Genomic DNA, 288,358 nt, shown 5'->3' with positions numbered 1-288,358 from the left:
TTCACTACCCCAGGCAAAATTATGCGCATTAAAATCTCCTAACACTGACTAAACTGACGTGGTGGCTAGAGCATTTTGCTTCATGAATAATAGCCAAATATTTGAATGAAAATACGTTGGAACACTAACTCCACCTGGTGGTTTTTGTAAAGAAACACTTTGACGGACAAATCTTTAGCACTCCGAGGAAAAACTACACATGTTCGGGTAAAAATACGAGGAATATATTTAATCAAATATAGGAAATAGAGAATACAAAAATCTAAGCTTTCCTTTACGAAATAAAATTTTCTTGACTCAAATATATTGATTTAGAATCAGACTCACATGATTGTCGATAGTTTTGACAAAACTAAAATGCATCATACGAAATTGATTTAGTTTATTTTAGATTTAGTATTTTACTCATACCTCACTAGTTGGAAACCAGTGTGTATTGTTTGGTTTGACTGATGAAGATGCTCGTTGTATAAATGTCACCTTCGTACTATTGACGTTGCATCAGTTTGACATTTGCGACCACTCATCATTTGAATTGACCGTTGCATATTTTCGGTTACCGTCTGCAATCGAGAGTCACGTCAGTTTAGTCAGTGCTCCTAATATATAAAATGGAGGTGGAATTTCATTCAAGATACTTTTAATTTCTGACAAACTAAAACTTGCATTTGGAGGGATATAAAAACATATAATGCAAAAATCATGTTTTTCCTTTCTAATAGTAACAGCAACATATTCTATTTGCGTTTGAAAGGATACATTTAAACATTTAAATTGAATATTGTCGCGAACTCCAATTAAAACTCCGCCAAATGATGTATCTCTATCTTTTCGAATAATATTATAATTTGGGATACGAAAAAATCTAGCTGAACTTAGCCACGTTTCATTTAAACAAACACATCTACATCGAAATTAGTCAATAAAACTTTTAATCTATCAATTTTAGGAACAACACTTCGACAATTCCATTGTAAAATATGCAATTTCTTGAAATTGTTTGAAGCCATTAAGATGTGAATAGAGAGGAAAAGAGGGGTACAAACGAATTTAATTTATCTAAAAGTGTAGCCAAAAATGGTAAAACAAATTGAATATTTTTTTTCCAAAAATCACTTAATCCCAAAAAATCCACAATTTCTTCCAAAATTTTCAAAATAGAATTATGAGAGCTTTCAGGTTTTTTCTCACTAGAAAAATTGTTCGATTTTTGATCATTTCTGTTGAATGTTTGAGTCAATTCTTTGAAAGCCGGGAATATTATTAGAAGGAACTGATGCACAGAGCGGAGGGAAATTCGTATTATAAGATGTTGATGGTTGAGGTTCAGATAAATTATTATGGGCATTGAAAGATTTATTTGAAATTCGTTTTCTTTTGTTAGGAGGTTTATAAGCATAATTATTCAAGTTTTCTGATGATTCAATATCATCAACATTTGGTAAAATCTCAAATGTATTGGAAGTCGAAAAATTATCAGAGGTTTTCATTATTTCAGCATAGGATAAAAGATTTTTATGTTTAATTTTTTGATTGAATTTTGATTGGTGATCAATATAAACAGCACATTCTTTCAATGAATTGTGCTTTTTTACAATAAACACACAAATCTGATGTTTTGTTGCAATCAGAAGATAAATGAGCTTCCCCACATTTTGAACACTTCTGTTTGTTCGAGCAAAAACTAGAAGTGTGTCCAAAAAGAAGACATTTGTCACAATGCATGAGCTTTGGATAATAAAGTCTCACGCGAAATTTTACATTATCAACCATTACGTACCTAATCTGGAAGCACGGAACCAGAGAACGTAATTTTGATACAGTTTGAATGAACATATTTTGAGTCATTCCCAACAAATAATAATTTTGATAAGCGAACACAATCCAAAACCTTAACAGGGGAAATGGACTTGTTCTTAAAAAATCCTGAACCATGCGTTCTGATATCTTCGCAGTCTAAAGATTCGTCGTAAATGATTCCATTGATTTTTTTTTTTTTCTAATCGTTTATTTGGAAGGCTCAATTGTTTTTTAAAAACTCTACGGAGCCGATTGTCTTGTCGAACAATTCATTATTCTAAAAAAAAATCATACAAATTTATCAATAACGGGTCTTGCGAGCAACCTTTGTTTTTGGCCCGGCACCTGTACTGGAACCTGTCCCAGAACGTGAAGCCGCAAACTCGGCCCGCCGTTGGGCTGCTTTTGAGTTCAACATCGCCTCGTGGATTGCTTTGGCCACCTCTCCCAATTTTTCCATGCTTTCTTTCCGCCGTCGCTCCTTTTCCGAATCAGCTTCTGTGTCACATGCGGATTGCGCAACCGATTCCTCCTCTAATGCTTCCGTGGGCTGGTCGATGTACTCTTCTTCTTCATCCTCTTCTTCAAGTACTTCGATTATGTCCTCCTCCAATGCTTCCGAGATTTCTAACGTTTCTGATGTTCTTGCTTCCCCAGACACGACGTCAGCATATGAACAGGATCCAGAGTTTCCAAGTTTCTTTTTATCCTTTTTGTTTCGATTTTGCCGCTGTGGGCAAGAGTCCTTGCGGTGTCCCAATCCTCGACATAGAAAGCAAGTGTCCTTCAGACCATCGTAGAAAATCCTCCCTTTCCTATTACCAACAACAATTGATGGTGGGATATTCGTTTTCACGTCCATGTACACTCCACGCACTCCTGTGTACATGTGATCGAGGCCCAGGTTCGGCGGAAACTTTTCTCGTACCACATGCTCAATCGTACCAAACTGTCCGAGCACCAGCGACAAATTATCGTCCGGCAGTTCAGGTGGCAGATCGAACACACGGACGTATTGCATATTTGCACCCGCGGTCGACATCCTCACTGCTACTGATTTTCCGTTCGCATAAACGAATTGCCGTGGATTCACATTTTTGCGCTGTGATTCCGTCATAGCCTCTTTGGACGTAAATTTGATGAACAGCGAACGGTCTTGTGCTGTTTTATACGTGGTTTCCATCGACATCAAGTCCGTGTCCAACTGCTTTAGGAAGGTTGCCACTTCCACCCATGATGGTTGTGGACTACCCGCCGGAAAGCGAAACTGTACGGTATTGATTACTGTTTCAGTCATGCTGTTTCTGCAGCACAAAAATCAACCACGAGAGATGTAGCAACAGTTAACGACCGTGAAACAAAGCGCGCTTAGAAACTCTTCTGACAATAACGAGAAACCGATCAAGGGGGAACACAATTACTTGCGTCCGTTCTCGACGACGGCAACGATTGAACTGATTCCATTGATTTCGCATGCATCATAAGGAGCATAAACGCGATAGGAATTGAAAAACAATTTGGATTCCAGAAGAGCGTTTGCCTCTTCTCTTGATCCGAAAATGATTCTTAACTTATCTAGTGAAATTTTTTTGAGATTCGTCGTAAATGATTCCATTGATTTCGCATGCATCATAAGGAGCATAAACGCGATAGGAATTGAAAAACAATTTGGATTCCAGAAGAGCGTTTGCCTCTTCTCTTGATCCGAAAATGATTCTTAACTTATCTAGTGAAATTTTTTTGATTTCTTTCACTGATTTGTATAATTTATAAATCTCAGATGAGATCAAAAGAACATTTATGGGTTTTTCTTTTTTACGGAAAAATACCACAAATGGTCCAGGAAAACTTGACGGGTAAACCTTTACTCGAAAAGGTTTGGTCAATGAAGAGGATTCATGATTCTGAACATTTTCTTTGGATCCCCCCTCTCCCTCATCAGTTTCCATAATGGAAACTCAAAAATGGAAGAAGGTCAATACTATTCTTTGTAACAAGATTGAGAGAAAAAGAAATAAATAAAAATGATACTTAACAACCTTCAAATAAACGGAACCGCAACGCAAATAACAGCGAACTTGAATGAACGATGAAACTCTATGGAATATTGAACAAACCACAATTCTTGAATGAAACAATCTTAGTGAACAGCAACTCTTAAAACAAGCAATCCAAGTAAACAGCAACTCTTGAATCGAATCTCCAACGAAAATCCAACAATCAAAGCCTCGGTTGTAATTAGAATCTGAAAAAGACGAAAAAAAATGACAAGCGAAGAAAAAACCGTTTCACCTGGTCAAGGCCTACTTACCGAGTATGCAGGCTTTATCCCAGTGAGGACGTTAATGCCAGGCAGAAGAAGATGGGATTTTTTTTTCTCGACCGAATTGTCTAAAACTATGCAATAAGAAGCATATTCAAGCAAAATATGAGCTCAGTAGATTTCGAAAGAGTATTTCATTTCTAAACTTTCCAGTTCAGTGAATATAATAAATCAATTGTTAGATTCTATGAGATAATTTTCACAACATAAAATAGGGTGCTCAAATTACCCCATCGACAAAAAAATCGACGAAAAATTCATTCGTGATTTTTTTAAGACAACGGAAATCGTGCGTATCTAGTGTATTGATCTAAAAGTTGCAATTCCAACGACTTTTCTTAAGATGGCCAAATTATCCCACTTTCCTCTAAATTCACACGTACCAGTGTCACAGTATTGGTTATCCTTATTTCATATGATAGACAATAAGTTAATAAAAAAAAACTGAACGTAGACTAAAAGTTACGGTTCATACAAAAATCTACGTTTTCTCATACAAAAAGTGTTACGGAAGGAGAGGGGGTTGAACATTTTCAATTTGAAGTATTACGTAACGAATGGATGCAGCCTCTTATCAAAATCAATGCTAATTTGATTGTTTCATGAGTGCGCGGAATATGGAAAAGCGTTTAAAAAATGCGCGGAACTAGGCAATTTCAACGAGTGGACTATTTAAAAAAAATCACAATTGTAAATTATAAATACAGTCTAGTTTATATTTTTCCCATAATTTTGAATAGATTTGCTAGCGATCCACCCATAAAGCTTTTTTGATGTTGCAATACTAATTTTTGCTTAACAATTTGAATCGTTTTAATCCTTAACTGCGCTGAATTACGGCACTTTACGGTAAGACATTTCTTAATTTAACAATCGGACAAAACACACAAAAAGCGACCACTTCACTCACACTTACGACTGCTAATCCCTTCATCCCAACAAACAACACATGTCACAAGCCACCCTTATTTCTAGGCTTTTTTTTAATGGTAACATGTATTTTACCGTACCCAAATCTCAATTCAATTCGTTTTTTCAAGAACAACTTCTTCCTCTAGAATTATTTATGATCGTTTTGTTCTAAAACATCCGGCACATGGCGTAATCAAACAGTTGCATTTCAAAGTTTTCAGGACACTTACCTTGGTTTACAGCATTTTAATATCCAACATTCAACATCCAAAACCAAATGCATTTCATAATCGATCATACCTCTTTCTTTCTTTTGTGGCACATCGGTGCGCTTGGTCTTTCACACCGAAACTCAAACGCAACCTTGAACGCTGTGACCTTGAGCACTTGCAACAATAGCGGAATGAAAAAAAAAAACTGCTCACCACAACCGCTTTGTTCTTCTGCGGATTATGGCATCTATGCTTTTTCAAACCTCGTTTGTTTCACTTAGTTTGAACTTATAAAATAATATATTTTTTTACGTCAATTAAACACTCGAAACAGGGCAAACAATAAACCACAGACAAACAGACATAACACTTAGAATAAACTGCGATCAAAAACATAGTCGCGAGAACATATACGCCCAATGCTAAAATCACTGTGTTTGGCCGATGGGCCAACAGGTGGCGGTAATGTGCAAACGTCAAACACGAACAAAAACGATGCGAGCACTGCGGGTGGTGGATTGGTTACCTAGCATATATTTGAATCGGCCGTTAAAAAGGTGGTCGATGGACATCGATGAGAGTGTGACGTCTGTTTGTCTGTGAATAAACTTTCACTACCGAGAGAAAACCACTGCATCAAAATAAGTATCTGATCGGCATCATTTGAACACATTTTCTTTTTTCGAAATGTTTCTACTATTTGCTAATATTAATAATGAAGTTTGTCACTTTATATTGAATTAGCTCAATTTATCGATAAGGATTCTACATCCTCGTCGCCATTATGTGGTAACGACTTGAAGGTTCGGTCTATGATCGATAACACGCACGCGGTGGTAACCAAACAACCATGCTTGTGCAAGGTGGAAGTGAGACTGCCCGAGTGATGTACAACGCATTCCGAACGATATCAGTCGGATAGGCACGAAGCGGTGTAGTCGGTACTGATATTGATATCGGCTCTACCTCACAAATGTTTACTTTAGAGAACGTGTGTTCAGAATGAATTAGGCGTTATAAAATAAAACATGAAATTTGAATGTCCATAAAATCGAGGTAAATTGACCATACAATCGAGGTATACCGGTATACGGACGATTTTCTTCATACTAACCTTTAACGTTCAAGGATCTGTCATTGCAGTGGCGCAACCAAGGGGGGGTTTTGGGGGTCAAAACCCCCCCCAGAGCCGAAAAAATAATCTTGTATATTTCTGTAGCTCATTAACATTCTACAATTATGGATCAGTAATTTAGGCTCGTATTAACACTCTGAGTTTCAGTGGTTTTAACAGTAACATTCTTATTCTATGATTTCTTTAAATTCTTAGGGGTCTAATAGAATAGAATAGAAAATAGAATAGAAGAGGTTAATAGAACAATAACATTTGCAAACTTGTAGGGTAAGTGTTCCCTTAGTTGTGGGTGTTAATATAGTTGCGGTAGTGCCGTTTTCACTGATTTTATTGCATTAGCCACAGAACCGACATTACCAATCGAAGTATTGGCTTGTTGATACACGGACTAGTTAAAAAGACGTTCAAATTGCTTTAAAACTGATGAAATATCACTAAATTTGCTAAAACTGTTCTTGCTTGTACCAATAGTTGCGGTAAAGTGTTCCTATAGTGGAGGATCCCATAAGAAAACAACGGATACCGCAACTATAGGAACACAAATTAAAAATATACCGCAACTAAAGGAACCGCGTACCAATAGTGGAGGTATTATTTTTCACTGGCATGCCGCGGATTACTACGATGAAATCATTTTTTTCAATGGTCGTTACTTCCCGTTACAATATTAACATGTACATTAATTGCGCTTCTTGAATTTAGGCGGTTAAATGAAGTTCAATCGTGCTTAGTACCACCACTATTGGTACATCTACCCTACTATAATATAGTACTGAACAAAATATAGTACAAGTTGGTCGTTTTATCAAAACAAAATGGTCGAGTTTGGAGGATTGGATCTCGGCTTCTAGTACTTGGATTGACTTAAAATTAACATCCTAACTTGGAAATACATAGGTTAGCCGGAAATTCGCAACTTTAAAAAATCAATCTTTTGAGTAATAATAAATCTTCAAATTTAACAAAAACACAAAAATAAAACTGATCATTCCACTATTTTGCGAAATTTATCAATAATTCAAACTTGCTTTAGAATTATATTATTTAGTAAAAATTTTGAATTCAAATAAAATCAAAGTGAATGTTAAGACATTTTTCACAAGATAAGAAACATACGATGACAAAGAAGTTTGTGTTTGAAATATCATGAATTTTCTGCTGAGTGAAATTATGTGAAGTGAGTGAAAGCTTATTTATGAATTTCAGTGCAAATTACAAAAAGCCCACTAGAAGCCAAGACCCAGGTCTCCAAGGTTGATCTTTTAATATGAAAAGCGACCTGTGGGCAATTTATTCTGTTCAGTGCTGTAAGGCTATAATATTGTTTTGCCTTTTCTGAAAACTTAACTGAAGCATTTGTGTCAGAAGTTGGTCATCCATTTAAATATATAGGGAAAAAGGTCCCATCCGCAGCATAAATAATCTTTCAATTTGCTCATTACATTGCAAACTTTCCCGACCTTCAGAGCATGTAAATTTCCGGAGAATCGTTTTTCCAGTTTTGAAAAATTGTAATTGTAATTGTAATTGCTCAATCCACACCCTGGCAGACAATTATCCGCCCATCTAGACACGGGCTGGGTGAGGACCTACCAAGCCTCCCCCGTTAACATGTCCTATACCGTTTAGCACACCGGGATCTTCCACAAGCAGGCGCCGGAATTAAAGCGGTCCCACAAGCTTCAGATACATTAAATAGATATAGTCCTTCTGGCACTAAACCGAATGGCGCCCTCCGCTTCACCACTAGTACTGCTTCCCCACACGCCAAGCACAATATCGAAAGTAGCGCGTTGTATAGCAAATACAGTACACCACCTCCGACACTATGCCAAATGTACAGGAAAAACAGCACCAGTAAGAAAGCGGAAGGCGCACCACTCGGTTCAGTGCCAGAAGGACTATAAGTATAACGAAGAAGAAATGAAAAGATAGTAGAGTTGGTTCGGTTATTTGATTGCTGAAACGAAAAAAACAGAAAAAACAGAAACAAAGTGTTAACATTAAAACGGGGTTTTATAATTGATAAATGTATCGATAGTTTCTCATCTGTTACGTTTCCTTATCGTAGCGCTGTCGATTTTTTCCATCTCCAGGGTGTTCGTCTCCGCTCGAGCAATGAGGACCATGATGAAATGAGAATATAAAAAATGTGAGCATTAGTGTTGATCTAGTAATAGATTAATTTAAACTGTTTTTCATGTGCTAAGTAACTTGTAAACTCCTACTCAATTATGTTTTGTTGGCCTACACGTTTTATTTAGACACAATTTTTATTTAGAAAACTATTTGGATCCGAGATTTTAGGTGCAGATTGAGCATGTTTGATAAAACAAGCATCCTGTTTTCAGTTAAAGAATGTTCAAGAAGTTGATGATTCTGTTATTTATACTGGCTACATACAAGAATTCACTATTGATGTAATATATGGATATTGAAAGTTCCAACGCGCGATTATAATACTTCAGTTTTCGTGCTGTTGTATTGGTGTAAGTAGTGGGAAACCAATCAGTTTGGTGATTCTAACGGTAACAAATAGCAAGACGAAAGGAAAGTTGATAATCTATCATCATTATGATTTCATTATGATTTCAATCCTAATTTAATAAATTCCGCGTATGATTCGGCAATTTTAACAATTTATTCATGTGTATTCCAAGAAAACAGACTACGAGCATTTATTACCTGTTGCAAGGTTCCTAAGTGATCAGATATTTATCATTTTCTACAGCCTAATTTAATAATACCTACATTGGGTTGTAACAAAAATTTGATCTTGGGATGTTGATTTGCCTCCTAATCATAGTTTCGACAATAGTCACATGCTTACTATCCCTTATGGCAGTGTTGTTGATTCTATTGTCTATCGCTCATCAGTTTCGCGCCACCCGGCAGGGACTTGGTCCTATGTACCCAATACTCTGCTGTGTCTTAACTTCACGCAATACATTCTGTAGATGTGTGATACAGTTTGCGGAATATTATGATTTATCACTTCGTTCAGATGGAAAATTCTGTTATGATACCATATTCACATATCAGATAACTCCCACCTGGAACGATGTAATACATCGGAGACATGTAGATTCAGATGTATGTATACGATCTATGCCTAGTTCGGCTCTGATCGACAGGCAATCAGTGTATTCAGTTTTTCAACTAGCTTGAAGCGATGAACGTTTCAAGACAAGCTCTCCACTATATCTGCTAGCAATCACCGGTCGTCGATAGACATTTCGGTTCTTTTCTGCTAAAGATAGATCCGATTATATGCCAAAGACTATGGCTCATGCTTTTCAATACAGCTGGAAAAACAAGAACTACACCCAGCACCAAATAGTACGTAACTATGAGGCGGACCGGAAGGTTTGATGAGCAATCCCCACCGTTTTTCCAGTTTTGAAAAATTGTAATTGTAATTGTAATTGTAATTGCTCAATCCACACCCTGGCAGACAATTATCCGCCCATCTAGACACGGGCTGGGTGAGGACCTACCAAGCCTCCCCCGTTAACATGTCCTATACCGTTTAGCACACCGGGATCTTCCACAAGCAGGCGCCGGAATTAAAGCGGTCCCACAAGCTTCAGATACATTAAATAGATATAGTCCCTCTGGCACTAAACCGAATAGCGGCCTTCATATCATCACTAGCACTGCCTATCCCGCACGCCAAACAAAATGCCGGAAGTAGCGTGCCGTGTAGAACATCCGATGTTCTACACAGCACATCACCTCCGACACCATGCTCAACGTACAGCAAAGACATCGCTAATAAAAAGCGGAATGCGTCATTCGATTCAGTGCCAGAGGGACTATAAATGTAACGAAGAGGAAATGAAAAGATAGTAGAGATGGTTTGGTTGTTGGATTGCTGAAACGAGAAGAAATAAAGTCATTACGTTAAAACGTGGTTTTTATAGTTGAATAAATGTATCGATAGTTTCTCATCTGTTTCTTTTCCGTGTCGTAGTTGCGTCGATTCTATCCACCTCGAGTTTTGTCGTCTCCGCTCGAGCAATGAGGACCGCGATGAAATGAAAATATAAAAATATGACCATTAGTGTTTATCTATTATTTAATGTGGTTCTCATTTGCTTTTAAATACCTAAGTAACATGTGAACTCTGCCTCTATCAGAAAATTCTAATGAATTATATTTTATTCTCCTGCACTTTCCCTAACACAAAGTATTCCTATTTAGTAAGACATTTACAAGTGCAAAAGCGCAAATAAAAGTGTGGGACCTCATCGAATCATGTTGATGCCCTCAGAGCACTCATTCTTCGATTTGCGAAAAATGAGTCCGCTGAAAACACCGACCTGACTCGACGCAATCGCGCACCTCTACCAACGCCTCCGCACATGTAAAAACTTCTGCGATAAACCTGTGGTGTGAAAGAAATGCGCAATATTATTTTAATTTCAATCCTAACTGCATGACCCGTAGGCTCTATGCGTATGATTGTTCATTATTTTAGCTAAATATACCAGTTATTCCTGTACATCAGAAGAAAAGAAAAATGATTAAGAATATCTTGCAGCGTAAAGTTTAAGTGATCAAATATTAATCCTTTCTTCGAACCTAATTTCATTATACATTGGGTTATGCTATGCTTCGCGTGTGATACGAACAATTAGATTTATCAATATAATGCATTAGCATCCAAACAAATACCCTAGAAAATTTTCTTATTGTCCGACAAACATTTCAAAACAATTACGAACTGCAAAAATTCAACGGTAACTTTACTCAACAAAGCTTTCATTCGATCACCCTTAAAATACACAGTCATCAGTAGACCATGCACTATAATATCCTCCTAATATAACGCAGAGCTAAAAATCCTCTCTTGCGTTACCCAATCTGAACAAGAAAACATTTTCAAATACTTCCCATAATTTGTGCACGGCAAAACAGATTCCACTTTCTACGTAATGTAACCTAGTATGAACAGCTGCCCAACTCTCCAGACCTGCGCCCTCCAAGATCCAAGGTGCTGCTGCCTTACGTTCAAAACTTCTTTCCTCAAAGTCTGTCTATCAATTCCGAACTCTATTGCATACTACAATACCAATCAGACCCTATTCCTGACAAGACACAGAGTCACAACCCCAATGTGATGGATTTACCCACAACCTTGTCATAACCCCTCTTACGTTTCGCTATCCTCGGAAGTCACCCATATTGATGCTTGGCAAAAAATATCAGTATTCAATCCACAAATCCCAGATTACACCACATTACGTTGGTCCGTTTGGCGTCGCCGGTGGATACCTGTTCTGACATTCTTTTCTTTCAAACCCCATTTCAAGCCTGTCCCCCCACTTTATCAATAAGAATGTTGACGAATCACGATAATCTGAAGATCGTGACCAGAACGGAGGTAGGATTTATCACTAGGGACCAACCACCACCATTTTTCCAGTTTTGAAAAATTACGCCGATAATGTTTTCTCCTTCTGCATATCGAATACTGTAACATGGGACGACAACGAATGCTATGGTAAATATTCAACGAACACAGATAAGTAAATGCTGATTGAGCATTATCACGCGTTATGTATTTTGATCTTGTTTAATGAGTTTAACCAAGTATGCACATTCAAAACAAAATATACTTAAACTCTTCAACCCATTTTTATGTTAAAACATGGGATGCAGAACCATTTGGGCACTTCCCTGATTCACTTTGGCATGGGGAGTTTTTCTCGGTAGAATTGTCTGAAACTTTGGTGTAAGAAGCGCATCAGTACGATGCATATTGTGGCCAAATATGAGCGCTCTAGCTTTTAAAAAACCCCAAGTCTAACTTCCTACTTTCCCAAAAATTATTACCTTCAAAATATCAAACCCCCCCCCAGAACCAAATCCTGGTTGCGCTACTGTGTCATTGTAATCATCGAAACTTCAACAGCAGTTTTCCCTGTTCAAAATTGAAATTTATCCGACGAAAATGTGTTCACTGTGTTTCGGTTGGAGAATAGAATAGAGTGAACACACATTCATGATTTTAAACGAAAAAACTACTTTGTATAATTCTCAAATTGACGGATCCTGCCTTCATTAAGCTCTTTGAGACTCGACACATTCCGCTGACATCTTTACAGTAGTTTCTGGGTTCCAAAGGTACAAATTTGTGGGGTGTAACTTAAACAAATGAATCACCCTAGCGATAGATATGCCGAAGAAAAGCCAGGGTCAGGGAGTTGGATAATATAGTAGAAAGCAAATACAATAGTTACGAAAGTGAAGTTTATTGAATTTTGCCAAACGTAAAACTGAAAATTAAGAATGCTTGTATTATAATTTATACTATTTATACGCATATGCTACAATATTTTCTTCCAATATTATATGTAGATATTCTTCAACGTGTCAAATAGCGCAAAACTATCAAGATGGGAATCAAAGATGTTATATAGGATTCTGCACCGCATTAATCGATAGTTAATTGTATGCCTTGTGTTTTGTTTCCATTTCCATGTCAGTGTTTTGAAACTTTTATTCAACGTGTTGCTCAAACAGGCATTGTCATAAGAAAGAACGGTTTTAATTGTATACTAAGTAGACATAACTATTCAACGTTGACATGCACACAATTTTCAAAGAGAGGGAAAAAATAAACGACTGTCTGATTAGGTGCGGCATTCAGTTTTTGATAGTGTTGTTTTGTGGTGCATAGTCAAATGACCAACAATAAAAAAAATATTAAACTGCATATTACTTTCAAACCATTGAGCTAAGTTTAAATATTTAGATGATGACTTGTCGCTTTAGCCAAATGTTCCCGATTGTAATCCACGTTTTAAATGTAAATAATTTTACATTACACATATAGCGAAGACAGATGTTGAGTTACATGCCATATATTGTGTTTCATTCGCTATTTATGTATCTATTCAGAATCTTAGTGAAAACAAAGATACGTCGTGATCGAAAGATATTGACTCACACGGCATTACATGAAATATGTTAGTATTTAATCATCCATGTTTGATTAGGCTAGCTGAACAGCCATCTGAAAGAAAAAAATTAACGTATTCACCGCATTTTTTAAGATCGTGATTAGCACATTAACGAAATGCGTATTGAATTATGACAGTATCTAATTGTTTTTAACTCCGATCTAAGTTTATTTATTGATCGTACATTTTTCATTTTTTTCTTTTGTATTTTTGCAGTTTTTTTGTGATTTTCAGATGTTTTTTTTTCTTGTTCACTGTTATTTTTTCTGAAGACTGTCGCATCTGTTGTGATCATAAAATGTGTGTCGTATGTTTCTTTTTTGTTTGTGTCTGCAGCCCTCTCTATTGATTTTTTTTTTTCATTTTTTATATTCAAACATAATTGTATTTCTAATTTTTTGTTTCATGTAAGTATTGCTTCAGTAGTACGAATGCACATCTATTTATCGCAAGAAGTACACGCGAAAACATATGCATCGCAATGTACTACCAAAAGCTAACAAAAATTTTACTGTTTTTTTGTATATTTTCTGCATACATGTATTTTTATAATTATGTTTCTTTTTATTATTTTATGAATATTTTCTATTTTTTTGTTTTTTTTTAATTATTATTTTTATTATATAGTTCACTTGATTATTTTGTTACCAAAACCGAAAAAAATATGATTCAGAAGACATTATAACTAAGCTGGAAAGCTCAATTAGTATGCTTAAGCATACAAGCTACTGTTGTTAATTGAAGGCAAAATTGTTCTCAGTGCGAAAAAAACGAATGTTTATTTTATTATCCATTGAAATGATTCAATTACGGTTCAGGCAGATGGCCAACTGTAGGAACGCAGATACAAAATTGGCTCAAAAGGCGAAATTTAATATATTGAATTGAATAGGAAGTATCATTTCACCGAAATACATTTTCAATGTCAATCTGTTTGTAAACAATTAACAGGCCATCGCCTCTATTTCAAGTTGACCATTTTTCATTTTCTAAGTTTCATTGTCGAAGAGTAAAATTGATTTTTTCCGGAAAGTTCTATACGAGAGAATATTCAAAGTAATATTTGACGTGCTTGCTCTTATTAGGTTCAGTAATTGTGCACCTAGCAGGATCTAATGCACTTACTGCTGTTGAGTTTTCTGCTGATGAGCGTGCAGTACGGCAACGGCTTCATCGACCTTAGCCTTCAGCGATTCGCTATGCTCCAACATATGGACCAACTCCGAGTTGTCGATCTCCAACAACATGCCGGTAATTTTACCAGCAATCGTTGGATACAATGGCTCGATTAACGGGAACAGACGTTCTCCCAACATCTGCTTTTGTTCAGCGGGTTGTGCAGCTGCCAGCATAGAGGCCGTGAGTGGTTCTTGTCCTAAGAAAAAAAAATATATTATAAATTTTCCCCAACAAAACTAACATTCATTTTACCTTTTACGTGGACAGCTTGTTGGGCAACAGGTTGAGCTGCCATAGGAACAGCTTGGGCAGGCGGATTGCGCATGTTCTGTGTGTACTTGTAGTTTGCAGCTCGAGCTTGATTTGCAGCCATCTGAGGAGCAACAGGACGCGCTTGCATATTGCCGCCAGCCTGCTGACCAGTGATTGGACGAGCAGAGTTACGCATAGCTGCAGCATTAGCAGCTTGAGCTGCTTGAGCATTCGGAGCTGGTTGATTTGCACGGACGTTTGCTGCTTGGCGGTATTGATTACCAGCAGTGGCAGCAGCCATAGCTGGATAAGCACCTCCCGCTGCATTTGCTGCAACTGCATTTTGATTCGTATTGGCGCGGAACCATCCTGGAGTAGTACGGATTTGGCTGACCTGCTTCGAAAAGAATCTTTGTGGCTGTGGAAGTGTTGGTACATAATATCCACCATTACCACCCGGTTGGAAGATTTGTCCCATATGTTGCATACGCATATTGGCCATACGTTGCATGTACTGCGAAGCTAAATGTGCTTTGCGATCTTCCTTGCGCTGTGCAAGGGCAACATATAGCGGTTTGCTTCCAACGATTCGTCCATTCATCTCAGTAACAGCTTTTGTAGCTTCCTCTGCTGCTGAGAAACAAACGAAACCGAAGCCCTTTGAACGCCCTTCTTCTAACATCACTTTGGCAGATGTTATAGTACCGAAAGGAGAGAACTCCTTACGTAGACGCTCATCGTCAATAGAATCATCCAAGTTTTTGACATACAGATTGACTCCTTGGTAACGAGTTAGACGTTCCATCTTCAGTTGTTCAAAACGACGCTTCAGTTCCATTTGACGTTCATTCTTCTTCTGAGCGCGTCCAACATACAAAATTTTACCCTCTCCGAGTTCCTTTCCGTTCAATTCTTGGACAGCATGTTCTGCCGATTCAGGATTTTCGAAAGCGACGAAACCGAAACCACGACTCTTACCATCCTTAATCATAACCCGATGGCTGGTGATCGTTCCGTATTTTTCAAACATCTCTTTCAGGGTTTCATCATTCAACTCATCCCCAAAGTTCTTGACATACACGTTAGTGAAAAGCTTAGCCTTCTCTCCCAACTCCTTCTCACGCTCCTTGCGTGGGATGAAGCGGCCAACGTAAACCTTTTTGCCGTTGAGCAACATACCGTTGACTTTTTCGATCGAAGTGTTAGCTGATTCTTCGGTTTCAAAATGAACAAATCCGTATCCCTTTGAATTACCTTTCTCGTCCTGAGCGACCTTACAGCTGAGAATGTTGCCAAACGCGGAGAACGTGTCGTACATTGCCTTGTTATCGATGTTCTTATCCAGGTTTTTGATGAACACGTTGCCAACACCGGATTTACGAAGGGAAGGATCACGCTGCGACCACATGATGCGAATTGGGCGTCCTTTGATCAAATCGAAATTCATGGTATCCAACGCACGCTCAGCTGAAATAGAAAAAAAAAGAAAATTCAATGCAAATTTCAATCTGAGAACCTTTTAGAAATCAATTAGTTTTTATTCGAAAACTAGTGATTCTGGAAAACTTCGTCTTGCCATCAAGTAGGCTGTTGAAAAACGCAACAGATCGTCCCATACAAAATGACAGTTCCGTTCACACTCGGTTTTCCGACTTTCCCGGTGAATATTCTGGGATTTTTATTCACACAAATACTTCGGAACCCTTGACGAACAAAGCGGAGAAAGAATCATTCAAATCTATTGAGCCATTTCGTGACATACAAACTCCATTCCATTTTTATTTATATAGATAGATAGAGAGATAGATATATAAATAAAATATAATTAGATAAGATTAATGAATTTTAAATAAATTAAAAATCGAATTAAGTACCTACTGTATCATTTAATTCCACTAGAGTTCTTTAACCTTTCTTAGTCCCTAACAAAAAGTTACAAATTGTGACAATCATTCAACTCATGAATTATTCCCATAAAATTTATAAATTAGTTTTAGACCAACCATTTGTACTGACACATAAATCAAATATAAATGAAATGAACCTTAATTATGTATCTGACACATAATTACCGTACACCCCCGTTAATGCAAACCATCGGGGTTCATTTTTAATTTGAACATCTAGTCACCCTAGAAACGTGTTTCTGGTAACCTCTTCCACTGTTTTGTTTTGATTCTGCGTCCCGTTCCACAGCATTCTATTCCACTTTACAACGTTCCATGAGCTAACTGACGTTCGAACCATTTTTAATCTGAACGATGTGTAAATTAGCGGGATACAAATTAAAAAGTGTTCAGATTAAATGTGGTGATCAACGGAGGTATCCGGTACCATGTACACCCGATTCTGTTTTTGCACGGGGGTGCGTCGTACCGCGCAAAAAAAGTTTTCAGTTCAAAATTTCAAAAACCGTGCAAAAAAGTAACACCATTTCTCGACGTTTCATGCAAAACTAAGGTTTTGGCGGAAAAAAATGTATGGAAACTTGTTTTTGCACGGCCGTGTAAAAAAAATCCGTGCAAAAACAGAATCGGGTGTATGATACAAATAGCAAATATCTATGTGTGACACAAATATCTACGATATGAGGATTTATTTCAGTGTACTTGAATCGATTTTACACTGGTACAAAACGTTGCAAGTAACTGAATTCAGTTTCACTTTCAAACGGCTTACCATTTTGTCATATTTTTTGTGGGAAATAAGAGAAACTACTAAGTTTTTGAACACGAGCTAATTGTATGCAAAATTTAAGCGATATACACGCCAAAAATGGTAAAAAGGCGATTCATTTTAAAACAGTTTTAGACGACAGGTTGTGGTTCGCCCTAATTGATTTTCTCAAAACCTTTTGAAAGTTACTTACGTCGATTTGAAAAAGTAATCGAGAATTCTCGATTACTTTTTCAAATCGACGTAAGTAACTAACATACGGTTTTGAGAAAGTTAATTAAGAAGTATCACAACCTTTCTTCTAAAACTGTTTTAAAATGAATCCCCGTTTTTAACTTTTTTTTTACCGTGTACATCGCTTAAATTTTGCATGCAATCAGCTCGCGTTAAAACACTAGATAGTTCCAATCATTTTCCACAAAAATTGTATGATAAAATGATAAGCCGTTTCAATCAGTTACTTACGACGTTTTTGTACCAGTGTAAAATCGACTCAAGTAGTGTTTTGTTTTGATTCGTGGTTAAGACACTTTGTCTCCCACACAACGGAGCGACGAAAGTAGTGGTTAGGTTGCGAAAGTGAAGAATCTTACTTTCGTCGTTTTGTAAATCCGGAAAAAACGTTCTAAAGGTGAAAAATCGAGTTGGTTTAGAGCGAAACGTGTAGAATTTCGTCTGCGAAACACGTAGGATTGATAAAGTAAGTTTATTAACTTTTCTGACTTGAGTCTGTTTGAATAAGTCTTCGAGAATTGTGGACAAAAACCCAAAATTTCTTCCTTAGGGAGTCCAAAATACGACCGTTACCCTACCGGGTACCCCCGTTGGTTTGACCGCTTTTAATCTGACTCCAGCTAATTTACACATCGTTCAAATTAAAAATTGTTCAAACGTCATTGGGCACATGCAAGGGTTTATTCGCAAATTTCATAACGCCAAAAATAACCAATTTTGACACCCACCCACCCCCTTTTAACGCAATTTGTATGAATATTTTTCAGGTTTTGTATGAGCTGTAACATCTTAAGGACACTTACCAGGAGGTGCTCAGCGTTATGAAATTTGTGAATGAGCCCCAATGCAATAGTTCATTTCACGGTGAAAATTTCTCTTTCGCTGTTTAACAAAATTTTAAAACAACGGTGCCAGTACCTGTCAAAGTTGACAGGTACAGGCACCGTATTTTCCAGGCTATGGACATGCCCTAAATTAACTGCAGCGATTCGCAGTAAGCAGGATGTCCCGGGCCCGATTCATCTGACAAGCCAATCGAGCCTGGTATTTTCATATATATCAAGTGAGAGAGAGAAATTTTACGATGACGTCACTGTGCAATGGACAATGGGCCTTTTCATGTGACAGATCTGTCTCAAGCATTTCTGGACAAACATTTGAAAAGGTTCCAAGAGATCTTGAATCTTTTTTTCAGAAACGTTGCCTTTGAGCCCTTTATAGCACGCCCACGCAAACTAACACCACTATCAGAAAGATTGGTGATAGCTCTTCCTGATAGTGGCATTGGTGAGCGTTATCGAGTTGAATTGGGCTCAACAGCATCTTACAAAGCCAAAGATTACCAATATCGATGTGCCCTTTTGAAATGTTTGTCCAGATTTGTTTACATCATTGGAGGGCCGGTGCAAACACGGGACTGTCATCTCCATAGAAGAACAGTTCTTCTGATTTGAAACACACGCTTGAACTGGCCGATTTGAAATATCTCTTGAAGAGGTCTATGAAGGTACACGGTAAAGCTACAGTCAGTGATGAGAAAAGTACTGGAGCAAACATTTACCGCCTCTACATTTACATCTTTCTACACGACCATCAAAATCCAAAGCAAACCATGACCGTTCAAAACCAAAAAATGTCACGACTCTTCAAAACTGTAATCTTCTTCTTCCTAACGTTTTTCAACCCCGAATGCGAAATGACTCGAGCACAGTGGTGACACGATTTTTGCGGTTTACGGGGTTTTGCATTTTTGCTCGATAAAGGTAGCATGAAATTGAACTTGTTTATATGTATCGCAACGGAATGATTGTGCTCTTTCTGTTAGAGCTAATAGATTTCAATTAGTTGAAAACACTAGCGAAATGTTAGCGATTGAATGATTTAACACTTTTTTCAATCATTCACCTTGGAATGGCTGCCCGAAAACGGTCATAGTGGAGAGAAAAACAGTCAAGCAGTGTGTGAACCGTTGGCAGCGCAACGCCTGATGGTATTGATGCTGCTGCTGCTTTGTGTTTTGGTTGAATGGCAGAATCGATGAACTGTGGTGAATTGTGGTCACAGTTCCCAAGACTGGCTACAGTGACTCAAACTCATTTTCGTACGACGCACTATTCTCATATCAAGATGGTATAAAACTATTAAATGGTCTATGGACTTCGATATATTTTATCAATGACGGAGGCCATAGGTGTCATCTATTTTTAGGTAATCATAAATTGCATTCATTTGCTTAAATCTTAGGAATAATGGGAAAGTATTCAGTTTGTGTCTATAATTGACCAAATTCCATATTCGTACACCTAACAAAAATCAAACATACAACATTCAATACTAATTTTCAATTGGCTAGATGATTGCTCAAGTTCTGCATTGCGTTGTTCATTTGCAGTAGAGTACAATTTTACAATTTATAAACGGACATATTTTAAACTTAAGTAAATTTAAGGAAAATTCTTCTTTTTCAATGTTGGTTTGCTAAACAAAACCAGTAAGTCGAACAAAAATGTACATTTTTTCAAGAAACTTTCTTAAGAACTGTTTCTGCAGATACTGAAGAAGTGTGGGGGCGGACCTGGTGTAGTGGTTAGAACACACGCCTCTCAGGCCGAGGACCTGGGATCGAATCCCATCCCCGAGATAGTGACGATAGTGAATTTCAGTGACGACTTCCTTCGGAAGGGAAGTAAAGCCGTTGGTCCCGAGATGAACTAGCTCAGGGCTAAAAATCTCGTTAATAAAGATAGAAAAAAAATACTGAAGAAGTGTCAACACCCTATAATCAGTTTTAGAGTAGTTACAAGTGAATATCGGCATCGTATACTTGAAAAACCTTGGTTAATATTACATTTGTAACAAAATTTTAGTGTATTTCTCTCAGTACGGCTCTTAAATGGATACACATAATCCATAGTGTTGATGTTTCTATCCAAACATTGCCTAGTTGTTAATTTTATTTTACATTTTTCTACCAAACATTATCACAGAGATTGATAGAATAAATATTATTGCCGTGATCGCAACACATACGTTATTTGAAATGATGAAACCAACAGGATATACTCTAGAAAAAAAGTATGTGAATGCTCTCTGCTCATTCAAGTCTTTTGTATTTTTATTACAAAATCAATAAACTGCAAAATAGTTTCCTATTTTGAGTATAATTTGAATATGAATTCAATAGAGATAACGTCAATTATATCGAGGTATGTTCAGCGTAGTGTAGGGTAGATTATTGTAAAACAAAGTTCGTTGTTCAATTTTGTTTAAGTATAGAAAAGCTCAAAATTTACCTTTACCTGTTGTTTAGAACGAAAATTTGGTTTACATTGAATAAACATATTTTAGAAGTGTTTTGAAATAATGACATATCAATTTTCTAAATTAAAAAGAAATAAAAATAGCTTATGATTCCTGTAAATTGAATACATTTCAACCAAAACGTTTTTAGTGCCCACGAATATAATTCATAGAATGGATCCAACAACAAAAATGAACGTTACGTTATTGTTCTAATTATTGGACTTTGTAGCAAAAATAATTGAAAACCAGGTATTTCTCATAATTTTACGTAAGTTTCATATATGTCCGCTTATAAATTGTACAAATGTACTTTACTACATCTGAACAACCTAATTAAGGACTCGAGTAATCAAATAGAGCATTCAAATTAAATTTCGAATGTTGTATGTTTGAATTTTAATAGGTGTACGAATATGGAATTGGGTGTATTTTAGACACAAATTCAATACTTTTCCATCAATCAAATGATTAATGTAAATGAAAACATTTTATAATTGGCAATTAAGGGGGTAGGATCTATCATTCATTTCAGAATTTTCAGAAGCAGTTTTTTTCGTTCAAAATTAAGAAAATTTACAGGAAAATGTGTTCACTGTAGTTTATTCTACAACCGAAACACAGTGAACACATTTTCATCGAAAAATTTTTAGTTTTGAACAGAAAAACTGCTTTCGCAGATTCGATGATTACGATGAGTGAGCGTTGAACGTTAATAGATGATACCTATGTCCTTCAAAACGGATAAAGTATTTTTAACTCAATACATCATTCAATAGTTCAATAGTCAACTTGATGTAAAAACAGTGTCCCGTAAGAATATGTAATTGGGCCACTGTAGGTATGCTGTTCAGCGTAAGAAAAATAAAAATTTCTGCGGAAAGTAGTCAACAAATTTTCTACAGTGAGCCCCATTTTAATAGGCCTATTACAAGACGTTCCAAATCAGCTGATCGGGAAGCTCTTTGACAGTTCTTCTATGGAAATGACAGCCTCGTGTTTGCACTGGTCCTTCACCGATGTAAACAAATGCATAGACGGACCTGTCACATGAAAAGACCTATTGACATTAAGGGCCAATTTCTTCAACTTCGCTTAAGCCGTAAACCACGTTTACCCATACGATTAAACCAGGTTTAAGGCCTAAGCGGTGGTGAAGAAACCGCTTATCAATGAAATTTTCTTTTCAACTGCGTACTGCAAGAAATTTCCCACGCATCGAGATGTGAATACTTCCCATAAAGGGAAAATGTAAAAACATCATAAGGTATAGACTTTCATTGCAAAATTTTAAATCTCCTTAGGCAGCGTCCATTTATTACGTAACGCTAAAATTGGAAATTTTTGACCCCCTCCCCCCATCCGTAACGCTTTTTGTCTAAAAATTTTAAACTTCTTGTATGAACCATAACACTTGAACGGGGAGTAGAGAGAGAGCATTACGTAATTTATGGATGCCGCCTCATCCTCAATAAATAACTATTACCTACGTACTAAAAATCTGAAATATTGTCTGTTTTATTTTGCTTGAAATGGTTTAAGTTATGAGGTACTTAGCATTTTTGCTAATGGGTAGTAATGTTCGACGTTTTTCAATATTTTCAAAACGATTATAAACGTAAATTTGTTAAGAAAATTCGTGTCGCTGATCTCAAAGAGTCAACTTTAGCCCATTACCCTAAATAGAAATAATCGAAACAGGTGTGACCTGAGAATCACAAAACTTATAATTCACACCACCTTAGGCGAAGAATATTAAAAAATGTTCAACCTAAAAACAAAATTTCATTTGAAAAAAAAAATCCCTTTTGAAGATAAGCTCTTCTCAAATGTTACGCTTGAATTTTACTCATTTATCAATGATTTGAAATAATCGTGTGACAATCTTAGGTTGTCATTTTTGCCTCAACCGTATTTTACGTGCAGCTCCAAGATGAAAAGAGCTAGAATTACAATATGGCGGACTGATTTTTTCTATCCCTTGTTGATACACTATCGAAATGTAAAATAACACGTGTAACGAAAATGACTTACCGTCCGCTGGCTGCTGGAAGTTAACGTACGCATATCCGAGGGAACGACGAGTGACCACGTCACGACAGACACGGATGGAAAGAACCGGGCCAGCCGATGAGAATTTCTCGAACAGAATTGCCTCTGTGATGTCTGCGTGGAGATCACCTACATATAATGACGCCATTTGATAGTTGGGACCACCTGGGTTTATACGCTTTTGATCCAACACACTTTCACTTCTCGCCTTGCCACTTCACCGATTGAAAATTAAAATATTTCCAGTCCTTCGCACACGTAGCTAGTTTTTCCTGTCGATGAAAGTTTATTTTATTCCAGTAAACGAACAAAATTTAATGATGATTACACACTTGCAATTTGCTTAGCTTTTTCACTTTTTTCGATTTTTTTGGGGTTTTCTTGTTTTTTAATTTTTTTTTGTGATTTTTCTAATTATTTTTTTTGCACAAAAATGTGAATGGTTGTGCGATCTTCTAAAGAGAAGCACAACCTCACAACGTCAGCGACAACTCTCTTCTGATGACTGGACTGAGCAGTAGCAAACTGCCAGCCAACTTGCAAAGGTTTCTATCAGTGTTGCCAAGCGGGGCTCTTTTTAAAAATTCTGCATAAGGTGGCATTTCGGAAATTTCATTTTCATAATATACGAATAAGCGGTATATATCAAATGTATTGAGCCAACTATCAGAGCGATCTAAAATAGTAGAAGCATTAACCTAAGAATGCTAATGTCGCTACTGTTCGTGTTACCAACATCTAGTTTGCCACGCGCTGACAGCTTGAGTACCGGTCTTCAAAGTGTCAAATAAATCGAACAAACAATGAAAAGATACAGTTAAAGGTGGTAATGAAGTAATTCAGTTTTGTAAGAACAGCGCCATTAGCGTTCTACCACTAATATTTATATTTCTAAAACATGATGAAATAAAACGGAAAGAAGCAACTAATGACGGATAAAAACAACTAATTACAAGATTGACTCGTAACTTAGGGCTCATGCACAAATTTCATAAAGCTGAAGATGACCTTTTTCGACACCTACCTACTCCTTCATAACGCTTTTTGTATGAACATTCTACATTTTTTATGACCTGTAACATCTCAAGGACACCCACCCACTCCCTTCAGCGTTATGAAATTTGTGAATGGGCCCTTAGCCGTCTGACAGAGACATCTTCTTGAGAATAGCACACGATATATCACGTCAAATGTAGTCATTTTCGAGTTTCTCCTATGTGTATTTCTTTCACTGCTGGACTGCGAAGTGCGACTTTGTAAGTGCGAAAATGCGAATTAAATTGCGGGTTTGCATCACATCATCGACGTATGATCTCCGAAGTGATTTCGTCAAGCTGATTAGTCGAAGTATTTTTTATTTAAACAATAATCCAACGAAAATAATATTTATTTGTAATGGCAACTCTGTAATCTAACAGCATGCATGAAAGAGAGCGCACATTATGACAGCTGCCAACGGAAGTACGGAATTTTGGATTACGGTTGGCAACAGTGATTTGGCACTCTAGAAAAATCCTACTCAGAACTACCTACACGGAGAAATATTGGTTTAAAAATCCAAACAAAAACAGACGTATTAACAACAAGAACAAATCTCGCATAACCTGTGATCGCGATCTAAAATCCATTGGAAACCAACGGGGAATTTGTTTATAGAGCTTAGTGACATTTGAACGCCTGAAGACCAGCATACGCTCGTCATACACAATTTGTTTTTGTTTTCCTCAAAGAAAGTTGCACACGCTTTCCAGTTTCATCAAAACGCATACAGAAATATCACCCAATTGGGTCCTAAAATGTTTAATGAATTCTTGTTTTTATTTAATAATACGAAAGAGCATGTTATTGCAACTACTTTAGCAAGTTTTCCAGCTCAAATAACGGCTATAACATTTTTAAACTTCAATTTTAAAAATGGTTTCGAATATGAACCTTGACACTTGTGATCTTGTTTGACATTCACTTTTTCGACAAAAATGCAACAGGGCATATAGTTTGAACACTGGGGTTGTTCCTATAAGCCATTTTATGAGACGTTACAAATCATATGTTTTTTGTTTGTTTACCAGCTTTGAAACTTGCTGGCGGGCCCATTTATTTACGTTTCTTCTAGCGCTTCTAGCTATTTAGTTTTCCAGCTCAAATAACGGCTATAACATTTTTAAACTTCAATTTTAAAAATGGTTTCGAATATGAACCTTGACACTTGTGATCTTGTTTGACATTCACTTTTTCGACAAAAATGCAACAGGGCATATAGTTTGAACACTGGGGTTGTTCCTATAAGCCATTTTATGAGACGTTACAAATCATATGTTTTTTGTTTGTTTACCAGCTTTGAAACTTGCTGGCGGGCCCATTTATTTACGTTTCTTCTAGCGCCACATTTGGGAGGAGCTCATTCATTAATGGCGTGCAACGAGCGTTTCAATCTTCCCCAGTAAAATTAAAATCAGCAGGCAGGGAAGAATTTATTTTATTTACTGGTAACATCAGACATGTAACCGCGTAAAAAAATAGCCAGAAAGATGCAAAAATGTCATCATCAACAAAAACGTTGCCAGCGCCATTCACATATCATGCTAGTTTTTAAAACAATAACAATGAGCGGCCCGCCAGAAAACGTCAACCGACTGTCTCGTAAAATGGCTTATCTGACATTTCGGAAGGGACACGGAAAACAAAATATACCCAACATTTGAGTTTAAACCAAAAGGTGTGACAAAATCATAAAAAAAGTTTTTTGTACTTAAACCAATGAAAATCAATTAAAAATTGAGTAAACATGTGTTTCTGCCCTAAACTTAAGCGTTTGGTACTAAAATTGAGACAGGGCTTTAGGACCCTATTTGAAAAAAATACTACCGGATTCTGTGTGTTTTTGAGATAGAGTGCATATTTTTTTCCCTCTAATACAATCCCGGTCAACCAGTCAGTAGCTGTGATGTTAAAGTCACCAAAATAGCTTTGGTGAGCGAATTTGACGGATAGCGCCGACAATTTTTGTCGCATAGGATTCATCGAATGTAGCGCGGTTGTTGCACCATGGCCAGATTCATTTCCCGAACGCGTGCACGGAAAGAAATAACAATTGTGATTTAAAAAAATCAGTAGCGGAAAATCAACTGATGATCATTGTCGTTCTACTATTATCAAACATTTTAATAAAAATAAAATGCTTTTAGAAGTGCGCAGCAATGCTAAATCGGTCTGATGTATTCTGCGTAGTTCATATGTATTTTCCACACGTTCTCCTATAATTGTTTTTAATCCACTTCGATACCGTCAATCCGCCCCCAAACTGGATGGCGTACACTCAGCTTAAGGTGATTATAAAACGAAGCCAAACAAGGGCACAACACTGGAGAATCTGACAACAGTTTGCGTTGAAAACCAATCAATCTGCTTGCTTGCTGGTGGTGACTAATGGGATAAATTTTCAACGGTGAGAGCTGTTTGGTTCTCAAGTCTTGTGCTTTTGAAAATTTGAGGTGTGGCTTTGTTCTATAATCACCTTAACGCAATTTATAATTAAGTATTGAGTTGTAAATATTAGTATATATTAGTTGTGTTGCTAGAGGACATCTTGAAAATTCAATGAGATTCTTTCAGAAACCCTTCTGAAATTATTATATGTAGTTTTTTCTTTGATCGCTCTGATTTTTCCAATAACCTCCTTGGGACTTCCTATTGGACTATCCCAGAAACCCATCTTGGGTTATTATGGAAATCCTTTCAGGATTCTGCTGTAAAATTCTGGAATTCTGCGGTAAAATTCTGGAATTCTGCCGAAAATGATTTAATGATTGCTTTACAGTGTAATGGAATCTATTTTAAAAATCTGGGTTCGGGGATTCTCACAAAATTTCTCGGGATTTCTTCTGGAAATCCAATCGAAATTAATATATAAATTCTGATATTTTCCTCGTAATTCTTCAGTATTTCTTCCGTGAAACTCTTTGAAAGTTCTTCAAAATCCCTTTGAGATTCTTTCCGAAAAATGTCTTAGATTATACCTATTATTCTAGAATACTCTCGGAAAGACGCCTGAGACTATAATCAAAAAAATCTATTATTTCACTCCACTTTCTTCCGTGCAAATTCTTGGGATTCTTTCGGAAATTCCTCTGGAATTCTTTTGTAAATCCCAATGGAATTCTCCCAGAAATCCCTGTGGAATACTTCCGAAAATCCTGCTAAGAATCTTCCAGATGACGGGGATTTTTTTAAATCTTTATTTATGGAAATCATCCGAAAATTCCTCTGTAATTGTTTGTAAATCCTCCTTATATTCTTACAGAAATCCTTCCTATATTCTTACAGATTTATTGCTATTGATTTTATTGTTTCTGCCTAAGATAATTTTGTATATCCAGAATTATTCCGAAAATTCCTTCGTGGTTCTTTAGAATTTTTTTCTAAGAATTTTTGAGAAAAAAAACTCTGTGATTCTTCTGGAAATTCATAAGGAAGTGTTTTTGATTTTTTTTTCGTGATTTATCATTGATTTTCCTTGAAAATTTTATTAAATCCTTGGCAGAATTTTCTGAAAATCCCTCTTGACTTCAAATGGAAATCCTCCAAGAAAACTACCGGACAGTCACTGGGACTTTAAAAAAATACCTATGAGATTCTTTGATTACTGATTTCTTTTTCTGAGCATCTTTTGAAAGTGACTTTTAAATGGTTCTGGAAATTGCATTTGAAATTATTCCGTAAATATTTCTGGAGCTCTTCTGGACATCGTAATTATTCTGGAAAATATTCATGAAATCGTCTGGATGTCTGTGACTTTTCATTGAATCTTCAGGGGTTCTTGCGAAATAACTTCTGGGATTCTTTTGGATATCACTGTAAAAAAACATTCAAAATCCATTCGAAATTCTCCTGAGATTGTTTCAGGAATTTACGAGAATCCTTAAAATAATTCCTTTAGAAATCTCCCTGATAATATTTTAGTGATTTCTCTGTGGTTCTTCTGTAAATCGACCTGGGATTCTTCCGGAAATCCTCCTTTAATTCCAAAGCAATTTCCAGAAGAATTTTCAGAAGGATATTTTTAAGAATCCTGTATATTTTTCCCTAAGAATCTCAATGTATTTAAACAAAATACCAGGACAATTTACGGTTGAATCCCACAAAAACTTCCGGTGGAATTCTTGAATGCTTATCATTCAAGCAGAATTCCAGTCGTATTTCCGGATGAATTTCGGCAGGTTTTACGGAAGAATCCCAGCAGAATTTCTTGAAAAATTCCAGCAAAATTTCTGGAAGAATCTTTGAAAGATGTTTTGAAGTCCTCCAGCAGGATAACAGAAAGAAATCTGGGGGTATTGTAGAAGAATTTCCGAAAGAATCCTAGAGAGATAGTCGAAATAATAACAGTTTTCTTGAAAAATTCAGGAAACTCCCAGAGTCTAGAGGTAATTCGGGAAGAATTTCTGCAAGAATCCTTAACAGAAGGATTTGAAGGATCCTCAGAAAGATTTTCGAAAGTATCCCAGAAGGCTTCCCGAAAGAATGCTAGAAAGATATCTGGAAGATTTCCTACAGGATTTTTGGAAGAGTCCCAGACAAATTTCAAGAATATGGACGTTAAAATCTCAGTGGCATTTCTAGAATAATTTCAGAAAGATTTTCGGAAGCATCCGAGAAAGTATTCTAAAGGGATTCCGAAAGCATCTCAGGTGATTTCCGGAAGAATACCAGAGGTATTCTCATAATAATCCCAGAAGTATTTCCGGAAAAAGGCCAGAGTTATTTTCGGAGGAATTCTCGACGAATTTGTAGTATACGACTCTACTACATTTTTTGGCAAAATCCTCTAAAAATATCCAGAAGAATTGCATCAGGATTTTTGTTAGAATCTTCCATTGAATTTCCGAAAGAATCTTCGAGAATTTCGATTCGAATTTCATTTCCAGGATTTCAAAAGTAATCCTTAAGGAGATAAACGCAAACTCACATACAGATTTATGCAAATATTCCAATAAGATGTCCAGAAGAATCACAAAGGATATCCGAAAGAATCTCAGATATAGTACCGGAATGCTAACGATGTTTTTTAGATGAGTTCAAAAGGGATATCTGTAAGTATTCTGAAGAACTGAGTATTCTGAAAGAACTTAGAGAAAAATCAGAAATAATCTTTAGATTTCCAGAACAATCCTAGAGAGGTTTTGAAGGATTCATAAGTGATTTAAGGAAGAATCCCAGGAGGGAAATTCCATAGAATTCTGGAGTAATTTCTGGACCAATGTCTTTTTATATGCTGTATCAATATTTACAAGTAATTATAATAAACAAGTATTTATGGAACAATAACAATTTTAATTTATCGCCATAATTGAACGACAATTTTAATTAGAATGTGCATCCACCACATCATCCCTCTCAGAAGGATTATGATTCTAAATATTTTTTTGCGGTGATTCAGAATTGTAATCACATACTAGTTTAATTGTATGTGGTGTCATTCAATATTTAAAATAAGATTCGTTAAGCCGAACATGTTGATCCTTCGACATGAACCAACGAACATTGCTTGAAATAATGAGATTTTTTCGATTACTTTGATTACTGATTTCTTTTTCTGAGGATCTTCTAAAAGTTACTTTCAAATGATTCCGAAAATCCCGTTTGAAATTATTCCATGAATCTTTCTGCAGTTCATCTGGACATCGGAATTATTCTGGAAAATATTCATGAAATCTTCTGGATGTCTGAGAATATCCTTTAAATCTTTCAGGGGTTCTTGCGAAATAACTTCTGGGATTCTTTTGAATATCACTGTAATTTGGATTTAGAATTCTCATGGGATTATTTCAGATATTAACGATAATCCTTCATACAGAAGTGATGTTTCTGTGAATCGCCTTGGAATTCTTCTGGAAAACCTTCTATAATCCCAAAACAATTCTCAGAAAATTTTTCAGAAGGATATTTTTAAGAATCTCAATGGAATTTCTGAAAAATACCAGAACGATTTACGGTTGAATCTCACGAAAACTTCCGGTGGAATTCTTGAATGATATCCGGAAGAATGACAGTCATATTTTTGGATTACAGCACAATCCCGGCAAAATTTATTGAAAAATTTAGAATAGAAAGATATCCGAAAAAAAAACTCCAACAGGATTTTTGTAAGAGTCCCAGGAGTATTTCAAAGATATTGGCGTAAAAATCTCAGTGGAATTTCTTGAAGATTTCCGAAAGCATCTCAAGTCATTTTTGGAAGAATACCAGAGGCATTCTCATAAGAATACCAGAAGTATTTCCGGATAAAAATCTAGAGTTATTTTCGGAGGAATTCTCGAAGAATTTCTAGTAGAGTCGTACATTTTTTGATAAAATCCTCTTTAAATATCCAAATGGATTGCATCAGGATTTATGGTAAAATCTTCCATAGTATTTCGAAAACAATTTTCAAGAATTTCAAAGAATTTAATTTCCTGGATTTCAAAAGTAATCCTTAAGGAGATACACGCAAAATCACATACAGAGTTCTGCAAAAAAAAAAAAACCAAAAAGATGTCCAGAATAATCGCAATGGGATATCCGAAAGAATCTCAGAAGTAATACCGGAATGGTAACGTTTTTTTTTTTGGATGAATCCCAAAGCGATATCTGGAAGAAAATTCAGAAATAATCTCAAGATTTTCAGCAGAACAATCCCAGAGAGGATTTGAAGGATTCATGAATGATTTAAGGAAGAATCCCGGGAGACGCTCCCAAAGAATTCTAGAGTACTTTCTGGAACATTTTTTTTTTTCATATGATTTATATATAAAAATACTTTGATTCAAATATATTTCTTGTGTAGCATTAAGTTTAACTACAGACATAGCTCGTAACATCAATAATAAATTAAATTTATAAATCTTTTAAACACATCCAAATTAAATAACAGTTCAAAGAGTAAAATACCATTCTCATGAGTTTTTGAGAATCATATGGCCGGTGTTTAGACAGACCAGACTAGATGAATTTTGGAGCTCTAAGGATACGTAAAGAACTCCATCAATTTTAAATCTTCCATGTTATTTTGATACAAATGTATCATCAAATAGATAAGTTCCATTATTACAGTAAATATCTATAATATTGTGATGTTTCACATGTTTGGGGCACATTTTTCTTACTCGATTGAAAAAAACACTTGGATCAGTCTGTCTGAACACCGACCATATCTATGTTTGCTATTTGATATTTAAATACTTGAATTGTGCTGTATGAATATTTACAGGTAATTATAATAAATAAGTATGTATAGACCAATAACAATTTTAATTTATCCCCATAGCCTCCCCCACATCATCCCTCTCAGGAGAATTTTGATTCCTAATATTTTTTTTTGCGGTGGTTCAGAATTGAAAATATCAAAAGTCTATTGTAATCACATCCTTTTTGTTCAATTGCATGTGGTGTTATTCGATATTTAAAATAAGATTCGTTAAGCCGAACATGTTGATCCTTCCACAAGAACCAACAACAAGCATTGCTTATGTTAAGAGATTTTATCGTAATGCACAACCAGCCTAAACGTTCTTCCCCTTTTGTATATGTACTAATTATAATTTCAAATTATTTTAATTAAATTAGTTGTGTTGTCTACTATTGTACACGGCAATATGTTTCAAAATAAGTGGAGCTGCTTTTAAAACAAACTTTAACATCGATCAACCAAACCATAGAATATCCAATAGCGAAAAAATAATAATAATAACCGATCATTGCAAATCGAGCCGAACTGGCGCTCTTTCCGTGCACACGCGCTCTGTCCGTGCGCACGCGCTTTCTGCAGAGCTGTCAAACAGACTTTTGTGCCTTCCTTCTTTCGCTCTCCTTCAACTCAACAACTCAGCACGATCCACCTCGCGGTGGATTGGTGAGCTGTCTGGTTGTTGCAGATGAACACTTATCGTGTAGCGTGACATCATCATTGACAGTAAGCGTGCAACTCACCAGACAAACGATAGGTGTAATTTGTTGGGCAGAGGTGGACAAACCACAACGCAGAACAGGGTCACCGAAGCGGAACGTGGAACCAGGATTTCGGTAGGAAAGAAACAACTACAACTTGACTACTGTACGCAACGAGAAAGCTTTAATAAACACGTCTGAACGGATCGAACATCACATTACGGATGAATGGTAAAACTTTCCATTCTCCCTTTCTTCGCTCACATTTGGCGCGCTCGCCGCCTGCCCTACTGGCGCATGCGTTGCAGCTTCAATCTCCAAATTCTACACATTCAGTGTTGCCGCTTTGCATACGAGGCACAATCATTGCATACTCCAACACTCCTCCTCAATGTTGTCCTCGTACTCGTCCGCATCCTGTCTGCCTTCCTTGCCGGGTTGATCTCCTCCTGCTTCAAACAACGTAATCAACCAACCGGTTGGATCGTACTCCACGATTACTCCTCCTGGATCGCCGAACTTCCCTCCAGTTATCAGCATCCGAATCTGGGCCTCCACTTTGGGACTCCGCAACTTGCAACGGCTCCACTTCCTCGCTTGAAGTGTCCGCATCGAAGTATTCTTCTTCTTCACGTTCTTCGGCTCTATTCGGCTTCTTCTCCGAATACCAGCTCACCACACTGACTGGTGAACTTCTTCCGTTCGTCGTTTTCTTCTCGCCGATTATCGGCCGCTGGCCCTCCACTTTCTTCTTTACTATCGCCAACTTCAGCCGATACAACGAACCCGACTTTTCTCCTATAACAACTTTCTTACCGGATGCGTCACAAATATCGCAACCATCCTTCTTGAATTTCACCGAAAACTCTTTCGCCGTCAATCTGTCCACTGACACGAGTCCACTCGCCAACGACGGAACGTACAACACGTCGGTTAGTTTCACTTCAACTTTACTTCCGTTTCCGTCCACACCGTACACAACACCTTCGCCACAACCAGCGGCGGTAACCACTTTTCCGTTCGCTAACACTACACTCGGGCCATTCTCTTCTTTCAGCGATTTGAAAAAGCTTCTATCGCTCGTCATGTGCCGACTTGCTCCACTGTCAATGTACCAGCACTTTCGCTGATCCATTGCAGCCATAAAACACACACTTCTGGCACCACAATTTTCGTCCTTCGCTTGTCTCGCGTTTTGCCTCACACGCACTCTGTCGTCCGGTTTCTTCTTCTCTTCGCTTTCTCTTTCTAGCTCCTGCTTCGCTAGCATAAACGAACGACAGTTGCGACGCAAATGACCGGGCTTGTCGCAAAAGAAGCATCTTCTCACCGGTGCTCTATTGCCGAGTCCACCCACGCTTTGCACTACCGCACTTTTCAACGCTTTCGTTTCACATTGCATTTCACTTATTTCGCCGGATCGCTCTCTCCGACGCTCGAACTCATCGATCAGCTTCGATTTCACAAGCTGCATCGTGATGTCGGCATCGGCACGACTCTCTAGGGCCGTCACCAATGTTCCATATGAGTCGGGCAAGCTGCGCAGGATCATCGCAATCCGCAGCGACTCTTCCAGCGGTTGCCCCGCATTCGACAAACGATCGAATAAATCCTCAAGCAAAACCAGATGATTCTCAAGGTCACCTCCCTCCGCGAGATTCAACGAGCACAGTTTCTTTAACAAAGACACACGCGACGTGACCGTGTTTTTCTCGTGATAAGCTTTCAATCCATCCCAGAAAGCTTTCGCACTGTTCGCATTTTTCACCAAACCGAACTGATTGTCTTCGATACACAATCCGATAGTGGCACGAGCTTTCCGATCGTCCTTCGTCCACTTATCGGTCACCACAGCCGGCTTCGCATCACCGACCACATACCATAGCTCCTCCCTGGTCAGGAGCATCTCCATCCGGAACTTCCATATTTGCCAGTTCTGATTGTTCAGTCTAGCAAACGCAAACTTGTTCACATCCGCCATTTTGTCCACGCAAAATCACCACCGCGGAGAAACAACGCACACACACTCACACACGGCGTGATCACTTTCGCTCTCTCGGAACCTTTTTCCTATGCAATCCGGAACCTTCCCTTCGGCACTACTGGGCCTATAACCTGTTGGGCAGAGGTGGACAAACCACAACGCAGAACAGGGTCACCGAAGCGGAACGTGGAACCAGGATTTCGGTAGGAAAGAAACAACTACAACTTGACTACTGTACGCAACGAGAAAGCTTTAATAAACACGTCTGAACGGATCGAACATCACATTACGGATGAATGGTAAAACTTTCCATTCTCCCTTTCTTCGCTCACATTTGGCGCGCTCGCCGCCTGCCCTACTGGCGCATGCGTTGCAGCTTCAATCTCCAAATTCTACACATTCAGTGTTGCCGCTTTGCATACGAGGCACAATCATTGCATACTCCAACATAATTAACAACTGGACTAGTGATTTTCGATAGCGATCCCACATACGTCACACTGTTGCGCTACGCTACGTGTGTTGGATGGAAAAGAATGCAGTTTAGGAAGGGACAAGCAGTTGAAAACGACATACGACTGGAAGATATGCACTCAGGCAAAAATACTATGAATATTCATTATTTTCCCTTATGTTTATTTGCCACAAGAAATCGGTAAGCATTTCATTGATTCACCTTATGAATTAATCTCAATCATGTCAATGCTGTGTTCTGCTAATTTCATAAAACAGCATTATGAACATTGATACAAAAATTTAAGAATTCCTTCTATCAACAGTATAATCTACATTACTTTTAATGAAACAAATCATTATCTCACCAGTCATTTTTTACAATTAGTTGACTATTGTATACAAACGACAAAGAATGGAAATCTGATTTTTACACGTTGGTTCAGCCATTTTCTAACACAAATCAGATATTGAACCAATATGCAATTGGTTTATTCGGATTTTTAGACAAACTGCAATATAGTTGACGTAAAATCGACCATTACTCTACGTTTATTATAATCTACATTTTTTTTATCTCAACAATCGTTCATTTTCGCAGTTTCTTCCCATGACTGGGCTTCTTGGTTGACCAGTATGCTGGGTGTCAACGATAGGGAGCTGCTTTCCGGTCGAATGACTGCTCCTTAGCTTTCTCTGGTTCCGTTCATGTTCCGCTGTAACCATCTCCAAACTATCGACAGACTCTATTTCGAGGAAGCTCGTTCTCGAATCGCCGTCTCTGTGATAGAACTGGCTGTTAACCTTCGTTGGCTATTCAGACTGAAAGTTTGGTAAAAGTAAAGATTTACGTATTAAAGTTCACGTGCATTACGGCACACTTTTTCGAAATAAAAATCTAAAATCGATTTCTCATAGCCGTCCATGTGAATGGCGATTTTTTTAAAGGCTTATATTCAAACTTACCTCTCAATCGTCAGCTGGAGTACACCAATTTCGAGTCTGAAGTCACAATTAACTTATCTAAAATATTATTGAATATAGGCCGGCACTAAGATCTCGATTTCATTAAGTTCGAGCGAGGATTCCGGCAGCGTAATTGCAAATTTTCATAATAACAACCTTATGAGTTTTTCACACTAGTGATAGCTATGTGAATCGTAAGGTAGCTTAATGAAATTGATTACTTAAGTTAAGTATAACATGCTTCGCAATTATGGGTTTCATTGAACTAATATGAAATCCATAGTAGCCTTATGAAATTTGGTATCGTTAAGGAAATGACTAATGACGGCAATGAAAATCATAAGGTGCGCAATGAAATGTGTGAATCTTCATTATGTTCAACTATTTTCTCAATTATGAGTATCATTTCAATGGTATGGAATCCATATTAGCCTTATGAAAGCAATTTTTATAGATTTTTCAATGCTTCATAAGGGAAGATTAATGAAATTCGATAATTAATTTGCCTGAGTGTGAGGGCCGTTGTTAATTGTACCACGATTTTCTGGTGAGTTGCAAGCTTGGTGGCAATGATGATGTCGCGCTACACAATGATTGTTCATCTGCAACAACCAGACAGCTCACCAATGGACTTATCCAGCGGTGTACTAAATTCACTCGGTTCAAGAAATTTGACACTAGAGCGGGTCCAGATCACGTGGTGATCATACGGGAGCGTGCCCCGCTCAAGTGTCACAATTCTCAGACGGAGTTAATTTAGTACACCGGTGGATTAGACCATCCACCCCGAGGTGGATCGTGCTGAGTTGTTGAGTTGAAGGAGAGTAAAAGAAAAGGCACAAAAGTCTGTTTTTACAGCTTTGCAGAAAGCGCGCGCGCACGGAAAGAGCGGCAGTCGGCACGATTTGAAATGATCGGTTATTATTTTTCCGCTGTTGGATGTTGGATCCACCCCGAGGTGGATCGTGCTGAGTTGTTGAGTTGAAGGAGAGTAAAAGAAAAGGCACAAAAGTCTGTTTTGACAGCTTTGCAGAAAGCGCGCGCGCACGGAAAGAGCGGCAGTCGGCACGATTTGAAATGATCGGTTATTATTTTTCCGCTGTTGGATGTTCTATGGTTTGGTTGATCGATGTAAAAGTTTGTTTTTAAAGCAGCATGTCGCCGTGTAAAATAGTAGACAACATATCGAACTTAATTAACATGATTTTAAGTTATGATTAGTGCACAGGGGGAGAACGTTTATGCTGGTTATTCATTACGAAAAAATCTCATAACTTAGAGCAATGCTCGTTGTTGGTACTTGTCGAAGGAGCAACATGTTCGGTTTGACTAATCTTATTATAAATATCGAATAACAACACATGTTACTAAACAAGTATGTGATTACAATAGTCATTTGATAAATATTTTCAATTCTGAATCACTGCAAAAAAATATTTTTTTGCAGGGAATCAAAATCCTCCTGAGAGGGATGATGTGGTGAAGGCTCATTCTGATTAAAATTTTCGTTCAATTTTGGGGATAAATTAAAATTGTTATTGTTCCATACATACTTATTTCTTATAATTACTTGTCAATATTGATACAGCATAATTCAAATATTTAAACATCAAATAACAAACATATCCTCGAAAACTCATGAGAATGGTATTTTACTATTTGAACTGTTATTTTACTTGTATGTGCTTAAATTCACCTGGATAAAAATTTATAAATCAAATTTATTATTGATGTTACGAGCTGTGTCTACAATGAAACTTAATGCTACACAAGAAATAAATTTGAATCAAAGTATTTTTATGCATATATAATATGAAACAAAAATTAATTATTGTTCCAGAAATTACTCTAGAATTCTTTGGGTTGCTCCCGGGATCCTTTCTTAGATTACTCATGAGTTCCTCAAATCCTCTCTGGGATTGTTCTGGATATCTTGAGATTATTTCTGATTTTTCTTCCAGATATCGCTTAGGAACTCATCCAAAAAAAAATCGTTACCATTCCGGTATTATTTCTGAGATTCTTTCGGATATCTCTTTGTGATTCTTCTGGATATCCTTTTGGATTTTTTTTTTTGCAGGAATCTGTAGGTGAATTAGCGTGTATCTCCTTAAGGATTACTTTTGAAATCCTGGAAATCAAATTCTTCGAAATTCACGTGGTGATCATACGGGAGCGTGCCCCGCTCAAGTGTCACAATTCTCAGACGGAGTTAATTTAGTACACCGGTGGATTAGACCATCCACCCCGAGGTGGATCGTGCTGAGTTGTTGAGTTGAAGGAGAGTAAAAGAAAAGGCACAAAAGTCTGTTTTTACAGCTTTGCAGAAAGCGCGCGCGCACGGAAAGAGCGGCAGTCGGCACGATTTGAAATGATCGGTTATTATTTTTCCGCTGTTGGATGTTGGATCCACCCCGAGGTGGATCGTGCTGAGTTGTTGAGTTGAAGGAGAGTAAAAGAAAAGGCACAAAAGTCTGTTTTGACAGCTTTGCAGAAAGCGCGCGCGCACGGAAAGAGCGGCAGTCGGCACGATTTGAAATGATCGGTTATTATTTTTCCGCTGTTGGATGTTCTATGGTTTGGTTGATCGATGTAAAAGTTTGTTTTTAAAGCAGCATGTCGCCGTGTAAAATAGTAGACAACATATCGAACTTAATTAACATGATTTTAAGTTATGATTAGTGCACAGGGGGAGAACGTTTATGCTGGTTATTCATTACGAAAAAATCTCATAACTTAGAGCAATGCTCGTTGTTGGTACTTGTCGAAGGAGCAACATGTTCGGTTTGACTAATCTTATTATAAATATCGAATAACAACACATGTTACTAAACAAGTATGTGATTACAATAGTCATTTGATAAATATTTTCAATTCTGAATCACTGCAAAAAAATATTTTTTTGCAGGGAATCAAAATCCTCCTGAGAGGGATGATGTGGTGAAGGCTCATTCTGATTAAAATTTTCGTTCAATTTTGGGGATAAATTAAAATTGTTATTGTTCCATACATACTTATTTCTTATAATTACTTGTCAATATTGATACAGCATAATTCAAATATTTAAACATCAAATAACAAACATATCCTCGAAAACTCATGAGAATGGTATTTTACTATTTGAACTGTTATTTTACTTGTATGTGCTTAAATTCACCTGGATAAAAATTTATAAATCAAATTTATTATTGATGTTACGAGCTGTGTCTACAATGAAACTTAATGCTACACAAGAAATAAATTTGAATCAAAGTATTTTTATGCATATATAATATGAAACAAAAATTAATTATTGTTCCAGAAATTACTCTAGAATTCTTTGGGTTGCTCCCGGGATCCTTTCTTAGATTACTCATGAGTTCCTCAAATCCTCTCTGGGATTGTTCTGGATATCTTGAGATTATTTCTGATTTTTCTTCCAGATATCGCTTAGGAACTCATCCAAAAAAAAATCGTTACCATTCCGGTATTATTTCTGAGATTCTTTCGGATATCTCTTTGTGATTCTTCTGGATATCCTTTTGGATTTTTTTTTTTGCAGGAATCTGTAGGTGAATTAGCGTGTATCTCCTTAAGGATTACTTTTGAAATCCTGGAAATCAAATTCTTCGAAATTCTTGAAAATTGTTTTGGAAATACTATGGAAGATTTTACCAAAATCCTGATGCAATCCTTTTGGATGTTTTTAGTGGATTTTGCCAAAAAATGTACAACTCTACTAGAAATTCTTTGGGAATTCCTCCGAAAATAACTATTTTTTTTCCGGAAATATTTCTGGTATTCTTATCCTGATCTTATCCTTATCTGAAATCCTTTCAGAATGCTTTCGATGATGCTTCCGAAAATCTTTCTGAAATTCTTCTAGCAATGCCACTTCGATGATGCTTTCGAAAATCTTTCTGAAATTCTTCTAGCAATGCCACTGAGATTTTTATTGGGGATGAACCTGCCTACGGTAGAAAATCCCTCAATAAAAAAAGGAAAAAAAAAAGATTTTTACGTCAATATCCTTGAAATTTTTCTGGCACTCTTCCAAAAATCCTGTATACGACTGTTTATTTCGTTCTTAAACGCTAACAGTTGGCGCCAGCAGCAAAAAGTACAGGCAACACCTTCCGAACATTGTTTCTTTCACTGGCCGCCGAGCGACGACGCTGTTGTTTGTATTCCACCCACTGATCGCGCTACGCTGGATTCTCAAATTTCTCAAACTTTCAACACAAGAGCATGGAAGAATAGTAGTCGGAGAACTATTAAAACGTATGGAAAATAATGAAAAACGTAAATTACTTGCAATTAGGAAACTGGATCAAAAAAGTAGTGATTAGAAATCAAGTGCAAAGTGAATACATAACTTTTTGTGTTTAGTTCATCGTGGTGCTTTCTTTGCTTCAGGATCTCGTTTTTACTACCACTGAAAAAGAGCCATTTATTGCCATTTCAGTTTTGAATATCGCCCTTTTCTTCCGGATATCTTTCTAGCATTCTTTCGGGAATCCTTCTGGGACTCTTTCGGAAATCTTTCTGAGGATCCTTCAAATCCATTCAACTAGATTTTGTTGAGGATTCCTGCAGAATTTTTTTCCGAATTACCTCTAGAATTTAGGAGCATCCTGCATTTTTCAAGAAAACTCTGTTATTCTTTCGAGTATCTCTCAGATTTCTTCTTGGATTTCTTTCTGTTATCCTGCTGGAGGGCTTCAAAAAATCTTTCGAAGATTCTTCCAGAAGTTTTGCTGGAATTTTTAAAGAAATTCTGCTGGGATTCTTCCGTATTTTCGTAAGATTCAACCGTTCTGGTATTTTTCCAGAAATTGCATTGAGATTTATCGGGAAAACTATCCTTCTGAAAGGTATTATGGAAATTGCTTTGAAGTTAAAGAAGGATTTTCGGAAGAAACCTAGGTCGATTTACAGAAGAACCACAGAGAAATCACTAAAATATTATCAGGGAGGAACTATTTAGGTACTTTTGCAAATATCTGAAAAAATCTCAGGAGAATCCCAAATGGATTTTGAATGCTTTTTACAGTGATATCCAAAAGAATCCTAGAAGTTATTTCGCAAGAATCCCTGAAAGATTCAAAGAAAATTCACAGATAATTCCGATGTCCAGAAGAACTCCAAAAAGATTTACGGAATAATTTCAAATGGAATTTTCGGAACCATTTAAAAGTAACTTTCAGAAGATGCTCAGAAAAAGAATTCAGTAATCAAAGAATCTCAAAGCTATTTTTTTTAAGTCCCAGGGGCTGTCAGGTAGTTTTCTTGAAGGATTTCCATTTGAACTCTAGAGGGATTTTCAGAAGATTTTAGAAAATTTCCAATGAAATCACCTAAAAATCACGAACAAAATCAAGAACACTTCGTTATGAATTTCCAGAAGAATCACTGTTTTTTTTCTCAAAGTTCTCAAAGAATCTTAGAAAAAAAATTCTAAAGAATCACGAATTTCCAGAAAAAATTATCTCAGGCAGAAACAATAAATCAATAAAAACAATAACAATACATCTGTAGGAATATAAGAAGGATTTCTTGAAGAGTGCTAGGAGGATTTCAAAACAATTTCAGAGGAAATTTCGGATGAATTTCAGAGAAATTTGCTTAAGATTTTCGGCAAGATTTCCATAAAAAAAAGATTTTCAAAAAAATCCCCGAGAGACATCTCGATGTTTCTTAACAGGATTTTCGGAAGTATTCCACAGAGATTTCTGGAAGATTTTCATTGGAATTTACAAAAGAATCGCAAAGGAATTTCCAAAAGAATCCTAAGAATTTGCACGGGAGAAAGTGAAGTGAAATAATAGATTTTTTTATTATAGTCTCGTCTTTCCGAGAGTATTCCAGAATAATAGGTATAATCTAAGACATTTTTCTGAAAGAATCTCAGAGGAATTTTCGAAGAACTTTCAATAAGTTACACGGAAGAAATACTGAAGGATTGCGAGGAAAATATCAGAATTTAAATAATAATTTCGGTTGGATTTCCAGAAGAAATCCCGAGAAATTTTGTGAGAATCCCCGAACCCAGATGAAACCCAGATTTTTGAAGTAGATTCCATTCCACTGGAAAGCAAGCATTAAATCATTTTCGGCAGAATTCCAGAATTTTACAGAAGAATCCTGAAAGGATTTCCATAATAACCCAAGATGGGTTTCCGGGATAATCCAATAGGAAGTCCCAAGGAGGTTAATTGGAAGAATCAGAGAGATCAAAGTAATAACTACATATAATAATTTCAGAAAAGTTTCTTAAAGAATCTCAGTGGATTTTCAAGAAGTCCTTTAGCACCACAACTAATATATACTACCGTGAGGGCCCCTAACTCTGCGCAGCTCCTAACTCTGCGCACTTTTACCAAAATCCACCAAAATCTGGTAAAATACTTAAATTTTTGTTTACAATTTTTTTTCATATATTGCTACAATAGTAATAAAAAAGTACGCGAAGAACTTTCATGACAAATTTACGTTTATTATTTTAATAAAAAATAAAATAGCTTAAAAATATTGAAAAACGTCCAAATTGACTGCCCGTTAGCAAAAATGCTAAGGGAGTACCTCATCACTTAAGTCATTTGAAGCAAATTAAAGATAATATATTTCAGATTTTTAGTACGTAGGCACTAGTTTATTTATCGAGCAATCAACACTGGTAAAGTGCAACTTTTTTTTATTCCTTTTCTTGTTCTTCTTAAGTGCGCATAGTAAGGAACCATTTTTCAACTATGTTCCTTACTATGCGCAGCAATTATAAAACGTTATTTTCAACAAACAATCAACCCTCCAGAGGTCGATATTGAAGGGAACCATCGACTTGTCGACACCATCGTGATATGGAATAGAAATGCTTTGGAAAAGGGTTTGAGGGGACCATCATAGTAAGGGAAGATTAAATTTTACAGTACCTAATGCATGCATTGTCACATTTTCATAGACTCTTCCTCCCCTCAATGATGGACGTAATTTTTGAATGCTCCCTAACCATGCAATAAAAAATTTAATTATTTAATAATTTAGATTTTTTGTATAGTTCCATGAGTCAATATCGAGTAATGGAACATCGAGGTTTAATCGTATTTGCTATATAGAAACGCCCATAAAGTACTGTTATTGATCTGCAATAGGAGTCGTTCATTAATTTGACCCGAACCGAACCAAAGAAAATTTGGTTTTTATATTTTCTAGTGAGAATACATAAACAGTCCAAGCTAATTTTCCTTCACACGCCTAGGGTGAACGAAAAAAAGACGTAGTTTGTACCCTTTTTGTATGTCGGTTTAGATTTTAGAAAACTAAGTTAATTGCATGTTTTGGAAATCATCTTCTTCTTCTTGGCATTAACGTCCTCACTGGGACAGAGCCTGCTTCTCAGCGTAGTGTTCTTATGAGCACTTCCACAGTTATTAACTGAGAGCTTTCATTGCCAAAATTGCCATTTTCGCATTCGTATATCGTGTGGCAGGTACGATGATATTCTATGCCCAGGGAAGTCAAGGAAATTTCCATTACGAAAAGATCCTGGACCGACCGGGATTCGAACCCAGACACCTTCAGCATGGCTTTGCTTTGTAGCCGCGGACTCTAACCACTCGGCTAAGGAAGGCCCCAATCATATACACCCCCATTCTTGTTTACGTTCGAATGCGCTTTTGATCGAAAATTTCGCATTCTCGTTTACGTTAGCAAAATCAAATGGGCCATGGATTCGATCGAAAGTTGGATCCACGGTAAACAAGAATAAGGGTGATAATGATTTCGATTATTTTGAGAGTTGCACTTAATGGCATTCATTAACAGTAATTATCATGGATTGACTTATAGATAAAATTCACTTAATGTTAGAAACATTCCACGCTCCACTAGGGACGTAATGCCGGATAAAGTAAGAAAATGAAGATTAATTCAGAGTTCAACTGCTAGTAATGCTTTTAGTAAAATACTTTAACTGTTATAAAGAATTTATCGAGTGCGCAGAGTTAGGAACCTAAATGCGCAGAATAAGGAGCATTGCAAAAATGAGTGCGCAGAGTTAGGAACACGGACACCCTTAAGAAAAAATAAAAAATTGCAATAAAAATCATTACTTAGTGAAGCTTTTATATGTTTTCCTTATGCATAAGATCAATAAAGATTTGCTCCCAAAATTTCAGACTATTGTGTTTAGTTTTCAATTAATTACAGCTGTTTGAAATTTGAAAAGCCTTAACTGCGCAGAGTATGGGGCCTTCACGGTAATATATACAACTCAATACATAATTATAAATTGCGTTGAGCTGAGTGAATACATCAGACTGATTTACCATTGTTGCGCATTTTATTTTTATTAAAAATATTGTTTGCAATATTTTTTCACGCAACGTTCGATAATAGTAGAACGACAATTATCATCAGTTGATTTTCCCCAACAGATTTGTTTTCAATCACAATTGTTATTTCTTTCCGTGCACGCGCTCGGGAAATGAATCTGGCCATACTCCACTGCACTGTGACGTCACGCATCAATTTTGACAGGTACTGGTCCTGTTGTTTACAGTTTGGACTTAGTACTTTTTTCGAATCATTCTTAATTTCGTGAAAGTTTGCTGCGAGGAGAGGTCAAATCCACTGCAGATACCCATGGATCGTATTATTCTATCTTCCTACCGTGGAAAATCGTCATTATCAGCATGCTGGTGATAGAAATGCGAAGATGAAAAAATGATGGAAAAAACGACTAAGTCCGAAACGTAAACAACAGGACCAGTAGCTGTCAAATAAGTGAGGTTAGGCTCGTCATATGCAGCGCTCTATGGTGCAACAACCGCGCTACATTCGATGAATCCTATGCGACAAAAATTGTCGGCGTTATCCGTCAAAATCACTCACCAAAGCCATTTTGGTGGATTTGCCATCACAGCTATGGATCAGATTGACGGAGATGATGATGACGACGATGACGACGAGAACAATAACGACACCCGAGACGGATGTCGGTCAGGGTGGCCGAATGTTGGGTTTTAAATTTAAGTTACAAAAATTGTTGGAAACCTCTATTAAAATGAATTGTATCAAACAAAGCAATAGAATAAAGGGGTTTACGTTGGGCATTGCGGCAGATAACAAGTGAATTCTGCCCCGCATAACTGAAGTAGAGATGTGTTTTCGCGTGTTGTAATCCGAAAAGATGCTTGACTGGTGCAATTTAAATGGGATCCCAACATACATGCTTTTCTCTCTGTCGTCAAACGGCGAGAGAATGACAGAGATGTTTTTCAAATTCTTTTTCATTTTTCCGTCGATACAGCTTTGTGACGGAGTCGTAAACTTGATATTTTTTAGTTCATTATCTGGAATGATTGAAATTTATATCGCTTGAATCATGGATTAACTTATCAAACACATTTACTTCCCGAAATTCTCCAAAATAAGATAGAAATTTTAAAAGCAAAACAACATTGTAATTGCTCTCGTAAGAGCTCCGTCATTCGCAGTCCGTTCATTCGCATATTTCATAACGCTGAAAATGGCCATTTTTGGCACCCACACACCCTCTCGTAATGCTTTTTGTATGGAAAGTCTTCAAATTTTGTATGAGCCGTAACATCATGAGAACACCCACCCACCCCCTATGAGCATTATGAAATTTGTGAATAAGTCCTTAGTCAGTGGCGCAAGTCAGCCATGATACTTAACAGCCCTAATTAAGATACACAAAACATATAACACAGGATAATCGAAACACATACAACCGCATGTTAATTGAGTTTTGTTTATTTATTTCATAGTAATATAGCGATTATCTAGCGATAGAAAGTTAAGGTGGAAGCATTAAACTAGAATAAAATAACAACTATTTTTAATATTTTTGTAACCTCTTCTCAACATATGCTATAATGTTACATATTTAATAATGTATCTAATTATATCTGTTCCGGTGAGAGGCAAATGACCGCTTAAGTGGTTAAAGTCACTTAAAACTAAACAACGAACGAATGTTTGTTCAGGTGAGACCGTTTTCTACTAAAAATAATTCTAATATTATGTGTGAAATTCTAAGAAAAAGCATTTAAGTGATTTAAAAAAATATCAACTAACAATAAGTATGAGATCAGCAATCAGTCAACATTCGTTTACTGCGATTTCGTTTATTACCACATGTTTAAACTGCAAATTTGCTGATTGCAACATGTTGTAGCTAAATACAATTAACTCTTCATTTTCTTTAAAATGCACGTTAGTGTCAGTTTGACGTTGCATACTGTCGTGAATCGCAAGTCAATCCCATCTGTAAAAAGTAGACATTAAGAAAATGGGCTGTGAAGTTTCTAAACCCGTTTTCCATACAAATAATCAAAAAATTCCAGAGGATTGGAACACGTTCCAATCTCAATGAAACTTTCAGAAGTTGCTTCTCACGCTGATATCTTTCAATGAAAAATATAAAGATGATCAAATCATGGTTTATTTTTCTGTTACACGGTGCGAAAATCTGTAGTGGGACTGATATGCGGTTTCTTTTGATTATGTGACAATTTGACTTGATGTTGTTTTATATTTTTACTGAACGAATTATGTTGTCTAATTAGTGCAGCAGAAAGAGCGTTGAAAGATATGTTGAAAACTGAACTCAACTGAATTTCGACAAAAAATGCAGATGGGACTGACTTGCGACTCACGGCAGCATATGCGTTACAACTAGGGATTCTTTGTATGAGAAATTTGCGAATATTTCTCGAAAACTTATTCAATAAACCTTAAGTCAGAAAAGTAAATAACCTTAGTTTAACGATCCTACGTGTTTCGCAGATGAAATTCTATATGGTACACTCTGGGTCAACTCGATTTTTCACTTTATAACGTTTAATATGGTACACTCTGAGTCAACTCGATTTTTCACTTTATAACGTTTAATTTTTGGAATTACAAAACGACGTAAGTAAAGTTTTCAACTTTCGCCACTTAACCACTGCTTTCACCGCTCTGCTATATGGAGAGACAAAAGACTTGACCACGATTCAAAACAAAACACTATAGGTACTTGAATCAATCTAACAATGGTTAAAAATGTCGTGAGTAAATGAACTAAATGGTGAATCATTTTGTCATTAAGTTTTAGAGGGAAAAGTGATTGAAAATCAGAATGGGACGCATGCTGTCTGTGAAGCTTTGCGGATACACGTCAAGGAAAACCAAATATAGACTTAGAAGTAAGGTTTTGATTCTTCTCAATTATTTTTCTCCAAACCGTGTGAAAAAGCAATCGAAATTTATCAACTTTCGAAAAAAATGCTTAGCGCTTCAGATCAATTGTTTGCATTACAAACAAAATAATCTATGTCGCAAAAGCGCATCAAGGTTCATTCACTGACGAAATTTGATTTGAATCACTATTGCATAAATGTTTGAGAGAGGGTACATTATTTACAATTTCGGAAATGGCACTATTGAAACTGAGTATAATTTCTTTACACTTTGGCTTTTGTGATTTTTGTTTTTTCATAGATGTTTCCATAACGTCTATATAAGAAAACGTTTTTGATTGACTATTTTGTGTTATGCTGAGTGCTGATACATTTTCTTTTGTTACACTAGTTCCTTGACTTGCTAACATCAGAATAAGATTATTTTCAAGTGATTTAATTGGAGTATTGCTACTACATGATATCATACTTCTTTGAACAGGTTTGTTCGATACACATTGTATTGATTTTTTATGATTTATCCTCCGAGAATACATTTCGTTCACAGTAACCGTTGATGTTATATAGTTGTCTTGTTCAAGGTTCTCCTTATTTTTACTTGGGCCAGCATTCGTATGTCCAGTTTTTGACCTTTTACTCCGCTTTTCTGATTGTTGTTGACTCGATGAAGATGGTATAGGTTTGTAGTTTTGTGATTCTGAGAGATATTGCAACGTGTACCAGTTAATAAGCCAATTGTTACAACTGTAACATATATATTTATCCTCGTTGTCGTTGCGCTCTGCCTGTGAATTATCAAAAGTTTGATTTGTTTTAGTATGGTTTCATTCACAAATTACATAACGCCAAAAATGGACATATTTGACATCCACCCACACCCTCACAACGCATTTGGTAAGAATACTTTTCGACTTTTTTATGAGCTGTAACAATTTGAGGACACCTATCCAGCCCCTTCAGCGTTCAATGGGCTCTATCTTAACCCTCTCTTTCTCATGGTAGCACAGGTGATCCACCGATTTTCAACGAACGCGGGCTAAACCGAATAAGCCATTTTATGAGACGTTTCGAATCATATGTTTTCCGTTTGTTTACAAGCTTTGAAACTTGCTGGCGGGCCCATTTATTTACGTTTCTTCTAGCGTTACATTTGGAAGGTGCTCATTCAACAATGGCGCTTTAATAAACTTTTCAATCTTTCCATGTTAAATCAAATCAGCAGGAAGGGAGCAATTTATTTCATTTACTGGTAACACAAAGCATGGAAACTAGGTAGAATAATGCTTCAAAAGAGACGGGAATGCCATAACCAACAAAAATGTTACCAGCGGCATTCACATGTCATGCTAGTTTTTTGAACAATAACAATTAGCGGCCCACCGGAAAACGTCATTCGAACGTCTCGTAAAATGGCTTATTGGTACGAGTAGCTCAATAATAATTAGAACAAATTTATACGCTCATTTGTCTTATCAAACATCGAAATAAGTGACCTAAGGGTCAAACTATTGATAAACAATCAACTAACTATTGAAAAACAATCAAATTTTTTTATTGTGGTTTTGAATAATATAGCTTGTTTGGAACAACTTTTGTTCAAGCACTTTTTTTTAGAAACGCCACTTTGATAGTTAAATTGTCGAACAAAGCTGTGGGAATGAAAGGGTTAACCTTCGGGCTGTCGCGCTGTTGTACTTTGTACAATAGTTGTGATGTATATGCTATCATTTTGCAACAAAGATATCTATCGACACCAAACCAAAATGTATTCCTCAAGAATCTTCTTAAGAATAATACTCGACAGTTTTTATTTACAGTGTTGGGACATCAATCTAGACGCGCAAGTTGGCTTAGGTACTTCGTTTATTTCTTTCTCTCATTACAGTGTTGCCAATAATAGATGTTAATCACAACATATCTCATTTGTTTTATCAAAAGATAAATAGTTACTCAAATTCGTAGCTTACAACAAATAATCCTCGAAACGCTTAAAACGTCGCTTTTCACGTGATGGTCGTTCCTCATCCTTCGCTTCGTGTGCTGTGCTGTTCGATTCTGTTATGTTAGCTGGTACCTCGGTCATGGTCTCGACGTTAGGACTTGCAACAAACGGCCTAATATGGGACGTATTACGTTTGTATAGCTGGCCCTCAGATGTCATGAGCGTGACGCTGTTCCCGACTCTATCGACTACTGTAGCTGGCGTTGTCAGGAATTTCGTAGACAGTTTGTTCTGTGGCAGAAGGTTCTTCATTAGAACCTGATCCCCGACGTCAACCAAAGACTCCTTTGCTCCCACTTTTTTATCTGTTTTCTTCGGCCTGGTACTTGACAGTCCAGTCCTTATCCCGCAGTTCTCCATCGTCCAATGTAACTTCTTGCAGATGAGGTATCAGGTCTCGAAAACGCCTACCAAACATCAACTCAGCCGGAGCAACGCCGGTCGTCGAATACGGAGTGATCGAGTACATGTAGACATACTCTTGTAAGCCGTCTTTCCAGTCTGTTCCGTTATTCTTGCTAATCCGTAAAACCTTTAGGAGCGATTGGTTTTGTCGTTCAGCTTCACCGTTCGCACTTGGCCAGTAGGGAGTGGTATGCGTCAGCTTAATGCCACGATCAACGCAAAAATCTTTCAAAAGTTGGCTCGAAAAGTTCATGGCGTTGTCTAATGTTATCACCTGGGGTAGTCCCATCTTGGTGAATATTTCCTTCAGGGTACGGATCACATCGCTCGATGAAGTTTGCTTCATAGGTTCCACAATCATATACCTGCTGTACAAATCGATCAGTACAAACAAGTAGAAACCGTTAGGGAGTGGCCCTAGAAAATCTCCGGCTAAGTGAACCCATGGAGCACATGACAATTCCCTGATTCGTAGCGGTTCTGGTTTTTCAAATGGCGCAACCACTTGACAGTCGAAACATTCCTTACACGATTTCTTCACATCGCCATCTATTCCCGGCCACCATACAGCTGCTCGTAGCCTTCTTTTCATCTACTCTTGTCCTGGATGTCCAGTGTGTGCTAATGCCAGCACCGTACTTCGTAGTTGTTTTGGAATCACGATTTTGTTCTTCCTCAGTAGTACTTCGGTTGCAAAGCACAACTCCGACTTGAACGGTACGTACTTTTGGAGTGTCTCATCCCAGTTGTCGCTATGCAATGCTTTCCTCACCTGTTGTGTTTCACCGTCGTCTTGAGAGCACTGTACGATCTCGTCGAAAGTCACCGCTGAGGGTCTGTTAACTTCTACGATCGAGCAAAGGACTTTCTCAGACTCCTTGTCGAACGTTTTTGCGTTCAGCACCTTACATAGTCTGGACAAAGGATCAGCAATGTTCAGTTCTCCTGGAACGTGTCGTATTGAAAACCGGTATGATTGCATACGCAGTACCCATCGCTCTTGACGCTGGTTTGGAATCGATGTCTCGCAGAAGATATTAACCAGCGGTTTATGGTCCGTTAAGATCGTAAAATGCAGTCCTCGTAGATACATTTGGAAACGCTCCGTGGCCCAAACGATCCCGAGTGCTTCCTTGTCCAAAGTAGGGTACTTTTTCTCCGTTGGCGAGAGAGTCTTGTTTGCAAAAGTGATCACTCGCGGCTGACCATTCACTGTCTGCAGTAGTACTGCACCAAGGCCGCAATCGCTTGCGTCCGTGACCAGAGTTGTTGGGTTGTTAGGACTGTAGTAGCCTAGGTATTTTGGATTCGAAAGGGCTGTTTTCACTTGCTGAAATGCTTCCTTGCGCTGCGCGTTCCAATAAAACTTGGACCCTTTTTGGCTCATTTCACGAAGCGGTGCCGAAATCGTGGATAGATTAGGTACGAACTTACCCAGGTAATTTACTAAGCCTAAAAAGCTTCGCATCTCTTTGGCATCTTGTGGTCGTCGAAAAGCCTGAACTGCCGCTACTTTGTCGTTGGTTGGCAATATTCCTTCCGGTGACAGCGTGTGCCCCATGAAGTCGACGGAAGCCTTACCCAGCTCGCATTTTTCTTCGTTTACTGTTAATCCATTCTGTGATAGCCGGTCCAAAACTGCTGCCACTCGCTTATCGTGTTCTTCCTTCGTAGCGGCGTATACCAGGACGTCGTCAATGAACACTTTCGTTCCAGGTAGACCTTGTAGAACTCGCTCTATTTCGCGCTGAAATATTTCGGCAGCACAGTTCATGCCGAACATCAATCTTTTATAGCGGTAGTAGGCATTCGGTGTAACGAAGGTGGTGATTTCTCTGGATGCGGGTGATAGTTCCAGCTGATGAAACTCTTGAATCAAGTCTATCTTACTGAAGAATTTGCAACCGTCTAGATGTGGCATGATTTCCTCGAACGTCGGTAATGGATGTCGATCTGGAATGATGGCTTTATTCGCTTGTCGCATATCGACGCACAGGCGAACACTTTTTCCTCCGTTCTTTGGCGTCACAACCAGTGGTGAAGCCCAGGTGATTCTCAACGGGGCTGGTTCGATAATATCCTGCTGCAACAGTTCCTCCAGCTTGTCCTCGACCAATGAGCTACAGTACAAGGTGAAGAAGACCATGATTTGCATATGTATTGGTAACCAAAAAAGTAGTGACGTCACTATTTGATTGCAAGCACGAGTAGATATGGGATATTTGAAACAAATTGAATGTAACGTATAAAATTGTGGTGCATACCATGAAATTTAATTCGAACTAGATGATTTTTGATTATTGTATTTATCGTTGGACTATTTCAACACAATAGACATAAAAATATTCAAAACAATCATTTATTTAATTGAGGTTTGCCTAGCACGAAATAGGGTATTCCATCTGTATAAATAACTAATGTATACTTTTTGATGACGCCGTAAAAACTATTAGTAACCAAGTGTGTAGCTTGTTGTTTCTGAGCAGATGAATAGATTAACACGTTATTAAACAACACTGTGGTGCTCAGAAACAATAAGGTACATACTTGGTTGTCATTGGCTGGATTATATATCTTGCTTGCGTTTGATCAGCGTTCGTAGTGTGTTCAGCATTACCAATCTTACCGCTTCCTCTAACATGACATGAGTAAAATTGAGCCCATCATGACTGACGAACTCTGACCAACCGGAATCGTTCAGGCTATCAACATCTGAACTTCGTAGCGGTAAAGAGATTGGCTAGCTCAATCGCCTCTAACAAAACATCCATGTTTGAGTCGGAATCACGTATGTTCTGTTCCTTTTGGAACGGTGAAACATCGCAAGATCCATTTTCAATATTAACGTTTTTCGATTTCTCCGCCTCCAGTGAACAGTGATTTTGCAAAAGGTTAGCCACAAGTTCCTTCCGCTCGTTTCGTTGATAACGTTGGGAACGACCTCTACTCTCAACGCATGACGATTTCAGAGTACGAATGGTGGACAAAGAAATCTTACCGCCTCGGACCAGACTATTTCGATCTGCACCTGTCAACGATTTTCGGATCGAAGCATTGAACACAAAATCGTCAGATGTGAAATGCTGGGAGCATACATAAAGCGATGTACCCGGATCTTTGATGAGCCCACAAAATTTCACCCATTTCCATCGCTTGCTAGGTTCTTTGGGGAAAGTGTGAAAACTTATGCAAATATCACTGGGTGATATGAATAAAAAACTTTGAACTTTACTACATGTAGCATCTACTCAAAAACAAAATCCACAAAGTTTACTACACTTTTGGTATGAATAAAAAACTTTTCGAACATGTAGTACTTACTACTTTCGAACATGAGCAGTGACTGAAGATGCACGTTAAGAAATTTCCATTCAGAGTGCAGAGTGATTCTGCACGTAAAGAACAATCTATTCAGAGTGACGCCTAAAATTAATACAATCATGCATATGAAGAAAATGCATGGAATCTAATCGATTACGCGACAATTTGCACAAATCATGAAGGTGCTGTTATTTGACAAAATTTGTAGTGTAATTTTGCGATTAGTCTGGTATTCTCTTTATGTCTATGATTTTATGATGATGGTACATCAAAGAATTTTCTGGGTGGTTTTCGGCCTTCGCCAACGCCAGTGATTGATGATTTTTTAAATACTAGCTCAACATCTATGAAGAGATCTTGAGATTACAGCTATCAAATTTGGAACCACATATTTTCTAGCACCAGTACTGAGATTCTGGTGAAATTGCGGTAGAATTTTTATGCTCCCCGTGTGTTTTCTTAACAGCATGTTGAATTCCGGAAGTTCTAAGTGTTTCTGCGATATTCTCGTTATTTTGGTGGGGTTTCTGATAGTATCCTTGTAATGTCTAGAACTTAGAATGTCGAGATTTTTATGGGAATTGTAGTGATTCCATTGGTAGTCGTTAGAATTCAATGAGGATCTCCCCTGAAACACCAGGGTTCCCTTTGAAATTATCAAAATTCTTGTCGATTTCACAAAAAATTCCATTGAAATCTATAAAATATTTACCGACATTCAAATCGTTTATATTAAAGCTTTGCTTTGAAATTCCAACGGAACTGGAGATCACCGGAATCTTAAAGGTTTTTACAATAATTACGATTGATTTTCAGAAGTACAAATATTCACACAATAATTCGCAGGAATCCCACCGCAATCTCATAGATTCTTACAGAAATACCGTCTCAAAGATACCCACAGAATTCCAAGAGATTAATATTCGGAATCCCATTTCCACCATTCTAGAGTTTTTACCAGATTCCTAATATTTCCGCAATATTCCTAGACTGGTATTTAAACTTCCAGAATTATCATAAAAAATCCGACATCCCTATCGGAATTCCAAAGTTCCTACAGGAATTCCGGAATTCAAAAGGAAATCTTAGATGTCAGAGTTTACAAGTAAAATTCCAAATTACATTATAAATATCTCAATTCCTACCGACATCCTAAAATTCCTAGAAAATAACATAATTATCGTAATGCCAGAATTCACACGGATATTACAAATTGCTACTGCCGGTAATCTTACCGGAATCTCAGCATTGGCGGGGCGAATGTTTTCGTAACCTCAGAATTCCTAAGCAAAACTCAAAATACCTTCCGAAATATCAAAACTCATCGTTTTCCCATGATTTTTACTCAAAAGTAAATTATTCCATTCAATTCCGCAATCTCAAAGCATGTGTAGCAATCTCTGAAGCTAACTACCAGTAGCTTTGTAGTAAATGCTACCTTTATTCATAGCAATGCGTAGTTTGTAGTATGTTCGAAAGGTGTAGAAAGGAAAATGACACAAACATGTTCCACTCGTGTTCCACATTTAGCGTTTACTACCGAGAATGTAGTAAACTCAACTTTACTACATTTTATTCATACGGCTCACTGTTCTTCGCTTCCTGTGTCGTTATCTTGCACACATTGACTGCACACTGCGGCATTCTATCAAAATTTACCAGAAATTGTTAAAACTGTACGAAATAAAGTGGAAAAACTTCTGAACTCGCGCACTTTTTGCTTTCGCGTCAAGGGATTTTAAATTGTAAACACAAATAGTGACGTAGGCAAGATCAGCGATGTATTGGTGTTAGGTGTCATTTTCAACTTTATACAGTTGTCACACACACTATTATACGGAACTGCGCCACCTGTTCTGTAACTCATTGGTCCTCGACGGGTTTTTGCAGTGGAATAGGCAATCGCCGGCACGGTTGTTGCACGGGTATAATGGTCTTATCGATCTTCACGTCGATCTGCACCCCTTTCAGTTTTCCCACCATCATCTTTCCACGCCGCGAAACGTTGAAAACCTCTCCTCGGATCTCCAAAACTCCCAAGTCGATCGATGTTTGCTTACTGAGCAAGTTGACACCTTTCTGCTGGTCCACGACATATATCTGATGGTTGACTTTCTTGGACTGCGTTGCAATGTCAGTCTGAATAACTTTGTAGATTCTCAGCTCGCCGTCACCGTATACGCGAAGCGCATTCTGAGGTTTCTTCGCAGAAGTGTAATGGCATCCCTTCTCCTTCAGCTCCTTCCATGTTGCCCTGCTGATCACATTGACATGAGCTCCGGAGTCGATCACCCAGTCCAATTTAACGCCACCCGTGTACCATGTAACGTACACGGAGAAAACGGAAAACCCATATTTGAGTATTTTTTAACTCACTTTTGAGTTATTTTTCTCTCCCCATTTCATTCGCTCCTTCTATTGTTGTCAGAGAGCGAAGAGCAAAACAACCCAAAAACCGAACCTTAGTGCGTTACCTCAAATTTGAGTAAGTGGCACAGTACTGGAAGTTGAGTAGTTTGATCTGCCGATTGAGTGAAAACAACTTAGCCAGTAAGTATTTTTTCGCATGGCTGTAAATGAAAACAACTTATACCCCATCAACTCAAAATTAGGTTAACGCACGAACCCCCGGAATTGAGTGGAATGAACTCACTTTTGAGTACTTCATTTTCTCCGTGTATGCTTGTTTGCCATTTGTAGCGTAAATATGACACACATCGCTGTCAGTGTCACTGGCGCTTACGCTGTTAGCTCCGGAATCAGCTACCATCAGTACTTTGCCGCGCTTCTTATCTTTCGATGAGTCGGATTTTGTCTTGCACATTTTCTTAAAATGACCAACAATCTTGCAACGGTCGCAGATCTTATTCCTCGCAGGGCAAGCCTTGTCGTTTGCGAAATGCCCAGTCAGTCCACATCGGAAGCAAACCGCCTTCTTCTTAGTCTTGATCCGGTTGATGCTGGATTCTCCGGCTTCAGTTTTCATCGCAGCTTCCTTTCCTTCGTCCTTTTCCCTCACTGAAATGAATTTTATTGTAGAAACTACTGAATCCATGGTAAAATTAAGAACTGCACCAACGATTTTCAACCGACTACATTAATCTGTTAACTCTACCAAAACATAGTCAACATCACTACACAAGAAAATTTCTTCTGTTGATTTAACCAGAGTTGTAGTATTTTTGACTAGAAACATTCTTGATTTCAGAACTTTAGCATCATACTTTCGACCACACTGTGTTGTACGGTGGGTGTCACGGATTGAAATACAATGCTTTGTAGTGGAATCTACTATGGACATAGTCAAATTTACTGCACTGATCAGTGATTTTCACCAGATTATAGTAAACTTAACAGATTTTTGTAGTCGGTTGAAAATCGTTGGTGCAGTCCTTAATTATACCATGGATTTGGTAGATTATACAACAAAATTTGTTTGCGTGCTTGCCATCAGTTCCTTATTTCGATGAACGGTTTCAATCATTCGCGCCTCCTCGACGATTTCGTTCACTGTCATCAGCTTTTTCTTCAAAATGACCTCGCACAGCTCCTCCGAAACGCAGTGGTCGAAAATTTGTTCGGTAATCCGCATGTCGAGGGCGCCACCATAATTACACAGTCTTCCTTGTTCTCGTAAACGGCTGAGGAATTGGTCCACCATTTCCTCCTCCTTTTGTCTAATACTACGGAACTCACTTTTGAGTACTTCATTTTCTCCGTGTATGCTTGTTTGCCATTTGTAGCGTAAATATGACACACATCGCTGTCAGTGTCACTGGCGCTTACGCTGTTAGCTCCGGAATCAGCTACCATCAGTACTTTGCCGCGCTTCTTATCTTTCGATGAGTCGGATTTTGTCTTGCACATTTTCTTAAAATGACCAACAATCTTGCAACGGTCGCAGATCTTATTCCTCGCAGGGCAAGCCTTGTCGTTTGCGAAATGCCCAGTCAGTCCACATCGGAAGCAAACCGCCTTCTTCTTAGTCTTGATCCGGTTGATGCTGGATTCTCCGGCTTCAGTTTTCATCGCAGCTTCCTTTCCTTCGTCCTTTTCCCTCACTGAAATGAATTTTATTGTAGAAACTACTGAATCCATGGTAAAATTAAGAACTGCACCAACGATTTTCAACCGACTACATTAATCTGTTAACTCTACCAAAACATAGTCAACATCACTACACAAGAAAATTTCTTCTGTTGATTTAACCAGAGTTGTAGTATTTTTGACTAGAAACATTCTTGATTTCAGAACTTTAGCATCATACTTTCGACCACACTGTGTTGTACGGTGGGTGTCACGGATTGAAATACAATGCTTTGTAGTGGAATCTACTATGGACATAGTCAAATTTACTGCACTGATCAGTGATTTTCACCAGATTATAGTAAACTTAACAGATTTTTGTAGTCGGTTGAAAATCGTTGGTGCAGTCCTTAATTATACCATGGATTTGGTAGATTATACAACAAAATTTGTTTGCGTGCTTGCCATCAGTTCCTTATTTCGATGAACGGTTTCAATCATTCGCGCCTCCTCGACGATTTCGTTCACTGTCATCAGCTTTTTCTTCAAAATGACCTCGCACAGCTCCTCCGAAACGCAGTGGTCGAAAATTTGTTCGGTAATCCGCATGTCGAGGGCGCCACCATAATTACACAGTCTTCCTTGTTCTCGTAAACGGCTGAGGAATTGGTCCACCATTTCCTCCTCCTTTTGTCTAATACTACGGAACACAAATCGGTCGTAAGGAACACTGGCCATTGGCGCAAAATAGTCATCCAGTAATCAAACCGCCTCTCGATAAACATCTGATCCCATCGAGGGGGCTGCATCGTGTCCTGCATGTTCGTAGAAGATGTCCTGCACCGCTGGTCCAGCATAGTGCAGTAAATACGACTTTTTACGGGACGCCAGTGCCACCGAGTTTACCTCCAGGAACAATTCCAACGACCGTTTCCATTTCCTCCATCTCGTGGCAATGGACGAAGTGTCTTTCGTGTCGAAAATCGGCAAGGACGTTCTGTTTGAATCCATCCTCACTTGGCTTTACGCAACTCAGGCGAAATCACTTTTCTGGATATTTTTCTTCGGGTCGTCACCCATCCGATAGTAGTTCACTCACCGACGCGTCGCGACGCTCCTCTCGCACAGCGATGTCAATAACAACTTGTAGCCGACAATTTTCCGGAAAAATATGGACTTTTCCCGGCTTTCCAACGAACAACTTCACGTTATGCCACCGCCAAATTGTTCAAATTAACTGCAGCCGACCGAATTTAAACCGATAAACTCGAATTTAATCAAAAAAATCCCAAAATTCGTCGCCAAATGTTGGGACATCAATCTAGACGCGCAAGTTGTCTTAGGTACTTCGTTTATTTCTTTCTCTCATTACAGTGTTGCCAATAATAGATGTTAATCACAACATACAGTATGACCCTTTATAATACGGTAAAATCAACAAATGTACATGGAAGTCGCATAATAATGAACGCACTATGTATGGTTCGAGGAAACCACAGTTTGAAATCGTCATACCTCAAAATGCAGATAATATAGAAACTTGGGATCTTTAATTAAGTTGTCTGGAGGTGAAGCGCTATCTGATGATACCTCATTGATTTCGGAATTTGACCGGCACTAGTGGGCATGGAAGTTTTACTTTTGTTTTGCAGATATTTCAGGATCCTGACCATTTAGAAGGATGCCACCTTTGGCAAAGTTGTTTAGTAAGTTAAGGACTATCAACTTTCGAGCTAGTTGATACAAAGTTTTGCCACTAGATGGCGCTAGGTAGCATGAAACTTTTGTTTGCAGATATCTCAGGAGCCTGACCACTTAGAAAGATAGTGTCTTGGGCAAAGTAGTTCAGTAGCTCAAGGACTATCATTATTCGAGCCAAGAAATAGAATATTTTGCCACCAGGCGGAGCTAGTGAGCATGATTTTTTTGTTTTGTGGATACTGCAGGATCTTGATTTTTTTAACAGGCACATTCGGCAAAGTTGTTCAGAAGCTCAGGGACTATCATCATAACAAAATCTCGAACTTTAAGGATTATAAAAAGAAAGAATTTGAGCTACTGAACAACTCTACCGAATACGCCATCTTTCTAAGTGATCAGGCTCCTGAGATATTTGCGAAACAAATGTTTTATGCTCACTAGCGCCGCCTAGTGGCAAAATGTTGCATCAACTAGCTCAAACAATGAAAGTCCTTGAGTTACCGAACAACTTTGCCGAAGACGCCATCTTTCTAAGTGGTCAGGATCCTGAGATCTGAGAAACAAAAGTTTCATGGTCACTAGCGCGGCAAAATCCCGAATTTCTTGGCTATGATAATTATAGCCTTTAAGCTCGGGGTCTTCCTTAGCCGAGTGGTTAGAGTCCGGCGCTACAAAGCAAAGCCATGCTGAAGGTGTCTGGGTTCGAATCCCGGTCGGTCCAGGATCTTTTCGTAAAGGAAATTTCCTTGACTTCCCAGGGCATAGAGTATCATCATACCTGCCACACGATATACAAATGCAAAAATGGCAACTTTGGCAAAGAAAGCTCTTAGTTAAAAACTGTGGAAGTGCTCATAAGAACACTACGCTGAGAAGCAGGCTCTGTCCCAGTGAGGACGTAAATGCCAAGAAGAAGAAGAAGAAGCCTTTAAGCTACTGAACAATTTTGCCGAAGACGTCATGTTTCTAAGTGGTCAGACTCAAATTCGCGCGACGACCGAAAGGTTAATAGTGGCACCTTAAGTCAAAATCTGTACAAAGTATCATTTTTTTTATCCTTCTTCGTCATTGCGTTATTCCCGCTTTGCTAATAGTATTAATTGTGATTTCAATAATTTAAATCCCACAAAAAACAGATACTATAGGTTCTAACTGCCAACATTTGGTGGCGCTGTAAAATGGAAATGATATTACAGACACTTCAGAATTCGAAGTGACGAACTCGCCGGTGGCGAAAAGCCACTTTTTTGAGGAAGAGCAGAAATGACCGTACAATTTGTATTTGCTACTCCGTGATGGTAAGAATAATCGAAAATGCACAAGGCATCAATAATCGGAGCTTGGGAGTAGCTTACCATTCTCAGGGTACAAGATCAAGAATTCGAGAGGGATTCGCGATTAGGGCCTATCTGACAAATCAATAACAATGAGAAAATAACCAATAAAATTTTCATGTACAATTTTTAATCCCAATTGGAGAAAATATACTAAAACTTTAACCTTTTCACTTTAATACACATTTCATAAACCTAGTTTCAAAATCCTCATCAATACCACACACATCTCCTACAATTTCCCTAGCTATTTCGCGATAAAAAAAATATTATAAGGTTTCGCCTTAAACGCACTCAAGAATTCCAGTATCGCCCAATGTTATGAGCCTGTAATCGATATTATTTTCAGTGTCGCCTATTACTTTTGCGCCGTGTTTACATTCTGGTTTCAATTAAGCCCGCCATGTACGCCTTGTTTATTTTTTGTTTGCAGTGTCGCCGTTTACTCTCGCCGTGTTTTGATTTCGATTTCAGATGCGCCCATCACTTTGATAAACAAAAACACAGGCGTAATCAATAAAGTGTGTGGTTTGGCACGAAGTGAAGTTTCGTCTTCTACAAATGTGCGTTTTTTGAACAGTTAAATTATCGATAGGGGAAAAGTTCAAGTGCAGTGAATAGACAATCGAGCTACAATTTCAACGCTATATTTTCTTAAATTGTGTACGTTTTGTCAGTTTCGCCTGATTCGCGAATCTTTCTAGAATTCCAAACATAACGTATATCTCAGCGCCGGCCACGTCCTTAAGGTCATCGGGGCAGGGAAGAAATATTAGTGTGACAACCATTGTTACTAAAGATCAAGTATATCTCTGCATCTTCATTGTTGTCGCGGGAAGGAGTTTTTGTTAGTGTCAAAGATACACAATCTGGATTCACCTTGACATGTGATGCGATACTTGTCGCCTCAATGAAAAAGTTGTATATTTACATAGATGAAGATCGATTGTGACGAACAATACTAAGATTTTGTAAATTTGTTAGTGGGATATCTTTAGAGACTGATTATACCTCTGCATCTCCATGATTATCACAGGAAAACGCTGCTATTAAGGGAGGATTCAAGGAATACATAATCTTCAGTCTGGTAAAAGAATTGATTCATGGAACATTAATCAAAATGTTCCTCTACTAGTCTTTGAAGAAAACGTCACGTCATCACGTCTAGTGTGTAATCATTTGATTGTTTTTTGTAATTACAGAACCAAAAATTGGTATGTGTCTTTCAATATTAATTCTGCAAAATATGAATAACAGTATGCTTGCTTAAAAACAGATTTTGACCCCGATTACTTTAGGACCTTATAAAGGTTGCTTCAACTAGCCACCGCCGTGAAGGTGGTTAGTTGAAGCAACCTTTAGAAGGCTCTAAATTAATCGAAGCGAAAATCGGTTTTTAAGCTCAAGCTTCTACAAGCTGCTCTGGCACGTCAGGAGTTTGGCCCCAAGCACAATGTGAACGGCAACGTGGTACAACATCAAAACGGCATGCCCATCTTGATCTATACTTTACTTATCAATCCCATGTTGACTAAATCCTATTCAACATTGACTTGACAAGTAGAGTGTAGCTCAAGATGGGCTTGCCGTTTTGCCGTTGTACCGCGCTGCCGCTCACATTGTGCTTGGGGCTTTAATCATCACTATTAACTTCCTTTTCCCGAGCAGCCTAGCCGCGTAGTTCCGGTAGCGATTGTTTCATTAGGCTAAGAATTAACACTACGGACTGCCTGTTCAGGTGGTAAAAATTAACCTCACCAGGTTACCCTTCCGGTGCTACCCGAGGCAATGGTGCAAGTGAATTTGTGTTTCTCCGAAGTAATCGGTTGCGCTTCTTCAGTTTCTAGCCTAAGGCTCAATAAGAGTTGGATTATAAAAATGTTGTAATTTAGTTTAAATAAATTTTCACATTAACTTTCGCATTATGCGTTTTACACATTGTAAGCTGTGCTTTTCGTCTCTCGCGACTTCTAATATTTTTCCTAGTGAAATTGCAGAAAGCTTAACTCTCCCTTTTTCGGATAGTGGCTATGGTTAGAATCTGAGACGAGACTCGCGAAGACGGTCTTCTTTTTCTGTGATTGCTGAGTTTTTTTTCTTATTCCACTTTGTGTTTATACTAATTATGCGCATGCTGTTCAAAACCTCACATGAACCTCTCAGCAAAAAAAGATTGAGTTTGCATCACATCGAATCATAAATAGCCGTTTGAGTGAAATTTCGCACCAGCAAACGTAGCAGACATTAGAAATAATTAATCTTCTGCTTAGATTTATCTGCAATTTTGGAAAAAAAAAACTGCTCCGCCGACTGAGGTTTTTAATAACAGTTTACTTTGAACACAATACTTTTCACTTGTTCAGCCCTAAAAACGGTGGGCTGCATTTGACGTTTCGTGAGAGGGGAATCTGGGCTGCATATGACGTTGATATTTTTCCTCTTCGCGAGTCTCTCTCAGGTTAGAATAGCTTATTCTTCAGCATGAAAGAAAAGCAACTTAAATTTAGCACTCATGTAAAATTCTACAGCCCTAGTGGCGTTAGTTCGAAGGAATACTCCCGTGTGTTTGCAAAAATGTTGCTATCACACCCATATACAAATCGGATAATATGAACAACTCATCCACGATTCCCTCTACCCTCACGTGAAACACAGGCAAAACATTATTTCTGATTTTCAACATGGGTTGGGGGAAAAAAAGGTCAATAACTTCAAACTTAACCGTACTCACTGTCGGTGAAGAAAATAGATAGCTGCAACAACTGCCAAGGCATATGCGGTACTCGGATTTATCAAACGCAACACTCGGGACGGGAGTTTGAAAATGTCTTCTGTCTGAGGTCACTCCACTGCGCATTAGGGATGGTACACAAATTATGTCACGCTGAATTTCAACTTTTTCGACCCCCCCCCTTGTTACACTTTTTGTATGAGTCTTCCGAAAATGTTGTAAGACTTGTCACGCTTGGCTCGACCCCCTCCCCCCCCTTGGAGCGTGACGTAATTTGTGCATGACCCCTTAGTACAAAGTATTTTGGAACGTACGCACAGTGATTTTTTTGTCGATTTTGAATCGAAATAGAATAGCGGCTAAACCGTTGGTTTTAGTGAAAAAGATTGTTCAGAGAAGTTTCTTGATTTGTAAAAGCGCTTCTTTAAATCACCTAAAAGTTAGATAAAAAAAATATGTTTTTACCTGTTTGAGATAGACGGTCAGTGTCTTCAGCAAAGTTGTAGCTCATGTTAATTCAAGACACGTTGTCGAAGACACCAAATTTCTAGCTCTTATACATTAAAAGGTATGTAATTTTATCTTAAAATGACACTTAAAAATAGTAAAATATTTATTTTCAAATAACCGATTTTTATGGGGCTTTTTTGAATTAATAGCATTAGTTTGGACGCAGATTGACGCACTTAGCGATTTGTGATTCTGAAAGGATTATATTTTCACTTTCAAATGACACTAAGAACTTTTGGACAGAAGCGGTCTATAAATTATCATGTTTAAACTAGTTAAACCATTATAATGAATTTTATTGCGGTTTTACGACTTTTCTCTCGTTTTCATTACGTTACTTCATATAAAACATGTTGCATTTGATACGTTATGCCCATTTTTTTTTTGTCGGTAGCGATAGGGGTAGTACTGGCACTCTTAATCTGCCCTAAGCTCCTTCCCAGCATTTGCTTTTATAAGCCTCTATTGCGTTCATCACACAGACGTTCCTAAGCAATGTTGCTCAAATGGTCACTGTGTATCCTAGCAGCAATCAGCCCTTACCGTAGTTTTGCAGTCTAGTACTTTAGACTACTATCAAACTATGATAAGGCCTGAAATGCTACTAGAGTGGTTAAAGTGAAGAACGAAATAGTTTTATTAAAAGGTCCTCATTCCCCATTTCATTTCATCACTCACTATCGTCACTTTTATTTTCGACACTATCACGTATTTCACCGATTATCACTCATAAACTTTCGTAATACACTTCAGATATACTTTCCTGAGACGAGACTCGCGAAGACGGTCTTCTTTTTCTGTGATTGCTGAGTTTTTTTCTTATTTCACTTTGTGTTTATACTAATTATGCGCATGCTGTTCAAAACCTCACATGAACCTCTCAGCAAAAAAAGATTGAGTTTGCATCACATCGAATCATAAATAGCCGTTTGAGTGAAATTTCGCACCAGCAAACGTAGCAGACATTAGAAATAATTAATCTTCTGCTTAGATTTATCTGCAATTTTGGAAAAAAAACTGCTCCGCCGACTGAGGTTTTTAATAACAGTTTACTTTGAACACAATACTTTTCACTTGTTCAGCCCTAAAAACGGTGGGCTGCATTTGACGTTTCGTGAGAGGGGAATCTGGGCTGCATATGACGTTGATATTTTTCCTCTTCGCGAGTCTCTCTCAGGTTAGAATAGCTTATTCTTCAGCATAAAAGAAAAGCAACTTAAATTTAGCACTCATGTAAAATTCTACAGCCCTAGTGGCGTTAGTTCGAAGGAATACTCCCGTGTGTTTGCAAAAATGCTGCTATCACACCCATGGGGATTTTTTTTTATTACCGTACGGGTTTGGGCCGAAGGGTCTCAGATTTTCATGAAACTTTTTTCACAGGCAGGGCTCATGGATATATGAATAAAAAAAAATTGAGAAAAATTCAGGGTCGCCTATTTTTCCGGAATACTTAGGTGGAAATTTTTTGTTTTTCCTTGACACTACTTACTTTGAAAAATCATAACTCAGGAACGAAGCATCGTAGAAACAAAGTTTTTATATGAAAATTTAAGCAAATTTTCTCAAAAATCCACAAAAAATATTAACTGGAAAAAGTTTTCCACAAAATTTTCCACCGTTGGGAAAATTCGTAAAGAAAAGCCGGAAAAACTATGCCCGAACTCGTGGAAAATTTTCAAAAAAATATTTTCGAGAAGGTAATTTTATAAGCTTTAATCACTGAAATTTTTGGAATGCACTTTTTTTTCGTTTTTGAGTTATGGTCAATTTTGTGAAAAATGTCCAGATGTGCCATATAAGACTAAGATTGTAGAAACAAAGTTTTTATATAAAAATTTAAGCAAATTTTCTCAGAAATCCAAAAAAATATGAACTGGAAAAAGTTTTCCACAAAATTTTCCACCGTTGGGGAAATTCATAAAGAAAAGCTGGAAAATCTATGCCCGAACTCGCGGAAATTTTTTAATAAAATATTTTTAAGAAAGAAACTTCATAAACTTCAATCCTGGTAACTTTTAGGATGTACTTTTCTTATGTTCCTGATCTATGGTCAATTTTGTGAAAAATGCAAAGATTTGCCATACATGCCTTTTCGTTTAAAAATCATGACTCATCATGACTTGTCGAACCGGATTCAAATTATCTCAAAAATATTAAATTTTTGAAATGGAACCAGTTTCCCAGGACATTTTTCACTGTTTATGAAAACAAATAATGAAAACCCGATTAGCTATTTCAGCTTTCAAACAAAGTATATTTGAAAAGAGCGATCAATAAAATCCAATCCTACAATATTTTTCAATACGCTCATTTTTCGTTCCTAAAACATGATCAAATATTGCTAGGATATATATTTACAAATTTATAAGTTCATAAACAAAATTTCTTAAGAACGAAACTGCATAGAAACAAAGTTTTCTTCAATCAGAATGTAGGCAATTTTTTCCTGTTAGGTAACTACAGAAGATTAGTACAAAAATAAATCAAATTTGAAAAATGTATGCAACCATGAAAATGATTTTAAAATTAGAGCAGAATGGCACTTTTTCCCAACCTCTCATGGAAAAGGTCCATGTGATGGTATCGGTGGCAATATTAAGCGAATAGCTAGAGATGCTAGTATTAGAAAGTCAGCGGAAATTAATAACGCCAAACAATTTTTTGACTGGGCTGTGTCGCAAAAGGTGAAAGACCAATTTAAAAAAAGATTGGGAATTCATCTATGCAACTGAAAATGACTATTCAGAGGCTGAAAAATTACTTCAGGAGAGATTTTCTAACCTTGTTCCAATTCCTGGAACCAAAAAATATCATTCGTTTATTCCAAAAGACGAACGAAGCATTTTTGCGAGTGAATTCTCAGATGCACATGAAAACCAAGAAAATACAGCATGCTTTGTTCTTAATACTACAAAGAAACGAAAATCTTCTGGTGGTAGCAACCAAAGGCAATCTTCCCGTTTGAAAAAATAGATAGTTTTAAGATAAAATGTAAGTTATGTACTGAATAATTAAATAAATAAAATTAAAGAAAAATATAAAAAGAATCTTATTTGTTCCATAGAAAAGAAAGAATCCCTTGGAATGGAAAAGAAACAGTTTTTTCAGCTTTGCTTAACGATGTAATGTTTCATGAAAAATATAATCCAATCTGACTTATACTTCATTAAAATCAATCCCATATCATTTCTTTCAGATCTTTTAGAAAATTTGCAATTGCTTTGATAAAAAAACCTTGTTTTTCTGATGCTTCGATTGAAATATGGGTTTTCAAAGAAAAGGCTAATATGGTCATTAGCCAAAAAAAAATGTACATCCTAAAAGTTACTAGAATTGAAGTTTATAAAGTTTCCTTCTCAAAAATATTTTAATAAAAATTTTCCCCGAGTTCGGGCATAGATTTTCCAGCTTTTCTTTATGAATTTCCCTAACGGTGGAAAATTTTGTAGAAAACTTTTTCCAGTTCATATTTTTTTGGATTTCTGAGAAAATTTGCTTAAATTTTCATATAAAAACTTTGTTTCTACAATGTTTCGTTCATGAGTTATGATTTTTCAAAGAAAAGTCTTATATGGCACATCTGGACATTTTTCACAAAACTGGCCATAACTCAAAAACGAAAAATAAGTGCATTCCAAACATTTCAGTGATTAAAGCTTATAAAATTACCTTCTCGAAAATATTTTTTTGAAAATTTTCCACGAGTTCGGGCATAGTTTTTCCGGCTTTTCTTTACGAATTTTCCCAACGGTCGAAAATTTTGTGGAAAACTTTTTCCAGTTCATATTTTTTTTTTTTGACTTTTGAGAAAATTTGCTTAAATTTTCATATAAAAACTTTGTTTCTACGATGCTTCGTTTTTGAGTTATGATTTTTCAAAGTAAGTAGTGTCAAGGGAAAACAAAAAATTTCCACCTGAGTTTTCCGGAAAAATAGGCGACCCTGAATTTTTCTCAATTTTTTTTTATTCATATATCCATGAGCCCTGCCTGTGGAAAAAGTTTCATGAAAATCTGAGACCCTTCGGCCCAATTTGTACGATTATTAAAAAAAATTCCCCCATATACAAATCGGATAATATGAACAACTCATCCACGATTCCCTCTACCCTCACGTGAAACACAGGCAAAACATCATTTCTGATTTTCAACATGGGTTGGGGGAAAAAAGGTCAATAACTTCAAACTTAACCGTACTCACTGTCGGTGAAGAAAATAGATAGCTGCAACAACTGCCAAGGCATAAGCGGTACTCGGATTTATCAAACGCAACACTCGGGACGGGAGTTTGAAAATGTCTTCTGTCTGAGGTCTCTCCACTGCGCATTAGGGATGGTACACAAATTATGTCACGCTAAATTTCAACTTTTTCGACCCCCCCCCTTTGTTACACTTTTTGTATGAGTCTTCCGAAAATTTTGTAAGACTTGTCACGCTTGGCTCGACCCCCTCTCCCACCCTTGGAGCGTGACGTAATTTGTGCATGACCCCTTAGTACGAAGTATTTTGGAACGTACGCACAATGATTTTTTTTGTCGATTTTGAATCGAAATAGAATAGCGTCTAAACCGTTGGTTTTAGTGAAAAAGATTGTTCAGAGAAGTTTCTTGATTTGTAAAAGCGCTTCTTTAAATCACCTAAAAGTTAGATAAAAAAATATGTTTTTACCTGTTTGAGATAGACGGTCAGTGTCTTCAGCAAAGTTGTAGCTCATGTTAATTCAAGACACGTTGTCGAAGACACCAAATTTCTATCTCTTATACATTAAAAGGTATGTAATTTTATCTTAAAATGACACTTAAAAATAGTAAAATATTTATTTTCAAATAACCGATTTTTATGGGGCTTTTTTGAATTAAAAGCATTAGTTTGGACGCAGATTGACGCACTTAGCGATTTGTGATTCTGAAAGGATTATTTTTTCACTTTCAAATGACACTAAGAACTTTTGGCCAGAAGCGGTCTATAAATTGTTATGTTTAAACTAGTTAAACCATTATAATGAATTTTATTGCGGTTTTACGACTTTTCTCTCGTTTTCATTACGTTACTTCATATAAAACATGTTGCATTTGATACGTTATGACCATTTTTATAATTTTTGGTGAACTCCCTCACCCACAAACTTCATTTATCATAGAAATGTTTTTCTTTTTATATTCTTGTTTAAGTCATAACGTTTGACCCAACTTTTGACTCCCTGGCCACGATCACAGGGTTTGACGGTGCCAAAGTAGAAGGTGCACCATAATAATATTCGTCTGTGAAACATATCACCTTCCCAATACTTTGGCACACCTCTAACGGTTCATGATTTTCATGAAACGGCTGCATTCAGACGGAGGATCTGTTAATATGTTCGGCATATTATCAGGTCCTCTTCGAACGGAGGGACCGCCAGTGCTCAGTTAGGGTTCATTCAAATATTACGTAACGCAAAATTTGTCAATTTCAGACCCCCTCCCTCCCCCACGTAACAGCTTTTGTAGGGAAAATTTTAAATTTTTGTATGGATCGTAACACAATGTAAGACCCCCCCTCCCCCTGTTGCGTTACGTAATATTTGAACCATCCCTTACTTATAAACCAGTGCTGATTGTTGATGGTTCAGTTCGTTTACAGAAATACGATGGTATTTCGTTTACTGTAGCATCCTTTGTACTAATCAATGTTGTGAAAAACTCAATTTCTCATAACTCACGCTTGAGATTTTTCATGCGTGAGTTGTCAATCACGCAACTCAGCAGTCAAAAAATCATGGATGAGTTGGCTCACCTTTTTGATTCATTAACTCGTATTTCCACAATTTACTCACATACGGCAACAATTTCTTGTTAGTCTGGTAAAATTATAGTAATCCTTTCTAACGTAAACAACAACATACGGGTTTCTCGAGTTTTAGACGGGTACTAATCAGTAATGGTGGTTAAGTTTCAAAGCTAACGTATGATCAATCGTTTTATAATGCAACATAAGAATAGGCGTCTGGTAGAATTGTGCGTTTCATTCGTCGTTTTAAAGTTAGTGATGGTGAGGGTGCTAATAATGATATTGGAAGAAATGTGTGATGAAAATATTTGAAAATTGCATTGAAAATGATTATGATAGTTTTGTTAAAAAAAACATTCATAATAATACTAACATGAACCCTCAGTGGTACGTCTGTTTGTCTATTCTACTAGATTATTGATGGTTATAGTACATTCTGCAATCATTTCTCTGAATATAAAAAACTATTGCCTAGTTCTTAGCACATTCATGATAAGAGTGTTCATAGTGACAGTGAGTGCAGTTAAATTTATCAAAGTGAATTTAATTTTCCACTGTCATTTTATTGATCGTAGTGCTAAATCGTAGTTTGATTATTTTTATTTATTTAATTATGGTGGTTAGATGGTAAATGGTAACAAAAATTAAGTATTATGAAAGTAGTGTGATGTAATTTTGATAATTGTAGCTGTGAAATTGAAGTGATATAATGGAAAGTAAACATATATGATGTGTATTACGAAAGGTAATGAGTGATAATCGGTGATATTAGTGATAGTGTTAAAAACAAAAGTGACGACAGCAAAGGTGTGGTAATTATGTGACAGTGACTGATGAAATGAAATGGGAATGAGGATCTTTCAATAAAACTATTTCGTTCTTCACTTCAACCACTTTAGTAGCATTTCAAGTCTAATCATAGTTTTATACTAGTCTGGAATACTAGACTGCAAAACTACGGCACGGGTTGATTGCTGCTAGGGTTCACAGTGACCATTTGAGCAACATTGCTTAGGAACGTCTGTGTGATGAATGTAATGGAGGCTTATAAAAGCATTATGTTGGGCAGGAGCTTAGGGCAGATTAAAAGTCCCAGTACTACCCCTATCGCTACTGACAAAAAAAAAAAAAAAAAAACAAAATACAACTACCGAAAAGCTAAACATTACATATAATTTGCAATTGGATTAGATGGATAAATTGATGTGAAGATTTGCGAAAAAGTTACACGTCTTCTCAGTGAGAATCGAACTCACGACTCCCTGATCTATAGTTAGGGCGCGTTACCCCTACGCCATGAGAGGACTCATGAACGCAGAAGTTAACCTGAATTAGATTCAGCTCAATAATCACGTGGTGCTTTTTCGCAAGCATTAGATGCCCATCCAAACACAACGCTTTCTATATATATCCAATGCCTAGCCCGAGAGCGCATTGTTTTTTAGGTATAGGAATAGCACACTACACTAGCCAGCAACTGCGCTGGCTGAGGTTTCTATTGTGTGGGCTTCCAATGGGTCGCGGCGTTCTCAAACGACCGGTTACGGAACATGAGTCCGTTGCTCGATAAATACTTGTTTTTAATTATGAATCGTGGTTTACGGCCAACCAACCGAGTGGAAGTTTAAGCCCCGCCCACCCTTACTGCTTACTTCACTGAAAGAAATCCACACGTCACGTTTGATCCGTGAGTTCAAAATTATGGATCGATTCATGAACTTCTATATCAGGGTGTCTACTCGTTCACCTAAATGAAATTCCCTGATATTTCCAGGTTTTTCCAGGTTTCACAAAATGATTCCAGGTTCAAGAAATACCTAATTGTATATGGCTTAAACAAAATAATTACAAATTTAAAAGTGTTTTTGATTTAATAGTAATTTATACACTTCTAGACATTTTTAAACGCATGCTGAAGCTATTCCAATATGAAGGTGCTAACATTACCAAAGATTATGTTTTAATGTAATGAATTTTATTTGCCAATGATGGCGTCTTTGATTTCGTTTGTAAGCTCTTTTCATCATCATAAACTTAACGGAACTTTCAAGTGTATCAGTATGCTTGTTACGTTTCATTCGAAAATGTTCAAGAGTTCTAAATTAACCTTCCCTTTCCTATGCTGGCTCAAGGGCTCCATCGATTGAGCATGAGCATGATTGACCACCCGCAGAATGCTACTCCGTTATTGCAAGAACAGCTGTACTTACACAAGCAACCAACAGACGCTACTCAAGATCAGTAAGCATCCTCAATGTGTAAGTGCTGGTGCTCATTATTATAACAAACAATACCGGCGCCGGCTGCGTCCGAACGCAGGTCATTTTTGGGATGGGAGGGAAATGTTGAAGAGTTACTTGCTTTATGGAAGCCAAGGAGTCCTCTGCACTTCCACAAGAAAACACAGGGAGTTTGTATATGGGAAAGGATTCGTTTTGCTAAACGATAAAGATATAATTTGAAATTAATATCTGAGCGTATACAGAAATGACCGATACCGATAGTGAGGTTACTACGCGAACACAAAATTAAAAATGGTGCATGAAGCAGTTCTGGTAACGGCTGGGTGTGTTGAAAATAAGAAGAAAAAACGAACTAACCAGGAACCAGAAAGAGACCGAAAAGAGCAAACGGTAATCAAAAAACAAAATGAATCCGTACAGTAACCAGGAGAAAATAGTTTGATACGCCCAGAGAATCAGAGAATATTTCTAAAACTTGTTCTGGAAATTTCTTGTGACATTACGACAAATAATGTATTCAGGTTAGATGAATGGATAAATAACTTTATTTGAGAGATTTTCTCTTTTCTTTAGAACTTCGTTTTGTAATTATTTCCCATAAAATCTCTCCAAGAATTTTCCCACGAATTTCTAAGAAAATAAATGTTTTGGAAAATAAAATATGGATTTAAAAAAATAACCACTAACAATACCTAAGGGATTTCAACAGAAATTCTATCATATGTTATTTCTGATATTTTTCAAGGAAACCCTTAGTCCTCCAGGATTTTAACCGGCGATTCCTTCATCGGTTTTTCTAGAACATTCTCCAAGACTCTCATTTGTACCATGTTGGAATACTCCAGATGACTCCAAGAATTTCACAGGATTTTCTACAAAATTATCCTTCTGAAATTCTTTAAGATTTTAATTAGAAATTTCTCTAAGGATACCTTCAGGAATTACTCCAGAGATTAGGGATAGTACACAAATTATGTCACGCTAAATTTCAACTGTTTTTATACCCAACCTTTGTGGCTTTTTTTGTATGAGTGATCCGAATTTTATGTAAGGCTTGTCACGCTTGGCTTGACCCCCTCCACCCCTCTGAGCGTGACGTAATTTGTGCATGATCCCTTATTCCTAAGATTATTGTGTGAAATCATCCAATTATTCTAAGAGATTTCCCAAGAAAGTTTAAAAAAATGCTAGCATTCATCCAGGAGTATTTCTCCAAGGAAATGTGAATGAAATTTTCCAGGAAACTGAGAATATGTTGAAAAAAATTCGTGGCATTTTCCTAAAGCAAATCTTAGGGTAAAACTTGAGTATGTTCTTAAGTCACCCTTGATGAATAAAGATTTCTAAAAATAAACTCGTTCTTGAGGAAATTTTACAAGATTTTCTAGATTATTCCTAAGTTAATAGTAAAAAAGATAAAAATATCCATTGAATCTCTGAATAACATCCCGCAGCATTTTGTGAAGGAACTGGAAAAACATAGGACGAAATCCGTAAAAAAATGTGTAGGAATGATCGAAGGATTTCTTGAAAAAAAAAAAAAAAAAAAATACTGGTGTGGAACCTTAAATGAATATTGAATATTCCGTGGGTATTTTTATGAGTAATTCATTGAAAAATGTTTTGAAAAAACTCCAGTCATCCTAAGGTACACACAGGTAAAATTCAAGGAATTATTAGAAATGTTCCTAATAGATTCACTCGAATAACCCCTTAATGAATTTTCGTAGCAATTCATTGGAAAACGGTAGATGAACTTGTCAGGTTTCGTAAAAAAAATCTTGTACTAATTTTACCAGAAACTCAAGATTGAACTTTTACGGGTTTTCTTGGAAAACAAAATCTGTGGAAATCATTGGAAGAGTATCGACTGAAGGAGTACTGAAGAATTCGGTTGAAAAGTCAGTGAAAATGCCTGGAGGAAATCTTAAGATAGTATTTGGAAAATTGTTCAAGGTAATCCCTGAGAAAATTACTGGAGGTAGTAACATTGAAGTGCTCGAGGATCTCCTAAATCAAATTCTGGAGAATTTCTTTTAAGCATCATTTGAAAAAAATATTGAAAGAATTGGTATAGGGATTTCTTGAAGAATTTATGGAGAGAACCCTGTATTAGTTCTTGGCAGTATTTTAAATGAAATCCCCGGAGAAACCACTAGGATGATGCCTGTGGTGAAGAAGGGAAGAAATATGAAAATAAATTAAACATCATAATTATCTGCAAGCAAGATAAAGAAAAAAAGACTTCAGAGACCATTTTGGTTAAAATAGAGACTTCAGAGACCTTTCATCAAAAACAGATACTTTTTAGAGACTTGCATAAAAATAAAGACCAATTCTCAAACCTGTTACCGGTCCTATGTAAATCTCTTACTGATTAAATATAGAGATATTAAAACGTCAATCATGTTTTGGTAAGGCGATAAAATTTCATATTCGAAAGGAGTCTCACTGAACAGCTCAAACAATGTTTTGATAGCGGCGCAGCCGAATTTTTTTTCGATTGAAGAGAATTTTCTTGCAAATAATGGTTGCTCTGGATTTGACGCAAAAATCGTTGTCGTGAACATATGTATTTCATGATAGAATTACTGCCTCAAAATAATTTCCCTGATTGTGATCGAAATTCCCTGAGAATTCCAGGTTTTTTCCAGGTTGAATTAATTTCCCTGAGAATTCCAGGTTTTCCAGGTTTTTTCAGGTAGTAGACACCCTGTATATAGATTTGTTGTGATTTTCTTACAAACTTCGTGTGCGTTACACATTCAATTCTTTAGTTTTGCTGCATGGACTGATTCATCTACCGACAACATGAATTCCATAGTTTTCCACATCAGTTCCTGAAGCTTTCCATTTCAAATTCATATGCGTTAACCTATGGGTGCATAGATCATCACCCAACACGGATTCAGTGGTTTAACTTATGATTATCTTGTGTCATGATCATCATGTTCAAGTTGGTCGATTTGAAATCGATTAGCTTGCTGTCGATTTCCGTGTTCAAAATTTCTAAATTGTCTGTGATCAAACCATAGCGAACCAAATTGCGGTCGGACCTCGTGCCGAACGACAGTCATCAGTCGAAAGAAAAGAAGCAAATTCGGAAGCTGAAAGTGTTAGAGGAAAATTTGCGGATTCGTTTTTCTCTCTATTATTGAAGATGTCCGAGTGAAGATGAGGAGTTCATTCTAATTTTCTATAAATAACATGCATTACTTCCAGCATTGGATATAACGTATGGTGTTAAAAAATATCGGATTCCTCTAACAGATTTTTCTAGCTTTCAGCTTCAAATGAAATGAAATATGCTAATCCCGGGCTTCCCAAATTATGGATTTGCGGCGCCCCGCTGGTTGCTGACTCACTTGTTTGGAAAAAAGAACACTCAAGTGAGCTTGCGACGAGCAGAGGAGCCTTGAACCTATATTTTGGGGAGCAAGAGTTCTCTATCAAATTTCTTCTTTCAGTCTCATGATATTCATGTTTTATCACACATGACTATCTAAAGCTACTACATTTCGAATTTAATAAGCTAATCAGTTGGTTTGCATGATTTAATATTTGGAAATTCATGTTTGTTTCACATGACAACCTGATGTTGATACACATGTTATTATACCGTTAAGTCAATGACGAAATCCATATGGCTACCACACTCAAATCATGTGGTTTTCCTCACTGCGCAAATCTATAAGTAAAACACACGAACTTGACGTGTAGATTTTTCTCAGTGTAAAACACACGAACTTGACGTGTAGATTTTTCTCAGTGATAACTGCAATTTGGGACCAATTACTCAATAATGCTCTACTGCTCAATATGCTGCTTGTAATAAAATTGCCGCGTAAAAACTAAACCCTGACTGCAAATATGTCATTAGGTGTGAAACTTACCTTAAAGTTGTATTTCTGGTAAATTACTTCACGTATGTCAGGACCACTCCGGGGCTCAAAAATATTCAATGAAAGGTTTGTATATATGCCACAAATTAGGCAAACGTTTGTTTTAATTGATTTCTGTTGTCCTCCTGGAGATACATTTTCTCCTCCACCGGCAGCTGCAGCATTATTGGATGAAGTATTCATAGTTCGTGCCTAAAAATTGATTAGTTTTATCGATTATATCTTGTAATACCTAATTGTAATCATAAATCATATCTTGTGAAAATCCATCACAAAAACGTCACTGCGACGTAGAATTTGCGTTGAATAGAAAATAAATTACCTGCAGTAATGAATTATTGGATAACGAACACTACCATTCAATACATAATTTTCATCAATTTCAAAGTGCTGTGAAGGGAATACGCATTCTTTTTTATTAGATTTAATTATCGGAGCCTAGCTTTAACTACGAAAAAAGTAAAGACGACTCGCGAGCAGATGTTTTCACTCTGCTGCAGCACTGTCTGACACCTTGCACTGGATGACACGTTGATAAGTTACTAATTAGAGTAGTACATGGAAGATTATCTTTCGACAACGAGACAAGCATTTATTTTGTTCGTTTTGCGTTTTTGTCTTTAAATGCATTATTAATTTGAATTTTAAAATAATTTAAATACATTATTTATTATGTCCTCCACAAAACTAACAAGCAAAATTCGATGCGCCCTTTCGATATTTGGTGAAGACAGTTTTTGTTTGGCTCGGATAAACCTGTATGAATGGCACCACTGCTCATCATCATTCGCCAGAGGAGAGTGCATTGCATCGTATCTGGATTTTCACTGCTTTTGTCATCATTCAGTTTCTGGCTTTCGTTTTGTGCTGACGGTGCAACGTGTGTAATTTTCTGGTGAAAAGTATTTAGGTTGATCGAGGATTCTTATTTTCGGACGTGTTAAATTCTAGCAGTATAACGTAGTGGCGAGCGTTCCCGTGATAAATTGACGACATGTAAGTACTGGATAGTTGTTTTGAAAAGTAGGGGTTTGCCAAAATGGCAAGGTCAAATAAAGTTTTCACTTGCGCAAGAAGAAGATCAAAAAGTGAGCGTGAAAGTGTTGGAAGAGAGGTTGGATGTAAGCCTCCACGATAATGGCTACTCTCACCAAACCGATGCGTGAACGGGACGAGAAGTCGAGCGGATCCCGTTCGGTGTTTTATTTTTCTTTTGTTTAGTTCTAAATCAGTGGTGCTCAAACTGGAGTTTTTGTGAGCTAAATTAAGATTTTTAATACAGTGGTGTTTCGATTTAACCACGCCAAAAAATGCAATGAGGGGAAAGTTTATGAAAGAACAGAAAATATTATGGAACCTTCGAATTTTCCTTGACATGAAATATAGTAGGGGAAAAGCACCAATTTTCGACCCATCCATACGATTTTGGCCTACATTGTATGGAAATCCGAAAATTGGCACAAAATTCTTACAGGTCGAAAATTAGTGCTTTTCCCCTAGTACTAGCAGGTTTACGTGAAAAAAAAAACAAATACAAAGATACAAAAAAGTATCGACATATCGTATGGTAAAAAAAGGAAAAACAAAATAAGCATTGAATGTTGCGAGTACCGTTTTGACTCATATTCCGAACACTTGAGGCCAACAGTGACTTTAAGTGCATCTCACAGGCATACCGTTTTGTCTCAAATTCCGAACAGACTCATATTCCGAATACTCGGTTTTTGTATGACAATTTGGTTGAAATGTTTCGCCTGAAATATGTCATCAAACTGACATAAAATGGCGGTCAATTGTAATACAATTTATACAAACTCCAATCTATTTTAGACTTCGGGAGTCATCATGACTCCCTAGTTTGAGGTCCGTAAAACTAGCTCAGAGAAATTTATTTGCGAAATTATTCTTTTGAATATGTTTTATTCGTGCTGTTCGGAATTTGAATCAAGATGTTCGGAATTTGAGACAGAATGAACGGCATTTGAATCAAAATGTTGTTCCACACTTTTACATAAAAACAATACTAAACAAGTTAAAATAAACATTTTTATCGACACACCCAACAGTTGACAGTCTTACTTTGCGAATAAATTGAAATTTTCACAAATTCGCCGTTTATTTGAGGCTCAATTGCGTTTTACGCTTTACGGAGCCTTAATAAATTTTCGTATTGTTAACAAATAAATGGATTTTTTCAGTACCAAAATTAGTACGGGATGGAACCAGGTCAGGGAACTTGTTACAACTCGAAATTAGAGGTCACAATTTTCAAAGCAAGAGTGGTACACTCAAAATAATCCAAACGTCATTGTTACGTGAAAACACACGTGATTTTTTTCCATCGCACTTTTCACGTAGCTCTTACCAGGGTGGCCACCGAACCGGGAAAGACGGGAAAAGCGCACTGAGGTAAAAAAACTTAATAATTTCTTAAGGAATAATTATGATTTGGCGCCACAACGATTATTGTTGAAAGTTTTAAGTTTTACTTATGATTTTAGTGAAGAATTACAATAATAAATTTCATAAGTCAATCAATGAAATTCGGTAATAAACGCAATGATAATATGAATGATCTAATTCGAATTATCAATCAGTAATATTGTACGCCTTTTATTCCAGGCGTGTTCAAAAATTGACATGTTTTGATGACATGTGATCTACTTACGATTAACTTTTAGTCAACATCGAAAGCGGAGCAGTTCTTCTAGCGATTGCTATGATAATTATTTGAAGTAATTGTTGTTAAAGAACTCAAAGCTCTCACTTATGAAACTTATGATCCCATTTTCGAAATGTTTAAGCGTGCAATGAAACCATAATTTGGTTGCTTCATAAGTCTTGATTTATGGAAAACCTCAGTATTTTTGCCTCAGTGCGGGAAAAAGACGGGAATTTGAATCAACCGGGAAAAAGACGGGAAAAACCGGGGATTTGAGAAGATCACCGGGAAAATCGTTTTGAACGAACATCTTCAAGTTGTGATATACAAACAAACCTCCAAAATAAGTTATAGAAAGTGTTATGTTTGATGATATTGCAATGAGGCATCCGCAATTTTGAACAAATATCTTTCAAACAGTAATGATATAATTTCTTCTATGCTACACCATATTTCTTAAAAATGTTTCACTCTTTTCAATACAGAATAATCTTGAGAACAAGTCTTTATTTATAAAAGCTTTTAATATGTCACTAGTTATCTAATCGATAAAATTTTGAATAAAGGCTCATTTTCGATTTTAATAACGATCAAGCTGTTATAGCTCATATAAAATGTGTGGAATATCCATACAAAAAGCATTAAGAGAGGATGGGTGGATGTTGAAAATGATGTTTTTTGTGTTATTAAAATTGTGTGTGAGCCCTAAGTAAGTGCTTCTACATGTGTGGCCTTGTTTTATCCATACCTTAAGCCTATTTGCTTTAGAGAACTCTTTATTTTTATGAAGAAAAATCAAAGGATTAGGAATTGAAATAATTCAAATTACGGTAATGAACTACTTGGGCATCTTGATGATTTTCGTAGGCACGTGGGGCTTTTGTCGGCATTAAGATGCACTTAAGATGATTATAAACCAAAGCCGACCTTCAAAATTTCAAGAGTCTAGAGAACCAAACAGAGCTCTGAGCTGAAATTTTGATCGTTTTATCATTACCAGAATGCAACCAATCCATCAAATTTTCGACGCAAAGGGTTGTCATGTTCTCTAGATCTTATACTTGAACTTGAAAATTTGAAGTTTGGCTTGAAGGGCATATTGTTGGTAAATATGGTTCAAATAGCATTCAAATTAAACTACTGTCGTGTCAAGAGGAGGATCTGTTTTATTGGCACAATCTCTTTTCCATGATAGATAGACAAATCGATTCAGATGAATATTATACTATGTCATAGTTTACAGAATACTGAATACTGAAACTATCGATGAACAATCAAATGCTATGAAAAAACAACTAAAACAGTTTAAATTGGTTTAAAAAAAATGTTGCAGTGATTTTCATAGAAACGATTTTTGATATAAATAGAAAAAGCCAATTAAAATCGTAGAAAACAATGGATCAAAAACCGGGAAAATTATGTAAAATATATCGGGAAAACCGGGAAAAAAGCGGGAATTTCAAAATCGAAATTTGGTGGCCACCCTGCTCTTACGTAAATCATAGGTAGCCCAGAATGAACGCATGAACTTTGGAATTCGTCCATTCCACCGTCGCTAAACGTAAGAGCTACGTGGATTTTCCGGTAGCCTTTACGAAGCGTTTCAATAGGACCTAGATGGTTTGCATTAAATTTAAGGGGGCAGGATCCGTCATTGATTTCGGAATTTTCAAAAGCAGTTTTTTCGTCCAGAACCATGTAAATGTACAGGAAAATGTGTTCACTGTTATCAGTTCTCCAACCGAAACACAGTGAACACATTTTCATCGAATAATTTTTAGTTTTGAACAGAAAAACTGCTTTTGAAGTTACGATGATGACGATGATTACGATGACGGAGCGTTGATCGTTAACTGCAATGAAGACCAACCTTATTTCTAATAGGCTTTGGAAGAAAACTAATTCCCAATTGGAAAATGTAAACAAACTTAAAGATTGTGATATTTTTATTGTCATTCTGAGTCATTTCAAGCAGGATTCAATGCTTCCCAATTTTGTGAGTTTGGTCTGTCTTGTTGTAGCCTTCGCGTGCTATAATTGATAGAGATTATAAATCAGGTATAAAATATGAAGTAATGCAGGGATTTTTCGGTATTCAAAGCATATTTACCTTGAAATCAATCTTACACAGTGTTAAAAGCAGCAGCAGCTTCTGAAGTTCTTCAAAAATCAAGCGGACGCCATCTTAGGATTTGAGCTCAACACCGAATGTACGTACACTATGAAGATGTCAAAATGAACTTAGGCACCTACGTGAATTCCACGTATGTGCAATAGGTAACCTCAGTAAACATTACCGAGTCACTATTTGGTGGTTATGAATGGTTTAGTGATCATTATCTTAGTCAGGTGAAGTGGAGGTAAAATGAATTTGGAATGATCTACGTGATTTTTCACGTAGCAATGACGTTTGGATTTTTTTGAGTGTAGCACGCAAAGGCTACAACAAGACAGACCAAACTTACAAAATAGGGGAAAAAGGATTCAAAATGCTCAGATTGACAATAAAAATATCACAATCTTTTAATTTTGTTTACATTTTCCAATTGAGATTTAGTTTTCTTGCAAAGCCTATTAGAAATAAGATTGGTCTTTATTACAGCTAAATTTAATACAAAATCATCTAGGTCCTATTGAAACGCTTTGTAAAGGCTACCGGAAAATCCACGTAGCTCTTACGTTTAACGACGGTGGAATGAACGAACTTCCAAAGTTCATGCGTTCATTTTGGGCTACCTATGATTTACGTAAGAGCTACGTGAAAAGTGCGATGGAAAAAAATCACGTTTGTTTTTACGTAACAATGACGTTTGGATTATTCTGAGTGTAAGTACCAAGAACAGAAACCTTACTATTGGCACAATTACCCGTAACGCGGGTAGATCACCTTTTCGAGGTGCGTTACGAGGTAAGATGTAAGATCTACCATATTGTGCTCTTGTTCTGTTCTTGTTTATACTTATAAGTTACGGTCGGAAGGAACTGAGGCTGGGTTTAATTCATCAAATCAAAGATAAAATCTTTCCGAATTCAAGCGCTTATATTTCGATATATAGGAGGTAAACGATTCCGAATCAGTGGGGTAGCAGATCTCCTACCTTCAAAAATAAGCTTCTTGTTACAAGGAATCTAAATGTCTAATGCGATGAAACCTGTTCACAGTTACAAAAAACGATTTTGAAACTCATAGGTAGAAGTAATAATTTGAAACGCTAGAGTACCGATGCATGGTCAAAATCAGTATCATTCAACCAGCTTAGTGGTCGAACCTGGTTAAGGGGCGCGCTTTTGAGAGTTTAATGGTGACAAACTGTTTTCTCCAAAAGGTATAAATGGCGGTATCTATTTCTAAAGAGGCTCTATGCAAAATGGTAAAGAATGATAATTGTATTAAAAACGACTACTTCATTATTTCTCAATAGTAATTACATAGATGCCTAGTACTGGAGCTGCAACAACTGTTGAAAACATTCGTACGATTTCATTCTGGCTTCTTGTATCTGCTGGAACTGCTGAGGTACTGTTCTCGATCGAGAGGAAACTGGGCTGTTGACGATTGACCCGGTGATGTTTGTATCACGAGCTGCGGACATGATGACGGATTGATGAATTTCCCCGTTGAATCCTAAAGTGATCACTGCTGGAGGTGGATGCGAGTGATCTTGTAATTGTTCCATCACCATTATGTTGGTTTGGTGTTGATGAAAACTTTGGTGCGGCTGAGGATGACTTCCTTCGCGCTGGTGCGTTGAAAATGGAAATGATAATGGAGTGTACTGGTTCTGGTGCGTTGATCCCAGAATCAACGAGTGTAGTCACTGATCCGCGTGATGCTGATGCAGACCATAGTAGTTGATGCTCTATGCAGGCGATAGGCTTGATCACTCGGCGCGAAATCCATTGCGTCGTCCATCTTTGTGCATCTATCGAAAGCAGATACAACTGCTATCGATGAGCGAGCAGAGTGGAGAGAGAGAATGGGAGGATGTCCAGTGATTCTCAACACTAAAACACCCAATGACATTATTTTTTTCAGGCCCTAGTCAGCGGGAATCAAACATAATACATTTCTCGCATAACCTGTGATCTCGCCCTAAAAGCCATTGGTAATCGAGTGTGTAGCTACTTGCTTTTAAGCAAATGAATGGCCCAGAATGAAAACTATCACCAATGGAAGATAGAGGAGAATCTTCTTTTCATCGTGGCATTGTTGAATAACGTGTAAATTCAATCGTTTTCTCGGTAACAACAAGCTACACACTCGGTAACCAATGGCTTTCAGGGCGAGATCACACATTATGCGAGATTTATGAATCATTGACCATCAGCAGCTTACATGTTGCTTAAGGCAATAAATTACAATAAATGCCCAAAGATCAAACACCTCACCCCAACCTGATGATAGTTAAATCATCCATGACACATGTACCGAAAACAAATGAATTCAAGCATAATTCTTCAATCCGACGTATCTGCAAAAATAAACAAACCAAGATTTGCTTTGCATGGGCTTGACAAACGCATAATCTACATATTGAGCCTACAAAAGTATTCTTAAAACCATTTTTCGATTTTTTGAAATAAATTTCAATTCTGCCCTATGTGCAGTTTACTCAGTGTTTTTAATTTGGCTACATACAACACCCTACGTTTGTAAAGCGACTCTAACTGTCAACATCTTTCATGCTAGTACATACGCCGTACATATGCTCATAGTAAAGCGACCTATATGCAGAATCAAAACATAAAATTTGAATCAGCAGATACGTCTTACCATTTCCGAATCACTAAAAAACATGTTGGAAATCGAGAAATTCGGATTTCTACAGCTGCAGCTAGCTGACGCGTCGGCAAACTGATGTGGAACTTCATCAGTATTCGGTTCTAGACAATATTTCTTACCGAATTTCTCACAAGAACTGTTCTCCATCTACTTTTGTTACTCACGGCTCCGTCCTGTATTCCTGTTGGTCTAGTTGAAATTGGAAACATTCGGAAACCAATATTCGTTGTAGTTGAACGTAGAAACTGCCAAATTTACTAACTTTATTAGGTTTTATCAGAATTTGCAAACCGGTGTATGTACAGCTTCTGTCAAACCGACGCATTAAGCAAGGTGTATGTATCAATCAAGGTATTGAGCTCTCGCCGAGCGGTGTCACGAACACGTGCGCAAATTTGCTGGTTGAAAATACTGCCGTTTGATTTTGCTGGGAACAGCTGATCTTTGGTTATATTTTCAACCAGCAATCTTTAAGTAGTGTTGGTGACATGTAACGTGTATGTACACGAACGCAGAAACCACTATGGTATCGACGAATCATCATGGTGTATGTGAGCAGCACAAAGCAAAAGGGTTTATTCGATATTTTCACCAGTTTTTCAATCTAATTGAAAACTAACCGGAATTTAATAGTGGTTAGAAACAGTGTTCATTTTTTTCAACTTGTAGAAGACACAGCAATAGAAAAAATGCAAAACATTTTAAATAGGATTTAAAATGCTTTACAATATATTGCATCGTATTTTTCTCGAATTCATCCAAATGTTAGATACGCCGATTTGAAAAATTATGCTTGAATTGAACAAGTTAGCACCGAGTGATGATTGTTTTGATCGCATTTCACTGATAATTTAGAACGATTTGAAAACAATCATCATCATCGCCTGTGAAAAGGCGGTGCTAACGTGTTCATTTTTTGTATTCTTTGAAGCTCACGGTGGTGCTCTTGGCTCACCCACAGTGGATTTACAAATGCGCTTCATAATTATCTATTTTTACAATTTATTTTTGTAAGATAAATGGTAACTTTGAACGGGATTGACTGTAAGATATACACCCGATTCTGTTTTTGCACGGATTTTTTTTACACGGCCGTGCAAAAAAAGTTTCCATACATTTTTTTCCACCAAAACCTTATTTTTGCATGAAACGTCGAGAAATCGTGTTACTTTTTTTGCACGGTTTTTGAAATTTTGAACTGAAAACTTTTTTTGCACGGTACGCATCCCCCGTGCAAAAACAGAATCGGGTGTACATAGTCATCATGTCTGGAAATTAAAATTCCTAAATTTTCATGCGGGCATGCTTTTCAGTCAAAACACTTCCCGAAAAAAGAGATTTTCAAGAACCTCGAGATACAAACCTCAACTAAACTATGTTAAAACTTACTCCAATCTTAAAATCTTGTTTGGCAAAAGTTCGTAGAATTGGATAAACTACTATATAGAGGTATTTCCGATAAATTTTAATGCTTCGTTCAGTAGTTATGATTTTTTAAAATCTTGAAAAAAAAAGCCCAAAAACACATAATTCTCGCATACTCTGAGATAACGCCCTAAAAGCCATTGGTAACCACGAGCGTAGCTCGTTGTTTCTGAGCAAATAAAGGAATAAGCATCCAAACCAACATCACGGGCAGGTAGATATTGATCCTTTCTTCCCCATAGCGTTATTAAATAACATGAAAATCCATTCAGATGCTCAGTAACAACGAGCTACACACATGGTTACCAATGGCTTTTAGGGCGAGATCAGAAGTTATGCGAGAATTGATTTGAAGCACACCTAAATTTACTCTAAATTGAGTGAAATTTTTGCCAGGAGTTCATTTCGCAATGAAACATCAAAGTATTGGTTGACTGGGGAGTTTCCAGACATTTTTGATAATATGAATGCATTGGCTTTTCCCTCACTGTGATATAAGGTGAAATCACTCTCACGGCGTGTCTGGTAGAACAATATTATCACAAAAAAATAGGCATCGCTAAATCTTTCAGCATTCGAAAATATAGGTTTTTAGCCTTTATTTGACGGGTTCCCCAAAAAAATCCACCGAGGGATCCCGAACATTTTTTTTTTTTATTTTAAATTTTTGTTCCTTGAAGTACAATATTTTCAAATATAATCATAGTAAAAGACAGTTTTTTTTCTCTCAAGCTCGATGGTAGCCCAAATTTCAAATGAAAGTTGATATAACATAGATATATAAGATTACAAATTGTAATAGACAGAACTGTCCTATGTGATCTTGGGGATACGACACTTACTCGTACAATGGAGGACACACTCAGTTGAGTTCAACTAATTTTCATTCTTTTACCAAGATCCGCACAGCTGAGCGGTAAGCAAATTGATTTTAACTGATATGTCAGCCTAACATCAAGTTTACTTAAAACAGCACCTTTGGGTGCCGTTACCAAACGTCACTTTTACTAAGATGTCATAAAACGACCTTTTACCGAGATTTGCACAGCTGAGATCGGCATTCGGATTTAAGTGTGTATTTGATTCTAGTGTATAACTGTTTCTGTTCATATTTAGAAAAGACTAATTTTCTTTTCCTTCTTTCTGGAATTACACCCCTATTGAGACAAAGCCAGGTTCTCAAATAAGAGTTCTTTGGTTACTCATTAACTGAATATTTGATTCGCCTATCATGATTGTTTTTTTATATTGTGTGTAAGAAAAATATACTCGACCGATGAGATCTAATCAACCATCCTGAAAATTCCACAAACTACGTAACGCTCTAGGGGGAGGGGGGAATAGCGTTGTAGTTGAACGTAGAAACTGCCAAATTTACTAACTTTATTAGGTTTTATCAGAATTTGCAAACCGGTGTATGTGCAGCTTCTGTCAAACCGACGCATCAAGCAAGGTGTATGTATCAATCAAGGTATGGTATCGACGAATCATCATGGTGTATGTGAGCAGCACAAAGCAAAAGGGTTTATTCGATATTTTCACCAGTTTTTCAATCTAATTGAAAACTAACCGGAATTTAATAGTGGTTAGAAAGGGTGTTCATTTTTTTCAACTTGTAGAAGACACAGCAATAGAAAAAATGCAAAACATTTTAAATAGGATTTAAAATGCTTTACAATATATTGCCTCGCATTTTTCTCGAATTCATCCAAATGTTAGATACGCCGATTTGAAAAATTATGCTTGAATTGAACAAGTTAGCACCGAGTGATGATTGTTTTGATCGCATTTCACTGATCATTTAGAACGATTTGAAAACAATCATCATCATCGCCTGTGAAAAGGCGGTGCTAACGTGTTCATTTTTTGTATTCTTTGAAGCTCACGGTGGTGCTCTTGGCTCACCCACAGTGGATTTACAAATGCGCTTCATAATTATTTATTTTTACAATTTATTTTCGTAAGATAAATGGTAACTTTGAACGGGATTGACTGTAAGATATACATAGTCATCATGTCTGGAAATTAAAATTCCTAAATTTTCATGCGGGCATGCTTTTCAGTCAAAACACTTCCCGAAAAAAGAGATTTTCAAGAACCTCGAGATACAAACCTCAACTAAACTATGTTAAAACTTACTCCAATCTTAAAATCTTGTTTGGCAAAAGTTCGTAGAATTGGATAAACTACTATATAGAGGTATTTCCGATAAATTTTAATGCTTCGTTCAGTAGTTATGATTTTTTAAAATCTTGAAAAAAAAAGCCCAAAAACACATAATTCTCGCATACTCTGAGATAACGCCCTAAAAGCCATTGGTAACCACGAGCGTAGCTCGTTGTTTCTGAGCAAATGAAGGAATAAGCATCCAAACCAACATCACGGGTAGGTAGATATTGATCCTTTCTTCCCCATAGCGTTATTAAATAACATGAAAATCCATTCAGATGCTCAGTAACAACGAGCTACACACATGGTTACCAATGGCTTTTAGGGCGAGATCAGAAGTTATGCGAGAATTGATTTGAAGCACACCTAAATTTACTCTAAATTGAGTGAAATTTTTGCCAGGAGTTCATTTCGCAATGAAACATCAAAGTATTGGTTGACTGGGGAGTTTCCAGACATTTTTGATAATATGAATGCATTGGCTTTTCCCTCACTGTGATATAAGGTGAAATCACTCTCACGGCGTGTCTGGTAGAACAATATTATCACAAAAAAATAGGCATCGCTAAATCTTTCAGCAATCGAAAATATAGGTTTTTAGCCTTTATTTGACGGGTTCCCCAAAAAAATCCACCGAGGGATCCCGAACATTTTTTTTTTTATTTTAAATTTTTGTTCCTTGAAGTACAATATTTTCAAATATAAACATATTAAAAGACAGTTTTTTTTTCTCTCAAGCTCGATGGTAGCCCAAATTTCAAATGAAAGTTGATATAACATAGATATATAAGATTACAAATTGTAATAGACAGAACTGTCCTATGTGATCTTGGGGATACGACACTTACTCGTACAATGGAGGACACACTCAGTTGAGTTCAACTAATTTTCATTCTTTTACCAAGATCCGCACAGCTGAGCGGTAAGCAAATTAATTTTAACTGATATGTCAGCCTAACATCAAGTTTACTTAAAACAGCACCTTTGGGTGCCGTTACCAAACGTCACTTTTACTAAGATGTCATAAAACGACCTTTTACCGAGATTTGCACAGCTGAGATCGGCATTCGGATTTAAGTGTGTATTTGATTCTAGTGTATAACTGTTTCTGTTCATATTTAGAAAAGATTAATTTTCTTTTCCTTCTTTCTGGAATTACACCCCTATTGAGACAAAGACAGGTTCTCAAATAAGAGTTCTTTGGTTACTCATTAACCGAATATTTGATTCGCCTATCATGATTGTTTTTTTATATTGTGTGTAAGAAAAATATACTCGACCGATGAGATCTAATCAACCATCCTGAAAATTCCACAAACTACGTAACGCTCTAGGGGGAGGGGGGAATAGCGTTTTATTTTTCCATACAAAAAACGTTACGGAGGGGGATGGGGTGAGGTGGTCAAAAATCTCCGATTTTAGCGTTACGTAATAAATGGACGCTGCCAAACGATTGATACGAAATAGAGCTCTTTTGAACCATTTTTACAAATCAATATCACTTGCTGCTGGGTTAATATTGTCATATTTTCCACAAATAATATGATATAAAAAAACAACATGCCAAAATAGTGACTCCTTGAATTGAAAATAGTCTTGCAGTTGTTGTCAACTGTTATATCCTTGAAAATATCGTGGTAAACAGGCACAATCTGGCTTCATAAATAAGCAAAAATGCCACATTTGAGGAACAGAAAATCTATTCAAGATTCAAGAAACGCCATTCCACGACCTAGTAAGTACTAACAGTTTGGACCAGACCAAAGGAATCATTGAGTCAATTTTTTTTAAAAACAGTACGAAACAGTCGATAAATTCGATATCTTTGGAAGTTTGTTCATTATGTCTCTGCAACGGAAATTCCATGGACATCTGACATAAAAAAGGGACACATGATTTGAATTTGGAGATCCTAATTTGACTCCTCCTGACTTAAGTTTATGGAGCTACTGTAAAAACAGAGGCAGAGCTCAAGGCAGACTCTTGAGTCGCTATCATCGCAAAACCCCCCAAAAAGCTCCAAAAGGTAATGTTAAATGCATGCTGTATGGAGCTCATTTAGCTACGACCAATAAATGCAGCCACTTGATTGATGTTGCTTTCATGAAATAGCCCAAAAAATTGCAAAAGTTGCACCCTGTATTCGCTGATGTCCACACGAATGGGAAGGTATCTTTTCGAGATATTGAAACCCTTAGAATAAAGTCATAAAAATCTACTGTAAATTGCAGTTACTCAACTCTACGGGGCAAGTGGGCACATGAAATTTTACTTTTTATTCTTCCTCATAATACTTACCGTTGCCAATAATCACATAATTAACCATATTTCACGTTGAATACATATATTATATGAATATGATATCAATGTAAAAGGAGTATAAAATGGTAAAACTTTCTTGTTTGTAAGCTACTTACGTGTTTTAATTACTGCAGTAATTGTGAAAATTGTATTATTGTTGTTCTGCTTGTCAGAAAACCACTTTCACGGTGGAATCATTTTATGATTTGATTAAACAGGAAATATCTTCCACTATATTCTTATTGAATTTTGAAATTCCAAGCTAAAAACATCAAAATAACTTCAATACTATTAAAAAAGTCTGTGTAGTGTCACTTACTCCGGGTGCCTGGATAATATTCTTAATGAGGATTTTTAAGCTTTTTGCTAAGGCTTGGGTAACAGGGCGTTTAAGCATATTCCATTTACTTTCGTAGGCCGTTGTAATGATGATTAATTCTACTTTTAATCTCTAACGGTTGATTGGCAAAGAAAATTCTCAATCAATAACAAAGTACTTTACGAACTCTAAGCTGGGAAGCAGGCTATGTCCCAGCAGAGGTGTAATGCCAGACACAAAAAGAATAAATTTAATGTATTCTAACCATGAAAAGAAACAGTGCTCGGTTAGATATACTTCCACAGTATGAATAAGTGAACAGTTGAACCTGCAACATATCTAATCGAATAAGTGTCCTATAGCTCAATAAATCCTCAAAATCACATAGGACAGTTTTGTTTTTTACAAAATGAAACTCAATAGATATGTATATATATTTATTTTATGAACTTTTATATGGAAATAAAACTTTTATCCAACGAAGCTGTCTTTTGCAATGATTACATTTAAAAATAATGTACTCTAAAGAACAAAAAATTTAAATAAAAAAAAATGTTCGGGATCCCTCGGTGGATTTTTTTGGGGAACACGTCAAATGAAAGCTAAAAACCTATATTTTCGAATGGTGAAAGATTTAGCGATGCCAATTTTTTTTGTGATAAACCTTTCCCATATACACGCCGTGCTCTGACTTATCGTGCGATTTTTTCTTTCTTTTACCTTTAGCTGCGGATAATAATGGCAAACATTCCCAAGAAAGAACATTCAGAAGAAGCTGAAAATGCTATTTCAGTGTTGCGGGCCCTAGTTTTGTCCAAAAAGGGTCCATCTACTGTGCACGGCATTTTGGCAGACTATCGAGAATTGGAAGGCGGGCCTCTGATGTACAAAAAGTTCGGATATCCCAATGCAGATGAGTTCCTAAAATCCACCGGAGAATTTGTCGTTCAGAGCAGGATGGGTGAGGTAAGTTGCTTAGAATGTAGTGTACCCTAATATGCGTTCTGATATAACATTTTGTTTCCAGACTGTGATTTTTGTCAAACCCAGTAAAGAATCAGCACATATTCTGAAAATGGTCGCGGCTCAGAAAACCACAAAGACCAGAAAGTCAGGGTTTTCTACGATGCGACAACCTCAGAAACGAACAGGAGGCAATAATTGGAATCCCAGTGCGTACAACAAAATGTACTCTCAGATGCCGAACAAAGCAACTCAATTCGGTCAGAGGAAATATCCCCCGTTATCACAGAATAACTATCAGCGATACACGAACAATCCTCTCAAGCCATTTTTCCAGAATACTCCCCCCACTGGTGGTGGATGGACGAACAACAATCGTTACAATATTCAAAACACCAATGGAAACCAACCTAAACCTCCAATGACAATCAAAGTTGCAACAACGTCAGCACCAAACTCCAAACCTTTCGGAAACAATGTCCCACAAACTACGAACAACCAACGACAGATTCGCATCGAAACTAACAATAACAACTCGACTTTCAAGAATTTCAATAAATCGAGTCCAGATTCTGCCAAGACATCTCAAATTACGCTAACGTCGAATGATCTACGACACATAATCAACGATCGATCGCCGCAAACACCACAAAGACAATCTTCACAATTCGAGTTGAAGAGTCAAGAGTCACAGTTTGCTCCTCGATCATCCGATTATCGTAATGATCAAAGCTTATCTTCTCCTACAAAGGCCACAGCCAAAGACATTCAACAGATGACGCTACCCGACCCGAGCAATAAGCAGCCACACGTTCTACCTCCGCCTTTTGTTGCGCAACCACAAGACCACCGGAGTGTAAATTCCAGACTACAAGTATCAAAAGACGTGATGCCTACATCGCCTCCTGTCCAAAAAATGGTACAGAAAGTGTATCCCTTGCGTGATATGACGACGAATTTCGACGATTCGGTAAGGGTGCCAATACCGGTGACGCTCCCCACGATTCCAGGGCAGAAAACGCTACAAGATCGCCTGAAGATTAAACAGCAAATTGACAGCTCAGATTTGGAAAAAGCTGCCAGAGTGATCACTGTGCATACTCCGGCTAACAATGCGAGTGATATTGAACCCAAGGTTGGTACATTCAAATCTAACATATTTTCAAGTTTAGTCTTTGCATGTTTCGCCTTTGTAGTCCCCGACATCCAACCCAGTAACACCAGTTGCAACAACACAAACAGCCCGCTCGAAAGAACCATTTTCTTGGAATCAACCGACGGCTACACCGATAGAGCTGTTGTACAGATATGCCAAGTGTAACGATCTTGATCGTCCAATTTACACGTACTACAAACTGAGGAACAAGCGCATACAGTGTCGCGTGATGGTATTTATGTATTTCAATATGTACAATTTGTTTATCATTAGTATTATTAAGCTTTAGTTCCCTATCTTTCATTATTATTTATTTACCTATTTCCGTATCTGAGATATGTAAAAACTTTTCCATTATTATCATTTATTTTTAGTTTTTCTATAACACTTGTTTGCTGAGCTAAAATCCAGTGTCCCAACCCCCAATTAGTAGCTACAGATGGCTATGGGGCATTGCACTGTTTTGATTTTATATGGGATTTTGATTTTTACTGGCCTTGTTGTTTACCAATTTTATGTAAGAGTAAAAGAGAGAGGAACATTTTCGTACAGTTTTTCATGGCAACTGTGTAAAAGTAATAATTTGAGATATGTTTTAATTTAATTAAAAAAACGTAGGTAGTCAGTTGATTTGAAGAATTTGAAAAACAAACAACACAAGCAAGAAATGAAAGCAAAATTAAAAACCTCTTTTGATTTTGTGATGTCGTTTTCCGCTATTGAAAACTAAGAACAACATATGAGTTATCGTTATGATGTTTAAATTTGAAAACGAATTACCAATGGTGTTATCCTGTTATGTAATACTTATGACACGCTTACCATGGTAAACTAGTCTTGAAATAAGTTCTATACTGATACATTTCTACAATCAAGATAACCTTGGAATACATTTCTTGACAACTTGTATCAGGTATCTGTCCTAAACCATGGACAAGTTGATACAAGTTGTCAAGAAATCTTTAACATTGATTTTAGGTATTTTAAGAAATATCAAGATGGATTAGACAGGTTATCATTAGGGTTGTCGCAATTTTTCGTAACTGAAAAATAATATCCCATTTTGGCTAATTGGTAGCAATATGGCACAACTTCCAGGGTTGTTTTAAAAATGTTTTATTTCGGTTTCGGCACCATTCGTCCATTATCGACAACCGAAATTGGAACGGTGAATTCACAGCATTCTTCAATCAAAACACTCCAATGAATACATTCACAAGATTCTTAGTTCTGTTAGCTTCTCTCTTATGTATTTTTAGGACTAAACAAACAGATTCGCCCGAAATAAAATAGCTAAATACGGCTCAAAACGCGGTAGATCTCGAGTTGCAGATAATAGTACAACAGAGTAACCCGCAGTTCTTATTGGAGAGACTGCCGAAGAAAAGGTTATTTGTAGATCGTCTTGAAAACATCAGCCCTATTGTACTACCTGAGGATGAGATACCGAGGCCCTCAACTTGGACAGATTGAGGATGCAAGCATCTCGGAATCACAATGGCCGTCTTGCTTTCCTGCACAAGATTTCAAAAGCGCTATTTTGAGCAGTTTCGCCATAAATGTAAAGTTACTTACACACATGACGTCTAAAATAAATGTATGCTGGAATTGTTTTGAAACTACACACAAGAATTAACAGCTTAATTAATGAATTAATTACTTTTATTGTTTTTGACAAGCGCCTTGTATTTTGTTGTAATCAAACAAATCTGGACAAACCCATTAAAAGTGCCCAAGAAGTCTTGAGCCTTTTTTCATAAACGTTGTTGTTGCGCCCACGCAAAATAACACAACTATCAGAAAGATTGGTGTTAGCTCTTCTTGATAGCGGTATTGGTGAACGTGATCGAGCTGAATTGGGCTCAACAGCGTCTTGCAAAGCCAATGATTACCAATGTTGATACGCCCTTTTGAAATGTTTGTCCAGAAATTGCGTTGAAACAGAAATGGTTTTTATCTAAATAAAAAAGAAAATTTCTTGAATATACTGACAGCGTTTTAAATCAGATTTATTTTTGAAAAAACAACATAAAGCATTATTTTAAATTGAAGATTTCTGAACAAACATTTGAAAAGGGCCCAAGAGGTCTTGAGTAGAGATGTACCGAATATTCGGGCCGAATATCTCGATTATTTTGATTTTGCCGAATATTCGGTCTGCCGAATAATGAAATCTGTTATTCGGCCGAATAGGCCGAATAGTGACCGAATAATAACAAAATAAAATAAATTGTAACAAAACATTATGTTTCATACGAAGGAAAATTAAAAAAAAAAACGATTAATTTATTCAAGTGATAATACATCAAATTTTCCCTTTGGTGGATTCCATGGATGGAGTTCGATACTAAATGTTTAAAAATGTGAGAATTTTTCCCCCTCCCCTTGGTTATGCGACCTTGCCGCGATGGGAGGGCATAATCCATTAGCCCATATGATGGAAACCAAAGGCGTAACCTGTAGTGGTGGTATCACATTTTGGCATTTTTTTGCTTAAAGCCGCGTCATAATTTATATGGCGTAGACGCAATAATATCTCGGATGTGATCCAACGGACATTCTGCGTCATTGATAGAATTGATGCCCATTTCAAATAATTAATCTATTCGAAGTGGACATTAATACTATTGGTGACGTTCAGTTTGCCTTTTGCTAACCAGAATGATCCGTAGCCACTCTTACTATTAGCTAGCTAGATACATCGTTATTATATTCGATGTAGGGAATATAACTCTGAGGAAAATGACTAGTAGATTCACTGAGTAGAAATAAGTGGCGACAATCTTATTTAATATGGTTTTTACATTGCCATAAAAAGAAATACCTCTTTTGTAACAACGGTATAAATAATCTAATTCCAGCTTCATTTTCGCAAAATTTACAAGTAGAAAGTAGGCGTTGTGAAGCATTGCATTTGCCACCGAAAAGTGAATCTTGTAGGAGACTGTTATAGAAGCATAAGGTAACTTTACTCTTAAATATTCACTATAATAATGACTATGGAAAGTAAGACGCTAAGATCGATCATTAGGGTTCACTTGCTAGGTTCGAGAAATTGTTGAACAGATAAGGAAAGTGACTTTTTTCTTTAAGGATATATGGACGTAATGACCAATAAATACTTTTTTTAAATAAATACAATAAAAAATAAAATGAACTAGAACTACTACAAAACAGCCTAATTTTGTTAGGACTTCACGACAATTGACATTTAAGCCTCTAATCTTACGTAAAAGACAGGAGTAATCAGAATAGCACTTAAATGACAAATTATTCAAAACCATTTTGACTAGACAGTATGATTAATGACACTACTACACTACTATTTCAAACAAATTCTGATGGAGCTGCTGATTTTCACAATGCTTCCTTTTCTCAGAAGCAAGGGAATATGGGTATTTTTCAAAAACTATCACGTCACAATACTAATAAAAAACAGTGTTCTTGTGGGCACCATAGAGCGCTGCATATGACGAGCCTAACCTCACTTATTTGACAGCTGCTGGTCCTGTTGTTTACGTTTCGGACTTAGTCGTTTTTTCCATATTTTTTTCATCTTCGCATTTCTATCACCAGCATGCTGATGGTGACGATTTTCCATGGTAGGAAGATAGAATAATACGATCCGTGGGTATCTGCAGTGGATTTGACCTCTACTCGCAGCAAACTTTCACGAAATTAGGAAAGATTCGAAAAAAGTACTAAGTCCAAACAACAGGACCAGTACCTGTCAAAATTGATGGGTGACGTCACAGTGCAGTGGAGTATAGCTTAGTCCGTCTGAGTATTGGTCCTGGTAGAGGGAAAACTTGGCAAAAGCCAGACCGAGGGTTCAGCCTTGACAAGTTAAGCTGTCAGGCAGCTCCAACTGAATACCATACAAAAAAAATGTGAGAATTTTTCCGTTCTACGGCATTGCGATGCTGCTCAATATACAAGCCATTCAATATTTCACTCATCTTGCATGGATTGTATTGTATTGTAACAAAGTTTCTCTACTATAGGAACAGTAGGTGTACTATAGGTGCAAGGGAGCTAGAATTTTAAGCAAAAAATCATTTTTTGAACAAACTTGAGCTGTGAATCAATGGTACTTAGATAAATAACTCCTGACATTCATGTCAAAAAATATTTTGCAACGATTTATAGAAAAACGGTCGTAAAAAGCTACTAGTGCGAATATAGGGGACTGTCTACTAAGGGAACACCGACCCTTTTTTTTTTTTTGGTGTTGGGATTTAAACCACTGCGACCATGAGTTTGATCTATTGTGATATACCCCTATTTAATTTGCATTCTTTCAGGACGACGAATTACCATTTGGGGTAAATGCCGTTGACTGATGATGCGAAGTACTCCAATCCGGTATGATTCTTAGAATAAAACCAATAACCAGATTGGGATTTTCTAACCAAATTTCAAAAGGGCTTAAAATGCCCTTATTGAAATATTGTCTTCTACGTACATATAACGCTGGACAGTCACAGAGCAAATGTTGTGAGGTCTCTATTTCACAGTCACAAAACCGACAGACACCAGTTTGACATCGATTGATTTTATTCAAATGATATCTTGTCGGACAATGTCCTGTGAGAAGTCCAATAAGTATGCTTAAAGATTTTTTGTTTTTCCGTAACGTTTTTATTTGGAGTTATGAACAGTTTTGATTGCCTTAAGGTTTCTGTTGCAATCCAGTTTGACTGTATCATTTGATCCTCCCATTGTTTCAATTCCATTTGTATCAAACATTTGGATACACCGCAGAAGGGTTCTGGTCCTATGAACTGGACACTTGACCCTCTCCTTGCAAGTAAATCCGCTTTTTCATTACCTTCAATTCCACAATGGCCTGTTACCCTGTATAAATTAACCTGGTTCTTAACGGACAATTGCTTTAGCAGTGTTATGCATTCCCATACCTGTTTTGATTGGCTTGTGATTGATTTTAAAGCTTTCAGCGCCGCTTGGCTATCTGAAAATATGCAAATCCGTGCATACCTGTATTTCCTTCTCAGACACAAAGATGCACATTCTAGAATGGCATAAATTTCTGCAAGGAAAACAGTGGTCCATCTTCCCATTGGTATTGAAATATCAATACCTGGTCCAGTAATTCCAGCCCCGGTTTTATCATTCATTTTTGAGCCATCAGTGTAGAAAATTATCGATCCTGGTGAGATATTCGGACCCCCTGATTCCCATACTTGGCGGTTTGTTTCAACCACGTTATATGGTATATCTAAGTTCATCCTATTTTCCATCCAGTCTTCGTTCATTACTACCAATGGATTTATTGGAAAATCTTTCAGTATACTGAGATGCCCGAAAAGATTGCCTTCTAAAAATGTATGAGTTCTTTTCAGCCTTAGAGCACTCTTTTCAGCTTCCTTCTGTATATATTGATGTAGCGGAAGTTTATAAAGAGCTGCTTCCAAGGCTTTTGATGGTGTAAGGACTGTTCATTTTATAAAGTGGACACTTTGTTTATGCTATATCTTTTTTATTTATTGATGAAATCGTAAACGGTTTTCTGTGTATCGTTCAACTATTATTCTACAATGTTATGAAAATACAGAAACTTACAAAATGCTTTCGGTTGAAGAACTAAATAGTTTTTGCAAAAACTCCTAAGAAAAACTGTTCGTCAAGTTTAAGCATTATTTTTCGCATGAAAAAAATCCTATATTTAATGAACAAATTGTATGTTGGTATCCTTTACTATTCAACTTAAGGTAGAGCTTTTAAAAACTACAATAATATTCTATCAGTTCCTGACGTTGAGTCACTTTAGTGATCTATTCCTTATGATCAAATTTGCTGATACACCATCTTTTTACTACCAGCAAAAAAGTAAAGTAATAAGCATGTTCAAAACTGGTTTAGATTACTAAAGAAACTATATATGTATAAAAAAAAGCAAAATCTTGAGTTTTAACCGCATTCTTGGGTACCAAATTTACTCTTTATGGTCGTTTTATTGAAAAATCCCATACTTTTAAAATTATATATGCATGTTTATCGATCTAGAGCAAACTGTAAGCGTTTTTCTCAAAATATTTTGATAGGTAGTCTCAGAATAACACATTCTGAAAATAATACATGCAAAATAAATTTGATTTAATTCAAGCAGTGTTCCCAATCTTGATGATTGTCATTGTGCTTTGAGTGGTTTTCTGAAAATAAATTATTTGTTTTTCTATTGTGCTTAAAATATGACGTGGGGACTAAATCAGCAACTCTATGAAGGCGTAAGTTATTTTTATTATAAATACTATATTATTACTTCCGTCTGGACGTACTTTAAACCTTAAAATTCTACTCATATCAGTTCCATTTAAATTTAAAATATTTTTCTTTAAAAAAATTGATAAAAAATGATTTTATGATATCTGCAAAATTGCTTCTCCAAAAATAACTAGTTATTTTTTAGCAAGCTTCTAATTGATGATGCTTTCTAAGTACAACCATTTTTTGAAAATAAAAAATATAAATTGTCGAATTTTCCTGCCGATTTTTAATAATCCTTGATTTTGATAACCTCCAAAAATCGACCGTTCTAAACGTTGTGCCTTATTAGTGTGAAATCATATTATTTTGGTAACTTTTTTATTACCACAGCATTGTACAATATTAGTCGAACGATGTACAGAAAACCGATTTCGATTTCATTGATAAATTAGAAAGATATTGCATGTCCAAAGTGTCCACTTTATAAAATGAACAGTCCTTACTGTGCATTGCTCCTGTTATGGCCACCGACCCTATGCGATGTATTTACTCTAATTAATATGAAGCACTTCCAGAAGTCGGATGAGAAATAAAGCGACGTATTAACCTAGTTCCTTAAAAGTTAAATGGATCAAATCTGCAATCAAAAAGATACAAATCCCTTACTTTAAAAATATAAATCCTCAGAGCTTTTGACTTTTGTTTTTTCTTCACACGGTTTGAAAAGCCTAAAACGATCAATCCGATCAATTCTTCACCGTGGAAGCTATCCCTATTTAAAAACTAGGTGTTATTCAAAATTAACGGATTTATTCGGCCGAATATTGAGTCATTATTCGGCCGAATGTTCGGCCGAATATTCGTTTGGCCGAATAATAATTTCTCAACTATTCGGTTTTCGGCCGAAAGCCGAATAGTGCTATTCGGTACATCTCTAGTCTTGAGCCTTTTTTTAGAAACGTTGCTGTTGAGCCCTTCTTAGCCCGCCCGTGCAAGCTAACACCACTATCAGAAAGATTGGTGTTAGCTCTTCCTGATAGTGGTATTGGTGAGCGTGATCGAGTTGTATTGGACTCAACAGCGTCTTTCAAAGCCAATGTTTACCAATGTTGATGTGCCCTTTTGAAATGTTTGTCCAGATTTGTTAGTTTCAAATACTTCCAATGTTTATGGGGCTTTGCACTGTTTTGATTTTGTATAGGATTTTGGCGGTTACTGGGCTTGTTGTTTACTAAATTCATGGAAGCATGAAAGAGAGGGATTGATTTTTGTGCAGATCCCCATAGCTATAGATCTTCCATTCTGTTTCTCGCTCTAAACAGTGCGTCGCGAGTGAACTCGTGTATTGATCCATTGGTCCATAATGGACCGATGCACGAGTTCACTAATTTGACGTTTGACCGGTGCCGAATTCACTAGTTTCCATGGTCACGTAAATAACACGGCACCGCTCAAACGTCAATGAGTGAACGCGTGCATTGGTCCATTGAGCTGCCAGATGGTTTGATAGAAAATCTGAATCCATCAGGTTAGAAAATCTGTGTTTTATACAAAAAAATCTGTGTCCTATTCAAAAATTGTTGAAAGAAAATCTGTGTTTCATATGAATAATAAAAATCAAAAACAATCTGTGTAATACAGATAAACTGTATAGGTATATGGCAGTCATGATTGAGCGGCAAATTTTTCCGTACGGAAAAGTGACAGCTCCCTTCGATATGCACGGCAAACGTTACCGACGTTATGAAAATTTAATCAGCTCTACTTCTCAGTAGCGTACAGCTCAAGTAACTTTGGTAGCGCAATCATTCCTTGACCGTTTCTTATCCTATCATTTTGCAAAGTACTTATGAACAGCGTACTAGTCATAAAGCAGTTAGTTTTCATACTTCTTTCGGTGAACATAGGCTTTCAAATTATCAAATTCCTAACGCCACCCAAAAACAAGTTTTTTTATATATTTTAAAATGTACCTAAACCAAATGAATTTATTACTATTTTTTTTCCTCATTAGGTAAACGAATCAACATACTCTACATATCCCGATGATTTTGCCAATGAATTTGAAGGACAATTCGCCGCAGCCCAAATCGCTATCGAGAACATAAAACGTGACGAAGAAAGAAACAACTACTCCGTTTGTCTCGATTCAGATTACGAGATCGCTGTCAAAATTCACGAACTCTTGACTCAGTGTCCACACGGCATGTTCAGCAAGAATATTCCGGAAGCATTCAGACAAGCGCACCAGCTATTGCTTCCGGATCACTGGGAACTTATCATTATGTCCCAGTATTCGCATATGTTTTCCAAAGAAGACGCTCAAGAAAATACAATCCTGTTTGCAAATCCTCATGTGGAAAATGATTCCTCAAATTCTTCGCCTTCGATTACGTCTGAGGCAAAGTGCATGACGGCAAATGTTCTCAAACTACCTTGGAATGACCAGTACTGGAACTTGTACATAACGAATCCAGTTTCAACAGTGGAAATATGGGCACGGCTAGTCGGCTCTGAATACAGCGACAAAATGGATGGACTCATAACGGATATTGAGCTAAGTATGATGGGAAACGATAAACCGAAACCCAGTATTGTCAGAAATGGAGAGTATTACTTGGTACAGACCCCCGATAGTTGGCATCGAGTGCGTGTAGATGAAATTGACTACAGCAACAATCAGGGAGTCTGCTTTTTCATCGACCTTGGCGAATGGGAACGTGTATCACTGGATGAAATCTATGTGTGCGATGCCAAATATTTGGAACTTGCTGGACAATCTGTATGCTTTAGTCTTGATGGTCTTGAAGATTTCGGAGAGAATCCGAAAGCCAAGCCACATCTGGACAACCTGATTAGCGGCAAAGTGTGCATTGGCGAAATTCTCACGCCCCGAAATGAGTATGAAAAAGATAATGAGCTCAACAGTGTCGGAGATGTCCGAATTAAAATGATTTTGTACGATACATCATCCGATGAAGACGTCAATTTGAATCCGGTTATTCTAAAGCACATTTGTGATGATACTCCTACACCGGAATTGAACAAAAAAGGTGTTACCACCGTGGTCGTCACACACGTTGATGATTCTGGGGATGTGTATTGCCAGCTGAAAGACGATGCAATGGTCTACATACAGGTAAGTGCCCATAACAAGTGAAACATTGTACACTACCCGTCTAAAGTTTGGGATTACTTTATCAACCCACAAAAGTCAAGAATCACTAATGCTCGGTGTTCAGACAGCCTGGACCGAACAGATCAAAATTGAAGGAGTTCTTGACTTATCTTTACAGGGTCAAAACATCGTCCAGTCCAGTCTGCCTGAACACTGACCAAATTAATGTTCGTAGGTTTAGGGTACTAGGGTAGGTTACTCTTGTAATAATTCAGTGCAGCTAAGAACTCAATTCCGCGCCGTTTGGAATATTTCTAAGAAATTGTACATTGAAATTAACGATGTATTAACGGGCAATGGGCTTAATTAGGTAACTTCACGATACTGAAAACATTGCCATCCAGCAGGCGGCATAAGATTCGAAACAATAATCAAAATAACAAACTAGGTATGCTTATTTGAATGAAATGAATACCCAACTATTTAAATTAGTGTGCCTTCGTAAGCCTAGTTAGGGGCAGTACTTAGTACTTACACATCGGTAACAGAATAATAGTTCATTCAGCTGAAGTAAGCTGTATGAAGAGCACTTTAGCTGAATCAGCTACCAATGGTACTTGCGGGAGATACCTAGTTAGGGGGTCAAGCCTGTTCTTGTGACAAGTCATTCCTGAAATACGATGCGCTTAAACCTTACTGAACTTAATGATTTTTGTATGTCTCGCCTTCTGACAGAAACTGATCAACAATCTGGTTAAATCAAATGCCTTGGAAGGAAACCATCGTGGTTTGTACAAAGGTAAATCGTCTGCACATCAGCTGTACTTGGTGAACGATGAAAAGGACAACAAATGGTACAGAGCGTCTTTGGAAGCCGAAGAGTCCGGACCTTTCTGTCGAATGCTGTATGTCGATAGAGGATTGAAAACGTCGGTAAATGTTTCGAACATTTATCGACTAGAAATGCTAAGTGTAGCTTTGAGCCGTTATCCAGCACAAGCCATTAGGCTGCGAATGTTCGACATCCCTGAAATCACCGACTACCTGTTGTCTCGGATGCGCGTTCTTCTGAAACCAGGTCTGACTGCTATGGTAAGTAGAATAATGAAGTATTATCATAAAAATCACGAAACTACTAGATTGTGTATTCAACTTTATGCTAATCCAGATGTCAATTATATAATGTATAATGCGATAATGTTTTATAATCATTTTGTTGAATTACCAACTAGGGTTTCTGAAATTGTCCTCTGCATAAATGACTGTTACAAATATTTCAAAAAGAGGAATATCAATCTGATACATTTGTTTCTGTTACAGGTAAAGGTGGCCGCTCTGTCGGTAATTCCTTTGGTGAAACTTTACGTGCATCTTGAGCAAACGAATATACTGGTTTGTATTAACGATAGCATTCGATCAGAAATGGAACTTGAAATAAGTTCCGAAATAATCAGCAATCCACGGATTACATCCAATGAGCTCAGCAGTAACACATCCAATGCCAGTTCGATCAAGTTGAACACAAGTTTCGCTTCCGATTATTCAATCGGTAGCAACGAAGCGGCTGAACTTTCTAGAAGCTTTAGTGGACTGAACATTGAACAGAGGAAGCTAAGTAGTCCTGTTCCATCGCAAGTGACGCCTAAGCTAGCAAAGTTTCCTTTGCCCGGAATCAAGGAGCTGTTTTATGTGTCTGTGACGATAGCATCCAGTCCGAAATATTTCATTGTGCAGCCATACTCACATGCTGTGCAATTGAATCGAATGATGTTAGAGCTACAAGAATATTGTAAAACAAAAGCAAGTCGCGTTCCGAAAGACAGCGTTGAACAGGGAGAAGTTTATGCTGGTATCAAGAGCGATGACGGACACTGGTACAGGTACGTAATATCAATAAAAAAAGTAATCTATCTGTCTATGCAGGGTGTCTATCCATCCGGGAAATCCGGGAAAAACCCGGGAATTACAAATGACCGGGAAAAATACGGGAAATACCCGGGAATTTGGTGAACACCCCGGGAAAACAAAACATAAGACTACCGGTTTATTTAAATTTTAAAACTAGGGGTAAAACTAGAATTTTTATCAAGGGGTGCATAACCGTCTGTATTTCGTACTTCGCATTATGATTATTTTTTGCTGAGATACTTAACGATTCGGATCTTTGAAACATTTCTAGAGGGGTACTTAAGGATTTCTGACAATGTTCTTGGCGAGATGGTTGTTCGATTTCCATTTGAAATCATGTCATATGAAATATTTGCTGGCATTCTAACGAAAATCGAACCGATATTCGACCAGTATTTAAATATTCTTTCTGAGAGATCACTGAAATGGTTATTAGTAGATTGCTAATAAAATTTTCAGTAGATTCTAGAAAAGGTGCTTGGCTGATTTTGCTTTAAATTTTTAGAAGTTAATGTCCCTCTGACATTTGGATAAAAATATATTTTTTTTTAATATTATCCGTTCAATGTTTTTCTCACAGGAGCTCTTTTTACTCAAAATTACAATAACAAATCACATAGTAAATTCAAATAGCATAAATGCTGATACATATTTTTAACCATCGTATGCACACATTATATATTAACACTAGGTATAAACGTATTTCCCTACCCATTTTTTTACTTAAAATATATGAACTTTTAGGTACATTCCATCCCTCTTTTGTTGAAACTTTAAATGCTGAAAGGTACATCACGGGAACGATTAGTAGGTACCAAGTTGAATAGCCATGTATTGCCGTTGCCGTTGTCTCTGTTGAGTAGCGTCGTAGGTACCTGTTTGCAAATATCCAGACTCTCCGCCACATCCAGTTTCCAAGAAGAAGAAACATTTCTCAAAATTTTGACATCGGCCGTCGTAATTGTATGTCCTTCTGAAAAGATATGTTCTGCCACCTTAGATTTGAAATCGTATGTCATCCCCTTGTCTATCGTCTTCTGAGCTTTTCCTATTTCCGCTAAGTGTTCCTTGAATCTAACCTCGAGAGACCGCTTTGTTTGACCAACGTAGACCTTGCTGCAGTGGGAACAGCTGATTTTGTAAACACCAGCCTTGTTTAGTGTGTTTACCGGATCCTTGGTAGAGCCTAACGAAGTTCTAAGTTGGTTGTCTCTGCTGGAAAATACCAAATCGATTCCGAAATTCCTTAGCTTTGGGCGGAGCTGTTTGCTGATGTAACGTCGTATGGGATGGAGACTCTCTTCATGGGTTCGGTGATAGGGGTTAGTGTCGTCAAAGCATTCCGAATTTGCTGTCTTTCCTTTTTGTCGATGATGGCTTTTATCGTCCTTTCCTTGTATCCGTTGATCCTTGCCGTCTCGTAGATATATTCCAGTTCCTTGATCTTTCCGTCTTCGCTGAGGGGTAGAATCTTCATCCTGTGGAACATGTGGTGAAACGCTGCCATCTTATGCTGGAACGAATGATTCGATGTGTAAGGGATAACTCGCTGGGTGTTTGTAGGCTTCCTGTAGATTTCGAAGTTGCAAGTTGAACTTTCTTCCCTGGTGACAAGTAGATCCAAAAATGGTAGTTTTCCATCCTTCTACTCCTCGTGGGTGAACTTGATATCCTTGTGAACGCTGTTGATTGTATCCAAAATTTTAGCCAGATCGTTCCGCTTGATAACGCTGAAAATGTCGTCGACATATCTCCACCATTTATCCGGTAATACTCCTTGTTTCTTTAAATTTTCCTCAAAATTCGCCATGTATAGTTCGCACAAAAACGGGGAGAGAGGGTTTCCCATGGGGGCTCCTTTCGTCTGTTTGTAGAAATTTCCTCGAAATTGAAAGTAGTTTTCGTCCATGCACAATCTTGCCAACCTCATGTATGTCCTGACCTTTCCTTTCCATGCTGCATCCGTCCTTTGGGGTAATAACCAGTCCTCGAGAAGATTTAGGGAATCCTTTATTGGAACGCTGGGGAAAAGAGCCGCTACGTCGAAAGAAACCATCATCTCATCATCCTCGATGTGTCCTGACTCTAATAGTTTCTGGGAGAACTCCTGGGTGTTTTTAACTGACCTAGTGGGGAATGGATTCGGCATACTCTGGAATTCCTTGACTAACCATTTCTCCAGTTTATGAGTGGGGGATCCGTCGGCCGAGATGATTTCTCGCATATCCTTTCCTGCTTTGTGAATCTTCGGCAGTCCTTTAATCCGTGGAAGAATGGGGTTTGACTCTTTAAAACAAGCCTCGCCAAAAATCGCCTTGCAGTCCATCAGGGTTTTGTCCGTGAGCTTGATGAATCCGGGTAGTGGATCTACTCTCAAATGTCGGTAGGGGCCTTCGTTGATCTTTTTCGCCATTTGTTCGTCGTAATCCGTCTTGTCCATGATGACGACTGCGTTGCCATTATCCGTCTTGATGTAGAACACTGGTTTATCCTTGAGTATTTTCACGATCCTCGTCTCGTCCTTGTCTGCCCTGCTTCGTTGTCCTGTTGTAATGGCCATTGCTACGATGTTACTCGTTGTGTTCTGGTCCTTTATTGATACGTTTTGGATGATTGCTGTTTCCATGTCTACAATGATTTTCTCCACGTCAGGCTTCGTAGTCACCGCATATTTTAACCCCTTGTTGAGGTGTGTCAATTGCTCTACTGTAAACTGCTGCGTCGAACGGTTAACTACGAAATCTTCAATGGGTTCTATAATCGGAGCAGGAACGCAGTTAATTTCCGTCGTCTTGGATCGCATGGAGGCTAGTTTTTTTTCCGATGTAGCCTGTTCTTCCTGTCGGCTTCGCATTCTTCCGCTCGTTTAACCTTGGTCAGGAATAATGGGAATCCTTCCGGATATTCCTGAGATAATTTTAAATGCAGAAAATAGCACTTCGTCGTCAGCTTGTGCAGTTTCGCATAGTGGGATTTAATCGATGTTCTCTTTCTCTGCTGTCCTCTTGATATGTTGTGGGATATGGGTGCCCATCTTAATCCTATGGCTAACGGGTGTTAGCTTTTCCTTCAGACATTTCTTCAGAAATGCCACGTCCTTTTATATGTATTATATTTATATGATTTAAAATTGTTTCATTGAAAACTAGTGGTCCCGGCAAACTTCGTCTTGCCATCAAGTAGGCTGTTGAAAAATGCTATGAATCGTCCCATACAAAATGACAGTTCTGTTCACTCTCGTTTTTTTCCAATTTTACTGGTGAATATCATGGGATTTGTATACAGACAAACACGTCGGAACCCTTGACGAACAAAGCGGGTAAAGAATCATCCCGAGCCGTTCACCCATTCATAAGCCATTTCGTGACATACAAACACCATTCCATTTTTATTTATATAGATATAGATAGATTTACACTAAGATATTATCTTCACGAATGCGCAGAAAATTACTGACATATTTTTGATTTTCCTCGGTGGATTTTTACTTATAGTATCCAAATCCTTGGCGCAACTCGCATGCAGTTAACTGGATTTCTATTTGATTCCTTGTGAGATTTTAACATATTCCTGCAGCAGTACTTCTTGGGAAGATTCTTGAAGGTTATCTGACTAGCTTTTCTGACAGTTCCAAGTGAAATTCATCCCACGGTATACAATGGGCTATGGAACCCATTAGAAAGTGTCTTGAAATATTCACAGAAGCCGCCAAAGTTGATGCTTGCTATATTCCTTACAATATCTTCCAAAAATTGCCTGGCTTCCAAAAATATCTTCACGGGAACCTTTCAAGACGATTTTTGGGGAAATCTTTAACGCTAATCCCTGGATATCAAATTGATCGTGAGATTATTTGTTGGAGTTTTCGCAAGAGCTTATACTGCAAGAATTTTGTAGAATTTGAGCAATATTCTTTAGAGATGTTTCTTAGATACTAGTTCCTTGTTATGTTCACTGTAGATCCATACAGAAGACCATAGAAGACGTGATCTGTGTGAGACCCTGTCGAGGATATCTATTGATAAATGTAAAATTTTTCGAAGGATTTCCCTAAAGCGCTAATTAGGTTCCTTGCCAAGGTGGAAATCACGAAGCATCTTACGCGTGTACACCAACGCAAAACAAACACGACAGACTCGCGAACAAACTTGATGAGAGTAGGTTTGCACCCGCCTGCACATACCAGAACATACCAGAACAAATATTAAAATGTTCGTGAACATTTACTCGCGTGCAACTAAACAAGGTGAGATTTATTATGGTTTTGACAGACAAATCAAGTGTATATCCATCAAATCGACAGTAAACTACAAGTTTGTAATAAAAATCCCTTGAAGTCTAGAAAACTCAGAGTCCTTTTCTACCAAAAGCCCAATTGACTTCGAACAGCTCCGAATACGTACACGAAAAGATTTATCATCGACAGATTACAGTACTCTTATACTCGTGAGTATTTTGCTTGTTTTTGTTCTGGTTCAGCAGACATGTTCACCACCTTTATCACTGGTTCATTGACAGTTTTTTTTTTCAATGTCATTGATCATAGACAAATCCTTTATGAGATCTATTGTGAGAAAAACGAGAAAGAAAATGTTTTTGTAATTGTAGTTAATTGAATCTGATCCTTTTTCTGATCTGCATTTAAGTCCCCTGATACTAAAAACCACTCAAATCTTTTTTATTTATTAAAAAAAAAAGATTTCTACAATTTTTGTTTGCAGGGGTCCGTGGGATATTTGTAGAACTTGAAAGGGGCCACAGCTCCAAAAAGGTTGGAAATCACTGGCCTAGACGGTTCTTATAAGACCTCTGACGAGATTTTGTATAGATTTCTGCAGATTGACAGCGAATTCTTTCAATAATCCAAAACAAATGTCATGGCTAGTTCTTTGATGAATAGATAAATAAATAGGTTCTTTAGGTATTCTTGGGAAGATTTTTGTAAAGTATTTGATTAGATTATTATTATGTTCATTAATTCTTTTGAAGATTACTTGGAAGATGCAATCTTGGATTCATGTCATAAGTTTTAGCCAGCTTCATAGGAGAGCAATAACATGTATTTGGAAATATTGTTTTTGTTAAAAGATCTTTTCTTGGATCCAACATGAGATTCATCACAGATCAATCATTTCTCCATAAATCAGGCATAAGCCATGTCTAACGCATATTTCTTAAGGCATTCTTAGAAGGTATTGAACTTTGCCCTTTTGTGGAAGTTTAGATGCACAAAGCAGGCATTTATATTATTCCATAATTTCTCTGAACTTCCTAAGAAATCCAGGGGGTAACGGTGTTTTAGATATTTCAGCAAAACAGCATTGTTTTTTCATAAGGGCCTATCTGCATTCATCGATTTCTCTTCATCGTTGTTTCCTTTACGTTATTGCAGAAAACTGATTCTGTTGTCGTAGGATGTAGAATCACTATATCTTCTTCATTAATAAGAAATATTGCAGATTTATTTTAACAAACTTATTAGCGGAAGAGAGGATCGATGAAGATGTGCAGAAATATTTTAAATCTTTTTGTCCATAACCCTTTTAAAATGTAAACCGTTTTTTTTGAATTGTATTAAAATCGATTCATAAATAAATTAAATCATGTCTTCCAAATTATATAAAAAAAAATAAAACAAAAATATCAAAACGCAGGATTTTTTTGCTATCTGTTCTTTTAATTTATTGGACAACCGGGAAAAATCCGGGAATCGGAAAACTAATTTTGAATGGACACCCTGCTGTTTATGAGACTTTGCATAGTACACAAACTAATTCTAATAATCGATGTTATTGACCCTTTTCGCCTAACAATAAGTAACGCTTCATCGAACCCCTTCCGCTACTAGAATCAACTCTCCCTTATTCGATATTTCTTATCTCGATAGACAACCATAGTAAAAGTAGGTTTTCATGGCTAACTCGATGATTCCTTGCTTGGCAGTTGCACTGGTTTTGTGTTACCCCCCTAACTCGATGGTCCTCTCAATATCGAATTATAGAGAGTTGATTGTATTGATTGTATATTATGAGTAATCTTTCCAATCACGAGTTCAAAAATAATAACGTTTTGATAAAAGTGAATATAAATTTGACGGAAAATTATAAACTATTTATCTAAAAATATGAAAGCTTTAAAAGTCCTCCTATAATTTAAAAGAAAACATTTTTTCAAATGCTGATAAAGTTAGATTAATTCATTGCTATACTGCCCATACTCGCATAACAGTCCCATTTGAATTTTCATCACTTTTGAGTTTTCTTCTTGATTCATGTTGATTATTAGTGTTCTTCTTGGTATCGTACTCAAAATTGTGTTTTTGTATGGACAAAATACGAAAAAAATACCAAACCATGTGCGTCCCATATTGAAAGTACTCGCATAACAGTCCCACTACTAGATTACAATGAAATTCAAGCAAACTTATTTCTTATGATCTTTGTAAATTTTTTTTTGCATCATAGTTTTCATCCGATACGAAAAAGGAATACCAAAAATGACAGTGTTTTAAACCATCTTTATTCCATAAAAATATTGTTCTTGTTTGACATGACTTGATTCTTTCTCAGAATGTATCTGGTGCGATAAATGATAGAAACATCTAAATGTTAATCCTTGCGAGAGGCTAAACAAAAAATAAATAAATAGCTTCGCTCCAAGGCAAGCCTAAAGCTGTCATTATTCTCGTCCTCTGACCAATTTTGAACGAAACGTCCGGTAGGTTCACATTCCAACGACATGAAGGGGAAGGTTTTTTGGGCCAACATGGGAATACGCGCATCACAACTGGTATCGTCGACTTGTCAAACGGTGTGTTTGCGATATCTAATGAGAAGATATAAGAAGTCAGCATTATGTACATATATCTAAGAAATGTCCAACAGCTGTGCCGAAATCATACTAACCAAAACATGCTCGCTGGAGTATTTCAAATCCATCATAAAGCTTCTTCTTCTTTCTGGCATTACGTCCCCACTGGGACAGAGCCTGCTTCTCAGCTTAGTGTTCTTATGAGCACTTCCACAGTTATTAACTGAGAGCTTACTATGCCAATGACCATTTTTGCATGTGTATATCGTGTGGCAGGTACGAAGATACTCTATGCCCTGGGAAGTCGAGAAAATTTCCAACCCGAAAAGATCCTCGACCGGTGGGATTCGAACCCACGACCCTCAGCTTGGTCTTGCTGAATAGCTGCGCGTTTACCGCTACGGCTATCTGGGCCCCCAAATAATCATCATAAAGCTGCTGCAGGTGAATCCAGAATACTTTTCTTATTGGCCGGCCGCAACGCTTCCAGAAAACCCAGGAATGTCTTCAGTTCTATCACTACCACCACCGTATAGTTTAATACTTTGTAGGAACTATTGAAATTAAATGTTGAGAGCACTAATGGTAGCAAAAGTGCCTTGGAATCTGTAGTAAACTTGGCAATAAATGTGTCAAGGTGCGCGATAACAAAGTAAGCGAGCCCCTAATAATGGGACTGGTATGCGGGTATATCTGAATTTAGTGAGAGAAGTACTCGGATAACGTGTCCCACTAGCTAGTATCTTGGATTTGTACATTGTAAATAATCGCATTAACAATATTCTAGCTGTTGAACATTTTATTATATTGTATTGATAATGTGTCGAGTAATCCCATCAGATTTTTCTGCTCCCAGCAGCGGCGTTGCAAAACTTTTTCAATTATGTTCAGATGCGTTTTTCTCGACATGATGATTTTCCTAATGGGACTGTATTGCGAGTATGGGCAGTATAGGGGTGGTCCATTAATTACGTAAGGGTTTATGGGGGGAGGGGGGGTTGAAGATTTCTTACGCGCCATACATATTATTTTTGGTTTTCATACAAAAAATCTTACCATGGGGGGAGGGGGGGGGGTGAAAAACCGCTAAAATTGTCTTACGTAATTAATTGACTGCCCCATAGTTACAATTAGACTTGCTATCAGAGAAATTTTTTTGCATTCTTTTTTAACGTGGTGCTAGTTCAACACGGTAATCCCAGATATATAAACAAAACACTTCTGTAAGGTACCGTGGAGCAAGTGGGTAATGGAATTCGCATAGTTGAGATTTTTCAAATTCTATAGACTTTAAATTGAAACAAATGAGGTCGTGTATATTTTTTAGCTTGACTCCCACCAAATATAAGCAGCATGCTGAAATTGATTTTTTATGAAAAATTAAAGAAAAAAATACAGAAAAAGTTTTTGAAAAATGTCTCCTTACTTTTCATTTGCCCCAAAAGTGGGGCAAGTGAAAAGATTACCGTTTTGAACAATAAATTCAAAAACAAACAATTATATTCACGATTTCTATTAGCTTTAACATTTGTTAAGGCTTCCCAATGAACAATAACATAAGTAACATGTAAATATAGAAAATGTTATTCTTTTCACTTGACTTTTCTTCTATTCAGTTATGTTAGTTGAAATGATTCGACTGCAACATTTCCAATGTTAGTTCTTACATTATAGGACATCAATTGGATTTCTGCTCTGTATAATTTCCGCCGCTCGTTATTTGTTTTTGAGAAAATCGGATATGACGTTGGATAACTCTTCGGGAGTAATCAAACGGAATCCTTCAATAACGTATTTAGAATCTTTTTTATGTGGATAGACCTATACCCCATTTTTATGTTTCGAACTAGCTTTACATAGACATTCCACGAGATTTCCGTGTGTTCTCTAATATTGCAACTTTTCAGTCCACGTCTTCCTTTTAATTGGCTGCCCGAAGTAGACATATTAATATTGTATTTTCCTTAATAATAGCTGATAGCTAATAGCTTTTAATGCTTGAGTATAGTGTTCCTTGAGTTATCAGCACGTTATGTTTTTCTACGATAATTGCGAACCATGTTTACTTCCCTGGGCTTGGGATTATATTTTCCAGGGAGCGATGAATTTTGATAATTGATCGCTGTTGTTAGTAGTTTTGATTAGATGTTGGGTGAATTTCAAAGCAATGGCAACCTTTTTATTACAAAATTTAGATTTTATCTTCTGACCTAAAATTCTGGTTAAACTACTGTACTATGCAGTTGGGCTGCACTAGGCTATCACTCATCAAAATTACTTTCACTTCGGGAAAATATAATTTCAAACTGGCGAGAAGATTACGAACTGAGGGTGGGTTAGGAGCACAATTAGACCCTTGAATGTGCAATGTGGGGTAGTAATTGGGAATGCCATTGACGGTTTGTAATCTTCTACGAGGTTTTCGAAAACCAACAGGGCGCGTGCACCGGGTTGCGGATAGGAGCAAAGGGAGATCAATAGCATCTACCTAAAATAATAGAACAAAAAGCCGTTCGATGATTAGGTAATGTTTAGCGATCTTCTATGGTGTTCTAGTACTATAAAATTCTTCACTCACTGGGAATTTTGGCCTTGATAATAACAATAGTGATAAAAACATAAAATAATACCTAATACTTGATAAGTACAATGTAGCTTCAATATAGTAATAAATGAAATAAAATCAATTTTCTATACTTGACAAGGTTTTGAAGACAATCAATGAGTGAAAGAACTACCTATTAGAAAAGCCACATCAGCTAAGGCTATACATATACAAATGTTGGTCATAGGGTCATGGCGAGCATTCGGTATGTACGTCTATGATTGATTCTTATCTAATAGGGGCACTAGAAGACCACGCGGACAATTTCGAAACAAATTATTTTTATACATCGGTCTTACGATCCGAAAGGCTCAGCTATGCTGCAAAGTCATTTTAAAAGCTATTCATTACTACTGTTTAATTGTTTATAATTCTAACAAAACTACATAATTAACTCATTACTAATCACTGTTTCTATATTCTCTTTTTCTCTCCTTCTTATCTGTTGCATGATTATGAGCATCACTAATATAACGCATGAGCATGCACAATAAGAATAATTTCAGGATTGAAAGCAGTACATGGATACCTGGATAGAATAGCTTCGAAAAGGGCGCTCAAAATATAATATTTCTGATCAGGGAAGTATTATTATTAAGGGTATGTATGTTTTTCCATTATTAACACTTAGATCACATAAACAAATGAACTAATAATATCAAATATTTTTAAAATATTTTTATTTGAATCAGTATCGTCAATCAGTGCAAAAACAGATAAAGTTTGTAAAGTTATCACCATCGATTGAATTGCGCTCTGTATAGTAATGTTCAATCAGTATCAAAATCTCCTAAAGCGTCGCATTGTGCCATCAGCAGCCCTCATATTGTTATTATTTTGTTGTTTATAAAATTTCTGGAAAGCGATCAGCATATTCTTTCTTACTTGTACAATGGCCGATCTATTTGGAATTTTAATAAGTCAAATCTAACTTCAAAACTCAAATTTAATTGCTCTCAGCACATTTACATTTTGCAGCATTAATCGCATTACTGTGTCAAGTCTTCTCCATTCCCTATACCCTACCCCAACCCTTCTTATCCTTTCCGATGGTGTTCAAGTGGTCCGCATAGACTATTACGGCCATTACCTATCCCTTCCCCCGGCTTTGGACTGACTTGCGCTCTCATTGCCCCACCAAACGCTGCAAAATGAAAATGAAAATGAAAATGATAATTGCGAACCATGTTTACTTATGGGTACTTGAAGAGAAACACAAATTCAATCTCTAATAATAAACTTTTCACTTGCCCCACCTGATAAGAAAATTTACGGTGTTTAAATTTAGTTATTTTTAAGTCTACGTCGAATTATTTCTAAAACTTTTTTTATTGCAGTTTGAAACTGTTACAGAGGACAACTAAGAAGTGGTACAGGAATTTTTTTTCCACTGAAAATATTAAAATAAGATTGTACACCACCAGCTTGTTACGAAGTAACAGTTGACAGGTTAACAATTTTTCGCTCTATTATGCAATAATGGCTGAAAAATCTCAGAAATCTCTTACCTATCGTAATGTTCTCGGCCTCAAAGGTTTACGCCTGAGTTTAAAACGTTAATTCACAGTTATTATTCAGTAAAATATATCAATTGTTTTCACTTACCCATCAAACATGCTCCCCCCCCCTACTCCTTGGTAAGATTTTTTGTATGAAAATTAAAAAAAAAATGTAGGGCTCGTTAGAAATCTCAGATCCCCCTCCTCCCATAAATCCTTAAGTAATTAATGGACAGCTCCTTATTCTTATCCCATGTCGAATCAATACGAAGACATCAGATCGATCCAAAGTAATCCCGCACTGCGCAATGCGCTTTAAATTTTATGCATCTCTCGACCTCAAGGTTAATTTTTGTTAAAAAATCGTTTTTTTTATGCAACGATTTCTAACTGTAGTATTTATTTGTATTAATATATTGTCACGAACACAAAGCGCAAGTGCTATATAATTTGCCTATTTATCATTTCAGAGTTATTGCTGTGAACATCCTAAGTGGAACTGGATTGATCCACGTATATTTCTGTGATTTCGGACAGATTAGTGTCGTAGATAGCGAATCACTGCGAATCCTACCTGCTCATTTGCGTACACTCCCGCAACAAGCTGTAAAAGCCCGACTGCACGGTAAGGATATTATAAGCGTTTGACATGCAGCCATTTCCGAATCTGATTAAAATTATTCTATTCACAGGTGTTCAACCAGTACATGGTGACTGGACGACGGAGGACGCCGTACGATTTCAGCAACTGACCGTTGATAAGAAATTTGCCAGCTACATCCATAACATTACAACTGACGAATTCAGCCCGAATGAAGAAATTGTCGATTTGATGTTGATTGACGTTTCGACTGAAGAGGATATTTTTATACACCAAATTTTGGTAGATGAGAACCGAGCTGTTTTGATCAGCAAGTAGCAGACGCAAGTAATCTGGCGGTGTTCAAAATACAGAGTCAACATCGTAATGTCCTAACGTTTTGCCTCAACGAGCTAGGGAAACTTTGCAATATGGGTGCTCAGAATACAAGGAGATCATCATCATACAGACAAGGCAGCGCTGCTATGAAAACGACAGATCAACAAACTTGATCAAAGAGGAGTTTGCCAAAAGTAACTCAAATACAAGGGATGCCGGATGCGCCTGGATTTAGGAGTATTGCATCTGAAGATGTACGTGATCTTCTATCACCAGTTAAACAACTGTGCCTTAAGTATTTTCCTGCGATAAGGAAAACTCGCATGAAAGGTTTATACAGTGTTTTTTATATTAAATTATATGCCTTAGCAATTGTTATTTCTATCTATTGGTCTATAATACGTATTTATACAGTTCACCTGATCCGGCAAAATAATCATTCCATTAAATAATAATAGAAGAAAAATATATTAAATTTATCAAATCATAAACAATCAATCACAAGGGACTGTTTCCAAAACGAATGACTTATCTCAGAATTGCCAAGTTGTTTTATAAACGAAATGACTATATTTAAAATGTACCTTAGAGCAAAATCAAAATTGATAACTGAATGTGATGAAATAAATATTAAAGGCCTCGTTTAATACATATTGTTAATAGACATTGTCCAATAATTCGCATGCTCCGAAACTATCTCCTGTTAGACGCTGCCTTTCACTGTATGTATTCCTATCGAAATTTCTCCGCTGTCGTTGATTTCATTCAGGTGAAATTTGGTAGGTAGGTACTGCCATTCTACGCCTACTTGTCCCATGTTCTATGTAAACCTTATGGACCGCGGAACAAATATGCTTAGGATGGCAGGGTAATAAATTCATATTAGGTATTAGACTGGCCCAGCTCAGCATGTAAAAAAAAATAAAAAAGTACCGTAAAATGGGGCGAATAGAAACACTTTCCGACATGTTTGAATGTGTACAACTTAAACCGTGTGGATAACAACCAATTTTATTAGCCTTAAATATGGATCGGGTCTTCCTTTGTTAAGGCCCCAATTGCTGTTAAAAAATAAAAATTATATTGCACAAAGATTTATGAAAATGTTGTATGTTTCTATTCACCCCGCAATGGGGCGAATAGAAACACTGTTCAGCAAATATCAATACTTTTTACATTTTAATGGAAAAACAAACAGATATTTAAGTGCATCTTGAAGAAATATCATCATGTATTTATTTAGTGAAGAAAAAATTAAAATTTTTAAAACTAAGTTCAATTTTTGATCATTTTTGAAATCAGCCAAAATGGCGGATGTTTTAAGCTATCAAAAATGATTAAGATTTCAATATTTTCTTCCCAATTTTTTAATGAGAAATGTAGCAACATTTTTAATTTGAAAATAGTCTAGCGATACTCTGTTGTTGTTGAACTAATGAAAAAAAAAAAATAATATTTCAGTAGGTTTTTAAAGTTTATCATTACATAATAGTCGCATTTTTAACTGAAGGTCGCTGATCGAGCAAGTGGCAGGATAGGCTCGATGGACGACATTTCTTACAGATGGTAAAACATTTATTTCACATTCTTAATTTAACAAAGTGTACACTCAATCGGACTAGACTACGTTGTGTTATTGATTAACTATGTAATAGAATGATGCAGTAGTAGATGCTGTAGAGGAAGAGCTCAGAGCCGATCATACGGTTGGATGTGATGGTGATGGTTTGCCCAAACATACTCCCCGCCTTGAAGTATTGACTTCAACATAAGAATAAAAGATACACTCTAACACAGATCCTGCAACTGTTCGAACTGATGCAAGGTTCCGATAAGTTGATTTTCGTCGTCAGAGATTTCCGCTAGGGGCCCTTTACTGACGAGACTTCAAGCAACATGGTTGTCTTGTTTTCCGAACACGGCGCAGATTGAAGGCTACGGGGGACGTAGAGTCCCGCCGAGGTACATTGTGTAACCTCGGAAAGAAACGCTGTTAGAAGCACTGCACACATTCACCTTCAATCGAAATCGTCCAAATACAGGATAATAAAGCGATCCTCTTCATCGGTTGCGGGAGCTGTCAACACGATCCGTTGATGATTCCATGGAGCTGTTATCCATTATTCGCAAGTGATGAGGATTATTAATTGGTGAAATGCTTCGTTATCTCACTATCCTACGTAGATCTGTCGCACTGCAGGTCACGGCACCATTATGATCGAGCAAGTGGCAGGATAGGCTCGATGGACGACATTTCTTACAGATGGTAAAACATTTATTTCACATTCTTAATTTAACAAAGTGTACACTCAATCGGACTAGACTACGTTGTGTTATTGATTAACTATGTAATAGAATGATGCAGTAGTAGATGCTGTAGAGGAAGAGCTCAGAGCCGATCATACGGTTGGATGTGATGGTGATGGTTTGCCCAAACAGTCGCTTTGTTTCTATTGCCCCACTTTTTCTATTCACCCCGTTTTACGGTACGTACAATTCCACGGGATGCCCCCCAGGAAAATTACAGCTCATTTGGTCGAACTTCTAATTGTCACTCGAATTGTCAATAATAGATTCGATAACTTGTATTGGATCGTAATTACCGAAACATTTGTGAGGCTTAATGTTGATCCAGTTGTTTAGTTTAACATTGGATCAGAACCTGTCCGCTTACCTTTGTTGGAAAGGTATTTTCGAAACCTTCTTCCGATTGTGTGTGGTTGTGGATTTGTCTGAAGGATTTCGGAGATCCACGGAACCAGTTCACTGATAAACTTTAACACGACAAATCTCACCAACACTAGACACTACACTGACACTGGTTACATCATTCATTATTGCATTTGCTTTTCTTTCAATTATGAAACGATGGTTGAATTTCTTCAGATTAAGATTTATATATTGAATGTTTTCTTGTTTCCATAAGCTGGTAAAAACATAACTGCAATTGCTTTTATTATATATTACTTAACGTCAAAACAAATCCTTTCTACTAATTTGTAGCAAAACAAAATAAATTATCAACATGCAGGTATGATAGAACAAAAACTGTTTTACTTTTATAGTTGATACATTATACAAGTCAAAATTTCTTGAAATATGACATTGGATTTTCAGATAGTACTCGTAGGTAATGAAATGCCTAGCATTGGAATGAATAGTTGACAATTATCTAGACTTATTCTACGTCATTCAGGTTTTTTCCTTAAATTATTTAATGTTGTTAGCTAATATAGCACTGCAAAATGCAACATATGCTATCGTTTAAATTACATATGATTGAATAAATTAAGTTGACTAAATACAATTACAAGTAACATGTATGTACAATTCTATTTACCGCATGACAGAGGCTATTTTGTTTCCTTTTTCCTTAGATAAGTGCGTATAATTTACATCTAGTAGTTCTAAAATGAATAATCGTGATTAACGATACAAAGTGATATGCCATATTTTTATTATCCTGTCCTGGCTTTGCATTCTTACTGGATTTTGGTCTGGCTTTCTTAGCATCTTTATTAGCATTTCGGTGTCTTGCATTACAATACGATATTCCTACAAATTCTAGTATTTTTTTTTATTCTCACCCGAAATGCGGCCGTACTCAGAATCGAACCGAAGAATTATTAGAGCATTTTGAAAATTTTACTCATCATCACCGTTGATCTTCGTGGTAGCACTATGGGGTTTCACGTGATTTTTTTTTTACTCTTATCTTTTACAGTACCGGATGTCAACATTGCAGTTTCAAAATTATGTAGGTAACTACGTCAATGTTTGATAGATTTCGATGATATTTTCAGGAAAAATCACAAATAAGTGATGTTTTTAATACACGCATTGAAAAGTTTGAATTCGGTGATAGTTTCGGATTTTGGGGAAATTTATTCGGCTACCTAGGATATTACGAAATAATGGGGAATTACAAGAAACCTCATCTAAAATTTTTTTTGAATCATGTAAAACTCACCAGTATTTCAGTTTGGAGATTATCGAATACAATTGCAACAATGGTAATTTTTAAGGACGCCTCTCAGGTTAACCTTTCGGTTGTCGCGCGTTTTTTGTAACGCGAATAGTCGAGCGTTGTACTTTGTACAACACCCTTGGTTTTGCCGGTTTTGCGAATATCCCCGAAGTCTGGCCACTTAGAAAGATGACGTCTTCGGCATAATGTGTTACATGCATGCCCTGATTCGCTACTTGTCACATAGTAACGCACTTGCGCTAGTGTCTATACTCCACTGCACTGTGACGTCACGCATCAATTTTGACAGGTACTGGTCCTGTTGTTTACAGTTTTGACTTAGTACTTTTTTCGAATCATTCTTAATTTCGTGAAAGTTTGCTGCGAGGAGAGGTCAAATCCACTGCAGATACCTACGGATCGTATTATTCTATCTTCCTACCGTGAAAAATCGTCACCATCAGCATGCTGGTGATAGAAATGCGAAGATGAAAAAATGATGGAAAAAACGACTAAGTCCGAAACGTAAACAACAGGACCAGCAGCTGTCAAATAAGTGAGGTTAGGCTCGTCATATGCAGCGCTCTATGGGGCTCTGCACTGTATTGATTTTGTACAGAGGACTGACACGGTTGTCATCCTGCATACATTTCGGCTCTTCCTCACATCGTTTTTGATATTTCGCGTTTTGGTACCCACTTTCTGGTCGGTTTGCCCTAATTTGCTCCTGGTTTTCGAGTATACGCCACATGCGCTGCTAGTGCTAGTTTCTGGCAATTAAATATATTGCGTTATCGTCGTATTTGATTACGCTTTTCCTCTTTTCAACATTTTATTGAATGTTTTATGCATCCGTGAGGTATCAATGATGTCTCTATGCAAAAAAATCATATGCTTTGTCAGTCCCAAAAGAATCAAAACAATGACGCCATGTTGAATCAATTATGGGTAGCTAATTATGGGCTCATTTCACCCCCCTGATTTTGTATGACATTTTGACGTTTACTGGCCTTGTTGTTTACAAACTTCATGGAAGAGTGAAAAAGCGAGAATGATTTTCGCGCAGAGCCCTATGCACGAAAAATCGCTAACAGATAAAGCCTGGTATTCACATCCTAAGTAGAGCGGTCAAGTACAATTTGTTGCTAATTACCAAAGTAATTTTGACAGCTGATCCAAAATGAGCGAGAGCGAAGTGTCGCTTTTACTTGCGGAATAATTGAGCGGCACATTTTTCCGTACAGAATAGTGACAGCTCCATTTGATTTGATTTGTACGGCAGGCGTTAACAATGTTACGAAATCAGCTCTACTTGTCAACTGGATACAGCTCAAGTAATTTGGACAGCTGAAGTAATTCTTGGCCATTACTTGTCCTATCCTTTTGCACAGTACTTACGAAGTGGATACTAACCATAACTCGAAAAATATTTATATGGCGAAATGCATCTAACGAATTATTTCTCAAAATTGGGAACTATTTTCGAAAAAATATTTGGTACCGGTTGTGCGTGATGATGATGGCTATCACGTCTACCAAATATGTTTTCGATTGATGCTTCCATTTACGAGTAATTTGAAGTTAGATGCCTTTCCCCATACAAAATTAAACGAGAAAACTTCTGCTGATCAACTGTGGGCAAGAGCAAAGCAGGTAATCCATTGTTCAGTAGCTCAAGGGCTATCATTATTTTAGCCAAGAAATTCGGGATTTTGCCACTAGGCGGCGCTAGTGACCATGAAACTTTTGTTCTGCAGATCTCAGGATCCTGACCACTTAGAAAGATGGCGTCTTGGGCAAAGTTTTTCTGTACCTCAAATGCTTTCTTAGTTTACTCCATGAAGTTCGAGATTTGGTAAAATAATGATGATCCCTGAGCTTCTGAACAACTTTGCCGAAGATGCCTGTCCTGACTTTTTAGATCCTGCAGTATCCGCAAAACAAACATTTCATACTCATTTGTGCCGCTTGGTGGTAACATATCCTATTTCTTGGCTCAAATAATGATAGCTCTTGAGCTAATGAACTACGTTGTTGAAGACGCTATCTTTCTAAGTGGTCAGGAGATATCTGCAAAACATACACGGAGAAATCAGAATACCCAACAATTAAGATCTTTTTACTCAAATTTGGGTAAACTGCATTTTGTTTTTACCCACGGTTGGGTTGTTTTGCCTCTCTCGCAACAGCAAGGTTGTCAAAAACTGAGAGAGACGCACCGACCCATCGTCGAAGTTCAATGGAATAAGCCAAATTTGGGTACTTTCGTGTTTACCTAACGTTAAGTTGTTTTAACACATCATGGAGACTTCGAAAGCTAACGCTGGGTAGATTTTTTTTTGCAATGAGTTGTTTGTTTTGCCGCTGTCAAATGGAAACAACCTAATGATAAATTTGGGTTATCCCACGAAAGAGCCGAATTGCGTCAAAAGAAGTCAAAGTTGGGTTGATTCACGGATCCGCGTAAGTTTCTTGCTCACTAGTGCCGCCTAGTGGCAAAATTTTGAATCATCTATCTCGAACAATGATAGTCCTTAATTTACTGTACAACTTTGCCGAAGACGCCATCTTTCTGAATGGTCAGGATCCATACCTGTAAAACCAAAGCGAAACTTTCATGCCCACTAGCGCCACCTAAGGGTCAAATTCCGAATTGAATGAGGTCCATCAGATAGCGCTTCACCTCCAGAACAACTTTACTGAAGACACCAAGTTTCTAAATTATCTGGATTTTAAGATACCGTTAAGTCACCAGTCACCGTGCGGCCTCCATTCACCGTGCACATATACAAATTCCTACAGAATATTCATACAATTTCCACAAACTATTCTATTGTCAGCAAAATAAGATAAAACTAATGAAATGAAGTAGTTTTTGTCACAAAGCATTTTGAAAAACCTAGTTTCTGTAGTCAAAATCATGTGAATTCTGTTTGATAATAAGATTTTTCAACACTCTTAGTAGAAACGCCAAAAATTCACATTTTCCATTTTAACGTTAGAGTATGAAATTTTTCAAAAGTTCATTCTTAAATGCACGGTGAATGGTAGCTTGACGGTATACCGATTTCAAACTGTATGGTTTACTCGAACCGTATATAGTGCGTTCATTATTATTTTACCGCATTAAAAAGGGCCATACTGAGAATAAAAACTATCGAGTATTGTTCTTAAGAAGATTCTTGAGGAATACATTTTGGTTTGGTGTCGATAGATATCTTTGTTGCAAAATGAGCATATAAATCCCAACTGTTGTACAAAATACAACAGCGCGACAGCCCGAAGATTAATCGCGTGAAAATGCTCGTCAAATACTAAGCCTAGAAGCAGGCTCTTTTCCGGTTTGAGCATAACGCCAGGAAGAAAAGGATATACCTATATGACAGGATATCAATTCACTTCAGTCTGAAAAATCATGACATTCAATCTGTCTGCAGAAGAGTTTCCAGAATTGGCCATTTGGGGCTCTATCAGAACCTGTCACTGAGTGTTCGAAAATAGTCAGAACCACTTCATAATAATCACTTCCGGGTGGAACCAAAGCTTTATCAGTATGCTGATACAAGGTCGAAGGCGGGACCGACCCTTCGATTGTTGTTCGACCGAGGATATGCTGTCAGATTCGTGCTTATAAAACCCTCAAGCCACATCAAAGTGCATAATATGAGGGAGGAGATTGGCCTGTAGAACATCGTCCTTGAGGAGGAGTGTTGAAATTCGCGCATGTGCAAGTGCGATAACTAGCACATCATAAAATTATGAGTGCAGAAGTTGATATAAAGTAATTTGCCAGTTATCATTAGAACCCGTCAGGTCATAAACAAAGCTGGTTGTACCAACTAAACTGATTTAATTATTTGTAAAAAAGCATGGTACAAGCACAGACAAACAGACATAACACTTAGAATAAACTGCGATCAAAATCATAGTCGCGAGAACATATACGCCCAATGCTAAAATCACTGTGTTTGGCCGATGGGCCAACAGGTGGCGGTAATGTGCAAACGTCAAACACGAACAAAAACGATGCGAGCACTGCGGGTGGTGGATTGGTCACCTAGCATATATTTGAATCGGCCGTTAAAAAGGTGGTCGATGGACATCGATGAGAGTGTGACGTCTGTTTGTCTGTGGTACAAGATTTACTCTGAGCAGTCAGAATTTTCTCCATTTTCATTGTGATTCATTTTAGTTTCGTTCTTCTTATTTTCGTCGACGTTATGTTCAACTTCAATGTACTCATCATCGTCTTCTGCCTCTTCGTGTTTCTCATTGGTTTCCGAATCTTCATCTGGGTTTTTGAAAATATTGGTTTCCTGAGCATCATCTAACTGCGTTTCTTCGTCACCTTTTGTAGTCGATTCTAAAATTTCTGTTTTAATTTCTTTGGTTACAGAGAATTCATTTGAACTCTTAGTAACTAAATGCACCTTACCGAGCTCATGATTTATGAGGTGATGCTCTAGTTCAGCCCGGAAGTAGAAAGCTTCATCACAGTGATTGCAGTCGTAAGGTTTTGCTTGAGGGCCATGTTCAGAGATGTGGTTTTGCAGTCCACTGGATGAAGTGAAAACCGAAGAACACAGATAACATACATAACCGCGATCTTCACATCCAGCGAATGTGTGATCGATCAAGTGTTCTTGCAGTTTTTGTGCATTTGAAATGTGTTTCTTACATAGATTACATTTAGACTGGGTGTGTTGGGCGTGGTGTTGGTGACTAGAGGCTTCGTCTTGAGTTTGGGCTCCGGATGACGTGGGAGGTAAAGATGGTTTAATTAAATTGTTGATTGACAGCAGCTTAGAAGGAAAGTTATGCCGCTTAAGACACGATTCGCAGATTTTTGTATCTTGACTCGAACTTAAAGGTTCTAAACAAAGCGCACATGTTCGCTCGTTCGTTTCATCCGATTTTGTATGAAATCTGAAAATAAATATATATGTTTAAGTGATCTGAATCCCGTTTTTTCTGTTACCAAGTACTTACTTTGCGTGTAAACTGATTTCAAATTCTGAATTGAGAGTTTGTCGACAACATATACATTGAATGGGGAACCGTTCTTGTTCTTGACTGGATCCAGCGTTGATGTTGCTATTGGACGTATTGTTTGAACTAGTAGATCCAGCAGCAGCGTTCTGATGATGTTGAGTAAGATGTGCTTTAAAACTGTGTGCATCTGGCAAAGTTGTTGAACAATGCGAACAGCGCCCTGAAGCACCGACTTTGCAGTGAGTTAGTTTGTGTTCTGCTAACACTGCTGGCGAAGGGAAAATTTCATCGCATATCAAACACTTATGCTTCCCTCCGGTGTTGTGAGTAATTTTCATATGATTTTCCAACTCATTCCTGAAAAAAGATCAAATGCAGTGTTTGAAGTTTATTATAAAATTGAGATATTGGGGATGTGTTCCCGATATTTAATCGAATATGTCAAATTACAAACACCGAAGTAAGACAAAACTTTATTATTGAATGATTTGTGAAGAAGTCATACTACTTTTTACACAGTGCTGCTTTAGCCTTGGTTAGCAACAGACGTGTCGCACTAAAGCGTGTATAGCAAAATAAATTTCAATAGAAACTACAACTTCTGTTGAACTGAGTATGGCTGACGATAATCTCCGTCGTCAAAGACAGTATCCTATTTCATTGCCGGGGCCATTCCTGGTAATCGCTGAATCTGAGGATGGCTCAAATTTAGCACCATCGACGCTTTCGAAAAACGTGATTCGCCTGATGGGAGATCAATTTGTGAAATCATTACCACAATCGAAACGCCGGATCAAAATACTAATGGCATCAGCTGAAGCTGCGAATACCCTGGTTGCGGCAAAGTTACCAAACGTTTTGTTTTCAATTCCGCAGCGGCTAGTGGAGACGTTAGGTGTTGGCCATGTGGAACTCGACGTTGATGACGAAGAATTGCAATATGCCATATCATTCGATAAGACAAAAGCCGAGCAAGACAATAACCCTGAAGTGTTGGAAATTCGACGTATCACGAAGCGCGCGGGTGAAGGTAGAGAGCGGATGACTACTGTTATCGTCACGTTTGCGGGCCAAACACTACCTACCCACATCGAGCTCAATAGAGCGCTCTATCCAATTAAACAGTATGTGTTTCCCCAACGCCAATGCATCAAATGTTGGCGTTTCGGACACGGAGAGAAAAACTGTAGGAGCAAAATTCGATGCAACAAGTGCACCGAGACTAACATCACGGTTGAGCCAGAACATGTATGTGAGACGGAGGAACCGAAATGCGTTAATTGCAACGGCGGTCATCTAGCAAATGAAGTCAAGAAATTCCCTTATGCTATTCGCCGCAAGGAAGCCGATCTTAACAGGAACGCAGCTTATTCCCAAGGACCTAAGGATTGGTTCTCCAACTTAGCAATTCCCACTGCAAAAGTACCAACTATCGTTATTCCTCCAACTACAACCTTCATTCCAATTGAGAATGAAGACACCAATAATGACCATCTTGCTCCAGGACCAAGTAAGCGTAGACGTCCATCTACTTGTCTGGATGGCGAAGCAATCCCAGCTTTGGAACTTCACGTGGAATCCAGCATTCGCTCTGTCGTGGAAGAAGCCTTCAAAAGTCCGGAAATCATTGGAGCCGTCGACGACATCATCGGAGCGCCGGTGGAATACAAAGAAAGAGCTGAAGAAAATTTGCGGGCTGCTATCAGTGAAGTGGTGAGCCAAAGGGTGCAAACCTTTATGGGCTCTTTACGTTTATAATAAAACACGCCGGGCACCCCCGTTCAAAGTATACCTCTACAAATTCGTCAGTGGAATTGTAGGGGAGCGTCCAGCAAAAAGGCAAACATCTTGCATCTCATTAACAGCCTTCAATCATCGGTAGTGTGTTTATCCGAAACACACTTAGACAACATGACCAGCTTCGACATTTCCGGTTTTCGAGTTTTTCGGAAGGATCACCAGCGAAACTCTATGGGGGTACTCGTTGCTGCTAGAAACGAGTTGCACCCTAAGGCTTTAACATTACCCTCGATCGATGGAATTGAATGGATCGGATTACAACTCCACAGCTGTGTAGGTGTTATGTCCATCGTTTCGCTCTATATTCATCCACATGCATCCGTATCCCAGAATCAATTAGAAATATTAATTAGGTGTGTACCACGCCCGTGTGTGCTGACTGGAGATTGGAATGCTAAACATCCTATGTGGGGGAATGTTCGGCATAACTCTCGTGGCAATTATCTGCACGCTGCTTTAGAGGACTCCGATTTAGTAATACTTAATGATGGTAGTATCACCAGATTCGACGCTACACGAACCGCTAGTGCATTGGACCTCACTTTAGTGTCTGCGGAGATCAGCTTGATGTTCAATTGGGAGGTGATTGAGGATCCTAACAGTAGTGATCATCTACCCATATCCTGTGGATCGCTAGAACTGGTGGTAGAAACACGGTTCCCTGCAATCAATTACAGAAGAATGGACTGGGAAAAATTCAATTCGAATGTGGAAAGTGCAATACTTTGTGTGGAAAGTGAAATAACATACGAACAATTCTTCAATATTCTATGGAGCGCTTTGGTAGATTCTTCACCTCCCCCTCGTCATGTTGGAAGTCTTAAGGTACCTCAACCTTTCTGGGACGATGAATTGAGCGTAGCCCGTCAGGACTCTAGATCGAAGTTCAAGGTCTGGCGTCGTACCCTAGAATATGAAAAGTATTGTGAATATGTGGAAGCAGATAACGAATTCAAAAGACTGGTGAAAGTGAAAAAAAGGCAATCTTGGAAGCAGCTTTGTGACGGTTTCGATTCCCAAACTTCAGTCAGCTCACTTTGGACGCTTGCACGGAGATTCAAGGGCCGTGCATCCGGTGGAAATCGGCAATTACGTGATGAGCAACAGATTAACATATTTCTGGACAAACTTGCACCTGCATCTACAATGGAAAATGTGATAAACTTCCCAAATTGTGACTGTAATTTCCATAACCATAGTTCTTGCTTCACAACTTTGGAGCTAGAGGCGGTTATTCAGAAGGGAAAGGACACTGCTCCAGGTGTCGATGGTATATCTTACTCAGTGATTCAGAGGTTGCCATTCATAGCCAAGAAATTATTGATTAAAATTTACAACACCATTTTTGAAACAGGTGTCATCCCCGAGGCCTGGAAAACCTTTCAAGTGGTTCCGATTCTGAAGCCTGGAAAACCTCCATCAGAAGCTAACTCTTTCCGCCCCATAGCCTTGGCGTCATGTCTCCGTAAAAGTTATGAGACTATGGTTAAAGAAAAAATTGAATGGTATGTTGAAAATCACAAGCTTCTTCCTGATGGAATTTGCGGATTTCGGAAAGGTAAGGGCACCCTAGACGCACTCCATCTACTCATCGATGAAGTGCAAACGGCGTTTCAGAATAGACAACACGTGATAGCCTGTAGTATCGACATCCAAGGAGCATACGACAACGTTCAAATACATTCTCGGGTGCACAAATGAGATCATTGGGAGTTGCTGAGTGCCTATCCATGTCGGTTTATGCACTATTTAAAGAACGATATCTTGTTGTGTCTCTGGGAGATACGAGTAAAATTGAACGCACAACATGGAAAGGGCTGCCGCAAGGATCCCCACTGAGCCCATTATGCTTCAATCTACTGATTCACGGACTATTCAAGCCGTCTGATGGTGCTGTTATTCGGGTCGGCTTTGCTGATGATATAACAATTGCGGTACGTGGTTCGAATATGCTGGATAGTGTAAATAAATCCCAAGAAGCAATCAATGGCATGGTGCACGAAATAAACAACCTTGGCTTACAAGTATCACCTTCTAAGTGTACAGCAATTGTTTTTGCGAAAAGAATGGTAGACGATGTGCCGCAGCTGCGAGTGGAAGATCAAATTTTAGAGTACAGTCCATCGTTGAAGCTACTAGGACTTCACTTAACACCTACATTACACTGGGGAAAACATTTCTTCTATCTTAAACATCGCGCGGGACTGTTCATCAACTTCATGAAGTCCGTTGCTGGCCAAGCATGTGGTGCCGATCCTGGCGCTCTTCTTACCATCTACAAATCTTGCGTTAGACCGATCTTGGAGTACGGGTCTATATTTTTCCGTGGCGCCTCCGAGAAAGATTCGATTACTTTAGACCGGATCCAATGGAACTGCATACGTATTTCACTTGGATCTACGAAAACAAGTCATACGGGTTCTCTAGAGGTGATGGCAGGTCTAACACCTTTAGATATCAGAAGAGAAGCTGCAACTATGAAATTCATTGAACGAAGATATTCCATCAAATCTTGAAATGATGAATTTGTGAAGACGACAATCGATGGTTCTGCTTCAACCTGGATCCGTCGTAGTATTTTACAGTACACGGCTTGCACAGGACGTCAAGTGGAAACATTCGAAGTACTGCCATGCTTTGAGTTCGAATTAGGCATGAGACAAAAAGTGGTAACTGTTGACAAAACGGTATCGTTCGAATTATCAAGAAACTCATCCTTAAAAGCTAACGAAGTCGTCCGAAATCTTCTTGAACATCGATATCCGAATACATCAAATCTGGCTACAGACGGTTCCAAAACAATTGATGGAACTGCCTATGCGGTAGTAAATGCGTTTGGTCAGCCAATCAGCCAAATTAAACTTCCGCATCAAGTTTCTGTTTTTCATGCGGAGTTGCTTGCACTACGGAAAGTCACACAAATTATCGCAGCTATGCCGAGGGCCGACTATGTAGTACTCACGGATAGCTTAAGTAGCCTTGAATCTCTTTCCAACATAAAAATCACCTCTTATCACCCGTCAGCGTGGTATGAAATTAAGGCATTGGTTCAATCCATCGAAGAAAAGGGATCAAGCATTACATTCCTATGGGTACCATCTCATCAAAATATTCCGTTAAACGAAGCAGTTGACGGAGCAGCAAAAGAAGCATGCCAATCGGGTGGATCAGATTACTATCGGTTCACATGTTTGGACATAGCTTATCCAACTCGGACAAGATCTATCAACTTGTGGAAATCAGCTTGGAATGCGGGCATTAAAGGCAGATATTGTCACAGTATTCTTCCGATCGTTTCAACGCAAGCATGGTTCAATGATTTTGGTTTTTCACGGAGAGAAATCGTTCTTCTATCCAAACTGATAAGCAACCACTCCAGACTGCCGTCACACCTCAAGCGGAATAACATCGTTGAAGACGACACTTGCCAGTGTGGTGAAGGCGTAGCTTCGCCAGATCATCTCCTATTCGACTGCAACGTCTACGAGGATTGGCGACGAAATGTTTGGATCGAAATCGTTGGTGAAAGGGCATTTCCAGATCTACAGTTAATACTACGTAGCAGAGATATGAATGTACTTAAAACAATAGCAAATTTCTTTATTAATTGTAATATTGATATGTGAATTATTTGTTGACAAAACATGGCCAAACAATGGAAACAAGAGGCCAAATAAAAAAAAAAATACTACTTTTTACACTTACAAATTTGAACCAAAAAAGTTTTGTTCGGTGTGTATCTAGCGTAAAAATACGTTGATGGCCCATTTCGCATACAGCAGTTTCATACAAGAATAGGTAGGATTTTAAAGAAGGTATTATGCCAAATGTCCATTACACAGAACATATACGCTTAAAATTATGGGAAACTTCTATATGTGAAAGGATCCACCCCTCATAAAAACAGACAGGGTATATTTTGATGAATGAGGGTTACTAAAAATAGGAAATTTCATACATTTTTCCGCACTCGTACAAGTATTGAAATTCATGTTCGCACTTGTTTCTTTTGAAATAAATAAAAACGTGTGATTTGAATAATAAACCTTTTGCTCTAATTATCGGTACATAATACAATTTATATTTACACATCCGAGATGAACTAGCCCAGGGCTAAAAATCTCGTTAATAAAGAAAGAAAAAAAAAAAAAAATTACACATAATACTATTTATATTTACGTGTGTTTTGAATAATAAATCTTTTGCTCTCAAGTCGCTTAAATTATCGGTACATAATACTATTTATATTTACCTTGACCGGAAATCTCCACTACAGTAGGCACACCTTAAGCTGACTCCAGTTTTAAGATTATGTACAATTTTCCTATGCGTTTGTGCTTCGTTCTCGGTTCCAAAATCGTTTCTCTCACAAATTCCACAACTATAGTAGTTGGCGGAACTGGTGTTCACATTGGAATTCGAGGCATGTTGCTTGTCCGATCCAGCAGAAGATCCTTCAGCATTCGTCGTTGTAGGTGTCAAGCCGGAAGTACTTGCGCTATATCTGTGCAATAAGGTCGTTGGCGAGTAGATATGCGGAGTTTTAGTCGTTCCCGTAGAATTGGACGACGAAGCAGATTGTGAACTTCCGCCAGTGTTGGGTGTATTATGATCTGGTGAGTATAATCCATTTATAGCAGCTGATCGTTGATTGTACAGATTAAGCAAAGCTTTCGACGGTGGTGCATTATTTGGACTAACAAATCCTTTCTTAGACTGTTCAAGATAACGTTGCGCATGTGATTTGCCTAAACTGTCGTAGAATCCATGTAGAAAGCTAGGGTGTTTCATAGGGTTCAGAGTATCCACATGCAACGGATTGTACAGTTTATTCGCTGCATACAAATTTTGCCAGCCAGCAGCAGCTGCAGCCATTTGTCCTTGTAATTGCAAATAATCAAGGTTATTCGTGTTTCCTACACTATGAACCGGGCTCGGTGTTATTGCTGTCGCATTGGAAATTTCTTTGTGACTATGATGAGTTTGCATGTGTCTGTCTAACAAAAATTCGACGTGGAATGATTCTGGACAAGCGGGACATCTTAGAATAGGAAAAGAGAAAGAAAATCATTAATTCATAGCATTGAATTAGGACGTTATTTATTCTTACTTAAACTTTCTTGCATGCGCAGCCAGATGAAATTGCATTTCTAGTTCGGATGAACACACAACTCTACAAAACACGCATTGTACGGCACCAGGTGTAATATGTCTTGACCTGATGTGATTTCTATTAAAAAAAAAAAAACAATTAATAAATTATACTTATTCTTCAAGTTCTACAAATTCTTACCTAAATTCTCGTTCTGAACGAAAAGCTTCCGCACAAGCCGAACATCTATAGAGCTTTACTTCATTGGAGTGAGCAACGGCATAGTGAACCTGAATGGTAACTTTGCTATCGAAATTTTCTTTACACAAAATGCATTTGTATATCACTTGAGTATGGGAATCGTATAAATGTTTGTGTAGCTCTTCCGTTTTAGAGAAAGCTTTGGAACAATTTGGATCGCAAACATACTCAGTGCTGGTTATAATGTAGTGCCCAGTTACGTGCTTTTCATAGTCTTGCTGATCTCCTAGTGTGATACCACATTGTTGGCAAAGGAACGATGATGTTGCCGCACCTTGCTCAAGATGCGCTTTCAGATGTGTGCGGAAAGATTCAAAATCAGGCAATGCTGCGTTGCATTGATTGCAAAGGTAGGCTCCTGGTGGATTTGATAATATCGATCCAGGTGCAAAATTCTGGCTACCTTCTGGATTTTTTCCAAATTCTTGATTTGGAGTCGAATGATTCTCGTTCTCTGATTTAAGTTTCTTTAAACGTGGTTGACTTAGGTCTGTTGGAGCAAGTTGCTCGAGAGCGCCTTGGGAGTTATCATTTTCGTCTTTTTTCTCCTGTTTGATGGACTTTGATTCCTCAGCGGCGGGGGCTTCATCATTTCCGTTTTCATCTTTTAGGCTCTTTTCACTGGGTGATCGCTCATTTTTTACTTCCGGTTGCTCTTCAGTGTCATGTTTTTCATCGAAAAATTTAGCGCCATAGAACGATGTATACGTACTCATTAGATTTTTATTGAGCTGCTCCAAGTAGTTATTTGTATTATTTATTTTATCCAAATGACTTGTTTTTAGATGATTTAACATCAACGGAACTGAAGGAAATTTCATTGTACAAAACTCACAGGATACTGGTGGGAATGGTATAAATGAATCGGGAGTATGTCGATGAAAGTTATTTTCATTCAATAGTATATTGCTGTGCATGGACTGCACATGTGCTCCCAACTGTTCGATATTAGAAAAGTCATTTTGAGTACAATACATACAGGATAACTCCCCAGATTTGAGCAATTTAGATCGGTTAACCATCATCAAATTCTGCTCGTAAGGTGAGAACTTTCGTTTGGGATTCGATGCGCTACTTGATAACGAACTTGTTGACCGTGGACTGTAGGTTAAATTTGGACTTCCTGTTAGGGCTATCTGTTTTTTATGATTCTGCATGTGACTTGTTAGGGCTGCTGCAGTATTGTAACCCCGATTACAAATTGTACACTGAAATGGCTTCTGGTTGTCGTGGGTTTTCATATGAATTTTCAAATGATCACTGTAAACATATATTTTTTTATTTGTACAAAGTATTTTGATCCCATGAAATAAATTTACCTTCTTGAAAATGCCGCCTCACAATGAGGACACCGATATCGTCGATCTCCCGTATGCAGCTTGGTATGACGATCCCTTGACCTCTTGTGTTTGAACAAACGAGCACAATATTCGCACTTGAATGGCATATGTTCGGTATGACTCTGGTGGCATGAAAAGATACAAAAAGATGTGTAGAAAATGAAACTGTTTGCACAGTTGAAGAGAAGGAAGTCAAAGAAGTTGCATATTAAATAAATCAAGTCGCGAATCTCATGTGGAATGGCTATCGAAACCAAGCGTTGCATACTCGAACCAAAAAGAGTCCCCAGTGGAATTCCGTAAAACAAAGGCGGCGCAAAGGAACGCCACCATAAATAAAATTGCGTTATGGTAGCAAAAACTGTGTTGGAATCGAACGCCAATTTTGAAGCGTTCCTGAACAATTTGTGAGTACTGGCCTCTGGGATTCTATAATGCTTCATCACAGTGTGACGATAAATGGATATAAAAATTATTAAAGAGTTGTGTGGGCAACAAAAAATGGAATTCTGATCACATGGGTGAAATAGTTTTGATCGATTCTCGAGTTCGAACCCTCATGGTGGCATCATGATACATTCCCTTTATATTTTATTTCACTGCTGTGAAGTTTCCGCTTCTGCTGCAGGATACATTTAGTTCACAAATCAAAATTCTTTTTGACAGTAAAATAAGTGCTAAAGAATGTCATCATCTACACGACACGTTATCTTATTTTTATGATCTTTCTGTCAGTTAACAGCATGAATACAAAAAATCGGTTCGTTATTAATTCTGGTTGAAGAGACGAAAGTTATTGATCAAAGCAATGTATTGAGAACTTTTGTTGATCTAACAAAAGAAAAAACTCTGTTATTCTTCTCGGCCAAATACAAAACGCTTATAATTATGCATAATAATATTGTAGAGCTATGTGCTTAATGGTCTTAGAGCAACGACTATTACCTAAATATATTAGGGTAATACATAAATATTATATAAGTAGCTGTATAAAGCTTATGGGAAGTGCGTCTAGCCCCGAAAAAAAATGACAAACTCGCGTTTTAAGTATGATTACAAATTTTAAAACTAGCTTCGATAATTTGTGATCAATTATCTAGATTTTTGCTAAAATAAATTATTTTAAATGAGGTACAATACGAATCGTTGTTCCTGGGAAATGTTTGAGTATAAGAGTTATGGTAAAGTTTAACAAAAAAAAAAGCGAAACGAACAATGACGCAGCGAGCGAAGTTTATTTTGAATACTTTTGAATGCTTCATTTTCAAAATTATAAATCATTCGATAAATGTGCCTTTCAGACGTTGGGAACAGAGATGAACTGCTGGTAAGTAGACGACAGAGAAGCAATTGCATTCAAATATGAAAGCAAAACTATAACCGAGTAAGGTCGTAGATGTTGCAATAAAATTTGTTAAATGTTATACTGAAACCAGTTACGCTTCAGGTTCATCAGATTAAAAGACCATTTTAGTAATTGTTTCTGCAGAACAAACTTGAAACCTTGTGAATACTGTTATGTTTTTTACCCACGACTACTTCACTTACATCTAACATCTCCTGATTAAAAACTGGTGGATTTTGAAGAATGAGTACATGTATTTTTTTTTTTTTGCAAATATGTATTTCTCAGTCGTATATTTATAATTTAAGACTGACTGAATTTCCTTTTCGATTTCTTTTGTAGCCCAAAACACAAGTTGAATAAGTTAGCAAAATTGGATACAGGTCGGACTCGATTATCCGGAGACTCGATTATCCGGTGACTCGATTATCTTGGATTTGTTTATCCGAAATTTTCGACTCGATTATCCGGAGTGTGTTTTTTGATATTTTGTTTTTCGGTTTTTATGCAAAACTTTTATTTAATTTAGTATTGCAATATACAATATAAATGTTTTAGCAGTTTTGGATGTAGGAAGGAAAAGGTGGTTTGAAAAATGTTTTTTTCGTGTATGCTGGTCAAAAAAATAATTTTCTTCTCAAGACTCCTCACGATCCTAGAAATAATTTCTGGCTAGACCACTGCACCATATAAATAAAACAACGAGAAAAGATAATATTTAGGTTCTTTTATCGCAGATTTTAGTTTATCTTTCAGTGATTCAATTATATATCCGGAGAACTCGATTATCTGGAGTTAACTAAAATCGATACTCCAGATAATCGAGTCCGACATGTACTATTAAATCCGCTAAAAACACCGTCCATCTTGATCACTTCAAACAGCTATTACCGAACAAATTTGAGGTCGACTAATTTATTTGAAAAACGTTTCAATACTTCAATTTGATGATAGCAATGCAGCTTAAGCAAGCAAAATCTTTAACTCTATGTTAAATTTTAAGGAAATTCTATAATTTTATTAGTTACTTTATAAGAGGATTGGAGAAATGAATCGCTCGCTACTGAAGTGCTCAGCAACAATAATCCATATTTTCAAACATGAAATAGTTTTTGGATGTTTGATTTAGAGTTTAGATGTCGGAATTTTTGTTACTGGTTCAGTGGAAGTGACCCTACAACTCAGTCTTGGCCATATATGGTAAAATTGACAATATTGAGATTTGATGTCTTTCATGGGATGATTTCATGATGTTGAAGTAGCTGCAGACATGAACTTCCGGTTTGAAAAAAAAAAAAAAACACAAGCAGGAAGTCTAACTCATCCCATAGATCTCATTGAAAACCGCATCTGATTAAACTTTCTTGTTTCTGAGGATTAGTCTCAATATAAAAGGTTTGTTCCGGGACTTTGAGGGTTAGTGAAGCTTCCTATACTTGAAATTATGTTGCTCACATTTTATTTATTTTTTGATGAATTGACTAAACAAACAGGCGGTTGAAGAAACTGTATATAAGGAGTTGTGGTCCCCCAAAGAACATCTGAATTTTTCCAATATTTTTTATGCTCAGAACTGGTGGAAAAATTGTAAAAAATATGGAAAAAAAGTTATAGCAAAAATATCGAAAAATGGAAAATTCATGGCGATTTAAATATTGGATTAAAAGTATAGGAACATATCAAAGAACACGATGAATTTCTTTATTTTTAGAACTTACATCTGATGAACTTCGAAAAAAAAATCAACAATACGATTTCATAGTGAAACTAGTTCCTTCCGTTTAAATAAATGTTCTCTTTATTTATGCTAAATGTACATGAAAACGCATTTTTGATGCGTTAAAATAATCAGATTAGAACGTTACTTCGATTGATTTGATATTCTTCGATAGCTTGTGTAGGTGTGTTTTGAATCGTGATTGTCTAGTATGTGGAAAAACGCTTTGATAACTTAATTATGTCTATTTTAAGCAGTAACGTTAAACACTGACACAGCTATAAATCGTATAGGAATTTGTCGATGATTCAAGAAAACCACATCGGTATGCTGGAAATTTGTATTGTCTCACTACGGAACAGGTAAGATATCAGAAATATACGTTCCTGATTTGGGATAATTGCAATTATGAGTTGTGTGATGCACAATATGGAAGCGCTCAATGTTCATAAATCCGTTTTGACGCGCTCGACGCAAATGAACTGATCATAACGTGAATGAATCTTACAAAACATGAAGGGACATAAATTCCTGGGAAAACAAGAACAAGTTTTGCCGACAAGCGATGCTCCAGAGACACGTTTGCGAAAGCATGTCATGTTTTACGCAGAACAGAGCGATAAATAAAAACTAGTCCGAACAATGGTAACAGCTAATCAAGGGAGGTGAGCAGAGCATTTCGTTTTCTGAGCTCACTCTAACGATACTGACAATACCTAATAGGGAAATTATTTCTTAAATTACTCAAGATGCAGTCATTTAAATAGTCCCAGATGCTGCTTTCTTCTTCGGGGATAACATAATGGAAGGAAAACATGGGTTGGGCGAACGATGAAACAGAGCACCATTGCAGAAAACGACAACTATTCCTACAAGCAAACCGTTCTAAAATCTGGTTCCTTTTGTATGACTTGGCCGACGACGATGTCTTACCGATGTGTTAAAGGAATACACAGAAAGGCCAAAACTTTTGATATCGAACAACAGGATAAAAGCTATCGTTGCTGTCACTTTACCAAAGAAATTTAGCAGTAGGATAAAACACTCCTGGTCATCTTTATGATTCACATTTGCATAAAGGGTTTTTATCAATCGAATTGGGTTTATATATTAATTTCTAGTCGCTTAAAAAACATAGTTTTAGTGCACCAAGAAATTTCAAAATTTGGAAGTTGGATAATTTTTAATCGCATGTTTAGAATATTAAATAACCTAATTATCTAAAACTCAACTTTAAAATTCCCACGAACAATTCTAGTTTTCATGAATAGAAACAAAACAATGTCCATAGGATTTGAAAACGGCCAGAATGATGCAGTAGGGAAAGTTATGGCTATAGTGGTTCCCTATTTGGCCATATGTGTTTTCTAGAAAACTTTCACATTTTGAATATTTTGGAATGTTTCAACATCAAGATATATTTGATATCAAACTACTTAAACACACAGAATGATTAAGATTTTGAAGATAATCAAATTATCCAGTATGGCGAAATGGGGAACCATTATGTCCATAACTGGTACACCTACCCTATTTGTCCATGATACATAAGTTTTAAGTAGAGGTAGAACAAGGGACAGGTAGGCGTAGAATGGCAGTATGTGCAAAGCTTAAGAACTATCTTCTTCTTCTGCTTCTTGGCCTTACATTCCTGGAACAGAGCCATCTTTTTTTTTACCAGAGCTGCCATTTCCGTAGCAGGCACGATGACAGTCTATGTCCAGGGAAGTCAAGGAAATTTCCATTGCGAAAAGCTCCTGGACCTATCGATAATCAAACCCAGATATGGTTTTGCTTTACTAAGGAAGGCCCCTTGAAAAATGTATATTTTATGGAAAACATCATTAAGTCTTCTCATGTATTGAGCAAGACCTCACGTTCAGCAAAACAAAGCTGGGGGTCGTGGGTGCGAATCCTGTTTTTATCATTAATTTTGAACCGAATTTGATTTGATTTTATTTGGTTTGGAAATTATAATACTTACACCTCACCAAATAAGGATTTAAAGATTAATAACTGCAATTCGTCCGATAGTCTAGTTTTTATTAAATATTTAATTTTATATACTGTATTCAAAAATATAGTTGATTTGTTTACTGTAAGGCCGGCTTCAGTGTCGTGTACTAGACTTGACAAGTCGGTTTTTCATTCATTTAGGGTTTCTTTTCCTGATGGGACAAAATGGACACTTAGTGACAGAGTAGAGCTGGCACTTTAAAGAGAAAGAAACATAAAATACAAAATATAAATTCCAATACAAAACTAACCACAAATATTTAGCGTTTTATACGATTATCATGATGACGAACCACACATCGGTTGAAAATCTCTACACGGAGTCACCAGTGGTTGGTGATACGATCCATGATATAATCACGCCTAATCGGATTCGCGATATATTTTGATGATCACATTGTACCCCGAACCAAGTGTTCATCACTCACCCATGCAAGAGCAAGCGACGCGATCAATAGATCAAACACTACTAAGGATCCGTGGCGTCGAAGGATCAAACACAACTAACCTAACCGATCGCGTCACTTTTTCACTTAACTCGACCGATGCGCGACATGTTTGATCCTGCCCTCATCGCCCCCGCAGGAGTAAGCGTCAAGGTCGAAGGGTCAAACACAACTCAAGAGAAGTATGGGCCTCTGCACAGAAATCTTTCTTTCTCTTTCACACTTCCACAGAATTTGTAAACAATAAGGCCAGTAAAAGTCAAAATCTCATACAAAATCAAAACAGTGCAGAGCCCCATTGACATACTTCTTCTCCTTCTTCGTCTTCTTTCTGGCATTACGTCCCAACTGGGACAAAGCCTGCTTCTCAGATTAGTGTTCTAATGAGCACTTCCACAGTTATTAACTGAGAGCTTTCTTTGCCGATTGACCATTTCTGCATGTGTACATCGTGTGGCAGGTACGATGATACTCTATGCCCTGGGAATCGAGAAAATTTCTTTTACGAAAAGATCCTCGACTAGCGGGATTCGAACCCACGACCCCCAGCATGGTCATGCTGAATAGCTGCGCGTTTACCGCTACGGCTATCTGGGCCCCTAAGTATTGACATACATTTCTCGCATAACTTGTGATCTCGCCCTAAAAGCCATTGGTAACCGAGTGTGTAGCTTGTTGTTACCGAGCAAACAAATGGATTTAAACGTTATTCAACTATACTACGATGAAGAGAAGATCCTCCTCTGTCTCCCAGTGATGATAGTTTTCATCATGGTCCATTCATTTGCTTAGGAACAAGGAGCTACACACCGGGTTACCAATGGCTTTTAGGGCAAGATCGCAAGTTATGCGAGATTTAAGGGTCAAAGTTAGCTATTTTAAAGTAATTATTTTCATGTTCAAAAACATTATATCGGGTAAAGGAAAGATGATTGTATTGTTCTCAGCACTCGTATACGTTTTTTTGTTTCGTATTGTCAAACAAATTTTGAAAGTTGTATCCAAAACAGGTAGTGGTATTAATGGAGATGCTTTCCAAGTAGCTGGGTTATTGATTCCTTTGTTTGGTGGTACAGGTCGGACTCGATTATCCGGGATGCGATTATCCGGAATTTTAGACTCGATTATCCGGAACCTGTTTTTTGGTATTATTGTTTTTCAATTTTTATGCATAAATCTGGGATAATGGGGTATTGCAATATATAATATGAATGGTTTTGGAGTTTTGAACGTATTTAAGAAAAGTGTTTTTTTGTGTATGCTGATCAAAAATTTTATTTTCCTGTAAAGACCACTACTGTTCCTAGAAACAATTTCTGGCTACGCCACCGCATCATATAAATAAAACAACAAAAATAAAATAATATTTAAGTTCTTTTATCGAAGATTTCTATTTTTTTATAGTGATTCGATTATCCGGAGGATTCGATTATCCGGATTGAAAAAAAAAATCGATACTCCGGATAATCGAGTCCGACTTGTATACCGTATTTCATACATTTTTTCGAAGATTTTTATTTGACCCCATCAGAAACAAAAGCACCATCCATCAATATTACAACTTCTGTGATTTTCCGGCAAGTCAAGAAGACTTTCACGGGTTGGAGCTTATGAAATACACTGACTGCTTGTTGGAAATCAAGAGGTCCGTGTTGAACCATATCAAAAAATCCAGATTGGACCAATACACGTTTTGAGATGTTCAAACTAGTTGAGTACAAACAGTGCATAGACATTTAAAAACCTGAGATTCAAAACCATATGGTCAGATGAAAGCTTAAGCTTGGGGGATTCGATTATAAAATAACAAATAAATATTGGAGAGTTATTGACAATTACAGAAGCTTGGAAATAATGCTAACCGATAGTACACTAGAAACAACAAAGTAATATAAAAATCAATAGAAATAATTGAAAAGCGTCAAATTTATTGTGTTAGATCCAAGCCAGACGGTGGCTAGAAAAACGGTACACACGATTTTTACAGTAGCGGCAGTATTGATAAATGCTTGATGGTCCGAATTGGACCACCTTCCCCTACTGAATTCGGCTTTCTGCAACATACAGGTATCCCGACCAGAACCACATAACAAGATTATAACACATTCCTATCAGCAGTAGTTAAAAATAACAGAAGTTGATAAAATGTTGTTATCAAGATGGCTTTGTTCTCAACTTGTTATATTTTTAGTAACACATTTATAACAACATTTGTTATATTTTTGACATCGCATCTATAAGTTTGTTGCAAATAACATCCGGTGTCATAAACAGTAACATAGTTTGCAATAATTTTGTTATTTTGTAACATCCTTGCAACACATTCTGTTACAATTTTGGTATGATTGTAACAGGGTTTGTTTTATTTTAGTTTTATTTGGGGCGAATTTTGTTAGAATTTTTGTTATTTTAACTACTAACGGTACATGTTTTATAACAACTGGTGATATAAAAAAATCATATCAGAGAAACACGTTCTGTTATAATCTTGTTTCTTCCGTCTAGTCGGGATTCCACTAAACAGCTCGAAGATTTATTATGCTAATAAATGAAATTGTTTCATGAGTATTTCTTTGATTGCCAGCATAAGTGCCATTCACAGCAATTTCGGCAAAGAAAAGTATCAGTTAATAACTGCGAAATTGCCAATATAACTTTAAGTTGAGAAGGATGTAGTACCAAGATCAAGAATGTGTTTGAGAATTTATTGAAATTAGCTCAATTCACACACAAGTAGGTACTGCCAACCAAACTATTAACAGTATTTTGATTCTCAATTTATGTTTCTGCAGTCATAACATATATGCGGTTATCATCAGTCGACATCAGTCTCGTTTCCCTAGTTAAGCATGAACCCTGTTCAACTTGAATTACTTTTCAACTAGTACAATGCAGAGTATGCGATTCGCTTCCTTTCGGGCGCCTTTGATTTCACCAATGCACAATTATTGGCACCATTAAGTCAGTCGATTAAAATTGCTATTTTTCCGCAACTGTTGATGCTCACGTTTATGTAGCACCTCACGTACCTGTTGCTATTCACTTATTCGAGCCTGAATATGTCTCGAGGAAGATAATTGTTTCGATGGCTTTTCTTTCTGTGTTGAAAGTTACGTAGGCATGATTGTGAATCTTGTAAATCGACCGGATCGATCAGTAATGTGAAATGTTTTCCAGATCGTAGTTATGTACCAAGTAGAAATCAATGTCAGAAGAGGAGCATTGGGTAAAAAGCTCCTAGTATTCGCATCCAAAGGTACCTGTGAGATAATCGCCTAAGAGCAGAGCGTTAATGATTAATCATGAATTTAATCACAATTTGTGATTAAAAATTGCGATTAATTTGCTGTAAAGAAGTCCAGAAGCTTTTTTCGTGGGATTTTTCGTTAATCATGAGTAATATTCATCATATTGTAGTTTATAACCTATTCGTTGCATACTTTAAGGCGTTTCATGCATACTTTTGGGCATTTAATCATTAATCATTGATTAATCATAAAAATTAGAGCAGGGTTATTTCTAACTGGAGGAGAAATAGATATCGAACTGTCAAACATAAATTAAAAGCACAGACAAACAGACGTCACACTCTCATCATTGTGCATCGACCACCTTTTAAACGGTCGATTCAAAAATATAGTAGGTGGCCAATCCGCCACCTGCAGCGCTCGCATCGTTTTTGTTCGCGTTTGACGTTTACATACTACCGCCATCTGTTGGCCTGTCGGCCAAACAAACCGATTTTAGCATTGGGCGTACATGTCCTCGTGACTATGATTTTGATCGAGATTTGTTCTAAGTGTTACGTCTGTTTGTCTGTGTTAAAAGTATTTGAATTGGGAGATTGATTCGCACCTTAAGAATACAGATCTGATTTTCAAATTTTCAACATAGAGCTTTGTTGGACTTGATACGAAAGTGTGTTTATGCAGTGTTATTAGGATTTTTTTTTGTTAGGATTTTCAAACAATTATTTGAAACAAATGGCACAATCCGGAAATACTTCTTTAATACAGAATTTTTGCACAATGCTTCTAGTTGTTTGGTAGCACTATACGCACCAGTTTTGTGGCGCGAATTCCCCACGAATGACAAATAATGAAATAAAAACCATGGGTTGCCGGACTTATTACCAGCCAATTATTGACCAGTCAATCAAACAAACACGTATCATTGGTTTACCAGCGGTGAGTGCAATTTAGCCACTAGTCCATCTGCTGTTTCAGTTTCACTTATTGTCCCATAGAGAGAGGAACAATTTTATTGAATAGACGTTCACCAAAGGCCCCGACGAGAACAAGATTGATCCAACATCCAACAGGCTTGCCAAGTTATATGTATTACGATCAAAGGGTGCGAGGGGTTAATTACGCGCTTGGAACAAATTGTCGGTAATTTCTAAATTTTATAAATATGTTCAACATATCTGAATACCGTTAATATGTCAAGCGTATCGAATACCGTTACGCTTTATAATTCGATATTCAAGGAAAATCAATGTAGATAAAATTTCAATCAATATCACACTTTGACAAAAAAAAAATGGCTCAACGCAAAGCCAACAACTGAAAACTGGGTTCCCCATGATTTTTGTCATAATCAACATTTTTGAAACTTATACGCAATTTTCATAGATTTTATATATAAATATCCTTTACCCATTTGCATACATATGGTAATCCAACAAAATTTAAGACTCACCTGCTCGTGCTTCTTCAGATACCCAAGACGAGGAAATGTTTTATCACAAAACTGACACCGATAAGTGCCGTCATTATTCTTGCTGTGGCTATTAGTGTGATTGTTGTTTTTAATTATTTTGTTGTTATTGTCAATCCTATTGCGTCGATCAGAGCGGAATTTTTCTCCAGAAGCATCAGCACCGCTAGCGCCTGCAGGATCCCCGTTTGGTAAAAATACTCCAGCTTCACCGTCGTTAGTGATTGAGTTAGGCGTCGTCATGCCATCCGATATGGAGGGTGAAAAACTTGACGATGTGCGCGAAGAGTAGAGCTCTGTAAGACAGAACAAAACCATGTGAAGAACGAGATAAGCGGAAGTCATAATTAGATTGATGACTGCTATACAATGATAATCAGGTAATGGACTATTTATGATGGCAAATTTATATTGATGTGACGCTCCATTACACCATCTTACGGGTGTAGTTTTCGATGATAAGACTGGTGCTGATCCTTTTTATTATTACGCAGATTCGTGTGAACAAATGAATGAGACCATAGGATAGAATATAGAGAAAAATATACATTTGCATCAATCACAATTTGCGGAGTCCTGATAAAGGGTAGGTCACATACCGTTTACGCATAAGCTAGCATCTGAGTGATTTGTTGGGGTAATTCGTTATTATCTATGTACAAAACAAAAAGAGGATAAGTTGGAGAAACCCACAAGAGTTACGGTATAGCTTGCAACAGATATTGTGGAGCAATCTTGTTAAAAAAAACTTTACATATTTGGGGATACGAGGCTATAAATGTTTATATTTATATTTTAGTTTCACCACCAGTTTTCGATGTTTTTGTATTTAACTTTAACTTTGGCTTTAACTATAATCACAGATCATCGAACAAACAATAAATCACTTCGTTTCAATCGATTTTTTATTATTTGCGTCTCCGAACGTTGAAATTTTCGAGGGATAGTTGATTGAGAGAGGCGCGATGAACTACAGCGGAGTTTCGAAAAACGAATTAGGTAAATTTTTCTTATCTATTGCCAATTGGCAAATACTCTTTGGTTGTCAGAACTTCTACCAAACGTATTTTATGACCTTCACTCTCCCGTGATATCTAAAAGGATGTAGAGGCCTCTGCAACTCGCATAGGGGAAATCAGGGTAAAACCGACACCCTAAGCTTTTTGATAAAATTTGTATACTTTTTCTGGTCAAACTAACCCAAAATTTGTTGTAGAATCACTTATTGGTTAGAAATCTATCGATCATTGAGATCGCTGGATGATTTATTAATGTTATATAATGATTTAAATGAAATTGATATTTCATCATTTTAAGATGATACAATTGAGAGCGCGGTAAAGATCGACACCCTGTTGGGGTAAAACCGACACATCCATTTTGAGTAGAATTCATACGTTGTAAATATCACATAGCATATTAAAAAGAATGCTGTTAACATGACTTTCGATTTTTATAACCCCTCTAGAACTCCTCTAGATGATTTTACACATAATACGTAAATTATTGAAGAGAGGACAAAGATCTACTAGATATATACGAAAATTTCAAATGTTCCATGCTAAGCTTATGAAGTTGGGGAAAATACACCTGGATATGATTAATTTGTGCTAATGGAATGTTTACGAAGTTAAAGTTGTGACAAATGATTTGTTGTGAAAATCAATACAGTTTTAGTTTCACAAAACAGAAGAGTTTAATTATTTTCAGAAGCTGTCAAACCTCAAGGTTTGTAAATGAACAATAAAATTATTTTATGTGAAAATATTTCAAAATTTATTATCTCTTCAATCTCTAATGAGAGAAAGTTATTCAAGCTTGATCGAATAAGATTAAATTCGGCAACATAGAAATATTTTTTAAATACTTATTGACAGCTTGTGGCAAGCCATACAGTTCTATATTTTACATGTTGACAAGCTTGTCTTCCGTGAACTTCACTGGAATTCATAAAACAAGACTTACATGAAAGTCTTCCGAAAATAAAGATTCACTGAAGTTAGATTATGAAGCAAAGAAAGATGTCGATTCTACCCTAAATGAAAGCGTCAATCTTACCGCGAGTGGACATAAGCATTAATATAGATGACCGTACAATTCCTAGTTGCTACTCCGTGATTGACCAGAACAATGGAAGTTGCACAGAGATTTGATGAATGGGGCTTGGGAATAGCTTACCATTCTCAATGTGCACAAATCGAGAGCTCAAAATTTAAAAGTCAATAACGGCGCCGGCCACGTCCCTACGGTCGGGGAAATAACATTCCTTCCCTAGACAACTATTGTTACTAGAGACCGAGAACACCTCTGCATCTCCACAGTTGTCATGGACAGTGTTGATAGACTCAAACTCAAATCTCAATCAATACGCAGTCCCGTGAGAGCAAACTCACGCTTGAGCTTTTGATGCAAAATCACTCAATCAACTCAAACCGTAAAAAATTATTTGGTCGCAAAACCTGTCAAAAACTCGTGAAACTCGAATGTTGTTGTTTATGTTAGAAAGTATTATTATAATTTGACCAGACTAACAAGAAATTCTTGTCGTGTGTGAGTAAACTGTGGTAATACGAGAAAGGTGAGCCAACTCATCCATGATTTTTTGACTGCTGAGTTGCGTGATTGACAACTCACGCATGAATATCCTCAAGCATGAGTTATGAGAAATTGAGTTTTTCAAAACACTGGTCATGGAAAGGATATTGGGCTAGTGGGTAGAGGTACAGATCTGGGAGACACCAATGTTTGGTGATGCGATCCATGATATACGCCTAATCGGATTCGTGTATCGAATAACGCGCATGTACACCGAACAAGTGTTCATCGTTCGCCCCCGCAAGAGCAAGCGACGCGATCAATAGATCAAAGACCACTAACGACTCGCGTCACTTTTTCTTTTCACTACGCGAGTGACGCGACATGTTTGATCCTGCCCTCGTCGCCCGCCCCCACAGGAGCCAGCGTCAAGGTCTAAAGATCAAACACTACTGAATTCTGATGTAGACACAGAACAAATAATGACATATTAAAAATTTCACATGCGAAATTGCTACAGAATCCAAGCGAAATATAGCAACTGCCGTTTCTTCTATGTTATCCAATATGATTTTGTTGTTTATTTTAGCAATTTATTGGTAGCGTCAGTTGTAATGTCATTCAAAACACAACATTTCACAAGTATGTATTCACAAGCTGTGGTGTAAATCTGCTCAAAACATGAAAAATCAAAGGGTGTCGGTTTTACTAACAGTTTCGATTTTACCCTGATTACCCCAAGGAATGTCACATCGTCTACAATTTCTGCTTTGCAAAGTGTGGCTTACTATGAAATTAAACCGAAACAGTGGTTCTTCATAAATTAATATGGCCATGGAAGAAATCCTTATTTTATAAATTATTGAACACTCGAAGTGGAAGTAAAAATTCAACTATAGATACAAAGCTTTTAAAATTTAGTTTAATAAACAATGTAACGTTAAACTAACAACATTATATAATTGTGTATTTCAAATATGGATTTCGATCCTAATCAAATAAATTACTGAACGAAAATCATCGCTTGATTAGAAACAAGTGTGCATAAAATGTTTGTATTCTCTAAAATGTCAATGAAAAACTTGAGTCGTTGAATTAAAGTATACGTTTTAAGCTCAATGAAAATACTAATGTGGACCATTCTCAAAGTTAATGTTAAAGGTATACGTAATAAATAATGTACGCACTATCTATACTAGGGTAGTTCAAAAAATCGTTTTTGCTCCACACCGCTCAATCCATTCTAAATCAAATTCTGAGTGTCATCCCAAAATTGGATAAAAACTGAGACTACACAAGTCTTTCAAAGTTTGTATGGAAATTACTATGGGAAAAGCTAGCAATTCATTTAAGGTGAAGATGTACAACTTCCTTGTTACTGGCAACTGTTTCTGAAAATTAATCTATTTTACCTAGCAGATGATTAAAGTCTCGGAGTTGGTCAGTCCCGAGACTAAACTTGAAGCCAGGATACCCGAGGAGGAAAGAATAACTTGCTAATAACTTATGCATACCATATTTTGGTATCATACCATAATTAGGTATTGTTCAGTTATCAATACCTCATTTTGGTATTATAGTGGTATTTGAAAAACATGTTTAAAACAATTAAAAATACTTCATTTTGGTATTCGATAGCTATTGAGGACTGTTGGAGGTATTGAACTATTATTGAAAAAAATCACTTTTATATGAAAATCCATCATGTATTATTTAGGTATTACAATACCTGATCTAGTTATCAGCTTGGTATTAGTAGAATATGCAGGAGGTATTATTTGAGGTATTTTACCTCTTATGCAGGGCTCATTCATACCTCATTCAGGTTGTAAGTATTGGAAATTATCTGGTATGGAATACCTCAATTTGATATTCAGTAGTTATTTTCTTCTGCTCGGGTAACTATCATGAGTATTAACTCAACAAGAACTGTTGAGCTTTGGTAATTCAAGGACTCACGTGAATTCTGATTACTAAACAAATTTTCTAGCTTGATTCGGTTTTGCTGCTAGCATAAAGCCCCTTTTTCTAGTATTTTTCTGGGACTAAACTAAAAGCGAAACAAGGATGTGACTATAGAGTTCCGTTGCATGGTCAAATATCAGTAGTACCGATTTGGTTCCTCAGAAATTTAATCGATTATGTTTGCTAGGGGGCGCGCCTTCGCTGAGATGTAAATTTCTATGAAGGTTGTAAATAGCAGGACCTTTTCGTTATAGTCGATTTATATCAATATCTGAGGAATCAAAACAAGAACTGTACAGAAATCGATGCTTCATTACGTATCAATGGAAATGAAGTAATGCGACATGCACTATACACTAAGGATACGGGTAATGCCACAATAGATCTAAATACTGGTCGCAGTGGCGCATCCGAACAGAGAAAAAAAAAACTGGTGACCAATCGATAAAGTTTTCAGCTCAAAGGGATGTTTGGTTCTCCAGATTTGTGCTCTTGAAAATTTGAAGTTTGCCTTCGATTCATCTTCACCTTAATCGGTAATAGTGTTTGTCCATGTGCTCTTGAGGGTTAGAGCTACGCTGATACTGTTAGATACATACGTCATCTACAACTTTGCCGAGGATCGTACTCAAATTGGACGCCTCAATAATTACACTGCGGAACACGTTTTTGTCGCAAGAACCAAAATACCGCTATTTAATTTATTAAGATTGCTGAATACATTGCCATTTTCAAAAATATCATAGAACGTCTAGTTTTTTGAAATATTGACTGTTGAAAATGCAAAATTTGACTATTTTAGCCAACTTGCATGCAAGTTTGCCAGCTTGTAATTTTATCTTTGAGACACGCAAAAATGTCATTTTTGTTACGCTGTGTTAGTTATTGATTTTTGTATGAGCTGAAAATCTTCGGCTATAATAATTGAGCTGCTCTGCAGGCTGAATATATGCAGTGGAACATAGTACCCATGATTTGTTTGCGCTATCTTTCGCGCCAGATGCAGCAATGTTTCCTGTTCAGAAGAATTCCCATTTGGATATAAATCAACAACTATGTAATTACTGAGTCGTCTGATTTGAATACGGTCTTCGGTTCTTCGGCGAGCTGACGAATGTATCTGACAGTAACAATGTAATAATAATACATTTTCTACCTGTTTAGCGGAATACCTATAAGCAGTGTTGTGAAAAACTCAATTTCTCAAAACTCACGCTTGAGATTTTTCATGCGTGAGTTATCAATCGCGCAGCTCAGCAGTAAAAAAATCATGGATGAGTTGGTTCACCTTTTTGACTGGTAAAATTATAGTAATCCTTTCTAACGTAAACAACAACATTCGTATTTCACGAGTTTTTGACGGGTTTTGCGACTGAATCATTTTTCACGGTTTGAGTTGATTGAGTGATTTTGCATCAAAATCTCAAGCGTGAGATTTGTGAAGCAGATCTCTAATGAGTTTGCTCTCACGGGAGAGCGTATTGATTGAGATTTGAATATGAGTCTATCAACACTGCCTATAAGTAAATGAAAAACGGATTTCAGTACTATACCATTTAATTCCACTAGAGTTTGTATCCTATCTATCAAAGGACTTCAAGTCGAGTCTAGTACACGACACTGAAGACGGCCTTACGGTTACGCGTATTTGTCAAAGGATACAAACTCTAGTGGAATTAAATGATATAGTACTAAATTCGGTTTTCCATTTACTTAGTAACAATGTAGCTTTAAGGTAGATGAACAAACTGAATTTAGTAGTATATCATTTAATTCCACTAGAGTTTGTATACTTTGACAGATACGCGTATTTCGACCTCAACTGTAAGGCCGACTTCAAAAGTCGATTCTAGTACACGACACTGAAGACGGCCTTACAGAGCAAAAATGATTTTTGAGCCACCTTAACTTATACGTTTTCTAATACATTATATTGTATTGTTTTTTAATACATTATATTGTATTACATTGTATTGCTATAATATTTCAAATTGTTTCTATAAAAAAGCTGTTTATTGTCTTATATGTTGGTTTTTAAAATTAATTGAACAAACCTTGACCCTGACAAAACATTTCATGTTTTGCAAACTTTGAATTTTCTAATTATCCTTTGGATGAGCTGTCCGGCAGTTGAATCAAAGCGTCTGGAATACAAATCAAAAGTAATTCTGCATGACCATACTTAAGGTGGCGGGTTGATGATCATTTCGGGTTGAAAATATGACTGCCCAAGGAAAATAGGGCACCGGTACCAATAGCAGGTTATCCACAAAAGCATCTCTCCTTGCAAAAATCAAATGGTTTCAATCTCTTCTACTAGGGAAAAATATAGAAAGAGCGATATTTTGTGTACATGAAATCGCTTGAGCCATTATTGGCCAGTGCTCCAGTAGTAGCCGTTTTGAAATAACGCAAGGAATTTCTAAAAAAAAATATTTGTTTTTAAAAAAGTTTAACAATTTTCTTTTGTAGCAGAAATTGAACTCTTTTGAATTATGCCTCAATATATCATCATTGGGACTTTATTTTAATACATCGATTTAAAATATTTCTTCTATTCGGGGACGAAAATTTGTGAAACTGATAGGCGAAACATTTTAGTGTCAGAAAATTAGTAATTCAAAGCAGAAAGCAGAACAACAATGAAAGCAGAAAAGCAGAAAGTGTAACATTACTTTATCAAATTAATGATTGTAGTTTAATAAAAGTGATTCGGAGTCTGTAATACACGGAGAACTTTCGTTAACATATGTCGGACATATTTGGTTGAAATTAGGAAATAAATTATCACAATAGATTTATTGATATTAAAAAGTTCCATGACTCTTCTATGGACATGCGAGTGGAGAACTTAAGTACGTCACCAGTAATTTTCGGCATCTTGACCAACTTTCGGTACACTCATGATAAGATATTGATCAAACTTCAACACAGTACATCGTTTAATTCAAAAATTTAATTAAGGGGAGCTCAAAACTACTTGGGTACTTCCATAATTAACGTTGATCTAGGGTTTTCTAGGCAGCCGAAATGTTTGAAACTTTGCAATAAGAAGCGAATAATACGAAACCCCTCTATCGAAGTGAATCGAAAGTGCCAAGAATAGGAGAATTCTAAAATATATTAGCTTCAAGTGGGTGAAAATCAAAAAATATTCGAGAAATAATGCTTTAACCCATTTCCGGTAGTTATAGTTTGGAAACTGTTGCATCGGTCGTATGTATTTGTATAGAATGCACTTCACCCACCAGTTGCGTTATTTGTAATTTTATCGCGAGGGTCTTGCATGAATAAATAAACACTCACTCACCGACAAAAGCAAAGCGAACTTGTTCCCCTAAGGAAGCTAATGAGGATGTGGAGTATTTAATTCAGAGTTTTATCACTTCAGCCGTTGAAAAGAACCAAAGGTCAAGCGTTATTCTTCCGACGAGTCTGGATTTATCTGTAGCGATGCGTGAATCCATGCTACTTCATCAGTTCCATTTGCCGCTTGATGAAACGATATATCGTCTTAATCTTGATATTAAACTAATGTCATAATTGTCCTCGCAGTCACGCTTGTTAGATGTTGCTTATGCCTTTTGCCGAGTTAAGAGAGATGGTGAATGTTTCAAACGAACAGCACGCTCATTCAAACAAGTGGCTTTTCGGAGCGCGCCACCACGAGATTGAGGAAGTGTGCCTTTAATTGACGTTTCCTCTTAGTACAATTAGTAGTAATCGTATTTAAATTTGGTGTCATGTGATGTAGCTGGACTTACTGCGCCAACTAGAGGTGAATTCTCTGTAATTGGGTGGCGAATTCGTAGAACCGTGAATTTGACATCATCATACATATGAGATCAATGTTATTCGTTTATGGAAGCGATCAATTGAGATTTGGTTTTCTGCTTTCATTTGTTTCATATGGGCAGCCAGATTGGAAGTTTCTTAAAGTTCTCATTTTTTTTTCTTGATGTGAACAATGGTAGAAAATTACTGTTTACAAATGAACAAATCTTGAATTTGATTCTATAATTTCTAGCTTTAGGGAGAAATGGGCTAAAAATCGCTAATGGTAGTGTGTGCTTTCATTAGCACATGTCTAACGTGCGCAAATAAGCATGGTTGTTGAACTATTGTGCTTAACCAGTGCAGTATGTTGAGTAAAGCCTGGAATAACTAAGCATGTATTAGAGATTACAAATATGCATTCTCATTTGGGTGGCCCATGTTTCCCTAACAGCAAAACTTTTGAGTTATTCCCTCACATTAGATCATTTGAACCACAAGAAGCAGTAGCGCAACCAGGATTTGGTTGAGGAGTTGAGGCGGAGGTGCTCGGAGTGTGTAAATTTGACGATAATGCTTTTAAAGAATGTATTTTTTTTTTTTCACAAGCATCGGATTGTTTTGCGGTCTTCGACAATGTTGCCCATCGTAGAAATACTTATCGAGATCGGTGTTCAGAGTTTTTATAGAGGACAATGGGAACTCCTGTCGATTTTTTTTTACAAAAGTAAGTTTTCCCATAGTAAATCCCATAAAAACTTTGAACGGTTTCACCAAACGATCTGAAATTTTGCACAGTTATTATGGGACCTAAATGCAATACAAAAAGTGGACTGAAGCTAGAATCTAAATTTTTCATATAACCGTGTCCCAGGCTAATGATCAACCGATAGTAAATAAGAATTAGTCACGGAAAGATACATTTTCCGATGACAGGGCCTTGAGAGGGCTTTTATCATATCCTAAGGCACATATGTAGGAGGTGCCCTGTTGAATTCTACAAGGTTTTTTTTGTTCAAGGGCCAGTCTGATAATCCCACTTTAAGCTAAATAAGTGCCAACAAATTGATGGATCTCACATTTTTCATTCGTTGGATTGAATTGCCTTCTTCAGTAATTTACTTTAAAAAAAGACACGGACACCGTCTTCAGCCATTTAGCTGCACAGACTGTAACTTAACACTAGAAAACGGACAAGCATGCTCCAGTGGCACAGCCGAGAAACATTCCTGACGAAAAGTTTCGACGGCTGAAGCGGGAATCGAACCCACACCCCATGACACGAAGTGATTACTGCCTGGCAACACTAACCACTCGGCCACGAAGCCCACCTACTTTGTTATGGATTGAAGAATGAGTTTTTAGATTAGATAGTATGTTACCGTGTTTATAACGTCTGAATTTCTCCATAGTAAGTAGTTCTTGAGTTCGTTTAAATCACCCTAGAAAATACAGAAAATTTGACAGAACTCTGTGTTCATCATTAGCATTTTAAGAAAGATATAGGCGTGCATTGCGTTTATTGAGTCATATTGCGAAACCGGTTCATTGTTGGAATTATTATCTTTTCTATATCCCACTAATCCAGTATAATTTCCATGACAACTGCCACAATTTGATTTAGAATCGAATAAGCGGTATGATGCAAACTTTTTTTTTTTTTGAATCAGTCTGTACTGTACAGGTTTTCCACCTTTTCAAATGTTCCGCCGATAATGTCGAGAAGCAAATAAATTGACGAGAACTTTAATTTGAGCTGCACATAAGTATTGTTAAGCGCTTGGTATTTTTTTTTTCAATTTAAGTTTCTTCCCTTACATACAAATAGTATAGCTACACTTAAATTATAGGGTGCCCCAAAAAGTATGGGCACGACTTTACCATACTGCCATTTCGAGACTAGTGCAGATAAAAATCACATTTTTTTCTCACACTTATTACGAGCAGATTTTGAAATTTGAGTGATTTTTTCGCTACCTGTTTATATATGGTGTATTGGTGTAACATTTCTGGAAGCTCCTCTTATCAGTTTTGCACGAATCGCGTTATATCTGAGCGAATTTGTTGTACAAAATTTGTACTAGGCCATAAATCACGTACAACAAAAATTTGAAAAAATATATTCATCATTTAAACGATCAGACTATAGTTTATTTTATTGGAAATTAAGGTGAAACAGCTTGGAATCAACTTTTAAGATTGCACTTAAACTTTAAAGGCACAAATCTCTCGAAGAAAGCATCCAACAACAGTATACTTTTTATTTTGGCTTTGTGCACTAGCAAAAAGCCTGAAATAAGAAGATCAGAAACGTTTGCCAACTATTTCTCAAGTTTAGTGCCTTTAAAAACTCGAGTAGGGTCACAAGTCGGCCATTGTGACGGTCATCTTTGGATTCAGAGATGTTTCACTTAAGAATATGAAATTTGAATAGAAACTGAAAATTCGATTTTAGCTGTCGTCGATTTGTAAAAGGGTCGAAAACAAGTCCTCATATATGGGTTGAAACATGTAAAAATCTTAAATTTTTGTTGCCTATCCAAAAGTATAGATATTTGACATAAGTAAATATGAAATAAATTATTTTTATTTATGTTGAAAATACCTGAAAAGCTATGATTTCGTAAATTTATCTTATGTGGAGAGAAACATTAGCGATTTGTTAGAATTTTACCATTTTGTGAAATGTTGTCTTAGCAAAGCTGAATAAAATTTAAAGTATAAATTCTTGTGAAACACCTTGGATACAATATACTTGAACTCATCATATCCAAGGATTTTAATAAAAGCATTTATTATTAGTTAAATTCGAACAAAACACAAAAGTACAGTCTGTGCTGGCTAGATAAGAATCAATTTTCTTATTTAAAAAATATCAATGGAAAATTTTATTTAATCAAATAACATTTTCACAGGCAGCATTTGAAATGTCCCAAGGAAAAATACAAAAATGTAAAAATATTTATTTGTTTGGAAAAATATTGTGATATTTGTTACCAAAGTTGTGCCCATTTTCTGGGACACCCTATATTTCACCGACCTCAACAAACCGATTCGCCTAGAACCCAACAGCTGAGAAGTCGGTAAATTTAAATATCGAAGTTCGGTACATATTTTACCGAAATATCGACAAACCAAATGTTTTACTAAGATCTCGAAAAGTTTTACCGAATTTTTTTCATGTATGTTCGAATGTTTCTTACAAAATTATTGGTTACCCAGGTACCCAATAAGCCGTATATTGGGATAAAATGTTGATTTACGGCATAAAGGATCGGGCCCGATATACGGCTTTTGGTTACCTAGGTAGTCTAGAATGTGTGGAACTTATGTACTGCTCATTGAACATTGAACATCAACTTGATATGCTAAGTTTTTACAAAGTATTAGAAAAACTAAGTGGTGTCATTGTTTTTCGGTGTGTGCATCGCGACCCGCGTCAACGTTGCTGAATAGATATTGAAAGATCAGCAATGAGTTGAAGCTTGCTTCGTGATACTGGCCGTGGCCATAAAGCAAAATAAGTAAGAGCAAGATTTGAAAATATACGAACGGTCCAGTATTTTTTGGCAATAGAAATTTTCTTGACTCCCTTGGGCACAATGCTTAAACCAGCAGATTTTAAAAATCGAATTAGTTTTTATTTCAGCATTTGGAATATATTTAAATAATCTAAAGGTAGTCAAATATTCGGTAGGTGATATTTTGTTTTTTTTTCACTTTAAGCTATTTTTCATACTGAAAATTATGGAAATCCTGTTATCAACACATTTCAGTATGAAAAAAAAAATAGAATATTTGAGAAAAAATCCAACGAAGTGAAATAATAAAATTTAATTTGTTTTTTTTTTACGGTTTGAAATAAGTGAAAATAAAGTATGGAAAACGGAGCATATCAACAGATTCTTATCGTAGTGCATTTTATTTGAGAGCTGCAATGAAAGATCATATTTAAAAGAATATCAAATTTGTATTGCATCAGTTTTTGTTGGGCAGATGAAAGGATTGTTCATTATTATATTTGAAATTGTGTTAAGAATGCTCTTGAAAAAATTATGAAATAAATCCAACAAGAAAGAAAAAGGATTAATATTGCGTTTTGTTTAATGTAATGTAGTGCTCAAAAAACCTACATATTCATGTACAGGGTGTCCGCAAATTATCCGAACAGCAAAATATTGAAAAGATGATCTCGTATTGAAAACAATGAAAAATCAATATGCATGTACCTTTTATAATACATATATGTGTTAACACAAAATACAATTTCAAATAATTACAAAATGATTGCTTGTTACTGAAATAAGCAAATTTATTTTTTTCGCAGCCGTTTTTCCTGAGGGCCGCTAGTCATACTGGAGATGCGTTATCCCTAAAATCTAAAAGAGATGAATCCAAATGTCCTATTATTATTTGATGTTACCTGCAGTTTAGTGGCTTCAAGGTAAACTGCAAATAGAAAATTATACGGTTCAAATCCAGTGAGTTCTATGGACATTTCTCTTCCGTCATGAAGCTCGAAAAACAGCTCATTTTAAGACACCTCAATACATTTGGCTTGGTTTTGCAAATATTTGAAATCGGAAATGTGTTAAACTTATTTCTTAAAAATATAATAAGCCAATGTTTAAAACCATGCGAGAATATTGAATTTATTATGCTTGATTGTATAAGGCCATGTCTTCAAAGTTTGTACGGATAATTTGCGGACACCCTGTAGTGATGAAAACCTTGGTTTCGGAGACAACAGTCTCTGTACATCTTCTTTTTCTTGACATTAAGTTCCGACTGGGACAGAGCATAGTGTTCTTATGAGCACTTTCTTTGCCAATTGATTATTTTTGCATTTGTATATCGCGTGGCATGCACGAAGATACCCTACCGTGCTGTATCAATATCCGGACGCTTAGGAGGCTCCAAATATTCCAACTCTATTTTCACAACTTTATTGTCTTATCTAATTGTAGTGTGGTTTTCGTAAAATTAGTTTAGGGTCACATCTTCATGTAAACGATGTAAATTTTAGCAAACATTGCAAAAATAGCATGTAGAATTGTTATTACGAAAATACTGAAGCATTTCGTGTCCTTAAATCCGGACAGTTTTAATTAAAATTGACCAAAACTACACGGGACACATTAAAATCAGCTTTGTATACTATAGAAAATGATTTTTGAGAACATAGTACCGTTAAGTCACCAGTCACCGTGCGGCCTCCATTCACCGTGCACATATACAGATTCCTACAGAATACCCATATAATTATCACAAATTATTGTTATGATGGCAAAACAAGATAAAACTGTTGAAATGAAGTAGTTTTTGTCACAATGCACTTTGAAAACAATATTTTATGAAGTCAAAATCATGTGAATTCTATTAATAATAAAAATTTTCCAACACTTCTAGTAGAAACGCCAAAAAATCACATTTTGCAGTTCAACATTAGGGTATGAAGTTTTCACTGTATATACTACTAGTTACCTGGGGGATGCGAAAAGATTATAGTTAAAAGGTGAAATAAGATGAAATCTCAGGATACGCGAAAATATAATCAGATTATTATGGACTTCGTTAAATTCATGAATACTGATTGAGTGTCCGGATTTTGATAAATCACGGTATACCCGAGAAAGTTTCCGTTACGAAAAGATCCTCGACCGGCGGAATTCAAACTCACGACCTTCAGCTTGGTCTTACTGAATAGCTGCGCGTTTACCGCTACAGTTATACAGGCCTCCTGTTCCTATACAATAAGTGTAATTATTAGGGTGCGAAATCCAGACCAGTTTTTCAGATCGAGGTGTTTTTTGTAAAAAATTGAGCGCGATCGGTTTTTTATACGGTGTGCGAATCACGATTGAAATTTCAATGGGATTTTACATGACAAAAGGTACTTTGTTTTGTACTTCTGTTTTTTTTTGCAATGTTATTGATGCCATTAAATAAATTACGCTGAAATACAAATTCACCGAAAAAAGTAAAGTGCTAAAAAATATTTGTAAAAAATTAAAGCACTTCAAATGTTGAAATGTTTCACAAGTATAGCATAAATCAATTGTATTGCCAACACTGAGGAACACCAAGAGAAATCATAATTTTGCATTAACCCTCGCCTCGCATACAATAGGAAAATATTGTAAAACATTGCAATATAGTTGAACAACTCTTACACATATACGAGTTCCAATGTATTTAATGTGTAATATATCAATGTGTAAAGAGCAGGTTTTTCCATGCAAAATATGTACAAATTACGCTCAAATTTTACACAGATATTTTAGGTTACAAGACGAAAAAAAATAATCTGCGTGGATTCATTCAAATTTGCGTGGTATTGTAGTGCCGCCCTAATACTTATTGCAGTGCTTGATTCCAGAAGCATTTAGGGATATTAATAGCAAAGCTATTTAGATGATGACAATAGAAATATTAGAATTAGAACGCTAGAGGCGCTGTTCCTCCATACAATGGCTGTGATGCAGATGAATGAACCACAGTAGCCTTGAAATCCATTGGCGCGAGCAACCGGTACTCAAACTGTCAAATCACTTGTTTTGATTTTTTATGATGAATGTTTTGATGTTGAAGGAAAAATTAAATGAGTAAAAAGAACCTGAAACAACTGTGGAAGAAAAACCTAGGTAATGAGAATTGACCCAAAAGTACAAGCAATACGTTTTTACATAACAGGGCTCTATGGTGCACCTTTACGTATGGAAGAACGGCAATTGCACGCATCTAGATAAAACAACACGATGGTATCCTTCATTGGAGTAAGAAAACTGTTCTGAATGTGTTGAAAAAAACATCGTATCTTGCCTAGATCTTAGCTGGCTCGTAGACGCAAGCTTCCGCAGTCAGCTACAGGACAAACCAATTGTATAACTTCAATTCGATACCGATGCTGCACCTTTCATTTTCCCTTCCGTCATATTACTGGAACTTTTGCTTTAACACTCATGATGCTGCAGATTGAAGTGTCCCGGGGAGGCCTACACTCAATCTGTGACTACTCAGTGATAACAGGCAACAGCTCATCAATATATTTTTATAGCCGTTCATTTAAAATAAATCACACACCTAGACGATAATGTATGAAGAAGAAGAATCAAAAATCTCTAGGGCACTCAAACCACACGAAAAACCCATGGGGCTCTGCACAAAAATCTTTCTGTCTCTTTCACTCTACCTTGAAATTTGTAAATAACAAGGCCAGTAAATGTCAAAATGTTGAAGGAAATTTGACACTTTGAGTACCACCTCGGAAATTCGTATACAAGATATTGGTCACAAGATTAGCAGCTATAGCGGTCTAATTATTATATGTCTATTATGATTTCACATGTCAAACAATATGTGGAGATGTTAACCGGGAGGTGTACATTCAAAACCTTTTTTTTATATCCTTGTAATACAGTCGACTCTCCACAACTTGATGTTCTATAACTCGATATACTCTATAACTCGATGGATTTTTCGGTCCCTTCAAATTTCCATATATCGTGCTCTCCATAAGTCGATATTTCTATAACTCGATATCTCCACTAGTCGATGTCATTTGAGAGAGAAATTTCTCTCCATAACTCGATATTTATTTTAAAATCTTTCTTATTTGGGGAAACGTGGTCTAATTCTTGTTTGGAGATGAAAAAATACTTGCAAGTTCTAATAAAAGTTGAAAAAACATGAAAATAGAAAAAATATTGTCAGTCAAAATAATTTGATTTTTCGACCATTTCGAAAAAAGTTTCCAAACAATAGTTTGTAGAGTACAATCAACAAAATGTGGGCTTCGTAGCCGTGCGGTTAGTGCTACCGAGGCATTCAGCCGCATCGTGCTAAGGAGTGTGGGTTCGATTCCCGCTTCAGTCCGGAAAACTTTTCGTCAGGAATGTTTTCCGACTGTGCCACTGGGCGTTGCATGCTAGTCCGTTGTCTAGTGTGGTGCTTCCTTCAGAGGGCAAATAGCCCACTGGAAGCATTAACGTGTAGTGTCTTTTTTTTTAATAATATTACTTTCTTGCAGAAGCGATCATTTATGTAATAGAAATACAGAAATTTTTTCCTTCGATTTTGTGATTTTTTGTTTCGGTACATTCTATAACTCGATAATTCTATAAGTCGATGGTCCCTTGAATATCGAGTTATGGAGAGTCGACTGTATATCATGTGAAATTTTACTAATCTCTACTAAATCGAATTCTTTCAACCAATTATTATAATACATGTTCCTTTCCGTTCCTATTATGGTATTTGGTGCATTTCCTACAGGAAATAACATGGCCTTAAGCAAAAGAAACTTGAACTTTGAACATGAAATTTGTTTTCCTTTTATTTTTATGCAATACTATGCCACAGACTGTCATGTAGTGCAATAACAGTGCTACTCGCAACGATAAGATTTCCATCAAAAGCGCATAACTATGACTTCATCTGTCTTATACAAAACTGACTCGGAACTCCATCGGAAGAAAACTTTTAAATCAAGAACGTAGTAAAATGTCAATTTTTACGATCACAAAACTTGAAAATTGTCAAAGCACCAAGATAAATACTAGGTAAAATTGTCGAAAATAAAAATAACTGTAAAACTGTACCTACAAAAATTCTAATCAATTTTGCGATTCAAAATTTAACTTTACTCACTTATCAAACACACTTTATCCAGGCTCTAGTAGCAAATTTTTCCCAAATAAATATAACTACTAAGTATTTATTTAGATAACTCAATCACAATTCAATTTTCACACAGGTGGAAAGTTTCAAATTTTGTGATAACAAAATTAAGCACATCTGTTGTTGTTATTTTCTAAAACATCCTCATTTAGCCTTAAACTATTCTTCTTTTTGAACATTGAATCTGTTACGGCTGTCTCAGAACACATATCGTATATACTTAACTTCGTGAGAAATAAGCATCCAGTATACAAGAAACTTAAGACCGATTATAATTAACTAATTAGTGCCTTTATAATCCGATCAACATAACTCCAAACATCTACTTCACAGTCGTGAACGATCATAAAGTTATACAAAAAAACTGGCTTCTACACATTCTCATGTCTTATTACGCATTGAAATCACTCGATTTTTGATCCTTGCACAATTCCACGTATCCTAGTTCAGTCCACCATCGATTGTGCACATGCTCAGAACTTGGCTCTCTGGATAACAAGCTTTTTTTTGCTTGCTCCCACCATATATGTAGAAATATAACGAACTGAATTTTACATATCATCGGCAGTCTTCACCTTGGCTCATCATCAATGGGTAATAGTCCTTGCTGCTTTGCTGAATTCTTTCAATCAACGTTTCCAATCGTGTACTTGGTCCTCGATATAACATTCTCATGGCCATAATATACGACCCACATGTGTTTTTACACAAAATCACTATTATATTTCACTTTTTTGCTTGATAATCATGTGTACATTTTCAACCATTTTTCAGTAGTACAATTGCTCACAGCACTTATGGTTAAGCTTTACTTTTGAAAATGTAGATATAAGTTGCCACTTTAACATTGCATAAGACAGAATAACACGGTTCACCAAAAACCCCAGTGGGCTCATCTATATCCAACGCACCCAACGAATGACTGGTGACTGAGCTCTGTTGGGACGCTAGCGCCCAACTATATACTGAAGAAAATAAACGTATCACATAGCACCGAACGGTAAGGAACAGAAACTATATTCACATTCGTCCACAGCCCACGCTGAACCTATGATTCAGGATTTTTTTTAGTTCTTCTCTCACTCTCTGATTATCTCTTAGTCCAGAAGCCGAGGGACTATGCTCTTATGTTGGTGGCTCACAAACCATCAGTGGCGTGTTGTGCTATGCTGTGGAATTGGTAAATCCATTTAGGTATTTCAGCGCCCGTAGGACTGTTTCTGCTATAGTTACTCCGATGTCAATGCCTCGTTGCGTTTCTTTGGAGAGCAAACCTCGAGGAGAGCCAAATAGCGAAACATCGTTAACTTGGTTTTGGTTCTCCACGTCATGATGTGGGAATGCCTCACACTCTCGTAAAATGCACTCTCTCGTCGTGCGTTGGTCTGACCCTTTTGAAAAAAAAAACCGGACCCCGCGTATTATTTTTTTCATAAATTGCGACGCTTTTGGAGCAATTTACACCCTGGCTGTCATAGAAGCATAAAGGTCGCTTGATTATTGATCAGTATTCTAAATAACAAAAACTCTATACCGACCTTCTCCGGTGTCTGGAAAAATACTTAAATGTTTTTAACATTCTTTCAAATGACTGTTCTGCATTATGACGATCCCTTGCGATATCGTTATAACGTTATAAGCTTCTACTATATCTCTCTAATAAATGCATGAGATGATTTTGACGTTTTTTTATTCCATTATAATTAGCATAATCCAGGATAACATTGTTCATGTTTTTTTTGGGCATTTCTTAAAAAAATCTTATGAAAATGCATACGTTGCAAGTTTTTTTTTAAACAAGAACTGACACCCATCGTGTCTCTGTATACTTTATTTTGTTGTGTAAAAGTTTGAAGAATGTTTAAAGTATTTTTTTATTTAGCTGATATGGGCCAACATTGATCGCCCATGAAAAACACGTTCGGTAATATTGAAAATATCATTACTTGCTAAAATCATGATCCCTGAAGCCGAATATGAAGGCCAAACTCTTACAAGTCATTTACTTATTGAGTTATTTCAAAAGTAAATACTCTTGAATTTGTGCATCTTTATAATAACTTGTGAATTATGCTTAACTGAACATATTTATGAAAGTTTTGGCAACTGATAATTGCATTTCTTTTGCTCATATCGTTTTCAGAACTCATGTGAGACATGATTCTTTGAGCGTATCATCCATAATCATAAAAAACATTGTTTCTAAAAGTTGAAAAATTTAGGCATGAACACTACTAAATTTATGAAAAACCCCTAATATTTATTAGCTCATGAGTAGATGGAAGGGAATCACCATTCATGCATTGAAAATATTTTATCGATAAATGTAGAATGCAACTTTTCACGAGCAGGGTCATTGCGATCAATATTGCCCCGCTGATCAACGTTACCCCGAATTGCGGTATCATTTTAAACCTTACATTTATTTCCTATATTTAGGTGTTCTGTGTTAGGCAACACATTTAATTTTATTTGCCGAAGCAATTCAGAAATTTCAAAAGTGATTTTTTTTTCTATCTTTAATAACATGATTTTTAGCCCTGAACTAGTTCATCTCGGGACCAACGCGGCGTTACTTCCTTTTAATCACTAGAACAGGCCCGTCATTTCAAAGAATTCACCTGCTAACCCGAAAAAAATGCTTTAAAATGAACTTAAACTTTGTGGGCTTCGTGGCCGTGCGTTTAATGTCGTCATGCATTTTGCCGCATCATGTCAAGGAGTGTGGGTTGTAAGGAATGTTTTCCGATTGTGCCACTGGGACGTTGTCTATTGTGGTGCTTCCTTAAAAGGGCAAAATGCCCACTGGAACCATTGAGGGTCTTAAAAAACCCTAAATACATAAAGCATTTATCGTGACAATAGAAGATTGTAACGATTTTCATCAAAAATTATTAATAATTTTATTCGACATTTGTTTCAATGTTTCAGAGAGCCTCAAAATCATTTTCAAAATTTTATTTTGAATCCTCTGCAGAGCTTGCTTCCTGGTACAACATCAGCTAGTCCATATGTATTGATACAGCATAAAACATGACCGGCCAGAAAATTCGTGTGAGGATCAAAAGCATGTTTCTAAGACAAAGTTTCAATTTTCTGTTAATAAGTGTATATAAACATTTAATATATTTATTATATTTAGCTTGAATGCCCACAATTTGATTTTTGAATGTTAAATTTTTATCTAGCATGAGTCATTGATACTAAACTTCATCTGATGCTGACCAATTTATTGAAACCTCCTCAACGTGACAACATGTCTACTTGAAGGTTTTTAATAAAGAGATTTTGGTTCATGTGAGAATATTATAAGTTGAGTTTTGGAAGCTTTAGGAGACATCTTCCATTTTTGCAAGTATGAAGAAGAAATATCCAAACTTTTTTGCAATCTACTACAAATGTCACGCAGGCTTCGTTTTTTTTTTTGACGGAGAGACCTGTGTCATCGGCAAACAAAGATAATTGACCTCCCTAAGGTAACTCAAGTAAGTGAAATGAGGAAATATTTCATAATATTGGTCCCAAAATACTGCATTGAGGAACATCAGTTCTAACAGAAAGTCTTTGAGTCTTGTAGTACTGATTGTGACGCCCCTCGGACGATGCGTACCTACCATATCAACACCATGCTTCGGTCGACCTAGTCATAGTCGACGAACGGTTTGACATTGAAGCGACAGACGTTGTGTTTTATTGGCACAATAGATTGCAAATTGCTGATTCATCAAAAGCGAGCCTATTTGCAAATGAATTATTGTAGAATTATCGTGATACAAGTGAACTATCAAATATCCATTTTCAACTTAAATAATAGGGTAGGTGTACCAGTTATGGACATAGTGGTTTCCTATTTCGCCATACGTGATTACTTTGATGTCTTAAAATTTTGAAAATTTTTGTGTGCTGTAGTTATTAGATTTAAGATAAATCTTGATGCTAAAACATTCAAAATGATATAAAATGTGAAAGTTATCAAAATTTCCCATATGGCCAAATAGGGAACCACTATGACCATAACTAGTACACTTTCCCTAATAATAATTGATTACACTAGTAATCAACCAGCAGTGAAGTAATTATAGTGGTTATAGAAAGTAGAAAGTTTAAAACTAATCGTTTTCATCCAATTTAGATTATAAACATACCTATCTCTATTGTTATGAGTGAGTGCAGCTCTGAAAGTTATAATACTCAAATTTATTATCCTAAGGGTAAGAATTAAAACCTAAACATGCAACGAATTAGTTAAAACCTATCCTAAATTTGTTAAAACTACAGGTCTATGTGCAAGCAAATCTTTACCGAAACCAGAAAATATCAGGATAGTGGTAAACGAAGTCGAAGGAGGCACTAAACGTAAGAGAGTTGTTGTATAATTTGGTTCTTATTACTAATTGTGTTCTCATTAAAGGAAATTTTAACCAACCAAAAAATCCTTGCGGTGGTTCATCATTTCGGAAACCTTTACCTCCAGTTGGCGTGGCAACACTGATAATTAACCTAAAGTATGTGATTTGACAGATTACTTTGATAATAAATCTTCGAGCTGTTTAGTGGAATACCTATAAGTAGATGAATAACCGAATTTAGTACTATACCATTCAATTCCACTAGAGTTTGTATATCGACTAGTATACGACACTGAAAACGGCCATATGAAGTCGAGTCTAGTACACGACACTGAAGACGGCCTTACACACTCAATCTGTTCGGTAAAAATAACTGGGTTTTTGAACTACCAAAACAGTCAGTAAACTAAAAAAATGTCAAAAATCGAAAAACAGAGATTTTTCCCTGAACTTTTGCTGAGAGCTTTCTTTTTATATCATATATCGATAAAAAATAAAACATGGTAAAATTTGCTTTTCAATTACGCGTGGCGACAGTTTTAATTTTACTGACTTTTTCGGTAGTTCCAAAACCCAGTAAAATTTTACCGACCCCAGTAATTTAATCTAAGTGTGTACAGTTAAGGTTGAAATACGCATAAATACGCGAAATTTAAATATATCAACTAAGAGTGATAAGCTACTCTCTGGAAGTATTTTGATGAGGATATAAAAAATCCATCATCGCCAGAGGCCTTCATATTTATTTTTGTCTTCCAAATCAGTCTTCCATGTATTTTTGAAAACGTTCTCTTGATTGAATGCTTTTGAAATTCAAAGTAACTTGATTTTCAATCGGTCTTTTGAATCCTACATCCAAATTGTGCACGCTTTCAAACTGCATTGCAAGTTGTTGATCTATTTCGAATTTAGTTAGTAATAATTTATCTTCTCCTTCAATGCCGGAATTAGCTTTTGCGTTATTTGCCAGGATCAAATTGAAACATTTTATTTTCAAAATTGTTGTATCTTAAATGTGAAAAACGTTTTTTTAATTTCTTATTGCAAATCCTGACATATAATTTCCATAGCAGGATAGCGAATGAGTTGAAATTGCGTTCTCCTCACGTTTTTTGATGGATTACTGTAAAGAGAGTTAAAAATTATCGACTTATCATGGATTCGAATTTTACTTCACATTTTGCGATGTCCCTTTCTTCAACAATGGAATTTGTTGAAGTTTAGAATCAACAAATCAATTATCAATATCAAAATTTGTTTACAAAGAAATGTTGCCTGAGGATTACTATCAATGTATGTTTTACACTCCCGTGCAAAAGTTTGGGTTCACCCCCTCGAAAACATACAAAAGTGTTCAGTCCATATCTCTGTGCTCTCATGTCCGATTGAAACTCTTTAAGCCGCATTCGAAAGGCAAAGAGTTATTCTTACTTCGTATGTATTTTTCCAAAAATATTTGATGAATTTTGTAGTGGGGCGTTTCGTCATAGCTCAACTAGGAAACGTTTTTCATGGGGGTATTCTTCTAGGAAGTTGAAGATACAATGACAAGGAATGCATTTAGTACTAAACATATTGTTATTTTTATTACCATGTGGTTCATGTAACAGTTGTCAGTTCAGCGCCATTTTCAACTTGCATGACAAATTGTGACACGTTTCACGTCTTGCATTGACTCGCAAAAAATAAATGTGTTTTAAATCGAATTTCCATCAGTAAGCTATAATTTTTAGTATTATTACAAGCTGCTAACGATAAACCAGTATTTTGTTTTCATTTCATATGAAATTTTCGATGGTCTATCTAACCCTAAAATATATTTGTACCTGGGGTAAGTGAGACCTATCAAAACAAAAACCTGAATCAAAACTTTTCGTACACGTTTCATACATTTTGCTAGAGATTGGCACTAAAACATTCAAACAAATGATTTTTATCAAAAAAGATCAACCTCATATTACGTAATTGCATAAGAGGGAGAAGAAAAGTGTTATTATTCTTTATTTTTTAATTATTTTTTTATTTTTGAAATACGACTTCAAAATTAAACAAACACACAGCTGAAATTTGAAATTCATCATGTGAACGATTACTTTTCTATGTTATTTGAACTGTATTTGTTAATTCTACCAAATTAAAAAGTAGTGATGGAAAGCAATTCCATCCCATAAGGTGGTTTTCTGCCATGCATATAAATAATAACAAAACATATTTATAATTTCGTCAATTATTGATTGTTTATGTGCTACATTTTAATCAACAACTTATAAATGATATATTTTGAACATGTTTAATTCCTCTTTACGCTTTTATTGAGGAATTTTCAGTTAATATTAAATGTGAGGTGACATACTATTAAATAAAGGGTTTCTTCCTAAAACGTAACGTATTTTATGGTTGATCCCTTATGTACATCAAATATGTACTTAAAATTAAAAATCTATGACTTATTAATCCTATTATTGTAATGGTTGACTTACTGATGTGGATTGACGCATGAAACTTGATGTGTCCCACTTGCCCCGCTTAGCGAGGTAACTGCGTCCATTGGCTCATTCTAAAACTTTCTTCCAAGGTTTTCACAATTTCGAAATTATTCGATTAGTTTCATGCACACACCAGCAAATATGTTACCAAAACGTGATTGTGTTGTTGGATTTGAAAAATATTGACATTTGAAAATTTTATTGAACAACTAGTGGTCCCGGCAAACTTCGTCTTGCCATCAAGTAGGCTGCTGAAAAACGCTTTTGATCGTTCAATATAAAATGACAGTTTCGTTCGCGCTCGTTTTTTTTAACTTTCCCAGTGAATATCCTGGGATTTTTATACACACAAACACGTCGGAACCCTTGACGAACAAAACTGTGAAAGAATCATTTAAATCCGTTGACTCGTTCGTAAGCCATTTCGTGACATACAAACACCATTCCATTTTTATTTATATAGATTTGTTTGAACTATCGTTTTTTTCGTTCCCACTTGCCCCGCGGTACCTTAAATGTTTACTTAAAGTTGTGACATTTTTAAAAAAAAAACACAATAAAAAATCATATCTAATTTCCTCAGCATTGGATCGACCAAAATTTTGAATCAAAGTGTCATTAGAATCGTAATCTTATATTCTTTGAAAAGACCCCACGAAATTTTGGCGGAAAAATCTGAAAAATCAATGAAACAGTCAGACAAAGTCATCGTGCAAAAGTTTGGGTTCACCCTTCAGTATGGTGCAAATCGTGCAAAAATTTGGGTTCACCTGAGCCGCACGCACAACATTTTTGTCAATATCTCTGCCATTTTTCAACCGATTTTGATAGTTTAAAGCTTTTTCGAGCGCAAATAATGGCGCGTATATGATTGGTTTGAGATTTCACAGATTAAGTAAGTTCAGGTGAACCCAAACTTTTGCACGATACACCATACTGAGGGGTGAACCCAAACTATTGCACGATGACTTGAATGACTGTTTCATTGATTTTGAACAGTTTTCAGATTTTTCCGCCAAAATTTCATGAGTGCTCTTCGAAGAATATAAGATAACGATTCTAATGACACCTTGTTTTAAAATTTTGTTCGATGCTGAGGAAATTAGATATGATTTTTTAGTGTGTTTTTTGAAAAATACATATGAAGTAAGAATAACTCTTTGCCTTTCAAATGCGGCTTAGAGAGTTTTAATTGGACGTGTAATCACAGAGATATGGACTGAACACTTTTGTATGTTTTTCAGGGGGTGAACCCAAACTTATGCACGGGAGTATATATGTATTCCTTATCCTTGATAGGATTGAGAGTCGTTCCATGGGATATTGACGATTTTGATGATGTTAATAGGCATACACTTTGCAGACATCGCTTGGCGTCCTGACTGCCGAACCCACATTTGTGATACCTACATTAGGCCATAATACGACATATATAGAGCTTAAGAATAATTATGATATTTTTCCAATCTTAGTTCAACTATTCAACTATGAAAGATATAAAAATTCAATATTACTTTTGATTTTGTATAAAAATATCGAACCTTCATTCATTCATATTGGGGTTTGTGAGTTTATGTATTTTCGGAAGTTTAGTTTTCTTTATCATGGCGAATGTTGTAGGCCAAACCGTAAAATGCACATACTGTAGAACACTATCGGAAATACAATAAAAAAAATATCGTAAATTGACAAATAGTGGACTCAAAACAAACCAAAATTCACTTTTAAGTTGAATGTTAAATTTTAATAATGGTTATACCCTTACTCATAAAGAGTTCTTCTTGTTATCCACATAACATGTGCGTTGGATTCATAATAGCCTAATTTTACTCAGTGCATATGTTATTGTCCTTCAATATATTGAACTACTTTGGACATGTAACTCTTACTATGGAAAATCAAGTATTGTACGATACGTAATACACCAGAATTCAAATTAAGAGAATCGTATCATCGTAAGTCGTTCTCGAATCAGGCGGGCTCGTTGATTAGTTATGGATTTTTAGAGAAATATTCTTTCATGGAGGCTCCATTATTGGTCAGCATACCATAAAATGCAAATTTCATCACCGCATCCATTATCGGTGACTGCACACAGTAGGTATTTATTCAGTGGGCTGTTGATAGAATCTGACATCGCAGTACGAAAAGTGATACTGGTTCCAATGGTCATTTCGCCCGAAACAAAACACACCAACGTGCAAGCAGACGAAAGCTGAAAGTCAAATTGATGGCACTGATTTCGAGTGTCCTGTGTCAACTGGATGCCTAGGTAGATGCAGCCTGTGGCGGTTGTAAATTTGCATGGGATGAACTTTTTCGGTTCCCAACAATTTATTCATTTCACATATCCAAATTTCAATTAAACCAGCAGGGCAGTATAATGTACTTTGCATGTTTTCCAATTTCACATACAATTAGAGCTTACGGACAAGCAGGGGATATTCTCTGGGGAAAAGGGGGAACTGTTAAAACGGGTGACCAACGTTTAGCTCGTTCTTCGACTGAATGGAGAAGGCTTAGTTTTTCGCATGTCAAGCTATTATTCCGCTAGGATTGTTTCGCCGGAGGATGGCCGTGCGTATTTTTCAACTTATGTTAGCTTGCTTGCTACTGGCGACTGACCAAATATAATAAAAATAATGAAGTTATTGAATTTTGGACTGTGGTTTCATTTCTAAGCAATAAACTAAGCCGGAACATTGAGTGTCGATGTGATTTTTAAAATATTTTTTTTTATCTAGCATGAGTCACAGGTATCTACTCAACTTCAAGTAACGAATTTACCCTCCTCATCGTGACTATATGTCTTTTGAAAGTCTCAAATAAAGATAATTTTGGTTTATGTTGGAATATTATGAGTTGTGTTTCGGAAGCACTAGGAGATACCTTCCTTTTTATGAAGAAGATGTATCCATATTTTTTTGCTACTCTCTTAAATAAAGTTACATAAAATCTGACTCTTCTTGACCAACACACACTGTGTGTTCTTATCGAACATCCTGAAATCCTGGCTTCGCTTTGTAGCCACGGACGTTACCACTACGCTAAGCAAGGCCAATGCACAGTTAATGATTTTTTTTTTAATAATTCGTGGTATAGTATGTTTTCCTCGTGAAATTTCACAGTTTTAAAGCGTATTGATTTAAACTTTTTGTAAAGCGGCCAAGGTTATTAAGAACACTGATTCATCTAATTATGACAAAAAAATACATGCCTAAATATAAATTTAATTATGATTTTAAAAATAATTGTCTTGGTAATTTTATTTCTCATGTGCTCAACAAACGTGTTCTACGATACAGTCAATAATGATCACAAAATCAAACTTCGATTGAAAAAATATTGATATGAAATGCTTGAAATAATCTGTACATGGCATACGATTTCTATTAAGGACTGTTCATTTTATAAAGAAGACACCTTGTGCATGCTGTATCCTGTTGATTTATCATTGAAATTGCAATCGATTTTCTGTACATAGTTCGACTAATATTGCACAACGTTGTGATAATAAAAAAACCTCCAAAACAATTAAGTTTCACGCGGATATTGAATGAAGTTTAGAAAGGTCGATTTTTGGAGGTTATCAAAATCAATGATTGATAGAAATTTTCTGGAAAATTCGACAATCAATATTTTTATTTTCAAAAAAGGCTTGTTCTTCGAAAGCAGCATCAATCAGAAGCCTGATGAAAAATATCAAATTATTTTTACTGATTTTTTTAGTGGAACATATTTTGAGTTTAAAAGGAACCGATATGAGTAGATTTTTTTTGGTGTAAAGTATGTCCTGGTGTAAAGTATCAATATGAAAAATAACTTACGCCTTCATAGAGTTCCTTATTTAGTTCCTACGTCACATTTATAGCACAATAGAAAAACAAAAAAAATTTTTTTAGTAGACCTCTCACAGCACAATGCCAATCATCAAAATTGACAACACTGCACACTGGTCCAGGAAGCTAATTTAGGCGGACATGAGGTTTTCGTCAAGATTTATTGATTTTAGAGCCATAGTTTCTTCTGAGAATATGTTCAGAATTTTCAGTACTACAAAATGTACGGATCAAAAAATTTTTTACGGTGATCGCAAGAGTGACGTATACGCCAACTTTTTTATTTTAACGAATCGTAAGTTGGTATGTTCAGCAAAGTTGTAGCAAATGATCATAGAAACAACTTTGCCGAACAAACTTTTTCTCGGTTTTGCTTAAGAGCCGAGATAATTAAGTATTTTTAATAAAAAATCGTTTTTTGCTCCTAAGTGTTTTATTTTTCAGTTTTATTAGCCTACTATGTTCTACAAAGTTTTTACACTCATCGTTTGCTACAACTTTGCTGAACATACCAAAGTTGTATTTCTTATGGTTTTCATGTTATTTGAGTTTTTCTTCTTAAAATTAGTTATTTTGTATGCCTTGTATCTCAACTATGAGCACCTCAAAAAAATATATTTTCCCACTAAATGATTTTGCAGTCTTTCAAGTACCTGTGAGCAAAATTTGGAGAAGATGATATTTTTCTATCTCGTTTAAAATCGATTTTACTAATAGACGATATGAGAAAAATCCATATTTATTGAATATTCATACATGTTCAACTCACAAAAGTCATGGCTACCTAAGCACATCAGCCCAGAGATAACACGTGTATTTATAAAAAAAAAAGGAAAAGTACATAGTTTTTCAATTGTTTTTGATTAACTTGGAAGCTTCTGCGGGAAATTCATTGTCTTTTCCTCTGCCAGTATTTCGCCTATTCGTGAGCGAGATCACCGGGTCGGAAGTCAACATAAGTCGTTTGAATACATCTTCAAAATTAACGGTTCGGTTGAATTTTCTGGCATGATTTTCCCGGAATCTTCTGATGGATTTATTCCGCGTTTCCTGCGCTTCTTCACTCAGCATTCCTAATGGTAATGCGGCATGCCGGACAATATCACTTCCATGCAAAAGTAGTTTATGCACCGTTGGAGAGAGTACGTACCAATCGTACAACTGACGATACAAACAGTACGTTTCTGACAGGAAATGTTCAAATGCCTCCACGTCAATCTCCCGATTAGAGTTGACTACTTTCAAAATGATTGAGAACCGGAATAGGAGGTTTTTGTCAAGTCCCGTTATTTCCGCTACTGTATCTACTTCCCGGAAAAAGCGACGTGCCGTGTTTCCATCGTTTGAGTTCCCACCACCTGGAAGAGGTTCGTTCAATCTCAGTCCCAACCGTTCTTTGAAAGCTTTTCGTATGGAAACCTGGCGATCCTTTAGAATGCTACTACTCTTGCTGACACGCCACGTAGGCTTGGGCAACGTCAATCGGTAGCTTATGTTAAGCAACAATTCCATAGTACGAATTTGAGCATGAAGGGGAGAAAATACACATTTCAATAAATCAGGAGCGTTGAAGATTTGATCCCCAAGGGAATCATTCAATCGCTTTCCTGATCTTAGACAAATAAAACATTGTTGTGTACTTGTCCCTGCTAAGTCATTGACAACCTTTGTGTCAACCATTGATAAAATTAGTTTGGCTGAAACATCCACAGCAACTCCCTTTACGTTTACTTGAGTTGGGACAAGTTTCTGAATTTGACTGTCCATCTCCCTTACTTCAGCTCTTGTTAAATCAGTGTTTTCCTTACGGAACAGCAGCTTAGCAGGTCGGCAAAGTGACACCGACGATGGAAGCTCATTTCTCCAGATCACATCTTGATCGTTGTTTTCTGGCCGCCGACGTAGAACTTGTATAGGAACCAATGAAATCGCAAATATATGCGAATCATTATATTCCTTCAGCTCACCATCGCTGTCCTCGTTTAGAAACACTTGCTTGTACCTTAAGTGATCAAATAAACGTATAAAATGTTGAGTTACAAATTTATTATACCTTAATACCTTGAATGATTGCTACTGCCATCGCAACCCCATTTAAAAACCACCTGAATCACATCATCCAAAAGCATGTCAATGTTTAGGAACTTGATGAGTCGTTGAATCGTATGATCAATCAAATTTTGCAATGGAACCTTAGCACAAGATGCGTTCACAGTGATACCTAGTATGGTTGAAGAATGAAAGAATGAACAAAACTTATTTCTTAATTTAGACGCCTTTGGCAATTACAATCATTTAAATTGACACATTACCTTCCGGATATGTATCCTGTTTGGCCAGTAGAACTTTGTTGTAACTAGGATACAAAGAAATTCCTTTTTCTAACGTAGTCATTCGGACATCTTGATACTGCATTCTTGAAAAATTGTTCCGGCATATGAAGCACAAGGCTTGTTCCGGTGAATATTCCTCAACAGTAGGTATATTTCCGGTAGGCTCTGATGCAGACTTTGACGATTGTGCAAGATGTTCTATTCTTTTACCTGTGTTACGAGAACCATCGCGTGCAACGCTCAGCGCAGATGCCGTAACGAGCTCTTGAGTCGTGTGATTTTCTGTCAATGCTTGTACACGCCGCAGTTTGCTCCTCCGGCACAGTTCGGAAAATGCCTTAAGTTTTCTTTTTTCACTTTTTCTTTCTTTGGTTTCCAGCACCACTGTACCATCCAACCAAACTGTATTTGCACCAAAAAAACGTTCTTTTGAACGACTACTTTTTCTCCACAGATTACGAAAATGTAGCGTAAAACATCTGAGCTGTTTTCTAGTATTTTTATTACTAGTGTCAGCCTTCGGAAATCGTTGGCGAACAAAATCAATCAAACTTTGAAATTTTTGTTCTCGTATTAGAAGAGCAGCCAAATCCCGACGTGTCACTTCCATGCTGGTAACTGACTAAGACAAGCTTTTTAATGGTTACTATGATATGCCGTTTTACCAGGTAATAGTAGAATCAATGCGAAGAGAGAAATATATTCTAAGAGCTTTTGCTATAATTTGTTTTTGAAATGTTGACACATAGAGCACGTGTTCCTTTTGGTCTGATGTGCTTAGGTAGCCATGACTTTTGTGTGTTGAACATGTATGAATACTCAATAAATATGGATTTATCTCATATTGTTTATTAGTAAAATCGATTTTAAACGAGATAGAAAAATATCATCTTCTCCAAATTTTGCTCACAGGTACTTGAAAGATTGCAAAATCATTTAGTGGAAAAATATATTTTTTTGAGGTGCTCATAGTTGAGACACAAGGCATACAAAATAGCTAATTTTAAGAAGAAAAACTCAAATAACATGAAAACCATAAGAAATACAACTTTGGTATGTTCAGCAAAGTTGTAGCAAATGATGAGTGTAAAAACTTTGTAGAACATAGTAGGCCAATAAAACTGAAAAATAAAACACTTAGGAGCAAAAAACGATTTTTTATTAAAAATACTTAATTATCTCGGCTCTTAAGCAAAACCGAGAAAAAGTTTGTTCGGCAAAGTTGTTTCTATGATCATTTGCTACAACTTTGCTGAACATACCAACTTACGATTCGTTAAAATAAAAAAGTTGGCGTATACGTCACTCTTGCGATCACCGTAAAAAATTTTTTGATCCGTACATTTTGTAGTACTGAAAATTCTGAACATATTCTCAGAAGAAACTATGGCTCTAAAATCAATAAATCTTGACGAAAACCTCATGTCCGCCTAAATTAGCTTCCTGGACCAGTGTGCACTGCTGTAATAAAATCGATTTTAGCCACACGTTATTCTGAGATTACCGATTGAAATATTTGTAGAAAAACGTATACAATTTGTTGTAGATCGAAAAATATGCGTACCGTTAAGTCACCAGTCACCGTGCCTCCATTCACCGTGCGCACATGCAAATTCATACAGAATATTCATACAATTTTCACAAATTATTCTTTTGTCAGCAAATTAAGGTGAAACTGATGAAATGAAGTAGTTCTTGTCACAAAGCCTTCTGAAAAACTTAGTTCTAGTAGTTAAAATAATGTGAATTCTGTTTAATAATGGAATTTTTTTAAACTCTTAATAGAAACGCCAAAAAGTGAACTTTGAAAAACATGTTTCCACAGAACATTTGCACGTGGCATAGCACCATCCGATGAATCTAATTTTTCACAAGCCGAATCGGAAAAAAAACTCGGAGCGAGGTAAACGTGACACAAAATTCAAAACGCAGCCGCCCGCGCGCACGGTTTGCTGCGATCCCTCTCAAAGCGACCTCAACATTACATTTGTAAACATAATTTTTGAGTATTTTTTTTTAAATGCATCGTTAATTTAAGATTTTTCCCTGAATTATGGTATAATTGTACGCCTCGTAGTGGTATTCTAATTCGCTTTAAATGATTTGGAAAAATAATATATTTTTTTGAAGTGCTGATTTTTCTTTAATGCACGGTGAATGGTAGCTTGACGGTACATGATTTTAAAACTTCGAGTCTTTTTAGTAAGACGACCATAAAGAGTATAATTTATACTTAAGACTGCGGTAAAAAACTCACGATGTTGTTCTCGTTTATACAAATACAGTTTGTTTAGTAATCTAAACTAGTTTTGAATACGCTTTTTATTTTTACTTTTTGCTGGGAGTGAAAGGATGATGTATCAGCAAATTTATGGCCAAATTTGGATAAATCACTAAAGTTACCTAATGTGAGAGAATGGTAGAATATTATAGATTTTTAAAAGCTATACCTTTTGAAGAAAAGTAAAGGCCTAAAATCCTCATGTTTATGAACAAACTGTAAACTGGTATCCGGATAAATAAAATCCTCATTGTTATGAACAAACTGTACATTGGTATCCGGATACCAATGTAAAGTTTGTTAAATAAATGAGGATTTTTGTTTTGCTGAAAATAATGTTTAACTTTAACAAATGCTTTTCTGAGGAGTTTTCAAAAAAAAAAACTATTTAGTTCCTTAACCAAAAGCATTTTTTAAGATCTTATATTCTTATAACATTGTAGAATAATAGTTGAACGATGCACAGAAAACCGATTACGACTTTATCAAAAAATAAAAAAAAAATAAAAATATAGCATTAACAAAGTATTCAGTTTATAAAATAAACAGTCCTTAATTGATGCAATCGTTCTGATATTCAATAATATCAGTTCATTGGTAACACATCAAACGCTTTTCTTTTATTTTAAAACGTGACATTCTATATAATACAAATATTAAGTAATTAAAGAAAGGTAAATAGTTGACAAGTAGCTTTTTCTCAAAGTCATGTGCGATACTTGAATGACAATGTTTAAGGCAATTTGTCTAATGTTGAACAGCTAAAAACCTCACCTATTGTTGAACAATCCGTGTATTCCTCATAGCGTGTTTAATAATTAGCGAGCATTTTAGCCGTTCAACAATTGGCGAATTACCCTAATCAGTCCAAATTTTGGAACAATTGTGACATTAATGGATCCTATATGAATGTGTTTCTGTCTTCGAGAAAAATATGAATACAATCACAATGTAAACCAGGATGACTACAAATGTAACAAGAAATGCATCTTCATTCAGACAAATCTGTACAAAACAATCATGTGCTGTAAATTCTAACAGAATTGCTCATGTTTTTTTTTCTATAGCTTTCAGTCAAAAGATCGTTTGCATCGAAAGTTATTTATTTAATGTTTCGACTTGTATTTTCATGAGATCCACATTTTGAGAACAACAAATAATAAATTAAAATCAGACCTTAGCGTGCAGTTTAAATTTTCACAAACAAAATTTCAACATTTTCGTTAGTAATTTGATGTTCATGTTTTGTTAAGCTTTTGGTCAGGAGTAAACAAAATTTGTTGTATCTTTCCATTATTTTAAAGCGTGATAATATCCTATTTTTTAGAAACAACTGCTTCTCTCAAATTATCAATATTGTTTACAGAGAATTTCACAAGTTCCATCTATTTTCATTTGAAGCTCATAACTTCCGGTAAAAATTCTATAAGATTTTTTTCGAGAAGTAAAATAAAACATATATTCCCCCCATTCATTCAAATAATATCGCCATCTTCAATGGGTAAAGTACTGGCAATAGCACAATAAAAAACATCAGCTGCCCTGAAAAGATGAAATCAAATCAGATAAATGCCTATAAGTAATAATAAACAAAACCGTCTATCATCAAATTGAACCAACTGTTCCCTATCAGCGGTTGAAATCAATTAACCCTTATGCAAAATTGGAGGTAACAGCGCAATAAAACAAATGGGATGGGAACTGTTTTAAAATTCCCCCAAGTTGTCAACGTAGTGAGGGTGAAATGTGTTAATTATGCAAACCACACCAGATTCTACCGCAAAATGTCAATCTCTTGCTTTTACGGAACGATTATTTTTCAACCCCTTCTCTCACATTTACAATGCGATCTTACCACTTCTTGAATTTTAGAGGTACAAAAATGTGCATCGAGCTCACCAAAAGGAACATTGTTAGGTGCATATTGCTTGCTGGTACCCCTGAGCACAGTCACGAGAAGAGAATGAGAAATGGAAAAATTCAGTACGCCCCTAATGGGAGGAGCTTGCGCTATATAATGTCCAGAAAAAAAAACGAGAGAGCGAATGTTTGAAGCAACATGTGGTTGGTGAGGATCGCAGAAAGCCGCTTTGAATAATCACGGTTAATATAAACAGAGAGGCAAACGTTGTGTGTTTTATGAGAGACTAGAGACTGCTCTTTTCTCCCGAAAAATAATGATGATGTGAGTGTAGTGCATGAAAATAGTCATGCAAAGAAATGATCATATTGCGTTTCTTGTGTGAATGCTGGATTATGGAATTTTCTACATTCCACTACTCTTTTATAGGGGTGCGAATACCTACTAGAAGGGATGAACACAAAATGAAAGGATATTTTATAGCCTTGGATCACGCAAATGTTCCTTCGTGTATTGTGTGTATCCTTACGATATTATTGTTTTTCAGCTTATCCTAAGTTTTTCCTTACATTGTTTTCAGTGCAGCCGAATAAGTTTACATATAGCCAATATTAAGAACGAGATTGCCTTAAGCACAGCGCCTCTTACTCCTCTTCAATATTGTATGTATATGCACACTCTGATACCGGAAGCGTAGCCCTATAAATTAAGATGCTTATACGAAGGAACCATTAAATAGCTATTAATAGGATAAACTTCCGATTGCCTGTAGCATTTTAATACATATTAGATTTTGAAAGGCATACTAGATTCGTTTACCGCAACAAATGAAGCAGATAGGTTGTTTAACTACGACAGCGTGGAGTTGTTCAATAGTTTAATGTTTTATGGAAATCTAACTTTAAGGTTCAATTCAGATTTTATGGGCACTGGAAGTATTTAACGTCCAAATTGATTCAACTAACTGATAGCTGGACTTTTATCTTTTTAGAATTAGAATATTTTCTTTGGTGAAGCGAAAGTTGAAAATATATTTAAATTTTATTGATTTTTCATCATCAAAACAAAATCAAACAAACGTAATAAAAACATCACAGGAAAATCATCTTTCGTTCAAGATTTTTTTCAAATATTTTTTTCTTTTCCTTCTTGTCATCACGTCCCCACTGGGACAGAGCCTCCTTCACAGCTTAGTGTTCTTATGAACACTTCCACAGTTATTAACTGAGAGCTTTCTTTGTTGAAGTTGCCATTTTCGCATTCGAGTGGCAAGTACGATGATATATGCCCAGGGAAGTCAAGGAAATTTCCATTACGAAAAGATTCTGGACCGACCGGGAATCGAACCCAGACACCTTCAGAATGGCTTTGCTTTGTAGCTGCGGACTCTAACCACTCGGCTAAGAAAGGTATTTTTCAAATTATTAGAATCTTGAATAAATGGAAACGGAATTTACCACTTTACTACTAGAGTTTGTATCTTTTTACAGATAAAGCAGGCTTCAGTGACTGCTACTAGACTCGACTAAGTCGCAAAGAACAATTTTTAAATAAATTGATTTTCGCTATTTATACTTTGATTGCGTAGTATTATACTTTTGAACGATTTTGTTCACATTAGGGGTCGTCCATAAATGACGTAGCTTTTTAGGGGGGAGGGGGGGCTTCACGAGTTTGTGACGATTTGTGACGAGGGGGAGGGAGGGGTCCTAGCTTGTGGACGTAGCATTTTGAATCAAGTCGGTAAAATGAGAGGCACTGATAAAAATGACATACAATTATTTTTTATCTAACTTTTTTTTTGTTTGTTTGACTTATAAAGTTGGGTTATAAAATAATGATTCAGCTTCAAAACATTTATGTGACAAGATTGAAAAAAATCTAAGAAATTTTAGATTTTCTTGCACTTATAATCAAACAGATTTTTTTAATGCTGTAAATAATTATGTGAACATTTTATTCATGTCTTAATAAATTAATTTCTAAACAAACAAATTTAAAGTAAAAAAAAAAAACAATTCAAAAACAACGCTTCAACGATTTGGAAAACATTGTTTTAGTTTTATTCATATTTGCTGTTAACGCTTATTTCTTCAAAAAAAAAACATATGTTCGTTTTGGCACATATTACATTAAAACAATATATTTATTCCGTGAATTATGCTCTCCATGTTGCAGAAGATCTCTACCCAATCATTTCATCGATTTGTTTTGATATATCAATAATATTGATGAAATAGCCTGAATACAACTTGATAGAAAAGCCTGGACAACAGATTCGAGTGTTATCAAAATTGTTCTATCATTCAATTTTCTTTATAACTCCGTGATTTGAAGAAAGATTATTCTTAGTCTTTAATTGTTTTGTTATAGGCTGTGTAAGATTATTTCAGAATGGGGAACGATAATGATGTTAAGCTGAAATATTAATAAAAATGAATAATTTGTATAATAATCGCTAAGATTTTCTAAACATTCCAAATATTACAAGTATAATCTTTTCTACATCTGGCCACTGATTGCTAAATAGATTTTAATTTAAATAATAATGATGAATAGCCATTTCAAATTGAGATACGCTGTTGATTACTTTCATTGAAATATATTCCCTAACAACGAATTATTGAAAAAACAATCCTCCAATATAAACAATTTTCTTTTCAACCTATTATAAAATCTATTGTACCACAACTCGTTACTGTTAGCTTCATCAATCCAATCAAAGATTTTTTTTATATTTTCAGCTGTAAACTTGTTTTTCATGTGGACTATAGCAAAAGTAATACAATTTAGCCAACAACTTAAACAGGGAAAAGTTTATTCAAAACTGTTTTCCAAAATACTTTTGAGCGCTACTCCATATCAAACTTTTATTCGTTACATTATCCTTACGTTTCAGTCAGTAATTAAAACCAAACTTTTTATTGAACTTCTGAATTCCATTTTTTTTTGTTTTAATCCAATTGCTAAGAAAAACAAATAAAAAAAAAGATAGGGGGGGTTGCTTGATATGCTACGTATTTTCCAAGGGGGTATCAGCATTTGTGACGAAATGCTACGAGGGGGTAGGGGGGTGTAAAAAATCAGTGAAAAATGCTACGTCATTTATGGACGGCCCCTTACTCAAAAATAACAAAAAAATAATAATTTGTTGATGTCGAAAAATAACAAAAGTATGCAAATTTAGCAGGTCCTACATATTTTGTTTATTCCTAAACTCTATGTCACCTCCAAATGTTTGTTGGGTACCACTCAGATCATTATTTAAATACAGTCAAATGTCTCAGATCATTATTTAAATACAGTCAAATGTCAGGTTTTGAGAGCTTAGGAAAAACCTTGTTATTCCAGTAAAGCAATATTTTTAGTGATTTTAACCTCTATCAAAGGAATAGTCACCCTATTCAGCGTTAGGGATCCCAAATTTAGCGATATTTGGTTATGGAAAATCCAAACAAACTGCCACATAATTTAATTAGATAAATGATTCCATCGATAAAATATACCTGATATGAAATAAAAACCAACTTGAACGATCAACCATATTTCATGATAGCTTCTCTACAGATCAGCGATTACACATTGCGTCAATAAAGATTGCTAAGTGGAACGTATATATTGTTACCTATGGCAATACATATGCGGCATTCGTTGTCACCAACAGTAGTAGTCCTGCCGAGATTGAAATGAAAAATTGTCCCAGAAACAAGGATCTGTAGACTGTCAGTCAATCACTCAATCACCGAATAACATTTTGCTCTTTTGGACTGTCTCACTCATGTGTCGTCCGTGTCGCCTATCAGACCATGGTTACTGTCCCTTCTCTGGATTTATACCTCCCACCAGCAAGGGTGACCAAGATAACCCATAATGACAGCTAATGGGTCAAATCGTAGTCAAGAGTGCTGACAAAACATTTTTGCTTCTGCTTGGCATGGATTCGGTCAACCGTCTTTAAACTTCTCGACAGAGGGTACAGGGTTCACGATGGAATGCCATCCAGTATCATTAATTATGTATTTCTGGCGCTATGGTTTGTCGTTTTGCCGCTACCCATCTTGATTCTTTTACATTATCACCACAGACAAGTTATTAGGCTGTAACTAAAAATTCTGTTTTTTTTTAATGAAGTGTAACGTTGGAGAACTGTTTGGTTAAAACATTCACATGACTAATCAACAACGGAAATGAAAAAAATATGTTTTTCAAAGATATAGAATTACTATAACAAACATAACAATCATAAACATTTGAGTGGTTATGAAGAACAAAAGATCATTAAAACATAACTTTTCTAATAGATTAGAAAATAATAATTAAATTTCGACTTTTGGGAATTCAATAAGCATATATCACGCCTTAATACATAAATTAAGAGACCAGATATGTATATTGACAGAAACTACATATACAGAAAATAGAAAAAAAAAAGTTATGTTAGCGAAAGTGGGGGATTCTTGACTGGGGAAGACATATCTTGCGATACAATCTGCAAATTTTTAAATTTTCAAGTTTTATGTTTACGAGCAACCAACCAATTTGCAAATAGATTCTGGAATTCTTATCCCCACATTTAAAAAAGGGCGTTTTAAAAAAGTGTAAAAAAATCAGCATTTTTAATTTTGGTGAGAAGCTTTTGACCACTGGAATAAAATGTTAACAGTGCAAGAGGTGGTTTAAAACGGAAAAAAAACTATGATAGTCCAGAACTACTTAGAACAAAGCGTGCTTCTCAAACATTTTATGAATATTTTCACTCTTTTAATCTGTAAGCTTTTCCAATATCCTATATATTATGTGTTAATACTTGGAGTGAGTCGAAAATAAGTCAATTTTGGTAGACAGTATGCCGAAATGAATCTGAAAGATGGATTTTTTTTTCAAAATTTATTAATAGATTAATAGGCTGTATCACCGGTGGTCAATAGGGCGGTTCAAAATTCAAAAAAGTTTGAAAATCCAATCTCCCACATCTTTTTTATGATCTTTACCATAAAAATAGTGTTCTGTAAAAATTCAGCTTTCTATGTGGTAATTTAAAGGTGGCCCAAAGAAAATATAGGTTTATATGGAAATTACTATGGAGAAAATTTGAAAAATATTCCAAACATGTTAGTACAAACTTATCATCTTATAGTGATTTATTTAGCTTCATATGGGATTATAGTCCTGCAAAAATCTACAAAAATTCCCAACAAAATTAACTCAAAAGGGATTTTTGTCTTCGGCATCCTTCATTCACTATTATTTTGGGCCACCTCTAAATAATCACATAGAAAGCTGAAAATTTCACAGAACACTATTTTTATGGTAGAGGAGATATGGGAGATTGGATTTTCGGAATGTCGGAATGTTTTCCGACTGTGCCACTGGGCGTTGCATGCTAGTCCGTTGTCTAGTGTGGTGCTTCCTTCAAAGGGCAAATAGCCCACTGGAAGCATTAACGTGTAGTGTCTTTAAAAAAAAAAAAAATGAATCACCCTAGTGATCAACAACTCCTCATTCCACATTTTTTTTAAATAATTGTGTTATAATGAATACATACAATATTTATACAAAAATTTCTTTTTGTATTGAAAGTCACTTATAGGAGTGCATTTAATTTACCGTTTTTACAATTGGACATAAAAGTACACACTAATTATCAAATATCCAAAACAGTAAGTACAACTTTTTTTAGTGCTATTTTGCACCAACCTTCACCATAAAACTATGCACAGTGTGAGTGTGCATTGCACACGTGTGCTTGAGACAAATGTCACTGGCAAAGGAAGCTCTTATCATAAGCGGTGCTTGACATGAATAACCATTAATTTATCAAAAGCGGTTTCAGAACTATTGAAGTGGACGTCTACTCCCCACTGTTAAAAATAATGAATATTCATTAATGTATTGTAAACATGAAATCATTTAAATGTTCAAAATCATGTAAGGGATCTTTCAAATATTACGTAACGCAACAGGATGAGGGAGGGAGTCTTACATAGTGTTACGATCCATACAAAAATTTAAAATTTTCCATACAAAAGCTGTTACGTGGGGGTGGGAGGGGGTCCAAAATCGACAAATTTTGCGTTACGTAATATTTGAATGAACCCTAACTATGTGTTATGTTTGATGTAAGCTCACGCTGGTTTACATGACATACAGTGACCCCACGCAGTTGAATCACCCACAATTTATGAATCAGCTGATTTCAAAAGACAAAATTATTATCAAACTTGTCACAAAACATCACAGAATTATTTTTACACATAGTTTCTTATCAGTAAAAATAATTCTGTGATGTTTTGTGACAAGTTTGATAATAATTTTGTCTTTTGAAGTCAGTTGATTCATAAATTGTGGGTGATTCAACTGCGTGGGGTCACTGTATAATTGAAGATGTCAATGAATTTTATATGGCGTGGCATTTAAATATTCATGAAATGTCACGCTCCAATTATGTGCATTATATGCAATGAAATTTACAGGTTTGGTCAAACTGTGTAGGTAAACATTTTGAAATCTACTGGTAAAGTTCATAACGATCAACGCTCCGTCATCGTAATCATCGTCATCATCGAAACTTCAAAAACAGTTTTTCTGTTCAAAACTGAAAATTATTCGATGAAAATGTGTTCACTGTGTTTCGGTTGGAGAATAGAATACAGTGAACACATTTTCCTGTAAACATTCTTGATTTTGAACGAAAAAACTGCTTTTGAAAATTCCGAAATCAATGACGGATCCTGCCCCCTTAAAGCTATTGTTTTCGATGGACCTTACGTCAGATGTGTATCGTCATGTAAAGTTATTACTAAACAATCGAATATAATTACTAATAATTAAAAGTTACTGCAAATATTGGAAAAAAAAACAGAATTTCAAACACGCTTTTCTTGATTCACAATTTCGAAACACACATCTTTGTGATCTATCGAGATTTTCTTACCAATGGTAAAGGAAACTGTGAATTAACCAACTCAGATTAGACACAGAGTGGCCACAATTTAATTCCAGGAAATAGACGTCAATTCATTGAAAAGTCTATGCCAACAACAGTCATTTTCGGACGACTTGTTGAAAATAAACATAGAAAAACCAATCATCTTCAGCTTAACCCTTGTGCTGGAGAGTCCCTCTTGAATAAAGTTAATCCTCTTTCACCTGACACCGATTTACAAACCGCAGCTATTTACACGATGCGATGAGCTACGGTTTCGATTCTCTTTTTGATCAATTTCTTCCATAACAAAAAAAACTGTGGCATACAGAACATGAACGATACACCTTACGATTGAATCCGTGGTCCGTCAATGCTTCTTTAGCGGAAACAGGTGATGAAAGGAGTCCAAGAAACTGGTCAATGAAACAAAAGGAAAAAAATCGAACACGGCACTATGCGGATTAAGTTGTTTCATTCAAACTCCGCGGGATGAGGGTGAAAGATAGTAAAGCAAGTTGATCGAAACAGCTTTGCATGCTGCCGCGGGAAGCCTTATGCATGGTGAGCTCAGTGCTTGTGAACTGGCATATAGAAAATCAATTAGCTACGACACGAGCAACTTGTTGAGGGAGGCGAGAAAATCGGATTTACAGTATTACACACTTGGTTGAGTGGGAGAAGGAATTCTATGGACGTGGAGATGAGAAGGTTAAAGCTATATCTTGATGAGTGTGAAAATCATAAAATAAATATAGATTTTCCAATTGTTGTTTACAAATACACAATTATATTTGAAAAGATTAAAACCAATGCATGCAGATACTGACGTTTTCCTGCATTGAAAAATTGTACCTTTTTTATTTTAACGTTTGGAAAAATGGGCACTTCTATTATCGATTGTATTTAAACACTAGTTGACTTTAAATATCAATATATGACTAGTTTTTAAGTCATATTTTGATATTTATTTCAATATTTGCAATTGCATATACTGCCAACTCTCCATAACTTGATAATGAAGACACCACCGAGTTAGGAAGGTATCGAGTTATAGAACACGCAAATGCATATGCAGTCCAAGGGACCATCGAGGTAGCCATGAAAATCAACTTTTACTATAGTTCTCTAACTCGATATCGAGCTACCGAATATTGAGTAAAGAAGAGTTAACTGTACTACATCATGGAACCGATATTTTTTTGTATTTTAAGGTATACAAAATGTTGATATTTACGGACCTACATTAGTAAATAATGATGGAAAATCAAAGTCAGATAAAAGTTGTTGTATTGTTCTTAATATGGAAACTAAAACTGAAAAACATGGATCTACGCAAGATTACATAACAAGTCCAGTTTCTCTACATGTATACCTTCGAGTTTTTCGTTTTGTTGGAAAACGTATATTTGGTTCTGAAAATCGCAATAGCTTGATAACCGCTGGAGTTAGAAAAGATATCATAATAACATAATTGAATGGAAATTTTCTGTTCCATCATGATATCAAATATATTTTATTATTATTTTGTATAAGCAAAACTAAAAACTCCGAACAAATATTTTAAAGCATTTGACGGCTGTACAGTAAAACTTAGGGCAAGATTTCTACTCTCTCAAGAAAATATATACAATTAACTGAAGGGTTTTCAACATGGATTCACTATGATTTTTTGCTCAGTGCATTTTTTTCGCATTGCTCTTATCTAAAACTGCTTTTAAGACAACATTTTAATCAAACGCAACGTTTTATAGGTATAAATTTCCATAACATAATAATCTTCTTATATGATAGAACCTGTGAAAACGTAGTTTCGGAAAGTTAGTGAAATTTTGATGGGGTATTTCATATTGAACAGCTACTAATACAAGTACAGGGATCGAATGGGTGTTTCATTGCGATGACAGTTGGTTGGAGTTGAAACAGAGATAGTCTGGCCGATAAACTTTGTAAATGGTTTCTCTATTACCATGATCATTTACTAAAATTTGACTTTTTAATTCCATTACTGAGAATTGAAGTAGTTGCTACTGAAGCCGTACAGCCTACAATCTAATTAATTAATTTGTTTCCAGTTTCAAGAATTTAGAGCGCTAGAGCTTTAAAGTAGGCAAAGGCGGTAAATTTTCTACTAATAACGTTGCAGCTGAATGGGGGCTTAAAATATATGAACAACTTTAGACAAACAGAAATTATATTGATTAAACTAGTTTATTTAGTTGTTTTGATTGAAGAATAAAAAGTTCTTAGACAGACTAACACAACACCCTTAGTACAATACAGAAAAGTTTATAATTGGAAGTAGAACTATTCGCCAAATCTTATTTCTACCGGCGGCGTTGGTTTTAACTAGCGGGGGTGGCGTGCAACTTATTGGGCGGCGATAGAGACGGAGTTGATTAGCATACCAATTGTAATTGAAAATAATATCGTGGTAATAATCCGAAAACTAGTTCGGGAAGATTCAAACATGAGGTCCATCGTTTTTCGGGATTTCTAGACCCCCTCCCTCTTCTGTCACGCTTTTTCCAATACCTACTACATGCACTGTCACACTTTTGTAGAAACCCCCCCCCCTTCTCCAAATGATGGACGTAATTTTTGAATGATCCATCATGAACACTATATTATTATAAAGCGATATAGTTGACGCTTGATATGCTTGATACATTTCCGGAAAGGTTCTGAATTGACACTTCCTTATGATTTTAGAGAATTACTCCTTACTTTACTGTAAAACTCCACACGTCAAATCTGTCAAGGGTAGTCCTCCATAAGAAATCAACGTAGGTGGCGAATTCAGAGAGCGTAATTAAAAACAAGGCGAAGACTTCTGCAAGTGTTCCAGTATTAGTCATTCGAATTTTCAATACAAAATTATGGATTAAAAGCTATCGTTTAACGGATTGAAAGAATCCAAAAATCTTTTGATTGATCTACAAAAAAAATCATTAGGGTGGTAAATACTGGTGCACCTACACCTATTTCTTTTGAAAATATCGAAAGGATTCACATAAATTTACTAACAAATTCGAAACTGATCTTATCTGTCTGTCAAGTATATAGTGTAATAACAAATCTTTGAACTGTTTAGTGGAATACCTATAAATAAATAAACAACGAATTTAGTACCGTCGATGGGGGTGACAATGGGTCTAGGGGGTGAGATTGGGTCAAAACGGAAAAATATGTTTTGTGAAATATTTCAGTTAATAAGGCTGATATTACTAAAATTAATAATTCATATGTTAGGGAACATATTATTACACATAATTCATAACAATATGCATTTTTAGAAATTGTAGTTTTTGTTTACTGCATCAATAAACTTGAAAGTCTCGATAATAAAGATAATAATAATAATAAACTTGCATGTTGAAACTAGATAAAATTTACAACATTGAATTTCTCCTGTACAAAGTATCACGCATGTACTCTAGCCTCTATCGTTGTATTAGTAGAATGTTGAAAGTCTTTTCATTACACATCACAGGTATTCTCCGGAATCTGTTTGATTTTCCCACAAAAAAAATTATTTTTTTCGGTACGATGTCTAAAACATTGAAAATGGGGGTGAGATTGGGTCAAGCAAGAACGATAGTAAATGAAATTCCAAGTCCACTTTTTTGACATTTTACGGTGCCGGGTGTTCTCTTTTTTCATTAAGATGTGTTTATTTTTTCTAAAAACAGCATCTCTGAAACATCAAACAAGTCTACTTGAGTATTCCGTGCATCGAATAACAATACAACGCATTTTGACAACTTCTCAAACCAGCAACTGTGTTTCGTGCGCAACAACATCGTAAATCTTTATCAAAAGGGTGTTTTTTTTCTAAATTTGATTATTTATCAGTGCTTTCATATTATAGAAACATCTCACGGAAGTACAAATGAGTTGGATCGCTGAAATACTGGGATTATGACGTCAACTTCTGCCTGAAATTTATTGATCGTAGAATGTTGCACCGAAATTTAACTATTTGCGAAGCAAATAGTTAAATTTTAAATTTAAATTTTAAATCACTGTGTCAGTACACCTTTGGGGAAACTGAATGGGCTTTATAGCAATGGGGATGAGACTTTGAAGACAATTTGAGAGAAACACCAAGAAAATTTATGTAAACTTGACGATAAATGCTGGGTTTACATATTTTTTCTCATAGCTCTTCAATTTTCAGTATAATCTTTTTTTTAAGTGGGTTTATCATACTTGTGAAACATTTTAGATATCTTTTATCTTGTTTGCATAGTTTTTTATCAATATTTTTCAGTTGTGAATGGTTTTGAAATCATATTCTCAAAAACAAGTTATTTCAATTACAGTGACCCAATGTCACCCCCTCTATGGGGTGAGATTGGGTCATTTTTCATTCACTTGTGGTGCCGCTGTGAATAAATATTTGTCTTTAATTTTTTGAACAGTTGTTAATGTACCATCAAAGTACATACACACTAAATTTGAAGTTTATTGGAGTTAAATTGCGATAGTTATTCAAAAAATGAATCGCACATATCCCTTTTTGACCCATTGTCACCCCCAACGACGGTACTACAGTCGCCTCTCCACATCTCGATATCGAAGGGATCATCGAGATAGGGAGAGATCGAAACAAAGAACAAATTTTTAATGAATACTAGATTGAAAAACACTTCGTTGTCAAGAAAGTAATAAACAAGCAGATGTCATTTTGCGCTCCTAATTTGATTTGAATTCTACAACTTTGGTCTTGTAACCTTCGATATTTTTACCGAACAGATTGAGTGTGTAGTGAGAAAATGTATGCAGGCTGAAGGGACTGCGCGTATTTCGACATCAACAATAAGACCGTAAGACATCAACAATAAGACGGTCCTACAGTTGAGGTCAAAATACGCGTATCTGTCAAAGTTTACAAACTCTAGTTGAGCTAAATGGTATTGCTGTAAAAGTTCGAGAGGAGTACATCAAATCTAAGACATGTAATACACGGTGTCAAACATTTGACGTGTTTGGCTAAAAAAATAACGTTGATAGTGTCCAATAAATGCTTGGCATTTTGTCAGATATGAAACAAATATTTGACAACTTATAGTAGTAGCTTAGGGAAGGACTCAACCAGTTTTGTGTTTGTATAAGAAAATCGACAAATATAAGTTTCACTTGATGAAGATTCTACCATCAATAGAGCTTGGATTCTAACAAACCATTTCGTCTAGAAACATTTTTTTTTATATCCAGGTAATAGTAGTTTACGGAACAAGTTACAGAATTATGATTTTTACAGCACAAGTCGTAAATTTATCCTACGATGCTTGCCGAGTAGGATAATTACGACTAGTGCTGTAAAAATCGAGTTCTGCAACGAGTTACGTACAACTCTTTTTGCAATTTCGTTGAAGACCACTTGAGGGTATCAGAAATTATATCGGAATGCATTCACCATTATTTTACAATTTCTGAAAAATTGTTGTGTAATGATTCATTACGCAACTCAAAACAGTTGCGTAATGAGAAAGCGTTGCGTAATGAATCATTACATCACTGATTTCAACTGCGTAATGACTATTCCCGCACTGCATACTTCAGTGCAGGAAAGTAGGCCGTTTCACGACAGATTGGCGTGATGAAAAACAGCCTATTACGATGAGAAATTGCGAAAAATTAATTTCAGGGTTCACCGGAGCAAATAGGGGTCGTAGCAATATGGGTCACCATTGATTTTAGTTTGAGAACTGATTTTGATCCCGATTATCATTTCGACATAAACTGTGAAATTGTCTTCAGTGCCAGGTAGTAGATTCAACTAAATAAGGGTAAATAACTTGTTGAACAATTAAATGATTTTTCTTTGGCACTTCGGGAGTTTTTCTTGAACAAACAATTTTGCAAATGGGTTAAATTGGTCGAAATCGGTTTAAACAATTGTAGTTGTTTTCCAACAGTAAATTGATAATTTATCAATAGTTTTCCTGTTAAAACAGTAAGTTGGCTATGGTAATAATCTGTTGAGTACGGAACATATTTAAGTAGGGGGATTAGGGGCATAATGTACACACGGGGCGAAATGGACACCACCTCAATCTCTGATAATATGTATACTACATCAAAACTTCATACACTGCATGAAATCTGTATTGCATTTGAAATGTTTGACGGTATTAAAGTTTATTTATTTACTTACTTCAGAATGATGATTTTTACAGCACGAGTCGTTAATTTATTTATAAGAAAAACAGCCTATTTCGATGAGAAATTGCAAAAAAAAACATTTTTTGCAATTTCGTTGAAGACCACTTGAGGGTATCACAAATTATATCGGAATGCATTCACCATTATTTTACCATTTCTGAAAAATTGTTGTGAATGATTCATTACGCAACTCAAAACAGTTGCGTAATGAGACAGGTTGCGTAATGAATCATTACAGCACTGATTTCAACTGCGTAATGACTATTCCCGCACTGCATACTTCAGTGCAGGAAAGTAGGCCGTTTCATGACAGATTGGCGTGATGAAAAACAGCCTATTACGAGGAGAAATTGCAAAAAATAAATTTCAGGTTTCCCCGGAGCAAATAGGGGTCGTAGCTATATGGGTCACCATTGATTTTAGTTTGAAAACTGATTTTGATCCCGATTATCATTTCGACATAAACTGTGAAATTGTCTTCAGTGTCAGGTAATAGATTCAACTAAATAAGGGTAAATAACTTGTTGAACACTTAAATGATTTTCTTTGGCACTTTGGGAGTTTTTCTTGAACAAACAATTTTGCAAATGGGTTAAATTGGTCGAAATCGGTTTAAACAATTGTAGTTGTTTTCCAACAGTAAATTGATAATTTATCAATAGTTTTCCTGTTAAAACAGTAAGTTGGCTATGGTAATAATCTGTTGAGTACGGAACATATTTAAGTAGGGGGATTAGGGGCATAATGAACACACGGGGCGAAATGGACACCACCTCAATCTCTGAGAATATGTATACTACATCAAAACTTCATACACTGCATGAAATCTGTATTGCATTTGAAATGTTTGACGGTATTAAAGTTTATTTATTTACTTCAACTGTCCTTTGAAATTTGACTACAAGTTTTTCTCAGTTTCAAATCGGCATATAAGCAAGGCGGTGGACGAATCTAATTTTTCAGGAAAGTAACGAACCCAGAAACATTCTTTTTAGCTATTATGATTGAGGGAGAGCCTCTTTACATATCGGAACGATTGACAGTCATTAAATAAATTGGATTAACTAAATTTCACGCAAGTGTTCATTTTGCCCCGATACCTTTTCACCAGCCTTGTTTTCGACCCTACTTTCTATCTCGTTTTTCTGACATATGTATGATATGATTTTTATCACCATGAATGAATGTAGCGCGTCAAATTAACATCAAACTTGAAAACTAGCGCGGGGTAAATTGAAAACATTGCCATTTTATGGTCTTAAAGTGAACATTTGCTTAACGTGTCCATTATGCCACTAATTCCCCTAACTATTGCGTTATTATTAATATTATTAATCTTTATTAGGGAGATTTCCAGACCGCGGCTAAATCATCTCCAAACTATAGCTTAGTATTCGTATAATTTGTTTTGTCGCAAGATTAGTGGAGTTCTAGAGCTACCATAGGATAGAAAGGGTTAAGAAAGAATGCAGAAATAATCAGAGATGCTCCCAAAAAAATTAACAAAGCTACCTCGTTTTACGATACCAAGATATCATTTTTTGATTTGTTCCAACAATTCAGTTTATAAGGATGAGTAATGAACAGCAATTATTAAGTCAACGCTAATCCTGTGTTTCAGAAGGTCACACACGAGATGTGAAGATGCTGCGACTGGCAAGAGTCAATCTCGACCAGCAGATTGAACGTCGTAAGTGCCGCATTGAATACCGGAGCACCTCTGTAAGTTTATGACACCAGTATACCAAATGCCGACAATGTGAGCCACCGCACCGCTCCTGTTCACTATCGCTGCCGAACCATACACGTTAGTTAAAATAACTAGTTCTTATGGCGCGTACCCAGGAATGACCTTACATCTCGCCGTGTTCCATGCCCTTATTCGCCCGGCACATGCGGCTATACTGAAACATGGATAGCACGCGTTACATAATGCCGTTGATTCGGCGCGCGCGAAAATGTAAAGAGTGAGGTACGGTCTTTATGAGCTTGTGCCCGCGGAGTTAGTATCGTGGCTCGTTTGCTCCCAAACCCGTATGCCGAGTAATTGTTTTGCATTACAATCCGGTGCTATCATTACCATCTTCTTTCATTGGAACAAGCTGCGATGATGACCCACGTGAACGGAACTAAACACAAAGCAAGAATGTCACCGTTTCGAGGTCAAAATGTTTACGAGCATGTGTTCTCCGTAAGACATAAAAAAGAAGTGTGATTTTATTGAGTAAAGTCATAATGGTGCAACACACAACAATATGACAAAGAGTTCCAAAATCTTTTGTTTTATTTTTTTGGTTGTTTGATTTGCACATCGAGGTAAAAAGTGCAATTGTCGATATTGATCTCAATAACCAGGATACCATCTTTCGGCCAAGATTCTGCGTGATGTGGAAAATACAAAAGAATATCCAATTGCACTACCGCTTTGCAATATTGCAGAATATTACTTTTTTTCTCAAGAGCAGATAATCTGTGGGATGAACTCTCAAGTGATGTGCATAGAATACGTATGGGTAAGTATTATTGTTTTAATACCATTTTTATTATTAATAAGCTATGCATAATTCCAACATAATCGTAAGATAAATGGTGCCAGAAGACTATATGGTATGTTTTATGATCATATAAAAAGGTTGTCGCACGTCCTCTGCTCTGTTGCCAAAAGTGTGTGGAGTAGATGAAAGAAAAAATGAGAGCATTGTACTGCTACTCAAGTCTTGTATTTTCGGCCCACAACAATGACAAGATGTGAGCTTTATGATCTTTTTCTGTGTCTTTTGACTTGATTTCGACAGCAAAAGACTCGAGATACAACTGCGGAATGGCTTGTATAGAGATGTTACATTTCGCTGTGGCTTATTTTATGAGTGATTTGTAACACGGCCCATTCCAGACTCGCTTGATTTATTAAATTTGTTTTATTTGTTTCTGACGAGATCGCTTTGCCGCCAATCCGATGTAGTATGAACATGCATGCCCCAGTAAGGTGGTGGCAAACGTTGCATGACAATTTCACTAGGGTTACCTGTGGTACCCGCCAGTCCATAGAATTCTACCTTTGGTAACGATAGAAACCCTAATCCAGTGATGACGAATGGCACTAAGAAATTGCATGCACTGCACCACACCAAAACGACATCAAAAGGAACAGAACGGTGATGATCCAACAGAATGATAATGGGGCGCAATTATGTGTCGCCAGTTGCATTGTGTCCAGCAGAGAGTAAGTGGAACCTTCGTTTCTGTCGGATCCCAGAGCACGTCAAGATGTGAGGGATAAAAGTAAATTATTGTGTGCGCGTTAAAATGTACATTTGGATGCTCCTGAAAGCAAAAGACTTCACAGAACAACTATAACATAGAGGAACATAGAAACTGCACATTTGAATGTGAGTTCGTGTGTTACTCCGTTATATCCCTAGGGAAGTTAACTTTATCAATACTTAATATATTAGAAAATCACGGATTAGAAAAAAAAAGTTTATCACAGTTGTTTCTATGCTGTATTTTAGATGTAACGCTGTTGCAAAAATATTAAAATCGTATTCCCAAAGTCGAGCCTTCAGAAATTTGTTTCCTAACTGGACACTAGGGCGATTCAAAATTCAAAAAAGTTTAAATGTCGAATCTCCCAAATCGTCATTGTTATCCTAGCGATAACAATAGTGTTCTGTGAAATTTTCTGCTTTTTTCAGACATAAGGAGTGTATCGAAAGTAGTCGCAAACATTCAAAACGGTATAATTCAGAGCATAGCTTATCTTTTTAAAGCTTTTTTCACGTAAGTCTTCATCATGTCATCAAGTATTGAAGAAACTTTAAAATATTGAATAACATGCAGTCTTTATATAAATACAACAAGGTTTATAAAGCATAGAAAATAAATCTTGCACAAAATTACATTTTTCATGTGTCTTCTGTAGATTCGATGATTTGTATTGAACAAAATTTATATCAAACAAAATAGGATGAAAAGCTAATTATATCGGAAAATATGTTTACTTCATAGAACATGTGAAACGGATTTGAAAAATATAAATTAATGCTCTAAGAAAGCTCAATTATTGGAATAAGGTCGGTTTTAGAAAGTCACTTTTATATAATCAAGTTTTGAAGCTCTGTCATAAACAGCGGTAATTATATAGAGCAGATAGCCGTAGCGGTAAACGCGCAGCTATTCAGCCATGACCATGCTGAGGATCGTGGGTTCGAATCCCGCTGGTCGAGGATCTTTTTCGTAATGGAAATTTTCTCGATTCCCAGGGCATAGAGTATCTTCGTACCTGCCACACGATATACACATGCAAAAATGGCTAATCGGCAAAGAAAGCTTTCAGTTAACAACTGTGGAAGTGCTCATAAGAACACTAACCTGAGATGCAGGCTTTGTCCCAGTTGGGACGTAACGCCAGAAAGAAGAAGAAGTATATATAGAACCATTTTTGCTTACGTTACTTCATAAATATGCAAAGAAACTTTTCCAATCTAAAAAAAAACAATTTGATTCGTTCCAATCGTTCGAAATTGCCATTAACGTGTATTTTTTTTTTTTTTTTTGAGGCACTTTGTGCTCGTGGCCATTACTGTGCCGGAATCAGTTGATCGGTAGCTTCTTCTTTACCGATACAGATCTATTTTCAAACCTATCTATATTTACATTACTTTCACTCTCTCCTACTCTTTTACTCTCACACCGAGCAGGTAGGAGAGAGCTCTGCTGTTAGTGAGGCTAGCTGCCTGCGAAAGAGGGTCAGTTTGTCTCAGTCACCATCTGATACTGACGGAGGATGGATGTGCTCCCCAAAGCACGGTCCTCCGTGAGGCGTCTTCTGGTGGCTGGACGGGTTTTTTGTGGAGGGGCTGGGAATTGAACCCATGACCTTCCGGCTTATGAAGCGAAAACGTAACCTCAAGGGCTACAGACCCCCTACCATTAACGTGTAGAAAGGAAACAATCAAAAACCAATGTCCTTAAAAATCGACTTTTTTCGATTTTTGTTTTTGCTCTCAAATGCTTGTTAATGTATTTTTGAATATATTTTTTACACTATGCCAGAAGAGTTGTGACACAGAATATATTAGCATAAACAAAAAGCAATTCTTCGTAAAATTTAACACATTAATTATATTTTTCAAGGTGTGCAAGATTTTAATCGTCATCTGTTTGTAATTTGAAAAACTATCACACAAAATGCCACTTTTTTAAACAATGCCACCGCCTCATAATTTTTAAATACATTGTTAAGTATGTGTGATCCAAAAATTGTATGTGGGTTCAACCCCAATACTTTTGAGACTGTTTCAAATGTTTTCGACTACTTTTCGATACACTCCTCATGGAAAAAGGGAAAATATACGATGAAAATATTACCGAACAATTTTATGCACCATTAATTACCAGTTTACATTACAGATACATACAAAAATTGCCAATGTTTTATTACAGTACAGAGGCGTCCCGGGGAGGAATTTGATTACCTGTGCACTGACTCGCACAAACCGTTTATTTTGAATTATGAATACGAATTTTTTCAATTGATTTTGTAAAATGTATTTCAGCTTAAAATGTAATTTCTTATTATTAACACCTTAAAATGTAATTTCCAATACTGTATGCAATCTTGAAGTGTCTGGAAACTATTATATTTGTTGCTCATTGGACGTATTTTTTTGTTTGTTTTTTTTGCCTTTTAATCACTAGTTGTAAGTTTAAGAATTTCGGATGATTCCTTATACAATGTTAAGGACAAGGAAAATTCTTAAAATTTCGCTGATACCAAGGCGATGCAAGACAAATTTTGCGTATTAATCGCGGTCCATAGTTTGATCATATTTGACATAAAATGTATATTTACAGTAAAAGTGACTTTGATTTTTTTTTTCCAAAATATCAAAAGCTCTAATCCAAACATCTATCAATGCGATAAAATGCAAAAATAGCAATCTTTTCACAGCAATAGCTCAGATGAACAACACATCTATAGAAGAAAAATATTTGTGGCAAAACTTTTCAAACGGTTCAATATAAATTATAATTTGGAAGTGTAGCATAGCATAGCATAGACTAACTGTTACATGTCAATGGTTGCTACTCCGTGATTGATCTGAACCGGTAAGAATTGCACTTCGATCCAAATGAATAAGGGATGGGGATTTTCCGCATATTCTCGAAGTGAAAATTTTAGCAGCTCTCGTATTATTGAACAATAACGGGCGCCGGCCAAGTCCTTACAGTCAGTTGGGAAGGGTAAGGAACGTTATTGTGTAATGATCGTTGCTTCTAAAGACCGAGAATACCTCTGCATCTCCACAATCATCACGGGACTAAATTATAATTTTGGAAGTGTACATCAAAAACACCGTCTATTATCGAGAGAAGGGAAAATCTGTCATTGAAATAATATTTTTTCCATCATATCTCGGAAGGAGATCACGCATTTGCCCCAAAAAAGTATATGTTGAATATTGGCAGGTTCAAAAGTAATTATAATTCTAACAACAGATCTGGCAAGTATAAAAACAGCAAAATATAAAAATGGTCGACATTTAGCTTTACTACATAATAAAATTTAAAACAGTATAAATATAAAGAACAGCCTATTTTGAAAAGAAGGCACAAATTTATAATTAAACCAATAGAAGAATGGATGCCAAAAATTATTGCGATATAATAAGAAGAAAGACATAAAAAAGTGTGTTCAGAATCATCAAAATGATTGTGCTACCCCGAGTGCCATTTCCCCAAAATGTGGGTGACGAGAAAGAACGATGAACAGTCAAAAGAAGGAAGTATTCTGTCATTCACGGCTATACACATGTTGGCAAAAATGCTGAGGACGGTAAAACTCGAAAGAGCCACCAACTAAATAAAGAAGGGTGCATATTAGATGGTCAGTCCGTTCACCTTCCTGAAATGTATAAAGTTAGGACAATTATGAGTGCTAAAAAACTTATCGGGGAAGTGGGCTAATCGAGGAAACGGGATATTCGGAGAACTGGCATTCGGGGAAAGTGGCGTTCGGGGAAACGACATTCGGGGAACCGACATTCGGGGAAAAGTAGCACAACCCATCGAAGTAATGTGCAGTAATCGATTTCTCTTTCGCTGATAATTTGAGCAGATCAATCGACATCATATTGTAATACCACTTGAATGTTGGATTATCCCGGCTTTTTAGAAGACTGTTCGAAACAGTCATCGGAAATCGAGGGGAATCTCAATGTATTCCATCCAATGAAACAATGTTGTCAATGTGGTTGAAACACATAATTAGAATAACTATACATACCTTACGCGCAATAAACTATTGCCACTTATTGAATTGTTTCATTGAACCCTGTTTTTTGAGCATTACAAACAATTACTACAAGTTGAATTATGTTTAGTGAAACATACTTTGATAAGCATTCCATCCAACCACCCCTCATTTTCCGAGCCGTGCAGCCGGCAGCCGAACGTCACCAACAGCTGTTTTGGAAAACTGATTCGACGCCCACAGTAGGGGTGCTCGTTTACGCGCGAAAAATCTTCTCGCTCGTTGATGCTGCCAAATCTGACAGCAACTGTTTCACCGAACGTTTAGAACGACGACTGTTTCAAACGGTCGCGAACAGTTAGGAACTGACGGTTATTATTTAGAATAAAATATATGGAAGGGTAAATTTGTGCTAAATATATATAAATCATCAGTGCAACAATTTATGACAATAGCGATACTCAAAGAAGAATTAAAATTTGAAAGAAGGGTAATTTCTGGATAAATAATAAATACTATTGAAAATAACTTTCCCAACATGATTACATTTGTTCATGAGTGAATGATTGTTGAATAAAGTGTCATTTTGTATCAATTTACTCGAAATAAGGCTGATGTCATTAGAAAGATTCATTAGGAAACGTAAAAACGAAAAATTGAGAAAATCTTGGTTTCAGATGCATTATGCCAAACGACTATTATGCCAAACGACCATTATGCCAAACGACCATTATGCCAAACGACTTTATGCCAAAATGACCATTATGCCAAACGGCTTTATGCCAAACGGCTTTATGCCAAACGACTTTATGCCAAATGACCTACCTGCAAAAGTTCATTTCTAAGATTCTTACTAGTTTTCGAACATTTCCCCACCAGGGTGAAAGTTTGTTTTAGACCAGCAATTTAAAAGTAATAATGGACTCATATTCCACAATAAATTTATTCGACTAAATTTAAGGTCTTAGTTATTTCTTTTCAACCGCAATATTTTTTTTCTGCAAATGTGGATTATTCCGTTAAGGTCGAATTTTTGCTTAACCTTACTCTAACATTATTTCACTAACAACTCTTAAAGATCTATTATGGCTTTTTAGCAGTTTCAGTATTAGAGATTTGATTGATTCGTTTTTTGGTGCAATACTAATACATGGAACCGAAAAAGTCATGTGTTCCGTTCAACCAAGAGCCTGGAAATCAATACAACATTAGTAATTGAAATAGTTTTTCGTTTCACCTGTCGACTACCGTCTGCTTGAGATCGAATGCTCAATCAGTTGATCGAGCATCGAACCCCCAGAAGCGTGCCAAATTGAAAAAACCGAAAAATGAGAGTAATTGTTTCTTCCCCTTCGGTTAGCACACGTTTCATCGGCCACACGCTCTTCGTTTACATTGTTCGATGTGGTTGGAGAAGGGAGGATTTGGCTGTAAAGGCATGTGCTCCGGTTTCACTACGTTTTCTGGTTTATCATAGCGTTGAGTAGGGAAGAATGACCGTACCAATTATGATTGTTGCATTGTTTTATTTTCTTTGGAACAACCGTTCTTGTCGGGGTAATTTTATGTGCCAAAAACCAGAACGGTACATTCCTGTTTAAATCTCTACTGGCCATGTTTTATGAGTCCGGTATTCCGTGCTCTCAGGAGAGATGATGTCTTGATCATACGCGCGGTACCTTTTAGAGTATAGTGGAACATTCGTAAAAGCGGACGCCCCTTGACCATGTGAGTTTATCTCGTTTCAAAATCGTAAGCTATCAATTCAGTTTTATGGGGTTTTCAGAAGAAAAATTGTACCTAGCCAGTGAGTTTATAATTACACATTTTATTATATGTATTTGTAACTTGAAATTCAGTATTACTATAATTCAAATTTTGACTATTCTTATCGAAGTATTTCATATACACAATCAAAAGAGGTTACGGTGGCATTTCGTAGATATGTTGACAACAAAAATATACCATCGTGGGTGTGAAATTGGGCCAAAACTGCATATGTTCTCATTGATTTTTAAGCAGCTTTTATAATTTGACTTGAATTGTTCTTCTAAATATGAAAAAATACGTTTATGGGTAATATTCGCAATTTTGCTTATATTAAAACACTATTGTTTTATATTTATTATATTTTTCAAAAAGAAAACATATGAAAATGGTCGTAAGTTGGGGTGAGATTGGACCATAGAAAATATAATTGATTTGCTAAAAGAACAAATTAAGAGCTCAAGTTTCATAAAGCTTTCCAATATCAATTTATATGATGTATTCTAAATGTACCTAAATGTGAAATCGTAAAAATAGTTATATAAAGGGTGAAACATAAATTCAACTTAAGCTTCTAGCAACTTCTAGTTTGCCAATAATTGCATATATTTGATTTCTAGAAGTGTCCAAAGTAAGCCCCTTTTTGCCTTGAAAGGTTGCAACTGTTTCGCATTATTTTTTTTTTATGGGTTTAGTTTTATGTTTCGCCCGATTTCTTACTTATATAGGTGGACATCTCCCAGAACCGGACATCTAAGCCGCTAAATTCATAATTCAAAACTTTTGATTTTATGCGGTCTTTGTGCCCATTTATGATAAATATTATCATTTTTGTAGCGTACCAAATAAAATAAAAAATATAAATATGAATTTTGACATTGCATTTTGATAGTGTAAGTTACCAAATTAAATAATCCCCCCATACTCTACAACTATTTTCGCCTCATTATGCAGGTGTCTAGATAGTCTACATGACATGGACGAAGACTCGCGATCCGAAAGTTACAATGTCGATCCTCGTTGGAAAATGTTGGCTCCACTTTAATTACTGCGCTGAATTTTAAGCAGCTCTTGTGACAGACTACAGAATTATAGTCTGACCGTAATTAATTCAAATATGGTACAAAATACATTCTTACTGCTTGCGAGATCCAAATTATTTTTCCATGTTTTAAATTATTATTGATACGGTTGAAATTTAAGGCGATACGGCCACTTTTTTATCGGTTTCAAACATATCTGTTTTTTTTTTTCAAAAAGCGTGCAATATACCTAATACACTATCTTGATTGGACCAATTTTTTGACGGTGTACGGTATTGGGTGCTGTCCGATACTGGGGGACCACCCCCTGTACAACTTGAATATGTACTAAATATGTCAAAATCTCTTTCACAATTAATGAACTCACATTACCTTTTGGTTCATGATTTCGGGGAAAATGAGCGGAAAATTGGTTTTTGTTTCATGTAAATGATCGACTTATGATATTATGATTGCAACTTATCATCATTCATAGGCGTATAAAACATCTGTTTAACTGTTTTCGTCATTTGAACTACAGTTTTTGAAACTTTAATGTGTTTCTGTTGAAAGTACAGCTTGTAAATATATTTTCATAACTGCCTGTTTGCCTTTTCAATGCTCTGAACAGCAAGATAATTTACTCCAAACTGACCTTCGAAAATTGAACTCGCAATAAGTCAAATTTTTTTGTCATTGGTGACTTTAATGCCAAACATCGGTCATGGAATAATTCACAAAGTAATTCCTACGGCAGAATTTTATTTGATGAGTGCTCTTCAGGATATTTCTCAATTCAATTACCCTGATAGCCCTACGTGTTTTTCGTCTTCTAGAAATCCATCTGCGATTAACTTGGTCTTAACCGACTCTAGTCATCTTTGTAGCCAGATTTAGTTACTCATGCTGATTTTGATTCTGATCAGTGTCCCTGTTACATTTCAAATACCCCATGAAGCGATTCTCAATCATATCAGCTCCACTTTCAATTATTTCATGTCGACTGGGATATATATGAAACATATATTGACTCTAATCTTGATGTTAACATTTCTTTACCAAACAAAACTTGATATTGACAACGCTCTTGAAACTTTAACAATTCCATTGTGAAGCCAGGAGCATTACAATTCCAAAATTTGAATCCGTGATTATAGACGATGATCTTAAACTTTTGATTCCCCTTAAAAACGTGAGGAGAAGGCAATTTCAACGCGCTCGCGATCCTGCTATGAAAATTATATGGCAGGATTTGCAGAAAGAAATCAAGAAAACGTTTTGCACAATTAAGAAACAAAAAATTTTCAAAAAAAAAGGTTTCTCAATTGGACCCTGGCTCTAAGCCCTTTTGGAAATTATCTAAGATTTTGAAAAAACCTCAGAAGCCAATACCGGCATTGAAAGAGGAAACAAGTTATTACTAATCAATTGCGAAAAAAGCTCAAAAACTTTCTATGCAGTTGAAAGCGCGCACATTTTAATTTAGGACTTACTAATTCCAATTGAAATCAGTTACTCAGGAGTTCGAAAATATTCTCAATCAAGAGAACGTTTTTTTTTTTGGGGCAACGTGTTGTAGTTGGCTACACGCTCGCTTCATAGGCGGATGGTCATGGGTTTGATTCCCAGCTCCTCCAACAAAAAAACCACTTCGTCAGTCCGCAAGAAAACGATACGAGCTCCACCTGTACAACACAATAGCCCGTCCTGAAAAAGCGGACTGACAATCTGACCCTCTACTGAGCGAACATGCTCTAATCGAACCCGGATAATACGGCAATCAACAAACGGCAAGGCAAAATAGACCTCTCTCTGGACTGATACGCAACATCACGTGCTCTTTCATCTACTGGCGATGGTAGAGTGTAATATGGGCGTAACTTTGTTTCAGATCCACAAATAGATTCGATCGATAAAGAAGAATAGGCACCGGACTCTGTACTAAAAAGAACAGCTTGTCAACTTGAATTGGCTCTGGTGATGCCTAAGCGGGCGAATAAGAGCTCTAAAATAGGTTAAGCTAAAATTAGAATAAAATAAAGAGAACGTTTCGAAAATGCCTGGGAGAATGATTTGGAAAAAGTGAGAACTATTATTAAAAAAAATCAAAAATATGAAAGCTCCAGGCGATGATGGAATTTTCTACATCCTCAGAAGCTTCTAGCTATCGTCCAATCAGTTTCCTTTCCTCCATCAGTAAACTTTTTGAAAAGTTCATTTTGAACAGAATGATGGCCCACATCAACGAAAATTTAATTTTTGCCGATGAACAGTTCGGATTCCGCCATGGACATTCGACCACTCATCAACTTTTACGTGTAACAAATTTGATCCGTTCCAACAAATCTGAAGGCTATTCTACTGGTCTTGCTCTTCTAGACATAGAAAAAGCATTCGACAGTGTTTGGCATGAAGGTTTGATCGTAATATTAAAAAACTTTAATTTTCCAACATACATTGTTAAAATAATTCATCAAGTTATCTGTCAAATCGTACGCTTCAGGTTAATTATCAGAACTTCAAATCTGAAAGACTTCCTGTAAGAGCTGGTGTTTCCCAAGGCAGCATTTTGGGACCAATTTTATACAATATTTTCACATCTGAATTACCTGAGTTACCTCAGGGATGTCAAAAATCTTAGTTTGCGGATGACACATTCCTCTCCGCCAAAGGACGAAGCCTGCGGCTGCGTGTCATCTGTAGCCGATTGCAAAAAAGTTTGGATATTTTTTCTTTATACTTGCAAAAATGGAAGATTTCTCCTATTGCTTCCAAAACTCAACTAATAATATTCCCACATAATCCAAAAGCTCTTTATTTGAAACCTTCAAGTAGACATGTTGTCACGATGAGAGGGGTTCCAATAAATTGGTCAGATGAAGTTAAGTATCTAGGGCTCATGCTAGATAAGAATTTAACTTTCAAAAATCACATTGAGGGCATTCAAGCCAAATGTAATGAATATGTAAAATGTCTCTATTCCCTTATTAATAGAAAATCAAAACTTTGTCTTAAGAACAAGCTTTTGATATTCAAACAAATTTTGACGCCAGCTATGTTGTATGCTGTACCAATATGGACTAGCTGTTTTAATACCAGGAAGAAAGTTCTGCAGAGAATTCAAAATATAATTTTGAAAATGATTCTGAAGCTTCTTCCCTGGTATAGTACCAATGAGTTACATAGAATATCCAATGTTGAAACATTGGAACAATGTCAAAAAAATAATTAATAATTTCAGGCAAAAATCGTTACAATCTTCTATTACCACGATTAATACGTTATATATTTAGGTTAAGTTAGGTTAAGTAAATTGAAATCGTGTTTTTTTTTTTCTCTCTTAAAAGCAGGTGAAATTAACTCACCTGTAAACAATCTGAACCGCTACGGTAAATGAAATGTAAATTGTTGTTAACAAAATGTTAATAAAATCTTAAATTTGTTTTACCAAATTAGGATGATAGTGTTGTCTAATAACACAGAACACCTAGAAGACACTGAAGACGGCCTTACAGTTGAGGTCGAAATACGCGTATCTGTCAAAGGATACAAACTCTAGTGGAATTAAATGGTATAGTACTAAATTCGTTCTTTTCATCTACTATTACTAAACAGCTCGAAGATTTATTATCACTAATAAAGAAATTAAAAATAAAATCTGATCTAACTCGCCCGCCACTCTCCTTAGCACAGTACATTGACCGCATGCTACCAAGCCTACTTACAGTTAATCAGATGGAAAGGAATTCAGACTCTATTTTTTAAGCATAGGAAATACAGATAGATTCTATTGAGCCAATCAATTCCAAATACACTTTAGACAACGTAACAGATGGCAGATCGTACATGTAGGGTTTACTGTACCACAGACAATCAGACGTAACCCTCGAATTATTTTCATCGCATAACGAAATAGTGCTCAATTCTAATATTTGTTCGAGTTTGCACTTGTGCAGAAACGCCTCGTAGTTTCCGGTTGGCCAAAAACAGTAATTTTACCATTGTGCGTTGATGTTCATGTGATTATGTTCAAAATTCATAATTGTTCTAACTGTTATGTTACTTCTGTTTGGCTGTACGATGATACTTTATGCCAGAAAACGACAACGAATAAGAAACCCGGACGTCACCGAGAATCGAACTCAAATACGGCATTGCTTTTGAACCGTAAACGGAAGGCCCAAAACACATTCTGCATTTCTCACTACTAAATGATTGACAAAGATCTAATTCTTTATGCTACACAATATGGTTGTATGAAGAAATCACGGTAATAGCGCTCGTGCTGACCTATAACCCCAACTAATCTCCGGGGACAGTAAAATCCGTCTGGCCAACAATCGATAGCACGTATAAAAACAAAAAGGGGAAACGAAAAAGGGAAAAATCAAGTGTAAAATGATTCTCCTCGCCTCATAAGTCAATCTCACTCGTTTCAAAGCTTGTAATAAAAGTTTCCTATAATTTTTGCGCCTTGCTAGGGAAATGTTTCTAGTGGGAATACGTTCATAAATATATTACTCTCGTTTGCTCTGCTTTTCGGAAGTATTATAGCTGAGCTTTCTCTCATACCGTTCATTCCGTGTGAATACGTACCAACCAACAGTCACTGGAATGCTGTTACCGGCCTTCTGGTAGAGCCTACGGAAACCCGAATATTCGAATAGTGGATGTGTAAGTGCGTGTGTGTATGCCATATCGAACGAGAAGCAACAAAGGTAAAGTTCACAGCAACTGTAGGCATAGCAGCTGGCAAACACTTTCCGGTCGGCATCGAACATGCCAAAGCCAAAGGAGCCCCAGAACCAAATCGACCAACCGTCCAACCAACCTGTCGACCGTCAGAGTGCGAGAGAGAAAAGTCATTTCAATTTCTATGTATCCTTTTGGGGTACTTTGGAGCCTGATGGGACACAGAGGAACAATTCAATTACTCCCATGTGCTGAAATTTCAAATATATAACGTATATAAATACGAACACACATTTTCCGTCCCCTATCCTATCCACACTGGAACACGTTGGCGTCAACTCTGCCGACTCACTTTTCCACCCGCAATTCCACCCTATTTCCTGCAGCAAAACCACTCTCCTACAGTTCAAAGTCTCTCATGATTGCTTCTCTTGAATCCATTTCACGTGGATTTCGGGTGAACCGAGTTGATAAAACTAGAATATAATGTTGCTCACTCTCAGTAGATATGAGCGCGTGTTCGAATTTTACGGTTCATGTTTACAAACAGAAGTGTTGTTCAATTTCATCTAAACAGAGAAATGCATAAGCTTGGAAGAACCAGTTTGTACTCAGAGTAAAATTGTTTCCCGATGAATGGAAAATAAGGAAATAAATTCAATTATCATATCAATTCAAATAGCGAACAGTAGCCATTCAATAGTTACGTGATCATATGCCCAAAGTACATTCTTCACAAAAGTTCGTGTTTGTATGAACGTAACTTTATGAAAAGGGAAGAGTGTCTAAGATCATATTAGTAAGATGTCCGAAAATTGGATCACATAAGTGTGACCAGGTGTGGGCAACTATTTTATATGAAAAAAAAAACAATTACAAAATCCAAGCTACTCGAAGCGACAGTGCAAATTTGAAGGAAACCAATATTAATTAACTTGTCAACTTCGTATCAATAGGTATATAAAAATAATAATACCATACCATTTAAATCCAACTAGAATTTGTATGCTTTGACGTACACGATTCTTCTTTCCGGCATTATGTCTCGACTGGAACAAAGCCTGCTTCTCAGCTTAGTGTTCTTATGAGCACTTCCACAGTTATTAACTGAGAGCTTTCTTTTGCCAATTGACCATTTTTGCATTAAATTTTGTATATCGTGCGACAGGTACGAAGACACTCTATGCCCTGGGTAGTCGAAATGTCCAACCCGAAAAGATCCTCGACCGGTAGGATTCGAACCCACGATCCTCAGTTTGGCCTTGCTGAATAGCTGCGCATTTACCGTTACGGCCCATTGACGTACACGGTATTTCGATTGCCGCATATACATATGCACGCATATGTGTACCTTATTTCCCGATATATTTAGATTTTTTTTCAGTTTCCAACTTCTAATAATTTAGAATTGCTTCTTGCAATCAAAATTGTTTTCTAAGGTAATACAACAGTAGAGTGAGAGTTTTTTTTAATTTTTGTCGGTTTTTAATTGAATGACACCATTCAAATAATTAAGTAGTTGATTCTAGTACACGACGAATGTACTACATGTGAGTTAGTGGATATGCTTCAAAGAAAATTTAGCTTTCAAAAGAAAAGATTAAACCGCAGCGAATATTAGAAAAGATTGTAGAGCACTCTGAAGGAAAAGTTGAAAAAGAAAAGGAATTGGAAAGATCATTTCGTAAAAAAATTACCTTCATCGTTGATATTGCAGATAGAAACGATGTTAAATTATGTCAAAAATTTCATGCCTCCAACCAATAAAATATTCTACAATTGACTGCTGTCAGATGAAAAGAGCTCTGATTTTTTTGTACGTGACGATGATCCTGGTGACCATCTTGAATTCCTGGATTTTCCCGTCTTTTCACGGCGTGTTTAAATTGGCTTTTTTCGCTTCTCCCGTCATATAAATTTTGCGATATTACCATGATCAGGTTCACATTGGTCGATATTTTATTATTCAATATATCTTGGATAGGGGGAGATCCCCCAGTGCCGGACAGCTTCCAATACCGGACAAAGTCGAAACATTGAGAAATCATGGTCCAATCAAGATGGCGTATTAGTAGAAAAGAAAGCTGTTATGTAGACTAATGTTTGCGTAAAATAACACATCCTTGAAATATTCGTGTCTTTTTAAAAAAGTAGAAAAGTTTGAAAATCTTTAAAAAATTGACGTATCTTCTTAATTTTGAGCCTATTTAGTAATTATTTTGATTATGAAAAAATACTTTGGACCCCGCAAGCATGACCATAATTGAAGTAAATATGTACAAATTACAATTTTGGTTAAGCACCTCCTGTCCCTCAGTTTCGGACAGCTTGATTTGTTATATGATATCTTTGAAATTATTGCATCAGTGGCTCAAAATACTTTCATTTTACATGGGTTCCGTCGATCATGGTATCAAACATGCAATAAAATTAAGAAGAATGAACATTCAGAACAACATCGCTATTATGTGCTATTTTTCGTCATATATGATATGGTTATTGATAGGCATCTTGCAAACTAAAAAGAACTCAAATTATTCTTGTAAATGTTGCAAATGCATTGAATTGGTAATTATAAACTACGCCTATAGTGTTTTACATTCAATGATGTTCAAATTTATAGAATTCGAGGCATTTCCAGATCGTGTCCGGTATTGGGTGTCACCTGTCACCTTTCAAGATCGATCAATTTGGTACTAAAATACATCATCAAAACGCAATGTCAAAATTCATATTTATATTTTCAAATTTATTTTTGTACACTATAAAAATGATAATATTTATCATAAATGGGTAACACAAGCCCAAAAAATCAATATTTTTCGAATTATGAATTTAGTGGCTTAAGTGTCCGGTACTGGGGGATCTCCCCCTATTTTGGATTGGTTGAAAATTGGTGAAATTCATAATAATTTTCCTCCTCCGCTTTAAAGGCATATGGACGATCTCTTACCGACTGTGCCAAAAGCAATACAAGTCACTCAGCCGATTGGGTTCTACCCCATTTGGCATAACGTCATTTGGCTTGATGGCCATTTGGCATAATGGTCTTTTGGCATAATTGGAAAATCATATGTAAACATATTATTTTTCTCATCTTTGGACTCGGTGATGATCTGCCTGAACCAAACTAATGTCATCTTCGACTCTAGAGAATATTTGCGCCTTCTTCCAGTAAACTTTACTTGTCTTAGACAAATATTTCAAGCATTAAAATGTACGTTTTGTAACTTGTAAAAAATAGGTGGTAGGTCATTTGGCATAAAGTCGTTTGGCATAACGGTTATTTGGCATAAAATCGTTTGGCAAAATGGTCGTAAGGCATAATGAGTCTGAAACCAAGAATTTCTTAAGATGACATTCGTTTTTACGTTTCTGTTGAATATTTCTGGTGATAACAGGTTTGTTATGGAGTCAATTGATACTAAATGTCACTTCATTCAACAATCGTATGCTCTCGAATAAACTAAAGCATATTTGTAAGTTATTGCCAATAGTATTTTATTATTTATCCAGAAATTACCCTTCTTTCAAATATTGATTCTTCTTTTGAGTTCCGCTATTGGAATAAATTTTTGCACTGGAGATTTTGATTTAGCACAAATTTACCCTTCATTCAAACATTCTATGTTTGTTTTTCTAAATATTGAGCATTTTGCACCTTATTAGACTACTGTGCAGAAAATGTTTGCACAGTAAACATTTGCACACCTCACACAATAGTTCAGCAGCATGCTTGGATACTAACTTTTTTCGTCTTTGTTTTGATTTTGTGTGCCAAACATTGACTCATCCACCGGTGAATAAATTTCATTCAGTCCAGAAATGGCAATGTTCAGAACCAGAAACGCCACTGAAAGAATGCTACAGTGCCCAGTGCAGAATGACGACTTAACGTTTCTCAACATGGAGTACTTGGGTGAACACTCAGAAACACGGGTAGTCACAGAATGACTAAATTTTAGTAATTTATGATTATTTTCTATCTGCCTCTCTTTCATTCTGCAGGGAATTTTATTCCTGCTTGTCAATTCGCCTGGGTTGAAGCATCGCTAAGCTTCAATCCAGGCGAAATGACCTTTAGTGTAGAAATTAACAGCAGAATAAAAGAGAGGCAGATAGAAAATAGTGATTAATGCATAAACTTTAGTAATTCTGTGATTATTTTTATTTCTGAGTGAACCGTTAAAGAACGACGTAGATCAAGTTGCTGAAAGATCTTCCGTTAGGAGGAATGCTAAACCGCTAAACGATTACGTCATGAATCTGCGGGAAACAGAACTGATTCTGGAGACGATTTGGATGACTCAATTATTTTGGACCCAACAAACAATATCTTCTCGAAGGAAAAACTTCCCAATGAGCTTCACAGCTGCTGGCTATTGGCCGTTCGAGCTTTCGAAGACCATGCAAAGGAACAATGTAAATTACGTCTGCTAGTGATGTGTAGCTGGCAATACGATGGTGACTTTTTTACATCAATGCTAATTGATTTCTAATAAACATAATCATAAAGAAACTTTCATGCAATTTTTTAGACTGTTTTGAATGATTCTGAAACGTCAATGGGGCTCTGCACAAAAATCAATTCCTCTCTATCACTCTCCTATGAAATTAGTAAACAACAAGTCCAGTAAACGTCAAAGTCTCATTCAAAATCAAAACAGTGCAGAGCCCCATAACTTTAAAACCATACGCCTGCTAAGTTAGTGGGTATGCAAATTGTATCCAGCACATGAATGATTTCTCTAGAATCTAAAAATTCGTGGAATGGTCAATATTATGTAACCATTATTATAGGTATGAAAACCGATGATTTAAAATTCAAAAAAATTCCACCTCCTTTCATACATAGGCTGTTCTTAGGAGCTGTATTTTTTAGATATTTCTTTGACAAAAGGGTGGCAATCGATAACATTGATCTCAAGTTATCAGCGAAAAGAGAAATCGATTACTGCAGTTACTACGATGGGTTGTGCCACTTTTTCCCCAATGTCGGTTCCACGAATGTCGTTACCCCCGAACGCCAGTTCTCCGAATAGCTCACTTCTCCGAAATGTTTTTGGCATTCATAATTGTCGTAACTCTATACATTTCAGGGTGGTGAATGAACTGGTCATCTGATATGGGGAATATGGGGATGGCATTCGGGGAAAAGGGACATTCGGGAAACTGGTATTTTGGGAATCGATTTTCGGAGAAACGACATTCGGCGAAAAGTAGCACAATCACTTCGATGATTCTGAACGCAATTTTTGATGTCTTTTCTTTTTATTATGCCGCAATAATTTTTGACGTCCAATCTTCTATTGGTTCAATAATAAATTTTACGGAGATGAACCAGCCTAGGGCTGAAAATCTCCTTAATAAAGCTATAATAATAATAATAAATTTTGCCTTCTTTTAAAAATAGGCTGTTCTTATATATATACTATTTTAAATTTTATTATTTAGTTGAGCTCATTGTTAATAATTTTTATATTTTGCTGTTTTATCAATTCTTTCAAGACGTGCTGTTAGAATGATAATTACTTTGGAACCTGCCAACATATTTTTTTTTTGCAAATGATCTCCTTTCGAGATATGCTGGAAAAAAATATTATTTCAATCACAAATTTTCCCTTCTTTCGATAGTACACAGTGTTTTTTTTTTCCAAAATAAAATTTATATTGAATCGTTCAAAAGTTTTGCCATAAATATTTTCTTTCCAAATGTGTTGTTCGTTTGTGTTATGCTATGAGAGCGTTAGAGCTTTAAACATTTTAACCGAAAAATAATCATACAAAATGCTCAACTTTGGCATACCATCAGTGCACCAGTATCCTCTCAAGCCTCTATATCCGCTAACTAGTGTAAAAATTGATTTTTCGTGTCAAAAACATTTTTCTCACGGATATATTCTAACAATATTAACGACTTTCAAATGAAGTCGTCTGACTTTATTTTCGTTTGATAAAATAATTCTTTATATTGAAAACACAAGACCTCATGAGCGGTTATTGGGTCACTAGGTATTTTTGTGTGTTCCAATAACCGCTCATGCAAAAAATTAAACAATTTTTTAAAGGAATGTCGATTTTAGTATACAGCCTTTTATATTGCAGTAGTAGCTATGGTTTGACCATAAAAAATATCAGGATAAATAACGAAATTCGAAATAATGCCTTTTTTAGTAAGTTCGTCACGAAATCTGTTTACCGTGAGCGGAAATAGGAACACTTAGATGCAGTCATAAATGCAATTAAATAATTTTTTATGAAAGTTTTTCAAATTCTTTTTATGTTGCGGCTGATTACCTATACTTGGAGCTACATTGTGACATAAAAATAGTAGCTGTTTTATAACAAACAATTGAACACATAACTTCCCTCAAATGAGCGGAATCTGGTGCACTGCTGGTACTCTAGTTTTGTTCCCTTTCAAGCAATCGAGATGAAATTTTCTCCACAGAACTACATATATGCTCAATTTTGTAACCACAACATTTCAAATTTCTCTGTGCCCCTGCCGGAGAGTGAGACACAGGGTGCAATTTTCAAAAAAATAGCATTTTTTATTTTATGTTTTCTACAAACATTTTTAATATTTTTGGTTTTAGTGTACGTTTGTCAATTAGGTGGATATTGTTTAAAAACTCAATGCCTAGCAGAAATTTTAATTTTTAAAACTGCTTTTTTTTCGAACGATTTCACCTGATATCTCACTTTTCGGCAGGGGCTCAGAAAAACATGAAATTTTGGGGGTTACAAAATTGAACATATTTGTAGTTCTGTAGAGAAAATATCAACTCCATTGCTTGAAAGGGAGCAAAACTAGAGCATGCCAAAGTTGAGCAATTTGTATGGAAATTGGCATGCGCTGCTATTATTCAGAACAGCATTGTAACATAACATGATGATTTCAACTTGAGCGCATGCCCAAACTAGTACAGTTAAGATTAGTGTTTTCAAAAACGAAAGTGCAATAGTTCCAGTAATGAAGCATTTTACGCCAATTGTCAGAGATAAATCCTTAAAACTGACCTCTTTGTAGGCACTTAGTCTATATTCGAATTAATTAGCTAAAATAGTATATTTTGTGGACCTCCAAGTAGACGATTTTCTCTAAGCAAAACCAATAATCACATATATGATGGAATAGCTGTACTGTATTTCGTAAATCGAAAAATCGTATTTAATTTTGAAATTCGTCCCCAACTAGTCATATGTAGGTAGTTCATCCTCTGGCTTACCATATCATTTATTTATGTTTATTGGGCACTATTGAGCAATGTTTATCCCTTCCAGCTTCAGCACCCCGGTGTAAGATTGTGTGAGGACCAGAACCTATAAGAGCCATCACTCTTTCATTTAAGCTACATGGGCTACAGGTTTTTGTCTCTCAGTAGATTATTCCCGGTGATCAATTGGGTAATAAAAATGATAACTGTTAGATATGGTTCCTTGCATGAAATTGGAAAAGAAAAGCCATTTTAAGGAATACGGCCAGACTCAAACATACCAGAGAATGCTTGTTGTCAGTGAAACTAAACGTATTCACAACCGGTAGTAGTGTTTGGTACGGAATAAGTGACGTGAGTATGAGTAGATATGTGTTCCTTTTAGGAGATGCTGATGGGAGTGGGTTATGTCCCATGAGAGAAATAATTTTCTGATGTAACCGAGTTTGCAGGGATATGTGTTTGAAGCGAAGTGTGGGAGAGAATGAGTATTATGAAGTCCCCAACATGTGGAAAGGTTTGAAAAGCATATAAGCATAATGGTTTGCATACATTACTGAGGTTTTCGCATAAGAGGTCTTCCTCATGGACAGAACAAGACAGTTCGGAACGGATTCCATCGGATATCGCTAAAATATTTGAAGAATTCCGATAATTAATTAAGTTTTTGAACGAACATTCATCGTACCGCGTCTCGAACAAACGACAATTAATATTTGACACTTTTAGTAAGACGATTCTCTTCCACGCTGAGACGATAGCTTGAGGAATGCTTCGCCTAAATTCCACAAACGATGGAACTATCACGTTACCGTCCCTTGTGGAAAGGGAACACGGTCCAATGCCTAGTCATAAAAAATCAATTGCTTTGATAGTTCATCTCGATAAAATCGTATGGAAACAAGGCGGTCTGTTGTTCTCTTTTCAAGCACCATGAACAGCAAACAAACAATGCAGCCGTTTTTAGTGTAAAGGTATAGGGTAGAACATGGGGGTGATTTTTAAGACGAATAAAATAATACACATAATGAAGAGGATGCCTCCTGTTTTCTTTCTCTCTATTCATAAAAATGTGACGCTAAGAAAATGTTCCTCACAGTGCGCTGGCCTTCAAATTTCAGCACACTCATTTACCTATCCAAAGTTCTTGATGATCGCAATCTGAATTGTGGGATTTTATTGCAGTCATTGCAGGTACACTCGGCTCGTTCATACTAGAGGCACCTTCGAGGTGGTAAACCATACCATTCATTCTTTTATTTGAAGCTTGTTCCTGTTCTTATTGGGGTTTTATTTTTGTGTCGGCAACGGATGAATGATAGCGGATGGGATCGCCTTATCGAGAAAAATATCAAATGACGGTTTTTTAAATTGTCCTTATTTTTTATTTGGTGTCTGCGTATGAGAACATGTTTGCATGTGAATTTATATTTTTGTGCTTAAATTTGTACTTACACCTGTTAACATGCGTTTATGGATATACACGTATTTTATGCGTATAATTTGCCGCTTTCAAGATTATAGTCATTCGTATCACCTATTTCTAACACAACCTTCCGAACGAATGAACGTGAGGTAATCAAATGGTGGAAGTAACATTTCGAGGAATATTTAAACGGTTCTGAGAGCGCAGGAAAACCGAGAAGATGTTAACGAACGTCGGTTTTAGCGGTCTAGGGGAACCAATCAATCTCTAATGTCACTAGCACATTTTTTTTTCAATTTATTTATTAGTATTATTCCAAACATTACATTCATTTCTTATATCTAGGTGTTCTGTGTTATTAGACAACACTATCATCCTAATTTGGTAGAACAAATTTAAGATTTTATTAACATTTTGTTAACAACATATTACCACAGACAAACAGACGTAACACTTAGAACAAATCTGGATAAAAATCATAGTTACAAGGACATGTACGCCCAATGCTAAAATCGGTGTGTTTGGCCGATGAGCCAATAGGTGGTGGTAGTGAGCAAACGTCAAACGCGAACAAAAACGACGCGAGCGCTGCGGGTGGTGGATTGACCACCACAATATATTTGAATCGACCGTTAAAAAGCTGGTCGATGGACAATGATGATAGTGTGACGTCTGTTTGTCTGTGATATTACATTTCATTTGCCGTAGCAGTTCAGATTTTTACAGGTGAGTGGATTTCACCTGCTTATAAGAGAATAAAAAACGCTTTGAATATACTTAACCTAACTTAACCTAAACATATAACGCATTAATCGTGGCAATAGAAGATTTCAACATTGGATATTCTATGTAACTCATTGGTACTATACCAGGGGGAAGCCTCAGAATCATTCTCAAAATTTTATTTTGAATTCTCTGCAGAGCTTTCTTCCTGGTATTACAACAGCTAGTCCATATTGGTACAGCATACAACATGGCAGGTCTGAACATTTGTTTGAATATTAAAAGTTTGTTCTTAAGATAAAGTTTTGATTTTCTATTAATAAGGGGATAGAGACATTTTACATATTTATTACATTTGGCTTGAATGCCTTGAATGAATGTGATTTTTGAAAGGTAAATTTTTATCTAGCATTAGCCCTAAATATTTAACTTCATCTGATCAATTTATTGGAACCCCTGTCATCGTGACAACATGTCTACTTGAAGGTTTCAAATAAAGAGCTTTTGGATTATGTGGGAATAATCTTCCATTTTTACAAGTATGAAGAACTAATATCCAAACTTTTTTGCAATCGACTATAGATGACACGCAGGCTTCGTCCTTTGGCGGAGAAGCCTGTGTCATCCGCAAACAAAGATTTTTGACATCCCTGAGGTAACTCAGGTAAGTCAGATGTGTATAATTGTATAATATTGGTCGCAAAATGCTGCTTTGAGGAACACAAGCTCTTACAGGAAGTCTTTCAGATTTGGAGTTCTGATAATTAACCTGAAGTGTACAATTTGACAGATAACTTTGAATTTTTCTAATATTGTATTTTGGAAAATTAAAGTATTTTAATTTTACGATCAAACCTTCAAGCCAAACACTGACGAATGCTTTTTCTATGTCTAGAAGAGCAAGACCAGTAGAATAGCCTTCAGATTTGTTGGAACGGATCAAATTTGTAACACGTAAAAGTTGATGAGTGGTCGAATGTCCATGGCGGAATCCGAACTGTTCATTGGCAAAAATTAAATTTTCGTTGATGTGGGCCATCATTCTGTTCAAAATGAACTTTTCAAAAAGTTTACTGATGGAGGAAAGCAAACTGATTGGACGATAGCTAGAAGCTTCTGCAGGATTTTTGTCTGGTTTTAAAATTGGAACAACCTTGGCATTTTTCCATTTGTCAGGAAAATATGCCAACTGAAAACATTTGTTGAATATATCAACTAAAAATGATAAGCTACTTTCTGGAAGTTTCTTGAAGAGGATGTAGAAAATTCCTTCATCGCCAGGCGCTTTCATATGTTTGATTTTTTTAATAATAGCTCTCACTTCTTCCAAATCAGTCTCACAGGTTTTTTAGTTCAACAGGAGTTCAAGATTTCCTACCTAAATCCCCCAAATTCGGAATAACTGACCACGATAGGCGGCACTCTTTGCTTCCTTACTTGAATCAAAGAGCCTGGGCTAGAGGCTGCTTCGATTTGGTGTTTATCTAGAGCATCGAACTGATTGCTCATTTCGACACAAATATTCATTTCACCCTTGGAAGAAAGTTCGCATTCCGGGGAAGCGTCCTTTCTTCCATTCTTGCCACGTTTAGTGACAGTTTTCACCCTTCCTTTTGTTATTTGTTGATACCTTGTTTGGGTAATAAACGAAAGAAGACATGACCTTCGAGAGGATTTTTCCCAAGACGTCCAAGAAGGACCACCGCTAGCTTTCGCCAACGGGTCCAACAAAAAATCGAAGGCATGGGTCCAAACAAGGATCGTAAAGGGATCAATAGTAGAAAAAATAGTACAGAAAAGTACTGTTTTAGAAGCACTGAAAAGTACCGTTTTTAATTTTAGCACTGAAAAGTACTGTTTATGTAGCACTGAAAAGTACTGTTTTATTGCTTTAGGTAGTTTTTAAAAAACTTCCAAGAGCAGAGAGAATTCGTGTACGTACAGCACGATGCGCACTGATGTCACTAGCAGCTATAATCGGCTTCAGGAGACGACACAGCAGTTCTGTCTTCACAGTCTTCGTCTGAGGAGACCCTTTGTATCTCTAAGGGGTCGTCCATAAATTACGTAGTCATTGATGGGGGGGGGGGGGGTCTGGCCAATGACCACGGTTCATATAAATTTTAAAATTTTCGTATGAACGAATGACCACAAGGTGGGAAGGGGGTGATTTTAATTTGGGAAAAAAATCATCACGTGGTAAATAGACGGTCCCTAATATCCAGGGTCCTTGCTGTTCACCGAATCCAGGAAAGGTCCTTTCACATTGGTGATCATTACTTCTTTTGCTCCCTTTCAATATTCACTTGCTTATACTTGCTACCTTCAATCTACATCACCTACTTGGCTAATCTAATCTGATATTTTTTTGTTTTCGTTCCTGACTTGTTTGGGACCGTTCTACCGTGATGCATCAATACCCGGACGCCTAAGTTGACATAAATGTTCAAATGCTTATATCAAGGTGTTGTTTTAGAAAACTTTTAATGTAATATTGTTTCAAACCATGTTTAACTCAAGATCTTCACGCTACTGATGAACTTTTTGGTAAAAGTCATGATTTAAACATGAAAATCATTCAAATACTTGAGCATGTCTTGCCCATAAATCCGGACAATTGATGCAAACGGTGTCTTTAAATCCGGACACTTATGCATCAAAATCCGGACATCTGTGTAATAGCACATAATATTCGTTTAACTGTACCGTGGTGAATCAAAATCCGGACGGTACCAATATCCGGACACTTTGATTGTATTTATCAAATTAAATATGAAATCAAACAATAAATGTAGACTTGTAATTTACATTCATAGCTTTCAATATTGCTCTTCATTTTAATTCATTGTTCCATCTAGTAATCCTTTGCAATTAAATGTAAACAATAAAAACAAATTAGCAGCACCAGTTGAACGTCGTTTCTCCAGAGCATCGAATCCATTGGTGAAGAGTTTTCGACAAGAACGTCAGCTACTCTCGACTGACGTTAACCGCTACAGCTATCCGTAATCATACAATTTTAATATTATCTGTGTCTGAAAAGTGTTCGGAATGATAGTTTTAATGTGTAGTGCACGAAAAAGTGGGAACATTTGTGCAAAAAAGCATTTGTGATGTGAAAATATGCTGCCTCGAACGCTGTCCGGATTTATAGGCCAATGATCATAAACCCGGACGTTTCGTAAAAACCTTATATTTATCGAGCTTTTGGAAAACATTTTATTGCGACTTGAATCAAAACTGTATAATAACAGAACAAAAAGTGTAACTAATTACCAGACAAAAGATTTACGCAGGAAAACTATAAATATTGAGTATCATTTCAGTGAACCCAAAATGCAGGCTGTTGGCATGAAGTGCAGGTAAAACAATAGTAATTTTACTAAACGTTTTGGCCTCCCATGTATGTTTAAGCATACGAATACATCAAATTCTATTATATTGAAGATTGTAGGTTTAAGTTATGTGTCTATACCTTTTGTCCATGATTAAAAGTTTAGACGTGAATCTATGTGAATAATAATAACACTTATACTAGATCTGGCAGAAACATATTTAAATTAGCGTTTGAACTTTTGGTGTTGCTTAAAGGCCCAAACGCAATGATAGCGGAACGGCAACGGAAAGCGGAACCGGTTCGCCAGCATGAACTACAACAAGCTTGTCGACTCAGTGTTAGGTCAATTTCATTCGTTGTCAACTCAGTCGAAGTGGTGTGATTCATCCTGGCGAACCGGTACCGCATTCCGTTGCCGTTCCGCTATCATTGCGTTTGGGCCTTAAGTGTCCGGGTAATGATGCATCACGGTAATGAAAATCATATCAATACACAATAAAATATAGATATTTAAAAAGCTTGATGTCTGCGTTTGCCCGATAATGTCAAAAATGATAGCACGTTTGTATATTAGGGGTTTGATTACCTGAGCCAAGGAGCGTATGGCTTGAACTGCAGTCGGTGCGGCTTAAACTGTTATTATGAAAGTTTAACACTATTTATTTCACATCGTTTAGATGTTGAATACTCACAAAACTTCCAATAGTTATTTTTCAAGTTTTCTCTTATTTTTTCTTGCACAAAACTCACTTGCCATAATTAAACCAGGGTCTTTCAGAAGATATCTGGATCTTAAAACACTGCTTCAAAAGCACTGACAAATATGTATTTCCAACTAATTCACCAACAATGGTTTCACCAAACTTTTGAAATATCTTTTCCTTGACACTTATGGTTAAAACTTGCTATAAAATATAGTTCACAAACTGTTCCTTCAATCAAACGATGTTCGCGCGGTCATCGAACGTTAAACTTGACTTGGAGTCAGACCGCGGAGAAATGACGTTCAACACGAACAAATTATTTGTTTTATTATTAACAATTATTTGACGATGGTTAGAAGATTAAAAATAATTGTAATGTTATGAACATTGTTAATAATGAACGGTGTGAATAAAAACCAAACATATTGTCATTTAATTTAACTCTAATTGACCAATATAACCAGAGTGTCCGGATATTGGTGCCGTCCGGATTTTGATTCACCACGGTATCGAAGTTTGTCGTTGCCGCTTCTTCACGATTCATGGCTTACTTGCGACTTGTCATGATTTTAACCAATGACCAGGGATCAAAATCCCATGCCAAAGATGATCAATTATGATCTTGAGTATATAGTGAAGACTTCTTCCAGAAAGAAAGAAGTTAAGTCTCAATGGAAACGTAATTTTGTACTGTACAATTCAATTTCACTAGAGTTTGTGTTTTTTGACTTGAATTGAAGTCGAATCTAGGTCACGACACCAAAGACGACAGTTGAGCTCGAAATACGCGTTTTGTCTTTCAGAAATTTAATTTTACTAGAGTTTGTGTTTTTCGATTTGACTTGAATTGAAGTCGAATCTATGTCACAATACTAAAGACGGCCTTCACTGAGGAAACGGAACGTATGAGGTACATAAGAATTCTGCGAAGAATAACGAAATCGTTCCAAGATGTGTACGCACTCAAATCAATCTACTGTACGGTAGTCCGCAGTGTTTTGGAGTACGCCGTTCAAGTGTGGTTACCATACCATCAAATCCAAAGCAATAGAGTTGAAAGAGTCCAAAAATCATTCTTGCGATATGCTTTACAATCTAAAGGAGTACGATTTTCTTAACAATTTCATACGAAAATCTTATGGATTACGTGGAGAGTTGCTAATAACAAAATATTCACGATTGAGATTCATAAGCGCGCGTATGACAATGATTAGTAACACTTGTGAAAAACAGTTGACTTCCTATCAAACACCACGTAAGAATTTCATACGAAATTCTTTTGGAATAAAGACATAAGAAGCATTTAATGAGATTCATAAGAAAAACTTGTGAACTTCCATCGATCATTGCGTTCATAATACAAATAGGTATAATTTCATAAGATACTCTTATGAAGGATCATAGATATCAATTATGGAATTCTTTAGGACCATTATGTATTTAAAGAATCGCTCTTTTAATTTAGGAAAATAAAGATATTCATAAGATCTCTAATGATAACAACAAGAATTTCTTGTGAATATCGGACGTTTTGTGTTTCATAAGAATCTTATGAAAGAGAGAAAACCACTCAAGAAATCAATTCACAAGCGTTCTCTTATGAAATTCGTACGCAATTTCTGGCTCAGTGTACAGTTGAGGTCAAAATACACATATTTGTCAAAAGGTATAAACTCAAGTGGAATTAAATGCTATAGTACAGAAATCGGTTTTCATTGACTTATAGATACTCCTCTGAACAGACGCAATCTTAATTTTTAATAACAATTAAAAATTGCAATGCTTAAATTTCTACTCTTTCGAAGACGACTCCATAATTATTTCTATAATTATTTTGCACAAATCAAACAAAACTACAGTGTTTGTAACTGAATCATATAAAAGTAATCCGTATAAATCCGGAAGCGACCGTCCGATTTGAGCTCCCAGTACATGAATATTGTTATGGTGTTGTGTCAAAATTTTATTGAAATCGACTGAAAATTTTGAAAATTAGATCTAAACATTCATAAAAATCAGGTTGACAAAAATAGGTCCGGAACACGAAGGTTAATACTAAGGGAAGCCATAGCGCGAGATGAGCACTCAGTTGTTTGGACAAATCGAACTGAAATATTTGGTAAAATTTGCATTTCGTCCATGTCATATATTTTGTTCAGTTTCTTTAAACACTAAATTTTGAAATAATTAATAATATATATTAAGTATTATTAGACTTGGTTATTCGATCCATTTTAAATGATGAAATCGAAATTGAAATAGTGATGACACACAAAAAAAAAATAATATTAAAAGATATAGCTTGAGCTTGAGCTTGATTGGCCGCTCGTGGATGCTACTCCGGGATCGCCATATCAGCTGCACTTACACAAGGAACCAACCGAATGACTGCTTGGGACTAACAGGCATCCTCAGTGTATAATTGCTGGTGATCTTCTATTTTTAGCGACAATGGTGCCTGCCACGTCAGAATGCAGACCAATGTGGGGAAGGGGGAGGAATTGATGATGCATTATATTGGCTCCCACGTAGACCGTATATACCACTGCATCTAAGCCAGTTCATGCGGGAGTGTATGGATTGGGGGAAAGGCATGGCAGAGAGGTTTGCTTTTGTGGTTAGTAGACTGCCTATTCGTGTATCAGGTATCAGGTATCAGAAGGCCGGCTCCAGAGGCACGTTCCCCGCCATTTGGGAGATTTGTGTCATCGCCATATTTGAGCCTATTTCATCATCTACCCGATGGGAGAGGAAAGGGAAGGGAAAGATGGGAGGAAATAGGAGTGGGATCCCTTAAAATCGCATAAGCGAATTAAGAGCATGTAGCTCCGTACCACAATGGGTTCGAACAGCGCCTAAAAAGGGCACTGCAAAACGCATGAGCGTAAAGAGAGCCTATAGCTCATTACCACAGCGGGTTAAGAATACCAGAAAGTCCTGAAGATTCAGGTTTCTGAAATCAGTTTGTTTACCAAGTAATTGGAATCGCAATTACGCGAAAACTTGACAGTTACGTATAAGGTGATAAGAACTTCCATAATCGGAATCACAACTATCACACACAAATGTATCAACACACTGAATATTTGCCATGTGATAGTTGAGTCGGCAGTGGCCAGTCAAGGTTGTAACCAAGCGACTGCAATTCTGCTTTGACAGATTTGTTAAATACTTAGCCACCCTTGGGATGGTTCAGTAATGTACAGACGTCCACTCGTCCCGCGAAGGGAGTTGTGAGGAACATTTCCTATAAGCAAAGTGACAAGCAATTGTGAGATCACTCTAAACAAGGACATTTGTGTCCCAATTCACCGGAAGTGGAAACATCCAAATCACTAGGATTTCCAATGGACGGAGAAACTCCTTGGAATTTGGTCGCAACCAATTCCCAGTTTGTGGAGTATAACAAATGCAAAGTCTGCGAATTTACATTCTTATGTTCATACAGAGATTGTAATTGTAATTGCTCAATCCACACCCTGGCAGACAATTATTCGCCCATCTAGACACGGGCTGGGTGAGGACCTACCAAGCCTCCCCCGTTAACATGTCCTATACCGTTTAGCACACCGGGATCTTCCACAAGCAGGCGCCGGAATTAAAGCGGTCCCACAAGCTTCAGATACATTAAATAGATATAGTCCCTCTGGCACTAAACTGAATGGCGCCCTCCGCTTCACCACTAGTACTGCTTCCCCACACGCGAAGCACAATATCGAAAGTAGCGCGTTGTATAGCAAATACAGTACACCACCTCCGACACTATGCCAAATGTACAGGAAAAACAGCACCAGTAAGAAAGCGGAAGGCGCACCACTCGGTTCAGTGCCAGAAGGACTATAAGTATAACGAAGAAGAAATGAAAAGATAGTAGAGTTGGTTCGGTTATTTGATTGCTGAAACGAAAAAAACAGAAAAAAAACAGAAACAAAGTGTTAACATTAAAACGGGGTTTTATAATTGATAAATGTATCGATAGTTTCTCATCTGTTACGTTTCCTTATCGTAGCGCTGTCGATTTTTTCCATCTCCAGGGTGTTCGTCTCCGCTCGAGCAATGAGGACCATGATGAAATGAGAATATAAAAATGTGAGCATTAGTGTTGATCTAGTAATAGATTAATTTAAACTGCTTTTCATGTGCTAAGTAACTTGTAAACTCCTACTCAATTATGTTTTGTTGGCCTACACGTTTTATTTAGACACAATTTTTATTTAGAAAACTATTTGGATCCGAGATTTTAGGTGCAGATTGAGCATGTTTGATAAAACAAGCATCCAGTTTTCAGTTAAAGAATGTTCAAGAAGTTGATGATTCTGTTATTTATACTGGCTACATACAAGAATTCACTATTGATGTAATATATGGATATTGAAAGTTCCAACGCGCGATTATAATACTTCAGTTTTCGTGCTGTTGTATTGGTGTAAGTAGTGGGAAACCAATCAGTTTGGTGATTCTAACGGTAACAAATAGCAAGACGAAAGGAAAGTTGATAATCTATCATCATTATGATTTCAGTCCTAATTTCATGATCCGTTTAATAAATTCCGCGTATGATTCGGCAATTTTAACAATTTATACATGTGTATTCGAAGAAAACAGACTACGAGCATTTATTACCTGTTGCAAGGTTCCTAAGTGATCAGATATTTATCATTTTCTACAGCCTAATTTAATAATACCTACATTGGGTTGTAACAAAAATTTGATCTTGGGATGTTGATTTGCCTCCTAATCATAGTTTCGACAATAGTCACATGCTTACTATCCCTTATGGCAGTGTTGTTGATTCTATTGTCTATCGCTCATCAGTTTCGCGCCACCCGGCAGGGACTTGGTCCTATGTACCCAATACTCTGCTGTGTCTTAACTTCACGCAATACATTCTGTAGATGTGTGATACAGTTTGCGGAATATTATGATTTATCACTTCGTTCAGATGGAAAATTCTGTTATGGTACCATATTCACATATCAGATAACTCCCACCTGGAACGATGTAATACATCGGAGACATGTAGATTCAGATGTATGTATACGATCTATGCCTAGTTCGGCTCTGATCGACAGGCAATCAGTGTATTCAGTTTTTCAACTAGCTTGAAGCGATGAACGTTTCAAGACAAGCTCTCCACTATATCTGCTAGCAATAACCGGTCGTCGATAGACATTTCGGTTCTTTTCTGCTAAAGATAGATCCGATTGTATGCCAAAGACTATGGCTCATGCTTTTCAATACAGCTGGAAAAACAAGAACTACACCCAGCACCAAATAGTACGTAACTATGAGGCGGACCGGAAGGTTTGATGAGCAATCCCCACCATTCTTATGTTCATACAGAGATGTAGCGATAATCAGATAATGATTCATCTTCTGATACATGCCAATTCGTCAACTCGTGACTGATTCTATTCGAGCAGAGCATTATGTCTTCTCTAGCAGATACCATGAAGGTTGGAGGATTTCCTACAATAAGTAATCCAAGATTTGAACTACTTAAGCATTCCTTCAGACTGGAGTTTCTCAAATTGATATCATTGCCCACAATCAGCAGAAGGCCTTTTCATAGGCAGTGAACGGCAACTCGTTTGAAATCATCCGTCGGGGATGGTTCATCATGTGGTAAATACACCACAAAACGAAAGACGTATTTCCTATTGAGGTCACATACAGAAATATCAATTGTGACAGCACATACATCTCTGGTTGTTAACTCAGAAATGAGTGTAGCGACGTCAGCGCTATTTACGAGCACGCATGCACGAGGCATGGTACGCGAATTTGCCATTTCATGTTTCTGAAAGTAGCAAAAACTGGGTTCACTAGGTTTCCTAGATAAAAGTTTACAAAAGTAAGGTTTTTGAACTAGCGCCACTTGCGCTGTACCATTTGCATGAGTCTACAAAGATTGATCGTTGCTGACATTTTATGCTGGAGATTGATCTAACTAAGCTATCCTAGCCGTAGCCACTACCCGAACTAGGCAGGATTAAGCTTTTCGCAATCTCAGAACGAAAAAGACTAGCAGCGAACGAAAGTATTCTGTATTATTCCACTACAGCATAACAGATCCACTACAGCAATATATGAAATGCTCATAACAGATCCACTACAGCAAAATATAAAATAAAAATTAAAATAAAATGTTGGTAAAAATTGATTTTTAATAACGAACACTAAGGTGTCAACCACACCTTCTCTTCCGATGACCGTATTCGCAAAATGGCAATAAAATAATGCTGTTAATGTTGTTTCTGTTATTTCGTTTGTTTCTTTTATTATTTTGCCTGCAACACATTGTAACCAACGCTATCCAGTGATTTTTTTTTGTTGATGTAGGCAGGCGAATTTCATTTGATAATAACCAAAAATATCGAAACATACGGTGGTGTATGCCGATACGGTGAAAGCTATAAATGCTTTCTGGAGCAAGTTTTCACTGGGTGGCAATACTGCTGGTCTATACCCAAACGCATTTCCTCTCCGAAACCAGAAAACGAAGGGTGGATGGTTATTGTTATTACACTTCAGAGCAGTACGCATCGCCCCCCAAAGGTACAAGGACACAAACATGGGGCTTATGAACCGACAGCAAAAGAGGCGCTCACTCAGTGGAGCAGATGCATAAATTTATCTTCCCCATGCTCATGCTCACCGGTTCTCTCAGTGGTGGCACAAAATAAAATGTGTGTAGAGATACATAAACATTTGCAGAAATAAATTATCTTCTAGGGGTTACGAATGTAGTTAGGTAATATTGAAATCACTCCCATGCTTCAGGTGAAAAGGCACCCAAGAGTGTCGTGGCCATTTCAAAGACACCCAGTACACCGATACAAAACCGGGCCAAACTTGATACTGGCGTTCTGAGAATGAAGTACTGGCCCAAACGAACACTGAGTAACAAGAAGAAGTGCCAGAAATCGTTTGCACATTAAAAATAGAGTTGTTCATTCCTATTATTCTTTCAATAGCTTTTGTGACGAACTCTTTATGCATTATACTCATTATTTTTTGTCTCTTATATTGATTCCTTAGTGCTGATTTAATATTGATTATATTAGGAATGCATAGGTAGCATTACAGGTGCGAACGAATGATTATACAAATCATCCTAACATCAATCTCAATTACATTGTGAACGGTTGGCTCTATGCCACCGCAATATTTGCTGAAGATCCATCAACAAAAGTCAAGTCAAATGCAGGTTAAATAATTTATGATGTCTTTCCATTCATGAATTCCTTCGCTGTAATGAATCTCAACCCTACAATTCTCAAAAATACCTTTCGTGATCAATCCTTCTTTTTATGCTAGAATGAAACTCTAAATGGTGAAACCTTTCCCATTCTCCACCCCTTGTTGAAACGTGTTTCGAGCGCCAAAGATAGAATCTTCTTCAGATTGTGGGTGGCAGACGACGAAGCTCATGCACCTTCATCTTATGCCCAACAACTATGGGACCAATTGAATATATTTCGTTTTCCTTGCTTGAGCAGCGAGAAAATCGACCATAAGAATTTCATCACACATTCCCATAGTTATCTGGTCCGCACATTCAGATGGTAGTATAGGAATGGGGGAACCTTACTGGATGGTATAGAATGTGCTAACGAGTGAATCGAGAATAAACACGAAACAAGACAAGGGAACAGGATTTCTGTTTCTGTGATTGTTTTTGGTGTTTATTGTCATCTTAATACCGATTTTTAAATTATACATACCAGCACTGAGTCTTGAGTCAATTCACAATCCGTTCAACTCAGCACAATAAAAGAAAACCATTTTAAATGCACCTGACCAAGCAATCCCTATCGCTATAAGATTGTGAAATCGCTGTTGTATTATTTACCATACCAGTTTCTACCCAGTAAACACGAACTCGTATAAGATAGCGCATAAGAGAACAAATGTGGAGGCGATATACGTACATGCACCATAAGGATCCATGCAAGATGTACGTATATCGCCTCCACATTTGTACTCTTATATCCCATCATATACGATGGTGTGTTCACTGGGTAATCTCAGGGGCTGTTGGGTGACTTTGGTGTAAATATTTTATGAACAATCCGTTTTTCCTATTTAGCGATACAATGCGAAAATATATCCGACCAAAAAGAACGACGATGTCTGATTCAAGAAACAAGGGGAGCAATTATCTAAATAAAGGAAACGACAGTCAATGCGATGAGGGTTGCATATTCACATCAACGAACGTACGAAACCAGGTTACTCCCAAGAGGATAGTTCCTACCCGAGCGCGATAAGAACGGTAGATGTGCTGTTTGAAGGAGTAACGTCACATAAATCAAGTGAATCGGTCATGGCCAGAAGGAACTACACTTATTCTTCAAAAAAGCCCCAAACATCCTTCAACCGTATCTCACTTTCTTTAGATGGCCTCACGAGACCTTACGGTATTGTTTGAAAGACGGAAAGGTAAACCTTCTTGCTAGACACCAGGAAACTACAAAGTAATTATTCAAAACACAATGTACGAGATAAAATTTGCATAGCACACTTACAGAGCATTTGTAAATCATGTCAAAGCACAATTCCTTCAAATTATCACAGTAAGAGGACACTTGTTTCATTATTTACGAATGTTCTTTCATCTGAAGCAACTGTCCAACGATCTAAGGATCGTTATTTATTGCCTCTTAGGAAACTGTTTTCTTTCTTCCTTTCTTTCCTCACTCTGCATTCTTGGTGCTTGGCGCAACTAGAACTAAATGATTCGAACCATATAATCATATCGAGTAATTTGCGATAATATCTGTAAAACAACAGAAAAAATATTATTTTTAATTTCATTATCTCACTACCCCCGAAAGTCTTCTTTTGTCTTTGTTGAATTTCTCAATTAGTCAAGATTATGGCCGTGAATAAACCGATATAGGCGCATTATTAATATCAAATTTGGACCATCATATCCTCTAATCAATAACTAGTCAATAAATAAGAACATTGATCATAAAATGTCTAACGTTTTAAGGCATGACATAATAATTATGTAACGCCGTGTAACGTGTGGCAGGTACGGTGATACGCTATGCCCAGGGTAGCCAAGGTCCATTAGTCACGTGGAAGGGGAGACTGAGGTCTGGCCAAAGACCATATTTTTGTAAATACAAAAAAAAACATGAAGTTTATCCACGAGGAAAATCAGACCTGAAATTCGCACCTGCTTTATAACCGCGAGCGTTACCACTAGGCTAAGGAAGGCCCTAATTTACATTTATATTAGCTAATAAAAATACTGTTTACAAATAGATGTAGATATATTTCCTGTTGAAAGACAAAAATATCAATGTATGGAGGTAATATATTTGCCACTACCTTATAAATGGTTAAGCAATAGTTTTGTTCTATAAATGATTCGAGTGTTTTAGTTTTCATATTCAAGGCAAATTTATGTTTAGCTTGGACCGTAAGATCTTTCTATATTAACCGTAAATCAATGAGAGTGGATTTTTATGCAAAAATGATGACAATTTGACTCATTATAATGCAGCTTTGACGTGACATAAAAGACGTGTTATTTCGAAATCTTAATGACCTATGAGCAAAAAAGCTTTTAGCAAACCTTTTATCTTAATAACAAATCTTCAAGCTGTTCAGTGAAATATCAATAAGTAAATGAAAGCCGAATTTAGTTTTATACTAATCAATTCCACTAGAGTTTATTTCCTCTGACAGATACGACTTCGACTTCAACTGAAAGGTCGTCTTCAATGTCGTGAACTAGTACACGACACTGAAGATGGCCTTACAGTTGAGATCAGAATATGCGTATCTGTCGAAGGAACCTACTATAGTGGAATTAAATGGTATAGTACTGAATTTAAGCTTTTATTTTTTATCTTTTCAAAATCCACAATCTTGGTTAAAATGCCTATTCTTATTTATTAAGTTGTGTCAATAATTGCATATTGTCTCAATTTTTCTTTGACAAAACCAAATCAAACCAATTTGGTAATAAAGTGTTGTGAATTCAAACAAATTAAAAAAAAAAGAATTGTTCAACTTTTCAATTCTTCTAATTCAAGTTTTGTACGAAAAACGCATTTTCTAGTGTAATGATTGGTGTTTTACGTTCTTTAAGTATTTATATCCAGCTTTGAAATTTACGTCACGAGTTAAATTCATGTTTTCGTAATGTGTACTTACCCGAACAGAAGCTTCCTGAAGTTATATCATCGTCATCGTAATCATTGGAGTCTATTGATTCATGGTCATATTCACGACTTTTTACTAGTCCATCTGAAATATCGAACACAAAAACATGACTTACAACAGTGATATCTACAAAGTATGAATTATTATCATTTAATATATTACAACTTTATTAACCCCTCTACGAGCACCTTCATTTGTTACCGCAAAGAAAAATATTCAAATCACCCTAACTTTTTTGTTTCTCGATATTTTTGCACCATTTTTTACAAGTTCTCAAAAAACTCTTCTAGTTCAAGAATCGGCGTTGATAATAATGTGGACTATACAATGCCAGGTAATAAAGGAGCTACACTGAAAAAATCATACAAATCGGTTAAATATTCTTGGAGCTATCTGATAATTACGATATTAAGTTTTTGAATGTTTTCAAAATCTTTACATAGCCAGGGGCCATGATTCAAGTAAGTAACGACATTTTCAATATAACCGAATATTGTTTACATAGGTGATCAATGTTACCCCATATCAGCTAAATCAAAAAGTCGCTCAAAATATTTTTTTAAACATGCTTAAATCTTTCAAAAACAAAATCACAAGTTATGGGTGGTAGTACTTGGTTTAAACATATAAAATTGGTAACGCTTGCATTTTCAAACGAAATATTTAAGATATTTAAAAAAAAATTGATCAATGGTACCTCAGATTACGGTACCAGAAACATAAATGCTAATCACTCAAAGATGGCTGCACCAAATTGCTTCGCTTTTTCTCAGCATACTCTCATTAATTTATTGTTCCGAAGAGTGAATATCCGAATACTATAAAAAAGCTGTAGCCTGAGAAATTTACGTGGGTTAGCTACGCGTCGGCCCCCAAGGAATTTTGAAATACTCCGGATTCATATGACCAATGATCAGTATCGACACAAGTTCTAAAACTATAAGAGTTTCTTAGGAACTTGAGAAAAAATGGGGCAAAGCGTTAAATTATATTATGTTGCTTATCCTGTGACAAATAAGCCTATTTAGTATGTGATTCACATACTTCTTCGGTATCGAGCACTGGACACTCGAGCTTAACAGTATTTGCTCAAGTAGATGAAAAAAACGAATTTAGTACTATACCATTTAATTCCACTAGAGTTTGTATCCTTTGATACGCGTATTTCGACCTCAACTGTAAGGCCGTCTTCGTCGAGTATAGTACACGACACTGAAGATGGCCTTACAGTTGAGGTCGAAATACGCGTATCTGTCAAAGGATACAAACTCTAGTGGAATTAGATCGTATAGTACTAAATTCGTTTTTTTTCATCTACTTATAGGTATTCCACTAAACAGCTCAAAGGTATTTGCTCGTCTTACTAGGAATTTCTTGTATTTTCTTTTTTTTTTTCTTTTACAAACTCGAAGTGGGATGTTGAAATACAATTAGTTTTTTTATAGGTATGGATTCACACGTTATTTAATGCTACGAGGAAAAATCCTCCCCTATCTCCCAGTGATAATAGTTTTTTTTTTATATTTGTCCATTAACTTGCTTAAAAACAACGAACTATACAGAATTTTTAATATGAACTATTTGGTTATCCCAATTTTTACTCTTGAAAATTCAACTTTGTTTTATTCTCACCTTAAGCCAATAAAACATTAAATGTAGCATACTGTGTCTGAACAAGTGCTCTTTTTGTGTTACCCTTTGTCTTAAAGGAAACAATATGTTTATGCTTATGCTATTAGTAATTCTCCTGAGATTGAGGTTTCCTATAGATTTGGCAATCAACCTATCATGGCGAATCTCAGATTGATAATTATGATAGTGTTTTTCTTCCAGATTAAATTGAGCACACCTTATTGGGATCTTTTTTGCTACCTAAGCAAGATTGTTGGAAATCTACATTTTCAATTCGTGCCCTCTGGGTGACATGGGTAGTGGCGAGAATCGTCTTTTTGCACACAAATGATTCGTCGTACGTCTCGATTTGTTTGGGGACTGAAATCGTCATTTTTTATTCATACATATTTGTAGGATGCTTTCCAAAACAGAAGCCGAAGAACGAGGGTGCAACGTTTGTTCTTGAAAAGCTCAGATGCTTGCCTACGCTGTCGAAACAACTAGGCACATTCCCAATAGCAATGAAGGGGCGAATAAAGCAAAATAAAAACCAATTTGATTGTTAAGAGAAACAGAAAATCTAGCGCAATCTGCAATAGCTTAGGAGTGCTCCTGTTAGAGAAACCGTTGTGCTTTTTTGAAGAAGAAAAGTTCGGTCTAAGATTTTGGTTTTCCAATTTACATAGCAGGTGCAATTCTTGAGCAATCTGGCTTCCTTGCCGAATTAAAGTGCAGATGAACACCGAACTCAAATCCCACACAGGAAAATATAATAACATATATTTTTCATCTTATGCAGAAATGTAGAAACACTAGTGAGGTGCATTCCATGTTTTAGAGCACAGCAACAATTTGCACTTTTGCATTACAAGTTACATACTTAGAATATGTTTATGACAAACTGGCTTTTGAAGACTGTAAAGTATGAATTAAACCACAGTTACCTTTTTTTCCTCGGTCAGTCTAGACGGTTGGTCAACCAGAAGTCGGTAGCGATTGGTCTAATTGGTTAAGAATACTGAGGATCGTCTGTTACGGTGGTAGAAGCCCAATTAACAGATAGCCCTTGATTTATGGTGCAGCGGCTCTAAGTATACCGTGTCTAATTTACTGCGCTACCGAAAAAAAACAGTGCTTGCCGATCCTCCTGGAGTAAACTGCCCACAAAGGCATAACTGTCCCATATTGAAAAAGTAGGCATTGAGAAAACACCGCTCAAAGTATGAAGTTTGACTTCTCATACAAATGTTCATGATTTTCTAGTACATTTCTACTTGCCATACTCATTCAGCACAACCTCACACGTAACTCATTTTGCTTCTATTGATCATCAAAAAATATAAACTTGAATACAATTCATGTTTCGCAGTTGCTATTTCGATTAAGAGTTCATAAAGAGACTGTTTTGCCTTTATTTTTCAATATGGGACTGCACCAACTTTAAATTTTTCCACAACATTTTCAAACAAAGTGTGTAAATTTTTATATGCATACACTCTTAAAAATAATGGAAATTACTGTGGACGCAATTCATAGTATGACTGAATGACATATGATGTAAATGGTAAAACGACACAAAAATATGTCATTGAATATGTATTGAACAAAAAATGTAATTTTACACGTTAATGGACACAAAAACGATGTCACTATGATCAGCATTTCCCGAATCAAATACTATGGTATTTGAAATGTGACATAAATTCACGTCATTCGGCTCGCTTCTTTTATGTGCATCCAAAAGACGTAAAATCACATGTTTTTTCGGAGTGTTTAGTAAAATACCTATTGAAACATGGATGTTGCGACGAAAAAAGGGGTTGGTTCGAAAATCCATATGGGACAGTTATGCTTTTATGGGCAGTAAAGTCCACGTTTCAACACAGCAATAACAACACGGTGATCACTGATCACCGTCACAGCGAAAAAATATCATTGGTCTGGGGGATGAGTTAACTGAATTTCAATAAGTAATCAGCAAAACTCATACGATATTTAAAAAATCTTTACGAAGAGATACAAAGTGAGCACTTATCTTGGGAAAACTGATGAGCAATCCTATAAACAACAATAATTAGAAAAATCTATGCTGAAAAAAGGAAAAAAAATATAATTGAAATTATAGCATATCTTTAACATCAATGTAAGAGGATTGAAAATGACCGAACTTTGCGTGACTTAATTAAAGAAGTTTCTTATACTTTCGGGGTAATAGCGTTCGGTGTAGTGGCCAATTCGGGGTAAAAGCGTTCAGGCTAATGATCCATTCGGAAGAATGGCGTTAGGGGTAATAGGATTCGGGGAAGTGGCGTCCGAGTTAGTCCCAAAGACTAATGGCAGTTCTTGCACATTTGTGAGCTGCATTACTGTTCGGGGAAACGGATCATTCGGGAAATTGGCATTTGGGGTAGACTTTCGGGGAAATGGCGTTCGGGGAAATGACATTCTGGGAAACGACATTCGGGGAACACTTTGAGACATAGAACCACGTTTTATCTTTTCACTTGTGTAAAATGTATCCCCCTTGCCCTTTCCCTTATCTTTCCTTTACCTTTCCTACGTCTACAACCAGGTAAAATGATGAACTAGGCTCAATATATGCAATGGGACATATCTACCAAATAGCTAACAGCGCGCATCTGGAACCGGCCTTTTTATATCTGATACACAATACCATTTTTGAATATATAATCTTGATGAAACAAAAACGTCCCGAACGTCCATTTGGGCTCAATATAGAAAACATTAGTTTTATACTTGTTTGGATAATTAACAAATCTTCTAAACTTGTGTTGTAATCTGCTGGGGATGTTTTTATCGCTTTACAAACTACAAATGATTACCTATTTCTTACCACTTTGATTTGATGATTAAGCACCCGAACACATCGTTGACAGAGGCTGTCGTGCTTGCACTTGAAAATTGCATTTTATCATACAAAAATGGCAAGTGCCACAAGTTGTACACATTAAAAATTAATATTCTAATAATCTTTTTTACCCACTACTTGTACCATCATCATCATATCGCCACTCACATTTTATCCTCTGAGAGTTTCATCTTCCTTTTCCGCAACGTATGACCGTTATTCCTTTCGGGAGCATCAACGATGTGTGACATTTATAAACAGGTCGTTTCCACACTTGCTCTATGACGGCACATCGACATCATGTCGCATCATCGGTGCTTTTGGTTCTGCTGCTGCTGTTGCCAAAGTCTGTATCTACAGCATGATGGAAAAGCTACCTGACCGGTTTTCTGTCGAAACTGAGTGGGTGGTATGTTACCCGCTACTGTTGATGATATTTGGGATATTTCCACAACCCTTTCGTTCCAACCAGAACATTCATTGAGTTTCCCTTTTCCGTATACACAGCAAAAAATATAATATCATATATTGTTCGTAGCACATCACTCGCGTCGTGTATTACCCATATATAAGTGAAATATTTGAAAAACTCTAATGAAACAGGTAAAACTGCGTAAATCAGCCAAGTACGTCGAATATTGAATTGTCGTTTATAACGCACATAAGCAATCATATTAAACAATATTTTTGGCTGTGTTTTATATTTTTATCCTTTGTGTGGAAAAGCTAAACGAAATTGTCTGAACAAAAGATTTACTAAGGTCGACATTTATTTGACGGTTAAATTATTGTGAAATCTGATAATAATAAAAATCGCAGTCATAACAAAAATCACAAAATGTTTCATTTTAACTAATTTGAATTTTGACGTTGCATGTGAATAAACTGAGCAAAAACTTTTACTTTACTCAAATCCATCTGCAAATAATTATCTTGAGCATTTACTCAAGTTGGTATGATAAAACTGAGCATTTGAGCATTTTGAATAAAGCGGTAAAAGCTGAGCAGATGCTCAGAAAAACCTACTAACCATGCTTAGTTAAAAACGAACGAAAATTAGTAAATAAAATAAAAAAGGTGGCTGGAATCTACGGGTATCTGCTTAACTCAAAACGAAAATAAAAATTACATCTTTAGACCGACTTTTCTTTTTTTAAATAAAACTTTGCGAATACGGGCAAGGGACACCGGAAGAGGGTGAGCTGGCACGGTGTCTCTGGTAGAAAACATTAATATAAAAATCAGTATCGCTAAAACACCCACCAAATTAAAGCTTAGGCTTTCCCCTTTCATTTGAGACCGGTTTGGAAATGTTCTATCGGGGGGTCCTGAACATTTTTTTTATTTTAATAAGAGGTAGGTACCATAGGTAATCTTCATTCACTAATAGTATACTACTACGAATCTCTTGTGCCATATGATGACAACTCAATCGAATCGTAGAAGGCCATGACAAATATTTCCATGATACAAATTTGTTTTTGTTTTGGCAGTGTTGCTTGAGTTGTTGCGTTCTTAGGTGGTATAGCGAAGAATTAGTGCTTGTGTCGCGTGATAAGTTATACTTTTATTGCTTGTGTCAACATTTTGGTTTGCTGATTAGAGGTATATCTGTTAATAATTGAAATGAATATATCACAATTTTGCGCATATTTATAAATATATATTTACACTAAACTCTGACAGGAGACCTGAAACATGAAACCGAAAAGCCACGAAGATAATCGTTCGAAGGTTTGCGTACTGTGTTTGAAGAAGCAGTGTCTGCTACCTTTATCAACAAAAGTGGTTGATATTATTGAAAAGCACATCCTTCACGACATCAGGATTAGAGCTTGATATTATCGTACAAAAATATGTTGAGCTTGCACTTTTGAGGTTTATTCGTGCAGTAACCAAAATAAACCTTTGATACACTATACAAATATAAATACAATCTAAAACTTTCCACTCGAAGCAATAGCATTTGTTTGTGTGAAATATGTAATGCTGCGAGAACAACAATCTCACCAAAACAAAAGGGAAAACGTGGTAGACCCAGTACTACCGATAATGCAAAAAGGAAGTGCCCATTGAACTTGTGTTCGATCTGCTACTCAGAGAAGCACAAAGGCATGCGTCATATTTGCACGAGTGCTACAACGCAACGCAACTTGGTCAGCATCATCCAGACTGCTCGCGCAGGTGAATCCGCGGTTGCCCAATATATGAGACAAAAACCGACAAGTGCAGCTGTCCAATCTACACGGTTTACCATCCAATTGGAAATCGACTCCGAATTCTGTGCAACCAAACAAACCCCATTTGTCCGCTGATGACTTGTTTTTGATTAAAAAACGTGTGACTGAGCAGCTGTCTACGGGGTTTGGATGTTGAAATCGCCCCAAACATCGCTTTCAAAATCAGCAGACTCAACCAATCAGTTCAGGGATTTTTTGAGGAAGCACATCTACACTTTCATGTAAACGATAATGCTGAAACGGTATTAAAACCAGTAATATACTGTAATAACGTTCAGGGGTTGGTTGATTATGTGACGTCCAAAAGAGGGGTTGACCTGGGCAGTTTGTTCTGCAAGATTGGTGTCGCTGGAGGAGGAGAGTCCTTTAAGGTGACCCTACACTGAGGAAGGCGGTCGTAAGACTGTCATAAGATTTGCTTATGGAATTACGACACAAGAAAAATCTTTGAAATTCATAAGACCATCGTATGGTTTTCGGCAGATGTTGTTTCCATAATACACCTCGTAGGAATTTCGTAAGATGATCTTATGAACCAGCATTGACATGATAACAAAATCCATAGATAGTCTTATGAATTACGTTTCAATCCATTCTTGGTTCCATAAGACTGTCTTGTGTAATTTGAGCTTTAGATTATAAATTTCAATAAATGAATTATACTAATCCGTGTTAAAAATTGGGTTAACTAACTTGCAAAAATCAAGTTTTTATCCATTTTGTCACGCCGCAATTCGATTTGAACTCTTTACTGTAATCATAAGAATCGAGTTGCGATACGACAAAGTGGATGAAGATTTGATTTTCGCGAGTTGGCTAACCTATTTTTAATGCGAAGAAATATATCATAGCCGGGAAAGAATATTGAGAAAAGTTTTGCAGAACGCTTCAATTGGTGCAGGTTTACGTTAGGGGCGGTCCTCGAATAATGAAGGGATTAATGAATGAGGGGGGCTTAGGGTTTCTTACGCGTCAAACAAATTGTTTTCATTTTTTAATACAATCCAATGTTCAGATTCAATTCCATAATCTAATCGAAAGAAAGTGTTAGTTACAGCAGAATTGATGATGAATGGAAAATATTTACCTTTCGTTGCATCAAAAACGGAGTCAGGCCGCGACAAATCAGCAAACTCGTCAATTTCGGAAGCCATATTGAATTTCTGATAGTGCCTGTACCGAAAAAATTGCTCCATGTGGTTTTTCACAATGATGAGTAAAGGAGTTCATAAGCGTTCTTATGACATTGACAATTGATAGTTATGAAAAAATACGCTAGTCGTATGAATTCCAATCTCGTCGTATGAAATACACAAGTGTCTTATGAACCAACAAAAAATAATAAAAAACGCGTTCATTAGTGTGATCTTATGAAAATCATGCGAGATTTTTGCCTCAGTGTAAGGATCAGCAGTTTGATCGTGTGATTAATTAAAATGACCTTAAAATTAATTCGTTTATCACAGGTGAGGATCAGCAGTTGTCAACACCACAGTAAATATGGATTCACCGGCCGAAACTGTCAGAAGCTATTAAAAAATCGGCAAGTTTTGGAAGCGAATGGGGATCTCAGCTTGCTAGCAACTGTAAGTTATCTCTTTTCATTGAAAATTTGTATTTCAGGCGCTTGATCAATTCGATCAGGTACATAAAAGTTGTTTTCAAAAGAGTTTGACTGATGATTATACATAAAAGATTGAGAACTTTTCGAAAACGTGGATTGAAGCAGGCTTACCCAATAGCTCGAGGTTCCATATATTGCGCTATCATATCCCGGAGTTTTGGCAAATCACAGAAAGTGGTTTGAGCAAATACGGTGAACAAGCCAGTGAAACCATGCATTTCGATTTTCAAGTTGTTTGGAATCGTGTTCAGGTTTCGGAGAACTCCGAAGCATAAGATCGACAGCTTCTTCGATTGGTTGGTTTGACTTTATTAACGAGATTTTTAGCCCTGGGCTAGTTCATCTCGGGACCAACGGCTTTACTAGTCGTCACTATAACTTTTTACGTCATAAGTGACTATGTCGGGGATGGGATTCGATCCCAGGTCCTCGGCGTGAGAGGCGAGTGCTCTAACCACTACACCAGGTCCGTCCCCTGCTTCTTCGAGCTGTAGTAATGTATAATAGTGAGCATTTGTGAACCGTATTGACCGTATTTACCTGGATTAAAATTTGGTTTAAATAATTGGATTAAAAAAAATGGTTTAATGCTAAGTCCTTTTTATTTGTTGGTTAACTATTCGTAGCAAAATTTCTCATGGCTACCTAGATAAACATGAACGAAAATGACTGTGTGAACCATAATTTAGAAATCAGTAATGAAACAAACGGCATCGTACTGTTTTGAAAAAAATCTTCAGGACCCCCCGATAGAACATTTCCAAACTGGTCTCAAATGAAAGGGGAAAGCCTAAGCTTTCATTATCTACATTATCTATTATCTATCTTATGAGCGATACTGATTTTTTTTTTATATTAATGTTGTTCTACCAGAGACACCGTGCTGGATGAAGCCCCTCTTGAGGACTGCTGGAGAACAGTGAAGGCAGCCATAAACAATGCAGCCAGTGATGCCACATACACAGATTTATCTGTAATTACACAGATTTTTCCCTGTTCTGGCCTACAGATATCTGTGATCACAGATCGAAGATTTTTAGGATTTTTTGACAGCCTACAAGTTTTAGGCACGATTTTGATACATAATAAAAATAAACGCCATTCTTCTTATTTACCTAATTGATGGAAATTTGATTTTTTACGGAACACAGATTTTTGGAGGTTGACTACAGATAAAAAAGATTTTTTCAACTAAAATCACAGATGAGACTTGAAAAATTTGTGGCAATACTGCACAATGGACCGAATCGACAATTTAGCCGGAAAAAAAGTGTTTTCTCTGTTCTCGTAGATTTTAGACGTTCGATGTCTTCAGAGAATTTCGAGTTTTTTAAGTGTATTTTTGAAGTGAATTTTCTTAATTTACAAAAATTACGTTCTCACAATTTTTGCAGCAAAAGTTGCTTATTGTCTTGCCGTTCTAATGTCACTAGAAGAAACATTTTATCGAACCAACTCTATGAGTTATGGGCTTCTAAAGATTTCGTAGTTTTTCACTTAAATTTGCTTATAACTTTAAAATCACAAGAACTACAAACTTGTGATGTTCAGCAAAAATGTGTTTCTTTACTTCCTCTGCAACTCTTCTGAATACCACATTCACGTAAAACTGAAAATAAAAAAGTTAGACCAAAATAACTGATTTTTTGGGTCCACCCTAAGTTAAAACTTTCAAAATCAATTTACTTAGCTCAAATGAAGAGCTAGATCAAAAGTGTCTTCGACAAAGTTGTTCAAAATAAAAAAAAAAGTTTGAGTCAAAATTTTAACTTAAATAAGGGCCACCCTATTCAACTTTTTTCTTAAAAGATGCAAAACTCAATTATGAATAACTTCTCTGAAGACATCGAACGTCTAATCGGCGAGAACAGAGAAAACACTTTTTTCCGGCTAAATTGCCGATTCGGTCCATAGTGCACTGAATACAGCTGAGAGCAACGTCGGGTACGTGGGACGAAGTCGACAGAACGATTGGTTCGACGAGGAATGTAGGCAGATTCTGGAGGAGAAGAACGCAGCGCGAGCGGTCATGCTGCAGCAAGGGTCATGCTGCAGCGGTCATGTTGCAGCATCCGGCAGAACGTGGAGCGTTATAGACGGAAATGGCAACAGCAGACCCGCCTATTTCGGGAGAAAAAACGCCGCCTGGAGGAGACGGATTGCGAGGAGATGGAACAGCTGTGCCGGTCTCAAGAAACACGCAAGTTCTATCAGAAGCTCAACGCCTCCTGCAACGGCTTCGCGCCGCGGGCCGAGATGTGCAGGTATAAGGATGGGAGCATTTTGACGGACGAGCGTGAGGTGATCGAAAGGTGGAAGCAGCACTTCGACGAACATCTGAATTTGAAAGTGAAAATGATTCAGCGTTATCTGTTTAGATGTTAACTAAATAAATGAAATGAAACACCACGGAACAAGTTTTTGTCTCAAGCATCAAAATACCGCTATTGAATCAATTTCGGGTTACTGAATCCATTGCCTTTTTCGAAAATATCATAGCAACTAGGCGAGCTTGAGATATTAGCTGTTTAAAATGGAAAATTTGACTATATCAGCCAACTTGCATGCAAGTTTCCCAGCTTGAAGGGCAATTTATTTGTTAAGTTGACACAGAATTCAAACATATTAAGTATGACAATACTTATCAGCAAAGTTCATAATACTATCGATGCTCAAAAGTTGTTTTTTTTGGTGTTTTAGAAAAGTATTGCATTTCGCCACATAAGAAAAACGAAGAGTTTTGTATGGAGACTCCAAACATGTTGAAAAAAAAACGATTTATTCTAAATTTAATCGTGCAATTTCAACCAAATTATTTCTCAATGAAAATTGAAAGAACTTCAGCATGCAAAATAGGTTGCTTGTTAGATAAGGTCACACAAAATTTGATAAATCATACTTTAAATTTCGTGTAAACATCAATTAAATCAGTGTTTTATACAACTTCGGCGACCTGTAGCCTAAAATTGTGACGTGCAGGGACATTTCTGAGAACGGCATCAGATTCAGCGACCCCAAGTTTACTACAGACACATAATCTGATCCTTGGACAAACAAAAATGTCATTTTTGTTACGCTGTGTAACCAACGGTTCTCAATAAGCTCCTGGTAAAGTTTCATCAGAGAGTTTCCCTTCTTGAATATGCTTTGGAGCTATTCTGTTGGCTATTATTACCTTCCTATTATTTTGATCAAAAAAATTCTTCTATGGTCGTTTCTAGGACTCATGTTGTTGAAGCGATTGAGGTAAGCCGGGACAAGTTGAAACGGTTGGGGCAAGATGAAATGGCAAAGTTTCATAGTCAGGGTTCTGAATTTTCGTATCACTGATACGAAATCTACGATTTTTCGCACGAAAGGAGAATGTTTTTTTGCTTTTTCACGTGAACATCATATTTCGCTCACACTTATTTTCCTGGAGTTACGATGGAGGATAACCAAGAATCATTCTACTCTGGGGATAATTTATTTTTCACTCCATAATATGTCCGCTCACCAATTTCTCCCGATAATGTTCACTATGCGGATAAAAAAACTGATGCCGGCGACGGGATTTGAACTTAGAACATTGCTAAAAACAATCGCGATGCGTACACGCTATCAACTACGACATCAACTTAACGAAAGTAGCGGTTAATTTGGTGCATAAATGCAACTGCTGCTCGTTGCGATGGATACAGGAAAAATTGAATAGGAGAAAGAAAAAACGATCTTCTCACAGCTGTGGACTGTGCGATTATCTATTTTCGTTTTGTTTTGTTGACGGATAATTTCGCAAAGCTCGCTGAAAGTTGTTGTGGGGGAGAAATCTATTATCGTGAGAGTGAGTGATATTCTATAATTCTCGCCTTCAGTATCATAAGGGCGTAACTACAATGATTGATTTCTCTTTAGGTAATAACTTGACCGAGCGATTGGTTTTAACTGCTATATTTGATTCACTAGAAAAAACTCATCGTCATTTATAATGATGCATCGTAAGATGTTATGAAAATTGATTGAATTTAGTGGCATCCAAAGAGAACATCAACGAAGAGAAATCGATCACTGCAGATACGCGTGCATGATACTAAACGAGAGAGCAACCGAAACATTAAGTTAACAATTGTAACAAACTTATGAGAAAGAAAAACCTTCTAATGTTTTTGACATCATGTTCAAATATATGCATTTCATCTTGTCCCACGTAGTTCAACTTGCCCCGGTGTATCTTATTGACATCATAGCGGCAAGCATTTCATATGAAATGTCCCTTCTTTTTTCAATTGAGTGCTCTTTATAGTTATCCCGACCAGTGGAGTACACAAGAGTCATAACAGGTTTTGTTACTCAGTTAGCGCGTTGTTTATAACAAAATGTGTTATAATTTTGGCTGGTAAGTAGTTAAAATAACAAAAAATATAGCACAATGTTCTCTATATTCACCAAAATTGAAACAAAATATGTTATAATTTAAACAAAATTGTAACTCATTATGCTTCAAATCAAACAAAAATATAACTCATTTTGTTACTTTCCATAGCTGCATTATAACAAAATTTGTTATAAGCAATTGCATTCAAATTTTTATAACAAATTGTGTTATAAAGGTTCTTTAAATTGAAACAAATTTGAAACATCCTTTGTTCTTATAACTGATTTTGTTTTAATTATGTTATAATTTCCTTCATAAACTCAGAATGCTCCTTACAAAAATGAAACAAAATTTGTTATTTGTAACAAATCTTGATAAAATTGTGCTACAATTTTGTAGTGTTCCAATGATTGGATTCCGTTGGAAAACTGACCACTAATACTTTCGTTAGAAACTGTGAATAGTTAGAAAAATATAATTTTCTATAAAAGTTGCTGTGGTTGCTCTTTTCTTATTAGTGTTAATAATTTAAATCTTTTGAACATTCTGTTCAAAAAGTTATTGCTGTTCTTATGATTTATGTTGTAACAGTAAAATCTCATGTAGGACTGCTCGCCTGTTTCTTTTAAATGCTTTTTTCACTGTCCCTCTCGAAGAAAATTCATCTTTCGTATAAGTTTTGCTAAAAACTTATTGAAATTCAATTCAATCGTCCTCTAAAATCATCGTGATTTTTTCATTGAGATGGCGATCAGAGGTCACCAGGATTTTATCTTTGTTTTGATGTATGCATATTCAGCAGTGAAGATTTTTATAGAAGGCGTCAGTAACGTTCTAACATGTCTTTTAAGACTCTCATATCCTGTTTTGACGCGGAGGGGCATTTCTTAAACTCATAAGAAACCCTCCAATAAAGATGCGATCCGATATGTTCGGCCTGTTGGCGGCTACTCTAGGTCTTATAGAACAGTGCTTGCAAAAATAAACTCACGACGACCATTAATTGTTATAGCTATAAAAAAAATCGTTCGGAGGAATTCTTATGCTCTTCTGAAATCAAATCACATAACTTTAAAATCACCTTCAAGTCGCTTGTGCCATCTTTTCTTCTTCTTGGCATTAACGTCCTCACTGGGACAGAGCCTGCTTCTCAGCGTAGTGGTCTTATGAGTACTTCCATGGTTATTAACTAAGAGCTTTCTTTGCCAAATTTGCCATTTTCGCATTCGTATATCGAGTGGCCCAAGGAAATTTCCCTTTACGAAAAGATCGTGGACCGACCGGGATTCGAACTCAGACACCTTCAGCATGGCTTTGCTTTGTAGCCGCGGACTCTAACCACTCTAACCACCTCTAAATCTAAAGATTATAATATTAACTTTGAGATTTCTCTTTTCGTGTGATATGAATTCAGAAGAGCACATGAATTTTTGGTTTTGAGAGATTTCTAAAATAAGCCGCACCCTAATACACAGCTAAAAAATAATGTAAACTGAAAATTATTTTCATGCACATATTTGGAGCACCAAAATTAACTGAAATGTCAACGATTAATCTCTCATTTTTCAATCGAATTTAGGGTTTCGTTCTACTTCGTCGTAAGCGCTATTATTCGTCGTATCAAACTTAGAATGTTCCACTACGGCGGATATTCCTACTTACCTGCAACATAGATTCATTTTCAAAGTGTAATTTTGTGAAAGCTGTCATAGTTCGTACACTTGTACACCAAAAATGCAATAAAACTACTGTATTTCGATAAATAACTTCAGTTCAATTATTCACTTTGCACTTTTTCACCGAAATCGCATGGACAAACATAATTTAAGAGAAATGCTTAACAATCGACACCAGTTGCACCACTTTTTGATACTAGTTTCTTCCCGCCCCCCTGTGTGACTTACTTCGCCGGGCACTTATTTTAACTATGAAAAACCTTCGTACTTCTTCACTGAAGGATTTCATTCCAATCACACGCCATAAAAGTTCTATAATTCACGAAATTTTATGAAATTTTCACAACGACCTTGTAAAATTGAAAATGCAAACAAAGTTCAATCCGCATTGGTTTGGTATTGGCATTGGTTTGTATCAGCATCATTCACTACAATACTGGGAAAATTGCAGTTCTCACTGATTAATACGATGGATACTAGCACATCCCCCTACTTTAAATTTATACGATCATGTAACATTAAAGCAACTCAAGTTGAAAATTAAACATGATGCTGTAACAATTGATTAATTTTGTTTATTTTTACTATATACTTCAGTTTACCCTAAATTGAAATTTAAATATTTTTATCTGTGTAATCAGCGGGTGTAATGTTAAGAAAAAAATATCTAGAATCTCTAGAAAACTCGAGATTTCTAAGTTAACTTCAACTGAACAATGGTAATAGATTGTTAATTAGGCTTAACCCTATTGAGCGTAATGTTTAATAAAGGACGACATCAATGGTCAAATGACTTGAGCCATACAGCGATTGTTGAAACGTTTCATTCAAAAGATTCAATTATAACAAATCCAAAATGTAAACCGGTCGATTGACACCTATTGCTAGTTTTTATTGCCATTGCTAATGCCGTTGCTTTGCGTATCTAACTCACATTCCGAACTATTTATTCATAATACATTCCCAAGAGAATGAACGAAATGACAACCACATGAATGCTAATTAGTGGCAATTGCTTTTTACATATATTAATATCAAAATATATATTTATTTATTCCCATGGGACCACCCCTTTCACTTTTCGCCAGCGTGCGCATTAGCATTGAAGAGTATACACAGCATCATCACATTTTCGTTTCGAATGACTCGTAAACGCCACTAGCACCCGGCACTGAATGCATAGCTTTGCTTGCTGTCGACGTCGCCATCACAGTGAATCGTAAGAGGTGGTCATTCTAGGTTGTGCAGCAGCTGTTCCCGGAGTAGAGGTGTGGATGAGCATTAGGGTGGCCCATTTTTATATGAGAAAAATCGAACTGTAAAAAGTTACACCCCCAAATTTGTTCATTTGGACCCCCAGAAGTTTACTAAGTTACGCCCCCCAATTTTGCTCATCTGGAATCCCACTGTGAAAATTTGAGCAGAATCCATCAACTCTGAGGGGATCAAAACGTGCTTGGAGTTTTCATGGAGGAAATATACCATAGGACAAACGGTAATAAATTGTTCGATCAAAGAAGGCGTCGATGAATATCTTTCATTATTGATATGAATATTTAAAAGAAACTGCAAAAAAAATGAAAGTCTTTTCGATAAGAAAAGTAATACATATGGATAATGAAATTCTGTTTTCCCTCGGGGTCGAATGGGCAGAAAAAGAAGTTCGTTTACCGCTCTAAACGAAACAAGAACACATTCATGCCAAAAAAATACGGGTCTAATATTTTTGATTACTGATTCGACTCACAAAATTTGAACGGAATTAGAGCCGGAAAAACAACCATGTTCTACGGAGTTGCCTAGGCCACCCAGAAAGAAACTCGAATTTTAGTTTTCCTAGGTATAATTTGTTCGTTTCAAAACGGTAAGATTTGATATTTATTGCAGTCTCTTTTATATTAATTGGAAAATCTTCAAATCGCCAATGAAAGATTTTTTCAAGCTCTTTCAGCTTTCACTTAAAGTTGACAGATTCCGTTCAAATTTTTACAGTGGGGTTCTAGATGAGGAAATTTGAAAGGCCTAACATAATAATTTTGTAGTTTGATAATTATGGGCCATCCTAATGAGCATATTCTAATATATAACATCCTCGCACTGAACCACATGCCAAGTGCATTCAACATCGGCGGCAGCAAAAGCATCAGATGTACGTGTACACACGACAAGAGACCGTTACCGACAGTCATGCTGTTCTATCGTTGATGTTGTTGGTCCTGATGCACATTCAAACGATGTTTTATGTGGCTAGGGGGTGCCATGCTACCCCAGGGGTTCGATTCTAGCTCGAGTGAGTTATGCCAAATACTCAAAGTTGGGTCCCAGGAATCGCGCTAATTCATGCAGACATACACAACACACATTGATTAGGGATTTCAGATGCGCAATTTATCGACATTTATATGAACTTCACTCGCCAACTGATTACGCGACTGCGGAAATTTTGCGTATAGTTATTAATATGGTGAGAACATTTTGAAATGAACTCGGCAAATTCGGCAATATTGAGTCTACCGTTGCAGAAAAATAAAGAAAGTATCGCGTTCAATATCATAAGAGCGTAACTGCTGTGATCGATCTTTAACTAATAACTCGACCTGAGTGACTGTTTTCAACTGCTTTTTTTATTCAGCAGAAAGTACTTAATTCGCCACGCTGCAGAGAGAAATGTTACGAATAACGATTGAATTTCGTGTACTGATCGAAAGAGAAAATCGACGAAGAGAAATCGATCACTATACGCCTGTATGATACTAAACGCGAAAAGTCATTTTTCTTGTTTTTACTTAGTCGTTCATATGCTCAAATCAAATCGACATTTGAACCATTATAGTACTAACTTCCATTTTATGCCAAAATTTCATCGGTTTGCTTTTCCTGCCTTGAGTTAGCATGTATCAGAGGTTCCCAAACAATAACTATTATTATTTCTCGCGTACAGTATCCAAAGCGCGTATCGGTAATGATCGATTTGCAGATTTCTTGACCGGGATACTGTTCCCGACAGCTATTTTTGTCACAGTAGAAATCACTCATCGTCCTTCGTGTTGCAGCATCGCGAAATGTCCCGCAAATCGATTGAATTTCGTATAAGGTACCCCGGGGCAAGTGAGAATCCGGGGTAAGTGGGACATTCCGTCATAGCTCGTTTAGGAAAAGTTTTTCAAGGGGGTATTCTTCTAGAAAGTTGACAATGATATGGAAAGTATTTATTACAAAAAAAAATGTTATTTTTAATACCATCTTCTTCTTCTCTCTGGCGTTACGTCCCCACTGGGACAGAGCCTGCTTCTCAGCTTAGTGTTCTCATGAGCACTTCCACAGTTATTAACTGAGAGCTTACTATGCCAATTACCATTTTTGCATGCGTATATCGTGTGGAATACTCTATGCCCTGGGGAGTCGAGAAAATTTCCAACCCGAAAAGATCCTCGACTGGTGGGATTCGAACCCACGACCCTCAGCTTGGTCTTGCTGAATAGCTGCGCGTTTACCGCTACGGCTATCTGGGCCCCTAATAATACCATGTGCTCCATGTAACAGTTGTTAGCACCATTTTCAACTTACATGATAAATTGTGACACGTTTCACATTCTACATTGGCTCACAAAAAATAATTGTGCTATAAATCGAATTACCATCGGTAAGCTACAACTTTAAGTATTGTTATAAGCTGCTTACGATAAACAGGTATTTTGTTTTCATTTCATATGAAAATTTCTAGGATAAACAGGTATTTTGTTTTCATTTCATATGAAAATTTCTTAAGTCTAATTTACCCCAAAATATCTTTATACCCGGGATAAGTGGGACCTATCGAAAAAAGCACCAGAATCAAAACATTTCCTACACGTTTCAAACATTTTCCTAGAGAGTAGCTCTAAAACATTCAAACGAATGATTTTTATAAAAAAAAATCTTTAATTACGTAATTGTTGAATACTATTAAACTATGTTTATTGAACTTTATTTCATATTTCTACCAAATTCAGTAGTTGCGGAAAACAATTCCATCCCATTAAGTGGTTTTCCGCCATGCATAACAGTAATAACAAATAATAATTAAATATTTAAAAATTCGTCAATTATTGAAAGTTTACGTGCTGCATTTCGACTGATAACTTATAAATTAAATATTTTGAACATGTTTTATACCTCTTTACGCTTTTAGTGAGGAATTTTCAGTTAAAATTAAATGCAATGTGACATAAGCTTACATTTACGTTTTCTTCCTAAAACGTTACGCATTTTATGGTTGATCCCTTCTGTACATCAAATATGTACTCAAAATTTAAAATCCATGGTTTATCAATCCTATTTGCAATGCTTGACTTACTGATGTGGCTTGACGTATGGAACTGGATGTGTCCCACTTGCCCCGTTTAGCGAGGTAACTGCGTCTAATGGCTCATTTCTTCTGAGGTTCTCACAACTTCGAAACTAATCGATCAAATTCATGCACACATCAGCAAATATGTTACCAAAATGTGACCGTGTTGTTGGATTTTCAAAATATTGACATTTGAAAATTATATTGAACAATCTGTTTCAACTATCGTTTTTTGATGTCTCCTTGCCCCGGGGTACCTTATTAATTTGAAGAGAAAATAGTCGAATAGAAATCGATCTGCCGGTATGATACTAAACACGAGATTTATCTTTATTAAAGTGGCTTTTCCCCTTTGGCTAGTTCACCACTGTTCACCACAGTGACTGTTTTCAACCACTTTTTTTCAGCAGAAAGTACTTATCATCAAAGTTACGGAAAGAATTCAATGAGCTCTGATATTTTCGATGCAATTTCGATACAGATATTGCATTAAATATATTATAAATTCCGTATAAGGCTATCCCAAATTTTTGGAGTATAAATAAATAAAAACCCGAATTTATTTGGATTGAAGTGCAATTCTTACCAGTTCCGATCAATCACGGAGCAGCAACCATTGACATATACAGTCAGTCTATGCTATGCTACAAAAGAATATCCGGTGAAATTCCGAGTAATGACAGCAGAACTACTTCGACTCTTGGTATACGTATATGAAAAAAAAATCAACAACTAGGAAGTTAAGAACGAATAACCTCACTCACATTTTGCTTCACCCATCAAAACAAACCTAAGCACAGCAATACGAAAGCCCTGTGCAGTTTGAATTCGCAGCCCAACGCGGTATCAACAAAGCATAGAGAGTTTGAAAACTTCCAAACTTGTTTTATAACTCTAAGCTAACAGCACCCCTAACGTTCTTCAATCGACTGCTGAACACTAGAGCTCTCAACAATATAATTCTTACTTTGAGAAACATCAATTCCCTGAATGAATACACAAACTATGTGGCAGCAAGAGAACTCAATGGCCATTCGCGTCTCTACTCCGATGTCAAAATTCCTCCCCCGCAACGGCGTATGGAGCAAAACGCCCTTTATTTATTTAAAGATTACTACTGTAGATACAGCTAAATATGATAGGGTTGGTCAAAAGTTAACTTTAAGTTAATTTTAAACGAAAAAAAAACAATATCTTCAATAATTGATATTAGTTTCGATAGCAATTGATTATATGATGCTTCATTTTGAATTTGGCTTTACGCTCCACTTTCCCCTACTAGATCTCGTACTCGTCCTAATAAAGAATAACCTCAACTGTTCAGGATAGAAAGTGTGAGAAAACTCTACCCTATAAATAGGATGTGAAACCGGAACATCCGAGGCGATCGGGGAAAAAGATTGTTCCAGCTCAATATATTTATATCTAAAATCATCTCCATATAATTCTGCACTACTGTTGCTATCACTCGCCATACTGTTTGTAGTGACTCTCACCGCATTCTTCTGATGGTCCCAGCGGTCCCAGGGTGAACTATGTTTTAGAGTGAAAATATCAAAAATGTATAACAACAGCAGCCCGATAGTGAAAAGAGACTGACGGAAAAAAGCGCCTCAACCATATTGAGCAGCGGTGGCGAAGCACATAAATGATGGGTCCTATACACTGCAGAATAGGCTCTCACACGTACTCTGGTATTCATAAAGCCCGGTGCAAAATAGAGGGTGGTGGGAAAGTTGATGCAAGAGGTGCCCACATTCGATTGCTCTCGACCCGATGCGCGTCAGGACAGTAAAGCTGGCTCGATTTCCCTGGAGAAAAACCGTCATCCAAACGCGATTCTTGCAAACTGAAGCTTAGCATGTGACTAAACAGTTATTTTTGTATATCAATCGTAAATAAAAAATAGAATTCTCTGCAACCATAAGGATCAACTGTTCAAGTCGGAATATTTCGACAAAATCAAATATTCTCTGTGAACAAATGTGCGATATTCATACCCTGTTCTATTTCTCCGTTGAACTATGAACACTATTATCAATTTTGTTATTTCACATGTAAGAAGAGCGCTGCATCAACATCAGGCACCATGTTACATTAGATGTAGATAAATTTAAACTTGTTTGTATGTGAATTGTGGCCAGTTTTCAAGCAAGACGCATCACGCGGGTGTTATTATGTTTCCAAATGCGCAACAAGGATAGACAGCAAAGCGTAGCATAAGCAGGTCATATCTCTCTCCAACTTTCTCGATATTTCCTCAAATACGACGGAACACTCTCTATTCTATGAAAAAAATATATAAAATTTAGAAATCGGTCTCGATAAACGGATTACTAAGAATCCAACAGCTATGAACCCGGTAATTTTTTGCCGAAGATCGGTAAAACTTTTACCAAAGTTTCGATTAATGCTTACGTAACCTCGGTAACGTTTGTCAAGCTTTCGGTAAACAAAATTTGGTTTGCCGAAATATCAGTAAAAAAAAGTACCGCGAGCCTGCATCCAATCATTTCGTAACGCTAGAATTGGAATTTTTTTGACCGAAATTTTGAAACTTCGTTATTCTTTTTTCATATTTTTTTTTCAAAATTGTGTATGAGGCGTGAGTCTACCTCTTCCTCCCTTCGAGAGTTACGTAATTTGTGGATGGTGCCAGATCAGGTATTGAAAATTAGCAAATTCTTGGCTGTTGAGTTTCAAATCTGTTAAAAAAATAGCCACGACTTTTGTCAATTTTAATTGGTTTTCATAATGTTCGAAGTAACTCTCTCTCTCTCTCTCTCTCTCTCTCTCTCTCTCTCTCTCTCTCTCTCTCTCTCTCTCTTGAATAGCATTCGAATCACCATAACATTTTAAATATTTGTTTTTAGTTGAGCTAGATTGTTAAAAAAAAACTTTTGCAGTACTCGAATTTTTGTCTCACCTTAAGCTATGCAAAACCATCGAGGACCATTGAGGTAGCCTAAAAAAACAAACTTTTACTACGGTTCTCTAACTCGAACTCGAGATACGAAATATCGAGTAAGGGAGAGTTGACTGTATTACATTGAGCATGACCATTCGCAGTTACGCCTCTGTCATCGCAAAAAAACTGCTTTATTTGCACAAGGACCAAACGGGGTGACATACAGTCACCCCACAGTTATGGATAGCACACAGATATGGATCAGAGTTGGAATAAAACGGAAATATCTCATCAAATAGAGTTGCAGCATCGCAATCAATAATAATATGCTTAGGCATATTTTTCTGTTTGTAGGAAATAAAATGTCAACAGTATTCCCAGAAGCGTTGATTCATAACTGTGGGGCATTGAAACCCATACCACAGTAATGAATCAAATATAAGACGATTCCGAAACAAACGCCAAAACGCACACCATTCGTTTACCTCGCAGATAAATTGCTGTTATTGTGTTTTGATCCATAATATGAGTCGATTTGATCCATAATAGGGATCCTCTTCTCCCACTGATCCACATCTGTGGGGTGGACATCGTTTGAAATTTCTATCGAAATCGACACTTTTCCGTAAATAACCGGGAATGTTGAGGTGTATTCTCAAAAAACAACTATATTCTGCAGTACCAGGGAAGTTATTTTATTTTGTACAGCGTTGCCATGTTTTGTAGTCATAGTTTGTACTGAAAAATGACCCTTAGTTGATCCATAACTGTGGGGTGACTGTATTTCGCATAAAGAAGTTTCACATAAGAACGTTCCGCAAACGCACATTTGGCAAAATGGACGTTTCGCATAAAGTAGTTTCATATAAGAATAGGTAGCATTTTAAAGAAAACATATAATTCTCATTATGCCAAACGTCCGTGGTCCGTATGCAAAACGTCTTTATGCGAAATTTCTCACTCCCGGACCAAACATTTTCCAGCCATCACATCACCCTTTTAACTAAAACTCAAGTTCACACGAAAATATGGGTGGTCAAGAATCAGAACCAGCCTAATATGTATTTACGAAAACGACGAGAAACAAAATGATGTTGCAATGCAGAGAACGATGGGGATATCCCCATGAGATTTTTCTAATCAGTTTTCCATTCCCCATGAGGTATTTGTGGAGGTGATATTGTCGAAGTACCCAAATGTGTTATCCTGTACTTAATGGCTCGTCAGTCCCCCTCTGATTTATCCTAAACTACGAAGCGTAGATGTTAAGACGAAGGATTATTTCTATGTTTAACATTCTCATAGGATATTTCACAGTAGACGAAATTCAGTACATTTGACAATATTACACAGGAATATTTTGAAAAGGAATAACTGATTAAAGTGTGATGCGAAACTAGAAAAATCGAAGCATATAAGATGCGGGTGGGTAACATAAAAAGTATCGTTGTGAACTGAACAAAAACACCAATGAAGGTAGCGTATTCTCGCGAGATACTTCTTTCTTTTCGACAGTACCTCCAATCTTCTTCGGATGTGTCAATATCGGTTGGCTTCACTTTTCTCCTTTGGCTCGGTTGTTGGCAAAACTTTTCTGTTCGCTTCAAGTTGAAAGGCTATAAGCATATCTACATACTTCTATAACACAGCCATACAACAGGTCGCCAGACGTTTGATGGAATATTTTCGTTTGCGGGGGGTTATTCTCCCGAGGCTTCATAACGTGTGGCAGTTGGCTGGTGTGACTTCAATGCTCTTTGGAATGAGAGAAATAGCGTCTGACATTTGAATTATAAAATTGCACTTACCCGAAACAAGAAATACTGAATATTAAACTATAGAATCAAAATGCATTCCACGCGTTAAACAGATACGCAAAGTAAAAGGTTGTGTTCATTACCTTTTTACAATGTGTGTAAAAATTGTCAGGTTGTCATTAAATCTAATCTCATAAAAGAAAAGCCCACTAAAACATGTATAGAAAGTATGTTAAAAAGTATAAACACACAAACCACAACTAAAACAAAACGCAACAAAAATTGCATTTGCCTCATCCTCATTTCCCATTGAAATAAAACTTGCAGAAAAGAAAATCTGGAAACGAACAAAAATCCCTTGAGACCCAAACTGTATTGCAATGTACACCCTCATGCGGATAACTACCTTAGACTGAGTATTACTAAAAGAGCACAAAACCAAGTTATAATGAAACTTCCCATTCTAGTGAAATTTTCATACACACGCTTTGTCCAGATAGGGATATTATGCAACTTTCATGTATCTCAAATTTTCTTTGACAGGAAGTTTCTTTTGATCATAATTTCACGGAATGTCACAAGATGCTACTGGATTACATGACATATAATTGAATTTTATATTAGACTAGTGGTCCCGGCAAACTTCGTCTTGACATCAAGTAGGCTGTTGTAAAACGTCATGTAATCCCCATACAAAATGACACATTAGTCTTCTTCCGTTTTTTTTTTTTCGAATATTCCAGGGACTGCCGCAAACCTTTTCCTGGCACGATCACGTCGCGTCCCTTTCCGAGTGCAACAGTGAAAAACTTACGTCAATCTGTTCATCCGTTCTCAAGTTATTTGGTGACATACAAACACCACTCCTTTTTTATTTATATAGATGTCTTGTAAATATACATGACATGTCACGCTTTAATTATGTGCATTATATATCACAACAGTTTACACGTTTTTTCGAATCACATTGTGTTATGAGGTTTTGCTAAAAATACGATAAAGTAGAAAATTAGTAAAAAATTGTTACTTCTTTGCAGAATATTCCGAAATAGTGTATTCAAATTAACTAAACTGAAGAAATAGAAATCCATTGTACTGAAATTTCTTATTGAAAGCGTCGTGAAAGTGTAAAAATGTAGAACATAAATAACAGCATTGGTTGTATCTTCTTTCGTGAAAATTGTGTCTTCAAAGTTTCAGTACAGTATTGAAGTCGGATTTCAAGCTGTCCATCAAGACTGATTGGTTGGTTTATGAGAACAGACACAGTCTCAATCGTATTTCCCTTACGAAGATTGAAATAGTATACACGGTATACTTGGAATATTTTGGACAATACATTTACATCTCATTCAATTTTCCATACAAAATAAGGAACTTTTTAGGCTAAATCTCGATTATACAGACCGATTTCAATAAATTTGAAATTTTCATGACACGTAAGGCATAACATAATTTTGACTAAATAATTCTGTATATTTTTTCATTCATGAGTTCAAAAGTAATACGATTTGAATAAAATTAAATTGCTGACTTCTAAGCGACTTATATCAAAAATTAAAAGACCTAACCAAAAAATGAACGAAAACAATTAAAATTAAATTATTTTCTTGCCTGTTGAGCTTTTTTTTTTTTTTTTTGAAGAAAAGAAGATGACGTTGTCTTGCATAACTTTGATCGTATGCATTATAATTAAATCATTAACATTACGAGGTTGGTTTAGAGGTTTAATACCTAAAACCATCCTTCAGGTATCAGAAGGCCAGCTCCAAAGGCACGTTCCCGACTAGTTGGGAGATTTGTACCATCATCATGGTCATCATCATCATTATTAAAGTTTACATTATTGATTTAGACTTCAAAACGAAAAAAAACATGTGAACTATTATTAGTATATAAGCTTCTATAGACAACTATAAAAAACGATTCCTGAAAAATAAAGTTCAGTAGAATATTTGATAGCGTTCATCGGAAAACTAGTATCAATATCAATGTTAATAACCTGTAGTAGCAAAAGCTCTGCTTTCATAACTAGAATGTTGTAAAATATGATAGACTCTGATGCATAAAGGGTGTTGGAACTTACCGTCATTTTCCGGCTCATCGCAATCATCTTCCTCGTCGGATTCATTTTCTGGTATATTATTCTCCTTTTCGCTGTTATCGTTGCTCTGCAAGAGTTCAGATTCACGAGTTTCCACCATTCCTTCATCACCGTCCTCGCCGTCTGGAAACAGGAAAATTATTTCACTATCAGTATGCGGCATACTCAGCGTTCACAGGCCAGCACCTGTCTGAATATTTAAAACACATCGGCGAGCAACGGGCACAAGTTGGGCGCTGTATAATCTTGGTTGATCCTTGTGACAGTTGATGTCCGAGTGTATGTTACCCATGCTTGAGGTATTAGGCATCGCTTAAACCCACATAATTTATACTTTGACGATAGCGTACTTATTAATTTGTTGTGTTACGTTGACATTCATAAAGGCTCAAAGGAGATTCAACTAAAAAGCAGTTTTCTCCCACGGAATCAACGAATGGATACAGTGATACGTTTATTTGATTCATCTAGGGTCGATGTACCAATAGCCGCATAGCTACACGCAACCCGAGCCTGTAAGATTTCATTACAATTCTGCATGATTCTAATAGAGAAATTGTATTAGATCGTTGCATATACAGAAATTGTAATGGTCGACAATACAAGGCATTGTATATCAAAGAACATGGAAAGAAGCGAAAGAAATCGGAAAAATACGCTTGTGTCCACGCCGAGTTCGAGATGCATGAGAAACAGGTTGGCTGCGTAATGACGCAGCCATGAGGCGTTTAAATTATTTCAAAACAGATTTAGATGTCATGAACGGGAATCGAACCGGGAGTCTTAACATTATCATCCATTATATGGCGCCCCATCTATCACGGCTATATCAGTCTCTTAACGAGAACAAGTTTGAAGACTATTATAAACAACACCCGCCTGCTGTTGGCGAAATCGGAGAGTGAAAGTAACTACAGTCAGGTCTCCAATTAAACACACGGTTCAGGAGCGTAATAAATATCAGCGTTATATATGGGATTTCATCTTCGACAATATTCCCAGAATATCTGATATGTATTAGAAGATAGTTCAGTACTGTCTTTGGCGATGTTTTAGTACACGATGCGACCTACCTTGAAGACTTGAGGGTTATCCTTTTAGCTGAGAACTTGGCCAGTAAGAGTGCTGCTTCTAAATAGTTTAATATGAACCTCACAGGCGAAGTATTTTCTTCTTTTTTCAGTTTGAAAAATTGCCAAGCACACGGAGTTCCATAGCCCAATTTAGTGAGTATATATATTATATGTTACATACATGTCCTATACTGCCCATAACTGCATATTTGCAACATTCGATAAGAGTAGGCATGGAGTAAATGGAATACCAAGTGTGCATTATACGGCAGTATGAGAGGAAACTTAAATTTATAAAAATTACCATGAACTCAAAAGTGCTTATTCGAGGCTGAAATGTTGTACATTTCATATTGTATACTAGGTGAATAGTCAAAAAATAATTCTGATTGAACTTTCATTGCTACTACATTATGAGGCTCATTATAATCTCAATATGACTGTTATGCGGTTACAATTACAAAACACCTTGGTATTTTAAGAATAATGTCGCAGATTTCAGTAAGTTGATCGAACGTATTTATCATTTGATGACTCTCCACGGTATGAACCCAAAATTGTCAAAAATGTTGATTGTGACAACTATGCAATTATGGGCAGCATAAGAATCTTATAAAATCATATAAGGCCAAGTTCTCAACTTAAAGGATGATTTTCACTCTTAAAATGAAAACGTACTGATTATTGAAACTTCTCAGAGATAGTACTGTGCTATCTTAAATCACATAAGAGTTATTCGATAATGAAACCTTTGAAAACCTCCGAAACGATGAAATCCCAAATTCACTGGTTTTGAAGTTCGCGTTGTGAGAATGCGTTCAATAGGAGGCGCGACTGATTTGAAAAGCGGAGCGGAGTTGTTTTTAGATATGGATTCGTGCGTTCCACGCTGTAAGGGAATGTTTGCATGTTAGCGATGGACGATTTTGAATCGATGTACCGAACATCGATATTTAGTTTCGATTAATCGATGTTAGGATCACTCAAAATCGAATGAATCGATTTTCTTCATACGATTTTTTGTTTCGATTCAACAAATATGAAATTGATTAGAATTTTACAATGAGTTGATAAATCTTAAACATAGTTTTGAAGCATTGAATGTATCATCTTTAATTTCAAACGTTATTAAATTGAAGGAATTAAATACTCAAATACAATAACATTTGGTCTTATTTTAGGAACTTTTTTGGTAGATTTTAATACGAGCTTTAAAATTAAATCGATTTGATAACATCGATTAAAATGATTCGATTAAATCGGAGAATCGATTAGTCATATCGAATTTGAAATGATTCAGTAACATCGATGTTCTGGTTAAATTTGCCCAACGCTATTGCATGTATTGGATAAAATGGAATAAAACTTCAAATATGAAGAGCTACCGGAGGACACAATACAATTCTTGTATAATTCCTCTGCAGGAATTGTAGTAGATAGGACCTTGCATCTTTTTTAAGCTACCGCGAGGCAAGTGGGTAAATGGGGGAAGTGAAATTAATATTTTACTGAATATGTGAATTATCGTTTTAAAATCTTGAGTAGACCTTTGACACCATTTGTATAATTACGATAGGTAAGTGATTCTTGAGATTTTTCAACCATTATTGCATAATAAGAAAGAATTGTCCACCTGTCAACTATTACTCCGTAACAAGTTGGATCGTGCAATCTTATTTTAATATTTTCAGTGGAAAAAAGATGCGAAAAATAATTTTCTGTAGCACTTTTAAGTTGCCTCTCTGACAGTTTTAAACAGAAATAAAAAAAAGTTTTAGAATAAATTTGACGTTGAACTAAAAATAACTAGATTAAAACACCGTCAATTTTCTAATCACTTGGGGTAAGTGAAAAGTGTAGTATAAGAAATTGAATTTGTGTTTGATCTTTATGCAGCTATGAGTAAACAAGGTTTGCAATTATCAAAGAAAAAAAGAACGTGCTGATAATCCAAGAAGCATTTTACTCAAGCCTTAAAAGCTTTTAGAAATCATAGAACTTCTCTAAAAGAGGTTGCCAAACATAACGATATTAATGTGTCTACTTCGGACAGCCAATTGAAAAGAAGACGTTGATTGAAAAAATCCAATATAAGAGAACACATGGAAATAACGTAAAGCTATTTTAAAACATAAAATGGGGTATAGATCTATCAATATAAGAAAGGTTCTAAGTACTTTATTTAATGATTCCGTTCCAAGAAACGAAGAAACGATTTCTTTCAAAAAGTTATCCGACGTCAAATCCAACTTTCGTAAAAACAATTAACAGATAAATAAAAATCTACAAAGCAGGAATGCAATTGCTGTCTCATGATGTAAGAAATAACATTGAAAATGTTGTAGTAATGTTGTTGTCGAATCACTTAAGCATACATAATTAAACAGAAGAAAACTTTACTGACAAGAATAACATTACATAACATCTTTGTTTACAAGTTATTAATGTGATTGTTCATTTGGGATTCCTCAACATATGTTAAAGTTGATAGAAATCGTAAATATAACTGTTAGTACTTAAATTTATTGTTCAAAATGATAAACTTTTGAATTGCTCCATTTATGAGGCAAATGAAAAGAAGGGATACATTTTTTAAAAGCTTTGTCTGTATTTTTTTCAATTTTACATAAAAATCAATTTCAGCATACCGCTTATATTTGGTGATAGTCAAGTTAAAAAATAAACACGACCTTATTTATTTGAACCTAAAGTCTTTAGAATTGGAAGAATCTCAACTATACACTTTCCATTACATCACTTGCCCCATGGTACCTTATTAGATTTTTATTTTGCGTCTACAGGTTCCTTTTATTATTTCCTTTCTGACATTACGTCCCTGCTGGGACAAAGCCGGCTTCTCAGCTTAGCGTTCGTATGAGTTCTTTCACTGTTATTAACTGTGGAGGCCCCATACATATATATTATAGTTATATAAATTATGTTGGAAACAGTACCCCTAAAGGCCAAGTTCTCAACTAACAGGATGATCATTAACTCTTTATGGTAGATCCAAAGAGTACTGAAACTCCATCGAAGACAGCATTGAGTTATCTCTTAGCACGTACGAGATAAAATTAATTATCATAAGTTCGAATATTCGCGTAGTAGTAGTGTGCCTAATTGGAGACCCAACTGTATTCGAATGTCAACTAGACACGAAAGAAGGAAAGCAAACTGTGGAGCTGATGTATGACATAATGCTATCCCACTTCGTCCTGAAGAGAATCGAAGTTATTTTTAGACATGGCCTTGTGCTTTTAAGTTTAAAGGGGGATGTTTGCATGTGTTGGATAAAATGAAGTAAAACATTATAATACAATGAGCTGCCGGTAGGCACATTACAATTATTGTATTGTTCTTATGCAGAGATTGTATTAGGCTGGACCTTGCAATTTTTGTAAGAGATTTTTATTTTGCGTGTAAGAACAAAAATTCGTATAAAATCGAAAAATAACGCTAGCGTCATTAGTTTTACATCATCTGAAAGCTTTTTATCTTGGTTTTGTGGGAAAAATATGAAAACTACGAAAACTCAAATGTTAGTATTTATTATCACGTGTGCCACTAATACATGCGCCTATAGTAGCACTATTTCTAACTTCTGTTCCTATAGTAGCACTAGCATCACGGCGTTGGCAAAATAGTTATCAAAACCGTATTTTTACAAATCTTTTATATTTTTCCTACAAAGTGTGGTTCAAAAGCTTTCGTTCGATGTAAAACAAGTTCTTAATTCATCAATTATTTCGTATAATAAAAAATAGTTTCTATCAGTAATGCTACTTTAGGAACAATAGGTTTACTATAGGCGCAAGGGAGCTCAAATATTAAGCTAAACTAATTATTTCGATCATTTATTGAACAAAATCAAGCTATGTATCAATGGTGCTTAAATAAATAGGTCCTGACCTTCATGTCAAAAAATGTTTTGAAAAGATTTAAAGCAAAACGGCCGTAAAAACCCACTAGTGCGACTATAGGGGACTGTCCACTAAGGGAACACTGACCATTTAAAAAAATCAATTTCGATGAAAAAAAAATATAGTTTGCATTTACATGTTTGAAACAGCGTTTGCATTAACGTGTTTAAACTCGGAATCTAAATATGGCCGACTCTTGTCATACTCACATTTTTAAATGCATTGAATTGGAGAAATAGTAGACCAAAGTTCCTTATCTTCTTATTCTTTCAGCAAGTGCACAAATCCAAAATAAAAAGTGCATTGGGTAATTTTAATAGCACTACTTTTGCTGATTCAAGACAGCAATGCAACCAAACTGCTTTGAAAGTGTAGCAATAGTTCAAATGCTGACAATAGTCCTTGCAGTCAGATGGGATTGGGGTAAGGAATATTAGTACGTAACCTTTGCTATTTGGAAACCGTGTTTACCTCTGCATCTCCATAAAGGTTACGGAAAGGAATGTTTGTTAATGGGGAGGATCGTTGGGTCACAGGATTCACTTTGATAAGGATTAGACCATGATAAACAATCATTTGTAAAATATAAACATAATAGTAAATGTAATATTATCAGTAAACACGGTAAAAAAGCAAATGGAAGAACATTAATGCAACACTTGGAGTGACAATCCATTCAAAGTTTGTTGATCAACTACACAAAAGCAACAATCTCACCGTTGTCAGGACGGAAGCATGAGTTATCATAAAAAGAGTATGAAAAAATTCAAATTGAAGAAAATTAATGCCGACATTTAGAGTGACGAACCATTCAAAGTTTGTTGAACAACTACATAAACGCAACATCCTTACCGTTGTCAAGACAAAATCATATGTAATATAAATTACTCATCTGAAAAAAAAAGAAAGAAAGAGTATAAAACAAGCTCACCAATTTCTAATCCATGCTTGACTACACAGCTACAAACCAATTTCATCTTCGTTTACACCAAACGCACAAGCTGATGTACATATTATGGATCCGGCACTTTCTTTTTTTTTTTTGGTTCTCTTTGAATGGGTTTTTGATCGACTAATATCTGAATAGTGCGCTACATGTATTCAGAAAAATCATAAGAATGCAGCGCCATGCCATGCAACTGTTCCAAAACGCGGCAAGTTGAGGTTATTCGCGAGTGAGTTGTGCGCTGTTCGGTTTGGTAGCAACAATCTCACCGTTGTCAGGACGGAAGCATGAGTTATCATAAAAAGAGTATGAAAAAATTCAAATTGAAGAAAATTAATGCCGACATTTAGAGTGACGAACCATTCAAAGTTTGTTGAACAACTACATAAACGCAACATCCTTACCGTTGTCAGGACAAAATCATATGTAATATAAATTACTCATCTGAAAAAAAAGAAAGAAAGAGTATAAAACAAGCTCACCGATTTCTAATCCATGCTTGACTAAACAGCTACAAACCAATTTCATCTTCGTTTACACCAAACGCACAAGCTGATGTACATATTATGGATCCGGAACTTTCTTTTTTTTTTTTGGTCCTCTTTGAATGGGTTTTTGGTCGACTAATATCTGAATAGTGCGCTACATGTATTCAGAAAAATCATAAGAATGCAGCGCCATGCCATGCAACTGTTCCAAAACGCGGCAAGTTGAGGTTATTCGCGAGTGAGTTGTGCGCTGTTCGGTTTGGTAGCAACAATCTCAACGTTGTCAGGACGGAAGCATGAGTTATCATAAAAAGAGTATGAAAAAATTCAAATTGAAGAAAATTAATGCCGACATTTAGAGTGACGAACCATTCAAAGTTTGTTGAACAACTACATAAACGCAACATCCTTACCGTTGTCAGGACAAAATCATATGTAATATAAATTACTCATCTGAAAAAAAAAAGAAAGAAAGAGTATAAAACAAGCTCACCAATTTCTAATCCATGCTTGACTAAACAGCTACAAACCAGTTTCATCTTCGTTTACACCAAACGCACAAGCTGATGTACATATTATGGATCCGGAACTTTCTTTTTTTTTTTTTGGTCCTCTTTGAATGGGTTTTTGGTCGACTAATATCTGAATAGTGCGCTACATGTATTCAGAAAAATCATAAGAATGCAGCGCCATGCCATGCAACTGTTCCAAAACGCGGCAAGTTGAGGTTATTCGCGAGTGAGTTGTGCGCTGTTCGGTTTGGTAGCGGTGCGACAATATTGAATCTCTTCGAAAACGCACGCGAAACAAACTCGTTTGTTTGGACCGGACCCTCGCGAAACACTCTGCCCAGCAAAAAGTGCGAAAAAGAAAAAAAAACTTCTCCATCAATCCAAAACGAACCGTTTTGATTAAGCTTTCAATAGAAAACCCTTGGACGTTCGGAGCGCATTGCCCTGCAAAACGCGAAAACCGTTGACCAATGACCACGGCCCTTACAATTTTGGAATTTGTGTATGAACAAATGACCACGTGGCCCCTGAGCTACTCTCAAGCTACATCTGTTGGTTCCTTGTGCAACTTCGATTTTCTAGTCTAGGGATGTGTACAATGAAAACTTATCGGTATACCGTGTATTTAGATGCAAGGGCCCATTCACAAATTTCATAACGCTAGAGGGGGTGGGTGGGTGTCCTAGCGATGTTACGGCCCATACAAAAATAGAATAACATCCATACAAAAAGCGTTACAAGGGGTTGGGTGGGTGCTCAAAATGGCCAAATTCAGCGTTATGAAATAAATGAATGAACCCCAATATCGATATAGGCGATATATCGGATTTTAATTTATTGATCTACCCGATATTAACCCTCTAATACCCAAATTTTTATTTTCGATCTAAATATCATTTTTAGTTATCTAAAATCGTTCTAAACACGTTTTGAGCAATGATTTATTTTTATTCGCAAATGTATGGATTTCGGTTTTTGATTTTCATAATTTTTATTTTTGAACATCCCTACCCTTTTTCAATTTTTTTTTTTTTTTGAAGCTTCTTCTAGTTACTGATTTTTGACAATAATAAAAATTCAAATTTTTACGCTAATTTTAAAAATATTAAATTTTAAATATTTTTCTGGAAACATTTTTATTTTCCGTGTATTTAACGGAAAAACAGGTTTAAAATTATTTGAATACCACCAAGCTCTTCTTTTGTGATAGGTTGATTGTAGAAAAATATTGAAGGTACGATTTTTTATATCACACGTTAAATGAACCCCGGGTATTTGTAGGTTATATAGCAATACAATTTTTCAAACAAATTTTAAAAAAATACAAAAAAGTTTCAAAAGTCATAACAAACTTTTCTTATATGCGTGTTATGAGTCAAGGTTTTAGCCAAAAATAAAATCATTTTGATTTCCGAGTCACGAAAAAATATATAAAATTCCAAAGTGTACCCCGTCTAAAGGCGGGGTTGGGTATTAGAGGGTTAAAAACAATGGGTTGAGATATACAAATTTCAACGTTATTCCGGATCTTCTGCTGCATTTTGGAAGTTTCTGATTGCAGTTTCAAGTAATACCACTAAATATCGAAAATATCGTTGAATCTGTTTCTGATACATATGTAATTTGTCTATTGAACGTGGTTTTGATTATCGAACTATAATAGAATTACGGTTTTTGAAAAATATCGGTTCGAGAGATATCGGATATCGTATCGATAAAATCGATATTATCGATTATATCAATATTTGCAGAGCCCTATTCTGGTCAATCACGGGGTAGCATCTATGAATTGTACGGTCATCAATCCTCATGTTCATTCTAGTTCCCGTTATTCTTTTAATGATTATGATTATAGTTCCCGTTATGTTTTTTTTTTCTATCTCTGAAACTTGAAAAACTTCTAGATACTTTTAAAATGAACATCATATACTTAACAATATAATAACTCTGCTGCCTAATGATTTTAATCTTATATAAGAAAAACACGCCACGTATTGTTATTTATGATACGTTGGTTTTACAGCAATGCGTTGGTGTAAAACAACATCAGCAGCACTTTTCAGACGAAGGGTGGCGATGGTAATCAGCTCAAAGAAGTAACTTTTACGTTTTCCGGGGCGAAAAGCGAAAAACGTTCACCTGGAGCTAACTAGGATTGATTGACACCCTGCAAAATGCCATTAAGTTTTGTCATCGTTGCTGCTGTGTATACGAGTTAGGGAGAGCTGGTGTACAGCAGTGCCGCCAATGCTTGCCGAATCGCTGCTAGTGTAAGATGACCTATATTTCAGATATTCATTTAATGTTCACCCCCATTGAACGACACTTACTGATTCACCCGTTTGTTCTGAATCCATAGCCCGACAACCCATGTTACCGTTTATATCACACAGTCCTTTTTCATGCAGCAGAATCGTCATACGATGTGCTGGTCAGTTTCACGGTACATTAGCCCAATGGGCAACCGAGCTCTCAAAATGTTTTCCGCGGTGGTACCGTTCGAGATTTCATATAGCCATTAATTTTTACAATTTTAAAAGGGTCCCTTGTGACCGTTTGATTTGTTTTCCCGCGCTCTCGATTCATTTATTACATTTTTATTATGACGTGATCCAGCATTGCGAGTTGGCGACGATGGAAATAGTGAGTCATGCACAAAATATATTACACAAAAATATTTCAAGTGTTTTTACATTTCTTAGAACATTTCCTTCCATAATTTTACATTGATGAGCATGCTTCAGAATTTTAAGTGTGACATCATTTGTAAATGGCCCCTATTATACATGGACTTTGCCAGTTGTTTGAGTTCCTTATTTCCCATGCATTCAAATTGTACATGGACATTTTAGTGTAGGATAAAATTACAGATCTCGCTGCAGTTTACTTTTCAGGTCCAACAACATCTCGATTGGTGAAATTAGTACATAGTACATATTTCTACTATCGATAGGGGTAACAATGGGCCAGACGGGTGGAAATGGGTCAAAACATTTTTTGAAATATCACAGCAAGTATTTAAAATATTGATGCATAATATTCAGGGGACTGACACGGCTGTCATCCTGCATACATTTCGGCTCTTTCTCATATAGTTTTGGTACTTCGCGTTTTGGTACCCACTTTCTGGTCGGTTTGCCCTAAACTTGCTCCCGATTTTCGAGTATACGGCTCATACGCAACTAGTGGTAAATTCTGGCAATATGCCCGCATATTCAAGAACTATATTCGTACTGTATCCCGTAGTGTGCACAACAATTTGCAACAATATATCAATAATTTCGTTAAACATCAAAAATAACAATAAACCGACACTACCGAAAACGGTTTTTACAATTTGGTGAACAGTAATCGGGGAAATCACAATATGGGGAATAGGCGGTTAAGTTATGTAACCATTTAAAAACGTCGATTTCTCCGAACAAAATTTTTCGTTAACAGTTTGCCAAATGATGGATATATTGTCCACTCTTCCACACAAATCACTGTATAGGAAATAGCTATGGAATAGTTGACCTATATGATTGGAATGAAAACGAGTAATGTATGAGTAATTATTGAAATATGGTTTGTTACGGTATTTGAACCGTATGCGGTACTGTACTTAAATGTTTATATTATAAGAATGATTTTCGAACAAATTGAATAAGAAATAATTTCAACAACAAGTTTAACTTTTTTTCTGTATTTCATTATGCTATATTATTTATAAACTCAAAACTTGAGCTTAAATCAGAATTTTCATTATCCTCCTGCTCGTTCCCGTTGAGCATTCAGAAGCTCGAAAATTACAAAAAATCGTCGGTCGTCTACTGGCCCTCCCGGAATGATTAAGGTGATTATAAAACAAAGCCAAACTTTGAATTTTCAGGTGCACAAGACGAGAGAATCTGACAACAATTCGCGTTGAAAACCAATCAAATGGCTTGCTTGCTGGTGGCGATCAACGGGATAGATTTTCATCGAGGAGCGCTGTTTGGTTCTCAAGTCTTGTGCTCTTGAACATTTGAGGTGTGGCTTCTGTATATAATCACCTTAAGCAAGGATCGGGATTATGGATATAATCCTGCCGAGGATTATATCTGGTGTTCTGGTGATGCTGCTGCCGGGGTACAAGTCCGTCGGTGTAACAGGAACTGCAACATAAAAGGATAGCCAGTTTTACCATTCAAATTAACAATATCAATTCTAAATTTTACTTACGATGTTGCTACGGACGTGGTTTGAAATCATTTTTGATGCGTATTTTTCTTGTGGCCCAGACGGTAGCCGGGTCTTCAATTCTCCTTTTGTTGAACTGAAAAAGAAAAACGTAATCAATAACGCTGTATTCATGACTTACGTTCACCAACTTACGTGTTTCCTTAAACCGTAGGCCGCACAATGTCCCATCGCTGTTTTTCTGCATCTTTGAAGGAAAAAACGGAAAAAACTTTTCGCGACCGAGGTTTTGGTTGTTGTTTTTTTTCACGGTCTCGAAAGAGACACAGAAAAATGCACGCTAAAATATAATATACTCAGTGATCAAAAACTTACGCACAACCATCGAAAAAAATAATTATTTTTGTTTTCTCGTATTATATTAATAAATTATGATTAAAACAGTTATGCAAATGTTGACGTGTATAAAGTGCATCTTTTCGAAAAATGAAAGTATTGTTGTTATTTCACTTACTGCCAACTATATTTTTAAAAGCGTGTATCGGCGACCGTTCGTTAAACTGTTGCAATGAAGTCTTATATTGACTGTTTAACGAGAAACTTGCGACGATCGACGCGCCACCATAATTCATATAACGGTAGGTATTAGAACTCAGTTGGAGGTGATGATTTCACATTTTGGAGGTTAACATCACCTCCAAACACTAGCGATTTTGCGGTGGGATGTTGACGTTTGATCACGAATAGTAAAATGCACATACATGAGTTGTTACTCATATTAAAGAACAAAACATGCCTATATTGTTCAACAATATCTACACATTATAGTGTTACGTCACTGTTTAGGATAGTTTACTTTAACAATTTTGAACAGTTCCTATCTTAAGGCTTCATATTGTTCAATGAAATAGCAACTGCTTGTGATACACTTACCATAACAGTTAAAAGAAACTTACTGTTTGGAATGAACAGCAAATTGTATTTTTCTATGCGGGTGTTTAATTGCCATTGAATCGCATTGAATCGTCATATTTGATGGCTCATTTCATTTGTTCATCATTTTGTTTAATGTTTTACGCTTGAACGAGGTATCATTGTTGTCTCCCATCCATAAAAACATATGTTTTGCCCCTTCCAAAACAATCAAAACAAGAACATTAGACGCCATGTTGAATCAATGTTGGGCTGGTAATTATTGGCTCATACTTTCTAGCTACCAACATAGCTCATTTGGTAGTATCATAGAACATCAAACTAGGCTTAACGCTATTTTAAAATTTTATAGTAAAGCCCATCATTTTAATTGTTATTGGTAAATATTATCATCGCTCTCCAGATCTGATCAATGGAAAAAGAGGTTTTAAATCCATTGTCTGTGAGTCCGTTAGGTAGTAATTGCGTCCGAATTTAAAGGTTTATTTAATCCTGATGTTGGAATACGACACTAATCACTTCGAATCGCGCTCGTCATTTCACATTGGTGGAGTACGTGATAGTGCACTGTGAAAAGTAATAGTGGAGCACAAGTTAAGCAAATCAAATATAAATTCACAGTGCGTTATTAACTAAATTCGAAGTAAGTTTCGCGAGTGCAGTTTAAATAATCTTTTAATTAATTTGGATATTTTATTTAAAGCAGAATTCAAGAATTCTATAGATATTGGAATAATTTGAAAAAAATACTGGAAATTGAAAGGACAAGTTAGTCAGGTAAGCTTTAGTGCATTTATTAGTGGATCAAATGAAATTATTGAAGTTTACTGCGTTGTTTAGGCGAGTTAGGCCCAACAACGTGAGCGGCCAATCTAGGCTTATTCAGGCTAGTCTAGGGATATCTTGGCTAATCTAGGCTACACGACGCGCAAATTGAGCTCAGTCCTACTCCGACAAGTGGTAGTTTTTCCGTTAGTACGGACCACCGGCCAGAGCTTTCGTGTGGAAACACGGTCCAATCTTCGAGTGGTGGTTGTCGAGGATCACCACGTGTCAATTCGTCAAGCCAAGTGTGAAGCATAGAGCGACGTTCATGGAGCTCTCACTCCACCGAAGCCCGGGGACGCCTGTACCCCGAAGATTAATAAATAAATAAATAAATAAATAAATAGAATTGAACTTAAATAAAATTTTGAAATCAGGCTTTTGTGAAACTTTTTAAATTCTATTTTGTTTTCTGTTTTCTTTATTATCGTTTATTTTTTTTTAATTATATAATTACTTCGAGTTTAGGTTTGACTTCACCAAACTCGGTCGTCAATAATTAGAATTTGTCGAAGTTGTTGAAATTTTAGTTGAGATTTCTTTCACTACCATTTAGTTTTGAATTTTAGATTCTTATTCATTTTCCATTCGATTAATTAATTCTAATGAGTCAAAGTGGAATTTCAGCTCTGGATTATAAATATTGGCCTGCCCTGAAAAGGCAGTCTCATGCCGGTATATTTGAACAGAGTTAACGGTCCTTTCTCGAAAGGTGGCGCTTAAGCTGTTGGCTTTATCGGAACCGAGCGGAACGTTACAAAATAACGGCTATAACACATTTAAACTTTAGTTTAAAAAATGTTCCATATATGAACTTCGACACTTTTGACCATGTTTGAAGTTCACTTAGTCGACAAAAACGCCACAAGGCTTTCAGTTTTAACACTGCACGGGAAAAAATTCTGTGGTACTATTTTAGCTGACTACGCCCATTCTTGAAAGTACCATGGAATTTCAGACCAATTTACTATGTTTACTGTACAGCCCACCATATTACTGGTACATTTGACAGTTATAATTTACAACAATCCGATTTCGACTACAGACATGGTAAAATCAAGCGCATTTCTGGACATTTCGGAAGGGACACGGAAAATAAAATACACCGTACATTTGAGTTCAAGCCAAGGAGTGTGACAAAATCTAAAAAAAAACATTAAAAAATATTTTTTGGGCTTAAACCAAAGAAAAACATTTAAAATTGACACAGGGCTTTAAGGCAGTTTTTGGACCTAATGGCATGTCACTCGATGGGGTCAAAATGGTCCATCGTTCATAAATTAGATCAGTGAGAAATAAACGAATTTTATATATTTTTCAACATATCCAAATACAATACCGATGAACGTATTCCAATACTGGAAAGAACATTTACATGAAGCCAGTTAAATGACGAGAGTTATCAACTTAGACATTGCGTTTTAACCCATTCTCACCCCGACAACGATATGTCGAAAATTGTCGACAGCCGTGAATCAATCCGTCACATTGAACATGTATATCAATGAAAACCGATTAGAAAGATGGCGATGGCAATAATAACAAAATTTCAATATATGTCAACTCAATAGATAGGGGGGTCCGTAGCCTTGAGGTTACGCTTTCGCTTCATAAGCGGAAGGTCATGGATTCAATTCCCAGCCCCTCCACAAAAAACCCGTCCAGCCACCAGAAGACACCGCACGGAGGAGCGTGCTTTGGGGAGCACATTCATCCTCCGTCAGTATCAGATGGTGACTGAGACAAACTGACCCTCTTCGCAGGCAGCTAGCCTCACTAACAGCAGAGCTCTCTCCTACCTGTTCGGTGTGAGAGTGAAAGAGTAGGAGAGAGTGAAAGTTGATGTAAATATATAAGTTAAAAATAGATCTGTATCGATAAAAAAGCTACAGATCAACTGATTCCGGCACAGTAGTGGCCACGAGCACAGAGCGCCTTAAAAAAAAATTTAAAAAAACTCAATAGATGACCCCCAATTTAGAGGTTCATAATATTCATACGATAGCCTTTATGGATCAGATATAACATAATAAAATTTGCGTACCATGGCTTTGTCTATTAACTTAATATTGAGTCGTTGCCTTTACATGAAGCCATATGGATAAGGCGAATTCTATCTTGTAAAAAGGATTACCTGATTTATTTAATTTATAGCCCTTATAATACCTAACTATAAATAACACCAATCTAATTCGATCATAATCCACCTGATTGCCTTCGTTTTATAAGCCGCAGCATCTTTCCCATAAAGGAAATTCCTATAATTGAGAGCATTTAATAGCACACAGGCACACGAGCGGTATATGAAGCAAAATAAATGCGAATACTGTTTGCATTGGCTTCGGTATAACTGGCTTTTTAAAACGAATGGAAATTCAATTTTATATCGTCAGTTCACTTGCTATCGAAAGTAGTGTTAATGGTACGAGTAGGGGAATTGGCGTCTTAGGTAACTAGTGGTTCTAATGTTAACACCTACTTTATCTGTCCTATTATTCAAACTATTGAAATTTGTTGAACAAACTTTTTTTTACATATAAAACATACTAATTTATATTCGTGAATCGTGTGTGTAGCCAAATCACCGGACGACTTGTTCAGCAACACTTGACTAAAAAAAGATCAGGACTGAGAACGACTGGTTGCCGTTGCTCTACATACAAGTGGGAAAAATTGATCCAATCTCATTTTTTTTTCTTGCTTTATGCAATTTATTTAATCAAAACTATTAGAAATAGAAACGACTTCCGCATTCTTAACGAAAAAGGGATAAAGAAATCCATCACTCAGGCAAATTAATTAACGAACTTCATAAAATTTCCCTTATGAAGCCTGGAAAAAATCTATAAAAGCCAATTTCAAAAGGCTAAGAGTAGTTTTTGATCTTCCGACCTTGACGTTTGCCTGTGGAGGCGGGCGATTAGGGCAAGATCAAACATGTCGCGCGTCGGTAGTTAGAACTTTAGAACGTAATTTCGGGTGAAATTGATCATTTTTCACGGTTTTTCTAGTCTGTTTCCTATAATGTTAACAATGCCAAACAACTAAATGCAGGAAAACAAGTAGGAAGGTGAGCCTCATCGACTCATGTACCGAAATTTTCTAACAAATGTCATTTTAGTGTTAAAAAAATCTCTAAAATTAAAAATCAGGGGATCTCATTTCGGGGTGAAATTGACCACTTGTCAATGCCATTATTGTTAGTTTTCAAAACAACTGAATTTGAGCTCCCTTAATGCGAATATGCTTGTCAAAATCTTAACAATGCCATATTTATATAAGTAACGAATAGTTAAATTTCAAGAATTACGCGGAAAACGCCTAAATGTATGCAATTTCCTAAGGAAATCAATGATATCTAACAGAAATTCAATTATTTCAACCATATGAGCTAATTGGTACGAATTTTGGTGATGAAATCTAGTTTGGGGATATATCTCAAGCATCCTCAAAAACATATCTTGTTATCAGCATTAATATGAAATCACTCTTTGGAATCAGTTTATTATTATTATATTCGATATAATATTTTGTTTTTGTTTGGCTGCAATTCTAAATTTTTCTAGTGTTAAAGTTTTATATAATTATCAATTTATTATTATAGTGCTACATTTATGAGCCGGTCTTGTTATACCCGATACTATGATACAAATGAAACGTTTATCTTGATGCAGACTGATGAGATTTTTAGCCCTGGGCTAGTTCATCTCGAGATAAACGGCTTAACTTCAACTAGTGATCCTTTATATGAGAGATACGCGGAAGTAAGATGGAATAATTTGGCAACAGACCAGCAGTGCTGAATTTGCTCGGCGTCGAGAATAATATTGTAACAGGAAGTCATATCATTGTTAAAAACTGTATTTTGTTGTAGATTTTTGAGCTACATTTCCAAACTAATAAACAGCAGAAAAAATCAACAACTAAATATCGCATTGACAAAAGTTCAAAAAAATGAACATATTTTAATTTTTTGCTCTGTAAAACAATTTTACTGAAAAATTTTTAAACGGATTACGTTACTCCTCAAGAAAAGTTCAAAACAAACATAACGCATGTGTTTTGGCTCACGCTTTGACAGCTCTTGCTGCTCGATTGGCTCATACTTTGACGGAAGCAAGGGTGGAGGGCGGTTGTCAACTGGGAGTAAAATTGAAAAGCCGCCAATCTAAGTAAAAATAATTATTCGCAAAATTACAGGTAATCAAAGCGCTTGAAAGATATTGTTTGCAAGTAGTTATTTGCTACGTGCTACTGCAGTGCGCTGTTGGCAATTTAATCAGAAAATTCTGCTAAAATTCCTAAATGGGTGTTTCCGAGAAAATTGATTACGCCTTAACCATTGTTTGGTCGTAATTTTGCATGGTTGTTTACTTTTTAGAACCAGCGACACGTTGAGGTAGCAGTAAAGAGCACTTGGACGGAAGTGTCAGCTTCCGCGAATTTCTCTTATAAACGATCACTAACTTCAACTATCTCGGGGATGGGAATCGATCTTAGGCCCTCGACGTGTGTTCTAGCCACTACACCAGGCCCGTCTCCCATCTTAAGCATTGTTCGGGTATCTGAATTTATAAGGGCAAACATCGTTCCGGCAACCCATTTCCACCTAATAATGAGGACGGAAATGTGTTGCCGAAACAATGGTTGCGATTATAAAGAGATCTGAATGTTACATCAGTGTGTCTGTGCTAGAATTAGGTATTCTGATTCTTATAGATTCCATTTATTAACACGCACAAAACAAGAAACACTTTCACTCATTATTGCTAGTTCCCCTATAACCTGTGCACCTGAGTAAAGTGGGGCCAAGGTTTTTTTTTTGAATTTCTAGTACAACTCGAAACAATAGTTTTAAATGAGTGTGGAGCGAATGTTATTCATCCAAGAGACCATCATTTCAAATGTTAAAGAAATCAAGGTAGTTTTTGCAAATGCTCACCGCATTAAAACAATGGCGCCACTGTATATGGGATTGCTGTTCTGTCAAACACACAAGGCTACGGTAGCGCTATCTATGCTTTCCATAGCGGCCGTTTTGGTTATTTAAATGATCCATTGCGAATTCGAGAAGCTACGACTATTTTTGGTTTATAGTTCGGTAAATATACGAATCAGCGAGGTAAAAGTTGAATCCATATACGGAAAACAAATTGTAAACTGCAAAAAATGCATGTTAGCTTTAAGTTTAGTTTTGTCTTAGTTTTGCGAGAAATTCTCTATTTTGGACAAAGTTCTGACCAAATTGATTGTGTACTTTTATTTTTATGCAAACATCACTTAATCGGGGTTAAGTCAGAGTGACATTTTTCAATATTTTAGAAAAATGGGTTTGAACACTCATTTCATAGGGTTTTAGGACATTTCCCAGAATTGCATTCCCCAGAATCCCATTCCCCAGAATGAGACATTTCCCAGAAATCCATTCCCCATAATGGGACATTCCCCAGAAAACCATCCTCCAGAATCGTTTTTATACATTTTTGAAGAGCGGTAAGAAATAAATTTGGTTTTATTTAGTCTTTTGTCGTTAAAAAATGTACTTACCGAATTGATTCGAAACGACTGGGAACGTTTCGAAGCCCGGACACTGACGTCAATTGACCCAAAATATTATTTCGTCAAAATCATTATTATGGATCTCAAGCAAATACAAGTTGAGTCAAAAAATCCTTTTAAAAAGCGAGTGTTTGCTTCCCTTGTCGCAGGCAAACTGTCCAAGGGGCCGCCCATAAACCACTTGGTCATATATAAGGTGGGAAGCTCTCCGGATGACCCGTTTCACCGAATTATGCGTTTCCTCGAAAAGCGATGCAGTTTAAACAGGTACAAGAATAGACTTTAGGGACTGGGTGCTGATCAAAAGAAGATTTTATAGATTATTAGGTCATTCTAGACTAAACACATCTTGAGAAGACGGTGAAACTCGGAAAAAATCGCCAATCAAGTAAAGAAGAGTACATAGCAGATGACCGGTTCGTGCACAATCTTGAAGCACAAAAAGTTATGACAATTATGAGAGTTAAAAACTTTTCAGGGAACTGGGCTATTCGGGAAAACGGGATATTCGGGGAACTGGTGTTCGGGGAAGCGATAATCGAGGAAAAGTAGCAAAATTGCTTAAGATAGGCTTAAAGTTATGTCATACTATGTTTTATGATCAAACTTTAGCCAAGCTATTCGAAAAATTATTTGTTTTGCATTCATAGTTATTCTTCCTTCTTTTAAAATTGGCAGTTCTTTCTAATTGTATTTTCAAAAGGTTATTTGTATTTTTGCAATACTCTTTATATTAACAAAATAAATTGATGCATTTTGTTTTTTTTTGGTTTCATAGTATATTCTCCCTTCTTTTGAACATTGGCTGCTCTTCATAGGTTTAATGTCTTCGTAATTATGAAGAATATTGAAGCATACATACACTAGAAAATTTTACTTGTAAGGTACCGTGGGGCAAGTGGGTAATGGAATTCGCATAGTTGAGATTCTTCCAATTCTAGAGACTTTAAATTGAAACAAATGAGGTTGTGTATATTTTTTAGCTTGACTCCCACCATATATAAGCAGCATGCTTAAAAAAAAAACGATCAACTGATGGAACATACACTTCGTAGTTGCTACTCCGTGATCAATCAGGATATTGGTATTGCACAGAGAACCACTCAGATTAAGCTTGGGTTTTAGCTTTTTTTTCCATCTTCAATGTGCAATCACACTACCCTTGATATTTTTCGATTGATAACGGCGCCGGCCACGTCCTTATGTCCACCGGGGAGAGGAAGGAAGTTAGTTAGTTAGCTGTTGTTACTAGAAAACCGGAGAATCTCCTGCATTTCCCACAGCTACCTTGGAGGTAGGAGTGTTTTGTTAGTGATGGATGAGGTATTCGACCGTATGGATACCACTGTGGTAAGCGGTTAAGTCGATATATTCAATTCTAGCGATAGATAGAACTGATGATGTTTGCGCCATAATGACGCAGAGAGATAGAGGAAGACAGCTATTAGAAAGAGTGTTACAAATATGTGAAAGGGACGGGCCTGGGATTGAACCCACGACCTTCTGATTGCAAAGCAGAAGCGATAGCCATTAGACCACCAACCCCGTCCCATATATAAGCAGCATGCTTAAATTGATTTTTATGGAAAATTGAAGAAAAAAATACATAAAAAGTTTTTGAAAAATGTCTCCTTACTTTTCACTTGCCCCAAAAGTGGGGCAAGTGAAAAGTTTACCGTTTTGAACAATAAATTCAAAAACAAACAGTTATATTCACGATTTCTATTAGCTTTAACACTTGTTAAGGCTTTCCAATGAACAATAACATAAGTAACATGTAAATAAAGAAAATGTTATTATTTTCAATTCAATTTTCTTCTGTTCAGTTATGTTAGTTGAAATGATTCGACAACATTATAACTGCAACATTTCCAATGTTAGTTTTTACATTAGAGGACAGCAATTGCATTTCTGCTCTGTAGAATTTCCACCGCTCGTTATTTGTTTTTGAGAAAGTCGGATATGACGGCGGAAAACTCTTCGGGAGAAATCAAACTGAATCCTTCAATAACGTATTTAGGGTCTTTTTTATGTGGATAGACCTATACTCCATGTTTATGTTTTGAACTAGCTTTAAATAGACATTCCAGGAGATTTCCGTGTGTTCTCTAATATTGCAACCTTTCAATCAACGTCTTCCTTTTAATTGGCTGCCCGAAGTAGATATATTAATATTGTAATGTTTGGCAACATCTTGTAGAGAAGTTCAATGATTTCTAATAGCTTTTAACGCTTGAGTATAGTGTTTCTTGAATTATCGGCACTTTATGTTTTTCTATGATAATTGCGAACCATGTTTACTTATGGCTATTTAAAGAGAAAACACAAATTCAATCTCTAATGATAAACTTTTCACTTGTGGGGCAAGAAAATTGACTGTATTTAAATTTAGTTATTTTTAGGTCTACGTCGAATTAGTTCTAAAACTTTTTTTATTGCAGTTTGAAACTGTCACAGAGGACAACTAAGAAGTGGTACTGGAAAATGTTTTACGCAACTTTTTTCCGCTGAAAATATTAAAATAAGATTGTACGCCGCCAACTTGTTACGGAGTAACAGTTGACAAGTTAACAATTGTTCGCTCTATTATGCAATAATGGCTGAAAATCTCAGAAATCTCTTACCTATCGTAATGTTCTCAATGGTCTCAATGGTTTACGCATGAGTTTAAAACGTTAATTCACATATTCAGTAAAATATATCAATTGTTTCAACTTACCCCATTTACCCACTTGCCCCGCGGTACCTTATAAGTTGTTTCAGCCAAATTAAAGTCATTGTGTTTAATTCCAATCGTGTTCTATTTACTTCTTTACAAATGTTGTAGGTTTTTTCGATTATTTCACGAGCTTTTGATCCACCTAACTCATTATATTATTGTGGGTGGGTCGATTAATTGTTTTCTAAATGCCTAAAACTTGGCCTAACATAGGAATGGAGAAATTGTTATAAGTGGATTAGCTTGATTTTGTGAATTCATCCCAGCTTCAGTTTCTACACAATGTAGGTTTTATACCCAGAACCAACAGGCAGCTCATACCTTGAATACCTATATATTCCGAAATATAGTTCAGTTCATAGCCCACTGTGGAATATGATCCTCGACCGTCAACAGATATAACATCAGTAACAGCTTCACTACGTCTACGGTGGCTGAAGCAATAACATCAGCAACGAACGTCGGCAAGGACAGCCAGGATATTCCATCGCTGTGGTGCTCGAGCACAGAGCGAATTCCCCAGAGAGACATGAACTTCTGTGTCAGTCTGTGTTCGCGAGTATACCGGTGTGTGGGTACGAACTTGTTTCCGTTACTCTGTTTGTGTGGTATTGCTGATCCTGCTGCTGCTGCTCTAGAGGCACTTCAGTGCCATATAGTCAAGTTTTCCATTCTACTTTTTTTCCTGATTGTTCATCTCACTCTTCGCCCTGAAACCAACCTATTCACGAGCTGAGAGAAAGAGCAAAAAACCACCCACTATCCACCCCCTCTGTTGATAGCAAGCAGCCCCAGCAGAGCAGCTCAGAGCCCTCTTTGCCAGCATAGTGTGTGCTACGGTCTGTTTCTCGATTTTGTGAAAATGTGTATTCCCAGTACAACCTCGCCAGCGCACCCCAGCTCATTCTCACACGACCTGTTCCGCCGGTACGGTCGGGTCTCTGGTCTGTATATTTCACCAATTTCATCTCCCGGCTTTTGGTCCCTTTGCACATTGAAGACTCTCTCACTCATTCGGTTGTCTTTCGCTACCAACGCTGAGCTAGGGCTCCCTCGACATTAGCCGGAGCTCTCTCGCTATATGTACGTTATAATAATACATTCATTTTCATATTGACGTTACTGTAATATGAACGTCTCGTGGGATTTGGCGGTCCCAAAAGATTTTCCCGTTTCGTTCCAGCAGTGTGAAAATGGTTATTATAAAAGTGTACACGGGAAGAGGGTGCCATCAAGAAGCTTAGTGGTTGGGGATGTCCGGGACAGAATTGGAAATGGAATTCACGCGAGGAGCTTGAATCAGCAGCACCGAACCTGGAGTGGTACCGAGAGTGGATGGACAGAAGAACAAGTGGATCCCATGGGACGCCAGCAAGGCAACGGAAAAATAACTACGAACGAAACCTTGTGAATCGAAATATACGCAGTGGAGTAGACGGCAGACTTTAACTTTTCAGTTGATATAAACTGCACTGAATTTTCTTCTACAAATGATGAGTTATGATACTTACGTTTCAATGCACGAGGTTTAGCTTGTTTTCTTCTGGACATTCCGTGCAATTGATTTAGTTATTCGTGCACTCACAACACTAAAATTTGCCTTAGATACAATCTAGATATACCCCACTAATAACGTATTCATAATTTAGTAAGCACTGTAACGTTAAATATATCACCGTATTCCATCGTTTCGAAATCACATGGATTGAAGGATTTAAACCGTTACTGAATGTAACGAGCTGTTCACACATCAACTCACCACGCCGGAATGTATGCTTGAAGTGATACCATGCAATGACAAACTTCCATCGCAGCACCAACAGAGAAAGAGAGCAAGCAACCGAGAAGAGAGGAAAATCTGTGAATCCTTTTCCCTTAGAAACGCTGTGGGTTTCCTTCCCCATATTACCAATTTCAATCGAAACAAAAATTCACTGTTGTCGAGAAAATAGATTCAACATTGATATCAAAACAAAGCCTCTCAAATGAACTCATGCTGAGTGTGTCAAAGGGCAACCACGGTGCGGTTTCTCCTGACTCTCTCTCGTGCGCATTCGAGTGCTCACAGCAGTGATTTTGTTTTTCATTTTCCCACCAATTGTCACGACTGGTGGTTGTTGCTTGTGATTATGGGCGCTCTTTTTCCTCATCTCGAGCAAAGCCAGGAAAACGAATTCATAAGGATGGTGTGGATTTCTCACCTGCAAATCATCTCAAACAACCGACATTCGAAAAGAATTAGCAGACAGCTCCTTTGGCTCCTGGCATGAGAGCCTCGCAGCGTTTTGATTTTTCGTCCATGCACGCCTGTCGGAGTTTTATTTTCCCGCTGTGATACTTTGTACACGTTAATACGTTTCCCTCTTTTAGGACATGTATGCTTTTTAAACATAAAATACCGCATTTAACAATACAAGAACGTCATCCAAAAACCACGTGGCCTCATAGGGTCTGTCAGAAGATCAATGCAAATTAAAAAGAAAATAGTATGAAGAAGAAAACACGAGGGAGCTTATAAATTCCTAGCAAAGTAACTTCCGCATACAACTAGCGTTTATAGATAGCGTTAAGCTGGAACTAAATTACCCGATTGAATAATTATGGTACATTTTTCAAGTTTTAGTCCTCTTAAAAATTAATTCGAAAAACACTTAAACAGTATAACCAACAGTAGGAGTTGTCCTTGAACAACAGAACGTCCATTAATTGACTACCTCACATTATTAAAAGACAGGGACACCGCTTAGAGCCATTGAGCTGCACAGACTGTAGCTAAACACTTGACAGTGGACAAGCATGCTCCAGTGGTACCAGCGTACCAGCTAATAAACTTTCCTGACGAAAAGTTTCAATGGCTGAATCGAGACTCTAATCCACACGCAAAACTTGGGAATCAAATGGAGGATCCATAATAGGAAACGTTAAAATTGTAAACATTCCTATTGGCCTTTTCACAAGACGTTCCAAATCAGCTGATCGGGAAGCTGTTTGACAGTTCTTCTATAGAAATGACAGCCTCGTGTTAGCACCGGTCCTCCACCGATGTAAACGAATGCATAGGCGGACCTGTCACATGAAAAGGCCTTTTATGAACACAGACGGTGTCCATAATAGACATAAGGACGACAGTATTCCAAATGTATATTTCGATGGAAAAATCGAATGAGTTTGTATGTTATAATTGTAAGGGGTCATACACAAATTATGTCACGCTCCAAGGGAGGGGGGCTTGATAAGCCCAAGCCTTACAAAAATTTAAGAAGACTCATACAAAAAGTGGGGGAGGGGTCCAAAAAGTTGCAATTTAGCGTGACATAATTTGTGTATCATCCCTAAGATATGATTGCAGAAAAACGTCGAGAATGAATTTCAACTACTAATGGACCCCACTAGCAATGCAACCCTACTTCACTTCGTGTATAACGTTTGACACTGTCGCCTCCTGCAGGCCTTGTTGTACATCGTCCCCTTGATGCTACAACTAGATAACTCGAAATTTGAAATTTTTGACTTCAATATGTCAAAATATTATTCTCAATTAGATCTGAAAAATATCTACAGCTCATAAGCGTGTGATTCAATATACATAACTTGAAGTTTATTTTCCAATCATATTCTCTGCGAATAACCATCACCTTGTTAAACGGTCATATTTACAAAGTTGCACATCTCAAAATTTTGATTTTCGAGTTATCTAGTTGTAGCATTAAGGGGACGACATGTGGGGACGGACCTGGTGTAGTGGTTAGAACACTCGCCTCTCACGCCGAGGACCTGAGATCGAATCCCATCCCCGACATAGTCACTTATGACGTAAAAAGTTACAGTGACGACTTCCTTCGGAAGGGAAGTAAAGCCGTTGGTCCCGAGATGAACTAGCTTAGGGCTAAAAATCTCGTTAATAAAGTCAAACCAACCAAGGGGACGACATAATCTTATTCCGTGTCGCATGTTAAAAGGAATCGTTTGTCTGTGTCCATAGCGTAACGGCTAGTGTATAGCTAGAGTGAAACCTCCATGAGTCAGAAGAGACCATAGAACAGGAAACATCATAGTAATCATGAAATTTTATTTTTAGGGCACCGTCCACAAATTACGTAACGCTCTAGAGGAGTAGGCTTAAGCGTTCGGCTCATACATAGATTTGTTTCATACAAAAAAGTAACGGAGGGGGGGGGGCGGTTTTTAAAATTTTAATTTTTAGCGTTACGTATTAAATATTAAATAGAAGATGTTTAGGTTTAAAGAGTCATGGAACATCTATTCATGGAGAAACTTGGAATTTAAAATTTGGAATTTGGAATACAGTATCAGCAAAAACATGTTGAACACCACGTGTTTAAATTTCGTCCCTTTCACATAACTTAATCCAAAATATTACATCAAGTTTCATTTTTAAAATTGAGTTGAGTTCAGTTTTTTACATACACGCAGCGAACTGGACTATCGAAATTCATACATTTTGCCTTATGAAAGATGGAACGATTATCGCTATAGGAACGCTTTATGTATCGTTTTAGCATCACTCAATATCAAGGCGTCGATGGCGCGGGGTGTACGCACGAGCCTATCGATCGCAAGGTCCTTGATTCGATTCCAGGTTGCCGCGAAAACTATTTTTGTTTTCCAATTTCGGTTTCATAAGGCAAATTTATGAATTTCAACCCGATTCCTTGTGGCGAATTTTCATAAGGGGTTCCTATGTTTATCGATAGTTTATTTGCCTGAGTGTAGTGTTCAATGGTCTTTCAGCTGCACTAATGGGACAACATGGTTTGTTAGGAAAAATCAGTAACTTACACCAAGTCGAATTGTTTCACAATGAAAAGTAACCGCATATCAGTCCCACTACTGATTTACGCACCGTGTAGGAAACCCGCATAGAAAAATACAATTTGTCTTAGTTTCCTTACAGTATGTTTCCTCTAACTGTAACTGTTAATGTATCATAAGCGGTTAGTTTTATGTTGAACAATATAAAACCAAATGCCTAAAACTGTATGCAACTGTTTTAGAAGTCCATTCCAATTAGTAACAATATAGATTATACCCCAGAAATTGTAAGATTGTATTGGAATCTCAACCCTTGAGAAATAGTTGCAATGTAAAAATACATTTTGCCAATTAGGTTTAGGCGGACATTTCCGCAATGTACTTACACATGTACATTTAACGGTACATCACCTTTTTTCCACAGTTTGGCAAACAGTTTCTCGCATTGGTATTTGTTAGCTACCAAAAATTTGACCACGCTAAGAACCAGGTTCACTCAAGCTGTTATAAAATTTGTTTTTCTTTCACATTAAACAATCAGAATAAATGTACAAAAAACTATCGTTTCATGCAAAAAAATGCAGGGTTCATTCACATATTTCATAACGCCGAAAATGGCCATTTTCGACACCCAACCACCCCTCGTAACGTTTTTTGTATGAACATTCTACAAATTTTGTATGAGCCGTAACATCAATACGACACCCACCCACCCCCATCAGCGTTATGAAATTTGTGAATAAGCCCATAGAGCCCATTCACAAATGTCATAACGCTGAAGGGGGTGGGTGGGTGTCCACATGACGTTACAGTCCTTAAAAAAATTGAAAAACATTCTTACAAAAGGCGTTACGCAGGGGTGGGTGGGTGTCAAGAATGGAATTTTTGCGTTATGAAATTTGTGAACAAAGCCATACAAATTTTCCCACGTATGAGCAAATTTACATGTATAACTATCTCGGTCGAATTGTGTGCAAATAATGTGCAAACAATTTTTGCACACTGTTAAAGTTGCAGAATTATTTTTAGCGTGCATGGATTTGAAACATGTTGTCAAAACACGAAAGAAGAAAAATAGAAAATCGATTTGTCGGATCGGCGGTGTTTGAAAAACAATTTTTACGTTCTATTTGAGTGGTAGGCAGTGAAAAGAACCAGGCACAAGTATTGGGGAACCGAGCACTTTCTAGAAGTGCTGCTGCGGGGAAATAATCATCCTTGCGGAATCGTCAAGTAAGCTTTGAATGTCCATTGAATCAACTTGAATTTAATGATTGTTCCACTTTACAGTTCCTGGCGGACCAGTGTCTTTCCGGTCTTTCGCAAACCCGGAGGATGACCGCTTCATTTATCACGGCCAACCATCCTTCACCTGAATCACATATCGTACGCGATCCCGAGGAAAAGTGCATTATTTAGGTGGCTGCCATGGATTCGACGCCCAGTGTTGATCTGAATGCAGGAGTAATTATAATGTAAGGAATGACTCCGACTCGGTTGTATTGTCTATCCGAGTCATTGCTGTAACGTCGCTCAACCGGCGCCATCGATGGACTAGTGAGCGCTTTTCAGTTTAGTGTTGAACGCATTAAGGTTATTCACAAATTTCATAATGCTGAAAACTTAAATGAACTTAAACATTTTAAGAACTCCCCGTACCCCTTTCAACGTTATAAAATTTTCCCCTTACGCGCGATATAAATAAGAAACCAATGTGAATATGTGTCATTGATATATAAACTATATTAAAATAAGAATAAATATGAATAGTAATATTACATAACAACATTGCACTTTACAATTTATTTTGAAAAAGAAACAAAATAACGGTTTGGTAAGTAGTATTTGAATACTATAATTAACTGTAAAACAATTATTACGCATACATTATTTATTTTGGTCCTGGCTTTATAGTTCAACTGTTTCAACAATGTTTGCCTTACAGTAAATCAAGTGCGAAATGGATGGTATGTCGACAGTTTGGTTTACTGTAATCGCAAAAATTTGTTCGGAAAAATCAGCGTTTTTGAATGGTTACATAACTTAACCGCCTATTCCCCACATTGTTATTTGTCCATTTACCATTCACCGAACTGTCGAAACAGTCTGCGGTAGTGTTGCTTTATTGTTATTTTAGATGTTATAGGAAACTGGCTAGATATTGTCGTTCATGGTTGTGGATAGTTTGGTGAATAGTGGGTGTACGGTTCTGGTTTATGCGGGAAAATGGATCATGTTTAGGTCATCTTTATATTTTTCTTAGAAAGATATGGAAATGAGAAGCAAATTGTAAAAGTTTCATTTAAATTGAAAAATTTTCAAATCTTATGGAATTTTTTTAACATTCGTATAGAAAACGAGTTTGTAAACTTCAAAGTCGATTTACTTTTTACAGATGGGACTGACTTGCGATTCACGGCAGTGTGAGCAGTGTAACAGCACTAGTGACCTATACACGGGTTAACTATTTGACGTTTAAGCGGTGCCGTGTTATTTATGTGACCATGGAAACCTGTAAATTCAGTACCGGTCAAACGTCAAATTCGCAAACTTGTGCATCGGTGGTGAAGAGTGGTAAAACGAACACCTTAAGGATATCATCTTGTTTCTGATAGATAAACGAAGAATTTGTACAGTTCTATCGCACAACATCATAAATAGGGATGTTATCTATAGCAGCGACACAAATTCAGATTAAAATAGCTAAATTTTCACGTATTTTCATCGCTAGCAAAAAACGATGCTAATGTTCATTTTACCTGCACTATGTGGGTAAAATGAACAGCTATTTGTAATAAAATGCATATCATGCAAAATACGTGAGCAAAACATATATTTTTTTAAATTTTCATTGCATATCCAAAATTATATCCATAAAGGATTGTAATCCATTCAAAAAGAAATTTAAAAGTATCAAATTTGACATCATATCATAACGATATTCAAGTCACTAAAAACCTCAAGACCTCCGAACTAAAAGTTAAGTCAGTACTAATTTGCAAACGTGGTTTTCTAAAATCTTAATTTTCGTTGATATTTCCACTTCAATTGACCTCTGTATTAACCCGAACACTCCGATTTATGCTCTAGATCAGCGTTTCCCCAACTTTTTTGACTTTCGCCCCCTTGAGACCAATATTTTTTTGAATCGCCCCCCTGATATGAAATTTAAGTATTTCAGCATTGTTTTTTTTCATTGATGTCTCTTCATCGTTGCTCTCTTTGCGTTATTGCAGAAAATTGATCCTCTTTTCGTAACATATTTTTGTGCAGTAGGATGAAGAATCACTAATTTTTCTTCATTGACAAGAAATATTAGCCCAAAAAGAGTGTATTCTATTTATTTATTTATTTCTTTATTTATTCTACTTATTCTATTAATTTACTTGTGTATCCATAAAAAAGTCATGCAATATCTATCATTTTATTGTTTTTGTATCAACAAATCTATTATCCTGGCTAATGTGCTATCATCGAAAAAGTTTCGGCTCACGTTCTGCATTTTTGTTTTCTTTTCAAATGTTTCTCAAATTGTTGAAATCAAATTTACGGAATTTTGGTAATACATTTTCTCTGTTCTGGAAATAGTCCAATCTATATACAAAATATAAAAAATCAGTAAACTCAAACTTTTTGCAACTTTTCTTTCACTGAAATATTACGTTCAATTTAGAGTTTTTTTCAAGCTTTGATCCATGAAATTTTAAGTCGCTCTGGCCTATTTTTAATAGGGTGATTTACGTGTATGACATTCAGTAATTTTTCAATGGCACTCGATTTTTGTCCACCAAAGTCATATAATTGTTTTTATGATTTGTACTATAAATACTGATTAGTATACGTGTCAACAAAATATCAAAATGAGTAGTTTAACAAATGCGTGAGAAATAATAGAAATTTAAGCTGCCTTATTCTAAAGATCCCCTAACAAAAAACCAACAAACTTCACTTTGGACTTGGAAATAAATTTCAAACATCGCCAAAAGTTCTCACATACTTTCTGCTTTCAAAATGCATTCAATATTATATATTGGCAAAAACCATTAACGCGTTTAGAGGTAATGAACCAATGAAATAATTAGGGGTCAAATAAATTCTTCCTCAGATGTATATGCTATCATTAAAATATGATTGTCTCTTACAAACTTTTAATCTATTTTTGTTTTTCACTTTCGCCCCCTTTCTAGCAGTTTCGCCCCCCAAATTCAGTTATACAAATTTTCGCCCCCCTGGACCTGAAAATCGCTCCCAGGGGGTCGAATTCGCCCACTTTGGGAATCACTGCTCTAGATCGTCTGTGCGTGACAAAATTAGTTTTTCCTTCGTAAGAGGCGCGGTTTTCATTTTACCACCTTTGTTGGAAATTCGCATAAGCGGAATGAGAGCATGTAGTTCCATACCACTATGGGTTCAAACAGCGCCCTAGAAAGGGAACTGCAAAAAGCATGAGCATAAAGAGAGGCTATTGCTCATTAATACAGCGGAATAACAATCATCAGAAATGGGTCACTGGATTTGCTATAGAGCTATCTCCTTCTAAATCCTATCTGCAATTTTGATTGAAAAAGCAATTTGGTAAATTAAGCGGTGCAGATTTTTTTCCACAATATAACTGCCATAATGTATACTGTCACAGTGGATATTAGTTGGATCACACACATATGGTCAACAACTTCCCACTGATTTTTTACATTACGTTTTTATACCTTCCTATTAGTAGTGGTTTCATTTAAAGTATGTCAACGAATATCAATTGAAATATTGACACTCTATCGATGATTATGAAAGTTACATCCGGTTAAGAAAACCCCCGCAATTAATTTATCTATATAAATAAATATGGAGTGGTGTTTGTATGTCACAAAATGGCTTGAGAACGCGTGAATGACTCGAAGTAAGTTTTTCTCGGTTGCACTCGACAACAAATGCGACATGATAGTGCGATGAACAAGTTTGGGAAAGTCTCCGGAATAATCAGAAAAAAACGGGAGAAGACCAATGTTTCATTTTGTATGGGGAATCATATGACGTTTTACAACAGCCATTAAGTAGCAAGACAAAGTTTGCCGGGACCACTAGTATACAATGAAAGTTTTGCGAAGAAATTGTTGTTGTCACCGTTCTATAAACGATTTTGCGCCAAATATTCTTTAACCTTGTTAATTTTTTTTATGAATATGCATAACACAGGGAAGAAAGAACTCACGTAATTTGTTTGCATTTTGTGGTATGCTGAAAATCGTTTCCATCTATTTATTTTATCTATGTAATTTTTACAAATTATGGTTTCATTGATAAAATAAGGTACCGTCGTTGGGGGTGACAATGGGTCAAAAAGGCATATGTACGATTTGTTTATTGAATAACTATCGCAATTTCGCTCCAATAAACTTCAAATTTGGTGTGTATGTACTTTGATGGTACATTAACAACTGTTCAAAAAATTATTGAAAAATATTTATTCACAGCGGCACTACAAGTGAATGAAAAATGACACAATCTCACCCCATAGAGGGGGTGACATTGGGTCACTATTATTGAAATAACTTATTTTTGAGAATATGATTGCAAAACCATTAACAGCTGAAAAATATTGATGACATACGATAATATTGATGACATACGATATTTCACAAGTATGATAAACCCACTTAAAAGAACGATTATACCAGAAAATTTAAAAAGGCTATGAGAAAATATATGAGACCCAACATTTATCGTCATGTTTACATAAATTTTCTTGTTTGTTTCCCTCAAATTATCTTCAAAGTCTCATCCCCATTGCCATTAAACCTTTTCAGTTTTCCCAGAGGTGTACTGATTATTTTAAACCCTCGCAAATAGTTATATTTCGGTGCGACATTCCTCGATCAATATATTTCAGGCAGATCTTGACTTCATAGTACCGGTATTTAAGCGATCCAACTCATTCGTACTTTCGTGAGATGTTTCTGTAATATGAAAACACTAATAAATAATTAAATTTATTAAAAAAAAAACAATTGATAAAATTTTACGATGTTGCTGCGCACGAAACACAGTTGCTGGTTTGAGAAGTTGTCAAAATTTGTTGCATTGTTACTCGATGCACGTAATCCTCAAGTAGACTTGTTTGATGTTTCAGAGATGCTGTATTTAGAAAGAATAAACACATCTTAATGAGGAATGAGAACACCCGGCACCGTTAAATGTTAAAAAAGTAGTCTTGCAATTTAATTTACTATCGTTCTTGCTTGACCCAATCTCACCCCCATGTTCAATGTTTTAGACACCGTACCGAAAAAAATAATTTTTTTGTGGAAAAATCAATTAGATTCCGGAAAATACTTCAACCTTCTACTAATACAACGATAGAGGTTAAAGTAAATGCGTTATACTTTGCACAGTAGAAATTTAAAGCTGTAAATTTTATCTAGTTTCAACATACAAGTTTATTGATATAGTAAATAAAAATTACTAATTTTAAAAATGTATAATGTGATGAATTATGTGTAATAATATGTTCCCCAACATATGAATAATTATTTCTAGCGATATCAGCATTATTAGCTGATATATTACATAAATCATAATTTTCCGTTTTGACCCAATCTCACCCCCTAGACCCATTGTCACCCCCATCGACGGTACATCCACGGTGGAGTGGATGTGAATGCGACTGAAGAAGTAAGTGGTATATGAAATACTCAATATACTCACTATAATCTGTCAAAAGGCGGTTTATTATAGATTATAGTGTCTTTTTTATCTAAAAATTCATTGCCTCATATTAAACATAAATTGATCGTGGAACAAATTAAAAAAATCATAAATATATTTTTTAAATATTGTGCATAAATACACACAGAACTTGTTTTATGCGAAGTCGTTAAAATGTGACTTGGAATTGACAAAGATAAAATTGTAATTTTTATATGGTCCAGGATTTCAATGATATAAGAATTATCTGTAAACATTTTTTATTGATTATTTACTGCTCATTTAAATTAGGATTCTGCAATTATTTCTCGTGCAACCTAGAATTACTAACATCTAATTTGTGTTAACGCGCAAAGATCTTGAATAGTTGAAAATAAAAAAATTATAAGGACTTATATTTTATATAGTATAAACGATTCAAATGAACACATAATACGATTAACATCTGTTATTTCGTTTTTTGTTTTGATTCCTTCACTTCATAGAACAAACTTAGCTACATGCGATAACGACAAATACAATCTTAACTTATATTTATCACTTCGCTCCCACCATATTTGCGTGTATAAAGCAGAGGAGATGTAGCATGTATATATGACTCTCGCCTAGAATGTGTATCATAGAGTTGAAAGTCTCAGCTGTCATCGATACCGATGCTGCTATTTTGATAAACGCAATAGTCGGGAATCGATAATTGTTACATTCGCACGTATCAGCTTTCCTGATTCCGTGAGAAATAATTTGCAAAAGTCAAGTGTCCATTACGTTACCATACATCAAGCGTCAAACACAAATTAGCTATTGAAATGGAGCAATATTTTATAGACGATTTTGGGCCCAAATATAGTGATTTGCCAATGGAGGTAAGTAGAGATATATTGTTCATAATGATCTCGTGACCTGTTTACTTCGCGAAATGTTGGTTATTGATCAGAAGACAGTGACCCATAATTTTGTATAAAGAAAAGTATGTACACGAAAAGTTGATCACAAGCTTTCGTGTAGGCAAGGAAGAATTATCTTATCTACTGTAAATATTTGATATAGCTATTTAGCACGTCACGGTTATTATGTACACGACAATTATCCGTCTTTGTGATTTTATTTCGTCGTTTCTTTGTTCAAATTACAGATCTTGGTCAAAATATTTGGATATCTGAACCCAGGAGATAGATTTGCTGTAGGGCTGACCTGCAAACGATGGCTGGAAGCGACACAATACCAGCACTTTATCAACGATGTTTGTCTCAATTTTTACAAAACCCATTTCAACGACACTTCCAGCCCAGTAGTTTACCTGTTGAAAAGCATTCGAAACTTTCAGAATATTTCTTTCACTCAAGTGGATTTCAATGAAACCGAGCAATTTTTTTCCCGATTTGGTTCATATATTCACGAACTCAACTTTAAAGTTTGTGACATTCGAGAAAAAACGTTCATCTGTATGTTAATGATGGTACCTAATCTACGTACTTTAAGAGTGGAAGGTTGTAGAGAATTATTAATGTCAGGAAGATTATTTGAACCTGGACCAGATCAACAAATATTAGCTAGTACATTGGAAAATGTTACCAAGCTCAGCTTAGGCTTCAACCGCTACCTATCTGATGCTTTGTTTAAACGCATAGTATTATTGATGCCAAACTTGGAAGATTTAGATCTAACCAGTTGTTCTATTTCATTTCACAAAGGGCTCTACCGCAAATTTTATCCTGGTTGCCCAGATGATGCTTCAGAGAATGTTTTGACATTTTATTATATTGCGCAATTTATCGAACGTCAAGCTCATAAATTGAAGAAATTAAATTTCAGTTCTACTCTGATCGATGGCGATGCTCTTGAGGTGTTAGCTGGCTTTAGTTCGCTAAGGCTTGAAAGCTTTGATTTGAATTCATGTGATCAGTTAACAAATCCTGGTATAACGGCCCTAGCTCAGGCTAAAACTACGCTTCAACATCTGGATTTTTCGAAATCAGTACGGTTTACAGACTCTTGTTTGCATAAAATTTGTCATCATTTGCCGAACCTAGTTTCACTGAAAGTTCGGCGCTGTCGGGCCTTGACGGATCTTGGAATAACAGAAATAGTACGATTGGAAAAACTTCAAGTGTTGGACATTTCTGAATGTGAATCTGTAACGGGACAAGGTATTATTAAAGGTATCGCTTCCAAGTTGAATCCCATGTTACTCGAACTTTATGTCAGCGCACTAAATCTATGCGAGAGCTCGGTAACAAAAATTGCACAATGCTTTCCTTCGTTACGAGTGCTTGATCTGAGTTACTGCTTTCATTCAGTGTCAGATCTTTGCTTGCAAATGATATTCAAAAATTTAATATGGTTGAGACATCTGAACCTAGATTGCTGTGATAAGGTAAGTAATCCTGTACAAGTGATGAACTCATCTATGAATGTTTTTTTTTCATTCATGCATTTCGTTACAGATATCAGATAGTGCTATGACTGGTGTAGGAATGTTGCAAAAAGTTCAAGATTTCGAAATAAACAAGACAACGGTAGTCCAACCTGTAACACCTAGTAGTTCTGCTAGTGACGAAATTGATCAGATGCCACCGATTTGTAATCGGCCACCAACAGGCAATATATCAGAAGAGCCTTTTAGAATTTCTCTTCGTAGTAAGGCAGAGCAAGAGATCGTTAATGATGCGTTGCGGAAAAGAGCTATGATGGAGATATGTCAACAAAACGAATTCCACAAAGATGATGCTAGTACTGGATACTCTATCGATCGTCTTAAAGGATTGCGAGTGCTACGGCTATCTCAGTGCAATAAGTTATCAGATATTTCTTTGATGTATGCTTTCAAGTTAACGGAATTGAAAGAAATAAGCTTGGCAAAATGTCAGCAAATATCTGGGGTGGGCATAAAATCATTAGTGCAAAACTGTCCATCCCTTGAAGTTGTGGACTTAAGCGAATGTCATAACGTAAATGATAAAGCAATTGAAATGATCGCCATTCATTTAAGACGCCTGCAGACTTTGTCTCTTGAACGATGTTTCCAACTTTCAGATTTCAGGTGCAATGTGTTGTGAAATGAAGTGCCTATTCAGAAAATGCTAAAATAATTAATATTTTTACTTTTAGTTTGGACTATATTGCGATTCATTGTAAAGCACTGCGGACACTGGATGTAAGAGGCTGTCGCAATATGTGCGCTGAACCAAATCTACGGCTAGTCAATGTGCCCACTCTTCGGACTGTTCACGCCAGCAAACCCGGTCCTTATATGGGTGAACCAGGTTATTTTGTGAAGAAACCACCCCCACCTCCGATGCCAAAACGTATTTAATATTTAATATTACTCGATGCTGGTGGATTGTTGATTGTTGTTTTGATACTGATTATTTATTTCTTATTGTTTTAAATATTATTTTCACCCAGTATTTTGTAATTGTATTTGCTCATTTATTGTTGTTATGAATCAAACATTTGTATAAAACATGAATAAACAAACGAATTTACTTGTGAAGTATCATTATTTTTACATCATCTGAAAGCTTTTTATCTTGGTTCTGTGGAAAAAATATGAAAACTACGAAAACTTATATGTTTGTATTTATTATCGCATGTGCCACTATAGGAATACATGTGCCTATAGTAGCACTATTTCTAATTTCTGTTCCTATAGTAGCACTAGTATAACGGCGTTGGCAAAATACTTATC

At 36.4% G+C, this 288,358-nt stretch overlaps 4 protein-coding genes and 3 long non-coding RNA genes across 10 annotated transcripts; 3 read left to right on the top strand and 4 right to left on the bottom strand.

Moving 5' to 3' along the window:
* Positions 1–12,623: 12,623 nt before the first annotated feature.
* Positions 12,624–23,557, bottom strand: LOC5573211 (polyadenylate-binding protein). The gene is made up of 4 exons (XM_001654370.2): positions 23,376–23,557; positions 23,026–23,315; positions 14,782–16,248; positions 12,624–14,725 (listed from the first exon to the last, which is right to left on the bottom strand). The coding sequence occupies exons 2-4, from the start codon at positions 23,189–23,191 to the stop codon at positions 14,472–14,474; spliced, it is 1,887 nt and encodes a 628-aa protein (XP_001654420.1). The 5' UTR covers positions 23,192–23,315; positions 23,376–23,557; the 3' UTR covers positions 12,624–14,471.
* Positions 23,558–46,848: 23,291 nt separating this feature from the next.
* On the bottom strand, positions 46,849–75,034 carry LOC5573223. Its single transcript, XR_002501117.1, has 3 exons — positions 74,820–75,034; positions 74,489–74,689; positions 46,849–47,336 (listed from the first exon to the last, which is right to left on the bottom strand). It is a non-coding gene; the product is annotated as an uncharacterized LOC5573223 (long non-coding RNA).
* A 301-nt stretch (positions 75,035–75,335) lies between these two features.
* LOC5573221 (tudor domain-containing protein 7A) lies at positions 75,336–114,024 on the top strand. 2 transcript variants are annotated; one of them, XM_001654373.2, is made up of 9 exons: positions 75,339–75,493; positions 88,883–89,122; positions 89,184–90,254; positions 90,316–90,507; positions 98,518–99,642; positions 100,357–100,713; positions 100,942–101,501; positions 112,914–113,068; positions 113,136–114,024. In XM_001654373.2, exons 2-9 carry the CDS (start codon positions 88,895–88,897, stop codon positions 113,360–113,362), a joined length of 3,915 nt encoding a protein of 1,304 aa, XP_001654423.1. In that variant the 5' UTR covers positions 75,339–75,493; positions 88,883–88,894; the 3' UTR covers positions 113,363–114,024. The 2 variants fall into 2 exon arrangements, with proteins under 2 accessions (XP_021704338.1, XP_001654423.1); XM_021848646.1 differs by lacking the exon at positions 90,316–90,507 and having other exon boundaries at positions 75,336–75,493; positions 113,136–114,010.
* A 7,368-nt stretch (positions 114,025–121,392) lies between these two features.
* On the bottom strand, positions 121,393–276,092 carry LOC5573207 (zinc finger protein 423 homolog). 3 transcript variants are annotated; one of them, XM_021848644.1, is made up of 11 exons: positions 274,710–276,092; positions 252,045–252,185; positions 226,578–226,670; positions 141,040–141,353; positions 130,794–130,936; positions 129,415–130,734; positions 129,232–129,351; positions 128,374–129,162; positions 122,319–122,678; positions 121,765–122,255; positions 121,393–121,701 (listed from the first exon to the last, which is right to left on the bottom strand). In XM_021848644.1, the coding sequence occupies exons 1-11, from the start codon at positions 274,747–274,749 to the stop codon at positions 121,472–121,474; spliced, it is 4,041 nt and encodes a 1,346-aa protein (XP_021704336.1). In that variant the 5' UTR covers positions 274,750–276,092; the 3' UTR covers positions 121,393–121,471. The 3 variants fall into 3 exon arrangements, with proteins under 3 accessions (XP_021704336.1, XP_021704335.1, XP_021704337.1); XM_021848643.1 differs by having other exon boundaries at positions 121,393–122,255; XM_021848645.1 differs by lacking the exons at positions 226,578–226,670; positions 252,045–252,185; positions 274,710–276,092 and adding an exon at positions 158,586–158,995 and having other exon boundaries at positions 121,393–122,255.
* On the bottom strand, positions 263,012–263,495 carry LOC110677671. The gene is made up of 3 exons (XR_002501116.1): positions 263,358–263,495; positions 263,205–263,298; positions 263,012–263,137 (listed from the first exon to the last, which is right to left on the bottom strand). It is a non-coding gene; the product is annotated as an uncharacterized LOC110677671 (long non-coding RNA).
* Positions 276,093–278,985: 2,893 nt separating the features above from the next.
* LOC110677670 lies at positions 278,986–279,712 on the top strand. The gene is made up of 2 exons (XR_002501115.1): positions 278,986–279,204; positions 279,262–279,712. It is a non-coding gene; the product is annotated as an uncharacterized LOC110677670 (long non-coding RNA).
* Positions 279,713–285,266: 5,554 nt separating this feature from the next.
* LOC110677669 (F-box/LRR-repeat protein 15-like) lies at positions 285,267–288,163 on the top strand. Its single transcript, XM_021848641.1, has 4 exons — positions 285,267–285,533; positions 285,803–287,044; positions 287,115–287,710; positions 287,779–288,163. The coding sequence occupies exons 1-4, from the start codon at positions 285,477–285,479 to the stop codon at positions 287,981–287,983; spliced, it is 2,100 nt and encodes a 699-aa protein (XP_021704333.1). The 5' UTR covers positions 285,267–285,476; the 3' UTR covers positions 287,984–288,163.
* Positions 288,164–288,358: the final 195 nt, after the last annotated feature.

The sequence above is a fragment of the Aedes aegypti genome, chromosome 3, assembly GCF_002204515.2.
Source record: "Aedes aegypti strain LVP_AGWG chromosome 3, AaegL5.0 Primary Assembly, whole genome shotgun sequence".
Taxonomy (NCBI): Eukaryota; Metazoa; Arthropoda; class Insecta; order Diptera; family Culicidae; genus Aedes; species Aedes aegypti.
This window is presented reverse-complemented; position numbering and strand designations above follow the sequence as displayed.

Excerpts from the sequence above, each read along its gene's own strand:
- LOC110677669 (XM_021848641.1), top strand. The coding sequence starts at position 285,477 with ATGGAGCAATATTTTATAGACGATTTTGGGCCCAAATATAGTGATTTG. Across the intron at positions 285,534-285,802 it reads ATAGTGATTTGCCAATGGAG|ATCTTGGTCAAAATATTTGG; the intron begins GTAAGTAGAGAT and ends TTCAAATTACAG. Across the intron at positions 287,711-287,778 it reads TTCCAACTTTCAGATTTCAG|TTTGGACTATATTGCGATTC; the intron begins GTGCAATGTGTT and ends TTTTACTTTTAG.
- LOC5573221 (XM_001654373.2), top strand. The coding sequence starts at position 88,895 with ATGGCAAACATTCCCAAGAAAGAACATTCAGAAGAAGCTGAAAATGCT. Across the intron at positions 99,643-100,356 it reads ATGCAATGGTCTACATACAG|AAACTGATCAACAATCTGGT; the intron begins GTAAGTGCCCAT and ends GCCTTCTGACAG. Across the intron at positions 100,714-100,941 it reads AACCAGGTCTGACTGCTATG|GTAAAGGTGGCCGCTCTGTC; the intron begins GTAAGTAGAATA and ends TTTCTGTTACAG.
- LOC5573207 (XM_021848643.1), bottom strand. The coding sequence starts at position 274,749 with ATGTCCAGAAGAAAACAAGCTAAACCTCGTGCATTGAAAC. Across the intron at positions 129,352-129,414 it reads CGTTCAGAACGAGAATTTAG|AAATCACATCAGGTCAAGAC; the intron begins GTAAGAATTTGT and ends TTTTTTTAATAG. Across the intron at positions 122,679-128,373 it reads AGTGGAGATTTCCGGTCAAG|GAATGAGTTGGAAAATCATA; the intron begins GTAAATATAAAT and ends ATCTTTTTTCAG.
- LOC5573211 (XM_001654370.2), bottom strand. The coding sequence starts at position 23,191 with ATGGCGTCATTATATGTAGGTGATCTCCACGCAGACATCACAGAGGCA. Across the intron at positions 16,249-23,025 it reads CTTCCAGCAGCCAGCGGACG|CTGAGCGTGCGTTGGATACC; the intron begins GTAAGTCATTTT and ends TTTCTATTTCAG. Across the intron at positions 14,726-14,781 it reads ACAAGCTGTCCACGTAAAAG|GACAAGAACCACTCACGGCC; the intron begins GTAAAATGAATG and ends TTTTTTTCTTAG.